At 40.4% G+C, this 212,675-nt stretch overlaps 7 protein-coding genes and 1 non-coding gene across 16 annotated transcripts; 2 read left to right on the plus strand and 6 right to left on the minus strand.

The window, feature by feature from the left end:
- Positions 1–5,501: 5,501 nt before the first annotated feature.
- On the minus strand, positions 5,502–12,742 carry TOMM20 (translocase of outer mitochondrial membrane 20). Its single transcript, XM_027453760.3, has 5 exons — positions 12,511–12,742; positions 8,256–8,302; positions 7,448–7,529; positions 7,029–7,171; positions 5,502–5,921 (listed from the first exon to the last, which is right to left on the minus strand). The coding sequence occupies exons 1-5, from the start codon at positions 12,632–12,634 to the stop codon at positions 5,877–5,879; spliced, it is 441 nt and encodes a 146-aa protein (XP_027309561.1). The 5' UTR covers positions 12,635–12,742; the 3' UTR covers positions 5,502–5,876.
- Positions 12,154–12,285, minus strand: LOC113843398 (small nucleolar RNA SNORA14). Its single transcript, XR_003496680.2, has one exon. It is a non-coding gene; the product is annotated as a small nucleolar RNA SNORA14 (small nucleolar RNA).
- Positions 12,743–12,879: 137 nt separating the features above from the next.
- On the minus strand, positions 12,880–19,381 carry RBM34 (RNA binding motif protein 34). Its single transcript, XM_038176161.2, has 11 exons — positions 19,225–19,381; positions 18,965–19,094; positions 18,698–18,837; positions 17,428–17,632; positions 16,775–16,834; positions 16,157–16,200; positions 15,608–15,691; positions 15,358–15,421; positions 15,228–15,270; positions 13,787–13,905; positions 12,880–13,201 (listed from the first exon to the last, which is right to left on the minus strand). Exons 1-11 carry the CDS (start codon positions 19,260–19,262, stop codon positions 12,920–12,922), a joined length of 1,209 nt encoding a protein of 402 aa, XP_038032089.2. The 5' UTR covers positions 19,263–19,381; the 3' UTR covers positions 12,880–12,919.
- A 765-nt stretch (positions 19,382–20,146) lies between these two features.
- Positions 20,147–106,657, minus strand: ARID4B (AT-rich interaction domain 4B). 4 transcript variants are annotated; one of them, XM_038176159.2, is made up of 24 exons: positions 106,578–106,657; positions 105,118–105,180; positions 77,733–77,843; positions 73,247–73,312; positions 72,560–72,650; positions 68,276–68,355; positions 65,952–66,043; positions 63,711–63,849; positions 60,254–60,333; positions 59,221–59,294; positions 58,245–58,390; positions 53,424–53,496; positions 52,815–52,909; positions 51,635–51,732; positions 51,163–51,430; positions 50,004–50,176; positions 40,512–40,760; positions 33,731–33,815; positions 32,708–32,900; positions 30,405–31,613; positions 28,292–28,405; positions 25,448–25,663; positions 22,968–23,114; positions 20,147–21,923 (listed from the first exon to the last, which is right to left on the minus strand). In XM_038176159.2, exons 2-24 carry the CDS (start codon positions 105,121–105,123, stop codon positions 21,793–21,795), a joined length of 3,936 nt encoding a protein of 1,311 aa, XP_038032087.2. In that variant the 5' UTR covers positions 105,124–105,180; positions 106,578–106,657; the 3' UTR covers positions 20,147–21,792. The 4 variants fall into 4 exon arrangements, with proteins under 4 accessions (XP_038032087.2, XP_027309553.2, XP_071891682.1 ...); XM_027453752.3 differs by lacking the exon at positions 106,578–106,657 and adding an exon at positions 106,154–106,481; XM_072035581.1 differs by lacking the exon at positions 106,578–106,657 and adding an exon at positions 106,154–106,458 and having other exon boundaries at positions 63,711–63,819.
- Positions 106,658–106,818: 161 nt separating this feature from the next.
- GGPS1 (geranylgeranyl diphosphate synthase 1) lies at positions 106,819–131,797 on the plus strand. 3 transcript variants are annotated; one of them, XM_027453758.3, is made up of 4 exons: positions 106,819–106,951; positions 109,812–109,928; positions 119,063–119,133; positions 123,652–131,797. In XM_027453758.3, the coding sequence occupies exons 2-4, from the start codon at positions 109,862–109,864 to the stop codon at positions 124,411–124,413; spliced, it is 900 nt and encodes a 299-aa protein (XP_027309559.2). In that variant the 5' UTR covers positions 106,819–106,951; positions 109,812–109,861; the 3' UTR covers positions 124,414–131,797. The 3 variants fall into 3 exon arrangements, with proteins under 3 accessions (XP_027309559.2, XP_038032090.1, XP_038032091.1); XM_038176162.2 differs by lacking the exons at positions 106,819–106,951; positions 119,063–119,133; XM_038176163.2 differs by lacking the exons at positions 106,819–106,951; positions 109,812–109,928; positions 119,063–119,133 and adding an exon at positions 119,635–119,776.
- Positions 131,798–133,713: 1,916 nt separating this feature from the next.
- Positions 133,714–157,657, plus strand: TBCE (tubulin folding cofactor E). Its single transcript, XM_072035583.1, has 16 exons — positions 133,714–133,937; positions 135,325–135,409; positions 145,087–145,276; positions 147,403–147,487; positions 148,178–148,277; positions 149,703–149,805; positions 150,715–150,791; positions 151,094–151,189; positions 152,566–152,630; positions 152,720–152,784; positions 153,239–153,391; positions 153,845–153,998; positions 154,535–154,603; positions 155,546–155,605; positions 156,951–157,042; positions 157,286–157,657. Exons 1-16 carry the CDS (start codon positions 133,853–133,855, stop codon positions 157,376–157,378), a joined length of 1,572 nt encoding a protein of 523 aa, XP_071891684.1. The 5' UTR covers positions 133,714–133,852; the 3' UTR covers positions 157,379–157,657.
- Positions 156,147–186,935, minus strand: B3GALNT2 (beta-1,3-N-acetylgalactosaminyltransferase 2). 3 transcript variants are annotated; one of them, XM_027453756.3, is made up of 12 exons: positions 186,699–186,935; positions 176,731–176,878; positions 175,332–175,432; positions 174,019–174,212; positions 172,381–172,476; positions 166,715–166,825; positions 166,040–166,118; positions 164,998–165,178; positions 163,118–163,243; positions 159,638–159,797; positions 159,191–159,247; positions 156,147–158,795 (listed from the first exon to the last, which is right to left on the minus strand). In XM_027453756.3, exons 1-12 carry the CDS (start codon positions 186,799–186,801, stop codon positions 158,661–158,663), a joined length of 1,491 nt encoding a protein of 496 aa, XP_027309557.2. In that variant the 5' UTR covers positions 186,802–186,935; the 3' UTR covers positions 156,147–158,660. The 3 variants fall into 3 exon arrangements, with proteins under 3 accessions (XP_027309557.2, XP_027309558.2, XP_027309556.2); XM_027453757.3 differs by having other exon boundaries at positions 164,998–165,181; positions 176,731–176,824; positions 186,699–186,932; XM_027453755.3 differs by having other exon boundaries at positions 164,998–165,181; positions 186,699–186,931.
- Positions 186,936–198,866: 11,931 nt separating this feature from the next.
- Positions 198,867–210,826, minus strand: GNG4 (G protein subunit gamma 4). 2 transcript variants are annotated; one of them, XM_027453764.3, is made up of 3 exons: positions 210,694–210,826; positions 205,201–205,306; positions 198,867–199,032 (listed from the first exon to the last, which is right to left on the minus strand). In XM_027453764.3, exons 2-3 carry the CDS (start codon positions 205,294–205,296, stop codon positions 198,904–198,906), a joined length of 225 nt encoding a protein of 74 aa, XP_027309565.1. In that variant the 5' UTR covers positions 205,297–205,306; positions 210,694–210,826; the 3' UTR covers positions 198,867–198,903. The 2 variants fall into 2 exon arrangements, with proteins under 2 accessions (XP_027309565.1, XP_071891685.1); XM_072035584.1 differs by lacking the exon at positions 210,694–210,826 and adding an exon at positions 205,957–206,079.
- Between the last annotated feature and the right edge of the window lie 1,849 nt (positions 210,827–212,675).

The raw sequence follows: 212,675 nt of genomic DNA on the forward strand, positions 1-212,675 counted from the left end.
CAAACACCGTTCCCACCGGCAACGAGACACTGCTGTGAATCGATCAGGCATGTACTACCAGTTAGAAACACCACAGGAGACTTTCTCAAAGAACGTGCTTGCTCAGGAATCCCTTTTCTCCATTTCTCCGTTTAATTAGTCATTGCATTATAATTAACAAATCCATGCAATAATCATTGTCATTTTAATCATCACAGCAGAAAGTACATTACTTCTAATTAAACAATATTAAATACAACAAAAGATGCTAACCAGGTTGTTTTAGAGCTCCAGGAAATGCTCTTTTACATACGTGCCAGAACAGGCAAAGTTTAGTTTGTTACAGCAAATTTCTGTATCTTCCAGGCTATCTTACAGGGTGTAACACATCCAGATTGACCTAGGGAAGGAGGAGAAGCCTGGTGTGCAGAGACGATATCTTTTATTGAACAGCTCTATTTCTGTAGGTATTTGCTACGTTTCAAGCAGACTCCTAAGTATTTTTAATAACCAGTTAAATGCCCAGAAATATGTTGACTGACAACTACAGAGGCTAAAAACTTCCATTTACATGTACAGCACCAACATACACTTTCCCCTGCAAACACACCCCAAGAAGCACAGAGAAACCACTTCTGAAGTGCGGGAATAGTTAAGATTTGGTCACAAGCCAAGGTGCCACCATGCCTCCTCAGCATCAGAGGCCCCACCAGCTCACTTCGTGTCAGCTAAGTGGTTGCCAAAGCACAAGGAGATTTTGCCATCTTGGGCTGAATTTCAACCAGCCACAAAGCTGCATCCCATTACCAACTTAGAACATCTCACCCCTTTTTTATATTTTTTGGGGGGTGGGAATATCCCCTCTCTCACAGCCCACCTCAGACAGTGCGACTCCAGGCTTCAGCTGGAGAATTCCCCTACTGCAGGTAACAGGAGCTCTCCTTTCACTCCTTTTTCAAAGCTCCTCCAGAAAAATTACATCTGTGCAGGGGGAACTCATCTCTGACATGCCAGGGAAGTAGATGCAGTTGCGTGTTGCAGAGTTCAAGCTGCACAATGTAGCTGGTTTATCTATATACTTGGTTATAGGCTTGGGTTGAGGGATGGAAGGGAAACCTTTCTCATCATGTAACCACAACAAACAAAACACACAGGATTTAAAGTGCCAAAATTAGGTACTGGTACAACCATTTGCCACTGCTGCCCCAGTGACCCCATCTCATACACCGTACCAAATTTGTCTGGACAAAATGCTGCATTGCATCACCCCACGAGACGCGAAGATTCTTAAAATCAGGATTTTGCAGGACGAGCTTGCACAGACAACGTGCAAAACTGCCCTCTGCTGTTTAGATTCAGACCTGCTCCAATAAACGATAGCGCGAGCAAATTAGGTTTTCATAGTCACAAGGGTCCAAGTTGTGAAAAGATGCAGAACTAGCTGGCAGAAGCTGCTTTCTGCCTTCATGCAGAGTAGAAATGTCATGCTTGAAAGCCACTCAAACTGCCTCGCAGCACGGACCATCCAGGCGGATTTACAGGCTGCAACACTGCCCTATTCAGCAACCAGCAGCGCGGGCGAGCACTAATGGACACCCCCTCATCCCAAAGGTAAGGAATCATGAACATCCTCAGGGCGCAAGGGAAATGCTGGTAATTGTCAGCACGGGCTGCAGGACACGCATTTATTAACCCATGAAATCAAGGCCTGACCTTTACAGAACAGGACCTGGAAGGACACCTGTGGAGTCCAAAGCTTAGAGCTCACAGGCCTCGTGATTATCAGGTTACAGCAGTGATCAGAAAACACAGAGTAGTAACCTTACTGAAAGATAGACAGAAAATAATCTGTAAAGCTAGCACCTGTATGTCCCTATTGCAGGGAAAGAAGGGAAAACCCTGACTTTTTTCTTTTAAGCACAAATGGAAAGCTCTGTACTTTGAAAAGATTGCCCAGTGTCAAGTTCTAGTCTGCTGGATAGTTGGGTACAGAAACGGGGCTCAAGGGCCAGCTGCTCTCTGTGGCTTCATGCACACATTCACACAGCACATGGCGATTCCTGCCCTCTGAGAACAGCTTCAGATGCCCACATCTTCTCTGGGAAGCTCTGCTTGGGTACAACTGCGAAAAGCAAGTAGTTACCTCCACCAGAAACTCCATTTCTGGAGTGGCTGTGATGAAAGCTACTCCAGTCTTTATGAACTAAACTCAGGTTTCAGATCTTTGCAAGACACTCTTTGGGGTAGATTTGACTGCTGTGCAGGCAGGCTGTTCTTTTGGTCACTGCCCAAATGAGACCATAACCTATACTGGACAGAGTAAACACACACATTGAAAAAACAAAGATTTCGGTACAACAGAAGCCTTGAAGAAATGATTTCCTTCACATCAACCCTTTTCATATTTGTATATGTTTAAAAACTCAGAAGCTTGGGTGTACAGTATGACATGCCTTTGAAATACTCACTAAAAGCACTTAGTGACCACTTCAAAGATTCCCTTGAAGTTTCACTCATATTAATTTTAACACAATGGTCACGCAGGGCCAGTGTCGAGCCTAAGGGACTTTAAACACACCATCAACAGATGTACAAATAGAATTTTAGAAAGATTCTTCTGCGTGCATAAATAGCTTGAGCTTTGATGATGACTGGCTGGCTGGCTGCCTCCTACACAGCAGGGCTGGGACTTCTCCGTTTTTCAAGTTAAGGGCAACAATAATATTCTGTCATTCCCCAGGGTAAGGAAATTAGTGCCAGATGATTCAGTGTGTGCCTGATCACTCTGGTTTTGGACTCGATCCCATTATCTAAAAAACTTAATGGTGAGACATCAAACAAAGGTAGTCCTGCATGATCATAAAACTAGCTGGTTTTTTGTTGCTTTTGTTTTTTTTTTTGGCTATAAAAGCTGCCTGAGAAGCTCATAACTGATGACAGGAGACTTCCAACATAAAACTAAAAGACCTCTGATCTCCTTTACGAGGAATCCTCTAAGGGGAGAGGCACAGAATGGAGGATGGCTCTTCTCTGGGACAAAGAATTGTAGCTTTACCTGCAGTGAAGATTACAGATATTAGCACCAGGAACTCTGAGCTCACCAGCAGCAAATCCTGCAACAGTTCACGTCCACATTTTTTAATTTGCACAGGCAAAAAGAAAGAGTCTTATTATGCACAGCTAAATGCAACAGCATTGCTATCAGTGATGCAGCAACACCCATCAGTACCACTGCACCTCCAACGACCGGCTCCTTCTCTTATGCCTGCAACCAGTCCTAAGTTACAGCCTCCTCCATCTGCGGGCTGTGCATGCCAGCGACACCAGTGGCAGCCCGTCATTGCTGGAGAAACAGCAAACTCCCATTCTAGACAGTATCTTCAAGTCTTCACAGTTTGTAAAGTTTTAGCTCAACAGATTTTGGAAAAAAATATATATATATGTATGTTAAGCCTTCTTAAAAGGATTCAACATTCCCACCCTACTAGACAAGGCACTCAAATCAGGTGTCAGAGCTTCTATTAGCTTACTAAGCAAGTGCTTTTGTATTATAAGGTTTGTGACTGGATCTGTACTTCTTAAGGCTTCATTTAAATCTATGTTACCTACAATATCTAACTTTCCAGGATCAAGAAAACTAAAAAGGTTTAGAGTAACATGGGTGTCTAAAACAATTATTAAAGCGATGAACATTTGCAAACACAAAAGTCTTCCATCAAAATCAAAGAACTGACACACAGATTTGCTAAAATACACTTAGCTCAGGAAAGCACTGCTGTAAGCTAAACTGTGAGTTCAAACTGGCAACGTTATACCAGAGTGTAGAAAGCTATTCAGGTTTGAAGGAAGGGTATCTTACACTGTTTGGGTTTTAAGGCAGCTTGATTTACCTTGAGGTTAAAAGGCGAACCAAAAAGATATTACACTGAAATGACCACCACCAGCAAGGACAGCAGGTAAATATGGGAACAGTTCTGACAGCATAATCTACGAATTTTTCCTAACCCTTTAAATTAAGAAGTAAAAGGCAAACTCCTCCAAAAAGCCCAAATGCTCCCCATAAACACAGAACCTACTGCAACTTATGTTTTTTATTACATATTTTAGGTGCAGAATAACTTTGTCCCTCTAAACCAAGGAAAAAAGGAAAACAGTCATTGTCATCCAAAGATTACGGCTACTAAGTTTTACCTCTACCTTATGCTACCTGAACTCAAGCACAACAAAAAGACTGAATTACAGCTAAAAGATTTTGTTCATACAAGCCATCAGCCTCAGTATTTGTCCCACTACAGAAATTTTCAACAGCAGCTCAAATCTTGGGACACTCTATTTTCACGGGGTTAGTGGTGAAATATCTCCGTAACAAATTCAATTGTCCAATCTGACAGACTCAGCAAAAGTCATTTGCACTCCTAAACTCTGCTGTCTTACTGCTAGATAACCATGAACTATCCTCCGTTTAACCTCTCAAAAATTCTGTAATAAGCAACTTCTGAAACTTTAAGGCCTGTTTTGGAAGAATCTGCTTTTATAGAAACTTAAAGCAGGCTGAAATGAGACAGAAATAAACAGGAACGTTAGCTAAAGTGCATTCAGAGTATCGCTTCTGTTTGGACTATGCCATCTAGTACCTTGCTAGTATTGTATTGGCATCACAATCACAAACTATCAGCTGGTCTGTAAGACAAACACCCTAAAGCATAAGTCACCGTGCTGAAGTGTAAAGCTACATTCTTAATTGTTTCTTCTGCCACTTGAGTGGCCATAGACAAAACCAGAAAACGGTAGAAGATAGTCTGTTTTCATTTGAAATTTACATGCAGATTTACATTTGCATCCTACCCATGGAAAATGAGCAGAAGTAATCTTTTGAAAGCACATTTGAGGCTACACATTATTTGCCTCCTTTTCACTGTGTACTGACATTTTACAGGTTTCTAATTCCACTAGCTTTAGCTAGTTTAGCCTGGGGATATCAACATCTTACCTGCATTACTTGTATCAGTCCAAAAATTTTAAAGGCAAGTGGCAAAGACTGTTAACAACCATCTTCTATGGTCTTGAAAACTAGGGATTGAAATGTTAATTATCTTATAAAATGTTTCTGGTTCTCCACAAACCAATTGTTGTGCTCTTAAAATCTGTCCAAGGTTCTACTCCTAGCAGCTTTATTTCAGACACCTGCACTAACAGAGCTTTCCTGTTTGGCAGATACAGTTTTGCCTTGCATCACAACAGGTGTTATTGTACCTGACAAACAGATGTGTCATTCTTTCTGCAGCCAGTCACCTAGTACCATTCTGATTTCATCTCTTTTTAAAGTGACCAGCTACAGCTTAAATGACCACACACCTATTTTTTCTTTTTTTTTTGAGAAATTACATGAGGTTTTTAATTAAAAGCATTGGAAGACCAGCCATAACATTAAAAATAAATTTTAATGTTAAGTCATTTTGAGATCGTTTGCTCTGACACCCAAATGTTCTGAAATTTAAAGTAGTACTATAGGGACACACAAGTGCAGATAAATCTTTATTGCCATAACTTTTTGTTTGTTTGTTTGTTTTTTCAAAAATGAGCATTGGGTTTTCAATAGGTTGTAGTTTTATGTCTTTATATGTACAACATTACAACTGCATATTTAATAACGAAGTTAGTGATACTTTGATAACTCAACACAGTGTATTTATAAAATGAATTCTTATCAAAATACACTTTTCACTGGGGTAATAAATAAAATCCTGCGAAACCCACCTACACAAAGTTATTTTTAACTCTGGTAGAACCCGATGTGGTACACAGTCCATTAACTACTATGTTTGCCCCTTTATCCCCCTACTGATGCTCATCTTCTGGGGTAAGAAAACACTTTTTTCCCCTGTTGTGGTGAGACCTCATTCAACATCATCTTCAGCCAAGCACTGTGCACTTACAATTCTCTGTAAGAAGGAGAAAAACTCATTCACAATTACATAAAATTGACATTAGGCAACTGATTATCAAGCAACTTAGTTTTACACTGAAAATTAAGCAGTGTAACTACTGAGCAAGCTGATTCATCTGTTAAAAATCATAATCCATTTGACAAAAGGTTTTGAAGCCAGTTTTGTAGAAATTTTACACTGGGCAATACCTACCAAAGCTGAAGCCAGATAAATAATATCCTGTCAGCCTCAAGTGATGACCTCTGTGTGGTTTTTAGCACTGTTCTCTTATGAAACTTTTTTGCTCCATTGCTTCCCCAGACCTTTACATCTTGTGTTTTCAGTGCTTTTCAGTGTTAACGATACGGGCCTTAACCTGCAATGTTACCAGGCCTGAGCTGTAATGAAGATGACTGATAAACAGCACCAAGTCTCTGCCTTATGTGAGGTAACATCACAAGGGAGCTCCCTTGGACTTCCAGAAGGTAAGATTTCTATTATTTATTTTAGAACAGACTCGCTTGCTAGCATATTATCAACATTACATGCACAGTACCACAGTTGAAAAAGAGAGGGCATTTTATACACCTAGCTACCAGCACTTTTGTCATCAGGAATACCACTCAGCTTCCAAAACTGTCACGTGCTCTGGTGCTAGTTAGTGTTGATAGCCGGCCTGGAAGCAATAGTCTAGCAGAAACAGATTCATTCTGATAGATTTTTATAGCACTTACAGGTACTTATATGTAATTAGAAAAATAAACAAATAAAATCAAGACCCAGTGCAAGAAAGGTCTCCCTTTTCTGACATCCAACTTCCATCTGGAAAACAGTGGATCTGCTTATACACTAAGATGCCTGTAGATGTCTCTGCTTTGGAAGAGCTTAGCATACCCTATGCATAAGAAAAGTTTTCTGCTTCTGTTTTGCCCTGCTTGCTATCAATGCTGCATGATATTTTCATAAATATTTGTTAATGTTCTAGGTTAAAGACCTCCTTTTAATCTAACTGAACCTATACAAAAACCATGTTACCAAAAACAATACTCAAGGCTGATGTAGTTGATGACAGAAGTAGTTTAATTAGTTTTCAACCTCATTAACAGGGAATGTTTCACATACCTGGCTTATTGTAGGGAGCTTAGTTAGAAGCATTTGAAACACTGGTGGTGGAAGAGTCTGCTGTAAAACTTGTAGTAGCTGCTGCGGCTGTCCACACACAGCAATGGCATTGGTCAAGTGATCAACACCTTTCTCATATTCACCTGCATGACAAATCATGTTTGAAATCAAACTTCTTCCAAAGGATGAAGTATTTACATACAGCATTCACCGACAATTCATTAAATTACTTAGAATCAATCCACACAATTCTTTTCTTCTACCTCGTTGAAGCTTCTCAACACAGAAGGTTCGAAATGAGCAACCAGATTTACTTAGGTAAATCTGACTCCCAGAAGATCTTAGTGTACAGAAATCATTTTCTAGAAAAAGAAAAATTATTTTTACAACTTACCCTTCAAAAAAATTTATGCTATTACCTTGAGCTAGTAGTTCCTCGCCAAGCTGGATCTCCTCAAGGAAAAACTTCTGAACTGCTTCAGCATCTTTCAGATCAGGCAACTGTAACACACATAGTAAAACTGAAGCTGGCTCTTAAACATTAGTTAATAATTCAGCAGAGATAATTCTCAACTAAAACCAAACATGAACAGCCACACTTTTACACAGAAACTGACAAAGGAAATTAAAAGTATCACCATCGAGTTAAACTTAATGCAGAATGTTTTTGAAAATCAGATTCAAGTCTCAAACTATTGCATCACACGTTCATAGAGGGCCAGAGTCCGAAATACCTCTACTCAGTTTATTATGTACACTGTTTCATAGCAAATAAAAATTCTAAGTAATGTTCATTGCAACTATTAAAATCAGTTAAGATATATTTAACTCTTCGTAAAAGATCCATTGGCAATAAGGAAAGAGAGAAGCAAATCAAATTCCTACAGCAAAAAACTGCCAAGTTCAGCTGTAGCTGTATCTCATCAATGGCTTTTAAATCTGAGAAGTACTTATGGACATACTACAAAGAGGAAAACACCCTCAAGGCACACAGGAAATGTTATACTTTCTAGTACAAGGCCTCTATTTGACTTGAAAAGTCAACAATCATTTCATATGGTTATTTGTGAAATTGTTAAAATATCTGAAGACTGGATATTTGCTGGAAGTGTTTGTAATGCCAGAACCGAAATAGACAAATTGGCCTTTAAACATACTTCACAACTAAACCTGGTATAAATGAAACATCTTTCAAAAATCGCACTGCGTTATTGAGCACAGTATTACCTTGGAAAGCCCTGCTCTCTCTTTGGCAAGCTTCTGTTTCTTCCTTCCTGTAAGAATAAAAATATCATGTGTTTTTAATTTGAAATTAGAAAGTCTTCAGATTATAGTCCTAAACAGTGAACAAGTCAAAGTTATTTTCGAAATAAGAAACTGGGAATATATTCCAAGCACTGAAGGCTGAACACAAGACTGCAACCCACGCTCTGCACCAGAATATCATTTAGAGGCCTAAGAAGGAGGGCTGGCGGTGACACACTGACTCAAAATGACAATCCTTCTCCTGGCTTTGGTAAACACCAACCCCACAGGGCCTGTCGGAGGGCGTACCTCGTGCACTACACAAGCACTGAGAAGAGAATTAGGCTAATACAAGATTTCTCTGCATGACTTTCTAGCAACCATTAGACACAGAAGAGCTGCTATCTAACCTTGAGCCACTTTCACTTGAAAATACACGATGCACCACCAAGAGAAGCTGTAGCAGGTGGCAGCACATCCGTGTTCTTTCCCAGCTGTTTTGCAATGGCACGGGCTTGGGAACTAGTCAAAGAGGTGGCAGCATCTCCCCATCCTGCTGTAAAAGCCATACGAACACACACGTTCGTGAAATTAAATACCCAAGGAGAGCAAATGTTTACAGATGGAATAAACGTTTACAGACTTAATCACCCAACCTGAAGGCATAAAGTTGATCTGCAAAAGAAAACTGTAGCACTCTAGCACAACCAGTGTAATTAAAATGATATATCGCTTGCTTTTAATGCAATTAGGCAGGTATAACGATACTTTATGGCAGCAGCTATTCATGCCAAAAAGAATAATTATCCCAATATAATTACCGCAATTCTAGGGATTTTCTTAGAATATTTTTTGTCATTTGGTTCATCAACTGAAGTAATTACACCAACATAATTTTTACATACAGCCCGTGGTTAAATAACCGTACTCTCACTAGGTGTCATCACCGTCTGCCCTCTGAACACCTACACTGATGAAGAAGAGCTGTCACACCCCTGATTTGTCTCTGAGACAGCTTTACATGCTGGAAACACTTCCAAATAACGTGACTGCAAGTTTTAATGGCCACGAGTTAAGAATTTGAGATTATCCACATGAAGGACACATTCAGGAAACCATTCCCTAGCAGTGACAAGGTGATGTGTGAAACTTATGGACAAGGTCAAGCATGCTTTTTATAAAGGGAATTTCTAACTACGTGGATCACCCTTTTTTTTTTTCTGTGACACCTTAATAACCCTCTGTACTTCACTTTCTACAACATATTGACCAGTGGATAGTATTCTGCAACATCATACACAGCAATACTTTGTGTCACACAGAATCCTAGCTCAGTACAATTACATGATTATAGTTGTTCGCAATATTAAAGAAAAATTTATCCTTTGAAAGTGCCTTCAGTTAGCCCACTTCGAGTTTGTGTAACTTAATGCTTTAGAAAAAACTTGAAACTGCACTACACTAACTGGCATGCCAGTTTTCCTAATACATTAAATCTCAAAGATGAAATCAAAATGAAGATAAGAAATACAAGTGGAATGTTTCACTATAAAAATAAGCCACATTGCAGCTGTAGTGCTTTCAGAAAAAAAAAATCATTGAACACGCACAAGGAAATTGTGCTTTCTTGACAATTTCTAAAAATTACATCGACTATCAGTCACTAGGGTAAGCATTCAGAGATAAAGAAATAATGACATATACTGGCAACTATAAATTTTTAATAAAGGCTTTTGACTACTGATCACTAATGTATAAAACCATACACTTCAACCAGAGACTAAAGAAGGACCGTTAAGAATCACTGAGATTCTAAGATTTAACATTGACCTACAGAATCTTTGAGGTCTGACTACTGTGCAATTTTTCTTTTCTTTTATGCATTTTACAGGATTCTTTATAAGTTCACTAACTAAAAGAATTACAAAAAAAAAAAAAAAAGCTCTGAAGTATATGCAGGAATTCCTCTCTTACTAGTGTCTAAAACTAAATTTAAAACATCTTTCGAACAACAGCCAAAAGTTGCATTTAAAATACACCAAAAAAAAGCAGTGCCTCAGGTAATGAGAGAGGAGGAAGACCAATTTTTTGTTTTATCTCAAGGATCTACAATAAAAGGAAAAACCTCCCTCTGTTCTAAAGACATCACTGCAATCTAAAAAGGGGAAAGACAAAGCCTTAGCCATCTTTCATAGAAGGAATTTAGGCACAATGGAGACCCACGAGCACCCATATAAAACCAGCTCTCGAACAGCACGGGACTTGCAGGTTTTTCAGGCACAGCTCTTGAGTATGGGAAAAAATGTTTCAAATGCAAAGCAGCAACCTGACATTCGGGCATGATTTGCAAAAGTCCTGAGCTGCACCAGCACCTTCATGACCAGTCCCACAACACCGACCCAAAACCCTTTGCCTCTCCATCTCCCAGCTGTGGTGCCCGCCTCCTATGTTCCTCTCTCTCAGGTGAGCAAGACCATTGTCTCTACTTGCACACAAAGCAGTTGCGCCTTGTGTATTCAAGGAGAACAGCAAACTCATGTAAAATCATCTTAAACTAAAGCTGCAGAAACTAGCCAGCTCCAGATGTTTACAGCGTTCCAATCTTCTGGTCCCAAGATTAAATACAATTAAGGACCAGAACTAGGAACACAAAAACTGAAGTAAGAACACCATACCCACTAATTAAGCAAGATTAAGACATCTGGAAAACCAAAGTCCCTGCATCCTTGGAGACTTCCATTTTTTTCCTGAAACCTGAATCCAGGCACTTCATTTTTATTATGGGATTTCCCAATGCAATATTTAGCCCCAGCACATCCCAAACAAAAGGATATAAAATGTAACTGGGATGGCAAAATAGTATCAGATCTTCATTTGTTTGCCAGTGTTTGAGCAAATACAACTGGAAATCTGCTGACACCTGGGAGCCCCTGTCCCTCCTAAAGTCTGGTGACACTGCACTACAGAGGCTGAAAAATAATCTTATCCTAAGAATGTTTACCCATTCTAAAGATGGTTTCCACAGTTTTTTAATACAACGCTCCTGCTGTTGCCCAAGAAGCAGCACATCTTCACCCAAGGAAGGGCTGCTGCACTGGGCCTTGCTTTTGCCCAGTATTTCAGAGTGAGCTTCACCATCCAACGGCAAAAATTCTGTAACGATCTGGTCACTGATAACACCACAGAAGCCTCCAAGCTGCAAAGTTACAGCATTGCGTCCTGAATATTACCTAAAGCCTCCCATCTAGAAGCAGCGTATCGCGCAGAAGGATCTGAGGTCTTTCAGTTGAGTTCTCCAAAGAACAGCTACTTCTTACCAAAACACAGCAGATTTTTTCCATTTTTAAAGAAAAAGTCAGTTCTTAATCCCAGCAAGTCCCTCAGCATAATTTTTAGAGCCAGCCTAAGGTTTGTTCAGAACATTATACCTGGCAGAAGCCCACCTAACGAAAACAACAGGATGCAAAGATCACTTTGGATGGTTCTGTAAAAAATCTTATGTAATCCAGTACCCTCTCTCCTACACAGCCAATTACACCGCTGAAACCTAGGTTTCTGCTGCGAGACAAATGAACTCCAGCTCACTGTACTGAAAATCGTCGATGCCTTGCAGCGTGGGGTGAGAAGTGCCTGGAGGCCAGGCCACCACCACACCGTGCTGCTGCGGTGCTCCCCACGTGAGCACGGCCGCCAGGCTGGGTGCGCTTGCTGGGGAAGCCTACCCTGAGGGGCATTTCTGGGAATTTGAGTGATTTCTGGGAATTTGAGTGCTTTCTGATCTGCTCGGTTACTGCAGGGTGCCTGCCCCTCTCCCCACGGCAGGAGGGGCCCGTTTGGGCTGCTCGGGGCGCCCACCCCGATGTGGCCGTGACACGGAGCCAGTGTCGAGGACGTGAAATAACGGCGAGCCACGGGCGGAGCTCCACGTTTTGGATGATCGCCCTTTTCCTCTGGCATTCATTCTTATCCTGGCGGCCAGGGCCGAGGCCGCCAGGAGGGTTTCAGAATGCGGCGGGGGCGAGATGCAGCCCCATAAATCCCCTTCACCCACCCCCGCCTCAGGACGCCCCCTCCCCCCTCCGCTGTTTCCCGCCGGCGGGAGGGCGCCGCGCGGCCGCCACGTGCCGGGCCCGGGCGGGAAGGGGCGCCACGGCCGTAACGGCTGCAACAGAAATGCAACGGCGCGGGGGGAGCCGTTGGGTCCCGCTGGTGCCGGTTGCGCGGCGCGGACACTCACGCTCCCGCAGGCGGCTCTTGAAGTTGGGGTCGCTGCGCCGCTTGCGGTCGAAGTAGATGCAGTACCCGATGAAGAGCGCCCCGCATAGCCCCGCGGCGATGGCGCTGGTCCTGCCCACCATCATGGCGCGCGGCGCCCACCGACGGCCCCGCGGCGCCGCCGAGCTCCGCAGGCACCTTGGGCCGGGCGGGCAGCGGAAGGCGACGCCGCGACGCGCTTCCGACGCGCCCCCACCCGCTCCCTCCCACCTCGCGTCATCGGCCGCCGCCGCCGCGCTCCCGCCCCGCCCCACGGCGCATGCGCGGCCGGCGGGCTCCGGGTGCGGGCAGGGAGGGAGGCAGCAGGCAGAGCACCCAACAGCCCAGCAGCTCCGCACCGAGGCTTTATTAACACAGCGCCGCGTCCGGGGCTATTTCTTCTTCCCGGGTCTCCTCTTGGCAGCGCCTTTTCTCAGTCTCTTGGTCCTGGCGCCCCGTGCGCAGGGCGCTGCCTTCTCTCCCACGAAGGAGGCGCTGTGCACGCTGCCGCTGCGGGTGGGTGCCGCGCTGCGAGCCCTGCCCTTGGCGCCGCGGGGCTGGCCGGCCGCTCGCCGCGCCGCGCTGCCCTTCTCCACGCAGCGCTTCACACGCACCTTCCGCCCCTGCAGCGCCGAGTCGTTGAGCTTCAGAGCCAGGTGCACGGCGTCCGTGTTCTGTGGGAACAGGCACACGCCTTAGCCTCAGCGTGCTCCCGGCTGGTGACTTCCCGACACGCGGCTGCCACATGCTCTTGAAAATGAGCTCGCAAACAGCTTACACGAGGCGTGAGAGACACAGGCAGAAACTGGTAAAAAAGGTCTTGGGCTGCAGGAGGTAAACTAAGGAAGGTGAGGCTGGGAGAAAAATACGAGAAGCAAGTCATACAAAGCCTAAATGGGCAGAACTAGCCGCAGAACTGGCAGGAGAAAAGAATTCCGCTTATATTTTGAAACAAGAAATGGGAGAATGTTGCAGTTACACCAAGCAAGCTCATCTTTTCCTCCTATAAATCTTTTCCTTAAAGGTCATTTCTTTAACCCCAATGTTTTGCAGCTTTTCTTTGTACTTTACCTAAAATAGTTTGCTTTCATGAGCTTCCACAGGACCGGTCTTCCAAGCTACTTTTAAGGTACAAAACAATGCTACCACGTACCACATACATATCCAAAATAGCAAAAGGTCAGAAAAAGCTGTAAAAGCAAATCCCAGCTCAGATTTTGAAGAATTCCCAGTGTCCTGAGCGTGCCACACATACGTACCTCAAAGAGAATGTAGCCAAAGCCCTTCCCCATGCCGGTCTGCCTGTCTCGCACAATTCGCACTGCTACCACATCTCCGCAGTCAGCAAAGTGTTCTCTCACGGCATCATCGCTGATGTCTGCAGGAAGCACAGTAAAACAGACGTCTCCTCAGTCAGAGAGACCACTTTAAAAGCCTACCCCAAATCCACATATTTTATATTTTACCACCTTAGGTACACAATATATGTATTTAGATAGAATTTTTTTTTGTATCAGTGCATAAGTATTGGTGGTTCAGAAAAATACCAGCTGGTTGACAATGCAGACTTTATAAAGGGCTGTTTACTTTGACACTCACCGATTTGCTAGCTTTGAAGAGTACAATACAAATCACAAAGGAGAATGAAGGCAAAGATCAAAAGATTTTTAAAAAATAATTTAATTTATGATTTGAAAATACTGAAAATGAAGATTCATTAAGATTCTTGTAGCTCCTTCTTATGCCGGAATCTGTTTCTAAGAATTACTAACTGATGACACCAAGCTTGAGCTGGCAGTTCTTGAAGCGTAATGCTCACTGACCTGGATGGGGGAGATGGGATTAATATTACTGAGCCTCACATGTGGCCATTACCAGCATTCTCGGTCTCATACTTATCCAACTGGAAAGACAGGTGTGATGCAGCACTACTAAAACATAGGTTACTCTCCTTTCTGTACAGCTACACTTCAGCCTGTGGTAAGTCCCTTTACACAGCCAAAATTGCATCTGTGCTACAGGAGGGTCTGAATTTAATGGTACAGGTTTAATTGCAACGATGGGACCTCTGTGTGCAGTTCAAGGTGCTGAAGTCATTTCCAGAGCACTGCAAATGCCCAAACTGTTCTTTTCTTGCTCATCCCAAGCATCCTGACTCCATCAATATCCTCATGTGGACCACACCTGGCAGTGATCCTTTCATCTACTCAGAAGCAGCTGAATACTCAGTAGGCACTCACCCAAACTGCACAGCAAGCACCTCCGCAACAACCCATTGCCAGCAGCTGCCTGGACAGAGCCACTCAGCCCGTGGCTCACAGACAGCATCAAAAACAGCCCTAACTGTGTGTCATTTGGAAGTGGTTCACAAACAAGTTCCAGCATGTGTCTGATAGTTTATTACGCTATGGCTCTATGCAGTTTGGTCGTATTTAAGAAACATCAAGTAACAACAAGAAATAAAAAGTGCTTGTAGTTATTGAAATGTAACAGAAGAAAATTGATCTGCAGCACTTGCTGGAAACTTACCCCATTAGGTGTTTCAGTCAAAATATAAAACTACTATTTTAACAATTCCAGTAAGTGATATTTAGCTACCTAAACAAGATACCCTGAAATAACAATAAATAAAGAAAATCCTAATGTCAACATATTCCAAAAAGTGTTAAATAATGAGGTATGAAAATCCATTTTACTTACCATATGAGAGATTTCCCAAGAATACAGAACGTTTATTGTCATGCTAAAGAAAACAAGGAAGAGGTAAGACACTATGTTACTTGTTATAAGAAAAAACAGAAAATTACTTTGAGTCACAAACATTACTCACCAAACTGTTTTTTGATGCAATGTCAACTCTGATGTGAAATCCACTAGCAATTTCTGTTCCGTTTCTTTTGGAGTCAAAAGAAAAAGGTAATATTTAATTTACAGTGTCCCTGCATAGTACTCTTCCAAAAGCAAATTTACTTTTTAAGTTTGAAAAAAAGTATTTTAATTCAAGCAAAAGACAGGTGGCAGTTTAAATTTGTCCCTTCGCACTCTGCGCTTTCAACATGAGGAGCAAAACCAAGACTTACTTTTTTAGAGCCTTAATGGCGTCACATTCTTCCTTAAATACAATGTAGGCATTAATGTACTTCACGTTAGGGTGAATCTTACGCCTGGAACAGGAAAAAGACATGCATTTAAATAAATCTGAGATACTGTGCAGTGCAGATACACTTGTTAAACATGTTTATATCTCCTCTGTTTTGCACACAGGAGCAAATTCAATTCTCTTAAAGGCTGAGAAGCTCCTTATGTCCAAGGAAGTCCCACTGTACATCTTAGCTTCTATTTGCACCCAGATTGAGCATCCTCAGTGCAGAAATACACCCAAAGGAATTAAAGACAATTACTGCACTTGTATTTCACCAAGGAGGTAGACAACCTAACAGAATTAATTCCTTACTGCTAAACTGGGCACATAATACCTTTTTACTTCTCAAAAAACGTGCATACACACAAAGGTAATTTCAGAAGTCAAAGAAACAAAAGAAAGAATGAATATAGCTAAATATGTAAGAACATTTAAAGATCATTTTTGCCTTAAAAAATAAAGCATGAAACTCACAAGCAGAACCTACTTTATTGCTGCTAACTTTTTGGATAAAGTGTCTTCTGCTGGAACCTTTAAAATAAAAAGAGCTTATGTTAACTAGTGTCAATTTATCTCAAATGCTTGCTCTCAAAGACAAAGAAGTCAAACGGGTTCCACTCCCACCCAGAGTAATGTAGCCAGTACACAGAGCAGATGATGTAAATGGATATTCTCAGAGATGATCTAGAAGTAGCTTAAAATTACACAGCTGGCTTTAACCTGATCTGTTATGTTTCTTGAGTTCCAAGACAATTATCTTCAACTGTTGTACCCAGTACAGTGATTCACAATCAATATTCCTTAGCTCCTGTAATTTAAGAACAGCTAAACAATACCTTAGTTAAACCCCCAATAATACAGGCTTCCTTCTGGGACAGAAAACACAGCTCCAACTGTACAAACTGCTGTTACAGAAAGCGTCAAATGTGATGAAAGGAAAGATGCACCTGTGGTGTCTCTCTGGTAAAATCTCCAGGGCTTCTTCTAATAGTAAAATGTACCCACCCACACCCGCTTCTGATTTAATGAACGTACAACCCTTATAAACACTATCCTGTAAGGTCACAAAAGTAAAAGCCATGTAACCGCGGAAGAAATAACGTACCACAGAACGGAATCGAATGGATTCTATTTGTCCATATTCTTTAAAAAGGGATTTCAGCATCTGAACAGAAAACATTACAGATATTCAATGTATTTTTGCGTCCTGACAACAATTATTGTGAACACTTAATTACTAGTAAGATTTTTACACTATTTTCATTTCACTCATACAAGGTATGTTTACGGACTACTAAAAATAAGCAACTTGTAACTACTTCTGTATTTCCTGTAGCAGCAGCTTATGTTAGAGACTGCCAAAACTGAATTCACACCCCTAAGTATAGAGGAAGGTATAAATTTAAAATATTTTAGGCAACCATCTGAAATATTATTTATGTTCAAAATCAGGAGCAGATTTAAGCTTTGTACTTGCAGTTGTCATTTATTGAGCATTATTAAACTGAAAAAGAAATCAACCAAAAGGAATCTTCTACCAAAGAAAGAGCAACTGCAGCCACTGCTGTAAAAAGCTCAACCCCACTAAGCCAGAAGAGGCTGCCTCTAATGGTTACTGCTAAGCGTTATTTCCTACTTTCACAAAAAGCAATTTTAGTCACAAGCACATACAAGTTCTCATGAGGAAACATTCCCTTAAACCAAGGTAACTTTCATCAGCCTTTTCATTCTTTCAGCTGCCAGAATCCACTCATGTACCTGAGCAGTGGAGTTGACAGGTAGGTTTCCAACAAACACCGTTCTTTTGTTTTTTATCATTTCTTCCGCCTCATTTTTTTTCTTTTGTTGTTTTAGAGTTTCTGAATTAACACCACTTTTCGCAATGGCACGTGAAGTCCGTTTCGCTTTGCTTTGAAATAGTTTTTGCTCCTCTTCTTCATCTGCCTGTTGTAAAGCACTCTCCCTTTTCAGAAAAAGACAAGCAAATTATAATTGATGGGGAAAAAAACAGGACATTTGAGGTAAAAGAACTGAACCCTCCAAGACAGGAATTTTAACTTACAATTTTAAATGATTACCTTCAATGTAAATTTTCAAACATTTTTGCCTGTTATGCATTACATATACAAAGTTTTCTATATTATGGAATGGTCAGGTATCTGCTGCCCCAGACCATGGAACTCACCGTTATGTATAATTAAGCAAGAATTCAGAAGTACATTGTTTTGTCTAAAAACGAAGGGAGACAAATCATCTTTGTACAGCAGAAATAAGAAAAGATTTTATTCCTGGCATCCACAGCACTCAAACAAACCACCTTTTGGGATCCATCACTTTTCGTGTAGATTTCTACACAAACTTGCCATAACAGCATGAACAATAAGCAAGAAGGCTGCTGATACCAAAACACCAAATTATTTTGTTTCTTGGGCATGAAAAATGCAACACTATCAGAGACGTGGTATTAGCCTCAGGAGCTACAACCAAACAAATGTCGATATTCAGGAACTGAACAGAGACTAGCTTCCTGCTTGAGCTGACTGCACCTCAGTTGCCCTGCATGTTTAAGGGAGCTGACAGCTACTAACAGAGCAGGTCTGCATCGCAGCAGTAGCCAGTGCACTAAGGACAACTAGCTCTGGCTGTGCCTTGCTTCTACTGAAAACGCCTCTGCTCCTTTGACTGCAGGACTGCTGGATAAAGGCAACTACAGCTCGAAGCATCACCTTGTACCGGAGAGGAGAGCAGCATCTGCATGTCCAACCTCCAGCCCTGCTGGCTCTCTAACAGCAGTTCTGCATTCCACAGAACAAGGACCTACCTTGGACAAGAAGCAGAAGTATTTTATTGCCTTCTGGTGCAAACTATGGGACGCTGCCACAAGCTTCTTCAAAACCACCTTCTTAAACTCCAGGTTGAGATTAATAGCAGACTAACGCTTTGTTATTTCACTAGACTCCTAATGTTAGGATTGATCTAGATGGATTTTTTTCTTTAGTCCTACTTTAAGAAGGTATCACCTACTTACCTGTTTGCCAACTTTTTCCCTGCTTTCGAAAGTTCCTTTTTTCCCGTTTTCTTCACTTTTACAGGAGGTTCTTGCTTGTTAGACGAGCTCTGATCTTCTGACGCTTTCTCCACTTCCGCATGCTTTCTCTTCTTACTTTCCTTGAAAAAAAAAGTTACGAGAAACTAACTTGAACAACAAAACTCCAGAAACACCTTGTGATTGCTTTGAGTTATGATTTATTTAGCGCGCCACCACGTGCCCGCCCCCCCGGCAGAGCGGACTCACCCTGGGCACGGCCACCAGCACGGGCGGCGGGGCGGCGGCGCGGAAGAGGCCGTCCAGGGGCCGCGCCGCCGGCCCTGCGCCGGGACAGAGGCTGCCGAGCACCTGCCCCACCACGTAGTCGGCGCCGGCCCTGTGAGGGAGGGGAGGGGAGCGGCGTTAACGGCCAACGGTAACGGCTAACGGTAACGGCCAACGGCCGCCGCGCGAGCGGCTGAGGGGATGGGGTGGGAGGGGGGGGGGTAATGCGCGTGCTGACGCACCCGGGCAACGGCTCCGCGGCTCGCCGGGACGCCGCCATGGCTGCGGCTCAGTGCAAGGCGGCGGCTGCGTCACTTCCGGCGGGAGGGGCGGGAAGAAGGCTGAGGCGGCTGAGGGGAGCTGGAAAGAAGGGCGGGCAGCGGCACGGCCGGCAGCCCACAGCCCGCTGCGGAAATCCCGATTTGTGCAGTTTCAGCTTAATGGAACATGGGGAAGCCCGGGGAGGTGGCTAACGAGGAACCTCTCCGTTACCCCACGTTAAAGCAGCCAGCGACTGTCTGGCAACGGGGGAGTGCTGGCACGGGCAGGCTGACCCCACAGCCTGTCGTGAGGGAGGCTGAGAGCACCCAGCTGAGATCGAAGGCAGAACCGAATTATTAAAAGTGATGATTACTGAAGTTATCCCCAGCAGTCTCAGATCACTGCTAATTATGAAAAAAGCATCCAAAGCTCATCAGTCATGTCTCATCCTCATGAGTAGTCCATCATTGTGCAGGTGCAACAGTATTTTGGCCAGCTGAGTGAAGGCTACACATGGTGTCAATAGATATAATCAAAGACTTTGTTCACATTTCACTTCTACCATATCAGAACTTAGCCAGTAGTTATTAAAAGTCAGCACATTTCTCCAGGAGCTCTCGTATTCATTGACAAACTACCTGAATTGACACAAACCAAAGCTCATCTTTATTTCAACTGGTTCCGCTTTAACGATGTCAACAGGCGAAGCTCTCCTGTTCTGCTGAAAAAAGATTAATTTGAGCCGACTGCTAAGAGGAAAAGGGGGCCAATGTGTACCTGGTCTAACTCATTTTCATATGTTTATTAGCAAATGGTATTTAATGTGATGTAAACTGATTCTGGAGCTTGGTGTCACTTAAATGAACACATTACGGTTACTTAATTAAACTGTTAGAAACAAAATCAGGGATTCACAAACTATGGCATTTTATTTCAGAGGCCTTTGCTTACATTTGTACAATATATTACATAATTCTCCATTTTCTGCAGAACCTAATATATATTTTATAGCTTTTTTCTATAAGCTTTTCCTTCAATGTTTGTCAACAAATTTTTACAGTCCTGTACAATTCTGAATACTTTGAAACCATTTTCAATAAAATCAGTTAACCTTAAGCACACACTACGAAGACTGAAAATGCTTTTCTTAGAAAAGTCAAATGTAAAGGATTCTGACACTCTAGCATCTACAAACAAAATGCTTTGAATTCTTACATGTTGTATTGCCAGAAAACAAAGAAAAACATGCCAGCCCCTATTTCCCCAGCCAAAAGAAGTACACAGAACTACAATTAAAACAGTAAAACAATCTGTACAATAAAGTACTGTGTATTAACAGTGCCAGGTATTAAATAGCTTGAATGAACACTTCCGCAATATACAAATGTCTTACAAAGGTATATAATTAACAGGAGAGAGCTTGGGATTCATACAACATAAAATCAATACAAGTGAAAACAGTTTGAAGTTGGTTTTGGAATTTGTACAAGGCATTTAAAAAATTAAATGTCTACCACTCAGCTAGCTATTTATTTTAAAAACAACTACCCTTTCGTGGCAGTGTTCATATCAGCAACCACAAATTATAACCTCACACCTTACTCGGTCTTGAAGTCCTCTCCTTGAAGCTCGTAATAAAATAAGCATTACAAATGAAATATTTGTTGCTTTAAGGGAAAAGAAACATTTACAAGAAAACACAAAAATATAACTGTTATAATCCATTATGAATAAATATACACTTTAAACTGGCTAAATACAATCTTTATACATTAAGATTTAATACAGTTTGTTAGCCATTTTCTTCCTTTTTCATAATGTATTTTATCAAAATTAAAAAAAAATACTGTTTTATAGAAAAATGGCAAAGTACAGTAGTTTCATTCCAATTAATGGGCCGTTAAAACCCAGAGTAACCTATTTAAGCCTAATTCAAACCTGTAAACATTAGTCAGTTTTGTTTGTTTGTTTTTAAAGGAATCCTTGTATTTGGTTATCAGGACTGATGTCAAACATCCTAACTGCAGGTTTTGAATTGAATACATGTGCTTGACGTATACAATTAAGCCACTATAAGGTGACTTAGCAGTTAAAAAACAATTAGCTTGTACAAATGAAAATAGGTTCAATATTTGTCATAAATAAATGGAAAAATATCAAATGTTCCAGCTTTAACAAAATACCAGGGAATACATGTACAGTAAGCCTTACCACATTTATTTAGATCAACCCAACAACTATATGCTTATTGTACTGTCTCTACAGGCAGTGAACAGCCTCCATTTGCCACAGTGGAAGGCCTTCGAGTCACTGGACTTACAATTCCCAGACAAGTTGGAAACAATTATTGCTTGAGGAAAAGCAGTTTGTTGTACTTTTTCTTCATAAAAGTGCACTTAAGTGCAAAGTTAGCTTGTCAAGAAACAACTTTAAATACAAAATAGTGCTTGTCTGAATTTTGTGCCACTGTGCAGTATAAAAAAAATCAAAAAAAAAAAGAGTGGCCCTCAGCAGCCATTAAGTGCAAAGTGCTTTGGCAAGTCCTGCTGTCACCTGCACTCAACTGACATTCCATTCTGTGATGAACTTGACATAGATGGCTCTGCTAACGTTAACATAACCGCAGCCGTAATGGAACTAGAGGAAGGTGATGAGGAGGAAGATGACGTAGTAGCAGCACCTGCACGGGAATGAGAAAACACAGGTTTTACAAAGTTTACATTTCAAGCAGTAAAAAGTTTCTCCCATTTGATGACAAGGACTTGTGTATCCTGACTCCAGCATCTCAATGTCTAATGATTAAAAATACCTCAGTTTCCTAGCTTTTGTGGGCAATGCTCTGAAAGGCAAGTTAGGCTGTGTTCAAGAAAGCACAACATTGCCCCTTGCAGCCCCAATTCACTGATCAAAGAACACCAAATGTCATTTTTCCCCACAAGCACACTCAACAGCTCCCTTCTCTCTGCAAATGTACACTGGCAGAGCCTTGTCCCAGCACTGAACCTGCCCAAACAGGCAGCTCTGGCAACCAAGCAGCAACTGTAGTGCCCGTGTAAAGGCTGCAGTCCCCAAAATCTTCCTTTACATGGCATTTCAGCCTTTCTTCTTATAATCAGTGCACAGTTAAATATGCAGATAAAATGATGTGGAGAAAATCTTCTTAATGCTGTCACAGAAGCAGGCTCACTAGAACATTCACTTACAGAAATGAAACAGCTTCAGAGCAACAAGACAGTTTATTTGATGGTTTACCTTAAGCTCATATCACTTATGCTAAGGTGAGAGCCTTAACTAAATACATAAGAAATATTACAGTAAGCTATAGTATAAGTTGAAGTAATGTTATTCAGAACCTCAACATGTTTTGTCCACAGCTTAGAAAAGTTTATTAAACTTTTTTTTCCTGTATAAAGTAGTTCTGCTTAAATAAGAGCAGATGTAGATAATACAGATAATATAGAAATAGATAGCCTGCCTTTTAATGTGTCATGTCTCCCCCGCACCACGTTTAGTTAAATATCACTGGATACCTGAATTGTACCTTTTAAAGATCTTAAAATAATATATACAGTGTTTTAAATAAAATTACATGAAAAAACAACACAAACAAACCCGGAGTCCTAAAGGCACATGTCTTCCTAAAAAATATCCAATTCTTACCTACACCTTAAGCACATGACATGTGACAGCCCTCTCAAAGAAGAGGCTAGGTCCCAGCACTTACTTTCCCGCTCCTTTTTCTTTAAGCGCTTTCTTCTTCGGTCAATGGAAGCCACCTCAGATTTTAAGGACAGGTAATGTTTCCTGATTTCCTGCAATTTTTCTTGAAGAACAGTTATGCGCTCTGCACTAGTCAGATTTTCCAAGTCAGCTGCAAATGAAACAACCTCTGTTAATTACTGTACTGCAGCACTTCCAAACGGTTCTGAACGCCAGTGAAGTGGGAAGTACTCAAATCTTAGTGACATGCTTTGGCACAGCAGACAGCAAATCCAAACATAGCAACAGCAACTGCTGTTTATTACCACAAACATTTGATTTTTTTTTTTTTTTTTTTAAGTGATACCACCAACAGATGCGCTTTTTTTTTTTTTTAATAAAGGGAGTAGGAGGAGAAAACGCATGCATTCCTCTCCATAATGCACTGGCAAATAAATAGAGACATATAATGAAAACACAGGGGCCAAAACGAGCTTTGAGTCTGCTGCTTTGAGTCCTTGCTAGAGCTCTGCTTGGTCTAATACACCAGGAAGGTCAGTTGTGCCTGACTTGCCTTGCTCAAGCAGGTTACAACAGGAATTATAGTAGCTGTGGGATGGTTCTAATCTAAACCCATGGCATATGGGCATAAGGTACAACAAGATCAGGTCTCTTCTCTCCCGTATCTCACATGGGGGGGACATGGACACCGGCAGCACAGGAGCTGCCCTCGGGCTGTTCCCAGCTGGGAACTCTTTCCAGTGTGGCGCACACCTGCGGGGGCACAGCCAGGAAGAAGCAGCTGGGTCCAGTCCCCTTCAGCCACAGGTAAGCCAAGCTGTACACACTCCATTCAAAAACATTTAAGAATCATTCAATATACTGTGGGCCATCTGAAGCCACATTAGTCCTCCATCAAAGGACCAAAAGCCACAACTGTACAAGGCTGTGGGGAGATGAAGAAAGCTCACATTCTGCAAATATCCTATGCCCTGCAGCAGCAGGAAATGCGTTAATAGCACTCCAAAATCCAACTTGTTTCCTGCCAAGCAGCGTTCGCAGGTGCCATGTAGCAAAGGTAGACAGGAAGGAGAAAAAGCTCTTAAAGTACGTTACACAAGAAAACTGCCCAATGAATCTCAGCAGGCTGAAAGTGACAATAGAGACAACATTACACAGTCCTGAAGAACTGGAGAATGTAAAGTTGGCTGTGAGGAAGAACTAGGAGAAACATTCTTTCAAAGTAAGAGTAACAGAGATTAAACTGTAAGAGTAAAATAGATTGCCAGACAGTAGAAGAAAATGTAGAGTCAGATTCTCTCAGCACAGAAATAGCTGGTGAAGGGGAGAGTTCCCTAGACATAAGAAACACTGCTAGCAAAAAAAAAAAAACAACAACAAAACTCAGAAGAAGCGTCTGCACAGTGTGCTGTACTAGCTCGTTCCTGTTCCTACGTTACATGAGGAGCAGCAGCCTTCATGCAGCCTGCGACTGATCACAGCAGAGCATAATCCTCTGAGAGCTTCAGGAACCTGACACATACTAAGGTCATCTGCGAATACTGAATGAGATGTTATGGATTATTTTAAGGAGTCGTTTAAATCACTCGTCATACAGCTTCAATTTGACCTTTAAAAGCAAAGAGAAAGTAACTCACACAATGCTCTACCCATCCATGGTTGATAGTAAGGAGAACAGTTTATTGCTGACTAGACAAACTCCTAGATGCTAAGAAAGAGGGCTAAAAATAAAGTTTTTGTTTTAATACAATACTTTTTTCAATTGTTTGCTTATTATTATATGGAAGAAGAGGGCTTAGTTATCTTGTATTTTGTCAGATTTCTTTTTTTGTCCCATTGCAAGTAGTGCTGCAATAGCATAAACAGGCTGGCAATGAAGAAGCTTCAGTGCACTAACAGCACTGAAGCTACTGCAATGTTTTTCAGATTGGTAAATGTGTGATCCCTTCAATGCTGTGCTCTGCACCACGTACATGTGTACCTGTAGCTGACTGTACACACTGCAAGTTCTTATTATTATAAACAGTAAATGTGCCCTGGTTCATTAGGGCAAAAGGGAAGGAAAAAAGTTACAAGTCAATCACTCAAATGCCTGAACAACAACTAGAGAATGAGGAGCAGAACAAGAAAGCATTAACACAAGCAGCACATACAGTGGGTAACATTCATGCCTGAGTGAGAGGTCAACACAGGATGGCAAGAACAGTACATCAGCGCAGAAGCCGTATCTAAAAACGGCATTGGAAAAGTGGGATATTTCAAGAAGTGCAATTCAAGAAGCATAGGTTGCAAGTATTGCAAGTAAACTGCAAGTACAATCGCAAGTAAAACAAAAAAAAATAAAATCAGGATTCGTGACAAAATTGAGCAAACTAAGGATAGAATAATTTTCAGGAAAAAAGGCAAAAAAAACACAAAACTTAGCAAGTCCTCTTATTCTATACTCCAAGACCACACTGGGCGTGTTTTGAAGAAAATACTTACACATTTGGAAACTCCATTTGTAAACTTTGGGCAAACGATTATTCTGTTCTTTGAGATCAGACTCCTTCTCTCCATTTTTCCCACATTTTCCTGGAGATTGTGTTCTTGCAGGTGATTTGGTTTGGTGAGATTTCATGCCAGTAGAAACTGATTTGGCTGGCTGAGACTTGGACAGACTTTCACCAGCAGATAGTTCTTCACTATCGCTGCTGTTTGCTGAAGAAACAAGATGACAGATTACAAAATAAATACCTTCCTGCCCAAAGCAAATCTTATCAGAAGCTATCCCTGTGCTAATTTTCATTAAAAATGAGTTTATCTGACTGAAATCCTTTCACCTTAAGATGACACAATCTATCTGATATAGCAGCTTATCACACAACCCTTTGCATCACAGATGCCAGAAGACAAGACAAAACAGGCAGTCATTAAGGTGGAGCCTTTCTAATTCTAGCATACTGTGAAAGCTGTGAAAGGGAAACCTTTCAGTCAGTTGCTCTGCAGGTAGATTCATAACTATTATGTGGACTTATGGGAACCAAAGTCCTGCAGAACTAGATACAAGTATCAGACTGTAGCTCCACAGCCACCCTGAACACTGACAAGGGTGTTGCTGAAAGCGTGTGCATGAACCTGGAGGAACATGGACAGATTTCTCAGAGGAAGATTCTTGCATAAGATCCCAGCTACTACAGGTTTGCATAGCAAAGATATATTCTACTCTGAGTGGTTCAAGACAGCATCAAACTTTTTCTTTAGAAGTACATCCATATTCATGCTGCCTCCACTAGAAAATAAGGCAATATTAATAAACTGCTTCTTAGCAGTTCAGCATGTCAGTGTAGGTGCAAAAATTATCCATGTATTTGCTGACACTACATTTGCTCCTTTTTCTAAAAAAAAGTTAGCAAGACTGATGATTATGTCCTACTTCCCGTTTAACTTTTTTTTAAAAAATAATGATTTATTGATATATGCAAAGCTCTATCCAGTTTTAGAGCTAATAGTTACAGGTGAGCAATCCTAGGGGGTGTGTAACACAAAAGAGAATAAACAATTGTCCTCTTCCTTAGCCTTAGTCACCTTTATTTATTTATATATATTTTAGCACTGACAACTTAAAAAATATATGACTAGCAAGTCTGAATTATGTAATGTTATCTATTAAAAAATCCTCAGATACAATGTTCTCATTTTTTAATTGCAGAAAAAGATCTTCAACTGACTGAAAACAGAAGAACCTGACCTCACACTAAGATCACCAGCTATAAAGCAACAGGCTCAACTGAACACTGTTTTCCAATGAAACTGCCCAAAGAATAGCAACAAAAGAATCCAAAAGATTAAATTTATGAGGAATGATTAAAAGAATGATGGGTTGTTTAGCTTTATAAAAGTAAATCTGGAGTGGAAGCAGGGGCAAGAAATAATTCAACATACATCTCGTGAAGCAATGGAATAAAATGTCGAGGGAAGCTGCACAATCTCTATCGTTAGGATTGTTTTTAAAAACATGTTCAAAGTAATATTTAATCAAGAGAACCTTATGCCTCGCTTAGTATCGACTGAAAACCTCTCCTGGTTCTTCTGTTCTTTATGATCTAGTTACCTACACGAGCAGCTTTATCGAGTATACCTGCAGTTTGCAAAAAGCGCTTTTTGCTTACAACTGACTCCATATTTTATCTTTTTATTGCCTTTCCCACAACAGTGCCTTACATCTAACAAAAAGAAATGCATACGTCTGCCAAGCACTGTGCACAGTACAAGGAACAACCCTAGCCTTGAAGTGCTTGCATCCTGACAAAGACACAGGTCAAGAAACAGGGATAAATTCACCAAATCAAAGGGAACAATGACAAAGATATACACAGTGCATTAGTTTCTACAAATTCTGTTTGTTTTGTTACTTTAATAGGTGGGGTTAAGGAAGGAAGAAAGATTACAGTAGAAGATTAGTGAAATGGAATGAAAATGGCCAAGAGAATGTGAAGGAAAGATCAATGAACAGAAAGGGTGGGTACAGTGAATACAAGAATCATAGCAGAAAGTACAGACTTAGTAGAAGATGTTAAAAGAAAGTAAATAAAAGAGAAAAAAGCTTTAAAATACAAAACAAGAAAACCCATCAGTTGTCCTTCTTGCTTTACTCTCTAGCTGACTGTTCACTGTTTTTTATTTTTTATTATTATTGACTAACAGTGGGATGAGACAGTAATTGATTTTTGTCTCCTCAACACGTATGCATTGGTCTGTCAAACAGCTCTGCATTTATTAAGCCTCTCTTCACCAGCACTGTAGTTTCTACTCCGATTAGCTTCTACAACTAAAAAAATTTTATGATTTACTGAAGACATAAAAGATGACAAAGAAAACAGAGCCTATATTCCTCTGGAGTTATTGATATATTTGTTACTGGAAGAGATATTAACTTGTAAAACACATCCTGCAGAAAACACAATGTATAGTTTCATCCAGGTCCCAGTCTCCCATCTAGAACACAAGATCATCATGCCACAAAAATTACTTGATTTTTTTTGCCTGTGGTAACAAAGACCCCAGTCCTAGCAGGTGTGAAATGCTAACTCTTCTTAGTCTTCCTGAGTTACGAGATTTTAATCTCTAAGAAATAGGCCCAGAAAAGACACAAGACATTTAAAAATACTTGAGCATTCAGCAAAAACAGTTTCTTCATTTAATCAGCGTTAAGAAATCTCTGATGAGAGAATTCTGTACTTAAAATACATTATATGTAATAAAATACATATTGATCTTATTTGGAGGCTTCTCCTATGATCCTTAAAAGAAACGACATCTCACTTCACACTGAACTGCTGTACTTACTAGTTTTACTCTTCTTTTTGTTGTTCACAGAAGATGTTTTGTGGCTTCTTTTCTGCTTTTTTGAGGAGCTGCCTCCTCCCTGAGCATCTTTAAGTCTCTTTTGGCCTGCACAGACTATAATTGAAAGAGGGAAAGAAAACAGTAAATACTCAAAGTCTCAGAAAAACACTTCAAAGCTTAAGTTTATAGACAACAAGGCAACAGTTCCTGTCTACACTTAAAACAGCTCACCTCTCTACTTATACTGAAAAGAGGAGGTAAAGGAAGATGAAAAGCAGATAAAATTTCTTGATTAGAGTACATATGTAAGATGATTCCAAGTAACTTTTTTCCTGTGTGCTATCAGAAGTTCTCCTGAACCACATGGAATATAATCAAGCATATTAAATGCCTACATTTATTTGAAAAACTTAAGAACTATTGGAACTAAAATGTCGATAGAAGTCTGTCACTCTTGAACACACTTGGAAGCTGTGAGAAAAAAATGAAACTATCATTTGTTATCAGTAATTACATTAATTGAATATGTTAAAAATCTTAGAAAATATTAAAAAAACGTAAGGCAACAAAAATAAAGCTACAAAAAAGAAGGCAAACACAAAAAAGGAAAGCCTACTGGTATTTGTAACTACAATGGGGAAAAATAGGAAAGGAAAATAAGAATTTTAGTACACCTGTTAAAAGAGCAAATTTTAGGACTTGTTCAGATGTTGTTCCACAACCTCCTGACTTGCAGTTAGAAGTGCCTCCTGTAACAAACCTTTTAAATTAAGAAACTGTAAGCTCACCCAATTTTCTAAAACAGCCGGCATGCTGACAAAGTCAGAGAGGAAGTCTAATGCATGTAGAAGTAATAACGTGCAATTGTGTACCCGAGTAATATTGTACAATAATGTTAAAGAAAACTTATAACAAGAAAAAGCTTCTGGATTTCATGTGCCAATCATTTCCTTTTATACCAAAAAAAAGTTGTAAGCCTACATATCGATAAATTGCCTGGCAAAGTATTACCGGCTTATTTATTGAGAGCTACAAATTCACCTCTTCCAAACTTTCTCCTCTGTTTAAGGGAACACATTGCATTCTTTCAAAGGAACAGTTCAGCAAAAACTGAACTGTTTTTGAAAGTGTACCTGTAGCTGACTGCACAAACACACTAGAAGAATCATATAAGTAGCACACCTTAAGGGCATCTTGAGAAAATTCAGTTAATTATATTTATCTCAGTCACAACTGAAACCTGTGGAGATGAAGAAATTACTTCTGCTATCTCAGGGTTATTTTCAGTCACATATTTTTTCCTTAGGATTAATAACTTGTAGGCAGGCTAACAGTTTTAAAAGCAACTGTACTCTTGATGGAACTATGAAAGAGCCACTGAATCCCATAAAAATAAAACTTTCAGATCCAGTCTTGAAAATAGTTAAAAAGCAGTTGGTACATTGATATGACACACAAGTATTAACAGAATTTAATATCCTTTATATTCTAGTAGTCTCAAGATGGCAACTTGAGACTTCAAAGTCATATCTGAAAGTGAAATATTGCTAATAAGGTCAATATTTGTGATTGTGAGTTTGTTTTGTGTGGTTTTTTTTTTGAAGATTAATTTATTAAAATGCAAGTTTGAAATGGCTGCCTAAGCAAGCAATGATTGGCACTATTCTTCCCCTGAAAAATCAGCTTAAAGAAAGTCAAAATTATATCTAAGAAAACTGTATCTTCTACTTGCAAGCAAGATTTTTTTTTTTTAAATGCATCCAGCTTGTTACAATAAATTTTTCCTACATGACGTGTTACAGTTCACTCTGGGCTTTTATAAACATTATTCTTATATAAACATTATAAACATTAATGCTATAAACATTATTCTTATATAGTTCACTCCTCATTAAAGCCAATAAATTCTCACTAATTGGCCAAGAAAGTTCCTGACAGATCCTTTCATTCACTAGGTAATTATGCCATTTTCACAGATTTGAAGTAGGCAGCTGGCTACTACTTCCTCCAACTATTTTCCAGCAGTGTAACCATAGCAGAATGAAGATACATCAGCAACACAAAAATGAGAGATGGTTAGGTTGAAGACACCTTTGTTTCCCCTTTTGTTTACCTTTCTCAGTATGCTCTGGCTCTGGTTGATTACTACTACTGGAGCTGACGCTGGCATCAAAACCTGTTGGAGAAATATTTCCCTCGGACTGGAGGTCTTGCAGCTCCCCTGCAACACTGTCCACCTCTATTGTGCTATCGGTTTCACTTTTAATGCTTCGTATCTCTTCTTGATTTGGTGGCAATGTCTCCGAGACAGTGACACTGGACTGATGCCTGCTGTCTGTTACGGTTACAGATGAAGGCGATTCTGGAGTTGTGGGAGGAGTATTAAGCACTGAGTTACTGCCACTGCTTGGAAATTCAACTTTCTTTTCACCCATCTCAGCTGGTTTTTCCTCAACAGGTTTAACGTCTGCACTAGCTGGCAAAGGTTTTTCAAGTTCCGAGCTGGGCAAAGAAATGTCTTCTTCTGCAAGAGTCTGAAGCTGCTCCTCTGCTGCAGCATCCTCAGGAGCAGCGTGCGGAGGGGAGGCAGCAGCTTCAGTGTCAGAGTCCGAGAACAGTTCCTTCAACGTTTTCTTCGGCCACTGTCCCTGAATACTTGACCAGACATCTTTTCGATCCTTTGCTCTGGTGTTCTGAAGTCTTTCATCAGAGTTATTTAGAAGCTTTATCCTTTTCTCTGCCACTTCAGAAAATCCTGAGTAGAAGGTACCTGTCCGTAAAGACTTCCTTTTCTCCTCTAATCCATTGTACTTTTTAGTAGGAGTGATTTTCAGCTTAGCTTTGTCTTCCTCATCTTCATCTGAGGAGCTGTTACTGCTGTTTTCTAAGCTAAGGGAATCTTTGTTTTTGGACTTCTCATCCTTCCTGTTAGGCGACACAGTCTTTAAAGATTCCTCTGTGACACAGTATCTTCGTTTACCACGTTTTACCTGTGGTTTTGCTGTTTTATCCGCTACCTCCCTTTTCACCTCCTTTCTCTTCTTTGTGGCTTCATCTTCTCCATCAGAGTCAGTATCTTCAGATAATTCTTCCATCTCTTTTCGCAGTCTTTCAGGAGACTTAGAACCTGACTTGGGCACTACTGCATCTGTCAGAGCTTTAGTTTCTTCTGGGAGGGCTGAACTGCTCTGTTCTTCTTTTAGACACAATTCATTCTTATCTTGGCTCACAGCTTCGTGTTGAGATTCCTCTTTGCCATCAGTGTGTACGTTCTGGGCACTTTGGTCATCTTCCTGCTCACTGTCATCAGAACTTTCAGAAGCTGGTTAAAAATAAAATTTAAAAAAGTTTGTCTTGATTCCTATTACAAATACTACTAGAAAAAAATAAAGAAAACTGTACAGATATGAACTCATCCTAAAAGCAATTCTAGTAGTACATGGTTTAAATTGTATACTAGAAAGACTTCACAGATTATTCTTGTTCTATTAGAATGTATAAAGGCTAAATTAGGAACCAGGAAAATTCTGTATATAGACCATCTCCAGGAATTTCTTCCAAGGAGGTTCCCTAATTTCTGAAGGGGTAGAGAAACCATAGAGGACAACAGCTTTCACTTAAATAACGTTGGTTATAAATTGATACAATACGAACTTCTTCATAATAAACCTAAACAGAAATTGAAAGAAGTGCCAAATCATGTGTTGGTTTTTTTTTGTTTTTTTGTTTTTTTGGTTTTTTTTTGGTAATGAGTTACAAATACTGCCATTGCATGCCCTTTTTCCAAAGTCCAAAACAGATTAAGAGTAAATTTTCCCTGAAGAATCCACAGTCTAAAAGGACAGAATAACAAAGACAGTGGAGAGTATATCTAACAAACCCATCTGGTAACCAGCCTGGAAAAATGAACTGAATGCAATAGCAAAAGGCACTTGCAGAACTATGTGGACTCTGAGAGGGAAGACAAAAGAGAGAAAATTCAAGGTCAGGAATAAAGAAACTGAGAAAAGAAAAAGATATAATGGAAAAGGAACCAGCAGACATGCTGAAAGGACACCTAGCTTTATTAATTCCACTTTTCAAGGTGAGAAAAATTCATGGGGTTTTAAAAGTTACATAAATCAGAACTTAAGAATTTAGAAATAACATAGGAAGCCAAAATGTTTTGCTGTATATCAAAGAAAAACACGGAGAAACAGAATGCAATTCTTAAGATTGTTAATATACACTGAATCCACAATACCCATTTTCAGAAAAGGTGAACGCTGCTTTTGTTCAAGGGTTATTTCTGAAGATGTTATAATGAAAGCAACAGCCAGACTCAGAGGTGTACAGTTGCATCATTTGCTTTACATCATCATTTACTGCCCCTTCAAAGGCAATTTTACAAAGTTTGAAAAAGTTTATATACAATACCTTGAAGCCCATTAATGATAGAAGTAATTTCTACTGATTTAACAGGAGCTTGCTCAGTGTTTTTGGCTTCAGCGCTGTCAAGTTTGGACCCAGTCTCAGGTGATGTGCTGGTGTGAAAGGGTGGTTTTGACAAACGTCGCAATTTGCAATTTTTAGGAGAATACTTCTCTTCCTTCTCTTTGTCAGTTTTATTCTGTGTGAATGAAAAGATAAAAAACTCTTTAATTTGAGCATACATCTTAACACAGAAAATAGTCAAGCCATGCTTACAGCTACCTTCAACATCCAACCTGAAAAGACAAGCTTTCCTCTTTATTGCAAAGCCTAGACATACCTTTCTACGACGCATGCTGAGATATTTATACCAAAGACAGGAACTTTGTCAATGCTACCAAAATAGGAAAGCAAACACAACCAGTGCTCTCGCAGCCACGGCACTGCAGGATGCCAGGCTGGGCAGTGACCAGTATGGGAGGGCAAGGTTATGACACCCCGCTCTGTCACAGGGCACAAGGAGTTCTAGAACAAGACTCAGGTTCCGGAGGTGCCACGGTGCTGGAGGGGAAGAGGAGGAGCACTGACATCTGCAGCGGAAAAGCTATCTTGTATCCTACTGTCCAAAGGATATATCATAACCTAAGCTTTAAAGGAGTGGCTTTTGAAAGAAATGCTGTGAAGTAAAATTGCAGTCACACACAAATGGCATAGTCATAGGTTTGCTCTACAGAATCAGGATAAGGAGCTCCTAAATTCCACCTCCCAGAGTTGGCTCCAGCACTGATGGATCCTCCTGTTTTAAGTACACACTTCAATCCCACAAGAAACATAGGGAAGAGAAGCTTCCCTTCCCACCCTCCAAATGAAAGAACAAACCTCAATGAAAGAAGTTTTACTTTTTACCATCGAGCATTTACCATTATGCCTAACAAAAGGTTAGGAATGCATGCGAGGTATCCAAGGTATTTAAGAATACCTTACACCAAGGCTGGGGGAGAACTGGGGAGAAAAAGGGAGAGAAGCTACCTTTATTTTCTTTCGATGCTTAATTTTTGGTACATTTTTGTCAGCTGGTCTCACTATCTTGTCTGCCTTTATCCACTCATCATACCTAAAAACAGAAAAAAAAATAACACATTTATGGTTTTAAGCAAACAACCACAATACCATAAAAGAAATGAATAGAGATAAAATGCTAGCAATATAAAAATGGAATTTAAATAAAGGCATCATTAGTATACTTCACAGTATGTAGAGCTCAAGCTAAGGTTCAATTCTTTATATGCTTGGACATCTAGAACAAAGTTCTCTCACACTGATGGGCAGAAGTCAAAGCTAGCACTTACGCAGTCTGCATCAATCAACAGGAAATCCATGTATATAGGTAAAACAAACCACCAGAAAGTTAATTCTGTATGGATCTCTAAGAGAAATACTTTGCATTATATGCTGTAAAACACTAACAACAAAATAAATTCTTACTACTATATAAAATATGACCAGTAACAAAGGCAACCCTTTCCAATCTGAGTACTGCCAAGTGATCTTTTGAGTAGCTGACACTTGGGAATCACTAACTCTTAACACTAATGCTTTTCAACTCATTTTCAGGTCTTTCCATTACATATCAGAATTATTCTAGACTATATACAACTGTTCTCTTATCTTCTAAAGCTGGCCATGTTAAATATAAACATCAGACAAGAGAAATATGTTATTAAGAATACACTTTACACATGGAACTGTACTTCCCAGTTTCACTGCATATTCCTGAGAAATTGCAATAATCAGTGCAAAAAAAAAGTAATTATCATTTGCTGTCCTACTTCAACTGTGAAATCCATAATTGTCTGAATAAAAAAATAGCTCAGTTAAAAATTAGTATTTATTCACTTCTGCCTCAGCGTACAGCCATACAGATTTTGAGCCCTTTAGGTAAAGATGAGAATGGAGGGGAAGAAACCAACTAACCAAAAACACACCCAGAGAACTAGCACAAAACTGAACATGACGCCCTCATGGCCATGCTGGTTTCCCAGCTGGACTTGACCACCAGTCTGATATATCATGGCTACTGACAAAGGCCCAATTCAGCTTCTGTGCAACTACTGCCAATTATATATATGATACAGATGAATAAATTAAAAAGGATTATTACAAAAAAAAGTACAAGTTCCCAACTCACTTTCCTGCATATTCTAAGTTAAGACCTAAGCAAGGGATCCCTTAAACTAAATACTGTATTTTATAGCTTAAATTCCAGACTATAATACAGAGAAAAAGGAACACCTCAGAGCATGACATAGAAAGGAGAAATTATAACTATCTTCAGAGTCCAGCAGTAGTCTCTGACAAACAGTTTTCCAAAACACTTTCTTTTTCCCTGAGCAACACCACCACAAATCAGGTAATTAACAGCAGCCCCTGCAGACTACAGCACACTGAAGTTACCTATACTCCTGCAGATGGAGGTGTAGTTGTACTCTTATACCAGGTGACATGTACGTAGATATGCTCGGATTTCTCACCAAAACCTACATGAAAACTCTTCAGAGCTAGGCCTGATGAGAGCAGATTCATAATCATGGCAGTTTCAAGTCAGGAGTTGCCATCTCAGATTTTGATGCAGTGACTCACACACCTCCTTACCACCAGACTACCTTTAATAACATGCAGCCTCATAAATCCTGAAGCACAGAACCTCTCAAGGACCAGCCTCACACCCACAAAGAGGAGCCAGCAGGTACATGTTTGTTGCATACAGGGTAAGGAAGGGGGCATACGGAGGGAACACTCTGGCCCCAGAACACAGTTAGCAAGCTGAGTTTCCTCCCATCCCACAGCCTTCCTAAAGGCTGGGGTGCCCTCAGATTCCCACGACATAAATAGATAGGGAAGGGAGGATGCAGCACATGAGAATGGTAAACTTTAAGGCATCAAGCCTGGTGACCGTTAATAAAAGCAGAAAGAACATAACCACAATGTACCACGTTATTTTAATGGTAGGCTGTGGATTTGGTATGGAAAAAACTATTTCTGTGAGACTGTGAGAAACTGTACTTGAAGCAATCTTTCCTCAAGTCAAAGACGTGCTTTCATAAAGGAACAATGCTGAGCAGACTGCAAAACGGATTTCACAATCCACATAAATATTAATATTTCATTAGGCCTAAATGCATACAGGAAAAGAGCACTGGGACTGAACAAATGCACAGAGCAAAGCGATTATTTTCACTGTGCCCTTTCTACCTCAGTTATGTTGCCACAATAAACCATTTGTTTTCTTATTGAAAACGCATACTGCGAGCGAATACAACCCTCCACGTGGGCAAAGCGTGGGTAGTACATGTACAGTGCTTCCAATTAGCCGCACTGCCTGCTCGGGCAGCAGCTGGGAGACCAGGGGCGTGCTGAAGTGGTGGAGGAAGGCAAATGCAGAGAAATCCAAGAGGATCTGTAGACACCACAGATTTTAAACATCACATACTAGAAGCAGTAGTCACAATGCATCTCAAGGAGCACAAATGGAAAAATCTGTGTTTGTGACGGTGACAGCTCCTGGCCAGAATCTATCCTGCTCCGCTCCTTGCTGTGCCTGGAACAGCAGTCAGAGCCTGCGAGGAGCTCCAGCATTGCAGAAGCCACAACCCTGCTCTGGCAAGTCAGATGTCCACATTTCATTCCTCTGCATGGCACAGGCTCCCTTTGCTGCACACACGTCAGTTGCACACAGTTTGCCTAAGCAGTGACAACTGTCAGCAAGCCCAAACAGATCTTGCAATCAGAATGCATCCAAAGCCATAGCCAGCAGCCTGATCAAATGACAGTTTCCTCTACTTCATGGAGAAGCAACCTTAAAACTGTGCAGTGCCTCAGGTCCCAAGCTGCACCTGAACTATACACAAGTCAGACTCGAGTCTTTCTGTATAGAACTGCACCTTATTAGAAGAGAAAAAATCAGATCTCTCATTTCACCACTAATCTTGCCTTAGACTGTCTGCTCACAAACCAAGAGAAAAACAGAAAAATAACTGAAGAAGTTCTTCAGCTCCCATTACAAGGAGTATGTGCTTCCCAAAGATCTGTTTCTTCTACATTTGCTTACCTCAGCTCCCAAAAACAAACAGCTGGGTGACAAAGGGTAAGGAGGAAAGATGGAGAAGTGCTCCTAAATGAGTTTGCGCAGAGTTGCTTGAAAAATAAATAAAATAAACCGTAACATATTCTCAGAGATGGCATAGTCAATCCTCCACAGCACTACTAGAGAGTAAACAAAGAAAAAAAGTGAACTTCCCCAGCCTCTAGGTTTATCCTAGCAAAGGTGCCACTTTGTCAGGAAGACAAGTGACCTCGAGGAACTAGCAAACCCCAGCAAGTTCGCAGAGAAGCTCCAGTCTATTGTCTAACACAGAGGAGTTACAAGTTTTTTGTTGGCTGCGATCAAAGAAATGAGGAGATGAGTCTGGTATCAAAAGCCTGGAGTATCAGACTAAGACTCCAGTTTTTACTTACTTAGTTTTTAATAAATCTCCTGCCATGCTCTCATGCATGGCTACACAACTTTACTTCCAGTGGTTGACTGTTAAGTACAAAATTTGTATCTTGGGAATGCTTCAACAAATCAAGACAAAAGTAACACTTTCATGTTCATATTTCTGAAGGAAATTAACAAAAAAGCTGAAAATAATAAAACTTAGTTTTAAACCTTTGGTATATTTAAGAAAAATTTATCTTATGTCGTGCCATTTGACGGAGTTAAAAAGCAACATAAACTCATTCTGAACATGCACCCTCTGTTTCTCATTACTGGAACATGCTGCAGAAGAAATTCATTTCAAAAGCTTATACAATGATTTTTTGCCTGCACTGGCAGCCAAAAACTAAAATTACAACAGAAGGAACTGGCACTGTAGGCTCCAGAGAAGTTTTAGTTTTGTATAACCCATGCGTAATTCAGAACATAACCAGCCCTCTTAGAAAGCAATAAAGTAGTTTATCACACGCTAACCAGAAGGCTCTCATGAGAAAATGTGAGGAGTTCTCTAACAGGGTAGAAATTTTGACCATTCCCTCTCACTACAAGTCAGGCCTCACTGCATGCTACCTTTCTTTACCTTTACTAGAAACACGTTATCACCTGGATCCCATTAGCTGACACGACCCTTTAGCATGAAGTGGTACAGCTATACACTGCTGTCAAACTCTATTCCAATTCCATATGTTCTAGGTACTATATTGAAAAAAGCTTCACAATGGTTAGTATCATTTGTTTTAGAAAGTTTAGTAAGATCATGAAAGCTACCAAAAGCTACCAAATTTAGCAAGTTTCATTCCAAGTACCCCAAAGCACGTGCATGCACACAACTATTCTGAATTCCAGACTGATACTGAAGTTACCTTGTGGTAAGAAACATCAGCAGTTAGTTAAGACTCTCAGGTACAGACCATTAAATGGTGTACTGATCAAAGGGGGAAATGGGAAAGTTGACTTTAAGGTATAGGAAGCTGACAGAATTGAGAAAACCCTGAATGCAAAATTCAGTACATCCCATGGCCTAATACTACAGCACTTGCTGCTGCTGGATGCTACAGATGGAGACTAGAGCTATAGCAAGTAAGGAGAGGAAGGAATTACAACCTACTCCAGGAAGGAATTACAACCTACTCCAGGAAAGCAGTTACTTTTCCAGGTTATGACCAATAGCCAAATCTTCAAGTTAACACATCATACAAGACTTGTCTTTCATACAAGACTAGTATTTCATAGCTAAAATATCTAACTGTTAACATGCTGCCTTAAGCTCAGACTTACTGTCAGGTAAAACAACTTGAATCTGCTTATCTAAATTAAATTAGCCATATTTAACAGAGCCCATGCACAGTCCCACAGATAAATGTCAACCACTTGTATCTCTTTCAGTGAAGAGAATCCTGTCCCCCAGCCCCTTTCGGAGGGCTCTTTTGGAACCCCAAGTAAGACCATAAATGCAAGTCCTGCTGCCAGGGGAAAAAAAAAACAAGCAACAAAGAACACCTTTTACCTCTCAAATGAGTACGAAGTTCACTAAAAATGCTTTTTTTTATTAAATATATCCTAGTTGTAGAAAGAATACCTCAAATAATAATCTGTGTATATATTTAGAATACAGAGTTAAAAAAAAACAATCATAATTCGTCCTTTAATAACCAGAATGCTGGGTTCTCCGAGATGAAGGCTCATTCTCAGCTTCTGATTTGTTCAGATGTAAAGTGGCACTGCTCAGATGAAACTCTGATCATCTCATCCCACAGCATGTATTTCATATTTTCTCAAAAAAGGAAAATAACTTCTGTTTATACATGAATTGCAAAAAAAAAAAGTTTTAGGGAATATAAAAAAACAAACCTCTTTGAATGCTATACAGTAATACTTAGTGAGCAGAGCATAAATTTCATCAATTTATGCTCCTAAGGCAAGTACTTTCCAGCAATGACTGAAGACCTAGTCTCTACAAATCCTCCCTCAAGCAGGCTGCATCTCCCCTAGTATCCTTATATTTTAAGGCTCAGGCCCACTATGTTTACAAATGCTGCCTGAAGTCAGTGTATGTGAAAGATATATTGATCTGCAGGAACATGATATGTAGATCAAAATTCTGCAAAAACATTGTTATCAAAATGCAAAATATCGAGATGTCACTCCTCAGCTGTGGCTTAGGTGGGTCTGGAAATCACCGGGCATAGATGCAGAGAGGTATATTCAAGTGAGGGAGAGAAGTATTATGCTTCTGTAACCATGACCTTTGCTAGCAGATTTTGCTAGCAGTGAATAAGTGAGATTTGTCCTGCCTTTTTAGGGTAGGGTGGCAATCGAAGTCCACGTAACAGTAGGTCATAAGAGCCTCATGTTATAGAGGAGAGGAAGGAAAAAAAGCACAGCACAGCAACAACAACAAATCAACCAAAAACACTATAGTGGAATTGCCTCAGTTTTTTTTTTTTGTTTGTTTGTTTTAAAGAGTTCTACAAGTACAGTAATAAAGTTTTAAAGATGACAGCTAAGAACAATGAGCAGATACATTGAAACTGAGGAAAAAGGCAGAAGACTGGATAATTGGCTTAAAAGCCACTAAGAAGCTTTAGTTTTTTCCTACTGTTGTCAAAGTCTCTTCAAGTTTTAAATTGCAAATGTGTACAAAAGTACATTAATGCTTCAATTTATTTCTATTAATGCTACACTAAAGAAATCCAAAAGCATGTAAACCTGAATATACTAAGAAAAATGTAAGAAGGCACTGGGGTAAAAAGAATCTTGTCTTTAAGTCTGAGGCAGCCAGGGACAGGTGGGAAATGAGACCTGAATGAAATACAATTATTTGCTGCTCACTAATTTAACATCAAGAATCTTGTGCTTTTCTTGTTAAATACCATACTGCTAACGTACTCTGCTGCTCTGAGAAGAGTGTGTATACAGACTCAGTTAATGCACTAGTCAAATATTGTACAAGATAAAATTGGCTTAAGAGATCCAGAGGAGGAATTTATGAAAGAGTGGGCTCTCACTCGTTGTATGGGGAGGTCTAAAAATAAGACAAAGTGAAGGAAGCCTTCCCTGAACAAGTCATTTTAAGATGAGTTTCTAAATAACTGAGGTATTGCATTATATAATGCTAAAAATCTAATAGTTTCGTACAGTATAATGCCCTTCACAGAACACCAATACTGAATGGTTAGGACTCTAGATCTCTGTATTAATTTAGTTTTTAAAATACAGAAGCGTATTTTAGAAGTAATTCAAGAAGTAATCACTAACTAAAACTCAAGTTACCTCACGTTCCATCCACAGTAGTGCACCAAGTAAAGGACTTCTCCACCTTCGATGTCAGAATCTTTAATACTAGCTTCGTACATTTTTTGATTTTTCCCTCTTCCATACCGCACTTGGACTTTCATGCCTGGTGGATAGCATTCAAACTCTTCTTCATCATTGTTATTGTGGTCTTCTTCCTCCTCCTCCTCCTCTTCTTCCTCCTCGGCTTCTTCTTCATCTTCATCTTCTTCCTTATTCGTGTCATCTCTTGAAAGGTTTAAAAAATTGTAGAGTTAATATGAGATACTTCATAAGCTTTTCAGTTCCAAACCACATATATTGATAAATATTGTGGATGCATTAGAGACTGGGAAACAGCAGGCTCCAAATATGTGAAACTGCACTACGTGAGAGCAATATCAGCAAAATAGGATACAGCAATACACACAAAATCCAGTGATTGTAAGATGTAAAAATGACTTTGCTTAAAGAAAAAAAAAGTAATCCATCAGAATCTGTATGAGCAGAAGTTGTTCAAACTCATCTTTATATGATCCTTCACGCAATCCCTTTCAGTATCATTTTTTCTTGTTCAAACTCATCCTTCTCAATATACAGAAAACTTCCTAAATTCTATTTTTCAATATAAATGTTTTTACAAGCACTTCTTGAAACTTGCTTCCCCAAAAAATCCTTGCTGTTTTAAAATAAATTCTATCTCAACACTTGAGGTGAAAGCAACCAAAACCAGATTTTAAGCAAAAAATAAAACTGAATAATAAAAAAAATACATGAGATTATTTAGCAAATCAAGAAACCTGCACTGATTTATGACCTAGCCAATTATGCCAAAAGTCTGCCAAATATATATCAAACTTGTATTTAATTTTTATATAAATACACAAGCAGGTGTTCACTATTTTCAAAGCTAAGCTAGTTTTAAATACATGTTTATAAATTTAGACCAATTTTCAGAAGCACTAAGAACCCACACTGGCCCCCCCCGTCAGCTATGGGCTGCTCAGTAGTTCTGAAAATTATCTCCAACTAGGTTAGAGGCAGACAAAAATCACATATTTTAATGTGGAAAGCATCTTTTTATCTTAAATAGCCTTAGAAAACATTCTTGGCCATCACACAATTCTAATCCCACTCTATGCAACACAAAACAGATCAGGGCTGCTTACGAAATTCGCAATAACCACCGACCACTAGTAATTGAAAACCTAGGACATGCAACAGGACATTTGGACGTACTGCAAATTGAATAAGAAGAACTAAGTGCTGCTCCATGTCTGATTCACACCCTAATTTAAGTTAACCTCACAAATACGGAAGTGTTTTTAATAATCCAAATTTCCCCATGAAATTTTTAGTAGAAAACACCCAAGAAAAAACAAGCTTTATCTCTGTGAAAGGATGAAATAGCATTTTAATTATTCAAATGCTTCTTATTAGAAGTAAAATTGCGTTGTTATCCAATTAGCTGTCAAAAGAGAATTCAAGACAATAAGCTAAATTCAGCTCTAGCATAACCACAACAATTTAATGAAATTACATCAAAAATGAATGTTATTATATATACATTTGCATGCACCATGAGACAAGTGCTGGAACTCCTGCTCTTGGTGCATTAACTACATTAAATAGTAGAAAAACACATCTATTAAGTTTTATGTTACGAGGACCAAACAGTATGGTTCTGTAAGGTTAAAGTTTGTTAAATACTTTCAGGGGGAAACTCTGCTACTGAAGCTAGAACCACCAGAGTTAAAAACTGCAACGTAAATGGATGAGCTTTGAAAAGCTCACTTCACTCACTTCATCTCCACTGCATACCATGTGGCAAAATCCACTTCCAAGAAGTCACTGAAAAAACTCCTCAAAGGCTATAATGAAAAAGTTCTGAACACAATTCCACAACAGAAAGCATCACTCCGAAATTTTAATGCTCTTAAATAATACCCTCTGCTGCAATAAACTGAAGTTCCTAGCTAATTTCAGCTTAACAGTTATTGTCATTCGAAAGCTAAGAGCCATCACTGCTCTGAGAAAAAGATAAGCTCATGGTTTCCTATTACTGAAAAGGCTTTTCAGAAGTACAACAAAAGTTTTGCCATATATGTTTTTCTCCCCCAAGGACCAGTGGTACAATCTTTGAATGATGTCTGCAAAGAAAGGCATGCCTACGAGGGAGATTCAGGACTACCCAGAGACTGGCAATTATGGTGCCAGGGGCTCTTTAGGAAACTGAAGAAGTCTGGAGTCTCTCTCACCATAAACACCTCATGACTTGGTGTCCCAACAGATTCTTTCTGTTTTATTTTACTTTTGTGAAGACTCATGACAAAACCAGGACTTCTCTAGAAGTGTGAAACTCTCATTGTTAACTAGTATAACTTGGATGAGCCAGCAGATGTGGCAAGTAGGCTGTACACAGGTGGAGGGGAATGTCAGAAAAAGAAACAGAAGCAGAGATGGTTGCAATTTTTTTCTTTTAAAGCCCATTCTAAGGAGTGATTTGGTTAGCGATCACACACTGGAGATTCTAGGAAACCAAACAAAAGCAAAGAGCATTCATCATTTTGGAGCAGAAAAACCTGTGCAGAAAAACTCACATAGCTCCTGGAACAAAAAAAGCACATTCCAATGGTTGCAAGGAAGAAAAGATATCTTGTTTTACAAGGCCATAAAAAGCTCAAACCTGGCAGTGCAGATGAAGAAGTAGTCATGACTGCCATGGAACGGAGGATTGTAAGAGAAAATTGTGATTGTAGCCATCCAGCATGCACAGCAATAACCTCATCTGTCCGTTTATATACACATGAGAACATCACATTTCTTTCAATGCTGTTTAGTCAAAATTAAAAAAAAAAAAAAACAAAAAGAAAGAAACAAGCCTCTTGGCAGCACACGATAATTGTCAACTTAAAATATGTTTAGAAACAAAAGATACCAAGCAGTATTCGCCACAAAGCTGCAACAATTTGAACGGCCCAAGCAGCAGCTGATGGATCAAGGCAGCAGCAGATGTGCATGCATACAGCACAGGAGACGCAGGAATACAGGGGTAACTGGGTTCCAGAAATCAGAAAGTACCAGAAAGCTTTTCAGGAGGACAAAGAAGCATTTGCAATTCCAACTGTGGACCAAAGCACACCCGCACCCCATCTCTCACCGAAGGGGAGCACAAGCCTTCGAGCAGCAGGCAGTACAGGTTAGAACACACCACTAAAGAATAATGAAGTAAAACCCAAGTCTTCATTTCATACAAATATTGCATATCATTAGGTCCAAATGATGTTCTGAAATGGTTAAAGGGCTCAAAGTAGTTCAAGCATTCAAAAATCCACATGCAGCAGGTACTCCTTGCTCAGTGGAAAGGTTTATCACCAACAAGCCCACAATACGAGGACGCACAGTGACACACACACACACCAATAGCTGCAGCAGTCACGCTGTCACACCACGAAAGGAGCTGCTGTGCCAGGCAAACATATTCCACCCCGTGGTCACCCCCACACACAAAGCCCTGCGGCACGGTGCTCCTGCCCCAGGGCCCCAGACCTGCCAGCACCCCACATTTACTGGGAACCTGGCCCTACCCGCACACGCCTGCCCTGCCGCACCGCTGCTCCCACAGCAGGTGAGACAGCAAATGCAGCATTTTTTCAAGGGTTATGCTAAAACTTGAGAAAGCAACATTATTTCAATTATTGGTTCAATTAAGTCATTAAAGTTAATTGAACCACTAGCAGAAATAAACTCCAGTGTAATTGACGCTTCAGTTCAGCAATTAGCTTCTATTTTTGTGTTTTCTCCCTCCCCGCCTTCTTCTCATCCAAGAGGATTATTTAACCTCTACCTCACAAAACATGGAGCTGGAAGTGGCAGGTCTTCATCCTCTGACTTTCTTAATCACAGCTGGATTAGGATGCCCTGAAGTTTTAAGGCAGAGAAGCCATTAGGGCCTGTACTTATGCCATGACACCAGAGCCTTCTATTTAAGTCACAAAATTAACAAAGCTAAAAAGAGACCACCAATAATTTTCTTCCCTGTGAAGTTGCAAAGAAAAAAAAAAAGGCTCCAAGGTCCAAGGGCTTCTGTCTATACCCACTGAAAATGCAAATGTGTGGCTGTGGCCCATCACTGAGGGAAGGAAAGGCACTGACTTGGTCTGAATCACACAGCGGAGGCGTTCGGTGTGCTGCAGCCATGCACTGTGAAAAGCGTTTTCCTCTCCTGCTCTGGAGAGGACGAATGAAAGAACCTCAATGTTACTGCTCCTAAGCGTTTCACCAAGTTTCTAAGGAACTTGGAGTCATTTGCTGAAAGGGTAATAGATGGTTCGACGTCTGGCTGAGGAACACAGCACTTCCCATTTTTATAGCTCTGGTTCACACACAGCTTGAGAGCAGCGACTGCTTGATGAACGGTTAAGGGCTCACCCACACACATTTGTCTCAGTGACAGCTACCATGGCTAATAACCTCCGCGGTGACCAGGAGCTGTGTAAGGCGGGATGACAGAATCGCTTCTTCCACATCCACGAAGCCTCCCTCCCATCCGGGGCGAGGCACGCATAGGACTGGGACATTTACACTGCCCCTGCCCGCACTCTCACTGTGCCACCAGCCGTTTATTGCGCTATGAAAAGCAGGCAACACAGACGGATGCATCAGTGCATATCCTATAGTCAGAAGAAAATTAATTTCTCAAAACATGACTACACAAGAGCTTCTTTCTCAATATAGTTGGCAGCCAGAACACACAAATATAACACGCGTTGCAAGAGGAGCACAGAAATACGTTCCTATGAATGAAGCCAGCAAGTACACTTCTTGTAACTGCATCTCCGCGTACACACCAGCAGTCTGAGATTCAGAACAGATGTTCACACCAACTGTGCAAGGAACAAGATGCATTTTGCTCCCTTCTGCTAAGCTAAATAAAAAATCGATTCCATACAAACCCAAAGCTATCGCAATATCTACTCCTCAGCACTAAGCCAGAAGAGATTCCTTCTGTACCAGATCTCCTCTCCAAGCCACTCGAGCCTTCCTGCTGACATTCCGGATTCCCCACCACACAGCTCTGATGCGCCATTTGAACGGATCAGGAGTTGGAGATGCTGCCTCCACCAACCTGCTGGCTGTTATGTAACCTTGTTGTAAATCGTGTTCAGAAAATCCTCATCAAGTGTATCCAGAAAATTTCCCTCACACACACAGAAATAAAAGCCCACCCCAGCACAGGCACAGCAACCAATGCTCGTCCTAACACAGCTCTCAGCTCCTGCTTTTATTATTCCCAGCTCCTCCCCACTGCTTATGGGGGGAAGTGCTACTATTGCTACTACGTAATGTATAAGAGATCAAAGATCATGACTTCTTCCCTGCATTTGCATCAACGCTTTAACCCCATCCACAATTACTAGCCAAAGAGGCTCAGTTCTTGGCATTTTCTCCTTTTGATGCTGTCACAACAGGATGGTCCCAATTCCCAGGAAATCATATAGACAATACCCAAACACAGCACTACGAAGCAACCAGAAGCATTTAGGTTTCTAAATCCTGTTTTGGAGCACACTCACACATTCCTTGAACAGATCCAAAAAGCAGGCACTTTAAGGACCAAGACTACAAAAACACCAGAACAGCCTTCTTGCAGCCTTTCCACGCTGCAGGGATCACTTCAAAAATCTCGCTTGGTCAACTCAAAAAATCTAAGTACTACCCACACACAAGTCTGATGTGACTTCTATTTTGTTTTGAAAACAATCATCCTCCTCCAGATTTTCAGCACTTAATCTTTCCCTTCACTATACCATTCCTGACAGTGGCCCATCTGTCCCAGATGCATAAGCCACTTACAAAAAAAAAAAACATACACACACACACCACTCAGCATTCATCACCTGGTAAAAAAAAAAAAAAAAGTTTCTTGCTAATACTCGTTAATTAGCAATTAACTTGCCCTTCAGTTCAAACTGCATCCACTGTGAAGTTTTCAGACTCTTACTTTTCATTTTATTAGCAAAAAAAAAAAAGTTTTTTGTTGTTTTGTTTTTTAAACTCCACCAGGCTCCCAGCCTCAGTCCCTTGGGAACACGTTTAACTGCCTACAAAGCCCACGGTGCAGAAAAGCACTGCTCTGTTTTGCATTTGTTGGCTTTGGCTCAAGTCTTGGATTAGTTACAGTAGTTAATGCTAGATGCTACAAAGAAATCTGCACCAAACATGGAACCTTGCATCCGAAGACCATTACATCCGAAACAAGTTTACAAGGAGCTTCAGAAGAAGGAAGATCTAAATTTTTATTTGTTGGCTAAGAAAGAATGTGTATCAGGGGAAAAGGTGGGCTTACCAAGCCATTTCTGTAAACATCTGTCTTGGACAGACCCACGAGAAGTAACACATTGCAAAAAGAAATCACATCTCCTAAAGCCATCCAAAAGTAGCTGAGCACTAAGCTGGCCGTTTTGCAGCAATTTTATGACTTCAAGTCTCAGAGAACAGCAGAGAGCCCATGCAACTTCCACTGGCCACACAACAGCACGAAAAGCATATGCAAAAATACACAGAAGGAGGGGTAAGCTGCCTCTGACACTGTTCTCAGCGTGCACAGGTCTGCAAGTAGGTGAGACATGCACTCTGTGGAAGAGAGAAAGAAGCACGCTTGGTCCTTTCTCTTCATCGTACTGCTAAGTGCAGTGCAGCAGGGACTGCAGGATTAGCGTGGTAGAAATGTACCATCTGAAGGGGCTCAGACACGTAGCACTGCAAGAAGACAGAGCCTCTTGGGGAAAACAACCAAAAAACCACCACAACTCCGGCTTCCAGGAGTGATTCCTGAGATCTCAAAGCTGGGAATTGGATCCAGTCCATCCAGCAAAAATTCTGCACGTAACTCAGCAGCTTTCCCAACCTCTTGCATCTATATGGAAAGAAGCTACGTGAAATTCTACCTATAGGATATCAGAGAGATATAAATTCAGTAACTCCACAAGTTTGCCTTATCAAATATTAGATTGCATGTCTCTGGCTATTTGGTTAGCACTATGAAAGACAGATGGTCTGTATTTTAAAAATCAATTTCAGAAATACACTGAGGAAAAAGTCAGTCCACAGTGATTATTTTTTTGTGTATGCAGCTTTCCATCTGCAAAAAAATTGTATTTTAGTTCACCAAAGAACTCAAACCACAGCATTTTTCCCCTTTTATAGCTTTTACCGTTTCCATATTGGGGCAGGGGGGGAGAAGGAGGCAATATCTGTCTAGCACAATCTCCCCAACAGCACACCAGCTTCACAAAAACACTTCCGTGCTTATACTATTAAGACATTTTATTTTTTAAGTATTTAACATGTCAGCATCATTTCTTAAAACCATTTAAAGCTTATAGGATACACAAAGTCTTACCAGTCTCTATGAAAAAACAACAAAAGAAATAAAGTTTACAGCACTACTACAGTCTCAGCATTTATAAGTTGTAGTACTGACTGCTACGAGTCTTTCATGTTAGTATATTTAAATTACTCCATGAAAACGTATCCTCAACAATGACCCTATCATCATCTACATCTATTTTTAGAGCTGTTTTCTACTCTATTTTAAGCAGCTCATTACAATCTTTCATGAATCACAATAGCAAAATACTAGTTCAAAGAGTTCATACTGAATGACTACAGAGAAGCAGAGAGAAAAGAACTAACTGAATTACCATCAGATGAACTGGGGAAAATTAAGAGGAAATGCCTTTTTATAAAGGAAAAACTAAGAAAAGCCACAACATTTTTATTGTCATAAATAATCCAAATGGACATGAGTCAGAATAACAATAAAAAACACAATAAATGGTTATGAAAAGCAAATGCAGATTGCAATCATACTTATTTTTCTATAGCAGCGTGCTAAGTTTTAAGCCACTCTACTTTCCAAATATATCAACAAACACTGAATAACACCACAGATGTGTATACACACACCATTTAGGAATCTTTAAAAACTGCTATTCTCTCAGCAGTGCAAAGATTTCCATCTATTTATTTTCAAAGTAACATGGTAAATTAGACTAAGAATTCTGAAAATTCAGCAAACCTGCTACAGTACCACTTCTCTAGTTCATCTTAAAAATGACATGTGGAATTCCAACAACCACTCTTTCAGAAAAAAAAAGACATTCATCTACGATACAAATTAAATCACACACAGAAAAAGCTTTTCTACTGAGTTAAGTGAGCCTGATTCTTTTTTATTCTGCATTTGAGTTGTACAATTTTCCAGTGAAATTTCACTGAAAATAGGTAAGACAACATTTTACCAAAGGATCCTTTCAAATCTGTTATGTGGAAACCAAAACTCTCAGTAAAATTAAAAAAACTATTACAAATGAACTTGGAAATCAACACAGTGAACTATATCAGTTCTGTTAAAACTTAATGGGACAGAACAAGCAATAAGAGTTACTGATACTTGGACTGATATTCTGATACTATAGCTGATATTCAGAATCCAGCTGATCTACTAAACCAAGCAGTGATCAGAGGCATGAACAAGGGAATCAGCAGTCAGGTAACAGCTGGTATTAAGATAAAAACACATCCCTGAGACAGACTGCTGCAAAAAGATTAAAAAAAAAAAGGCATCATTATCTGCTTTCTCTCTTACAATAGCTTCTCCTTTAAGAATCTGCTGTTGTCTGTTGCAGATGAGATACTCAATTTAGAAAGACCTTTTGTGTGATCCGTAACAGCCATTTTTGTTTTCTTACTCACTTGAAATCATATTCTACACGGGTCCTAATTGTAAGAATATATAAGACACTGGGGATTAGTGAAAACTATATTCTGTTTTAAACTTTTTTTTAAACACAGCTATCAAAAGACACTTATTTCTATTTTTCTGCACTGCAAAATGAAAGTCTGAGGATTCCATAACACAAGTCACCTGTACGCATTTCATCCACTGAAGTAATAGGGACAGTAAGGATCGCGTAATCCATTTCCCACTTCCAAAACTTAATGTCTAAAGGACTGCACAAGTGTCTCTTGCCAGCAGCATCCCCTCTCAAAGGCAAAGCTATCACTAAATGACGTAAGGTACTTCTCTCTTTTTCCCACATTACACAGAACACATCACTGTCCAAGAGCAAAAACTGGTACTGAAGTTAAATAGAAAAATACTACTCATAATGAATGCAATATTTTTTGTCCTAAGTGAGATTCATACATTCTCTTGCTTGTCCAGCTTATAGGTATTTACGCCTGGACATTGTAAAAGCTTCATATAAAAGCTTTATATATATCTATACATTTCTATTTTTTATTTCTAATTGGACTCACCAACTTCAACAACGCTAACCATAAGAAAGTTAGGAACACACGGGTCTTTAGAAGACAAGGGTAATTCACAAGAGGGTTGTCTGATTCAAAGTTCAAACTACAAGAGAGTAAAACATAACTAGTACACATCAGATGTCTTATCTGATTATAAGCAGAGCAACTTACCCTGATTTTTCTTTTTCTTCAGCCTCTGTATTTGCAGTGGGATTTTCCATTTCTTTAATCTTTTCTTCTTCTTTATCTTCTGCTTTGGTTTCATCTTCAGTTTTGATTACATTTAAGTCCTTTTCTTGATCAGGCTGAATATGCGCAGAATCTGGCAAATTTTTTCTGTTTCCCTAGAATAGTAAGACCTTCAGTTAATTCACAAGGCAAAACAAAACTATAAAAAATTTAAAAACAGACAGACAACACACGCAAGTTATTACGAGGAGGAAAAAAACAGCTGGAGTCCAGGACTCCTTCTAAAATTACAGCATTTCCATTGGTTTTATTTCTGAAATTCACAACCTAAGTATAACAGACTTCAGAGCTGCAGCCAGTCTCCTAGGTAGCTGTGCAACAGCGATATAAGCATGCATCTCTTTGGCCTGAAACTGCAGAAAAATCTTACATGAACACTTCAGGTTACGTCTGCACTGAGAAGGCAGAACTATCGGCACCGGTGTTCGCTCCCAAGTAACAGCAGATCGACCAGGACTGGCTGCCACTTATACACAGAAGCATTACAGCTGCATCACACCCTGACTTGAAGGGTTACACTGCTTCCAGAGCAAACCACTAAGCCTGCCCTGTGCAGTATTTCAGCTTACCACCTTGTGTTTCCTTCACTAAAATCACTGAGTCAACACTGGATTTTGAAAAGGTCAAAAAACATTTGCCTCTCTGGACCACTGAAGTACACTAGACCACTGTGTACATTGTGTGGTCCAGATCTTTGTAGAACTCCACTGGTTTCATTAGAGTGGTGAAGTAAATCCAAGATTTAAGAGTGCTTAAAAGCCTAGCCCAATACAAAATGAGATCAGCACAGAGGATAAAGCTGCATGCTAACTGGTCTCTATTTGACCTGGGAGGGACACAAACAGGTGCAACACTGCAGCTGCTTCCTAACAAGTCAAACATTTTGAGGTCACGAGCCCCTAAAAGCAGGCACCTATGGATATATATAGCTCTAATCTGTTGACCTAAATTTATTTTACAACATGTTTTTGTCTTGTTTTAAATCCATTACAGAGATTTCAATCTTAACGCAGATTGATTATTATCAACACACTACCTGACTTTATCAACAGGATATAATATGAACATTGAAGTATTTTACCGTAACAGTGGGCTTATCATTTTCTTTACTTTCATTATCATTCTCAGCTAGCTTTTTGTCTTCTTGTTGTACTGCTGCTACTTCTTCTTGCTTGCGCTCCTCCTTATCCGCTTTTATTTCTTTTACATCCTGCTCTGGATCTTCACGCATCTTCAGTTCTTTTTCTTTTTCACAGTCTTTACAAGGCTTGCTTGTCACCTTCTCTGGTAATGCCATTTGAAATTCAATATTTGCTGAGGTACAATACTCTTCAAAGCCGTAGAGATATCTTAAAAAAAAATTCTGATAAGCAAGTTTCTTTCAAGAAAGACTATACTACCTAGCAGAAGCTTAAAAGGAACAATATGTTTTGTAGCTTACAAAGACTGCATTATAACCAGAAGTACAGAATTTATGTATATTGCCACCACCATGAGATCACTATTTCTTTCTAGAGCTTTTTTAGCACACACTTCAAAACTTTACTACTTACTTTTTGTATGCACATTTAACATTATATCCTGCAGCTGAATTCAACACAGGAATTCCAAGATCTTGATAAACTTGCTTCCACACTGCTCCACTTTCAATCTATTAGAGAAAATAAAATGATGGTTGCTCATTTAATTCACTGACACACAAAAGACCAAGCTGAAAATGTCTAAAATTTGGATAATAATTATACTTAATTTCCTCTGATCTATAAAATCAGTACTTATCACATGCTATTTCACTGTAACACAAACTGCAGGCTACTGTAACTACTTTAAGCAAGCTAGAGCTAGCATTTCTGCATTCCAGTAAGTCATGGCTGGCCTTTCTCTCCAGGTGGTAATAAAACAAAGAAAAAAATACAAAGATCAGTATGTCATTCTTATTTTAAGGAAATTCTTAACTATGACAGCTAGAATTTTAATTAAATTGGAAATAAAAAGTCTCATTTAAAGCATTAGCAATACTCCGTCCTGGCAGTACTGCAGCAGACACACTATTAGTCATGTTATGCCTCTGATATGCTCTTTGGTGACAGAGCTTGGTGACATTATGACATGCTAATTTCTCAGTATCTGTGAAGGTAAAGCAGATATACTGTGATAACCAAGTTCAGTATCCTCTGCTGTCCGCTGGTAAGGTGACACTGCACAAACACACCTCCTCAACCAACAGGCTAGATTTAAGCGAAGTAGCCCAAAGCAGTTACAGAATCTGCTTGACCAAGAATTCCACATGCCCCAGTTACTGCTTCAAGACCAACTCTACCAAACCGAGTCAGCATTTTCCTCTATATATAGCCCCAAACAGACAGGAATTAAGGGTCTCATATCTAACCTTAACTTAGATTACTTGCCTTTGAGATCTTACTGAGCAGACTTTCACCTTCTGAGGTTTTATCAGACAAGCAATTACTGAAATCTAACAGAAACACACATGCTCACTGATTTTATGCAGCAGTAATTAAATATGTTGAGTAGACATTTAATTAATTTAGAATATACCTAGTTTGTTTCCTGTTAAAACATGCTTTTCAGAGCTACAGCATATCTTAGACAGCTGTGGGATTCCATCTTAATACGTCTGAAGTTCCTGCATCAGATTCTTCTTCATTACCACTTGAAGGAAAACAACACCCCCAGGTTGTACAGATCTGGAATACTCATCATGCTAATACTCACATTGTCAAATCCTCCAAGCTTGTGTACAAGTCTGAACAATTTGAACAGATTCAGATTTCTATATCCTAGTACAGGTCGTTTGTTAATAGGAGTCCCTGTAAAGAAAGACAGTTATGAAAATAATGCAAAACATTTTAATAACAAGAAATCCACACCATATACACTACTATGCTATTAAATACTATATAAACTTTCTGATGACCTTATGCATCTGCTACTTTTTTCTCTTCATGAAACTAGAAAAAAATCAAGAGCTTTAATAAGCCTTTCTCTTATAGTTCAGTAACATAAATAAGTTCATACATATGCATTCCTCCATATATTACTGAGTATGCACAAATGATGCGATTTTTCTTTGTACTTGTATTACACATACTTTTGTTTCACCCATTGAAACAATTACATCTCCACATACAAGTGTTGTCCTAGGAAAGGACAGAGTCAAGGGACAGGCTGTTACCTTCTACATAGAGGGGAAGCCAGGAGTGAGGAATGCAATCACACCGTTTCTGAAGATGAACTGCAAAGTATTACTAGCTTACAGATTCAAGATTCAAGCTAAGCAAGCCCTCTGCCTTCAGCTTCTACAAGTCAAACACAGATACCTACCCCTGTCTTCCATAAACTTGTATAATTGCTGCAGAAAGTTCTCTCTTTCTTCCGGAAAAGGCTCTATTTCCTCCTGTTTAGAAAAAGGAACATAAACATATCACCATTTTGAGCCCTCATTAAGAAAACCACTGCAATGATTAGTTTAGGTTCAAATATTCAAATTTGTTTTACTGTAGTCAGCAACACAATACTGTAAAGAGTGAACATGGCTTCAGTGCTATGCTACATGGAAGTAATTTTTACATATCACAGACGACTTTACAAAATATGTAAGACAATAACTGTAAAGATCCATCTGAAATTGGATTTTTGATGAATCAGTGCCATAAATATTATAAATACCATAAATCAAGATGTATTCTCAATGTTGTTCCGTTATGCAGAAAGTCTGGAAGATATCAGTATTAATGATCAAGAGATTTTATCAGATCTCTATTTCTTCTGCAAGTTAAGCAATTTCTCAATGCTTGGATGCACTAGGTGACTTTCAAGGATGAAATGAAAGATTAAAATTGTGCTTGCACTTTCTTGGGAGCTCTAATCCGCAGCACTGACAAACCGCAGCCAATGACACTGCATGCATGCTGCCATGAGGTACCAGCTGAACGCGTGGTGAGCAGGATCAATCCCAGAACTGAAATAATAACGGATATTTTGGATGTTCAGTTTGTCACGCTAACAAATCTGTGTTAGGTTCACTTCAATTAATAAACAGTGGGGTTTCATAACAAAGCACTAGGGTTTAATTTCCTTAGGAAATACCATTTGCCACAACCAGCTGCAACAAAACATTAATACCATAATCAGAATTCTTAGAAATTGATGACTAAGCTACTTCAAAACAATACACTGAATATAAGTTGATTAATTTTTTGCATGCTTCTTTAATACTACCTGTAAGTTTGCAAAAATAACTAATAAAACCTAAAACACTTTACACTCACATTTCACAAGCAAAGGTAAAGGAAACACTGCTAGCAAGCAAAGGATTCAAGTTGTTATCATAAAAGTTGAAAGTGACCACAGAGAACAAATGACTTGAATTTGTGTTGTTTTGTGGGGGGTGGCAGGCAGGCAAGTGGAACAGATGCAGGGAACTGTTGTGGGTGTTATATTTGTTTTTAAATCTCAAATGACACGCACTTGGAAAGGACTTGTACCAGCATACTCTGGAAGTGGTGAAGAGATCAAGAGGACCTACATGGGATTTTCACATTCCTCAACAACAAGAGAGCACTTGCCATAAAAAGCAATCCCACAGCGCATGTAGGGGATGGAAGATGGGAAGAGGGGAAAGCACTGAACTCAGGAAATCCAAAGCTTTTAAGAAGCAAATGTATAACTTTCAAATACTAGGGGAAATAAAATAAAGGTGATGAAAAGGCTGGATATAACACTGCTGCTCTTTCATCACCATAAGATGCAATGCCTGAAGAATACTCTTCTATCTCAGATGTGCTAACTCACAAGGTGCCAGAACGCCAACTAGATACTCCTCATTAATTTTCCCAATACAGAATATATCAGCTTTCTTAAAAAGTGTGCTATGGGGTAAGCTTAAGACCCTGTGTACCTTGGAAAAGAATTTTCACTTTCTCAGCATCTTTACAGAAACTTATACATGCTACATACTGTGATAATAAACTGCTATTAATCTCCAAACAATTACGAATCTCTTAAATAGAGTACATGACAAGGCTTCCTAGATTAATGGTTTGAGGCAGGTACGTCATACTCTGCCATCTTTATTTACAAGTTAAACAGCACTATCAGGTTATTGCGCATCCTCTAACGTATTTGTCCATCTCACAAAGGACAAAAAATTGGTTTATATCCCCAATAATGATATCCATAATAAAAAGCAATGTGCTTTAAGCAGCATGCAAAATTCACACAGTACTGTAACACAGTTCTAAGGAAGAGAAGGTCCTTCTCAATCCTAGCTACCATCATATTCAGCAAAGGAAAGGGAGGTAACTTGCCATTCTGTTCCACTTGGAAAAAATACAGAAAAGAAGGCAACTCATCTTCTCTTTTGTAGAGAGGATTTGCACATCTTCTCCTATGACAACATCTATCCGTGAAGCCTGGGGCAATATAAGTAAGAGCCAGGGGAGGGGCAAAATTTTCACATCCTGGAAAGCGCTAGGGCAATCTGCAGGTGGATTTAAAAAAATACTCCAAAGAAGCAGTCCACAAATACTGTTTAAGAAGAGATGTTGCTTGATAGCCAGGAGGTTAGAGACACAACCTACTAAAATCAGAGAGAAGGCTGTTTCTGCAGAAACAGAAAAGACTGTTTTAAAAACCTCCCACTTCAGCAGATGATTGAAACAATAGATACCGCAGGAAAAAATCATCAGAAGAGCTGTCACAGTTAGGTCCCAAAATATTTAGCTAAGATGAGATCTTCACGTCTAGCACATGGAAAGACTAGCTCGTACAACATTGCAAACAACTAAGAGGCGCTATAGAGAAAGCTCTGAAACTGCATCTCCAACGACAAAGGGTACAAGGTCATATACTTGCCAAACATATAGCTAAGACTGCATTTTTTTTTCATCTAAAATAAGTAGTGATACAATGATTGCTATATAATGACTGTACGTCAACCCGCATAGGTGAAAATCTACTTACATTCACCATGCCCATGGCTGGATATAAACCTGCTCTGGCAGTTCAAGAATTGCACTGCCCTGACAAGTACCCCCCCCCCCGCCCTCTTGCTTCTCAAAATATCAGAGCATAGACTCCTGCAAACAGGACTATACAACTTTTGATCAGAGTTGGCTGATCTCCTGTAAGCTTAAAGGACAGACAGAATGAACTCATGAGCATGGAAGGGTGGCAAAGTTTTTACCTCACACTTCGCAGCCTCCCTAAAATAAAGAAGTGAACGAATGAAAGATGGAGCATCAGTATGCCAGAGCCACAATTTCCAGGGATGATGTAGTCAGAGAAAGACTATGTATGACTAGCATTTATCATCCATCTCCTTGAACATTCCACTACAGTTGGAATTTCAGTTTACTGCTTCAGTTGTCAGTTGCATAACAGATTAGAGAAAGAGCTCTTGAACCTTTGTGAGAGAAAAAAAAAAAAGTGATCATAGAGGGAGGCAGACTGAGTACCCTCAGAAAATATACAGGATGTAAAAGACTCTGAAGTCCCTCTTCCAGCTTCACTGTCAGCTGTGAAATAAAGCTCTTTCAGTAATTTTCTTCTTGTCATTGTTTTTTCTGGACCTAAGACTGGGAGAACAGGTAGTTAGAAGAACAAGCATGAGGTAGCACTCCATATTTCCTGGACAAAGGTGGAAGAAGAGTGCACAGGCTCCATGCTTTGACTGAAAGCTCTTCTGCTTCTTTACATCCGGGTAGCCAGAGTAGTAGTGATCCTTCATGAAAGGTACTATACATCAGATTTCTTGGTAGTTATTTGAAAGTTTCACAATCTCTCACCATTTCCTTTTCACCACTAGCAAACCAGTAACTTCTGTCTCTTGCAGTTAGAAGCAGAGAGTGAAAGAATAACATGAGCTGCTTGCAGTTTCTGCTTCACAAGACAGCTATGGGCCTGGCAAAGCAATTTGAGAACATAAAACAGCGTGGGAGAAAGGGAACAACTACAGGGTGACTGACACACAGAGGAAAAAGACAACAGCATGACCACGCCAGCCTACTTCAGTTTACTTTTCAAAAATGCAAAGAACACAGGTCAGGAACAACAGCTTAGAGATGCCTCCGCAGATATTGTTCCCGTGTAAAGGTAGCAAACTTCCCCGTGTCTTGGAACATGTGATAAATCAGATACATACTGAGGTAATAGCTTTATAGGCAGTAAAAGAGTTTCATTGTTTATGTAAGCAATTATTTACAATAGTGCTAAAATCATGCACAGAACTTAATTTCCACAGAGGGGAAAAAAATCAACATCGCTGTAATATGTAATAGGCCAGAGATAAGAAACCACAAAGGGAAACTACACTCTTGTGCATACCACAATGCATTCATCAGCAACGTTACTATAGAAAGGTAATGTTTTATTCAGATGGAGAGTGACCTAAGAATTGGAAGCCCATCTGGGCCACATTCAGAAATGTGATGTTCTGCACTGGTGAAAAAGAAAAAGAACACCTTTGCCTTTCAATACTGAAACAGTATTGTGCAAAGAAAAGGCCTGCCTACCTTTGCATAAAGTTGTATGATTTAATTGCTGATGTTTTCAAAGACAATAGAAAGAGTTCTTTGCTTTAAAGTTACCAAAACATACCACACATCCTTCATCAGAACAACTGAAGTATTTTTTTTAGTTACACCGATCTTCCCAACTGGAAGACAGTCATACCTTTAATAGGTAGCAGGTAAGTTCTATTTGAAAATACTTACAAGTAAAGGAAAACTTTCTTTCTTTAAAAAAAATAAATAAAAATACACGTGACAGCACACATCAATAGCTATTTCACCCTGCTCAGTCCCCAGTAGGTACTGGGGCCCTTCCTCCACTGCATTAAGATCAGCACAGGGAAAACTGGAAAACAGGATCAGCCTCTGAGCTTCAATTTCTATTTTTCATTAGTTCCCACTGACACAGCCTTTTGACTGCATGTGCTTTTAGCTTAGTGATTCAAAAATATTTGTTAGACTTCCATGTTGATATTTTCACATTAACTGATCTTTGTTAAACAGAGATTTTAAAAGCTGAGAAACAAAAGTGTTGCCTATGTTAAGATACTATATGCTGCCAAATATTAATTAAATATTAGCCTTGCTAATTTGTGTCAGGTGTGTATCTATGCTATTTTCTAACTTCACTTGCCTCTTCCTCACTGCTGTTATCTTCTTTTTCTTTTTCATCCTCTTCTTCCTCCTCAGCTTCACTGCTGGAGCTGTCTTCTTTCAATTCGGTTTTCCAGTTACTAGGAACAGTTCTGTTTTTATGAAACTCAAGGGCTTGATCAAAAGCTGTAAGAGGATGAGCATTTGTTAATACTCCAGGAAGAATCAAATTTCACCAAATCTTTAAAAAAAAAAAAAAAAAGAGTAGTTGGGGGAGAAGAGAAGACTGTTAATGAACTGTTCCACCCCTGAATTCAAAGAATCTCAATAAAATCCCCGTTGCCCATCATTATTTGTCTTACCCAGTCAAACCAGCTTTGTCTTTTCTGCACATCAAATCATTCAGAGCTATTACTAGGATTATTACTGTGTTAGTAACTATACATGCAAACAAGGACCTTATGTATTAGGTCATACATTAATACTTGAAAGAATTCCTGTTCCAACAGCTGTACACTGTGATTTACGTAACATTAAAACAGGGAGGAGAAGGAAGAGGAACACAAACCCATTTTAAGAGTTCCATCACACAAACTTCAGCTTTCAAATGAATTTACAATTCCAGTTTCTTGACAGTGCATAAAGATAACTGTCTCAAACCTATCAGGAGCATTGTAGTAGGAATAGTTCTATTAAGGCCTAGCTCAACAGTCCAAATACTAAATAATCTATAAAGCCAGCGTGCACTGTACAATTATATCCTTCATTTGGCACATCTGTGTTTAAAACAAGTGCAAGATACGGTGCTTTTTCTTGTTCTTTGACAAAAATTGTTCCTCTAGGTTTTCAGTAACGTTTACCTTCAAGAAATATAGGATGCTTTTCTGTAACACAATTGAAGCTTTTTTTTTTTTTTAAGCACAAGAACCAACCTGATACAGGTTTGGTTCAATTTACGTTACAAAGTAAGCAGGTACACGCACAGACAACTTTTCATAAGAAAAATGTATTTTTACCTTGTTTTAACAAAGCATCAGGCTTTGGGGAAGTTTCACTAATCTCCCGCACATCTTTTCTTGGCACAGAAACACTAAATAATTCAGAAAAACATTGAAAAAATATTAAAATAGCACAAAGCACTTTTTAATTTCTACTGCAACTATACCCAAAGAAACCAATCTGAACAGGAACTTGGGCTTGGGGAGAGAGGGCAGGGGGAAACCTACACACACTTGACTGCACACACACTTATGTGCATTTCTCCAGTGACGTGCATTGATGCGTAAGTAACTGTCAAATGGTACAGGAAAGTGATAGCCTAGACTTAGTAACTAAACTACAGTGAAACTGTTAAATATTTCAATATCTCTTCTGCAAAAGCATTCTGTTAAACCAAGCCAAGCAGAATAAATAGCTGGAGCTTTTTAAACAAGAACTGAAACCTGGAAAAAAGAATTGATATATATCAAGCTTCCTCCCTGACAAGTAAGAGCTGAAGAACACAAAGCTCCCTATTCTATTGTGAGTCCCATACAATTTGGTTTTCTAGGTTTCTGTCTTATTTCTTCATTTGAATAGTTATCACATCTCTTTTCCAAAAACATGATAATATGCAGCTGTAGTCTATACTGAGATAAACATAATACCTCTCTACCTCAAAAAAAATAATTCTGTGCACACACACGTACATACCACAAGCACAGACATCTTTCCATGGCTGGATAAACCCATGGCCACATCTCTGAAAAGCAGTGTCCTGTTCCAACCAGAGCAGGAAAAATAGGCTCAAGCTGTTCTCAAAGTCACAAAATACTGCTTTGTTTGCCACAATCAAATTAAAACTAATATGGATTTATGTACTTTGTTGTTAACAATGGGAGCAAGGCTAATTCTCTCACCATGTAGGCCATTGACAGTTTTCGAAACATTAGAAAAATCTTCACAGAAACTTTCTGAATTGATGTTATTAATACTTTACCCACATCTCATATTATGTTTCCCTCAACTGGAACATGTTTTTATTTAATCAACCTCTACATTCCTACTCACAATTTGCCATCCTTGAACGAGCGAACAAGAATATTGTCTTTTTTCACTGCAATATCATCACTACAATCTGGACAAACCACCTGCAAAGATATTAAAAATACAAAGTTTAGAGAGAAAAAAGAGTAACAGGAGAGCAACAGTATTTACCAATGCTTCTCAAAAGTATGTTGGGCTCATTTCTCTTCAGCAACACTGAGATGAGAGCAATTGTGATCCCTTATAACACAGGAGTGATGGCCTCCTGAAAATATTGAAGGCAGAAGTCCATGCTTGCTTCCTGAAGGGAATTGGCTGCTGCTGCCACAGACGTGAAAAAACAACCTCCTAACAAACACTAAGTACCTGCCGTGTCACCAAGGCTGATTCTACTCCTCATCCTAGAAGGACTAAATGCTGCCACCTGAGTCAGAGACCTCTCCTGAAAACCTTCCAAAATTGCAAGGATGTCACAACCCACAGTCTGGGGGAGAGGGACAAGACACCACAAACCTTGCAGGATTTACAAAATGCAACTTTATAAAAGGATGGTTCATAAGTTACCTACCTAGAAAAGTGTTTCAAGTACACGCATTATGATAGGCTCTTTAAATCAAAGAGTAGATTAATCAAGTCTAGCAGTGAGACAACATATTAATTACTTGTTGCGGTTTTATAAGCTATTTGAAAGTAACCAGTATGCAAGTCACTAATTTAAAAACTTCAGGAATTTAATAACATGTACATTATTTATTGAAACTTCAAACTTTGGGAACAGAAAAGCAGCCCTTTCTAGCACTCCTCTCTTAAAACTTTTATAAGTTCTCTCAAAGTTAAGAAAATTCTGGCTGCTATGAAACCCCAAGGAGCACAAAATGACTGTGGACCTAATTTAGTCCTGGTAAACACCACCTCTCTTGTACCAACCACTTCCAGTCTTATTTTTTTTCCATCAAACACATGAAAGATGCTGCCATGACAGACTGGTCTTCCTTCTTACATAGGTCACCAGCCAAAGTGTTTTACAAGTTAGAGTCAAAAGCTCCAATTGATTTGGAAACAGTTGTTAATCATACAGCACAAGCTACACAGCATCAAGGTTTTAGCAGTCAGAAGTTCACTTACAAGTTGAAAAGCCACTTAATGCTATCTCACCTAGTACCATACATCAAGCATCATCTCAATTTTGCCTGAATCAAGTTTTCCTGACTTCCTTGCAAAACAAAATCCACTGCATTTACAGGAGGATGACAGAGATGATCCTATGTAAGCTCAATTTTCTGAAAACGCTGCAAAGATTTCTTCACTGCACCTTCCAAAAGCCTTTAGGTACATACTAAAGCCCAACAATACTATAAAGCTTACCAAATCACACTCTCTCACATGAGGAGTAAATGTCAACCCTTTTTAAGATTATAATTAGCTATTGCTGTTTAACACACCAAAAAAAAAAAGACACTCACACAACCAAAAAATACATGCTGGATTAAACCAATGCAGCCACCAAAGACTTAGAAAATATATAAACCAAATTTAAACCTCTGTGGTTTTAGATTGTAATTTGTAAGTGTATCTGGATATAGGACTGATATCCAAAGCAATTAGTTTCTATTACTAATCTTGACTGTTCTTCACTGTGAAGGTCTAGACTAATTCCTGAACTTTCCACATTTGTGCAGCTTGTACAACACCCATGTGTTTTAACACAAACCGTACCTGTCCACAGTATAAATAAAGTGAAATATTTTGTGGATACATATTCAGAATTTTCATTTTTCACATAGCTACAGTTAGCTACACCACAACATGTAAGCAAAAATGGTCAATAACAAAATAAAATTACTTTGTTGATGGAGTACAGGTAACCACTTAATCAGGTAAAAGAACGGAGAGGTACAGCCAGAATGGGCAGGGGGAAGAAGCTGTTTGGGGCACAGATCTATTCCCTGGCATAACCTTTCCAGTTAAATACAGTATGATGTTTATTTGCAGCGCTATAAACCTGATTACTAAAGTAACAGTTAATCTAGGATAAGCTATTTCAGAGTTAACAGGCTCCATCCTCAAACTTTATCCTCCTACTACTTCTCATTCATTTCAGGAAACTCCACGGAGAACAAGCTATTCCATTCTCCAAATGACAGCTAAAGAAAGAACAGGGTGTATCTTTAGTACTCCTTGGGAGAATAAGCAACAGTGCAGTTAATCTCTAAGCTCTGACCCACCGTTATCCTGATTAGTAGCTCTACTTCATGCACGTAGAATGGCAAAAGGGCCTGCCATGGAAACTGCTCCCAGTTACGTGCATGAGCAGAAGGGCCAACCCAACAGTGTGACATAAAACACGGTGTAACTGCCCGCTGCTCAGAGTACAGCTGCGTTAGGTACCAACCAGGAGGGAGGGGATAGTGCACCAATTTGGACGACAGCCTTCAGGAAAGAAACAGCTCGATTTTCTTCCCTATTACTGCAAATTTCTGTTAAAGCTCCCTTTCATTAAGGTGGCACCTCCTTGCCACATATACTGCCCTCTCCCTTGCTGCAAAAGAAGCTTTAATGACTCATTCTCTCCCACCAATTTTCCAAAGGGAATCCTGCTGGAAAGCTTCTGGACTGCGCTGCAAGACACAGGAGGTGATGAGTAGAAAGTTACAACTGAGAAATACTGCACACACTACAAAGAGTTAAATGCTACAACGGCAGCATTTCAAAGTCTGAGCACAAGCCTTCCCAAAATTAGATAAAACATTTTCAGCAGTGAAGTTCTAAGTGCCAGGGAGAAGTTATTCAAGTATTTGAAAGCAATAAAATATAAATGAAAAAGCATAATACTGGAGGTACCACATACAGAAATACATTAATTTCTAGATGTGTAAGTCAGTCTACATACAAACCTTAGACTAATAGTGATGTTTTATTACAGGTTTATTTGTAAAAAAAAAAAAAAGTCTTTAAACCAAAATAAAGATAATTAAGATTTGTACTAAGAGACTCTGGCATTATTTTAAAGGAAATTCACTAGCAATTCTCTACTACCTACCTACAGCAAAAAAGAATAAAATCTAATAGGTTTACACTGGAACTAGAAAAATAATGTCTACTTAGTTACTAACCTTTCCATCTTTGTTCTTCTCATATCTTCTCACTTAATAAAACCTGGTAATTCAGAAAAACTACATACAACAGCATAGGTAAAAACCCCTCAAATATTATTTCAGTGGTACTACTCAACACACTATCAAGCTGGAAGTAGGCCAGCTAGCTCTGGCTGTTTGGAAGAACTAAAGCCATTCATCAGTGACTGTGTAAATAAATGCATTTACATGCCTAACATTTCCTTTGACTACTATGACATTCAAATTTTAAGAAACATACTAACAGTATAGATGAACCCCCTGAAAAGGAAAAATAACACTTTTCTTTAACACTAGCAAATGCATTAACTATTTTGCAAAATTAAAAATAAAGACGGAAGTCTTACCAAGGCTGGAAACCACAGAGCTTTCTTTTTATCCACACTGAAGCAGTCCACACACACAACTTTTCCTAGTAACTCGTCACTTTGCTTCCTATCGTCTTCATCTTCATCGCTGGAAGAGGATGAAGATTCTTCTTCAGGACTAAATGACAGAGAAAAACTTAAAACTCAACTGCTCAAACCTCATCTACTATAGTTAGAGGTGAACCGGAGCTAACTGTCTAAAAAGCATAAATGATAGTGACTTGAATTGAATGGTACCTTAAGATAGAAGTGAATAAAAATATTTATAAGGACATGAAATAAATTTATTTATAACTAAAAAAGTATTCATAGTAAAAACCAAAAATATTACAAGCTCAGAAACTGTCTGGACATTCAAAACTAATTCTCAACAGTGTTTCACTAGGGCAAAACTACTGTGGTAAGTGTAGCTTTGGACCGTTATTAAGTGAAACTGATTTTTTCCCCCCTTGTAATGTCCCTATGCTTTTACTTTAACAGCCACAGGCTATAAGCCTGCTGTCATCTGTCAAACAGAAGACAAAGTTATTCTGAGAGAGGACAAATCTCTGAAGAAGAAACATCAGCTACAAAGATAAATAGCAAGAAGAAAAAAAAGTTGTTTGTTTATTTATCCTGAAATAGGTGGGTTTTTTTGCTTGTTTGTATTTAAAGAAAGCTGCAGTGATAAGGTTCAATGTCTGCTTCAATTTCACATTGAACAAAGTAGATGGGCAAAGGTGCAAACATATTTTGATTACAAAAAGGTTTCCGCTCATTTTTTGGTTGTTCCAGTAGAAAGTTACACCTGATTTTAACCATATGGGGACCCCACACATAGAAAAATATTCCAACTAAAATGGCATGCTATCAATTAAAAATACTCAGCACTATATATACACATTATGTGTATTATCTTCTATTATTATTATTTGACTATTTCTTTAGACTACTCACTTTTAAAGTTAATTCTCAGAAAACATACAGCATGTTCAATAAGCATATAATGCAGAATTTTAAAAAGCTACCTTCCATTTTTCATAGCTACTTTTGTGCAATAAGCTCAATATTAACAGAAGACTCACAGTTAGCATTTGCATAATGGATGACAGCTGTTTTATAGCCTAAACTGAATTACTGTTTTATGTTACCCACCCCAATTTTACACCACTTGCAGTGCTCATAGATGAAAGGATTTTTCCCAACATCCTTTTAAAAAAGTATTGATTTCTTTTAAAATACAGTATAAAAGTCTTTTAGGCTGCTTCTTGGGGTTGGAGAATCTCTTGTGGGAAGAGAACAAAGCTAAGGACAAGAAAAAGACAGGACTATCTTAGAGAGACTAAACCCTAGCTCAGTTCACCAGCATCTTGTACAATCTTTTTACCCAGTTTGGTCAGTATGAACCGTAAGATAAAAATAAGCATCCTGTTTCTGCCATAATAACATCCTGTGTAGTTAGGTAAACAGAGACGACAACAACTCAGAGACACCAAGGAAGCTGCAATCATGTCTGCTGTGATACGTGCCAGCTTATTCAATCTTTCTCCTTCAGTACAGCACAACAGTAAATCAATATTCAAGTAAGTTTGTATCACCTGTACAAATACAGAGCAATATTTATGATCAAAAAGACAAAGCAATGAAGGATAATCCAAGCATGACAACTCCCTTTCTATCCCTGCCACTAGTACCTCAAAACTTTAAAAAGAAGAGCAAGAGCAGAGTCAATTGAGTATTTCATGATGATTCTTCAAGATCACATCTACCAAGAACTCTGGAACCCAGGAAATCAAATCATTACTCTTGATCTTGTTTTGTTGTTGTTGTTTTTTAATCTGTAAGCTTTGCTGCAAACCATAACATCATTCACCTACTTCTAAAAGCCCTTCAAAGACCTTGTAATGAGAAACCAGAAGATACAAGGAAGATTCCAGTGCCTTCTACAAAGACCTCACATCAGCTAGAAAAAAAAATAAATGTTGTAATGGCTTCAGTCTAAGTCCAACAGATTGTCTCCACTTACTTGTCAGTATCTGCCACTATTTCAAATACTGGTCACATGAAGACTTGCAATTTTCTTGCATGCACTAATACAGGGAAAACTGACTTTCGGTCTGAGTGCTGAACAAAACTTTTCACATAGCTTGCTCTTTTTTGAATATAGAACTAATAATAAAAATAATAAATACTGGGAGCTTCAGAATTGAGTCAGAGCACAGACAAAGACATCAGACTTACATGTGATTGGATCTCCTTCCCCTGTTTGTTTTCTTTCCTATAACAGGAGTCCCAAAGTGTTCAGGATTTGTCAGTGGAAGCTGATCTAATGTCTGTTGAAATAGAAAAAAACACGTTTATACACACTAAAAAGAAATGGCGTAACTTATTGTCCAAAAACCTAAGTTTGGACAACCCATTTAAAGTAATTTTTGTCAATACAGAGACTGCTTTATTACTAAAGTACTTCTAAAAGCAGTGACGTTTCTGCTTTTTGTTTTTTCTTCAAACTTTCATCCTACACACAATGAAAGTCGTGCCTTTGGACCATTCGAAGACACAATGAACTATCACGTATTCTGCTGAGCTGGGATACTCCATCTGTACAGGATGAACTTTCTGAACTATCATCAAACTTAACACCTAATCATCTAGTTAGAAATGATCCTCTGTAAAATGAAACAGCAAGATAACCCAGTAGCAGTAAACATGACTAATAATGTTTTACTAGTAAATCATAGTTTTATATGAGAAGAAAGTCTAAAACAATTTTGAAGCAAGTGCAATATTGGATATTAGAAACAAAACAATATATATAGAGAGAGAAATAGCATTCTCCAATCAGCAAGACTACAAGAACATCAACAGAAGGACCTCACAGACCTCCAGTATCTTCTTCAAGACTGCTGTTACCTGTTTAGAAGAATCATTCCAAATTTGAAGGCTGCTGGTACAGACTTTTTTTCAGTACAATAAGCACCTCTTTTAATTCTTTGAAAGGCGGCATAAAGTCATCCAAAATAAACGCGTTCCTCTCAGTTACACTTCTGAGTTTTATGTGACTTTTTAAATGTGAAACATCAACTAGAATCTCAAACCTCTTCTGCACCAGACAGAACTGAACTCAATAGATATAATAAAATTGGCTTTTTAAATCTTGAAGTGAATTACTTGTGAGTACGGTAGACACCCTAACAGATCCCATAAACAACGTGAAATCAGAGATCAAGTTAAAGCAGTATCACAACAAGATAATTGCAGGACATCGGTCTAATTGCACAAGAAGCTGGAGCTGCAATTTTCCCTGCTAAGTAGCTTTACAATCATGAGGTAATTATTAGAAACACACAACATGCCCTTCATTGAGAGTTGGTGACAATGAATTGCTTATCAGCGACTTTTATCAAGACATCAAAAACTATGATAAGAAAGATCATAAAATTAAAGTAACAGGAGTCACCTGAATGTAAGGTTTCTTTCAAACTGACAAAATAATCTGAACTGGCTCTTGTTCTGCCAGCTGGGTTGCAGAGCTATTTATCTACATACACACACTAAAGCTTTCAACCCACTTATTATAAAGTAAAACTCCTGAATCCACATTAAAATAGCGTTTTTGGAATTGAAGCAGCCTGATTTTCAGACATGCTGATCATTAATAACAAGTGATTAATTGGAGAGACAACACAATCTCTAAAATTCTGGTATTTATATCTGAATCCAGATTCAGGCTTCCACTCAGGCCCTCTTCAAATTTGCCTAATCTTGATTCACTATTCTAGAAATTATCTGAACCTTTACAAGAAGGCAGAAAGTAGGCAAGAAGCTAAGCTGACTACAATAACAAAGAATACTTACACAGAAAAAAAAACACCCTACTGCAGTAGCTTTCCAATAAGCTAGCATGTTTACATAAATCCACCCATCAGTCCAGATTGTGTTACATAATAAAGATGAAAAAGCCTTATTCCAAAATTTGAACTATTTTAAGTTTGCTACAAATACCTGCATACTTAAGACATAGATCTCCCTTAAGACAGGAAACAGCTTTAAATACTGCTAAAGGCCTTCAAACCAACAGGTAACAGCAACTTAACAATTTACCTAAGAAAAAAGCACTGACCTTTCAAGTTTATTGGGTATCATAAAGTAACTTAATCACTTAAAAATCCATAAGAACTTAAATATACCTAAAAATCTGCATTTATTATGTACCATTTGTGATTTTTTGCAATGAATACCTACAGGTTTTTAAATTTGTAAAGCAAAATAGTTATGTGATTGCTGCCTTTTATGTAATCCCCAATCCATGGACCATTAATAATATAAAAGTGATAGATGTGAAACATTTATTTTCTTCATTAACTTACAGAGTTTGGTGAAATTCAACTATATTACTTGTTTGTTTTTTTTTTAAAAAAAAAGCCATACCCTGTGGGCTATATTTTACATAATCACCATTTTTAGTAGCATGGATATACACAACATATTGAAAACTGATTTACTAAAAATATATAACTTTAATTTTTTCCAAATTAGAAGTTGTATTAAAATTCTTTAATTACCTCACTTTCAGCAAAATGTCGCTCTCCTTTTAAGCACAGCGAAGAACGCCTAAGAGTCTTCTCGTCACCATCATCAAATACTGTCACCAGGTAAGAAGCGAGGCAGGGGGAAAGAAAAGATTTTATTTTTTTAAATCAGGAAGTAATCGATTACTTCAAGTGTCAGAAAGAATGAGATAAGATCTTCCTGTAGCCAGGTCTTACAAAGCTGTACCTGGATACTACTGCATATCCAGTAAAGCATTTGCAGACTGGCCAAATATTTAAGCTGCTGGCTCACTGTAGTTACTCCACGCTTCAAATGGAATCTTAACTAATCAGTAGTTAAGCACATACAATTTACAGACCAGCACACAAAAATAAAAATCAATACAAGCTAGAAATGAAAAACAATTCTTAGCATTTTCATTTTTACAGAACGCTATTTCAAAACCAGAATTCCTACAATCCACAACTGGAAGCTACACTTACTGCTGAGAAACACAGATTGACATCTAGAGAAAAAAATTACAGTTCAATGTTATTTGAAAGTTCAGCATTTCTCCCTGCTGACCTCATTCAGCTAACCTGTAAAACAGCAGCGATAACAGCCTAAGGAGAATGACAACAAACTGTGGTCAAAGAACAATCATCAAAATCAGGTGTTGTAAGAAAACTGTGGAGCTCATGGCTTCTTGGCTCCATGCTACTTCTGCTGTCACCAGGCTTTATTATCTCTAGCAATTGAGCAAGGTCAACTGGAAACAAGTTTGTAAAACAGTTGGCTTCAGCTACATACTTCATCCATTTAAATCCAGAAACACATCGCACACATTCAAGGTGGTATCTTTAGAAGTTGATAAACCGGTCATATAAAAAGTAAACTTTGATCAAGTTTACTACAGGTACTTATTGGATGAAAACTTGGTGACAAGTTTTAACTCAGGTAATGTTTGCACTGTTCAGCGAGACAAGAACTGGACCTCTCCAGACCCCAACAGTGATGACAACTGTATTCTTGTCCCCACACTGCAGTGACCTTGAAGACTTTTGGGGGCAGGGAAACAACCCCAAGATTAGATTAAAAGATTAAATTAAATGTTAAAGTTTCAGCAAGTTCTTAACACGTCTCCTTCACCTTCATTCAAACTTTCTCTTCTGTCAACAGTGTCTGAATCAGGCTCAGCAGTAATCTCATTAAAATTCAATCATGTGGTAGAAAACTAAAAATACATAAACACTTTGACAAACAAGAGCCAAAATAACAGCGTGCAGAGAATGACTGTCAACCAGCAAACGACGCCTGGCAAGATCTGAACTTAGTTTTCAGCCACGTCTGACTATCAAATAGTGGGTGCCATACTCTAGCTTTAACATCTATTAAATACATATATATATATAAATAATATACACACATGCAAACTCCCAACTTTTATTTATTTTATATAAAAGAAACTCTTACCTAGTTCTGAGATTTTTTTCATCCTTATACAATGCATTACTATTGATGAACAAAGAAAAACTACCCCTTGTGACTACCATTCTCTGTTTTATACTACCGTAATTGTTGAGTAGAGCCTAGTGTTAAAATTAAGTTATAGATGCACATCTGACACTTCAATGTTTGTTGAAAAAGTATTAAAGGGCAAGAACCGCACAACAGAATACACAGATTTTTCAGCTGCATCTCAAATGGTCAACATATAATTGAGTCCTCCCTTCGTTAAGTGAAGCAGAAGGCAACAGGTTCCTAATTCAGTTTGTGTTAATTAATGTAACTGAGTCTCCTTACATAATGAGAGCTTAAAAAAGTCTATCCTCTTCAAGGGATAAGCTGACTACAACGAGGGTAAACCTATTCAGAACTAGGTAGGTAGCCAGGTTATGTATCCTGTGTGGTAATCTGCTTGTGGCCTCTTCCCTGCCAGAGGCATCCTTAATCTTTTTCCATAACACAAATACATTCAACCAAAAAGCTTCGTGTGCCTGAAAGACTTGTGCAGCCAGTACGGCACCTATGGCTTTAATGCATGTGGTGTTCAAATCCAATGGGGGGCATTCTGAAAGCAGTCTGAGCAGACATACAAATGAGTACTGTGTTGTAAAACACCAAACCCAAAACTGCATTGCTGCTTTTTTTTTTTTTGATGAAAAAAATGCAAAAGGAGGCAAGACCACTTCTGCACATGTACAGTTCCACATTTTTAGTAAAGCAATCATACTACTTTTTTTCCCCTCAAAGTAAACAACGAATTTAAGTATTAAGAGTATCACAAACTTTCTAAAAACAGGTTTGAATAATGGAATAGTATCCAGATTACCATACCTTGTGCTTCTTGACAAATTTTTACAGGACAGACAAATAAACCATGCACACTGTGTGCACAGATAACTTTGCCTATGCTAAGGGCTATACTGATTGCTTGTTGTTTTTCTGTTTGTTTTAAATTAATTCCCATCTTCCTTTTGTAAGAAAGAAGTAGCATAAAAAAAATTAAAACTGAACTCATATACAATTTCTATTTGGACAACCTAAATAATTTAGTGTTAAGAGAGTCTTCAAGCAGACACAAAATGGTTATCCTAAATTTCACACACACTACTGCAGTGACACAAATGGTAATATATTAACAACTTCAGGAATGCTCCTACTTCAGATCTATCTGTCCTTCCACAAAGTTTTGTGTAGTTTGTTTTGTTTTAATCAAAACAAAGTAACTTTATTCATAAAATCATTAATGACACATAATTTGATACTTCTCAACAAGTGCTGCAATTACATTAGATAAATCTGCTGGCTAGGAAGCGTGCTAATCCTGAAATTTGGTAAATGCCAACTAGCCCTTGAAGCAGGACTTCCACTCAGATCTGCAAAGTCATCATGGTCTGCAAGATAATTTCAAACCCATTTCAGTCACCCTCCTGACAAAGATTATTCTAATCATCCACTGCTAGAGTCAATTCCCGCTTAAAGTGCATCACACAGTCAGCAGCTGTGATGCTTTTACTGATTCTGCAAGGTCAACATGCTTTTGTCTACTTTTATCTATAAAATAAGGTTTTTAGTCTTAATTCTTACATCTCTCCTTCCTCTTTCTCAAGTGCAGGATTATTGGCAGTCATCTACTTTGATTTACAAAAAAAAACGTGACACCAACTTTCAGAATTTAACCTGCACTGGCTCCTATCTTTTTCTTCTTGCTGAGCCATTACCCTCATGCTTTCTCAGAAGCGTGAGCATGGACATACAACAGAGATCTAATACCAGCTATACCATTTTGTTCTTTACAGGTAGATCATAGGTGAGTTTTATACTAATTACCAGAACTATCTGTGATGTCAGTTTGTGTCTTTATACCCCATGTTTCAATCCACCCTAGCCTGGTCTCTCCTTTACTTACATAGTCTACTTCTCCAACAGAAAAACAAGTATTTTCGGCAGCATTTACCTGGAAGATTATAACTAAACTCACAGCTCTATTCCTTTCTAAAAGGACTAAGGATAGGGAAAGTTAGTCTTACCCTAGCTGTTCAACAGCATTTAAGCAGTAAAAACCCTTAGTATCTTGGTGCAAGTAAATCTTGCTAAGGTTTCAAAACCTGGTCATCATCTTCCCAAGCCCTGGACATCCATCAAGGAGATGAATACACAACTTCAAGAAACAAGACATTTCCTACAATAGCTTTAAAATTACCAGTGCACAGATGGAATATATGTAATCATTCCTCCACTGACCAGTTCTCCCTAACATTTATTTACTTGTACATATCATCAAAGGGTAAACCCATTTTTCTACATTCTAATAGATTCCAGGTTTGCTTGTGGGCATGTGGATACATCATCCAAAGCCTGAAGTATCATATTCTAGAATAGGCAAAATGAATAGGAAGACTTATAGAAGAAGAAAAAAAAAAACAAGCTGTATCTCTGGTTTCACAGGAGCAGTTGTCAAGGCAAAGCCAAAAGCAGGGAAAAGTATGCATTGCAATTTGAATTGTGCAGATGTGTATGACAACATACTTTGCTTCAGAATATTTAATAAGAGCATATTAAATACCCAAGCAGTACCCAATTATACAGCAGCTCACTAAGTCTACATTTTACATCCTAATTTCACCTTGTGGTGAAGTTTCTTACAAAAACCCAAAGTAAGAATTTTTTTTTTTTAATGCAGACTTTGAATGTTTACATAAGGATCTCCAAAAACATCTCTCACCTTGCTTAAGACATGTCCAAGAAAAATACAGGTTACTGACTTAATTTAACTCACGAGTTTTATTCAAATACATAGCTATTTCTCTTACCTACAGTGTACCAACTTGCATCTGTTAATTTGTTGATCACTGCTTCCTGGTAAGTTCCATCTGGATTCTTCACTTCCACAACAGTTCCCACCTAAAATGCAAAAGACACTTAGCACCAGACAGATTCTAAAACAGTCAATGAAATTTACACTTCGGTATTCAGCAGAGTTAATTTCTATAGACTTTGTTACATATACCACACCTTTTCAGTTTAATTTGAATCTGTTTTTACTCCTTATAACTTCTTTCTTCCATTCCACTAAAATAAGCCAACTAACTGAGCTGATTATTTCCTGCCAGCAGGTGGGGAACAAGAACCAATCTGAGTGATGTCATTCTCTTGTATAAGAGCTTGCCCATCAAATCCTCCAGCTGTGCTTTCCAAAGCAACAGTAACTAAAAATCAGAGCCAGCCAAACTTCTTAGCTTTAAGGCCAAAAAGAACAAAGAGGCTTGCATCAGCCAGTATGCTGTATTCCCTTTAACTACAGGGGAAAAAGTTAACATGAAAAAGAAGCGTATACCAACTTTAGCTTTGCAGCATTACCTTTTAAGCTTCACAAAGGTATCTGGCCTAGGTAATAAAATGAACTTTCCTCTTTCACCTCATACTACACATACACGTTTATTTCAAATGCTGAAGAATGCTTTTCAAAGCATTCACAAAATGTAAAGCAAATTTATTACCTTTAAGGGACCCTTTATGTGGTCATCCTGCACTTCCACTGTTGAAGAATCATGTCGAAAAGTTACCTAAAAAAATATAAATCAACTGACAATCACTTGATACAATTGAGCAGCATAAGCACATGCAATGTCAGTAGTCCTTCTCTTACTCTCATCATGCAATTCATCACCACAATCATTCCACTTGCTGGAACTTTCATTCATACATTTTAGAAATAATGGAAAACAACTTAGTTACTAAAATTGTTTTTACCTTTTACAACAGACCTATTACCACTAAAGGAACTGACAAACAATACCAACAATATTTAACAGCTCAAAACAGTATTTGCACATCTGTTAATGATTTGAATTGTACTGTTCTAGTACCACAGCAAAAAAAGGATGAAGTTTCAGAAGTTATGAGCATGAATAACTACACAAAAACATCTACATTTCAATGCTCTGAAATCAAACAGTTTTAGCACCTATATCTAAACCCATATCATGGTGCATTTCTTTGCTACTGCTACTGAAATGTATTTTTTTCACTTTTTTCACTGCTGGAAGACCTGTATGAAAACATACAGGGCACTGCTGTCAACTGAACAAAACGAACAACCCAAACAGAATGTTCCAGTTTCTCAGTTAACGTCAGCCTAGCCAACAAGATGCTAGTAACTGGAGGTAAATGTCCAGACCACTAAATTTTCAGTCTTCCAAAACTTCAGTAAAGCCTATAAGCATTTTCGAGGCATTTTCGTATGTCATTGGCTGTGTCTTTAACACAGCACACACCATCCTCAGGAAAAATGGGTTGGAAATTTAAATTTATGATTAAGCTACCTGTAGCATCTGACATGGATACTGAAGTGATGTTCTAAAGCTCACCAGAGCACGCTCGTTTGTTTTAAGTGTATGATGCTTTATTTAGTACTCACAATAGCTAACAGTAATACTATATTAAGTTGAAGAACTTGGTTCACAAGGGTGCCCAAAGTTATGTTCTCGCTAAAGGTGAGGTTTCCTGTGCAGAACACAGTGATGGTGAAATTTGCTTCAGAACAGATACTGTTTTCCAACACCATTTCTCTTACTTTAACTCCTCAAGAGTTAAGTTTAGGAGTTTTGTAAGCCTTGACAGTAACAAACAGTTGAGAATAACACCTAAAGGCAGGACTGAGGAAAGCCTACCTTGGCTGGCTGATTAGAAAATAAACACACTGGAATGCTTTCTACCCTCAAGGTGTTACTTTGCAAAGTAGTTATCTTGTCCATCTCCTGCTAAAACCACAGCAATACCTACTAAAAGTATGTTCTTTTTAGAGCTGCATCATCCCACCTACAGACAGTAAATACTTCCTGTCTGACAGACAGACGCAAGTCATACTTCGTAAACTGAAAGCCACACAGAAGATTCTGGACAGGGATTAATAGAGCAAGGGCCAACCTTCTGAACTTCAGCCTGATGGGATTTATTTAGAAATCAAAAGTTCAAAGCTTAGATGCAAAATAATCTGACACCTGTGGTCACTCAGACGAAACAACCAGTGTATCAATTCTGATTTAGAGGTAACTGATTTAATTAACTTTCTGTAATTAATGTATTTCACAGCATAAAGAAACTCTATCCAAAACCATGAGTCAGCCACAGTGTACTACAAAAGAAAGGAGAACACATGACATTACTATTGTGTATTCCTGAACATTTTCTCTTTTTAAAGTGTTTATTGGGAATCTGCCTCTTTTTCAGGAGATTTTGATACCAACAGTTTTCACTTCCTGAGATCTCCAAACATATTTTTAAAAGTTAAAAAAAAAAAAAAGTAAAATTACTGGGTGTTAGCAGAAATCAGATCTGACCAGCAGGTCATCAAGCTGTTTAGATTCAGTTGGAATTTTCTTTTTCTTCACCATCCTTAAATGAAGGTCCTGGTAAGGCTCTATAGAGCAGATGCTCTGCTACTTTCTATTTCATGAAGACAGACACTGAAAACAGTTTCTTCTGAAATTTCTGTGCAGGGTGCCCAAATACAACTGGTGGGTGTAGATGATGGTGCTAATTGTGTTTTAGAGTACACTGTCAAAATAAACTGGTTTAAATAACTAAGAGAAGCTATAACTGATCCTATGAAGAGGGAGTGGCCTACCAGTAACACCAAAAGTTGTGTTCTTTAGTCAGATTTGTAGTGTCCTCAAAACTTTTCACGAGTCCAAGCAACTCTCAGTTTTACTCCTTTACATGGCAATGTGTGTAATGAAGATACATTGTTTAACATAAAATTCTTTACCAGGTAAGTGTGAAGTATGGCATTGAAGTGTTAAACACAGGGCACTTGAGTTGCATTGAATAAAGTTACTAAATCATGTCACTGATGGAAAAGTCATTATTAGGGCATCCCTGAAAATACTGCAAGAAGCGGTATTTGACAGATGAAGAAAGCAGATAAAAGGTAAAGTAATTAAATGTATTTTACTTCCCTGAAGATGACGACAAAGCTTGATACTGAAAAAAAAAAGTTGCCACCCTCCTTTCTCAGAGCAACTATTTTTGAAACTTAAATGAAAGGGTCAAACTAAAATTTCTCTTATGAAGTTAGCTGAATTTTTGGCAACTAAGAGGAAGCTCCTAATATAAAGGAGACTAAGGCATATGATGTGTGGGGGCCAGGAAAAAGTCTGTTAAACAAGTGGAAAATAAATACAGCAGGTAAACTATCAAAATTAAAATGCAGAGTTGACAATAAGAATTCTGCTAAGACCTAGTATCGGAGAAAGCTTGCACCCTCCAGAAAGAGGAAAAATTAAGGGGTCACTTAAGTTTAGGGATGATGCACTAGTGGTGGAAGACAATCAGAATAAAAAGATATTGATACTGTACTCAGACAAGACAACAACAACAAAAAAAACACACCAAACCACAAACCATGACACCACAACACACATTACTCTACAAAGAAGTAACTGCTTAATTGCCCTAAGTTATGCAGTAACAGATAGTGAAGACTCCCTCTCTCTTTCTTCCACCTCCTGCAAGACTTTAGACACAGCTTCCACAAGCAATTCGGACTGAAAATTCAGTTACTCTGCAAGATCTTGCTGCAAAACATTGCAGTCACCAAGCTGCAAGTAAATCCATACAAAAATATTTCCCAATGGACACCACTACAGTGCAAGTGGCCATCTAAGGTGGGCTGAAAGTCCTCTTAAAGAGCTGGTAGTAGTTAGGACTTCACTGATCTGGGCACAACACTACTCCTGTACTTAAATACTGACACTTCACACCTAAATACCAGTACTTAATAGCTTAAATTCAATGGTGCTGTAAAACAAACCAGCTCATGCTGGTAATAGGTATGACTAATGAAATGAGAAGACCACTCATTTGCTCTAAGGCTTTTTAAAGACATCAGATTTAGGACTAGCACCTTCCCATTACAGTCAACATTAATCATCACATCAGTGACAATATCCTTCCCATCAAGGCTTTTGGAGATAGTCTGCCCTTATACACAGTATAGGCAAAATTGGCCATAGCACGAGGGCAGGTTCAAGCCCTGCACGACAATTTATAATAGAGACTTTTCTATACCATGTTACCTCCACTCACAGGGCACACATTTTTCACTTCTTTTTACAGAAGATAAGAAAAATACTCTGCCAGTATAAGTCTGTTCAGAGCAACAATAGAATTTCTTTTTTATAAGTACTTTTGATCCTTGCCCTGATATATCTCTGTCTAAGGTTAAGAGGTGGAGCAGAAAAATAGTACCTGCTCCCAAATTAGAAGCTTTTAGGGCAACACTATCCAAACTGAAATCTAGGGCCTTTTTACAGTGTGGACTTACTACAAAATAAAAACAAGCTGAAACATTTTTAATATTCCTAAATAAACAAACAACAAACAATCAGACAAACAACTTTAAAGTCCCAATGGGTGATAAAACATCTCTTACATTCCCTCCCCACAATTTTTATTCTACTGCATGTGGCTTATATTGATTCAGTCAGTCATTAACTAGAAACTGTAAAGATTAGGTGAGATTCCCTGCTTGCTATTCCATAGGACTTATTATGCCAAGTCTTTGTTGAAAGACAGCAGGACTTCATCTTATTCCTGAAGCATTATCTAGTTGCCGCTGCAAAACTGCAGTGACCTGAGCTCCTGAAGTAAAAGAAACCATATTAAACGTACTTTTGAGAAGCTTTATCTATTTCCCAAAGACATTGTTCCATACATAAACCTACATTTGTCGTTTTACAGCAACTACTTTAAAGTCAGCCTATGGCACTGAAGGCCACAGATCCTGATGGCAGACAGATGACAGAGCAGTGTAGGAAACATAACATATCTAATCGCATGGGGAAAGGTATGGGGGAATCCCACCCAACCCCACAAAAATACACTTATTGTTATTGTAGAGGCTGCGCTGACAGTCCAAGAAAAGGACTAGTTGGAACATACATTACTTCTTTCCCCAAAAGTATTTGCAGGAAAACCACATACCTTGACTTTGACAAGTCTTTTTGCTGTCTTGATCTTGGCTTCACAGAAGGCTCCTCGATACTTAGCGCTCACATCAGTGCCCACTGTGAGATAGGGAGGCTCATCAATGGCCTGGAACAGAAAGGAAAACAACTGTTTTTTAATTGCTGGCCACTGGCAATACAGCTATCATCGTCACGCTAGCTTTTGTGGACAGTGTTACAAAACAGCTCCATAAAACTTCACCTGACAGCATATGTGTATCCCAGCACTAGAAACACAGAGCGCAGCACTAAACTCATGCAACGGTTACCATAAATATCATCATCTGACACCACGGCTGTCTGCAACAAGTCACCGCATAAACCTCCAACCTCTGCAGCACCAGGGGTGCAGCAGCCAGCCAGCCCTGCTCTAATGGTGAAGGCCAACCAAGCGTTTCCACCTTCTCCTGCAATTGCCTCAAGATTTGAGGCATCTCTCGAAGACGGTGGCACTTGTTTTATTTCTCTCATATGCTAATGAAAAATGAACCTGATGTAAGTAGAACATTTCTGGAGAGACTTTTTTTTAATATTAAAACTCTTGCATAAAGTAAATTATATGGATGGATGCTTGCCAGGAGCATGTCCTGAGGGACAGAGTACAGCAGGAGAATGATGATAGAATAAATGCACAACAACAGTGAAGGGCCCAGACAAAGCAATAGGTTTTGCAACGAGCAACAGGAGGAACAGGTAACACCCAAATAGGGAAACAGGAGGAGGGAAATAAATGTTCCAGGGACAGGGGTAGAACAAGAGTCCAATTAGCATGAGTAGGCTCAGGAAGGCTCTGTTCCTTCAGAGGAGGAGGTAGCAGAACCACCTCTCTGGATCACTTTGTAGAAGTTGGGTCAGAAGACAGGGTAGATGAGCAACAGCAATGAGCTACATGTCCAAGAGCTGCAGGCCTCCATGCAGCCCCAAATGAGAACAGCGAAGAGAGACCTAGGCCCTTGCTTAAGCCCACAGGATATCTCTGCACCCCTGAAGACTTGGGCACAGCTTACAAGAGACAACTCTGGCACAGCCAGGCTCTCCACAGGAAGAATATGGAGATACCACAGTCCTCTACAGCTCCCCACACTACTGCTGAGGCTGTGCATGTTCCTAGGTGTTTGCACCCAACAGCAGGTAGCTCCCCCCTGGCTGTTTCCAGCTCTGATAGGACACAAGTACAGGCAGGCAAGTAGGCACCTGGATGCATCAATGTAGGGCTCAAGAACTGTAACTTTTGCAAAACTTGAAATTGAGTGACATGAGCTGCTACAAAGTTAACTCCATACTAATAACATTTTACCTTGACTCTTCAAGTCTAACACTCATTTTCAGGTAATAAAATATATTGCGGAATACTAGAAGATTGTCATCAATATACTCCGCCAAGATCAGAAACATGAATGCTCTAATGAATCCCAGCCCCCCTTCTCCCTCTCTGCATGCATGCTTGACTGCACTAGAGTAGTATATCCATGAACACATATCCATTTCTATTACAGATTTAGTAACAATAAAATTCAACTGAGATTAAGTAGGTAGCTGTTAACAATGCTGAGATTCAGAAATTCATTTCCTTCTTGCTTCTGTAACAGTGCAAATGTAGTACTTGCCTTCAAGGCAGGCTGAAATGCTTTACTTACTCCACTTGGAAGGATGCTGAGACAGGGACTCAGATGGTGATAAACTTGATTTTGCTTAGTGCTCTCAGTAGATCAATTGACTGTTTCACACAACATAAATCTGAACAGTGGCAAACAGTCAGATTCTCCTGCAAAGTTAGTAAAGCTCTAAGAGGGGAGCATCCTCCTGATCTCCCCATTCCTTAGTGAGGAAACTCTTCAACACTACGATGCTGATAATCTTTCATGTCAGTTATCTTCTAAACTTCATAGAAAGATTTTAAGACAGACAGCTCCAAGCACGCTTGTAGCTAGAAATCTCCTACAAACACAGACTGCAAGAGCTGCTTGTGTCAGGACCAGTCTATGCCTCCCAATACAGCCACACAAATGATCTCAAGGATGATCTCGAGAACAGAATCATAATGTTAGGTTTAGCTTATGGAAAATAAGAAATGCCTTTTCTTCACTACTACTGAATCTTAATTAAAAAAATAAAAATAAAGAGAAGTGAGACATTTTGAAGCTCCAGTCTTTGACTGTTTGGAAGTCTATGGATAAGGAACAGGCAACTTGCAATTATCAACAAACTTCAAAATAGGATTTCAATTTCGTTTTTATGAAGAGCTTAATCAATACAACTAGCGATTAATTCACCATTATTCTGCCTTACTTTTAAAAGCTTCTTCCAAAAAGAACATTCATGCAAAGAATGAACATCTGCAGGAATTGATCTCTGTTGCTCCCCCAGAAGTTAATTCTGATCCTTGGTCTAAGACTCCCGAAGCTACTTTTACAATGGTTAACTCCTTTCACTGGCATTAGTTAATATTTAGCACTGTAAATAGAGTAATTGTGAGGAATGCCAAGCATATGGACCATTTGCTTAACCACTGTAGGTACGTTTACTAGAAATACAGTATCGGAGTGGCTTTGACATGACTATTTATACCAGTGAAATACACTTCTTTATTAACCACTATGAATCATTTAGACATTTTAAAGTATCCAATTGCCATCGGAAATCTTTAATGGATGCTCCTAGGAACGTGTTCTGTGATTTTAGCATTCCACTGGAAGCTCTACTAAATGACTTTTCCCCTAAATCACCTAAGTGGGCTTTTCAGAAGATTTCCCTCATTCTGGTTGAGGGTTCCAGCTGAAAATGGGAAACTGAAACAAGCGGCACACTGTGATGCGTGACAGGGAATATAAACTCGACATGCAAGCAGCGACGGGCACAGCCTGGCAGCCGTTCCACCTCACCCGTGCTGCCACTTGGCCATCCTCGGGGCGAGCCACCTCTTCTCACCCCGGGAGTCTCCTACCAGGGCCACCCTGAGACCACCTCCATCAGGGGATGGCGCAGAGGCTCGGCTCGGCCCCAGCAGCATCCCGGGCATCCCGGAGCCGCCGAGGGGCCGGCAGGAGGCGGCTTGCAGAGCGGCGCCGAGAGGAGGTGCCGGCGCCAAGAAGCTGCCAGAAGTTTCTGGCGGCCCGCGGCGGGTGGCCGGGGGCTCGCTGCTGCGCTCGGCCGGGCCCCGTGAGGCGGCCCCGGGGAGGGCTCCCGGCTCGGGGGGTGGGCGGGTACCCAGCCTCCTGCAGAGCAATTCCCAATAAAATTCTGGCTGTCAGCCGTTCAAGTGCCGGCTCCGTGCTTTTACCTACCCCTCAAGGCCGTTCCAGGGCTGGGTTGGACGTTTTGGTGTTTTCCGTCTACGTGGGATGAAATCATCCCCACACCTCCTTCAGCCGTGCTGTGTGACTGCGCTGCAATTCCTCCGTGAGGTCTGGCAGGCCATGCAGCAGCCGATAAAGCTGCTTTACATTGTCCTCTAAGTGCTTCTAATACACCGTGCGCGAATGCATTATTTCTATCGCCTAATCTGTATTCCTCTGCACCGCACACAGGATGTTCCAAGCAAACCACATGAAAACAAGATTAAGCATTCAATCTAGAAACACAGCCGACACGCTCGGGAGGAAAGCCTGCAGGACTGCTTGCAGATTAATTTGCCAAGAGAAAGCTGGGCCTCTACCTTCCCCCTTTGTCTCTCTGACAGACAAAGTTTGCAAAAAGCCAGGATTGCATCTTGGGTTAAACACTCAAAAGGCAGGGTCTGGCCAATTCACCGAGCTCCCACATCAGGAAACGAATGAAACATTTTCAAGAAAGTAAAAAAAACACAAACTACTCAAAAGTAATGACTGGTTTTAGCTTTCAACTGGAAATCTAACATGTTTGTTTTTGATGACCAAGGTTTACAGAAAGCCTGTTGAAGATTCTAGGCCTTCTCCCCTGCCAGGAACCCAAATTAATTCCTTATTAAAAAAAAAAAAAAAAAAACACTTTTTTTCTCTCCTTGTTCATATTAAGCAATAGAAACAGTGGAAATACTTTTTTCTACCAAGTTGTCTCTCACGGTGTACCTGCCCTAATTGCGGAGCGCAGCACCCCGTTAGCCAGCATCACACGTTACCGTTCCAGTTCCCGTCAGCCACAGCCCCCCCAAAGCAGCATTACCAACCAAACAGTAATACCCCGCTACTTCAGAGCGAAATCCAGCCATATCCTTAAAGCTTCTCATGAATGGCCAGAGCTCCACGTGGCTGCTGACAAACCCCTGTTCCGTCCTGCAGAATTAGCAGCACCCTCAAGCCAGTCCAACAAGGGGTCAGAAACCCCATTTGGGGGGGAAACAAGGGTAAATCCAGCATCACACGGACGATTTTTGAAGATACATTTTAATGGAAAAAGGGAAAAAAAACACAAACCATTAAAACACTTTCTCCCCACTTACTAAGGTATTTCACTAAAGATTATTGCTATTATTTGCTTAAATATTTTCAAACTGCCTTAAGTTCCACCCCGTAGCAGAGACCTGCCCACACACTGCAGAATCAGACTCTTAAGTAACCAAAATCCTGGAGTGTGAGCAAAAAGTTGCGTTCTTAATTACAAACTCAACCTGTTGTGGTTGGAAGGACAGTCAACTTCATCACAGCAGCCACCCAGGAAAACCCTATTACTGTGCCACATTCAACATACTCAATTTGGCAGATAACCTAAGTTGATTTCAAATACATTCCTCCTCTCCTCAGAGCAACACATTTCTGAAAAATTCTAAAAAGCTTTCCATAAAAACCTGTTACTGAGGCACGTAACTGCTCAGCGAGGAATGCAACATCTAAAAAAAAAAAAGACTGAAGCCAAGGAGACTAAAAAAAAAAAAAAAAGCACTGCAACAGGAAGCAGGATTAATTTTTCTGGAAACTTGCAAGCTACAGCACAGAATGAAGGGCAGTGCTGTTCTTTTACATGGAAAGGCTATTACGTGAAAGCACAAGGGGAAGACAGGGTTTTAGGCAAATTTACTTCTGGCTGACGGATTTCAGCTTCATTTTTTTTGTTGTTTTGTTGCTGCTGTACAGCTCTAAGAAAGACCAAACTAGGAATTATGAGGTTTATGAAAAAAACTACTCAATGCTATCAATGTCTTACTGGCAAATCAAAATTAGGATAGGAACATCAAGATCAAACTGAACACTTCTCAATTCAAAGGAGAGGAGCAGAGAGGCTTTTTGTAGCGAAACCCGTTTCAATTGAAAATCTACAGGAAGTTTCAAATAACACCTCACCAGTCTCATAAGCAGACATCACACAACTGTGGCAGACAGTTTTTTTCATATTTTTATTTACTAAGGTGGAAGTTAACGGAAGCTAGTGGCCAGATGTCTAGAAGTTATAAACCAACTTCTCATAGCTTTAGTTTTCTTTCCAAGTGCAAAGGGGAGATTTCCTTTATTTCCAAGTATCCAGTTACATTAGTTCCACACCTAACTTAGTCGCAATTCTCAAAGACTTGAAAAGACACAAAAGCTGATTTTCTTCTCCAAATCAAAATGAGCTATGCAGAAAAGATTTACAAATACGAAGATCATGAAGGGCCGAGAGACCCAAACCAAGAGGTTCAATCCAGTAACAGGCAATATTCCTTTTTAATATATCTGTCTTAAATGCAAAATGAGTATTCTGTATTGATTTGTGTAAAGTTAGATTTCTATGGAACTAGTAACCCTATTACTTTTTTTAAACTCTGCTAAACTGATATAGAGTTGTACAAATAACTCAACACAGAAAATGAAAAATATTTCAAAGAAAAGGATTCAAAAATCATTCTATCCTAATTATACCCAAAGAGCAACTACATTCTCCATCCAGAAATTTAATGAGTAGTGTCATTTTCAAACACAAACTTTAAATTCTCATGTTATTCTAAACAGCAATTCCATAAAGATGACTATGCCTAAAAAAAAAAAAAAAGAAAGAATTGAATTCTGATTCTGTTTCCAACTTGCCCACAGACTTCCGCCACATCCATGCAACCCAGCAGGTACATACCAGCTTTCCAGTCTGTAAAATGTGGCTCATGCATATCTTACCCAAAAGGGGAGTAGGGATTTCATGTTTATACAGTACTTTGAGACATTAGAATGGAAATCTGTATTCATTTTTTCCCCATCAGTATAGCATATCACTCTATAAGAATGTTTTATTTAATCAAATACTCCAGATCCAATTGTACTCTCTAAAAGAAGTGGGATTAGTTTTTGAATTTCTCATGTAGGTCTCTTCTCTTGCTCTGCATTGCCAAAAGACCACATGAAGGAAAGACATTTTGAGTGTCTGCTCCCACTGTTTATCCTGCTGAATCTAAAATCTTTTTTCAAGTCAATCATCGCCATAGCTACCAGATTGCAATTCTCTGTAAGGTTTAACTAAATATTCAAACTACTTAGCATTAGAGTGCAGTACTGCAAATGGTACAACTTCACTAATTTTGGTCTGACATGCTTTTTTACAACTTCTGTATGTCCCAAGTGAAGTCCAAGTGTTGTTTCTGCATATGTAAAGATGAAAAAAGTCATAACCAACTTCTAAAAGGAAGTTCTCAAAAGAAGACTTCTCTTTTAGTCACTGATACTTCAATGACTGTTCTGATTTCATGTTTTAGCGCAAAAATCAAAAGGTATTCAAATATGATAAATTTCAGGAAATATATAAATATTACATGTTTGTCATTAGATGGTAAAATAATTTAGTAATAACGTAGCCCTTGATATATGTTTTACATTTGAATATAAGTAAGTCAATCGCTTTCTTGACAAACACTCTTTTTTCCAACTAAGAGTTAAAAGCTTCAGATAATGCTTAGGAGATTTACATTATTAGATCTGGGTAACTTGCCTCAGTTTTAAAAGCGTGCCACAAATCTGTCTAGAAATGCTGCTTAAAGTGCGGAAAACTTGGGATGTTTCAAAGGACTGAAAAGAAGAGAAGCTAATGATATGCTTGTGTTCCAAATCGACTGGAACAAAGACTTGATAGTTTAATCAAACAAACTAGTCCAGGTTGTTCCCAAGCAACATAATGAAGCGACTAATATAGAACTACGTGGAGCCTGAAAAAATCAACAGTCAATAAAATCAATTAAAAACACACTATTTCTAAAACAATTTGATAATTCTTTGGCAATATTTCTAGTTCCAATCAAAGACAATTTAATTATTGTTTTCTTTTTAATAAGTTAGTTCTTAAAAATTCAGTGCAACAGTATACAAAACAGTGAAATCTATAAGGGTGGAAGGAATAATTTGTATTCTACAGCAAACCCATCTGAGATAACAAAAATGCTGTCATTTTGGTTGAGAGAAAAGATGACAATGCTTTCCAATAAAATAATAATGAATCTGATGGCAGGAACAGGAATGGCAAACAGAAATTAAAATCAGATCCTTATCTAAGAATGTTGCTTCCTCCCCAACCCCCCACTGAAACTGTACTATATTAAGTATCTGTTTATTATCATTTACTTCTGAAATATTTTGTTGCCCAAAACTTTGCACAAATTCATACCAAGTTGAAAAACAGAGCCTTAAAAAAAAAAAAAAAAAGGCCATAAACCATGGCTGCCTTTTCTTCAAACACAAAAGAAAATGTCTTGCCTTGGTTTATTTCCATGCTTAGAACAATTCTTCCTAAACTAATCATTGGCAAGGAGGGGGGCTGGGGAGAGGATAAGGGGATTTATTTTTATTCATAGATTAGAACAGAAAGGCAAAGTTGAAGGAATGACATGTACTAATTCAAATTTCTAGAACATTGATCCAAGTCAAGTCACTAACTACAGCTGTGGTTTCCTTAGATTTGTAATGTTTGAAGATATTTTGATAAAATTATGTTCTGAAATCCTATGCATTTATTTTAAGATGCTATTCTATACTTACATGAAACGCAGCTTGTACAGATCATGACTGTAGCTGATCTGCAAAGCAGTATAAAGCATTTTTTCTTAATATCACACTAAAAAGTAAAACTGTCAAGAATTACACATTACTTAGGTGAAAATTCACATGTAGCATTTCAATTTTGGTGTTGCCATTCTTGCTAACTAGGAGGATGTCAAACAAGTATCAGAAGTAGTGTCAAAGCTACATGCAACTGTCAACCAACGCGAAACTAAAAATATAAATAGGAAACAAAGTGAAGATATGGCACATCTTTCCTACTGATTAATCAATCAGTCCTAAAGACTATCTGGTAAGTTACAGATCCACAAATGGAAGCTATGCACAAATGCAAACCTGTGATCAACAGAAAACGTGTCTGTAGCAGATACCACCATGCTTTCGGTAGGTTCTGGTGTGCAGTTGGCTAATACCATACAGCAACACAAGAAATTATAGGGGGGATGTTCATGTTCCCTCAACTGCCGCCTTGTCAGCTGATGTCAAACTGCCAGCCAGGGACAGGACATTCAGGAACAAAACGAGTTGAAAAAATACCTACAGTGAGACTACAATAACTTAATCTAACCAATTTATTGGAGACTAAATTCAGACAGATGAGATCCTTGGTAACAAGAAACAAACTTAATTACATATAAAAGGTTATCAAGGCCATTCCTCTTGGCAGGATAATTTTAACTGTATTATTCATAACAGATGTCTGTCAAATCTATTCTTAAACTCAGGAGTGAATATTCCATACTCTCTGTAGGCTGTATATTCCACTGCTTATTATTTCCGTAATATCAGCTACATTCTCTCTGCCACCCTTATTTTTTTTTCTTATCAATACTGCATATGGAGGCCAGCGTGCTTCTGCTTTCTTTGCAGTTTTCATATTTAAAGATACACCTCCTTAGAGTAATCTGATCTCTAAAAGGAAAAAAAAGTTCTTGTGTACAATTTCATTAGGAGCTGCATTTTTTAGGCACCCAGTATTTCTAACTGCTTTCCTCTGAAGCCTGTTTAAATTAGCTCCCATCTTACCTCAAGTCCTGTGCTCAGAACCAGATGCAGTGTTCCAGGTACGGCCTAACTGAAAGCAAGAGAAGCTAGCAGGCTATTTTGCACAGTTTGCAAACGGTATTTTTACTTTCCAGCATGACATTTGCCTTTTTGGCAAGGCTGTGGTATTGCCTCACATTCCATTTATTTTTGGCTATTGTCTTCCCCAGAACTGCCCCCGAGGGGAGGAGGAAAGAGGATGCAGCACGTTCCATTTTCAATAGCAGCGAACTGTTAATGTGGCACGTACCGTGCCATGCAACTCCAGCAACTGTGCTGACTTGACGGCTCCCCAGCCGTGCCTGTTGGCTGTCTTCAACCCCAGACACTAAGACCTTAGGCTAAAAGGTGACTAGTGCAAAGGTCTGGACTCTATACCCCCAGGACCTTGGCTTGCTCAATGCAGCACACAGTTTGTTCCTGCACTGGATTTGGAGTGCAGCAAACCCTGGGCACAGCCACCTTGAAGGAAATGGGATGCCCAAAGGAGTCGTGAGTGCTTGCAGATGGGTCTTGTGCTAAGCACCCGAAAGGTGCTCGCCTGCTTCATGCAGTCCTGTACCTGACCAGTCGTCTTTCTGCCCACGTTCACAATAACAGAGGAGGCTTCTGCAGAGCCCTGCCTCTTACTTTGAAGCATCACCCACGTGTTACCCAGCTACAGGCCTTCGCCAAATTCAGCCTGTAGTGCCTGGCCACTCTTTCATGGCGCAGAGAGAAGCGACACGGGAAGGTTCTTTAATCTTGCAGTCTGGAGCATTATGAAATCCCATGGCTGCAGGATGAACAGGGCTTTTAGGTTTAAAAGAAGAAGTTAATCATTTGTGTAGCTAGGTACTTGAAGAGATCGTAAGGGATGAAATAAAGACTTAAAGCCTTGAAGACACAGAATAAAGTCTTACTAAATATATGCTGAAAGAATGCAAAAGTGAAGCTCAAATTAGTAGTTCAGACTACACCTAATCTGGCTATAGTTATTGACAGTCAAATTCTGACTCATCAAAAAACTCCTATAATTAAGACATTGTGATAAAGGCAGCTACAGAACAGGAAGGGCTTCTGAAGTGTTCTCTGTGCTTTTAAAGACTATGTAATTTACACTACGTACGAAATAGCCAATCAAAGAGATCAGGAAAAACCATTCTATCCTTCTCTAGCAAAAAGAAATACCAGCTTTACCACTTCTGATACGTGCTGATGTGTATCAAAACTCATCCTTCCTCCCCCGGGCACTTGTGTGATGTCTCAGACAGACAGGAAGCATGCACATGGTTTCATCTGTTTAGAGCTCAACTTACTTATCACAATACTAATTTTAAAAATACACTATACACAACTCTGCTGAGCAGCAATCTGTTCGCTTCTTCAGTTTTAAAAGCTGAGTGAGCTGTTGCAGTCAGTCCCCACTTCCTCTCAACAAATTAACTAGGCCAAAGCTGGCTGCCTTGTCCTCGCATTCATTGCTCTGAAATCCTGCAATCTTGTGGCTATTACAGCTGTGGTTTCTTAGCCTCGAAGGCATCCCATTATAATGGATTAGAATTTCATAATGCATTCTCCTTAATACTTACCCAAAAAAGTGGTAACATAGCTTGTACTTAATACAGTTACTTAGTAGATTTCTGAAATGGCAATATTCATAATGCTTTATCTGTTAAAAGCACAGAATAGGCCCTTTAGTTAAACTCGGGAGAGAAGAGAAATGGGGGCTATTACAGAAAAAGGAATCTGATTTTAAGTGAGAAATGACTAACATGCACAGTTGCTGCTGTATTTGCAACCCAAAGTACACAACTACCTGTATAAGAAACGAAATATGATTTTCTCTCCTGTAGAACTGTATGAGCTGACAAAATAAATAGCAAGTAAAGCATCACAACAGTCCTGAATGTCACAGAACTGATAGGAACTTTCTAAAAACTTAAAGGGTTTTGTGCCAGTTCTGTCCTTATAAAGGATGTGGCTTCTTCATGCTAGAAATCGAATACAACAGAACTGCTCGGAAAGCAACCTATGTTCATTCTCTTGCTTCTTCCTGCTAAATGGACCATCATCAGGATGCAGTTGTGGTCATTACACGAAGTCAGAAAACCAGCTTCGTAAAACCAAGTCAGTCCTTTATTCCTAAAGTCACAAAGGCAAAGATAAATTTTAAGATCTCCGTCTACCTGAGGAGGAATGGGAAAAAAACGTAACCATCAAAACCAAAATGTTTTTAAGCATTCAAAGTTGATGACAGGAATTACCTAGTGCCAAGAGTAGTTCTTGTAGTAGTTCATACAAAATTTGAGGAGTACAAAATGACCAGCAACCCAAAAGATATAATAGCGACTTGTTGCCATTACTTTTGCTAAGCTACAGTTTTCTACCACTCTATTGAGTTGAATCATTGCACTCCAGATTTATTTTTTTCCCCTAGAAAAATTAAATGTCTTTTTCTTCATTCACCTAGTGGCTTCAGACATGTACCACATGACTTGATTTTTTATTCTAAATAACTAGATAATCAAGCTACCGAACTCTTCCTCAGATAATTCCACTAAAGTAGTTTTCATTCCTCTGTGCAAGTCAGAGATTTGGGCATCTACAAACAGCTTTCAGTCCAACATCTCCACTGAACTCCTGAAGTGGCTTTAAACTGTCTGAAAGCACTTCAGTACTGGAGTACATGCAAGGTCAAACCTAAGTTTGTATTCAAAGTCTAATCTACTTGGATAGCACTCAAAAAAACAGTTTATGTTAAATTTTACATCCATTGCGCACTATTTGCAAACAAAGCAGGTATTAGCTTTTCCAGTGAAACATTTTTTCAGATGAAAAATATTGATCCAACTGGACAGTCTGTGGGAACAGACTGAGTGCTGATTCTTTTATATATATATATATGTGCATGTATATATGTGTGTGTATACATATATAAATAAAATATGGAACTAGCAAGTACCATTATCACCATATTATAAAACCAAACAAAATATTTTTTAATAATCTGTTTTTGTAAAATAAGAAGTCCAAAATAAACTGAGAACTGATTTCAAAATGATTTTTTCTTTAAATTGGAATTTCCCACAAAATAGGAACTTGACTAAATTCAGCTTACAAACAGGATCAGTTGTGTCAAAACTAACATCTGACATCCGGGGGTATGAAGTTTAATGATTGGACTACAGAGCACTAGTAAGACCAGCATTGAGACAATCTTTAAGACATTTAAGAAGCAGAGACTTACAAAAGACCAAGAAAACTCTCCAGAACCATACCACTGGACAAGCATCTAAACAAGTCACCGCCTTGCACAGGGAAGGATAAAGCTTACTTGCACTGAGCTTTAACAGCCACGGCAGCCGCCAAAGCGTGCTGGATCCAGAAAGCCTTGGTTTCAGCTTACCTCCATAATGACAAAGAGATCAAAATTGGAGAAAATATATTCCTTTGGTTGTCTCCTGGGTTCTGCAGGGATCTACCCCACGGAGCCCACAAGCACTGTATGACGCAGCACACGCACTCCCAGACATGCTACAGTCACAGGAACACGCTTCCTCTCTCCCCTTCAGAGAGGTAGCCCATGCCTGACACTGATATAAAAAAAAAAAGAAAACAAACTGAAGAAAGATTAAGTATCACTACAAATAATCCAATCCATCACAGTTCCTGCACCCAGTTTTTTCCAGAATTCAGACTTGGTGGAGGTATATTTAGTTAAGTCCCCATTTCAGACTATATAACACCAAAAGCGACACAAAGACATCTTAACTACAGTAAAAAGTTACTCTCTCCACCAGCTTAAGTTTTGCTTCCTTTTCTCCCCCCAAACAGTTGGTTTGCATCTAAGACAAAGTATAAGGCCAACCAGACACATGCCGTGGTACCTGAAGATGCACTTGAGGACACTCGGACCAGTCTCTGCTTGGCTTTCCACTGAGCAGCTCTGCAGAACTGCCCTCAAATTTCCTCGCTGGCTCCAGCAGATCTGGCAGACACAGCCCAGTCTTCTCTTCCAGCTCGGCACCAGCAATAACTTTTAAGAATTACAGTTTGCAGAACAGCCAAATTCAAGTATTTTTCCATTTACTTTGGAAGATCTCTGAATTCAACTAGATATACCCTGATCTGTAGGCTTTTCCTTAAGTTTCAGTGTAACTGAATCCTCATTTGGAACATTTTGAGGGATCCTCACTGCTGAGCTAGCCCCTACTCAGCAACCTGTTCTGCTTTAGTATACAGAGGGAAAAGTTACCCAAGAGCTAAAAAAGTGCATCTCGTTTGGGTAAACAACTAATACACACACAAAGAGCATAATAGTTTGGCTTAAAAATATTTCACTCTTATATTTGGCTTTTCTGGAATTCCCTTTGCCACAATTGGACGTTTGAAGCCATTAACAGAGTGAAACTGGGATGAAATTCAAAGGCAAATAAGCCAACAAAATAAACCTTTTAAATAACTGCAGATAATGGCTGATTTTCTAGACACTAAAATACATACCTTTTGGGGGAAGTATATAAACAAACAGCACCCTGACCACTATTACTTTTGCAGTGCAAGTTTTGGCACGTGGATATTAAAAGCATTATTCTTTACAGGTGTATCTGTACCACAAGCTTTGCAAGCTCAGGACAGCAATCCTTCCCCCATCCCAAAGTGAAGACTTCACCAGCCATTTTCCCCAAAACACGTCTATTTTCACATCCCATTAACACGCAGGATCCTTGGATCCGTCAGAAACAGGACATGAGAGACTGTGCAAGCAACAACACGGCTGTTCCTTCTTCCCCTAAATCTAGCTGGGGGGAAAACATTCACATCACTAGACAATTGCATGCCTATGGCATACTCCTGCTGTCCAAACAAGCGCTGCTTCAGTTATTTCTGTCCCAGGTTCAGTACATTGCTATAAGACCTTAAATTTCAAAAATGCTTTTTCAATAGAAAGATTTCCACAGATCTCCAGAGCTTGCGGTGTAACGCATGCTGCAGAAACCTTCCTCTGATATTTTAACTAATGATTCCAGGTATTCCGTGTGGTACATTCCAGATTTATTTTTCAGTGTCTTCTGCAGACCATTCTTTCCTATGTTGTTTTTTTTTTTTCCCCTTCTACACTGAAAAAGCATTGATTTTTCTCTCCAAGCTTCCTATAAAGAGGGTTATTTTTCTGATAAACGATTATTTCATTTAAAATCACGTTAGTTAAGACGCTAACAGCATACACTATCAGCATGCACTAACCACACATACAGAAAACATCAGTAATACTTTAAGCTTAGTACCGCAGAGATCACATCCATCTTTTTACAGTATTTGGAGAATGTTCTACTCCACCTGAACTGCCTGTGAGCCTTGCTACAATGCAAGTACATGCATCTATAAGGAAGATATTACATCTTTCAAAACAGTCTTATGATTCCTCAGCTTCCACTCTGAGCAACAACGAGGAGGGGAAGAAAACACACAGAGATTTAAGGTACCAATGACTCTGTATGCAGACAAAAGGGAAAAGTAAATACATGCAATTAAATGCATTTACAAAAGGACAGTTGCATTAGGCAAATGTTTTTCTAACTTTTCTATGTACTGATTTTGATCCCAAATTCTAAGAGAGATAGACGCTCCTGAATAGCTAACAGACCTAGCTGGATCTTTGCAGATCAGAACAGATCTTCACAGATCTTCAGCAAAACACCAGGCACCCGCAGATGACTGGTTGTAAACCAGTCGTCTTTAAGACCCTCAGAAGACAGCTTTTGGAGCTAGGCACAAGCAGGGTTGAAGAGAAGTGAAATCTGAGCATACTACACACGTACTTGCACTGTTCAGAAGTGCCCAAGCAGCACCGACACATCCAAATCAAGTTTAGCCTGCTGCTCCTAAAAAATGGTTGGGTGAGCTCCCAGTCAGTGGATCAGTTAAGAGCACAGCTCTGTACATACATAACCAGCTCTCTGAGCCTGGAAGAACAAAGAATTATTTTCTGTTAGGTCTATTGGTGTTGTGTTGTGTTTTTTTTTTTTAAACCAGCATTTATTGAGCCACTGTTGGCATATTCACAGCCTTGCAGAATATGGATGTGTCAACTCATCTGGGCACGCGAAGTAGGGGCAGCATGAAAATTAGTAAAGTACTTTACCTAAAAAAAAAAAAATGGGGCAAGTTATAACCCCTGCTGAGCATGTACTCCGACAGCTAGGCCATTTCCACATCACATAGGCATCTCTGCACAACACTGCAAATGTCCCAAGAGAAGGAACAAGTGAACCTGAAGTTATCCCCAAAGAAATCCCAGTGCCTCCTCACAGCACAAAGCAACCCATAATTCAGATCAACTTCTGACTCAGCTACTGCGGGTGACGTTCAAGCAGCCTTGCTGTGGCAGAATATTCTACTGAGCAAACTGTTTACACTAGCCCAGTATTTTGCCATAAAAGTACAGACAATTATTTTTTACAGTGCAATTTTCTTTCAGAAGGTTCAGAAGGATGGTTCCTCAACTGTTAAGTAAGTTTTAACTCAACCCATTATTTATTTATTTTCATGCAATTGAAGAAAACAAGCTCTATGAACACTGAAAGAGAGCAGAAGAGGAAGGAAAAAAATAAAAATAACCTCCAACAGATGAACTCCTCCAAATAAATCAAATTATTTGTATTTCAAACTTCCCTTCCTATGTGAGTCTAAGGAAAGAATAAAAAATACCTCAAATCTAACTTTTGCATTCCCTTCCCCAGTTCGTAGCCTCCTTAATAGATACTATATCCTTTGCTTCTTAAAGGGTTGTCCTGGCATGCTCTCGAGGCACAGACCTCCTCAACACCACCAATTCCAACAGCCAGACGAGCAAAGACTAAAACATTTATCCACATGTCTCAGTAATGCTTGTTCCACCAGTGGTCAGTTGTGTGATCACCCAGCTGAAACAAGAACTACCCAGGGACCTATCCACAGCCTTGCATGCAGCACACGCTTCCTACAGCTCTTTAAATGCACTAATTATAATGGGATGAGAATTTATTTCCGCATCCATGTCAGTTCAGAGTGCAGCAAGTTGATTTTGAGTCTCAAAAACGTTCCCAAATAAACTGAACACATCCTACATGCATTTCAGGCAATCTGGACAAAACACTGGCTCAAACCTTCCACGGAGGCTATGACCTGTATCAGTACCAGTGGTCTTTCAAGTGGTTCTTATCTTAAGAAAAAAAAAAAAAAAAAAGAGTGGTAAATTTGGTAAGTACAAGAGCCTTCTACTGGAAAAATCAAATGATTCTTTCAGATCCATCTGCCAAGGTCTGTGGTATGGCTTCAGGAAGTACAAAGCCATATAAGTTACCTGCACATCCCGCTCCACCTGCACCAATAGAAATAAATATCAAGTCCATGTCTTTCTTCAGAAGAAATACGTAACTCTGTGCAATTTTACATGGGTAAGGGGATATAACTAAAATATTAACCTCCCCACAACAGCATTTGTCTTCCAGACAGAGGAAGTTCTCCATCTAAATGCAAGGAGTTCAGTATTCAAGCTTTGGGCTTGTGAGAGGAGGCTGGGGGTTTTAAAAAGAAACTAGATCTAACCAACAAAGCAATATCCAAATCAGAGGTGCAAGCTTTTCCAGTCCAACTAACTCTTACTACTTGAAAATCCTTTCAAGAACTTTCCATCGGTGAAATACCTGTAGCAAACCAAGAACGTATACATTAAAAGTAACACAGACGCTAAAAAAAGGAAAATAATTAACCACTTGAAGGCAAGTTTAAAAAGAGAATTATCAAGTGCTGCATAATTTTGAATAGCTTTAACATCTCTTAGATACAAGCGTGCTACGCAGAAAATAAAAATTCCTTCTTGGTGCTGTACAAACAGTGTATGCAAGCAGCTAGCATTCAGCGAGGCTACCTTTCAAAAGTCCATGTGCTAAAGAACATTAAGTGCTTGGTTCATACCTTTTATCTCATTTAATTACCCAGAATGCCAGAGCTTCTTTGGCTACTCATTGCTGCACCTGTTTCCAAAACATCTTCAGCTGGCTGAGCCTGTGACTAATGGCAGCCATTTCCAGGGAGGGGCTATTTAAGGAAAGATCCTGGCTACGATTCCACAAAACTGTCTGACATACCCAGGAACAGAGAGTACTTTTTTTTTTTTTTTTTTTTTTTTTTTAAAGTTGCACAGGTGATATCAGACTATATTCACTGCTTTCAAATGTGCTGAAGCTATTCTGTAAAGCCCAGTTATTTATTAAAGTCTTTAAGCCTCTTATACTAAAACCTTTATTTTTTTTTTAGCCTCTTTTCCAAAAGTAACACTTAGGATTACTGAAGTGAAAGAGAAAAATAGTCTATCCAGGTCTACTGCATCTCAACAATTTTGCTGTTGTGCTCTGAATTCAAGGGGAGGCATCCCACCAGGTCCCCAGGCCAACGTGGCTTTCTTGCAGTGCCCAACAGTAAAGCACCCATGTGCCTGCCAAATCCACGGGTTACGCTGTCAGTGACATACCTCAATGAAACTGGTATTAATTACTTTCACGACCAACAACAAGCAGTGGTGGTGTTTGGTTTTTTTCCCCAAGCTTAGGAAGATAATGAGTGAGAGAGAAATCCTGAAACACACGGCGCAGAGCCCTGATCTTCCTGCAGTACCGTGGGACTGCTCTGCCCACTCTTGTCTTTGCTTTCGCAGCAGGAGCACTGCACATCACCGCTGCCAGCAGCGGCACACCTGGCTACGAGGTCTGCAGAGGCCCTTCTGAGCCATCGGCACGTGCCCACAGCCTCCTTCGGGTGCTGGGCCGGGAGATGGGTCAGCAGGCACAGCAGCTGCGGGAGGACAAACCGCCAGGTAAAAGGCAAGACGCTGCGCTTCCTGTGAAACCAAGGAGCTGTCTTGTAAACACAGGGCGTTTGCAGATGGCATTCCGGTATTTCAGTATGTGTTGTTTTTTTTTTTTTCTTCCAGTTTTATTTTGAACAAGCAGCATGAGGACATGTAGATACAGCTAAAGCAGTAGGCAGCAAAGACCTGGAACTGTATCCGAAGCCGCGTGGAGTGCAGCACCCGAAGCTTACTGCCTTTTTTTTTTCTCCTGACATTTCTTTCACAAAACAACAAAAACTGATTTGCTTCCTTAGAAATCCAACTGAGTAAATACACTGCTCACACATAGAGCAACTCCATCGGACCAGCTTAAGGATCGTGAAAGATTTTTATGCTGTGTAATAGATGCTATGTTTGATAGTTATTGTCAGGCCGTAATTAAGATTTTATTGCACCACTGCAAATATTCAGTTAAGTGCTGTTGCACAACAAGTTTTTCCAGTCAGAAACAGGTAAGATTGTTCTCTATTTTAATGCAAAACTGTACTTAAAAGTCTACTTACTTCACTGAACTGAAATCAGTGACACTGAAGGGAGACAAACATCTCTGTGTGTGTATATTCCCTAGCAAAAACCAGCCTTCCTCGCATTAAAAGATGACCGACTAGCACCTGAGCTGCTATCTAGGCACTACTAATGCCACATATATTACCAATGGAGAAAAAACATCTTTCCTCAGGGGATATACATGTACCTCTTTTTCATTGATACACTATTATTATGCTGTCATCAAAACAGATTTTTCCTCCCTATACAGAATGTAAAGTAACCCATTCAGGTCACTTGCCTCTAAAAACCTGAATCACCCCACACCAGTAAGTGTATACATGGAAATATATACACTGCTTTGCCCAAGAAAAGTCAACGTATGCAATCAGTAAGAGATTTATTTTAATACCATGAAGTTTGTTTAACAGCAATCCATACATTTTGGCCACCATGAGGCAAAGTAAACCAAAATCAGAATATCAGCTCAACAGCCAAAGAATTATCAACAAATAAAATCTGACTTACTGCAGACAGACATCTAGCGTCCACACTAATACTTTCTGGAAATTAATGTTAAATTATTCCAGGGAACATGGTTAAAACAACAGCCCCAACAGCCCATTCCACAATGGATCAAGAATAGACTTCTCACATTCCAGCCCACGTACATAACACTGTCCATCATCAGGCAACATCATCTTTTGTACTCCGTGATTTTTAGGAATGTAAAAGCTGTCTTAGTAATCTGTAAGTAAAGCAATGAATCCAAATTTAAATGTCTTCTAACCTGTCCAACATAGCAGAAAATAGGCATGACATTTCCACAGAGAAGACACAAACATCACAAATCTATCCACATCATGTCCTGTAGGTAAATGCACGCAGACTGTCATTATAAAGTTCTGCAAGAACACCTCAGAATGAGTCTGCATCCACAAAATGGAAATTACTTCAAGTGCAATTTTTTTCTCCCTCTCCATCTCTGTTCCAGACAGCAATGCATTGGTACATATCATACTCCAATCTTCATACTATAATGTGGTATTACTTATGCCAATATACTTCACCATTTTCTTTGATGCCCAGCTAGCACAACAACCTTATGAAGATATAAAAGAGGAAACAAAATTATTGCTGTGTTTTAAAAGCACTTCAATATTTGTGGAAGGAAAAAAAAAAAAAAGAATTATATATTATCTCTTGAGTTTAGAGATTGAATTTGGGCAACATTGGTTTAATATTACAGCATCATCTATCTTCAATAAGCAGCGCAGCAAAACACATATTCCATTAGAAATTCCTGAATTCTGAAATGCAAGTGCAACATCTACTGATTTCCAAAACGTCTCAACCCTTTATTATTTCTCACAGAAAGAGAAGTTATATTAATCCAAGTGTCACAGCATTAACAAAGATTAAGCTAATGTTCTTTCACTGACACACTCACACAAGATACTGCGAGGTCTATCTTCCACCATTATAAATTAATTTAAAGTATTCTTTGTGACCTGAGAAGCACGTATGCTACATTTATCTTTAAGAAAACAGGAAGCGGACTATTTTAAATACACAAATAAGGGATTTAGCACTAACAGCCTCCTGATGAGAGGATAACTGGAAATCTAAAGGAAAAAAAGATCACCGTGGATCAGGTTGCCCTGCCACAAACTGAAACATTTTTTTCAGATCAGAAGAGAATGTGAAAAACAAACAAGCAAGATCACTCCCTATTATGTTATTTATCACCAGCTGAAAGCTCCTATCGGACACATTTGGACCAGAATTTTTCTGACGTCAGATTACTTTTCGCTGCCCTCAGAAGGACCAGCGTAAACAATGGACAGTTAAGTGTCGGAAGGGTGTCTAAGAGGGAAGGGGGAAGGATCTGAGACAAAAGCTCAGGGAGAACCTCAGTTCTTCAAAAAATAAAATACTAAATGTCCATATTTTTGCATCAAGTTTCTGGTAATAAGCAGAAGGTGTCATATGCCTTACTTACTCCTACCATCTCCCACTGGCGTAACTCCTGACCATCACTGAGTCTCCACTAACCCACCACAAATATATCTGCCTTCTTAACACTGAAAGAATCAAAACCCTGACTTTCATTCTCTCATCAAAGTAAGACTCGTATAATTTCTCCTCAAATTATTGTTTCTGACTGTTTTTATTTGGAATAAGAGTAGTACAACTTTCCCTCCGCAGATAAAAATACCTATTGTCAGGATGTATTAACATAGATGCTAGTTTCCTGAAGATTGTCACCTTTACAGGATAGGAATTTAATATTTTTGAATTTTGTTCTGCAGGAAATCATATAAATTATATACCAACTCTTCCTCCAGTTTGGGGGAAAAAAAAAAAAAAAAAACCAACCACTTTAATTAATGATATTTTTTCCAAGCACTGAATAAGAACTTTTAATGGAGGAGGGAGAAACAGACATGACAGGGGAAGTAAAGCTTAAGATGGCTTCCTCAAAAAAAAACTTAAAATATTTTCTTTTTCTGTGTCTAATTCTAACTCAAAACCTCCCCGTCATCTGAACTTGACATCAAGTGTTTATCATAGCAAAATTAAGTTTTGTTCATCACCTTCAAAGCACATCACCAATTCCATTTAGTCTTTTAAACTGAACACCTTCTAGAAAACACGGACTTTAACCTCTGGAAAAGCGCACTGTTCGAGCTAGTAAGCAAGCCTAGAGAAACCTCTATGACAATTTCACATATAGACAATTTACAAAACATTTAGCCTCGTGACTACAAACTGCTAACTTGGCAGATGGATGGGGAAGAAGGTGTGTTCACAAGCAGTTTAAGCCACTCCAAATCAGTCTGGGTGCACTTCTGCTTTCCTCTCCCTCCTTCCTCTGTCCAAATGTTAGGGAACAGACAGGCCATGCTGCTGTAGCTGAGGAGTGTATACACTTGATTGTTAATTTCAGTTTGATTCTGTCTACCTCAGGACCACACAAATGGTGCTGGCACAAAGAGAAGCAAGAATCAACAGTCAGGAGTGGAAGAGGAAGACAAGACTGTACTCCTTCACTGACTGTACAAGCTTAATTTGGCAAACTGCTTATGAAAACAAAAACTTCGGGGTAGGTTGTTAGAGGACTAAGCAACGGATTCAACAAGGAGAAAAAGCCCAGGCTCGCTCTGCTGCCTGAGAACCCCGAGTGTTATTCACCAGTTAGTCCAGCCGGTGTGATCTGCTCGACAACAGAGGTGTAGAGCGCTGGTACGTCTGCGTCACAGTTAGCTTAAATCACGACCACTGAGCGCTCTCTCTAAAGAGCATGCTACTCAGGGTGGTCTGCACAAGTCACCACAAAGGCTACGTCATTTGGGAGTTCTGGATGCCTAGAGGTCTCGTAAGAGAAGCCTGAACGGTACTCCCCACGGGGTCAGGGAAACCCACAGCAGGGCTCCGTATGCAGCTGTGGTTAATGTATTCGAAATCGGGAGCCCGCTGGTGCACGGTGGTCGCACGTAACGCAGGCTGGTGGCGTCAGCCCTCGCTCTCCACAGGTAATTCAGCAACACCCTCCACCACCCTGCCTTGACAGTCTCCCAGCTGCCTTTCCAGAGCTTGCCTACAAACACTTCTTGCTAAACAGGTCAAGACTGCTTTACACGCTGGCCTCCAAGCTAAAAAAAAAAAAAAAAAAAAAAAAGCACACAATACACACAATAGCTCTTTCTTCAATTTCTTCCCTGCTTCAAACTATTATTCAGAAGGAAAATAGCCATCTTGTCAAGGATAGAATATCAAAGTAGCTTGCAGTCTTCTCCATACTGGGATCCCTTGAAAAATCCTCTCATTAACCAATTATACATATATATATGATTTTACATCAAAAACCTATTAAATAATTGTTCTAAGACGTTTTTAATCACTAAATATTTACTTTATGCATAGGGCTAAACAGGTTTCCTCATTTCCCTGGAGGCCTGTTGAAACCTCCTAAAAGTCTTTACAAATCCATTGCACAGGCTAATATCCAGAGAGCAGTAGCAACCACAGTAACTGGACAGCCCTGGAAGTGCTAAATAGGAAAGGCAGAAGAGAAATATTTTTTACTGAAGCGTATCACTAAAAAGCAAGCAGCAGTACAAACCCCAGCTCACTAACATTTCCCAGCTGTGACCTGAATCATACTTCAGACAGGAGCAGATCGAGATCCGTACTTACTCAGATTTGTGCACTTTTGTAAAAATAACTGAAAGGCCAATTATAGTAACTACAACTGCAGAGAAACCACTGCTGCATTTCACAATGGGTTAACCACTTCCAAGTACGTCCAGAACTGATAAACAATCTAGCATTTGGACGGCTCTGTATCACACTAGGGTGCCAAGGAAATTTAGACTCTGTATCTTCCCATAAAATCTACGTTACCTTTTCCAAATGAGATCTCAAACGCTCCGTATTTTTTATTTTTCAGCCTATTATAAAACCATTTATTTCTAAGAAAAGAAAAAAAAATGGTATGTATCTGTAGGATTTGAACAAACAATCGTAGCCAGTTTGCAGCAGTGGTATGCATCACGTCCACCTTTCTGGAATTTATCCCTTTTTCAGGTTACATGACCAGTGAAACATTCAGACCAAGTATTTGTATTTGACAGTGCTTGGAAGGCATCATACATCAAAAAGATTGCATTTTGTTTTGAAAGACCTCTCAACTACAACGCAGAATTTCTTAAAAAATACATACCATGTGTATCGCAGCATACTGCTGCACTAGATGTGTACAACACTGAATAAGCGTCCTAAAATGTCTAGCGGAGATCTGCATATTCATTATTCTGTCTGCTAACATTTTTCTTAGACAGCATCCTGATGCAGTAGTTACACTGCTATGCGACTGTTGATCCAAAAACCCTTCACCAAGTTGGAAGACAGTAATACAAGCTAATCAACTTCTCCCATTGCCATAGTTTATTACAACTTTGGTCTTCTCGGTCTAACGGCCTTCTTTCCCACCAGGTAGTCTAATTAACTTTGGAGTCCTTATCAACACATTCAACTACCAAACAGACACACGCTAAACACGCAGATTTGAATTCCAGACTTCCATGTTGTTCAGCCACTGTAAAATATACTAAGATTAGCATTTCAAAAGTGCAAATATCCAATTTCAAAATAGCTTAGATTATTCCAACATGACTTGTAATTGCTTGGTGCAAGTGGTGTTTGCTTTCCTTTCTACATAATTATGCAAGCATGAGGAAGTCAATAACTGCCTCTGATCACTTGTTCAAACTGGAACATCAGGACAGAATTTAAGATCATTTTTCATCGTGCAAAAACAAACGACAGGGGAAAACCACCTCTTCAGACTTACCTGTTTTCCTCCCTCCAACACAAGAACTACTCTAATGGTACTGACTCCTCCCTCTGTAAGTGCCCTTTTCTGAGGAAATTCAAATAGTTAACCAGAAAGTGAAAGGTCACCACCTTCCATGACTAGTTTCCAGCCTGCATAAAAACAACAGGACTTTCAGCTGACTCACACTCCAAGTTGGAAATTAAAGACTGAAAAATGTACTAGATACATTGCTTTTGTCCTCCCTCTGCCATACTGGCAGAGAACAAGAGCAGCAGTCCGACTGGCTTTAAGTGAAAGTGGTTACAGCATCAGTGTGCAGCAATGATCTCCACATAGCGCTAGAGAGGTCACTTGGAATACCACTGTAATGTAAATTCGTAATGAACTAAAAACAAACAAGAAAACACACCACAAACTGTACACAGGGCTTCCTTCATTTATCAGCATGACAAATGCACTCAGAAACACCTAGAGCTACAACACAGAAATATCTACCATCACTAGTATTTCGTACTTTGAAGACTGAAAAACATTAACGCGCAAATAACTTAAAAACATTAAGCCCTCATTCCAGATCACTTTATTTACAGTGTATTGCTCTAGCTTCTGTGACGTTCACTATTTTTATTGCCAGTCAGCAGTGAACTTTTTGACTACAGTGAGTACACTGCCTTCAACCACATATTTAAATTTCAAGCAAATGCTGTAGTAGATATTAAAAAATCTCATGAACATTTAGTGTTAAGTACACATGATGATCGAAACTGAGTTTGTATGTGTTTCTTTCTTGAAAAGCAAGGACTCTGCTTTCCTGGAATTTATTTCCTGACTTCAGGAAAAAAAAAATAATTAAAAACAAACCATAATAATGTTTTTATATGCACTTTGCAATCTACTTAGTAGGTAGTAATTTGATGGCACGCAATTAGTTTTTAAATAATCAAAAGGATTCTGCAAGCTTCCAAAGCACACAGAACGCAAAAGGACATTATGCAGAAGGTACCCAAGTTTAACAAGAAAAAAAAATCAACATATGAGTCGTCCTAGCTGTTATCTACACAAGTATATTAATGACTATCAGAGGTACTTCAACGCAAGAAAAGGCCAGATTTAGAAGAGCATCACAATAACATGCATGATTTTCCCAAGATTTGTTTACTCCTTGTAAGATATACTTCAAGATATTTTAAGACTGTCTCCAAATGGTCTTTGCAGTCCACGGAAGGCCTGCGTAATAGGCTAAAGTTACTAATTTATACGAGGGACTTTATCGACTTGAATTAAGTTGGCTTACTGTGGGGAGAACAATTATGCTGGCGGCTTTGGAGGTGGCAATGGCTTAGCAGGCAGCGCCCCTCTGCTGTCTCAGAGGGTTCCAAAAGGCGAGATGACGAGTGACTTACAGCTTTCCATCAGTACGACTTGGCACTCTTCCTAAATATACCTCGCTGTGTTTTACAAAGCATGATAAACATTCTATCTATAGCACACAGATTGAAAAAATGAGTCAGTAAAGCTACATGAGGTGTTCAAGTTCACCCACAGAGACAAAGACGCAGAGAAGGAGCCCAGTTCTAACGCTTTGTGTGCTGGGACACACCACCCTCAGCACCCGAAAGAACAACGAGGCACCAACTGAAACCGGGGCCTCGGTCATACAGTCTGCAGCCAACAGACTCCAACTAAAACCAGGCCTTAAAGCACTAAATTCTCTGTGTGCTGAAGTGTCCTTGAGGAATACTCTTCCAATAACTTTAAAAAAAAAAAAAGGCACCCAAAAGCACAGCCATATTTAAACAGTATCTCGATCCAATACAGTCAATGCTACTTTGTGCGATACCAACAGAAAGCCACTAATTTTCCTAAGCATTCTCCCTTGCTGCTTCTTATTGGACTAACTTGTATCCTTGCAGGCTTAGCAAATTAATTGCAAATTTAAGCCAGGCAGAAAGTCATGCTGAACTGTATTATTCCCAAAATCTTAAAAAATGGTATTGGAAAGACGGTTGAACCTTAGAAATCTCTTCTGAGCTAGATGCCATTAAAAGTTTCATCGTAACAAGTAAATACAGTTTCCATGTAATGAATTACAGATTAACCCCAGTTAACAGTACAAGGCACAGTAAATAAAGTACTTGGAGCTATCTCAAGCATACATAAATGTAATGCTACACACAAATTACAAAAATTGTGGACTTAAAATCAGCATATGAACACCCTGGCAGAAGTCGTCCAGATTTTAAAAATAAATAAAAATGCAGCAACAGCAGAAATCTTACAGAAGGATAAGTACACTGGGGACTTTTTTTCCCCTTAAATATGACTGTATTAACAGGTTTCTGCATGTTACTTAAAATTTGAGCATTTGCTACACACTCAATTCAGCCTGAAGTGGGGCGCTATCACTATCTCACAGAACACTTTGTATTCCCACTTACGATCCGACCTCCTCATCCTCCCATCCATCTATCCACACTTACACGGCTCTATAACCGGAGTATCGGAGCCTAATCTCTATGGTAACTGTATGATTTGTTTACATGGAAAAAAGAATATTAGAAATGTATGCAAATTTAGCTGTCATTTAAATAAGTGTTTTTCCTTCTGAGGTTTAAAAAAAAAAAAAAAAAAGCTCTCTAGCTCTCTATACTGCCTCCTATTTCTCTTGCTTCCATCTCCTACAACCCCAGCAGGCAATGAGCCACATTTGGAAAGCTCCGTATCACACTACATCGACAGCCTGTTGTTGCAAATTCATATAGTTTACTTTTAATGAGGAAGAGATGTGCAGTATTTTAGATCTTAATGCTTATTTAAGAGAAAGCATAGAGAGCAATTAAAACTTGATTTTTTAAAAGATACTGTCATTAAGTCACGAAAGGGGAAGAAAAAAAACAACACACATGCTGAACCTTTAAGAGCTCTACAGAAAGACTTAGCTTGCTGCTCAGCAACTCCGATCCATCTAGAAATTAAAACGATCCGTATCATTTGCCATTTCCAGCTGTAAATACAGCTTTTAGGACATATTTTACATAAGACTCGCTGACAGACAGTAGCGTAACTCTAACAGTGCAAGCCCCCGTATGCAGACTGCTCTTTTATATTAAAAATACCGATGAGATGATGCATCTCAGGCTTGCAACAATTGCTTTCGATAGGGTTCATATTTTGAAGGTTTACCGCAGCCCAGACCCAGAGCTGAATTACAGATCCTGGGAGGGGGGGGGGCACAGCGACACAAACAGCAGCTCAGGTGAGCCATCCTCAGCAAAACGACAAAAAGGCCGGCTATTTCCTAACTATTTTGGGGTACGCAGGTCCATTTTGGCACAGAGCAGATCACGCTATGGGGCTGACACGCTTTGTTTCCTGTAGCACTTGCCCGACGCAGGAAAAAGAAGGAGACGGGAGAGGAGAAGGGCTCGGGGAAAAAACGAGCTGCGACGATGGCTGTGGGCACCGCAAGGGACACCCGGACAGGGCACGAAACCTCCCTGCGCCTCCCCGAGCCCCTCCGGAGCCCGGCGGCCAAACTCTGGCGACTTTTCCCGAGCTGCAGCCAGGCAGCCATGTCCTCCTCCATGGGGGGGGCACCCCGGGACGGAGCGGGCGGACAGACAGACGGACATTTCCCCACGGCCATTCCCTCACGGGGCCGTCCCCCACGGCCGTTTCCCTCACGCCTTACCTTCATGATGAGCTCAGGCTGCGGTAAAAAGCCTCGGCGGGGGCTGCGCGGCCGAGGCCGGACCTGGAATTTAAAACAAAGCGCTGAGGCACCGGGCGGGGGAGGGGCGGCGGGGCCGCCTCAGGGGGCTCGGGGGGCCGCGGGGGGGAGGCTGAGGGAGGGCGGGGGGCGCCTCCCCGAGCCCCCCCCGCCCCCTCCCCGAGCCCTGGTGCTGCCGCTGCCCCGCTCCCCCCCGCGCCCCTCCCCGGCCGCTGCCTCGCCGCCGCTGACGCCATTTCTGTCAGAGGAGGAGAAACTTGCCACAACAACAACCCGCCGCACGGCGCCGGGGGGGGGGGGGAAACGGGGGGATAAAGCACGGCCTCGGGGCCGCCCCCCGCGGGGCTGCAGCCCCCTGCCCGCCCGCTGCCGGGAGGGGAAGGAGGGGATGGGGGGGGTATAAGGGGGGGGGGGGGTGAGCTCAGCGCCGGGACCCCCGCACTTGGCGGCTGGGGGAGAGGAGGAGGAGGGGAGGGAGGGGAGGGAGGCCCTGCCTCCATTGTACGAGGAAGAGTGCGGGCAGCAGGATGGGGGGGGACATGGGGGGGGGGGGTGTGCAGCCGCTTTTGTACGGGGCTGCGGCTCCGGATCGCGGCGGCTCCGGATCGCGGCGGCTCCTCCCCCCCCCCCCCCCCCTCCTCTCCCTCTCCCTCTCCGTGCCCCCCCTCCCCAAATACAAGCAAAGCGCTGACTCCGCGGCCGGAGTTTCGGCAGCAACAGCCGCAACTCCGCGGCCGTCTGGGGGCCGGGCGGGGGGGGGGGGAGAAAAGGAAGAAGAAGAAAAGAAGGGAGCGGAGCGGAGCGGGGCGGGAGGGACGGGGGGGGGGGACACGGACACAAGCAGGCGGCTGCCGATCGCCCTCGCCCCGCCGCCGAGTCCCGCCGCAGCCGCGCTGCGAGCGCAGAAAAACAACCGCCTCCCCCCCCTCACGCACACACCCCCCCCCTGCCGCCCGCCGTGGGGCCCGGGGCTCGCCCCCCGCCCGCCCGCCGGTACCTTTGTTCCGCGGCGCCCGCCCGCGACTCCCCCGACCCGCGGCGGGGGGGAGGGAAGGGAACGGGGCGAAGCCGCCTCCTCCTCCTCCTCCTCCTCCTCCTGCTGCTGCTGCTGCTGCCGCCGCCCGCGGCTCCGTCTCCCCGTCGGGCGCCCTCGGCCCCCGCTCCGCCAACGGCTGGGGCTGTGCTCGCGCGGCGGGGCCGCCCCGTGCCGCCCGCACCCGGGCGCGGACGCGGAGCCGGCGGCGCTGAGCGCTGCGCTCCCCCTGCCTCGCTCCCCCTCCCCCTCCCGCACCGACCGCCCGACTGACTGACGGCCGGGCGGGCCGGGCCACGCCCCTCTCCCCGCCTACCTCCATTGGGCCGCGGCCCGCACGGCCCGCCCCCCCCCCGGCCCCATTGGCCGCCGCCTCGGAAATACTGACGTCATTTTTCTCCACTTCTATGGAAACTGAGACTCGGCGCCGCGCAGCCTCACGGGTAACGCAGTCCCCCCGCGCCTCCCTCCCCGGGTTCCCTCAGCCAGTGGGCTCCCGGCGCGGACTACACATCCCAGCGCGCACCGCGCGCCGCCGCCGCCGCGCGGGGCCGGGGCCCCAGCCGAATGCTAATGGCAGGAGGGGGCTGGGCCGGCGCATGCGCGGTGCGGCTCCGGTGGCGCATTTTCCCCCAAGAGGCGAAGGTGGCGCCCGGCGGGGCGGAAGGGGGCGGTGCTGCCTCCCCCCCCCCCCCCCCCCCCCTTCCCTCCCCTCCATCCCGCCGGGCGGGGCGGGGCTGCGCGGGTTGGCGGCGGCCTGAGGTGAGCGGCGGGGAGCGGGGGGCGCTGCGGGGAGCCGGGGCTGGCGGCGGTGGCTCGGGAGAGGGGGTCCTGGGGGGGGCCCCGAGGGGGTCTCCTCGCCCTAAGATGGCGCTGGGAGCCCCGAGCCGGAGCGCGGAGCCCTGGGGGGGGCGGCTGGGGGCCTGCGGCTCCCCTGCGCCTCGGGAGGGGCTGAGGAAAGTTGCTGTGGCTGCTGAGATCCCGCAGGGAGCTGGGCAGCCCTGCGGGCAGGAACCTCCGTACCAGGTGTGTGAAGTGTGGTAACTTCAGTCATGTTCCTGCTCTTTGCAGCCTCATACTTAACGGTATTCTGCCGTATAGACCCCTGTAGGTGCCTTCATTTAGGTGTCTTTATCGAGTTTCCCTTCTTCCTATAAGTTTTGGGACTCACCGTCCTTGTTTCTGTGGGTACTTTAGACATGTGGATCCCTCTTATGAGGGATCACCTCTCTTCTCTTTCTTACAATAATTTCCTTAGGTCATTTTCAGGTAGCAAAACAGCCCAGGAAAGCTTAACCACCGTGGTTTCAAATTGCCACCAGTGGCAGGCCTTTTCTTGCTCTATTTAAAAACAAAAAATGAAGCTCAGCTGTAAGCTGTAATGCTTTTCTGCTTTAATCATAACAATGATAAACTCTTGGCATTTGTGGGAGAAGTGCCTGGTTAATTTATCTTGCAATGAGCAGCGTTTGGGAGGATTCCTGGTAGTAGTGCCTGAAAGGTAGATTCAGTTTGCTGTGTGATACCAGCCAATTTTCAGTTGGATGGGGATTTTTGAGTACTATGTTAGTGCCCTATAGACAGGGAAGAAACCTCCTCGTTCCCTGAGGGGGGAGGAAGAGCTCTAACATTTACTTCTAAGAACTTTGTCAGGGCAATGACCGGTGAGTAATCTTCACATTCTTTGTTTTGTGCTGCTACAATGTGTGCTAACAGCCCAACCCTTGTAGGCTCAGTGTTAGTGGGAAGCCCTCACAGAGAAGGAATTCAACCCCAACATCTCCCCTAGCTGAGCACCTTCAGTTCTAAGCTCTCCCTGTGTTTTTTTGATGATTAATTGTCACGGGAGGGTGGCTAACTTGATAGTGTCTCTATATCCAGCTCTATGAGCATCTCTTCTTAAAACATCCAGGGATGGGCTGTGATGAGCATTTCTTATTTCACTTCCTCACTGAAATCCTTTGAGACTTACGCTTGATGTGTAGGGGTGCAGTTTTACAGCTGGTGTTCTTAGTGGCAGCCCTAGCTTGCAAGCAGTTCCTGTCCCTGGAGCTGTACCAGTAAGGTAGGAACAACAGGGAGCTGAGGGTGTCAGATAAGCCCAGCTTTGATTATTGTGGCCCGACAGCCTGTTGTGCTGGCACACCACAGGGTCAGATGGGAAGGCTGTAATTCTTATTGTGGTGTTACTGTTAAGAAACTGCAAAGCTTTCCAGAAAGGTCCTGTCTTACAAGGATTGCAGTAGCAACTGTGTGTGCTTAAATAGCATTTCTTGCCCCTGAAGTGTTGATAAATTGGGTTAACATATGCAGCGAACCAGATAAAGGAATTGATCCAAGCCTAAGCTTTGCAAGTAGTTACTGATGCAGATTAGTTCCCAAGTTTGTACTGCTAAAAATATTTGTGGGTCCAGAGGGTGGGAATGGGACCCAAAGACAGGAACTGATAGAGCTGCCACTGGAAGGGAAAGTTCCTGAGTGTTGAGGAATACCAGGTCTAAGTAGCTTAAGAGGAAGTGATAACTTTTAATACTGATCCTTTGAGTTGTTGATGGGAAACCTATTGCTGGACTCTGAGAAAGAGTGGAATATACTGTATTTCACTCGTGTCAACCACTCCTCTTAATGTACCAATGTTAAAAATGCACCAGTCTGTACTTCTAAAGTCACTTAAAAATAATTACTTTTATCAGTAACTAACAAAACTACTTAATTGCTCCAAGAGGAGGGAAAAATGCATTCTTTCCTGGATGCTAGCTAAACAGCTAAGAAATGATGCTGAAGTAGCATGAGACGTTACGCTACTGCTGCAGTTCCTGTCTTAAAATGACATTAGAAGAATTGTTTTGAGCTGCTGTATCTGCAGTGCAGCAAGGAAGGCTAGAGGTGAAAGGAGAGAGAATCCATTATAGAAAACAGTCTGGGGGAAAAATGCAAATATGGATGACCATAAGGATGTGAACTAAAAAACAATCAATAGATAATTGAGCTATGAAGGGAGTGGATCTTAAAAGATTTACTGTGAGAGTGCGATGTATATAGTATATGGTAAAGTGTGTGCAGATGTCTGTGTGCTTAGTAGGAAAGCAGTGTGTTCCTGTCTTCCAAAACATCCATCATGATGAAGGAACCTGTCAAAAGGCTCAAGCTAGTGCTCAGTTTGTTTAGGTTGCCTTGGAGTAAGGTGTAGCTTCTGCTCTTAGCCATCTGCGTTTTCCCGTGGTGAAAGAGCACAGGGAGGTCTAATCCTATTAGTTGTACGAGGTTTTGTATATACTGAGTGTCTTCTCTAACTCCGTACAGTGGAGCTCCATTGTTGTGAATGCTGATGTTTTAAGTGTTTGTCTGTCGTCTGAGCCATCTAATATGTACAAAAGTCAAAGTAAGCTAAAAGGCTAGGAGTTGGCTTAAGCTATTCATGAATAATTAAAGAAAGCTGTATTTAAAACATGCTTGCTTCTTATCCAAATGCCATCCGGGAAACTTCTTGTATAGTAAAGGTAGTAGTCACCGTCATGTTCAAAACTGTAGCACATGCACCTAGCCTAGAGGTCATTGACTTTTTATATTTGTATGCTCCTTTATTTTGTTAATTCAACTTTTTTTTTTTCCATTTAAATAGTGTTCACAACCCTTTCTTTAAGAGTGAATTACCTCTTATCAAATAAAGACATGGATGGGAACGATGAAACATCTAAAAGAATCCTAGAGCCATACCAGTATTTACTTCAACTACCAGGCAAGTTTACTTTTACTCTTTTAAATATCAAAATTGTCTTTCTAACATCTTTTTCTTTCCTAGGAAATATATGCCAATAAGTTTATCCTTTCTTGATTTGTGGAGTTACAATTAATTAAAACTGTTGAAAAAGTGTTAGTTTGTTTTTATTTCTCTGGTGAAACTGTCCTTTTGGTGAAACTGGTACAGTGGCAGCTGAGCCTGTCTGTTAGAGCACAGATAGTTGTCTTGCATTTGCTCTGTCTTACGTTCAAAGTCGCTGACTTACTGGAACTGAGCAAGCACTGAAGACTTGATTCCATTTTTGAAGAGTGAAACATTGCCAGCCCAAAGTTTATCTGCTTGCTGTACTAGGCTTGATGGATTGTGTGTATGTTTTAAATAGCTTCTTTTATGTTATTTCTTCACCCTGGTATGTGTAGAGCCAGGCTTGTTTTGGGCTGATTTTGTCTGTCTCTGTGTTTCACTTACCAGAGAATCTGCCAGTCCCTGTCTGGTGTTAGGTCACCAGCAACACATTGAGATAAAGTTTCTCTTCTTGAATAGCAGCTATATTAGCAGAATGGAGGAGGCAGTTTGTGAGAGAATTAATGTATGGGCATGCCAACTAGAAGGCTCTGCCCAGCTTGTATCAAATACTGGGGGAACTAACAAATGCGCAAAATTTGGTAAGTATTTAAGGAAAGTAACCCTGACCAAAATGATATCTGACCGGGGATAGGAGACCTGTCTAGGCAAACAGCGTAACTAATCACAGGTACAGTACTAACTGGCTTTGTACATCTGCAAAAAGACCTATATTATCACCAGGGTGGGTCTTTAACCCATGCATATTGAAGTTCATTATTCATCTTTACAAATATCACGAGCATCTTGTCTACGTTAATGATTGCATGTTCTTGGCAGCTAGTACTACTTGAGTTGAAAAAGTAGAGAAGGAAAGAATTTGGCAGTAACACTCCTTCTGATAATGCCAGAAAGTTTTTCCTGTTTCCTCACAGTATTTTTCATTTTGTTATGTGAAACTGGGTGGTGATTTTGCTAGAAGACTTATTTGAGAATCAATCTGTGATATTCCAGAGAGCTTTCTAAGAGCTGATCCTGAAGAAGCTTCTCCAACACCATCTTAAAGGAGGGTTTTTGTTTGGTGTGTTTATCTGACATAAACATGGTATATCATAACCCCTCTGTGGTTTTAGCTGCTTTTTTTTTTTTTTCCTTTTAAGAAATTGTAGCTGCTGGAAAAGAAAGCTCAGCTACCTAGTAGCAAATATGCACAAGATAAGAAAGTGTCAAGACAAAGAAAACAACCTTCTGTAGGCATAAGTGCTTGACTAATAGCTCTTCAATTAGCTTTCACTTAAATGATGCATCTGGTTTAACCTTCCCACCTTCATTCCTGTGGCTGAACTCCTGTACTTCATGGTGTGTTCAACCCTAATCACTCTATCTTGATGGCTTATAGACTTATATTGATGAACGGTGCAAGAACTTTGTCCTGTCCTGCTAAAATATCATAAATCTGTCTGCTGAAACGTGTTGATCTCCTGTGAATTTATGTTTTGGGGAAGGTGAGAGACAAGATACACCGTGTAGGAATGGTGGTGTGATTCAGAATGGGAGAATTCTCCTAAGGTAGACAGGTAAATGTCGCGTGCCTGTGGAAAGCTGTTATGGAGTAACAGTGGAAGCAGTAAGTGTTCACAATCATATAGCTGGATGTTGTCTGGTTTTTGAAATGTTGGCTTTGCCCTAAGTCAGCTATGCCAAACACAGATCAGTAGGAGCCAGCTACTTGTGTGAGCCTTGGCATCAGTACGAGCACCGATGCTTGGTGAAGGGAAAAATGAGGCATATGCTAGCAGTTCATAATTAGGGTGGAGCCCAGATGAGATGCCTGAGCTAATCTAACAAGCTTTTGCTGAAAGAGGAGGTTTAATTCCATCTTCCTTCTGGCAGTATTCTCCCGCATCTTAACTCATGCCAGTTCTCAGCTCACTAACCAGATGATTAGGTAGTATCAATCACCTAACCTGCTGGAAAACTTGGCAGGCAGAATAGTTATCTTTTGTCCAGCTTGTGGCGTGGCACAAGGGTGAGGCCAAAGAGCTGTTTCTCTCTTGGATCACCTGGAGCTCTGAGAAGCTTCTGGAGAAAGCTCAGTTCAGTCAGATCTGTACAATTATGACCCTTCAATATCCAGTTGCTTATCTTGTAGGACCAGTTGAAAAACAGTCTCCAAGTGGTTTAGTAACCTGTGAAAACTTGAAGTTAGATGCATATCAAAACTCTTACATAAAGAAGAATTGTGTAACTGTATTGAGATGGTTTGAAAAATGTCTGCTAATGTTGCCTGTAGTGTAAGAATACAAGCTTTTATAGTGATGTTAAGGGTTAATCTCTCAAAAAAGAGAAACTTGATTATTCTGCTTGCCATTAATGAAATAGGATTTTAATGGTAGCTGAGGTGATACTTAGAAGTTGAAGAAACATACAAGCTTGGGTTTATAACACTAGGCTAGAAAAATTACAGGGCTTAAGTCTTTTTTTTGTGTTGCAATTTTAACGGTTAGTATGCTAATGATGGAATAAACATTAATTAACAGAATTTAGTGCCTGGGAGAAGCATACATCTTGAAACAGTAACTTTTCTTGTAAAATATTTCAGTAGTAGAACATAAAATTGCCTTACTCTGAGTCTAGTATTTTGCCCTTTACTTGGGTAAACAAAGTGCAATAAGCAGAAATAAATTTCACAAATGCCAATAATGTGATTTGCCTTAAATTCACGCAGATGAGGAAGCATCTTTCATCTCGGAGTAGCTAAGTTAACAGCAGTAGCTGTTTTTGCAGCCCTAAGGAGTATATGGGCCTGCTATTGAAAAGGATAGATTCCAATCCTATTCACAACTCTGCATCTTGCCTTTCATGTGCATTGTTCTGGTCTTGGCTTCAGTCTTTCCTGGGCTTACTTGGCTTGCTAAACAATCAAGACTGGCTTTTGGTCTTTTTTTCATATTTTTCTGCTCAGTTGTTGAACTTAACCAGCTTGGTGAAGGATTTTTGAAGCAGCAGTAGCAAGACGAAGGTGATGCTTTACTTTGACAGTAGCCTCTCAAATGTACTGAAACAGATTATTTTTTTTTAATAGCATTTATGTTTTTTTCTCACTCTTCTGATCTCCTCTAAAAGAGAATAGAGCTAACAGGCAGCCAACAGATGTAGTTCTGTGCAGCAGTTCATGTAGAAGGAGACTAGAAACTGAGAACATGGTACATGCACTTAGGAATGGTGGTGATGTGCCACAGGGCATGATCTTTACCAGTGGAACAAATGCACCTTACACATCAGCAGCCTCAATCTGGGCTGTGTTCCTGAGGGGTGGCATCTCTCCAGGTCTTGCACTGCAGAGATGCCTAGGAATCCCACCGGGCCAGGAGAAAGTACTGTTCCAGCCCCCAAAAGATATATGATGGTCAAATTTGCTTCCACCAAGCAAATCAGCAGTGGAAGAGGGTCAGCAGGCTGCACAGCATTAGAGATAATAATTAGATTGGCAGGATCCTTTGAAGGTCCTTCAGGTTCAAGACCCTGAATGCACTGAAGGAGGGGCAAGAAGAGTGCATAACAGGTTGGAAAATGGAGGCTTGTGCAATGGTGAAAGCTGGGAGCTCATGGCTTCTGGCACCAGGAAAGATTCCTGTTCATCATGAAGATAAGCAATTGTCAGGTAAGTTTAGTGCACCAGAAGAAAACAAATGGCTAGATCTGTGTATGGCACAGCTCCAGGCTGACAGCAAGCGCCAGTAGTGGGGAGGCTGCTGTTCCTCTGTTATCTTCCAGAGGCATGCTGCTTCTGGACAGCTTGGGTCAGGGATGTTCCTGAGAGAATACCAAGGGGTGTTTCATCCTAAGGCTACTGAACCCCGTGCCTCTTCAATTTGAGAACCAATGGATATAGCTGGGGACATGTGGGGCTTATCAAACATGACCACATGGCTTTTGGAGTGAGGGATGGGCACAGGAGACCAAGTGTGTTTTTTTTTCTTCCTTAAGCTCTTCTCCCCTCCTCTCCTATTCAAGAAGAATAAGCAGATCCTTTCTGTTAACAACCAGTTAGTCGCACAGTTGACCTTAACAGCAGGGATCTGGGTTTTATGATCATGGGGCTCCTTTTGTGCATCAAGGACTACTAGGAGGAGGTGGGATCCACCAACCTGAGTTGGCACTGGCTGACTGACCTGATGAGAAGTTATTCTTCCATTATCACTTCAATTTAAATAAGAGTACCCAAAATAAAGCAAGGAAGTGATGAACTGGCAAGCAAAGGGTATAATCTGATGTGGACGAGAGACTTTTTAATTAACAGAACAAAGCTGACAGAAGTCCACTCCAGATGTGTGCATTCAAATAAGGAAGTGATAACAGGGCAGTGTGATGCAGGAAGCTCTCACTCCTACTAGGGAATCTGTAGGACTGGGTGACTCTCAAGTGCCTGTACGCAAATGCATGAGGAATAAATAGGAGAAGTTAGATGTCTGCATGAAGCTGCAGGGCTGTGGTTTCATTGGGATATTGGATGTGGAGTAGCTGGAGAGCTGCAGGTGGATATGGACTGTCTAGAAAGGCTGGGACGGCAAAGAATGGGAATTGCCTGTTTATGTGAAAGAGCAGCTGAACTGCACAGAGTTCTGCCTTGGGTTAGATTAACCCATAAACTCTCAACAGGCTCAAGATCAGAGGGCAGATTGATATGGGTGACACTACAGTGGGTCTGTGCTATAGGCCATCTGATCAGGAAGAAGTAGATGAAGCCTCCACACAGCTGGAAGAAGCCTCCTTCACAGGCCATTGTCTTCATGAGAGACTTCTACCTTGATATCTAGTAGAAGCAGCAATGCAGCAGGGCATAGGCAATCCCAGAGGTTTCTGGAATGCATCAAGGACCAACGAGTTGGTGAGGGAAGGCATTTTGCTGGACTTGACACTTTGAAAACAACGAATTGGTTGGGATCTGAAGGCTGGGAGCAGCTGTGTCTGCAGTGACCGCGGGATGGTGGAATTCAGGATCGTGGAAACAAGGCAGATGGCAGAATCACAGCCTTGGACTAGCTAACTCTATTTTGAATGGGGTGGGAGTTTAAGCTAGACAATCCTACAGTGGCTGTGATCTGTCCCAAAGTGGCTGCCCAGGTTTAAAGGGATGGGCTTGCTCTCTTTGCCTGTGTGCTGGCTGTAGCGTGGCTGTGTGGGGAGGTCTGATCAGGGACCCGTTTAGCCCTAACCCATCAGAGGACAGAGCTAAACATGGAAGTGCACAATACAGCTGAGGTAATATAATAGCTTGCTTCATCCATAAGGGTGATGCCCCTTTCCCCCAGCTCTCAGCATCTGCTGCTTAGCCTGTACTAACTCTGGCAGACCCGCTTTAGAAGCTGACTCAGTACATAAGGCTGGCAGAAAGCTAGCCTAGCAAAAAGCAGTCAGCTTTCTGCTGGGGTAATGAGTTGAATTAGCTTAGTGAGGCTCTAATGAGGGCTAGGTTAATAGTCCCTCTGCTCTTCCCCATGCTGTTCGATCCGTTTCACATACCCTCACTCTAAGTGGGGTGCTGCCTTAAGGGCACAGTTTGAGGTCACTTTAATGCAGCATATGTAAAGAAATACTGATCAGCAGCCTGTCCGGAGCAGGAGGTCTATGAGCTCTGGGTCTGTGCTCTATCAGGAGAACAATCATGTAGATATAAACACATGTGTAGCCAGTCTGATTTTAGAGAAGCTTCTCTTATGTGATTAAATAGGTGGGAGGGACTGTCCTCAGTGTGACCCCTCTAATTTAACTGAATCTTTTCAGGATAATGACTTTACATTCTTATCCCTATAAATTATTTTAATATAAATTACCTATCTTGTCAGAGTGGGGCTATTAGGTTTGAAATATTTTTTCCTACCTTGTTTTCCACCCCACATTACTAATGAGAAAACAAGTTTTGCATAGTTTTTGCTTGATTGGGGTGGTATTGGGATCTTCAGCAGATCAGACAGTGCATTTAGCCTAAATTTGTTAAAAAGATGTTGCGGTACTGTCTATAATTATGGCTGGGTACAGTAGCTAGAAGAATTTTTGGAAGCTAGATCTGGATAGTCTTCAGTTGTACAAGAGTCTGCTTAGACTCGTCAAGAGGGTTGTGATGCATAACAGTGGAAAATGAGTAATTATGGTGGTGGTAAGTTTTACTCCATTTAATTTTGTCCTCACATCTATAGGCCATCTAGTCTGAAGGGAGGGCTGTAGGCCAAGAATGGAGTCTTACTGTATGAAGTGTTGAAGGGGTTGGGTCTCTTGTCATCATAGTGTGACCGTAGGCATAAAACATGCATGTGGAAAATTGCTGTAGCATCAAATAGACCTGCTAGGATTGACTTCAGAACAAGATACAGTAGCATTTATGAAGCAATAATGGGGCTCACAAAAGCAAATCTGCACCTGTAAAAGAAAAGATTAATGCTTCACTATATAGATAGTGTTCTTTTTCTTTAATAGTCAGTGTCTAGACAGCCTCGCCAGAACAGGGCAGACAAGTCTAACAATTCAAATGCAGTCTACACTGAGGAGCTAAATGGCCAAATCCACTGTGTATATATTAACAGTCCATTTGGATTACATGCTGGTAGTTATGTACCTCATGATGAAATAAAACTTGTTACTGAGTATCTAGCGCTCCGTAAGTGTATTTTCTAGGAAATGTATTTAGAACAACAGAATTAAGTTGCCTAATGCTTATATTGATGCAACAGCTACCTTTTTCCTTAATCCAGAAGTGAGTAACCAGCTGTAGATGAGGTATGCTTTCTTAATGTGATATTATCTCTGACTAGCTTTCTTTATGGATGTACTAAAATATTTGTTTACACTTACCTGGCAAGCTGTACAATTTGGCAGATGTCTGTAGCAGTTACACTCAATACTTGAGTGATTATTTCCTCTTCAGTTAACTCATGCAATTAAAAAAAAAAAAAGTTGAGCCTTGGATGCAGGGAGTCTTGACCCTGCTTTGTGCAGTACTTGGTGGTCATGAATATGCAGTAAGGCAGGGAACGGATTTGGCCAAAATCTGATCCACCCACATGGTGGGTGGGAAGGAAAGAAGGGGAGGAAAGTCTGAATGTTGGTAGTATTTCAAATCCTTGACATCTGCAGGAGCTATTGCTGTCAGAAGCAGATCTAACTTGAACTAGTGATGGTGTTTAGCTAATGTAAGATATTTTAAAACTCTTGGGTGCTACTCTAATTTTGCATTCAAACTTGAGCTCTGGTTACCCATATTAAAATGGTGAACTTAAGTCAGTGAATTATTGATTTAAATGCACAGGTTTAAAAAATAGAACTAGATACTTATTGTTCTGATAGAGAATAAGTCTGTCATGAGAAACTTAACATATCTGTTGTGCTGTTTCAGAAACAAAGTAATCCCTCCCTCCTGCAAAAAGCTATCAGTATTTAAAACTGAACAGAGAAAACAGAAATGGAGACTGTGAGCCAAAGGCAGTGTATGTCTGGGTAAAAGTGCCCCTTCCCATAGGGCACAGCCAGAAGCCAAAGCTCCTGGGAAATAAATGCTTTTTCATTAGTCACTTCTGTCACCATCACCTTTTTTTTGTTTTTTGGTAGGGAATAGTAAAAACCTATTTGAGAACCGAGCAAAAATTGAAGCCCTTTGAACAAATGAGGATGGTTACCACCCCCCACTATAGAACCCAAACCACAAACCTGCTGCTTAGATCTTGGTGGTGTGATAGAAGAGGAGAAATCCCTTCTGATTTTTCTACAGTATATGATTGTGAGTGAATCTATCCACATTAGTTACTCTGTTCTGTATGTGCTGGTCACACAGCAATACAGAGAAGCCTTGGGGAAAGATTCAGATGTTGCAACTTCAGTGCTGTGGGCAGGATGGCATCATTAATGTGAGTGCTGATATTGCGGATTCATTCCTGGGTTATGTCTCTCAGTAGGTCTTGGAGTAATATGGAACCTGCTATCTAGGTTGCACTGCTTTGAGGTTTGCTGGAAACTGCTTCCAGAAACCTTGTTGATACAAGCTATGTATACAAGCTCTCTGTGTCAACACGTTTTGCTGTTACTTGAAGATCTGAAGCTCAGCTGAGCCCTCTTAAAGTTTGAAGCTGCAAGGCCTGTGTGGGTAGAGAGTGACTGATCAATATGAAATTGTTCAGTAAAGATCAATAAACACACTGGATAAATATTTGTACACAACCCTTAGCAATTTATTAAAGAAAGCTGGCATCAATAATTTATAGGCAAGATTAACTTGTTAACATGGGCTAACTTATTTTAAAATCATCTCCTTCAGGTAAAATTTATCTGGAATGAACAGTAATACTTAGCTTAATACCAAATTTGTACTTGTAATCTTGTCCGTTGTTTCTCTGAAATAGGTGGCTGCCTGGTTCTCTGCCAAACTAGAGGTAGCAAAAGCAGAATATCCCATTATGAACAGGTGAACTTCTAGAGTATAAGATAAATGTCTGAAATCTTGGGAAGTTCTGTTCAGAACTAGGTTGTTTAGAGTTATTTAATAAGTATGTCACGTGTCACTATATCTTCACAAAGTCAGTAGCAGATGAAGAGCACTACAGTAGAAAGACTTGATAATGGAGAGGAAATAAATATTCAGCAAGTACACATCTTGAACAAATAATGAATCATAATTTTAAAATTTTTTTCAAACTTTCTAATCTTACACAAAGTCAACGTGCCTGGCAAACTAGGACTTGCTTTCAGAGGTAGCAAACTGATCCATACAGGTTACTGACGGACTCAGACTCAAGATCACTCTCTAATTAAATTGCCAAAACTAAATAGTAACATGTAAATACCTGCTTTATAGTATTGTTTATGTACATTGTTGTGAAATGCTACCAACAATCAGCAACTTGAGATCTAATGTTTATACAATGAAGAAAACAAGCTACAAACTTACTGTAATGTATTTTACCCTTTCAAGTGGTCATGCTTATCAGCTTACTGCTCTCAAATCAGTTACAGTTCATAAGTCAAATTGTTGTCTAATAATGAACTTCATGTGATTTGTGTTTTTTTCCTCATTGTAGGTAAGCAAGTGAGAACCAAACTGTCGCAGGCCTTTAATCACTGGCTGAATGTTCCAGAAGATAAGATACAGGTACTCACTAATTATTTTTAAAGGGCTGTTATCTTTCTGCCAAGAATATCAATAGCATTGTTGTTAACGTGTTTAAGTCTTCTGATAATTTATGCTACATAATTTCCAAATATAACGTACAGCTTCGGCAAAATAACTAGTGCAAAGCTTTGGCTGTGGTGGAACACTAAAGAAACAATTTCCACAGTTTGTCTTGTGTAGAACAGTCACTGCTTTTCAAGTGTGCTCAACCTTTTGAGTTGTGGATGAGTAGTTGCTATTGTTACCCGCTGTGGTTATTAACAATGAGTTTTCCATGACTTAAGAAAGAACCTCGATGGTTACCTTGTAAACTACACATAGTGATTGAGAATAAGCTCTTACTATTTTGATACAAGAACATCAAAGCCAGCAGTCAAGTGAACTTTATAAACCACTTGTTTTGGACTTCTGGATGGACTTCTTACACAGTATAGAGTCCTTACTCTCTATTGAGAAACATTTGACCAGGAATATTCTTTTTTTCCCCTGTTGGACAGATCTGTGCAAGATGTGTAGCTGTGTGTTTAAACACTGGCTTCTAAAATGTGAAATTCCTCTTCTGCTTCAACTATAGTTTTGCCAAACTGCTTATTTAGGGTGCAGAAGGTACTCTGTATCCAAGGTAATGTAAGTAATTAAAGTAACCAATTGTGGTGGTTGGTAGTGTTTCCGTTGTGTTTTTGTTTTGACACTTACCTGGTCCCTAGCTAATTTCATTAATAGGCAGGCCATTAGTGTTTGAAGAAGTCTTCTTTACAGTTGCTTGTGTGATACTTCATAGTCCTTGAGTAGCAAAATGGCTTAAGTAATTCAAACAGTGAAGGAAGAAGCTGCATTAGTCTCCTAGTAATCTTATTTTTTCCAGCCTTGTCCATTGTGATGGCTTCACCCTGATGGACAGCGAACTTCTACTACAACTGCTCTCACTCCTACCCTCCTCAAAAGGAAGAGGAAAAGAAATGCAATGGAAAAGGGCTTCAGGGCTGAGATCAGGACAGGAACATTGCTCACCAATTATCTGCACAGGCGAAACAGTCTCAATTTAGGGAGAATAACATAATTTATTGCCTGTTACTAACAGACTAGAGCAGTGAGAAACTAAAAGCAAACTAAAATAACCTTCTCCCCACCCCCCATCCATCTTCTACCTCCTCCTGAGTGGCACAGGGGAATGGGGGTTGTGGTCAGTCCATAACACTTAATCATCTGCCGCTCCTTCGTGGTCCCTCTCTTCCCCTGCTCCCCGTGGGGTCCCTCCCATGGATGCCATCCTTCCCGAACTGAGCCTGCAGGGGCTGCCCACAGGCAGCAGCTCTTCAGGAACTGCTCCCACACGGCTTCGTCCCACGGGGTCCATCCCCCAGGAGCAAACTGCTCCAGCACGGGTCCCCCACAGGTGGGGGCAGCTCCCCCCAGACCCCCTGCTCCTGCGTGGGCTCCTCTCCACGGGCTGCAGCTCCGGCCCGGGGCCTGCTCCTGCGGGGGCTCTCCTTGGGCCGCAGCCTCCTCCAGGCCACAGCCACCTGCTCCACCGGGGGCTCCTCCACCCACTGGGGGGCTGCAGCGTGGAGATCTGCTCCATGTGGGACCCATGGGCTGCAGGGGGACAGCCTGCTCCACCAGGGGCCTCTCCACAGGCCGCAGGGGAACTGCTGCTGCCTGCCTGCAGCACCTCCTGCCCTCCTGCTGCACCGACCTTGGGGTCTGCAGGGTTGCTTTTCACTCCTCACTTCCAGCTGCTGTTGCATGGCAGTTTTTTCCCTTTCTTAAATCTGTTCTGCCATAAGCACAAGCAGCATCATTTGTTGGCTCAGCTGTTATTGAATCCCTTTTGGAGCCAGCTGGAGCTGGCTCTTACCTACCATAGGGCAGGTCCTTGGCACTTCTCAGAGGCCACCCCTGCAGCCCTCCTGCTGCCAAGCCCTTGTCACACAAACCCAATCTATCCATATAACTCTTTAGCCAGATTTATTCTGGTTTCCACCTAGACAAATGTATTATAGCAACCTGTGTACTTGTATGCATGGCTTTAGTCAGAAATCATAGATCAAAATTCAAATTAGCAGGAATCTCTGGTCGTTATCCAGGTCAAACCTGCTCTAAGAAGGACTTGTTCCATAGCTGCTTCAGGCTTCTGAGAGCCTTGCTGAGTCTTGAAAATCTGACTCTGCAGCCTCTCAGGGCACCTTTTCCAGTGCTGAATCCCTTTCATGATAAGTTTTTCCATTATGGCCTACTGGAATCTCTTGCACTGCAGTCTGCAGTTATAGCCTCTTACCCTTTTGCTGAGCACCGGTGATGATGAGTGTCTGTTGTTTTTCTAGCACCATAGATAATTAAAGCTGCAGTACCATGGTGTGAACAGAAGTAACCAGTTCTACCTGTCACTTGTAAACAGGTAGTCATGTAACCATTATTGAAAATTTAGACCACTTGTTTTAGTTATCTTTATGAAGAAAACTGATGCTTTAATGTTTGTTTTACCACTTAAATGGTTTGTGATTCTCTAAATAACCTCAGGATGAAAACAAGACCCTGTCATCTTTGACTCTTGCTGAAATCGTTAGTGCTTTTGTCTATAATTGTACTCATTTTAATAATGTAAGGCTGTTGAAGTCAGGGTGACTGCATGTCCTCTTTGACATCTCTTGTACTTTAAGTCTTTCCAGTTGTCTAGCAGCTTGATTCCCTTCCAGTTACTTGTATTCTATTAAAAATCTGAATTTTGATATTGTTTATCTAGCTGAATACAGTTGAGGCTACTGTTGCTTGGTAGTTAGTTTTACTACAGGCTACCATTACTTTACTATTTTCTCAGCCACGTGGTCTCTTTTCTACCTCCTGCATCCTTTAGTGCATTTTATGTTGCACTGAGACACATCAGCTTTTTGAGTTAGAGAATACAGCACCTGTCAGATTGACTTTCTTCTAAGACAGCACTGAAATGGCCTGGCACAGGGCCAAGTAAAACTTAAAGCTGTTGCAGGTAAGAAGGTACAGAAATCTGGGTGTTGAAAGTGGTATTGCAGCGGTCACAGATTAGATGGGCTTGGGCTGTAAGAAAGCATAGGGCTCTGTGTTGGTCTTCTGCTTTCATTATGAAGAGCAGTCTTACTCATTTCCTCAGGCATTTCCTGATATCTTCTAGAAAATAAGCTTTTTCTGCTGTCTAAACTTCTTCCTGCCTCACTTCCAACCTTAAAGCATTTCTGACACTGCTTTTCCTTATGAAAGTTAACAACTCAAACAGTTATGAAGCGCTATTTAAGTTACTTCAGTTCAACCTTAAATGTCTAGAAGCTCCAGAAGTTCACAGAACTGAAAGCAATATGAAATATGCTAACAAGAAATGCTAGAGTAGGCTCATCCAATGAATTCATAGGGAAACTTTTCTGATAGTACTGAAAATGACATAATGGACTAAACCAATATTCAGAAAAATAGGCATTGCAAAATTGCTTTTTATAATTACTCTATCCTTTATGATTTTAAAGTTAGTGGGCAGCAATGTACCTTTACAGGTCAAAGTAGTCCTCAATTCTAAGTCCTAGATGAGTCATTAGTGCTCAAGTAGCTTGTTCTTACAGTTGTTATCTTGGGCAAACAAACAATTTGACTGCAGGATTTCAGTTTAAAAACCTTTAGGGACAGTGGTCACTGAACACTAGGTGGCTTGCTGCTGAAGAAATGCTTGCAGCAGCAAAGTCCCTCTTAGTGCTTCCTAGAGCACCCACCAAGTACAAACACACTAGCTGTGTGCTACTATTTAATGATGGCCTTAATGGTTTTTAGAAGCAGTTGTTCTGATGAGTGCTTGAGTGCAGTGCTTGTTGCTAGCAAGTATGACTGGCTCAGTAGCTTCAAAATGATGTCTTTTGTCACATGTTTTTGCAATGAGTTTATACCATATGCAGTTTTACATGCCTAAACTTACTTCCATTTAAGCAGGTGCTGAACATACCTGTTCCTTGCATAGGAGTTCTGCAATGAAAACCATAGACAGGCTTCAAGTTCTTGAAGTGTCCTGATTTGGAACTGTTAGGGCTTACTGTTTGTTGCATATAGCCAGCCCCGAGCTTGATGTTGTGAACAGCTTGAGTATAATAAGCTGCATATCTCAAATTAGTAAACCTAGACTTGTCACAACATCATGCTTCTTCTTTGCTCTATTTGTGTTTCTAATATGTCACTGCATGGCTGCTAGACCATGGCCTATTTTAGGACTGTAGCAACAATAGAGTGGAGTAGGTCCATGGAAACACTTTGGGGAATACATTCACATAGTGGCTTCTGTGATCAGATTCGGTGGTTCAGGACTAAATGGTGAACTGGATGATTAAGTGAATCATAAAACTAATAGTAAGAACAAGTGGTCTAATGGGGAGCGTTGGTGACAAAGAATATCATGCTTTAAAAGTTTTCCTATTGTAAATAAAATCTCTCAAAACTGGAGGTTAAGTTGCAGTGGGAGATAATAATTTTCTCTTCTTGTAATAGGTTATCATTGAAGTGACGGAGATGTTGCACAATGCAAGCCTGCTTGTGGATGATATTGAAGATAACTCAAAGCTACGGCGGGGCTTTCCAGTGGCTCACAGTATCTATGGAATTCCATCAGTAATCAACTGTGCTAATTATGTGTATTTCCTTGGCTTAGAGAAGGTTTTAACCCTTGATCACCCAGATGCTGTTAAAGTTTTTACCCGTCAGCTGCTGGAACTCCATAAAGGTCAAGGCCTGGATATTTACTGGAGGGATACTTACACCTGTCCTACAGAAGCTGAATACAAAGCTATGGTGCTACAAAAGACAGGTGGTCTCTTTGGATTGGCTGTAGGCCTCATGCAGCTCTTCTCAAATTATAAAGAAGACTTAAAACCACTTCTTAACACACTCGGTCTCTTCTTCCAGATAAGAGATGACTATGCCAACTTGCACTCCAAAGAATATAGTGAAAACAAGAGTTTTTGTGAAGACTTAACTGAGGGCAAGTTCTCATTCCCAACCATTCATGCCATTTGGTCAAAACCTGAAAGTACTCAGGTGCAAAACATTTTACGCCAAAGGACAGAAAACATAGATATAAAAAAATACTGTGTGCATTACCTTGAAAATGTGGGTTCATTTGAGTACACTCGAAATACGTTAAAGGAGCTTGAATCTGAAGCCTATAAACAAATTGAATCACTAGGGGGAAACCCTGAGCTTGTAGCACTAGTTGAACAGCTGAGCAAAATGTTCAAAGAAACTGAAAATTAATAAATTTATCTCTTGGGGGGTGAATGGAAGCTTTGTAAAATGGGAAAATAACTAGATTATCTGAAAGGTGCGATAATCAGTCTCACTTAAAACTACTTGTGTTGCCACATTACAGAAATTACTGTTGAAACCAATTTGGCCTCTGAGTATTGTGATATATCCTATCATCTATATGGTCTTAATTGTAACTGCTTGCAGATGGCTTTGTTAAAGCATATGTACTACAGCTGAAACAAGCCATGAATCTGTGTGATCTTTACACAATCATTGGTGTTACTTCAGCCCTGGAACTCTCATAGGGTATGGTGCATATTCAACCAGGCTACTGTAGGTTTCTGCCTGAAGTTCCATATTAAATTAAATCTGATTAACCTGAGTGGCTTGTGTGTTTTTAAGCAATGCTCTAGTAAACCAAAATTTGCAATGTTAAATAACAAAAGATACTTGCAACCAGAATGCATGTACAAGTGTTGCATTGTAAATGTAAGCTACAATTGTGAAGATCAGATGGATCTTCATTTAATCCTAATGTGAACATCCTGTACAGTGTCTGAGGATACTTCCAGGGGAATACAAATTGTGGAAAATGTTTTTTTATCCAAGTGAGACTAATGTTTAGACTGAACTGTTAGCTTTATAGAGACTTCTGCTTAACTTAGGGAGAATGTTCTGTCACATCAGAAAAGCATGAATTTGCCACTGGTTCCAGCTCTGCTGTGAATAGCTTTGATTGCCTGGCTTTAGGTTTTTAAGCTGTCAAATATTTTGTAGCCTGGGACTTAAATCTATGCATTAGATCTCAAGCATGTAGCTGCAAATAGCAACATAGTAAGGTGCTATTAGGAATGGTATGAGATTTCACAGCAGGTAACTTTAAGACACTGATTGGTGCAGGTCTCTGTGATCTCTGCTTTTAATTGAGGGGGGTTCTCCAGGAGTTAATTCATAATTCATGCCACATCTATGTTCTGATTTTGTATCAGGAGGCATGTTATAGGTCTCTCTGTAGGGACAAATTCTGTAACTTTTGGCTAAGACAAAGTATGGTATTTTGTTTTATAAGATATAATAATCAGTTTTGTAAATTGCTTAAATGTTGGTTTTGAGATGATGTACACAGGCATGCATGCATTGAACTGAGAACTAGGTTAGAGGGGTGGCCTGGTAAGTGACAAAAATCTCTGCTTGTGTGTGTGCACGCATACGGAAATGTTTGTTTCTTGGCTGGGCTGGCTTTAACCATAACCAGGTTCAGTTTCTTTAGTCTTCACAGCCATATGTGGTTTTGCTCTGATGTAGGTTCGGATCAGAGGTGGGACTGATGCTATCAGCAGTGTCTTCAAGCTGATAACACACTCTCAGAAGAAATGGCCAGAGGTACTTGGCTTCTAACAGCTGAAGAGTAGTTCTGTGTGTGTGTTCACTTACTCTACCTGGAAAACAGGGAGAGTCATTACCTCAACCCAACTAACTGAATAAGGCTGCTATAACATCTTCCTTCGGCAAGCCTTGGGAGTCTTCCAAGAGTGATCAAGAAAAAATTCAGGATGACTGCTTTTAGTCAGAGACATTACGTAGGTATAGCTGATAGCTTATTCATTTTATCTGCGTGCTGAGGAGGGATCTCTCTGCCCTATGATTAAGCACAGAAAGTAGCCTTTTCACTGAGTGGGCCTGGTTGCCAGGATTGACTAGCTTAAATTTGAAGGGTATCTTTTATTTAATGTTAATGACAGTGACTGTATTTCCTTTCTTAATTTGTAGTGCTTAGTAGTAAGCCTGTACATTCCTAGTATTTTATGGAAAAATACCATCTGCAGCAAAGTGCAATGCTTATTTTGTGCCATGTCTTAGGAGTTTCTAAGCACTGTTGCAACAGTGCTTAGTGATGTTGAATGATGGAGAGAAGAAAAAACATTGTCAGGAGAATCTCCTAGCCTTACTGTGTAAGATGTCTTTCTGCTGACTAGGATATTATGACTATGTACAGTGCAAAGTGCACTTAGTGCCATTTCATTTTGTTCAGTTGCTGGATGTAAATAGTTGTATAATCAAACTTCCTTGATGAAGTAGGGTTTTTTTATTTTAAAACTTTTTTTCTACCATCTGAGATTTCTGCTGTGTAGTCAGTTCTTTGGTTTATTCTGGCAACTCCTCCCAGTATTTAATACTGTATCTTGCCAAAACATGCATCCATTAACTTAAGAGCAGGTACACTGGAAGCTTTCCAGCTCTGGGCCCTTTAAACCACAAGATAAGAAAAGTACCCCCAAAAAGGCAGCTGGACCAACAAGAAACCATGCAGCTCTGTCTTGCTGTTCTGCCTGGTATTTTGATACCAGACTTTCGATGCCAGTAGTTACAGCATTTTCTGACGGTGTATCTTAACAATACTCCACTCCTGAGCACTTTGCTTTTCATTTTGGCTAGAATAAATCAAAACCTTTCAGGATTTTTCTTAATGTATTCAGAAGCTGGAAAGGCCAGACTCTTTCCCTTGCATTTCATAAGCCAGTAAAGCATCATTAAGCATAGTCTAGGCAGATTTTATATTTTGGTGCCAGAAGAGATGCTGTATCCTCATCTATATTCTCCAGCATTGGCCCTGGTACAAGCTCCTAGTGTTCAGCCATGTTAGGTAAATAACTTCCTTGAAGCTGCATGAGTTGTCTTTGGCTGCAGAATTCATTTAGCTGTGTCAGTGCATTTCTCAGGGGTCGGATGTCACATCTGTCTTTGCCTCTTACATGGTCAACGTTACCTGCATCAATTGTAATGAACGTGGTATCTCTTCAGGACCTCCCTGAGGAGACAAGCTTGTCTTCTGCCTTTCCCTTTGAGCTCAGGCTGCTCCATGAACCCACTAAGAGCAACTTTGTACGCATCAGCCAGCTGCTGACACAACCTCTCATTTCCACACTGAGCCTCAAAGCTGAATATTGAAACTTTGAGTACCTCAGCGAAGTTTCTTTCTGTAAGTCTCACATTGTTTCAGTGACTGAACTGAGAAGTTCAGCAGCCAGGGAAGCTCTCTCTGTACTCTGCTTCAAGACTGCGCTACTCTGGAGATGCCTACAGCTAATGTGACTCCTAGTAAAGCAACCTTGTAATTACTGTTTGTGGGAAAGATGCAAACTCTTACCTCTAGGTAAATGTGTGAAGGCTACTGTGTGGACTCATTCCTGTGAGACAGTAAAAATACTTTGAAATGTGTGGTCTTTGGGCATTATTATTTTCCTTTCCCTCAGAAGCCATCAAGAGTATCGAGAGAGTTTCATAGTTGAGTGCAGAAGGTATGGTGTGATGGGCATGGTATCTGCTCCTGTTCATGAACAGAACGTGAAGGAGGTCTGGCATGGTCTCTGTGAACATTGCAGTGTTTTTTTTAAATGCAACCCTATGAAAATCTCTTATGCTCATTATAAATACACACAGAGATTAAGCATCTCCAGTAACTTCAGTTACTAATAAAGCTTTTTCTGATAACCTCTGATGCTAATTTTTCTTCTACATCAGTATGTTGAGTGAAGTGCATGTTCCACAGAAATGAGCTGTTTTCACATTTTGTGGTTAGTGTAAGTAGTGATCTAGTTCAGGCTATAGAAATAGGACTATTTAGGAGCACTCTTAAATGTTATCTTTCACAATTCACATCTAACCCTAACCCACTTAATTAGCTACCCTTTTAATACTTTTATTTTCTTAAATTAAGGTTTCATGTTAGCTTAGTATATGTATTTTTTGGTAAGAAGCTAAGCTTCACCATTCTACAAGAGGTCAAAGATGCTATAAGGAAGATCTTATAAAATTGCAGCATACCTCACAGGTCACAAAGAAATGACCATACAAGGTGAAAGCTATCCCTTTTCCATTTGATAAACCTTTCTTCTGCACTTTCATGCAAATGTTCCTAAGTTCACCCTTGAAGCCCAAATGGCATTTTCTCTACTTAATTGGACTTGCTGTCAGGGAGGCCCACGCAGTAGGTGTTCAAATGAACTTCAGCAAACATTTTCTTCTACTTGTGTTCTGCTGTGCTAGAAGTGCTATGCTACTTCATGATCCTCTAGTCTTCATGCTTTACCAAGGGCTCCTATTCTTCACTGTTTACTCTCTGTAAAAGACAGACAAACGCTGACCCCACAACCCATACAACCCATCATTCACTGCAGAACCAGTGCTTTAGAATCTACTCTTTCCCAAATTTTTTCTACAGCAAAGAGATACCTTTTCTATTTAGTTAAAACATGTAGTTGCTGTTATGTATGCTCACCAGTATTCTCCTGTAAGTCTGTTTCTCGGAAATTCTTATCTACATTCCCCTGTTGCTGTAATTATGATAGAAATGCTACCTTGCACTGTGCTATACACAAATCTAGTTCCTTCTTCCAGCCTGGCTCTAAAAAGGACTTTATTAATGAGAAGTGAGGAAAAGCTTAATCTGCAAAGCAAACATGAGTTCATGTAAAACAGAGTGGGAGGAATGAGATGGCAAGAGAAATTAATTAGAAATGGTAGAGGTCGGGATCTGATAAATATCAGATTTAATACTTAATATTGTTAAGTGAGTCTGTAATTTGAGATGTGATAGTTATTACTGATGTGATTAGCAGCTGATGTGTGTGCAGACATGAGCTTTTAAAGCTAGCAGTAAAAGGCCTTACAACTGTAACCTAGCTTGTTAGACTTTGTATTCCGTCTTTTCCAAGTTTACTTTCCCCAGTGATTTATCCACAGCTTTAGTTCTGCATTTTTATTTGCCTTCCACAAACAAAGACTTACATTTAGGGTGTGGAAAATATACATTGATATTTCTAAAACTGTTCATGGCAGTGGGAAAGAAGCAGTATTTCTTTAAGCCTTCACCTCAGTGGTTGATTTTGCTACGTAAGAAGTACCTAAATGCCTTTGTATGCTGTGGAAATTTCCTATGTTAATGGCTTCTTCCCCCAGTTTTTGTTGAAATGCTAACATTATGGTGTAAAAGCATGAGTTTGTGTATATTTTCCCACCTTTTTATATAAAAATTGATTCAAAATCAAATGTCTCTAGCGCTGAATTGAGCCAGGCTTTTATTCACATACAAGAGCTATATGGGCATCTGTTGCTCCTAGTTCTGTCTTAATCTCATCATGTTACGTTTCAGGTTTGATATTTACTATGCTCTTTGTATTATTTGCTCAGTACTTGCATTGTAATTCTCTTCCTTCCTCAGCTATATTTCTGGGTTGCTACTAATGCCATAGCACACACAATACCATCAAACTCCTTTTTGGTCCTGGACAAAATAGTCTGGTTTGCTCCTACTTTATATCTTGGCTCATCCTATGCCATTACAAAAGTAATCCAAGATTTTCTGCAATCTTGAAATGGAAGAAACTTTTTTTTTTTTCCAAGAAGCTAAAGCATTTAACATTTTATGTTGCCATTTTCCATGTAGTTGGACCTTCTTTACCTCTCCTAACTGTTTGCCTTTAACACTTACTTTGCTTTTGTGGTATCACTCATTATAGGCCTTTTCATGAAAGTTTAACTTGCTAACCAGGGAGAAGAGGATTTTTGTGTGTGTGTGTGTATGTGTGTGTGTTTTGTTTTTGTTTTTTTGGTCTGGGTTAATGAATTATTCTACTCAGCAAAAGCCTGATGAATGCCAAAGCTGGCAGGTGGATGAGGCAGAAGCAGAGCCAAGGGAAGGATTTGAGAGAATAAGAATACCCATTTTAGGCTCCTGAGGCTGCCTCATGTAATTTCACCTTGTTTTACAGCTCTCATTCACTTTGTTAGGGAAAGAAAAAAAATGCATTCAGTTTTCCTGAGCTTCCCTTTTTACTTTCCAAATGTAATGCAAGAGATACTAGAGTTATAAATGACTTACTCCGATTGTTATGTAAATAACTTGCATAATTACTTGCATATATTATTATAGTACAGATAAAACAAAGGGTACATTGTTTCCCTAGCTTCAGGAATAGAAAAATTGTTAGAAAATTACAGTAATTGAACAATCTGTTACATGCTGACATGATTTGATCATTACCTCACTTTAGCATCCTTCCTGGATGGCTTCTATTAGACCTCACCACTGGCATTCACCTTTTCTACAGCAGTTTCTTTTAAATGACTTCAGAAGGCAACTTGGTGAGGAGGTAACAAAATAAATCATTGTTTTGATGCCCACTTACTGGCTTTTATTTATTTTTTTTAAATAACAGAGTAAATCTAAGTGCATATGTTTTTCTTTACTAGCTACATGTACGCATTCACGCTTGTCACTGAGGCTAGTGGTTCAGCTGGTGTGGCTGGGAATAATCCATGATTCATGAATCCACTTCCATTCAAGTGTATGACCTGCAAAGTTTATAATTAGGCATTTGCTGAGCAATTCAGTTTACTGCAGCATAGAGAGCCATGGGAGATAACTCCCAAGAAGGCTTAACATGACACTTCCAGGGACAGTGCTACACAACCTATGTGAGTAACTCTGATGTGAAGAGAAATCCTAGATAATTTTCTGCTCAAAAACAATCTGTGAAAATCCTCTTCACTCCCTTGGAAATGTGAATTACATGATATGGTGCCAGTTAGCACATGTATCTCCTCTGGATCACAGTGGATTATTTTCACTCTTCATAAAGTTTCAGTTGTTATTTCTGGACCATATGGTAGAAGTTGCTTAATGATTAAAGTAATAATTGAAGTCCATAAAAAAGGGGGGTGGGGGGAAAGAAAAATGATAAACTCTTTTTTTGTGCTGTTTTGAAATGCATATAAAAGATGGCCTGTTGTCTTGCTGTAGTCTAGCATATGTTAGCCTGCAGTGAACTTCTGTTAGCTGAGGGAGGCACGACAACTCTGCATCGACTTCAGTTATTAAGCACTCAGGCGCATGTGGCATCAAGGCCCTGTGAACAAATCAAAGGGAGAAAAATGAAAGTGCTTGCAAAGAAGAAACACAAAGTTATTTAAAAATAGAACTTCAGGTAATTGTGAAGTTAATGGACAGAGACGTAGAACTAAAGCCACGGAAAACTGTGGGAGTTAACTGAAGAACCTATTGCTACTTACGTTCTTTTTGCGGGTAGGATGGGACAGTGCTACACAGCCTGATGTGAAAACACCATTAAAAAGTAAAACACGGTAAAAACGTTTTGAAGGAATTGTCATTGCTATTCCCAGAAATGTAAAAAGTGTGCTTTAAACCCATTTTCTTGCATTTCAAGTCAACCAAAGTGAATGTTAAAGAAATTGTGAAGAAAGATCTTTTACTTAGGCACTTATAAAATGCGGAGCTTGTACGTCTAGTAAAAGGTGAAAATGTTACATTGGTCTGGTTGTTTTATTTGCATTGTCCTGTTGCTGATCAAATAAAACCAAGTATGTTGGACGAACTGTACCTGTTTGTTGATTGTAGTGCTAAACCAGAACAATAAGTATATAATGGGTATATAAGTATGTAAGAAATAGAATAAACAGGAAGTTATGCTATTTTCAGCATCATCTCAGAAATACTAAATACAGAAATTCAGCAATACATACACAGGTTCTCAGACTGCCTGAATTGTCTACAAACATGCTGTTAGGGTCAAAAAGGTGGTGAAAAATATTGTTTTAAGCACTTTTCCTGACGTGCCGGAAAGAAGTGTAAGATCTTAGTGTAAGATCTAAGTGTAGAGCTTAGGGATATGGTTTAGTGGGGACTGTTAGTGTTAGGTTAGAGGTTGGACTCGATGATCTTGAGGTCTCTTCCAACCTAGAAATTCTGTGATTCTGTGATCACTTACTCTTCCATTCTGGCCAATTAATATTCAGCATACTGAGTGCTGTTCCAAATAAACGTGTAATTTAGGAAAACAGCCTGACAATAATTCATAAGGATTAATAAAAATATTGCAACTGGCTTTGCAGTACTATTAATAATGGAGTTAAGAATGTTCCACATTGTTGGGACTGCTGTTGGAAGCACAGTAGGGGAATTTTGAGAAAGAAATTTGCAGGGGGAAGGACATAGAGCAGAGGGAACGCTCCCTTTACAAGAACATGTACTGCTAATACTGCAACTGCTGCATCGAGTAGCAGCCAGCTAGAAAACTGAGCAGGACAGTGCAATGTACTGCTTTGTAGGCGTGTGAAAGAAAGTAGGTTTTACTAAACATTTTGACTTTTTTATTTAGTTGTTTTAAAGGTCAAAATTCTTGATGTAAGTAAAAACCCAAAGAAGCCATAAAAGCCAAGAGAAAAGTGATTGGTTACAATTACAGGTCTGGCCACCCCGATTCCTTTCTGACAGAAAATGCCTTTTCTTTGGTGATTCAGACAAGCATATCTGATAAAGAGGGAGAAAAAAAAAATAAAAATAACTCTATTTCACACTAATTAGCAAGATGAAGCTCAACTCCTCACACTAACACATGCTCTCAGCTTTGCACTCGGGAGCAGTGAACAAGTCAAAAATGAAGAGCAAGAGGACTTAGTGATACTGCTTTTGCTGTCACCCTGGTACCACGGTCTGTGTAGATGGCTTCTGCACCACTGAAAACTGGACAGCCTTGCTCCGAGGGTGCCCTCTGTGGGAGCTGACGGAGCACTGGGTGAGAGGGCACCACCACCAAAGGTGTGGAAGATGGACTTGGACTTACCCCAGAGATACCAGGTGGCCTTGGAAAACTCACCTACTTTTGGCAAAGAAAGCTTTTAGGTGAAGGCACAAAGGTCTTCACTGGCAGGCCCCTCTGGAGAGCAGCTGCTTTGTGCCACACAGCTCAGTGCGGCTGCGATACAGCAGTGTTATCAGACGCCTGTAACCAACATCACAGCACCAGGTGTGCCGCGTGTGGGCTGCTTCACGCCAGGTCACACAGGCAAAGGCCCCGCGCCAGCAGGGCTGTGGCAGCAGGGCCCAGCGCTGTCTCCCTGCAGAGCACCCCAGCCAGGCAGCCTGCTCTGTCCTGTCCCATTCTCCTTCCCTTCCTCCCGTCCTGCCCTGTCCTGCCCTGTCCTCCGCCTGCCTCGCCCTTGTGCTGAGCAATGCCTGTGCTCGCTCCTTCCAGCCCCTGCTTTGCCCTGAAAGCCACCCGCTCACTGTCAACGGTCGGTGCCTGCCGACCTGTGCTGCTTGGCTCTGTTGTTTTTTTTTTTTCCCCTTTTCTTTTACATTGCTTTTTTATTTTTATTATTATTTTTATTTTCACTGCTTTCCTCGCACACGAAGCCCACACAGAACCCCCTACCCTGCTGAACTACACTACCCAGAACGCCACACGGCGCGGGCGCCAAGGCGCCTCGGGCCATTGGCGGCCGCGCCGGGGCGGGGCGGGCGCTGCCAAGCTGCGCAGCGCGGAAGGCGCCGGGGCCCGCAGGCGCTGCGTGCACTGCTGCTGCCGCCCCTGCTCCTGCTCCTGCTCCTGCTGGTGCTGCGCGCGCTGCCCCCGCCCTGCCCGCCATGAGCGAGGCGCTGGGCCGCAGGGTGCTGTGCGGCGCGGAGCGCGCGACCGTGCGGTACGTCGGCGGCCTGCCCGGCGCGGCGGGTAGGTGGGCGGCAACGGGCAGCGCGCGGCGGGCGGGAGGCGGCGGCTGCTGGGGGAGGTGGCCGGGGAGCTGTGGGCTCCTCAGCCTCGCCACAGAGCCCCTAAAGGCACGGAGCTTGTGCCCCAGGAGCCTGTTTCCAGGTGTGCGAGGGACAAAATGGCAGCTGGGGATGGTGGTCGGAAGGGATGGGTCGTTCTTGGCCAGCCTGGTTACCTCTGTGGTGATGAGATGGGGAACGTGGGCAAACCATGTGGGGGATATAGTATCCTGTGTGTTTAATAAGGCTTTTTACACAGTCTCGAATAAAAGTATAACTTGGAAGCTAGGTAAATCCAAGGCAGATGGAAGGGTTGTGAAGTGGGCTGAAAGTCTGCGGGTCGGTCAGGCAGAAGCATGGTAATCCATGACGTGATATCTGGCTGGTACCTGTAACTGGTACCTGTAACGTACAGGAAACCCAGAAGTAATTCTGGGGTCTGTACTGTTCAATGTCATCGTCAGTGTCATGGGTAATAAACAGAGATCACCCTCAGCCGGCTGGCGTAACAAAAACCAACCCACGTAACAGTCCTTCATCCACCTTCTGTTTATCTAGCTTCCAAGTTAAAACCCAGATCACCCTTAGCTGGCTGATGTAACAAAAAGCAGAACTGCAATCCAGAGCAAGCTCTGTGAACTTTAGGAGTGGGCCTAAGAAATTCCAGGAGTATGAATTTCTGCATGTAGTGTGAAATAAGCCCATGTTACTGGGTTACCTTAAAATGCTGAACATGGCCAACAAATTAAGGGAAGCTGTTGTCTCCCCTCTGAGGGCAGAAGTTCTAGATAAAGTTGCCCTTGGAATAATGTGTCTGGTTTGGGTTATCCCAGTTCAAGAAGGATGCGGATAAACTGGAGAGAATCCAGTTTAAACTGGAGAGAATCCAGGCTGCCAATGGGGTCAAGGACATGGATAACGTGTCTTGTGAAGAGAGGTTGAGGGAGCTGGGCTTGGTTAGCGTGGTAAAGAAGAGAAGTTAGGTGACATCAAATAGTGGCCTATGGGTGTTTGAAAGATGGTAACGAAGATGACAAAGCCAAATTCTTTTATAACAAAGAGCACCAGCCACAAGCTGTGTCTTGAAAGGTTCAGTTTGGACATCAGGAAAATCTTTTCCAGTACAGAAACAATGTGGCCCTGGAATAGGCTGCCCAGAGAGGTTGGAAACATTCTTCTTGGAGTTTTTCAAGATTTGGCTTTGTAGAAACTTAACTGTCTAACCTGATCTAGCACTGGTAATACATGTAATCTTCTGCTTTGAGAGGGAAGGTTAGGCTAGATGAACTTCAGATGTTTCTAGAGCTATAACGTCTTACATTTGAAAATGTATCTACCATATTTTTCAGGAATTTGGCTTGGAGTAGAATGGGATGATCCTCAGAGAGGAAAACATGATGGTACCTACGAAGGAACACAGTATTTTAAATGCAGGTGAGTTGATTCCCATTGTTAACATGTCCTGCCTATTAGCAATATGGTTATGGGAAAATGCCCTTGGTCGATTTTTCAGGCAAATCCTTTTGTTATCGATTGGCTGATATTTAAAAAGGTAATACATTTGAATGCTGTGACCAGCTATGCCATAAAGGCTCTTCCATTGTTATTGATCCAGTTATAGGGATTAGAATGCAGTAAACAGTTGGAAAATACAAGTCGTGGTTTCAGAGGTGGGTAATAAAATGTGATTTTCTTGGATATTGTTAGTCTTACCTTAGTAGGCCTTTGTCTTCTACTTCAGTAAGAAAATCAGTATGTCCTACTTACCTTTCTTATGTAAGTGAAGTATTGGTCTGTATTAACTGTCTCAGATACTGTTTTGTTTTGGATTTAAGATGACTTGCATGCATAGTGTTAAGGGAAACTACCAAGTAACAGATAATGATTGATTGATCCTTGAACCACTCAGTAGCTGTTAAGTAAGTTCAGTTGTGTTTAATGGATGCAAAACGCAATGTAGCTGTGTGGGTTTTTATTTTTATTTAATTAGTATACGCATACATTGTATTTAATGTGGAAGACTCAAGCACTTAACACGTTTGAAATTGGGGAATGAAGGACTCCAGGGCAAACAGCTGCAAGCTGTTGATTGCCATGTCAGGGGCCACTGCAACTGCTGAAAGTTTGAGTTAAAGAAAATACCTGGATGAATTCATAGAAGAAAAGTCCAGCAATGACTCTTAAATACTGCTGGCTGCTAGCTCAGTAAGTTCCAGAGCAGACAGTTGGTGAAGGATAAGAGAATACTGAGGTTTTATCATCAAAATACTTGCCTTGCTTTTACATTTACCCCAACCGTTTTCTTTTGGCTGCTTTTGGAGAAAGGGTGCAGCATTACATGGATGTTTGTTCTGACCAATGGATCACAGCTGGTCATACCTTAATGAGACAAAATGGAGACAAGATTTATATGTCTTTTTTGTCTTCCTCTTATGTTCATAGGCTGGTAGTAACTGTAAAAGGGCAGTTTGATTGCTGTTTGTTCCTAACTTTGTGAGTGCTCATTTAAGTAAAATAAATCTAATATAAATCAAATTCTATGACAGTGAACACTTAGATTTTCAAAAGCCTTCAGTTCATCCTGAAGGAAAATGACAAAAGAAAATAAGTTATCTGTGGTCTTGCTTTAGGATGTGTGTTTGCTTTGGTTTGTTGGAAATGTAAGGCTTTTCTGAAATTAATTCCTTGTGTTAATTATGCTGAGAAAGTTAGTCATCGATGAGAAGATAAGCAAATTGTCCTTTTTTTTTCTCCAACTTGCATGTGAATGAAGTTCATAAGACTGGCTGAATGAAGTCAGTCCAAAGATTTGTGTGATACTGGCTAATAGCAGATGACTGGAAGAGTGTGAAAGAACAAGAAAAGTATGTAGCAACAGTCTTGCTAGCTTTAGCTAGTCACGGTTCAAAGATTTTTCTGAGCCGGAGGTAGTATATATGTATATCTATTTTGCTCTGAATGGATGATTCAACGGAAAGAGTTCTTCCTGTTAATTTCTTCCAAAATAATAATTAAAAACATGTAGCCATGGTGCATGTGTTTGCTAACTCTAGAGCACGTGTTTTCAGCTTGTGGAAATTGTGATTGTTTCCATTTTTATGAGCAGATGAGTTTTGGCACCTTCTCTGACCTGAATTATAGCTCAATGGTATGGAAGGGACTGAGAGAACTGCACTGTTGCTGTATGACACACAGAAGAAGAAGAACTGAGATCAAAATTACTATTTCTATATTGTGAAAAAAAGTCTTCTATCTGCTGAAATATCTCCAGGGGGACAAACAGAATACCCTGAGGTAGCAGAGGAGGCTTCTGTACCTGTGTCAAGACCTGATAGTGGTTCCAGGCCTGTTAGAGAATATACTCTGCTATCAGTTCACATGAAAGTTGTTCTCAAACCATCAGGCAGAGCTGTTTGGTCTCAGACTGAATCAACAGAATTTACCTATTAAATAATTCAAAACTAAGAAGTAGCTATTTCAAAATCCTTTTTGGGAATATTCTCTGCCACCCTTAGCCAAACAGGGAAGAGGTAGATTGTGTTCAGTAGTGCAAATCAGAGTTCTTAGTCTGTCTTCTTAACTTCCACATTTGTGTATGGTGGGAGCCCTAGAGACCTCATTATGAGAAAATGAGATGATAACACAAAATATGGTCTTTAGAGAGAGAAAAAAAGAAAAAAAAAGACAAAAATAAGGTGAGGCTTAAGGAGGATAAGGACATTTTTGATGGAAGAGAAGAAATTCAACATTCCTGGATTTTTCCTAGATAAAGAATAGAAAAAGGTGGTCTTTAGACAACAGTGTCTGCTGAGTTTGTTAGCAGAAATTCCTTTTTAAATGCCTTGAATTCAATTGAAGCAGTTTCCAAGTTAAAACTAGTTATTTTCTGCTGTAGGAGAACTAATGCAAGTAATCATTAGTATGCTCCTAGGAAACATGAGCTCAGAGAACACTCTCAATTCTTGTTGTAAAAAATCTGCTTTCTGAATGAAGCTGCACATAACCATAACAGCCCTAAATGTACTCATCTTTGAATATGCTGTTCATACAATACCTGTTCTTTGTATTCTGTTTTCTGGAGTATTTCTGAAGATTAAGAGAACAGACATAACTGTCTGTGTAAGTGAATACCTTATTTTGTCAAGAAGATGATTTAAAAAAAAAAAAAACACCTTAAAGTATCAACTCTTTTTTTATCAAACAATAGTAGTAATCTTTTACATTGTTTCTTTATAATGTGTATATGTATGTATATATATACATATATAAAAATAAAATTTGTTTTATATATATATATGTATATAATCAAACCTTATCAGTAGTGCCCTTTGCTTAGAAATCTGCTTCTCTAACTCCTTGAATTCTGATAAGCAAAAGCAGCTGATGGAGTACCTTAAACTGTAAACAAATAACTGTAAACTGTAAACAAAGACAAGCTTTTATTTTTAATTATTTCTAAGGTAATTTTGAAAGGGATGCTTTAAAAAAAAATCTTTCACAGTGATATTTCAAGATGACATCACAGGAAGAAAATAAAACTGAATATGAAATTTTCCTTCCCAAAGGATCTTCTTAGGAGTCCTCATTTGGATAAATCAGTAGGTCTGCAGACAGCTGTATGTAGTCTATGTAGTATGTTTTGTGGAAACACTACCTAAACTCATATGTTTCATGGCAATATGTATCTCTGAATCATATTTTATGTGATACAAATTCAACTTCTTAAGAATCTGAGAACCAAAGAACAACACAGCAGTGCTTCAAAACACACAGACATCGTGAGTGTGTTTATCAAATCTGGAGTAGCTGGAAATGACAATGAATACTCTAGTGGCATTTGTGATTCTTCTTCCTGATAATAAAGTCTTGTTTCCTAATAACTGAGGAAGCTGTTATTTTACCTGTCACCCGCACTACTGTATCATCTAATAAAGTAAGCTGTGTTCTACAGCGCCTCGAAAAATGAGACGTGAATAATCAAGCCTTACAGCAGTGTTAAAATGCACACACAGCAATGAAACCGGAGTGTGCTTTCAAAATGAAGTTCTGGTCGCACACCCCCTTTCACACAGTGACACGGGAGTCCTGCCCTGGTGGCTGTGGGTTATGGGGGCACCTGCCCTGGGCCTGCGAGCCCCCTAGGTGCGTGCACCTCCCCTGGGAGATGCAGGTGTTCCAGCTTTCGTGTCCCTGCCTTGCTTCCTGCAGTCTGCTGGGGTGTGTGTGTGTGGGTAGGAGGCACCCCCAGGCTCCCACCTGCATGTTGAGATGTCAGGCACACAGCTTGCTCCTCACCACCTCTGTCCCCTCACTAGGCACGGGCTCACCTCAGCTCTGTCTGGCCTAGGAGAGGTTGCCCTGCTGGCAGGGTGACTTGGAAGCTGCAGGCCGGGTCTTGACTGCTGGACTCGTACCCTCTTCTCTCTCCCCCCAGGTACAGATGTTTAGCTTTCTGTCATGCTTCCTTTCAAGCCAAGTCCTCCCTCCACCCAGATTCTTCCCCCCAGAAAAAGTCTCTGTGTAATTTCCTGGTTACAGCTTAATCTGGCAGAAGGGTCATCTTCCTCCTTAACCATACGGGGTTTTTGGACAGACATCCTCTCAGACAGGTTCAGGTATCCCATTCACATGCAGTGTTTACACGTGCATGGCTGTTTTAGCAGCTGGTTTTTGTCCACACCATTTTGGCAGTGAGATGTTTGGATTCCCCTGTGCTAGCTGACATACTTCTCTGCTTACCGCATGAGTTGGGAGTGACGTCCTGTTTTATCACACACAGTGCTTTGGTTCACGGTTGGAAGGGGTGCGTTCTCTCCTACTAAAGAATAGCTTTGTTCTTTATAGAGGAATCCTGATTTTATTTGATTTAGTTAATCAAATTTGATTAATTTGAGCAGTGTGCTGTGCTGAGGGGGCATCTGCTTTGGGCTGGCATCAATATGGTGGCCTGTCCAAGGACAACCCCAAGAACAACCCCACAACCCTGGCGTTATCAGCTGATGCCATTGCTAGAAGTGTTGACCCCATTAAATTGTAGCCTCTTTCCCCAGGGTTGCCTTTCAGAGCAAGGCAGAGAAAAGGAGGGGAGTGCAGGAGCTGTAAAACCTGCTTCTGTGGTGCGTTCAGCCAGGCAGAATTGCAGCTGCTTCTCAGCTCTTTGGGACTTGTTTTCTTCCCTTTGCTTTATTTTCTTCTGGTGGGAATTTGGACTCCTGTATATTTTTGTAGTCCTGAAATGCCAAGGTAGCCTTGCAAAGGCATTACATGTCTTCAGTTTCTTCTTCAGTGAATTTTAACAGTTGTGAGGGGCATGTTTGTAGATTTACAGACAGCACTTGTGACCATCAGCTGTCACTGTTTGCATGGCATTTATGTTCCTGCCTAAAAAAAAAAAAAAAGATCTGTTTATATTGAATTAAACTCTCTCTCCTTTAGGAATGACAGATTCACCTCCAGGAATATCTGCTTAGAACACAAGCAAATTCTTCAAATACAGGGAGATGTCAATCTCATTTTAGTGTCTATGAAGAAAAAGCAGTTTAGTAAGGGGAGTGTGCATTCCCAAGATTGCTTTTAGCCTCCGAAGATCTCAGAGAGGAGATTTGGATTGTTTCACTGTGTGGTGCTGTACCCAGCTGAGATTTCTGCTCTCTGCTGGCAGTGGGAGGGTGTTGAAACATAACTGCTGGCCCTAACCACTATCCAAATGTGTCCTGTGCACCAGCAGAGCCTTCAGATGAGCATCTGGAGCTGCAGATGTCGTGGTTTTATTTTTTTCTTTCCTTGTTTTGTGGAAGCTCAGACTCAGCTTTCATGTCTGTGTGACTGAGGTAAACTTAGGAGAACTTCAATTACTTGCTGATGCTTGCAAAGCTTCTGCTGTGCAGTCAGGAACTTGATACACAGCAGATGAGTCCTGGGTGTCCCTTACAAACCCTGTTTGATGCCGCAGCTATCACAGTCCCTATTCAAAAACAAATTGGACGGGCTTTCTTTACCAAAGTGTGTAGATTCTTCTAAAAGGAGTCTGATCTGTTGAGGACCTTCCCCTTAAAGGCAAAGACCTGTTTAGAGCTCATGCAGGAGATAGGCACGGTTTCAAACAGCTCTGATTGGTGACACCCTCTGAGCAGTGCAGGGTGTTTGCCTCCAGCCGTGGTTAGAATTGCCTTGAGGCAGTTGTGAAACAGCCAGTACTGAGCAAAGACACCCTTCCATCTACCTTTCCCATCCAGGCAGATAAAGCCGAGGCCTCTCCTTGGCTGAGAGGCGTGCTCACACCTGTGCCTGTTGGCAGAGCTGCGTTGTGCTTCGGGCACTGAGAAGTGCACGCGTGTGACATCCACGGGCGCCTGAGGAGCCGTCACGTACCTGTGATGATAGGCAACACTTCTGCTTCGTTCTTCATTAGCAAAGAAGACCAATGCCAATTTCCTCTTTTTTTTTTTTCCCCTCAGGAAAATGGTTAAACAGCGGAAACTGGTAGCTTACCTGAATTTTAATGAGTATCCTTCAAGGGCCCCGAGCATGCCAGCAGATGGGCTGTATTGCTTCAGGCTACTGAGTCGGGAATAGAAAGTGCCCTACAAGCAGTCTTCCGAGATTGGGGTCAGCCTGCCTATTTTAAAAGCCAGAAAGAAGTGTCACTCGCTAACCAGAGCCAGCTGGTTGTCAGAGCCCCACTTGGGCATATTCCAGGTTTCCTGTGTAAGAACACTGGGGCGTACCTTCAGCCACTTCACCTCTGCTCATTGCATTGTCCTGGTTCTCGGACCTTCTGCACACATCAGAGCGAAATCCCTGTCCTCTGGCTTCCAAACGCTCAGCTTTAGCCAGGTTGATGATTAGTACTCACAGCCAACCATCCAATGTGCACACTGGGTGACTCCTTGGGCTAGGAATTGTCTGAATTAGCTGCTTGTTTCCCCGTTGTGGAGAGTGATGGCTGGTAGGTGTGCTTCTGCACGAGTCCAAGTGCTGTACATTGGCTGTGTGATACGTATGTATGGTTTGTACAGCTTGGTCTCGCACAGCTTGTACTCCCTAGCGTGAAACTTAATACGGGCAGTGTATTTTAGGGAAAACAACTTGCAGGTAAATGACCTCCCTCCTCGCACATGTAGTCATTTTGCCTTAAAATAGGTTCTTACTGCAGCATCTCCTTTTCTGTCCTTCTCTCTGACAGTTCTTGAAAAAAGTAGATCAAATTAATAAAATGGAACTGGAAAACAAACTTAGGCTGTGGAATGGATTTGAGTATTTATTACGCAAGATAGCATTGAAAGGGACAGAGTACTGTCCTGGTTTCAGTGAGGACAGAGTTAATTTTCCTCCTAGTAGCTGGTAGGGTGCTATGTTTTGGATTAGGATGAGAAGAGTGCTCATAACAAGCTGATGTTTCAATTGTTGCAGAGCAGTGCTTGCAACAAGCCAAGGAAGTTTCAGCTTCTCACTCTGTCCTGCCAATGGGCAGGCTGGGGGTGAGCAGGAGCTGGGAGGGGACAGACCCAGGACAGCTGACCCAAACTGGCCAAAGGGGCATCCCGTACTGTATGGGGTCATGCTGAGCAATAGATAGGGGTGGCTAGCCAAGGGAGGAGGACCAGACTGCTCGGGGTTAGGCTGGGCATTGGTCAGTGGGTGGTGAGCAATTGCCTTGTGCATCACTTGTTTCATACACATTACTATTAGTAGTACTGTTATCATCATTATTGTTATTATTATTATTTTCCTGTCTTAATAAACTGTCTTTATCTCATCTCACAGGCTTCACTTTCCCGTTTCTCTCCCCCATCCCAGAGAGGGAGGGGGAGGGGGAGCGAATGGCTGGGTGGTGTTTAGCTGCCGGCCGGGTTAAACCACGACAGTACTCAGAAGTGATGGTAGCAGGAGAGAAAACCCCTATGATCTTCCTACAATCAAAACAAACAAACAAATAAAAAAAACAGGATGGGCTTGAGAGAGGGAATGCACCATACTTTTTCTATAGCTTCAAATTACCCTAGTGCCTAAGAAAGCAGGAGGCAAAATATCTAATTGTCTTTATTTTTATTTCCCGGAGGTTAGAACTGGTTTCTGCAAAGACAATGAGAGGATGGAGAAATGCATGGAAATGGTGACTTGGGAGGACAGAAGTGGACTTAGGAAGGGGTATGGTGATGGAGAGACCCAAAGATCTTGGCTATGCCAAGCATAAATGGCATGACGAGAAGGCTGGAGGTTTGGGCATCTGTGTTAGCTCTGATGAGAGGGTTGGGGAGAGGAAGGAATTAGCAGAGTGGTTGAGTGAGCAGCAGGATTGTTGAGTGCAGAGGAATGGAGATGACAAAGCAGGGAAAGTCGAGGTGATAGGAGAAGGAATAGCAGATTTCAAAACAAACATACAGCAGGATCTAGGGTAAACTACAGGCAAACAGAACAAGAAATGTTATTTATGGAGACCCCAGTGGAATCTTGCAGCATCTGCCATCTACAAAGCTGTTTGACTTAAGTAAATGCAAGTGTAGGAGTGATGTACATCACGTGTAAGTGATGTTATAATTAAGGCAGTGAAAATGTGATTTATTGTTTAAAGCAGTGTTGTTAAGAGGAAGTTTTTACATTAGAGGAAATTTGACATTTGAACTAAGCAAATGTTTGCAAACTATGAAGAACTTCAAAGAAGTGGAAGGAAAGGCTTAAGAGAGGTTTACTAAATCAAAAACACAGGTAATTGAAAATGCCTGTTGAATTCACGCTGGCTTCACATTCTCTGGGTAAATGTGCTTGTCTGCATGTTTTGTAACCATTGTACTCTAAACTTAGTTGCTACAAAACTAGACTGAAAATTGTTTTAAAGTAAATAATACGTTGGTTCTGTCTGGTTCTTTAATTGTGTTATGAGAGTACTTACTAAAATAAATACCAGAAATGTTAATGAATAAAGCTGGCACAGACAATTTCCAGTACTGATCATTTATAAAAATGTAAATATATGGTGTCCAGGCTATTCCATCTCCTTGCAATAGGTCCATAGGATTCATGGCCTCTGGTTACTGTTTTTCTGAGAGAATTTTGGACTCTGTAGAGTTGATGATGTATATTATGGTTTGCTAATGAGCCACTTGACGTTTACACGCTGTTTTGAAAAGAGGAGTTTTATTTACATAAGTGGTTTCATCCTCCTGAGTACTTTCCAACCAGAGTCAGTGCTCTTCTCAGCTGGAAGGCAGGCAGGTAATCATAACTACCAATTTTCTTCCTGCTGTTTTCTGGCTGATCCTCCTATCAGATCCTCCATCTGTTCCGTGATACCATTCCCACAACTTGTCTTTGCCAGTTCATCCTACTATTTCCTTTCTAGTTTTGATAGAAATTGTCAAAGCAATTGCATGGCGAGAAATTGTCGTGTGTTTTTCAGCTCAAAGGAAAACTAAGAAACTTCATAGGACTCTGTAGAATGTGCATTAGCCAGGTAATTTTGTTAAATATTCATTTTCAAAATTTTACCAAGTTAGTATTAGTTGGTTTTTTTTTGTTTGTTTGTTTTTTTTAAGTTTGAGTTAGTATAACAAGAGGTACAATTTGCATCTTATGTCATTTGACAAAACTGCATTCTCTTAGAATTATGAGTGAATTATTCAAGTGAAATATAGTGAGGGAATGCTGACTATTCTGATTCCTCTCTTCTTCCTATTATTCTGAGTATTCCTCAGCCATAAGCTGAGCTAAGGCTCCAGACAAGTTTGTCATATGATTTAGGTCTGTTTGTGTCTGTCCATAGGTAGAAACTTATTTTCTGGGAAAACTCAGTACATAGTGAGTTTGGAAACAATGGAATGGTTATTTCTGATAATGGCACTGGCATGGTAATCTTGATGTGTAAGCACGTTTGGAGATGTGGTGCTTGAGTTCTCATAACATTCAAATGCTATCAGTGATACTTTGCAAGCCTTGCCTGGTTTCAGTGAGCAGGAGTGGTGCTCTAAAATCAGCCTGTAAAATTTCCCTTTGACTGCTTTGGTTCGTGGTATTTTTAATAAAGTAATGATCAGTAATTTTTAGACTTTCTTTTTTTATCATACTTTTGATAACTTTTCATATTTCACTGTTTCCTGGCTGTTCTTTTCTAGGCATCCCAGAGGAGGATCATTTATCCGGCCAAACAAGGCAAATTTTGGAGTAGATTTTCTCACTGCAGTAAAGGACCGATATGGGCTGAAGGAGCAAGATGTTCAAAATGGGACAAAGAATACATTAGTACTGGGAAAGAAGACTGTGGAACTTATTGGCATGGATTCCATTGCAGAACAACAAAGGCAAGTGTAATATATGAAAATCTAGGATACGTTGCTGTTCAACCATAAGGAAAGAAAGAGGGTATGTTCCTCAATGGCTAGGGTAATTATTCCATAGTTCTTGGAGTACTATTTCCTCTAAGAACGTTCAAGAAAGTTGTTGATGAATTAAAAGGTTATTTGAAATTTCTGATACAATTTGTCTAATTTCACATGATGCTCTTTATCTGATGTGATTGTGAGCTACTGCCAAGAGATAACCTTGCTTGTTCCCTTTCTCTGTGTCTGCTGTTTACTTGAACACGAGATCTGGTGTTATGTCAAAAGGTGAGCTGGTTCAGCTCATTGTTCTAGTATGAAACCATTCTTTGTTTTGTGGGTTAGTTTTCCGTTGGATCCGTGAACTAGCTCACGTTGTACAGCAACCACACAGTTGCCAAATTGGAAAATTCAAGGAGAATGCATGGAGGGAAACAGGTACATTTTTCTTTTGGCAGCAACGTGTAACTACATGTAGACTGGATCTGGTGAAATGGCAGGTTTTGTTGCCCCTAAACTTACTCTGAAATTTCTTGTTAAATTAGTCAAGATCTTGCATGCAAACTACATTCAAGTAACTTTGGGTCTACAAATACTGCCGTTCTTTATCATGTTGGTACATGTTTATTTTAATGTGGCAGTATAGCAGGACAGAGAACAGGTTCCTGCTGAATGATAAATATCATGTGATTGAGATTGATGGAGAACAAATTTAATACAATAGAAAATTGCAAATACAGGGTTTTTGCTTGAGATTTCAATGAATGGATGGTAAACTGAGTATTTGGATAGCACACAGGATGATCTGCATATTATCAGTAATGTCTTTTATAGCATTATGTTTACCCATACACATTCGTGGTCCTTTAAAAATAGATGGATTTATGTCTTTTCTGAGTATTGTACAGTATTTCTGGTTTCATCTTTGTTTAATCACATCAGCACTGACTATGTAACTAAGAGAAGGAAAGCAGAAAGTCACTGTACTGCTAGTAAAGCCATCTCTCAGTCAGTTATTGTCAATGCTCATTTATCTGGGAGGGTAAGAAAAAACAAATAACATAATGATGTGTAGTAGACTGCAGTTCTAATGACCTCCATTACCAGAGAGATAACAGTTCAGTAGGTGGCAGTCTCCTCTCCGGGACCACTGATGTACTCCCTTTGCCTCCCAGAACATACTTGCCAGTCAAAACTGCTTTTTTTTTTTTTTTTTTAAATAAATAAATAAATATATATATATATATATGTATATATAAAATGCTTAAATAACGTAGAACCTCTTGCAGAAATTATTACCAAAACCACGTTTAACTTGGAAACTCTATATTCCAGTTTGCATAGCTACAGTGTGTCTGTTTTATGACTCTTTTTTTACAGTTGGATAAGTATCAGGTTTTTTTTTGTGAGGAGGCAGAGGAGAGGGGAGTGAAGGGAAGAGGAAGGTGGGGGAAAAGGAAGAAATCGTGATTCAACCAGACCTACTTTGCAGTATAAGAATCCAAGGAAGTATAAATATCCAAGAAAGATACTAAAATGTGCAGTGCTAATTTATAGAATCATCTAGGTTGGAAAAGACCTCTAAGATCATCAAGTCCAACCGTTAACCTAGCACTGACAAGGCTACCACTAAACCATGTCCCTAAGCACCACATCTACGCCTCTTTTGAATACCCCCCAGGGATGGTGACTCAACCACTTCCCTGGGCAGCCTGTTCCAGTGCGTCACAACCTTTTCAGTGAATAATTTTTTCCTAATAACCAGCCTAAACCTCCCCTGGTTTAACTTGAGGTCATTTCCTCTTGTCCTATTGCTTGTCACCTGGGATCTACCCCCACCCCACTACAGCCTCCTTTGAGGTGGTTGTAGAGAGCAATAAGGTCTCCCCCGAGCCTCCCTTTCTCAAGGTTGTACCACCCCAGCTCTCTCAGCTGCTTCTCATAAGACTTGTTCTCTAGACCCTTCACCAACTTCGTTGCCCGTCTTTGGACATGCTCCAGCACCTCAATTCCAAGTTCTAAAGGAGCTATATATGAAAATATTATTTTCATAATATTACGTTATTTCTGTTCAAAGATTACTTAACAGAATGTTCTTTCTCATTTAGCCAGCTGAACCTACTGGTAGATATCTCGGTGCGTGAGTGTGCAGTGAGCCATGCTGGTCAGAAGGAGGAAATCAGCAGAACATGTGCTAGTATCCTTTTTTGAAGGTGCTGTATAATATGATACCACAAAAAAAGTATATATTTTAGCATTCCAAGTGTTCACTTCAAAGAATGAGGAACTGTATTTTTATCCTTTTATTAAAAAAAAACAAACAAAGTTTAAAACCATAGTTTGTGTTTGGAGGCTTATTTCAATGCTTGCAGAGTTAAAATGTAGAAGCCTACAACTTTTGAGAAGGAATGCGGACTGTGGGTGAAAATAAACAATGTTGTCAGAGGTTGCTACTGTGACTGATGTTTCCAGCATCGCGATTTTTAAAATTTTACTCTAGATTAGGTAAGCACATAAAAATACAGTTGATAGGTTCGGTAGGTTCCACAGGTTTCAAATATATAACTAATAATGTATTCAGCGTACTGCATGTTGTAGCTATATTAGAGGAATAGAAAGTGTATTTGTTCATTTGTAAGTATTGGTAAGAATTCCTATCAATACAAAAATTAATCCATTTTTAGATTTGTAAAGTTAAGCTCTCTTAACTCATTTTTGTACCACAGAGCAATGTAAAATTTGCTGTAACTGAATGGTAGTACCTCTTAGAGCAAACAAATGTATTCTATTTCTGCTTATTTGATTAAAAAAACAAACACCCTAACTCTAGTGCCTGAAAAAGGAAGTTCAGATTTGAGATGTTTCTTTTCTTAATATGAAATTTCAGATATCAGACATATAAATCTATCAAAAAATCTGCTGTCATCTTGGGATACAGTCACAGATATTGCTTCTCAAGTTCCAAATCTGGAAACGCTTAATATCAGGTATATTCATATTTGGGTTTCTGTACCTTTGGGGATATGAACAAAAAAGAAGAGGCTCTTTTAGATACAAGGTCAACGTTCATAAGATAATTGAATGCCTCAATACTGGTTTTAATTGGAGCTAAGTTTTTAAATACTTTTTTTTTTTTCATTATGTCCTTAAACAACGAATGCATGTGGTCATGTATGTGATCTCTGTTGTCCTATTACCAGCTTCCAAAGCCTTCATTGTGCAGTACACACAGTGCAGCTAAAATAATTTCAAAGGGATGTAAGCTAAATTGAAATAAATGCCATGTTAGTATAATAACAATGCGAGCACAATTTTTGTATTTGTTTTTGTAGCTAACGTGACAAAAACTATTTTTAAATAGTTGTAGGTGTTCCATTTTCTTCAACATTTAGCACTGAACAGGTGTTGCAACCTGGGTGCTATTTGTAAAATTAGGATCTAACTTTGCATGAAGCATACGCAGTCACTTATTATTATCAGCATACATGAGAATATGGAAAATTTATTTTAATTCATTAGAATAATTATTTCATTTTTTCGTTGTTGAGAAATGCAGCCTAGACTAACAGGTTTTCAGAAGTTATTTGTGATTTATTTGTGATGAAACTGGAATGTAAAATGGAAATGATGGTGGAATTTGAAGCTTATGACTACAAACTGAAATAGCTTGAATTTGTTTTTTTTAATTGTTTTGGCCTTCTGTTAAGAGTTTACTTTAAAAAAGAAAGACATCACCAAGTGAGTCTGTTAATGATTTTTTTGTGCAAGGAACGTTGGAAGAATAAAATTGATAGTTTTCCAGCAGCTCTCTCAGAGCTTGTTTAAATTGGAAAAAATTACTTACAAATATGTAAATGTAACTACATCGAGAATTTTTTTTTGTCTTAATATACAGGTAGATCATACTTCAAGAAAGAAACACAAATGTCTTTGGAGGGCAGATTAAGAAAACTAGTTTGAAGTCTCCAGTTTTGAATCTTTTAACTATTTGATAGTAATATTTTTTGCTGTTGACAATGAGTATCACATCCTTTTGTTTTACATACTTTTTGTTTCAATCTAGATAGCTTCAATTAACATTAAGGAGTTTAAGCCCCAAATCAGACTTTGTTTCATTTAGTATTAATGAAAATCATTCTTTTCACATTCAAAATTTAGGGAAAGAAAAGGGCTGGGGAAACCATAGAGGAATAAAAATGCATTTGTGAATTGGGAAAGTAAATGAGGAAAAAAGTGTGAATATAAGTAAAATTTTGTAATATATTTAAGTATGTGAAACATATTTATATAACAGTGTTGGTTTTTTTTAAATACTTACATTATTTTTGTACTTAATACATAATTCCAAATTAGTGACTTAAATAATTGTGTTTATTTAAGTTTATGGTGATAAACTGATTCTTTTTACACAGTGAAAACAAAATGAAATTTCCATCTACATCAATTTCTGTATCTAATGTATTTTCAAAACTGAAGGTTCTGGCACTTAATCAGACTGAGATAACATGGACAGAGGTAAAAACCTTGATTTTGTTTTCATTTATATTGGTAGGTTTTGAAACAAGTAAAGCACGTTAAATATTATACATTATATTCTTCTTCTGAAGTGTAGTCATCCTCAGAAGAGGTGCTGTGACTTAACTGTATTAGTTGGAAATGTAAGTTGTATTGGCACTAGAGTCTAATGAAAAAAATGTTTAACCTCATTTACATTTGTAAATTAACCAGTCAATTTTAAGCATTTTGAAGTAAAATTTCATTTCATGTTCCCAAGGTTGAATACTATTTGTTTCCTTGTACTTAGTAAAAGTTTATTTATATTTTAGTGCCTATATAGAACAAATGCAAAGAGAAAGAACATAGGTCAGTATGACATGAAATACTTGTTTTGGCATCACTTTGCATCAGCATGAGATTGGCTTAGTGTCTTTGCATCTACAGAAAATCCTTGAAATACGTGATACCTAGTTACATGCAACACAGACACAGCACAGAATAAACAAAGCTTTGACTTTTTTTTTTCAGGGACTGAAATATGCAAACATTTAAATGATTCTATTCTAGTATCTTGTTTCACTAAGGATGAAGTCCTGTTCTCAAATACATTAGCATTTGAGCCCATTAGCCCATTTAACATGGGGCTACAGGGCCCATGAAGCCAATCTCAGTAGTGTCGTCCTACAAGTTTGGAACCACAGATTGTGTGGCTGTGAAGAACCCGTTTGATTTCATCTGTGCTTGTAGACCTAGACACAGGAAAGCACCAGGTGGAAGAAAGGGAGTGCTAGGCAATCTCCAGTATTTATTTCTGGTTTTGAAAACTATAATTTATTCTGAATATGTTCTGAGGAAATCTGCATAAAGTGTAATTTTTGGAATAATTTTTCTCAACTTCTGTTATATTAAATTAAGTTTTGCTCTTAGGTCCTTGTTTGTGCTCAAGGATGGCCAGCACTTGAAGAATTGTACCTTACTTCTAATAATATTACAGTTTTGGAAAGGTAAGACATGTAACGTACATGAGCATTTTGTGAGTGATGTACTGTGAAGTTAGATAGCAGATAGAGCTACGTTCCTGTAATGTTTGCATCACCGTGACATAACTGTAAAAAAATTGGTGCAAGCTTCATGTGGTGTACTTCAAAACATTTGAATAAGTAAGCAATTACTTGCATGCAGTTATATGCTTAAAAAAAATAGTGTTTTCATTAAAAAATAACTAAACGTGTTTTTTTTTTTTTAATTTTCTGTTTGTTTGGTGCAGGTTTGTTGATTTTGTTTGTTTGTTTGTTTGATGTGGCAGGCCCGATAATGTCCTGCAGACCCTGAAATTGTTAGACCTCTCAGACAACCCATTACTGGATGGAGATCAGCTGCATCAGATAGCATATCTCCCCAGGTAGCTGTTAAACACATTTGCTGGAAATTCTTTGTCTTGTTCTTATTCATCTCCATAGTTTTTGTTAATGGAAATGTGATCATTTTGATGTTGCATCGAAGGTTTATGGATTCTTGAAATAGAATCATTTTGCCCTCTTGAGGAGAGTAACTGCATTATTTAATTGAGCTACGTTAATATAGTCTTATTTTTTTATCTTTTATAAGCAAGACATTCTTAAGCTGTTTGTTATGAGATTTTTATTATATACTTATGAAACTAAAGTAATTGATCACATTACTAAGTTCTTTATGCATTAATATGTCCTCCTTTGTATCCAAGATAACAGGACCATAGAGTTTTTGTGGTGTGGCAAAGCAAAAAAGATACAGAAGTGGCTTTTTAGGAAAAAAATTCTGACCAGGACAGTGTCGTAGAGGTTCATCAGTAGCTGCGCAGCCATCTCGTGGTTGTTTGAGTCTGCAGAATGCTGGTGGACAGCTTGTTGGCAGGTGTTACTCTTGAGGCTGGCACATTAAAGATCACTGGTGATGGGCAGTTTCCAACAGCAGTTTACACCCATGCTCCCTACCTGTTTGTTCTTTGTAAAGAAAGCAAAATACAGTGAGATTGGAGGGAGCTGGGAATAATTCTGCTGCTTCTCTGTCATCTGCTTGCGATTGTTAACTATGGTGAAGGTTACAGTGGTTACTCTACTGGTAGTAGCGTGTCGCTGTGTTTGTATTGGCGGGTCCCCTGCACAAGGACTCTCTTTGGAATTTTCATGTGCTTTTTGAGGGTAGTTTAAAGACTTTGAATGATGTGTACTTCAAATTTTTTTTTTTAAAGAAAAAAGTATAATTTCTATACTGCATTGCATAAACATATTTTCACTTTGTTAAGTAAGTGTGGTGGTACCCTTTACACAGATGATAATGTTTCACTGTACACTCAGTAGCAATGTCTTTATGGTATTTATGGGCTTGAACTATGATTTGCTGCTCTGGGGCTTATCCAGGGAAAGTAGTGTTCCTTCCTTTTAAGAGCACTTCAGTTTCAGTGAATGGAATATTTTGGGACTAATGAAATAGTGTTGTTAATCTGCAGAATTATTATCTTGAGCTGTACGCCAAAATAGCAGCCATGAGGAATTAACAGCCTATTTTTAAAAAATTATATGGCAAATCACACCATTCAAATCCAGGAGTTATTTTGAAAGCTTGAAATTATTGTACTTATTCCTTGGAAAAAAAAGTATTCTCTGAAGTGTGGGTACTATCTATATAACTGCCAAAAGTTTATTAGATCTTTGTTTAAAAAAAAAAAATTAAGTATATTCTTTTACAAAAAAATGTTCTGTACCAATTACAGTAATCATTGTATCTATTAAATTTCAGATTAGAACAGCTAATACTTAGAAACACTGGAATATCTTCCATATACTTTCCTGATAGTGAATTTGGTATGTAAAATTAGCAATTTATTTATATTTTTATAATTCTGTTTATTTAAAGTTTTCGTTATTGTCTGTAAACTTATTTTTTTTCCTAGGATGCAAGACTAAAATGTTTCCTTCATTAAAGCGCCTTGCAATAAATGACAATAAAATATCACAGGTAGGTTAGATTGTGGTGGGTTTGCATTCTGCATATACATCTATCTTTAAGAGTAACTTAAATTTAAATTAAAATTTGCTATTTTAATTTTTTTTGATTGCTTGTGTAAGATCTTGAGGCATCTACTGAATTCCTTGATCAACACAGAGGGATGATTTAGAATTTTAAAAGACTCTTGGCATCTCAGTTAAACAGGTTTGTGGTAGTTAGTCCTGTCCCTCCTCTACCTCATAATTCTTCTTGTGGAATTCTAACGATCTAAAATGCTGAGTAGTCCCTGGTCTGTTTAGTTTTTTAATTAAATGTAAGAACAGGATGAAAGTACTTGGTTCTGCTGACCAAAAGAACAGTTTCTTTCATGGCCATTGTACAGGAAAAGTCAATGTTACTGTTTATTGTTCTGAAATGAAGTATGCTTTATGTTTCCTCAAAAGACTGTTCCCCTCCATTTCAGTGGTCATCAATCAATGAGCTTGAGAAACTGCCAAGTTTGCGGTCACTGCAGTGTCACAATAACCCTTTGATGGACACAGAGAAGAACCCGGAGACCCTGAGACAGCTAATTATTGCCAAGCTAAGTCAACTGGAGGTTTTGAACAAGTCTGAGGTACGTGATGCATCAACAAATTGCATGAGTCTATGGAAAAATTGTTTTTAAATCATTGCCTGAGGAATTCATTTCATCTTCTTTTAAGATTGTGTTCAGAAAAGTAAAGTACTGATTATTCCATCACCTTTAGCATGAAAGAGGGCAGAAACAGCATCTCTTCTGTAGCTACAAAAAATATCTGCATCATAATACAAATTAACGTCTTGGCTTAGGTACTCATCTGTGGATCAGACAGTACATAGAGGTACAGAGCTCATAAGATTCTTAATAGCTTTAAAATGTACTGAATTTATGGATCAGTTAGTACTTAGTAATGGGGTTTGTAAGGTTATTGGTAGTGCTAACATGTACTGAACATCAAAGTGATTGTAAGGGTCAGTGTCATGAAATAGATTTTCTTTTCTGGAAAGTCATATAATTTTATTGTGCTCCATTCCCGTGCCAGTACAGATCCTTCCTGCTGAAAGAAAAGGAGCAGAGCTTGATTATCGAAAAATATTTGGAAAAGAGTGGCTAGCAGCTGGCGGGAATTGGAACCCAGAGAGAAACAAACCGAGTGAAGAATTTCTTGCTGCCCATCCCCGATACACAGCGCTTTGCCTTAGTAAGTACAAGTAAAATGAGCATTTCCTCACTTCTGGCATTGCGGTAGCACTAGATTTTTCTCTCTTCAGTTTGTTCCCTTCCGCCAGGGGCTTTTCCCTGTGCTCCTCCTGCCTTGTAAAGCCCACCTGTAGGCAGGCCTGCATGCACCTGGCTTTTGCTGCTGCAGGGCAGCTGCACAGTGCTGCGCCCCTCCAGGTGCTGCTGCTTCAGCTGATATCTGCCAGCACCTGCCCCAGAGCCCTACTGGTGCAGCACCGGGGGCTCTTAGAGGTGGGAGTGTCAGGCAGCACCTCCGCCTGCCTGCTGCCTGCTCCACTCCCTGCTAAATACACAGAGCTGTTGGTCAAGGATCACGCCTGCAGCGCCCCGTGCTTTTGTGCGGTGTTTCTACCACTTTGTGTGCAGCATCACAGCTGCTGCGGGAGCTGAGGCAGCAGGTTTGTGCCCAATCCAACACTGATTGCTTTTCTTAAGGCTGCTGTCGGGTGTTAGTCTGAGAACTGCTCATGTCAATGCGCGCTTTCCTTCACACAGAATATGGTGCACCTGAAGAAGGAGAACTGAAGGGACAACAGCCTTCGACTCTGAAAAATCAGCTTCTGAGTAAGAGGCCAGAAATGGTCAAAATTATTCTTTCTGCATTAGAAATATTTTATAAATTTTGTGTTTAGGGAGAACAAAGCATTCAAAAGCCTCTGAGAGGTCACAGGGTTGCAGCATGTAATTCTGTTTCTTAGCAATATGTTTATCTATGACTTGGATTAGATACCTGCTTCTCTGTACCCCATCTCCTTTCCTCCCTCTACCCAACCTGAATTATTTTCTTAAATAAGACTTAATGAGGAATTCAGTACTCTATTCTCATAGTCTCAATGACTTCCACAGAAAAGATTTGCTGAATTGTTTTCTGATAGTTTTTTTTTTTATTAGATTCTTAATTTTAGAACAGTCAAGAAAATTAAAGCTAACTTTGGTAGTTGGGGCTGTTTACATATTTAAGCTAGATTAATATCCCAGATGTACTTAGCTTTGTTTCCCATTTGATAGAATTAATTGTATATTTTTAATCCATGTCCAAAATAGTATTTTAAGGCACTTATATTCTAATGTTTAGATGGAAAACTAAATAGAACAAGAAATGTAGTTGGCTAGACATACTAGAAACTTTTCGTAAGGGGTCTTAATTTCTAGTTATTTTTTTAAGTTAAAAATATAATACAAATATATTTTGAGGAAATTAAGACAGTTTAAAGCAGGTTTTTAACCTGGAGTAGGCAGTTTCACATTTTACTGCAGGTTATTTTTAAAAGTTAACTAGAACTGAAGCACTTTTAGGTAAACTTACAAATGATAAAAATGAAAAATTAATTTTAACTTTATAGAAAACAACTAAATGCTATCATAGCTGCTCAGACACAGGCTCTGTTGTAATTGAGAAGATCAGGCTGGGAGGGGGGAAGTGTATAAAAACAGACTAGAAAGTCTTTGTGCTTCTGACAGAATAGGGCTTACCTTATTCACTAATGCTTTACTGTTCTCCTTAAGCTTTGACAATTAAATGTCCTGACAAACCTGAACAGAAGCCAGTAGAAAAAAAGCTACCAGGTAAGAAGCCTTCTTTCTTGTTTCAGATGTATAGCTCCTTTTGAAATAACTGTAATAGAGAATGACAGCTGCCTCTAGCTTTGTCAGCTCCTGAAGACTGTGTTACATAAAGGAATGACAAAGGTAGAACTCATGTGAGAAAGTCATTATTTTTCTGACCTTCACCCAGTTAGTTACTTTCAGTCCATATTGAAAATTGATGCATGTGTCACCATGTGTGCTGCTGGTTTCATGTAATGTGTATGAGGCAATCAAAGGCTAATTAATGGGTACGAAAGCTGGTGGGTGTATTTGCCCAGTAACAAAAACATGAAGTTGTAAGAGCCAACTATGTAGTCTGCAGTTATAGATTTTTATGTCTAATATTTTACAAATCGCTATAAATTACATTAGAAATCTGATTCTGACCTGTATCAAATTTGTCTTTTGTGAAATGTTAGTGCCTGTAGTGTCTACCAAAATGAACAGACTTTGTTCTAAATCAAACTGAAGTCTCAGAGATGTAGCAGAATGATGTCTGAAAGAACAGACTTACACAAACTTTATTCTAAAATAAAAATCACATTTATTATCACAAGTTGCATAAAATCAGATAGATACAGCTTTTACAAAAACGTTTGATAGAAAAATATTTGTCTAAGTACAATGTGTGGTATTACAGGAATAACTCACTATTGCTGTGCCTTTAGGTAAAGCTTCAAAAGAAGTAAAAGTTCAACCAAAATATTGAGTATATCTATTGCAAACACAGGTATCACCTCTGGAACAAACTACATTTACTCATTCAAGATCCATTACAAAAAATATCCTGCCGTGTAACTGACTTCATAATAGAAACCGCTATACAACTCTGCTGGCAATTTGGTTGGAACGAGTTAACGTAGCAATATTTCTAAGAGTGGCACTAGTTCCACAGTGACATTCGTTTATTTGTGCTGGGAAAGCCAATTTCTGGTATGAAAGCTTCAAGGAACAGTCACTTAGCTGCAAGCAGACAGAACCTGACTGGTACATGTCCCAAAGGTCACTTAGTTTAGTGTGTAGCAAATTCAAACTCAAAAAAGGTAAATTATGAAGCCATAACACTTTAATTTGGCATGTGGGATCAAAACGCTTCAAAGGTAGTAGCTTATTCTGTCTGACCCACCAGAGATTGAACCGTTTTCAATTTGACATTAGCAGTTATCATTTCAGGTACAAAATACATTATTGCAGTGTTAGAACTGAAGCAGCAATACAGCCTTTCACTGTTGCTATGAGCAAGTATAGCTGAATAACCAGTACTTCGCTACAGCTCAGTGGTAGCAGCATTTTTCTAACCACTTGGTTTCTTTCCCTTTTCCAGAGTCCATGACTATTCAAAAGGTCAAAGGATTGCTCTATCGCCTACTTAAAATTCCTGGTTCAGAACTGAAACTGTCCTACGAAAGTTCTAAAGTGAGTTAAAATTAGGTAATTCAGCAACAAAATACTTCATGCTGCTAAAGGTCAATAGCATGTTCTAAAATACTACCTAATGAAATTGATTTCACTTATGGAGGGCAGTCTTCCTGCTGTTAATTTAGGACCTGATTCAATGCCTGATCCTCCTTGACTGCAACTGCCTGATCTAAATTTGGTTTACATTAACAGAGGTCTGGTAAGACTTAAACTGAAATCTTTTTTCCTTTCTTATTCTAGCTGGCAGGAAAAGAAGTTGAACTAGACAACGACTTAAAGCCTTTGCAGTTTTACTCAATAGAAAATGGAGACTGTGTGCTAGTACGGTGGTAACAAGGAGCTCCCTGGATAGGCTGAAGGCAAAACCAAGATGGGAACTGCAGGAGAGTTACAGACTGCCTGCAGACAGCAGGTACAACATGTGCCTGAACACCTGTGGGAGAACACGAATTTCATACGTGGCACCAGAGCACTATATGATAATACTTCCAGCTCCTATACTTAGCAATTAATCTTTATGAAGGCCTTTGCTTTTGATTGAAGTGTCTTATCTGGGAGACACCAAATAGTACTTGAAGTCTTCAATTAAATAAAACTCAAGGTAACCCTTTTGCCAATATTTTATACTACTTTACCACTGCAGTGGGCAGAATTCATTTGTATGGAACTGATACATGATCTGGTTGTGATGTCCTCACTTATAATAGCTCTAGGACAAAATTAGTGCTGCACTGAAAGAGGCTACTTGTGCTGTTTTCACCTACTTCTAAAGACCTTAAAGCAAAGAAGTGTAAATCAGCGGTAACTGTAGAAGTATCTGCACAGCCTTAGAGTGCTTAAGGTCAAAATCTGACAAACCTTAATTCTACCTGCAGAGTTAACATACCACAGTATAAGTAAGTTCTCAGCATACTGCAAGGCATTGATATTTAGTTTACATTCTTTAGTGTGCAGTTCCTCAATCTTATTTTACTTTCACTTGTGTACCACCAAATTCATACATAATAACAGAGCTACCAGAAAAACCTCCATATCAGGCTAAGTTTGCAGTACTTCAAGATTTGGTATAAGCAAACTTTGATTTATTTTTTTAATATATATATATCTAAAATTATAATGGTATAAACAAACTAAACCTAACAAATCCCAAACCCTAGCTGTCCCAGCCCCTGCACAGATGAGAGCAACCCCTCAAACCGCATGGAACCTGCTGCAGCAAGACTTACCAGACACCCTGGTACTAAGCACAGCTCTCCAGTGGATCCTGGTACGGCTCTATACAGAGTTAAATCAGTAGTACTTCAATTTACAAAAGACAGGCTAGTTGGCATTCGTATGTGCATTTATTAATTACAAGTAGGTCTTTGACTTCATATAAAAAGGAAACTGTTTATCTTAAACATTTTGGTTTTTGTCAGATCAACATCTATACTATAGAAAATGAATAGTATCAGTCCACTTGTAATTATCAAAAGGGATGTGCAAATATTGTTACGCTTTAGTTGAAACCCAACATTAAAGGATACCTTAATATTCTGTATTATTCCAAGAAGGAATCCCGACGTACACTTTTCCATCCTTATTATACGCTACCCTGTTATCCAAGGCAAGTCCCTCATCTTTCCTCACATCTACAAGGATCTCCGCACAGCTCCTTTGCTCTCCAGAGCTCTCTCAGTTCCTGGGGAGAATACTGAGGGGAAGACAGCATACCACTCTCGCATGCCTTCTCACACAACCAGAGACTATCCTGTTAGAGAGACAGCAATTTCAATAATTCTTAGAAAGAATTCAGTGCTCAACAAACCTTACTGCCAAGAGTCAGGTCTTCATTGTTTATGGCGATACATTTTGCACACAAAGGTCACCAACTAGAGGCCTAGAGGCAGACTTCCCTTTCTGAGCTGCTAGAGCTATTCAAAGAACTTGCAATTGGGGGATGGAGGATGGGTTTGTGTTGTTTTTTTTTTTTTTGTTTGTTTGTTTGTTTTAAATACATTTTAACAAGTTTTCTGTATTTTGATCCAATGGCTGTTTCAATTTTTGTAAAAAGCAAATTTTTTTGATCCCCCTATTTTATTTATGCTACTTAGAGCAACAGTCATGATCTCTTCCCATAAGATTTGAAAGTTTCTGCAGACTTACTTGGTATCGCTTGGGTCCTATAGCTGCCATCCAGATGCCCATGCTCACATCTTCACCCTGAGACAACACGTGGGAAAAAAATAGGTATTAGCACCAGGAGAGCATGAAGCATGTGCCTGCAGTAAAAAGGGCACCTACAAAAAGCTATGCCTGAGTAGCTTACAGGTGTCCAATTAATTCTCCTCACCTTTTCTGTGGTAAAATTGTTTTCACGGGGAAGACAGTACTAAAAACAAGATTACCACACCAGATTCGCAGTCCAAAACAGCTGTGATTTGAGCTGGAAGGGACACTAAGCACAGTGAGCAAAAGCACTGCAGTAAGCTGAAGCATCAGCCAGGAGCCCCCAACAATCACACCCGGGCAGCGTTCTTTCCCACTCATCCAGTGCACGTGCTGCTCCCCAAAGCAGTTTAAGATAGAAGAACTGAATCAAAGCTATAATACCTGGTAAGTCTTTAATCTTTCAGAGTTGCTTGCCAGCCACTGAACGATGTCTTTGGCGATGACATAGCCGGACCCACAAGCAAAGGCTGGATACGCAGGACTTGGGTACTCCAGCTCTTGCCACTTCCCAGTTCGATCAACTGCCCAGTTCAGTCTGAAACTGAAGAGCACGTTAGACCTGTGAGATGTTTGTACAACGCCCTCCGAGAAACCTATAAACACAGCTGCCCACTGAAGTATCAATAATAGCAAGCAGTACTAAGGGGAAGAAGTAGAAGGAGTTCAGATAGCCTCATTTCTCTCGAGCACATACCTAATCCAACACAACACCTGAAAGTGCAACTATTGTCTGCTTTTGATCTTCAGGAGGTTCTCAGAACAGAATCAAACAACACTGACAGTCAGGTCTTTAACACATCTGCACCACTGCTGTGTTTTGGTCCTGACACGTGTGAGCATCACGGTGTAGGTTCTCTGACAGCCACATGTGCCCAATCCCCTTTGGTTACAGCACCAGACAAAGGCAGTGCCCCCAGCAGGCACACAGATACAGCAGTGTGACACAGCCCATCTTCCTGAGAGAACTCGGGGCTGCTTTAAACACGGGAAGCAAGACAAAGCACTGGATTTTGATCCACTACCAAGAATAGCCATGCTAGACCAAATTTCTACCTAGGAAACTTAGTCATGACTAGAGCAGATGAGACCATCTTATCTTTTGGAAAGGGATGCTAGACCCGGCTTTATTTTCTCAATGCTGATTTGCTGTTGAAGCTTTCAGGGAGCCACCACCTTCTCTAGCTATTTTCCAAATGAAACTCAACTGAACAGATGTTTAACAAAGGCTGCCATCACTGAACTACAAACACCGTCCTGGCAGCTTCCTTCCCCAGGGAACATTTTATTTACTATGAAATGCCTGCAGAAAGCCAGAAGCGTGGCCTGCATAGTCCCATCCCCAGACCAAGTGACAGAAGTCTGGCACGCTGTCACAGCACGCAGCCCTGCTGCCCCTGGCAGGCTGCGGTGTCTGCTTGTGCTGTCCAGGAACAGGCTGGCATCACGCTCCTCGTACCTTACAATATAACTGCTGTAACTGTGTCGATGCAGCAGGTTCTCCCTGCTTTTTGCAAACGGGTTCAAGCACTGCTGAATTTAGTCGTGAACATAAGCAGCTAAAACCTTTAGTGAGCTGTGAAGAACTGTCACCTCAGAACCAGCCCCAACAGCGAGGAGATAGGGTGGAGTGTCAGAGCTGCTGTCAGACTGCACAGCGCAGCTGAAGCTGACATGTTCCAACCCCCAGCAGGTAAGCCACAGCTGAGGCCCAGTCTACTTCAGACTGCATCCTCCACTCTGGCGAGTCACGGCAGGAGGGGTGCAGCACCCTGCAAACCGAGGGGAACCTGCCTTGCCAATCACTTCATTCCTCCTGAGTGATTCCAGCTTTGTTCATTGTACCTCACGCTTGTCTTACCAGAAGACTGCAACCAGTAGAGATTTTATGCCGAAGACATTACCTGTACAGAAAAGATTTTGTCCAACTCTTCCCCTCCCAGCATGACTTGCCTCTTCCTTTTAAGTGACCTAATAAAATGACTTCATACTTTAACACGCTTTCTACAGCAAGACTCAGCAAATTTCTTTTTTCAGTCTGCAGAAGAAAGCATTGTAAATCCTCCTAAATTCACATAATGGCTATTTGAAGGCAAGCCTACAAGTCTGGTACTAGAATATGAAACATGTTACACTCAGTGTATCTTACACCACAGGGAAAAGAGGACCATATTACAAATGAAACAGATATTTGTGGAAATCTTCAGGTATCTGGAGTATTTGTGCCTCACTAAGGTCAAGAAAAAGTACCATTCTGAACTCGCTTTTTACAACATGGTGGATGAGCTGACTTCAGTGAATCACCTTTTAATTTACAGCATTCACATAGGACTCAGTCCCTTCAGAAACAGCTTGGTTTTCTACCCGTATCATAAAATCTGGTCATTTGCAGACATGACAGGCAGAATTACCTGAATTACCCAGATTAGTCTTGTGACTGCAGTTTTAAAAGAACAGAAGAGCAGTAACTAAGAAAATCATCTTCTAAGATGAGATGCAGTTCTGGAGTAGGATCCCCAGAGTATTTGTTTTTCTAACCATGCAGTCCTGAAACACTCTAAATCAGCTAAAAAAGCTTTTTAAATGGTGATTTAAAAATAGTGAATAAAACCACCGCGCAATAGGAAGTGTCAGGCAGAAACGGACCATGAACTGACAGCACACAAGTACTGCTCCATGCAGTACCTGCAAGTGACCCAGCTCCCAATGTCGTTGGGATCTCATCGTCTCTACAAAATGCCAGAGTAAGCTGGCAATTTCAGAATTCACAAGAACTCAGATCACTCTCTCTAAGAATGATAGGATTTATAAAGTATTAACAGATTAAAGAAACACTGGGCAACAAATGAGACACTTATCTAAACTAGAGAGAGCTTAATAATGAGGACTAGGTGAAGAGTGCAAAGTTTCATTTCTCAGAGGAGCAGAAGGAAGGGAGACCACCAATAAATCCACCTCAAGAGCCAGATACATTAACTGCTTTATCATCTGCTCAGGAAGTCAAGGGCTCCACACACCAGAAACAGTTCTATGAGAAGCCTAACAGCGTTTTATTTTCACTTTGACCATTGTTCAAATCCGAGGATACAAGATGTCACTGAGCTGAAAGGTAGGAGGGCTTGGGGGATTTCCTAAAGCCACTCAGAAGGCTCCTGTACACTCAGCCGGTACCCAGAAAGCTGAACAAGCATCCAGAAACCTCTGGCCAAGAAGCAGGCCCATGGTAGGCAGCAATGCAAAGGAATGCACAGGTGGGACACCAAGAAGGACAATCTCTTTGGTATCAGAACCTCGGGTCTTACAGCCTAAACCATGCTCCAGAAGAAATTTCCCTACAGCAGCTGGAACGGCTGGAACTTACAAGTTTCATCATTAATCAGACCCACCAGTTCAGACAGCAGAAAGATGGCCATGCCTGACATTCAGACTTGAAAATACTGTGCAGACTATAGTCAGTTTTGTTTCTCCTGTTTACCCCATTTCCCCAAGCATCCAGCCACATCATAGTGGCTTCAGAGAAAGTAATGTTGACAGTTTTAGCACTTGCTCACATTTTAACTTTCTTGTACTGCTGTAATACTTTTATTTACTTAAGTACCATGGCAAAGACATACACATACAACATATTTTAAAACTAGGTAAGGTACTCAGCAAGTTCAACCTATTGTAGAGGCACCTTACGGAACATCAATGTAAACTACTGATTTTTGTATTCTAAGATTCAAAGTGCTACGTGTATCAAAGTCCTTTTTTCATAACTAACTTCCAAGTGCAAAAGATGGGAACCCACATAAGAAAGTCTTAAAGCAGTAAACCATTCACTAAAAACAGTTTCTCTTAAAAATAAACAACAAAAAAACTTACTTTCCCCACCAAATGTTTGGCCTGTCCAGTTTCTTTTGCATTATCCTGTTAAAAACAGCCTCCAAATCTATGTAACAGTCATCATCCGTCTTCAGCAACAAATCAAAACTTGTTGTTTCAACTGTCCTGTAGCCAAAAAGAAAAGTGATAAGATGCTGAGCTGTATCGCCCACAGACTACAATTTTGTGACAAAACACTCCACAAGGGTTTTTAGGGAAGCAGAGCGGGAAGGAAGAGGTAAGGAAAGATACTGCCTCCCTCAACTTTTAAATGGTTTCCCTATTGACTAAAGCATAGCTGCAGCTCCATCCTATGACAATCTTATAGCATGGATTTGTGTAAAAGCTGAAGAAACTTGCAGTTTTGTTCTCCAGGACAGATGTCGGATTTACTAATGAATCTCTCTTAAACAGTATTGACCTCAGAAGGATGTGAATGCCTGGTGATGATGGCAGCACAGCTGTTAAAAGCCAATAGCTACATGTTGGTAGTCTATTCCTCGGGAACAGACAGTTCAAGGGTAGTACAGCTGTAGGGGCTTATATGGAACATCTGTGGAAAAAAACTCAGTAGTAGGCTTCCTCAGGGAAGCACACTTCTAATATGGACAAAAGAAAAATGTATCTGTCTGAAATACTTTAATATTTGTCACATGTAAAATAATCAAAGAAGCTCAAGGTTCTAGGAATTATTATTATTCCTTGGTTTAATCAAACATTGTTTTAAAGGGCAATTTCTCTTAGCCAGAAAGGCATTTTCCTTAAGCTTTTTATTACCAAATCCTGAAGATTTTGCTAACCTGTAAGAAATGATCACTGAGGTTTAAGTCTTGACATATAAACTGCCTTTTTAGAATAGAAAGCATGTTTCAGTTTTCAATTACGTTCTTACCCATGAAATTTGTTAAGTAAATGTGTAATATTGCAAGCAGCTAAAACTGTCAGCTATATTTCTTACTCTGTACCAATTAAATCGAAGCGATTGTCTCAGAATAATGAGAATACCTGCAAATTAGAGTTGATAATTTACTAGATTCTCTGCAGATAACACAATGCAGTATGGAAATTCTTTCTCTCACCTTCCTTCCCCCCTTTACCCAAAAGCTCCCTCTATCCAGCACTGCTGAGGTCACAGCTGAAGGACTGCCTCCAGTTCTGGGCTCCTCAGTACAAGAGAGACACGGATATACTAGATGGAGAGAGTGTGGTGAATGGCCACTAGGATGATTTGGGGCTGGAGCACCTGTCCTACAAGGAAAGACAGAGCTGGGACTGGTCAGCCTGGAGAAGAGGAGGCTCGGGGGGGATCACATCAACACCTACAAATACCTGAAGATAAGGTGTAAAAATCAACTGAGCCTGGCTACTTTCAGTGGTGTCCATTGATGCAACAACAGGCAATGGCCACAAACCAAAACACTAAGTTTACAATGGTTTCCCTATTGACTAAGGCATAGCTGCAGCTCCATCCTATGACAATCTTATAGCATGGATTTGTGTAAAAGCTGAAGAAACTTGCAGTTTTGCTGGCCAAAAGCCATCTTTTAGAAGACTAAAGCTGCTAGTTTTCAGTTAGAAACAAATTAAAAGAAATTCAAGGACACGTGACAATTTTGACACCTGGAATCTGAGAGCAGAAGTCTGTTTTGCCAGGTCAGACTTAATTGAGGCACCAAGGATGACTATCCAAGAAATACAGATCTCATTATTTTATTAATTAGATACATTATGTGCCCCAAAATTGTGAGGAACGCAACTTAATGAAAGAAATCACATGACCTATGCATTTTGCGGAAGCTGTTGGATAATGTAACATGCCGGATTATCTTGCACTACAAACGACAACAATTGTAAGAGAAAATGCTGTCTTTCCAACTTACCATCGGTAGAAGTTCAGCAGTTTGGCTGGAACATTTCTGTAAGTGTCAATAACATCTACAAAAACAATATCATCGTAGGTACTGCTTTCTTCCTTCAGTAAAGTATCTTCTCTCACAAGACTTTTTAAGTGACTTGTAAACCTTTCTGGGCGAGTATGGAGGCTTTTTAAAAGAGCATCACCTTCTGAAAGAAACAGCACCCATCACTAAACAAAGATGTGTATCTACATAATAGTTTACACATTTCTCTTGGATCATACACAATATACTGAAAAAACAAATCTGAAAAGGTGTTTGATGAAATTATGAAAATCCTACAATTAATTCACAAATTTATATGAGGTCAAAAGTTGCAGAAAAAATGAAAAATAAGTTTGCATAAGGTCTGATGCAGATTATATAGTCTTCATATATATATATATAAAAATATATATATGTATGTAGTCTTTAAAAAAAAAAAAAAGTACTCCTTTTCAGTAACAAAACAACTTTATAAAATTGTTTAGTATAAAGAGCTGTCCACTCTTACCAGCAGATTAGAAAAGCTATTGTTATATAAAACCCAAAACAAACAAAAATATCTTGTTCTAAATATAACCACACTGGCATTGCCTTGGTATAGGCGGCCCCTGCTGAACTTCATCACATAACTGACTACGGGTAAAAGATAAAAAGATCTTGCAAGAATATCAAACTTCTTGGTAAGAAGATGGTTTATGGTACTGAAGAATATTTCACAGGATGGATGGGCCTTAGCACCCCTCAGTGCTACACAAATGGCAAGATGACAGGACTGACTGCTCAATTATATCTGGGATATTATGGAATAAAAGTCAATTGGAGTGGCTAACAAAGGGCAAGCAGAGAAACCATATCAGGACACTGACACTGGACATTTAAAAAAAAATAGATTATTTTTAGCAGAAATGAACCTGAAATTGGTTCATAGAGTCAGGTTCATAGAGAGCATCAATTTTACCCTCAAAAAAAAGTTCCTTTTTTTAATCAGAATGTCAAATGTGACGCTGTTTTGCAGACTTACCTTGAATAGTGTAGATAAAACCACCTGCTATACCCTCCACACCTTCTGTGAGTTCATGTGGCAATGACCCTTCCCCTGCCTGTTAAAGACAGATTAATGGAAAGAAATAATTTAGTTCATCTCTCATTACTGACCCATTTTCCTCTGATTTTAAGGTGTGAAGTTTTCTGGAAACTGAGAATAAAGTAAGTTGAAAGCAATTCTGGTTAACACACCTGAGACTACATCATCTGTTTTTCCCCGTATAAATTCCAATCTGAATAATGAAAGACTAAGATTTTTAACTGTAACATTTTGGGGCATTTTTGAAAGTTTCACTTAAAACTACTGGCACCATGAATACAAAACCACAGCAGCACTGCATACCTCAATTACACTAATTTCATCACCTAATAGAACTTTAAGAAAAAGTAGTTTTGGAGCTGAGAGCAAAATTTAAAGTTTTTCTGGCTAACCTACAACAGCACAACATATTTAAGTATCCAAACTTTTCACAGAAAAAAAAAAACAACACGCAGTCCTTTTCCCAGGCAGAGCAAGACTGTGCTCTGAGACCAGAGGAGAAGCCCAACTGAATTCATGTTTCATGGAGAAACACAGGAAAGCAAAATGCAAAATATGTGAGACTTCTGGGAAAAATGGAAACATGGTGGAAGGGAAGGTGAGCTGACTCACCGTAATGATCCTGAAAACACCCCCTCCATCATTCACCGTCACTTTGTGAAGGTTTCTTGAAACAAGACCCTGAAGATCCTGGCTTTCCCACACAATGGTGCCTTCAAAACTCTGTTAAGAGAGCATAATATTGTTACACAGGTATTTAGAAGACTTTAAAGGATGAAAATCAAACAGTTGTTGTTTTTTAAAATAATCAACTTCACAAAATGGATAGCTTCAACAAGCAACATGAATGTTTTACTTACACTTCAAAAAAAGTCAGATGAAAGAAATACATCTGTGAAACTCAGTAATACTGTCGTGCTTTTAGGACTAATCATGAATCTGCATTAAGAACATTAAACTTTTAACAGGAATCTACTGTAAAAGCCTTTGGCTTTTTAACATCATTAAGATGGCATTCAAATGTGAACTGACTTTTTTTTTTTTTAAATCAAATACAGAATTCTACATTACAAAAAGAATATGTTAAAATAGATTTGGAAATAAGTGCTGCTTTTTAGTTATCTGTCAAAACCAGAGATCATAGGCATGGTCCTGACATCAGCAAAACTCAAAGGAAAACATTGCCACCTTTATCCTGACAAAGCTGCCACAAGCTACTGTAGGAGAGTCACGGAACTCTGGCCTCACATCTTGGCAGGTAGGGAAAGGAGAAAAACAAGTGTATCTAAAACTTTCTATTTTTAACTCTCAATTTAAGTTATATTACTGCATTTTCAAATGTACTTTTTCTTGCATTTAAAAGCACTTCATTTCAACTTGAAGCTAATCCCCCTAACAGTCCAAGTATTACCTGTTTTATGTAAGACTTTCCTGAAAACCTCTGAGAACATGCAAAAGGACAAATGGTATGTTGAACAGCTAAGAACAGTGGTGGTAGTATTACATTTTTCTATTTTTTTAAGCAATTTCACCCTTATCAAGGGTGTATGGAGCAGTTGTGGGGCTATTACACTCCTGGCTGCTAAATGAGTGCATTCAGTTTTGTTTCTCCCAGTTTCACAGGAAAAACACTGGTAGATGGTGTGGACCTCAGAACAGAGAAATGACTTATCACAGAATCATCAGGGTTGGAAACAACCTCCAAGATCATCTGGTCCAAACATCGCCCTACCACCAATGTCACCCACTAAATCACATCCCTAAGCACCACGTCCAGCCTTTCCTTAAACCCCCCAGAGGGTTCGTGACGCCACCACCTCCCTGTGCAACCCGTCCCAGTGCCTGACTGCTCCTTCTGACAGAAATGTCTCCTCACTTCCAACCTGAACCTCCCCTGGCTCAACTCGAGGCCATTCCCTCTGGTCCTGTCACTGGTTACCTGTGAGAAGAGGCTGACCCCCAGCTCCCCACAGCTTCCTTTCAGGCAGTTGCAGAGAGCAATGAGGTCTCCCCTCAGCCTCCTCTTATCCAGACTAAACACCCCCAGTTCCCTCAGCCGCTCCTCACAGGACTTGTGCTCCAGGCCCTTCACCAGCTCTGTAGCCCTTCTCTGGACATGCTCCAGGGCCTCCATGTCCTTCTTGTAGTGAGAGTACAAATTCTTGTTTCAAGTATTTGTAGTTACATCTCTCTGATGCTGTTGGAAGTCTGTCTGCTTGTACTAGCCTCTCAACTTTTTCCCAGTTCAGCTTCCTTGTACTTCAGAAAACTTCTCCAGAAGCTCTTCAGGTACTAACCATGATGTCCAGCTTACAGTACAGCTCAATTCTTTGCTTTTCTCCAGAAGCAGGTCTTAACACATCTGCAGCAGTCTCGGTATTTAATTAGAGCTGCACATTTCAGAAGGTTCTCATTTATTATTTATAATGCCAGCTTTATAATGATGGAGCTAGTCAGTGTTTATTCAAGCCTGATTTGTGTGTTCAGTATCTTCCCCTTACTTCTTTAATTACATCACAGAATGACAGAATAGCTCAGGTTGGAAGGACTTTAAAGTTCACCCACTTCCAACCCCTTTGCCCTTGGCAGGGACACCTCCCACCAGGTCAGGTTGCCCAACGCCTCATCCAACCTGGTCTTGAACGCCTCCAGGGATGGGGCATCCAAAGCTTCTCTGGGCAGCCTGTGCCAGGGCCTCACCATCCTGAGTGTAGAATTCCCACCTAACATCTAATCTAAATCTCCCCTCTTTCAGTTTAAAATCATCCTGCCTTGTCCTATCGCTATCTGCCCAAGCTCTTCCTCTTTTTTATAAGCCCCCTTTAAGTCCTGAAAAGCTGCTATGAGATCTCCCCGGAGCCTTCTGTTCTTCAGGCTGAACACCCCCAGATCTCCAGGACTCTGTAGATTTCTTAGATCTGTGTCAGAATTCCTGAAGTTTTATTTTCCAAATGAGAAATATGAGGTCTGTGTGTACTGTACGTTAACAAATGATGAAGAGGACCTCACCAAATGCCTGCTGTGTATTTGTGTTTCTGTAAGCAAGAGCTGTAAATTATGGATTTAAAATTTTGTGCAATATCAAGCCCTAAGTCCGAGAAGTATTGAACTGTACTGAAGCAGTCTAGGAAGCAGTTGTTAACTTTAAATTACGTAATGGAATAGGCTGCATTTTCAAGAACAAAGCCCCAAACAGAAAGACAGGCTTATACGTATTTCTTCAAAGATATCTCTATGAGGGGATAAAACACCAGATTTAGAATAAAATCTAAGGTACAACTTCAAGATACAGTAAAATGTAGTTCTGGCACTTGTTCCAGGAATACCAACAATTGGCTACAATCACAGTATCAAAGTGCTGTGATTAACAAAATAGAAAGCAGCACAGCGGACAGGTAAGATGACAAGCTAGCAATTTGCCAGAGCGTGGGTTCAGGAAGATGTCATTTGTCATGAACAGCATTGCTATTGCAAGTGGACCACCACTGAGACATTTTTTAGTGTCAGGACCCCTAAACACCCTGCACACTGAAAACCATACATACAATTTCTTTATCTGTAGTGGCTTTCATCTACCATTCTAACTTCTTTTTTTTCTTGCAGTAGAGACTGGGCTTTAATCCCACTTCTGTGTTTCTATAGACACAACCTTTGTTAAGTTGTTTTAAGTACGGCTGTAAGTCCCTTTGCTTTTCAGCAACCAGAAACATTAAAGTTCTTACCCCTGAGTATTACTGACACTGACTTCAAACATGTACCAAGAGTCTTAAACAGTTATTACCAGTGAACCCTGAATGCAAAGTGCTGTAAAGCTGCAAACTATCTTTACTTTCCAGGTTGAGAGACTTGTAAGCAAATTTTCTAATTACTTTAGCCTTCAGCTATTCTTACTCTAAGCTGTTTAATGGAAGCCGAGGCCTAAAAATGCTGAAAGCAAAGCACTAGTGGCACACCTGAGACTACATCATCTGTTTTTCCCCATTTAAATTCCAACCCTGTTGCTGCCAGAACACGGCAGCAATTACGGTGAATACCAAACAGGTGTACTGACAAAATGCAGCCCTGCCAAAATCCCTTCCTAATGTTAAACAGTGCTGTCCTTTTTGTTTCTCCAACTACTCCCCATCAGTAGCACTGAACACATATGGCACAGAGTCCCATTTTCACACAAGTGGCCTGTGGCTTTTTGTCAGCAGAAGTGCATCGCTAAGACTTGGCTGCAAGAGCCCCACGTACGAGGTTTAGTTATCTGCTGGTAGTTCTGCTCTTCTGCGCTTTCAGTCCTTGCAAAGCTGAGTGATCAATTCTGTCTTTGGCAATCTGGCCTGCCAGATGCTTATTCTAATGCTGCGTTTCCCTCCCTTTCCCCCCCAACGAGGAGAAAGAGCAGCACGTCAGCCGGAAGATGAATGAAGTTCTTCAGCAGTCCATACAAGCCATTACTTCGTGAAGGTGCAAGGGCAGAGAATAGATATTGTCTCAGAAACCATCTTTTGACAATTAAACTGTTCGCTAAATTTACTGCTCTCAAACAAGTAGGCAGGAATGTGTGGGCGTTCTATCTCTTCTGAATCATCTTGTATGCTTCAGCATCTTAAGTATCAGAGAAGACTACATGCTGTGCATAAACCCTATTAATCTACATTAGAAACATCATGTTATCCTGTAAGCATTCAGCGGATGACATATATCAGATTAAGGTTGCCCACACAAAGAAATATATGAATACTAATATCCCCTTTCTAAATGAAATACTTCCCATCTGCCTTTCATGAAAAATGCCATCAGTTATAGCTAAATTACAACTGCCTAGAATTTTAGTAACTCGGAACAAAGTCTCACAGGAAGAGACTTACATATTATATTAGCAAGTTACTAAGAAAAGCAAAAAGTTAAAAAATTGTTTAAGATGACAAACCAATTAATCAGCTGCAGAGTTGCCTTAAGAAGAACTGGTTTCCAAATACAGTCATTTGTATAGAGCCAGGGGAATACACTGGAGACTAAACTGGCCCCAAATATCTTCCCCTTCCCTTCAGTCTCTCTCACTCCATTCTTTCATAAACATTTAATATCTTCAACAGTAAAACAACACAGGGCAAAGACATCTTAGAGAAATAGCAGCAAATGCCCAGTAATTTGAATAATATTTAAATGAAGAGAAACAGCCTAAAATGGAAGCTGACACATTTAAAGAGGTATTGTGAGTCCATCAGGACTCAACTTGTACCTGAGAGCATCTACTAAACTTGAATTCTCATTCTGAGTCAACTTGTATTCATTAAACCTTCACTGTAACAACATCAGGATTTTTTTCCTACTTATATTCTGTTTCTTCCTGTTTAATAATTTTCCTTCCTAAGCAGCCACAATTGTAGCTCTATATCAAAACCCAACCCTAGGATTGTACCTCCAAAATGCAAAAAGGGTCAACCAACCAAAACCAGCAAAACTTTACAGTCTGCCTTGATAGCTTAGCTAGAGGTTTCTAGGCAGGTTTCTCAGGACAATTGAAAATGCTAAAGCTGCCCAGAAAGCAGTATTTCCCCAAAGTTCTGAGCAGCTGTTGACAAGTTTTGAAACCCCAAATGTCAGCCTCTGTGACACATACTCCATCTGCTATTTTATACATAGATCCTACCAAAGACCTCCTTGAAGCTTTCTTGCATGGCTCAATGAACAAACAATATCCCCACTGCTGCTGTCAGACATGGAAGAGCCAAAACTTCAGCAGTCCTAAGTATCTCAACTATGTGCATCTCAGCTATGACTATCCAACTCATACTGTCATTGCAATCATAGCACACAATACGTTGCTGTTGTGTCCCAGGCACCAGAACCAGAATCCTCTTTTCCACTTGTTCTGTAGAAATCTGTGCCAGCCTACCTTCAATTATCTCTTGTACCAATGTCAGAAAAAGCAGAAGGCAGAAAGAAGCATCCCATTCTCTGGTAAACTTTCCCACACAATCTAAGCAGGTACAATTTTCACTCAGAAACAAAAAAAAAAGTTTCCACAATACTGAAATTGCTACTAATTGCTAAGTTTTTTTTTGTTTGTTTGTTTTTTAATCATGTTGTATTTTCACATTTTTTTTTTAACTACTGGTGATGATGAGATGATGAAAGAAATTCTGGACTTCAGCATATCCCCCCAAATACCACTCCAGAGGTTTTCGTTTTGCCTTTTTTCACTGCCTCAAGCAAAGGCCAGTTTCATCTGTCAGTCTCTCTGGCAGATTTAAAAGAACTGCACGCACTTCTGATACTGCACATACCTCTGGCAAAATGAACTGTTCCACTGGCTTGTACCACAACCTATTCACTTGCACTCCACAGCTTGGTGGGCTAAAGCGGGCACTGAAGAGAGCTTCCTGTGAATAACAGCAACAAAAACACATCGCAAGGACTGTGAGATTATACAAATCTTGATCATCTCAGTTGCAATGGAAACAGACGTATTGATTGTATAAAACTTACACAATTTTCTTCTCAAGACAGTCTCACAGAGTGCACAAAATTCAGGTGTTGGGCTGAGGTGGCGGAAGCAAGCAACGATGGAGCAAGAGTACCAGTTCAGCTACAACCCAGCCAACACAGCACGTCATCTGGAAGACTCAGCGTCCTAGATAACAGATTTTTTCATCTTCTGTCTATATAGCTGACTACTATTACATGCAACAGAGGATGCTGACCCCTAAAATTTAATTGTGACTGTATTAAATAGGCCACCAAACAGCTCTTAGATGGTAACATGTGAAATAAAGATGCTGCACTGCCTGATTCCCAATCTGTAGAAAAGTGTCCAAGCTTTCCTGAGATCCTTATTTTTCACCTTCACTGTAAGCAAAAAGCTAATGCAGATCAAGTTGTTATGTTGTCAACATTTACTATTCTACCATTTTGCAAACAAAAACCTGATTATAGTATACTTTCTTTTTCAATATAAAACTCACTCTTTAAATGTTCATCATAAAAGCCATACATCAGTATATTTTCTGTACTTAATAATTTACTTAAATTTAAAATTCTTTCTGTATTATTGTCAGAAGTCTTGACATTTGCCCATCAAGTTATTATAGGAGATAAATACAATATACTAAATACAACGAACACCACAGGATCACAGAATGGCTGAGGTGGGAAGGGTCCTCTAGAGCTCACCTGGTCCAAGATCACTGCTCAAGCAGGGCCACCCAGAGCAGGCTGCCCAGGACCATGCCCAGGTGGCTTTTGAATTTTTCCAAGGAGGGAGACTCCACAACCTCTCTGGGCAACCTATTCCAGAGCTCCATCACCTGCACACTGAAGAAGTGCTCCCTAATCATGCTCAATCATCTTTTTCCCACCATGTTTTCATTCCACAAGCACTAATCTAGTCTATTAAACCCATAACTGAGATTGGGAGGGGGAGGAATTATCACTGAAGTTTGATTACTACCTGTAAAAAACAACAATTTCTAGAAAAGTCAAAATTTCTTGCCAGAGGACAGACAAGAAGAAAATTACAGCTATACTGCATCTCTTTGCCTCAAAGGCAATGTGTCTTTCTGGGAATGCCTTTTAAATATATTTAATAGTTTATTTTTTATTCCTTAATACCTATCAATATTTCAGAATCTCAAATGTAACCAAAATTGTATCTTTGAATTAGATATTAGTGTTCTTTCAAAAAGCATTCCAATTAATTCATAGTACTTTGTCAATTTATTTTTTTTTCTACCCATCTGGGACAATATAGCTGTGAAATAAGAATTTATGATGCAGCAGAAGAAAAACATAATTCATATGCTTGCCAGTTAAGTACTTCTCTTCTAAATCATCAACACAGCATGTTGCTTTCTGTAAGAATTTAATCCACAATAAAGAGACAACATGCTTTAGTTCACTCTCAAAAGATAACTACAATACTCTACCTCATGTTCTGCCTGGTACAGCTTGACGGTGATGTTCCTCTGGAATCCCACCCCATCTGCCTCATAAAATACCCCAAGACTGGTAATGACAATGGGGTAAAGTACACGAAAGTTCACACTGACAATTCTGTCCTCAGATAGCACAGAAGGTACGTCTTCAGGGAGACTGAATGCTTCAATTTCCTGATTCAAAGCTGTATGAAAAAAAGAAAAGAAAGAGATAATATGAGAAGATTTCATAGTTCTCGAACTGGACAAACAGAAATCACACTGAATACACACAAAGCATGCTGATTAATTAGCAAGGCTGGCAAGTACACAAGGACAACCAAATACTGGAGGAGAAGAAAAGACAACTGACTGCAGACCGCAGTAAGGAGAAAATCAAAGCAATGCAGCAGTCTGCAGGCTACCAGCAGTTGCAAGGCAATGCCTACATATCCACAGAGAAAAGACTAGGAACACAACAAATCCACAGAGTAAAGACAAAAATGCTATTTGATTGCATGAATATCTGCATATTAATATATTAAAACAACTACGTATCAAAATGGCATACACCTCCACCTTATTCGGCAGCCTGTTTTTTGGCACTATCCCCTCCTGTAAGCCCCGAGGTACCATTTATTCTCAGGAGGTTGGCTAAGTGGTGGCTGTTGCCATTCAAAGACAAAGTAGCGGATGTTTCATGTTACTGTAAATCATGGCTTAAGGGCTAGACAGTCCCTAGCTAACTCTTAATTAAAGAGCAAAAATAAATTGGGAAAAAATAAGTGACAGGAATAAATTTATAATTTTAGTTCAGGTATTTTCGTAAGGCAGCATTTCATTTTTCTCCATTGTACTTTTCCTAATTGTTCCCTTTCTACGGCAAGATCTGGAAAATCTGTCAGCCAGACTTGATTAAAACTCACACAAAAGTTTGCCTGACACTCAAGACCCCTTTCCCAGCCATGATACTCTGTTCATGTATGTTACTGGACTGGGTCATTACAGCTCTCCCCAGATTCTTTTTACACAGGGATAGCAGCAAAAACATACACTGCATGGGAGACTGTTCCTTGACACAGGGAGAATGGAAATCCATTAGAATTCAATGGCCTCCCCTTAAGACCCTCAAAGGTCTCTCCTTTTCACGCCCACACTGGACACTTTCAGGAAGGTTACACAGCTGTCGGGACAGCAAGTTACAGGTGAAAGTTATTGAAGTTCATTTTCAGGCCTAGCTCTCTCAGTTAAGCACCCCAAATTACTCTCAAGAAGGTGATTAGTTGCAGTTCAGACCATGGAATTTTAGAAGTTAACTTCTGTACCTGGGTTACTGATGTTCAGAAGTTTGCAGGAATAGGGGTCTTCTCTGTCCTCCACTGGCACAGCACAACCATGCGCACCTATTATAAACTTCACAAGGACACTAAAATAATTTGGTTTTATTAACACCAGTTCTCTTCCCTCCTCCCTCCACCTGCAATAAACTTATTTCATCACAACAGCCTGTCTTTCACAGGATTAAGATTTTGAACTCCTTAAAATAAGCAGTGAGGGTCTGTCTCTCTGCAGAGCAACCACACGCATCCCTGTATGGGGGCTCAATTCCAAACCCACATGGGCCTTTCACACCTTTTACATGAGGGAACTGGAGTATCAGCAACCAGGAATGGGATTAAAGACAGACAATACACTAAGAAGAAAAAGTCCTGTCTTTTCCTGCCTCGCTTTGTTACTTAATTAAAATCTGGTTAATCTATATTCTGCATTCAAAAGGCAATAAATGAGGTAAAAAGACACAATAGTACCAAGAGAGGGACAGAGACTCCAGAGTACCTGGTATAATGTCTCAGCTTTGGGTTGTAGTTGAACACCAGGTTGCTCCTTACAGCTCCCGTGCTGCAGTCAGGAGACACCTTATGCCTCCACCTTAGTATCCACCTTAGCCTAGTCTTTCAATTAGCAGCCAAATATCCTCCTCAAATTCCATACAGGCTATGAAAGATCACATTTTTAGATGACTGAAGCAGCCATGCTTCACTCCAAACTGCACATTGACACCAAATTTGTGAACAGTGAATGCCTTTCAGTGCAAGGCAGGTACCAAGAGGTGAGGCCTATTGAGATGACAACATTTATGGGAATGAGCTGCAGCAGAACTTCCTCAGCAGAAACAGACTGACTGGCCTGCAGACTGCCAGGTCTACACAAGCAATGAGGAAGGTTTCCTGGTGGTCACTCCCACTGCAGCTATTTGGGGCACCTGGTTCACTAGGAAATAAGCTGAAACTCTACAGCTGAAGCTGTTGCAAAAGATTTTGTGGTTCTCTCACCAAATACTACCCTGCTTGCTTTCAAGTATCCTGAACTACTAAGTATTTTGAAGTGTACGCTGCAACGCAAAAAAAGGAGTCCTACACATCGCTAATGAACAATGGCAATTCATTGCAAGAACAAATAGCAGCGAGCAGTTGACCAGTTAGAAGTTTCTGTATACAGTTAACAATTAAAATTACCTCTATAAAAATAGTTCCAGCCCAGAATAAGGAGTATTTTTATTTAGTACTAAGCAGAATTAAAAGAAAAAACACACACAAATCAGAGCATAAAATGTTCACAAATTAAGAAAAAAATCCTTTCCAAAAAACAGGATTAAATCAATATATTCGTGCATTGTATTCTTTTCTCCTCAAAGCCCCCAAAATACAAAACACTGGAGATTACCGGTGGCTCAGTGCAGGATGTCGTTTCAAGTGCTTGAACCAAGTGTCCCTTATAACACTGCGCAGTTCATGGTTGTGTCGGGCTGACAAAACACCTACAACAACATCATAATGTTTCAACTTCCACTGAGGAAAGAAGGCCAGTGGACCTAGAAGTATAAAGTGACAACAGATTTATTACATGCATATGTTCCAAGTCTGAGTTGCAAACAAGAATCAAAATACACATCAAAAGCAAGAATACTGGGTACCTGAAACACTAAGAAATGAGAGAGAGAATTGCAAGAATTGCATTCTTGGTTCAGAATCAGGAAAACATTTTCAACACATCAAAACCTTCCCCAGCCATCTGTGAAAATTCTACTGCAACAAACTAAGCAAGTCACTGCAGGTAAACAAAACCTAGAAAGCGTCACACATAAAGCAGGCAAGAATGTAAGACTTGGTTTTCATTGACACCATTCTTAAAGTACTTGCGGGCCTGTTGTCTGAGCAAACTGCCCCCTGAGAACATGCTTTTGCTCTTTTTGCTACAAGCCATCAGAAACCTTATAGGCAAGACACAAGGTCCTGCTGTCCACTCTGCAAAACTCATAAGAGATTTCAGGCTTTCTGCTTGTTTGTTGATACCTCCTGCAGCACAATTCGTCCTAAAGCCTGGGGGCTTGGCATTGCTGGCACCAAGCCTCCACTATTACAATTCACCATTATTCCACCTAGAAAAAAAGATATTTAAATAAAGCCCGTCAGATTCAGAAATACACCAATTTTTCCTCCATTAATTCTTAAAGCTGCTGGGCACCTCTGCTTCACCATTTCACTCTAATATGTCAAGGCCCATTGCTCCTAGCCTTCCGAAGCTGACCACTGCTCTGCCTTCACGCAGGGTATTACATCCCTGCACGGAGGAATGCTCTGGCTTTAGTCCTAGCTGGGTGTCACGGCCAATTCTTGTAATCCGTGATTTAGCCTGTGCTGTTTTAATTTAGAGATCATGAAAGCTGGACTTGCTTTAAAGCAAGACTGTCACTAGACAGAAACCTGAGAAGCTGTGACTTGGAGCAGCAATCAGCCTGGCGAGCAGCTGAAGTGAATCTGCGTAGTTCAATTTGTCAGACACTCTGGAGTTAAGAGGAAGATTTATATTTAGCTCTAGCAAAACATTGCTTTCATCTCATCTCGCTAAACTTATTTTTCATTAGGCTGCAGAGAAAGAAAACAAATGTAAATGCGAAGGTCCTCTAAACTACCGCATACAGCATAGACGAGATTTTTTTTCTAATCTAATTTTAAAGAGACCAAAAATATTTCCAAGTCTGTATTGTGTACTCCTACTAGAAAGTGAGTTATTATCCAGATTCCACTTTCCGTGCCAGCTTCCACTTTCTCCACTTTGAAAGGGGGAAGACGGATGGGTCTCGTTACAGGGCCCCACAGCACCGTCAGGAGATCCACACCGCGGCTCGTCCGGCCTCAGAGCCTGCCTCCAGCCTGCACTGAAGCCCCAAGAGGTCTTGTGCTGCACTGAATCCACATCAAGAGACCCCCGAGGAACATCTTTTAGCTCTAGGGCTTATTGAGAATGGCTTGCACCCAACTCCCTTGTCCCAAGGCCAAGTAACACAGTGCTCTGCCACCAATTCTCAGGAGGGCAGAGAGCAGGCAAGCAGGGAGTGATGTTTCCAGAGGCAAACCTTCCCCAGTCTATTTCCCACTACGTACTTAGTTCTAAGCATGCAGACACTGATTTTCTGGGGAAAAAAAAATAATAAAAGCTTTAAGTTCCACAGTTATTTAAAGGAAACTGTGCTGACAACACGTACAAGCTTATTGATAACTTAAGCTGTAAATTAACCTACTAAGAGAAGCATACATCAGCTTACCCTCAAGAGGAACGAAAACCCAGGCAGTAGGCCACTGTTTCCATTCCTCAGTATCAGTTTTCACTGAGCTCAATTGTTATCTCTCTTATAAAAACAACGGATTGAATTGGTGGCAAGGTTCAGGAATATGATTTGTTTGCTGACATTGCTCTATAAAACATCTGAAGAAACTTGTGAATCGAACACATCACTCAATCTGAACACAATTTAGCCTTCCAGTGTGCTGCTAAGTACTGACTATCCAGAGTCTCTGCATGCCTTCAGAGGCCACTATACATCGAAGATGTGCCAGGGCTCCACAGCAGAGGTACATGATACAGCCACACATTCGTAAGACCACAACATTATAGCAAATTCTCCTATAGCCTCATAGCTCTTTCTCACACATCCTGTTTATTTCCAGGCTCTTCTTCAGTCCTTTGATTATTCTTTAAACAGCCTCTGCAGCCTTATCTGCAAGCCCTCCCATATAAACCTCAGGAGGACTAACATGTTTGTAGACTGCATATTAGGCATGGTCTACACAGATTCAGTTTTTTAAATATCACTTATAATTCAAAGCAGAGCAATTTCTAAACTAAAATGTAAGAAAAACAGAACTATGAGCAGAATTCTGTAGGGTGACTTGACTCTGAATACCATAAGTTGGCTTAAATCATTTTTTTTAATAAAAAAAAAAAAGCTACTTGAATAAAAAAAAATGTACTTTCACTCAGTTTATATTTTAAAATGAGTGAAGCTTTTTCTGAGGAACCATTCATGTGGAAACAGCATTAATGTAACAGATGCTTCAGAATTAATATCCTACTGCTATTAGAACAGACAGCTCTCTCTCTTGTTTTAGGCCATCTTCAGGCTTAGTAAGGTAGCATTACAGCAGTCTATATTCAGAAGATTGTCTTTTCTGTCCCACGGGTTATGCCATTTTACTTTTAATACCTTTGAAAATGGAAAAAAAGAAAAACAGAAAGAAAGCAAGACAGATTACTTTTGCAAAAATCTGATGAATAAGCTCCCCACTCGTTAGCAGAGGTTTCTACTTGTGACTGAAAAGCAGTACTAACACTTGTTAAACTTTCAGGAAAACAGACTGAGATGTCTCTCTCTGAACTAACACTATCAAAAAAGAGGCAGACAGTTGAAGACAGAGGAATAAAAATATGAGGCTATTATTCATTTATAAAGATAATTCAGATATGTGCATGTACATGATCTGATGCAGCAGAAGTTAAGAGAAAATGCTGACCTCTGAGTCAATAGTAACAAAGTATTTATATAAGCAATCAATACTTGCCACTGGGGACCAAGGTGAATTCTCACGTATTATATTCTAAAGCATTCTTAGGCCAACGTTTTCAGCGTTAATAATAGGCTTAATGTATAAAATTCATTACTCTTAACCTTGCACAGGTTGTGAAGATTACAAGGGGTAATGACTTTAAACTAAAAGCAGGGAGATTTAGCTTAGACGTTAGTAGGAAATCCTTCCCTCAGAGGGTGGTGAGGCCCTGGCACAGGCTGCCCAGAGAAGCTGTGGATGCCCCATCCCTGGAGGTGCTGAAGGATGAGGCCTTGGCAACCTGGTCTGGTGGGTGGCATCCCTGTTCATGGCAGGGGGGCTGGAACTGGATGATCCTTAAGGTCCCTTCCAACACAAACCACTCTGTGAGTCTATGATAAATAAGCCATTAATATTTCCAGTTCCAGTAGCAAAGGAAAACCTGCAAATTTTGTGTTTTGTGAAGATGAGGGAAGCAGTTCACCAGAAGCCTAATCCCAGCTATGCTATTAGCTTTCTGCATGATCCAGCGTATGTCTCTTCCCCCTTGTGTTGTTCACACTTTCCATTTGCTTTCCATACCTTACAGGGATGTGGTAACTGGCTTACTAACTGTGAAAAAGCTATATAGGAAAAAACAAAACAACAACAAAAATTGGGTATCACATTCCTTGAGAAATCTTAGAAGTGTCTTTAACTGAAGGGATGCAGAAGGAGGAGAAACGCTTCCCATTAAAAAGCCATGCTACCATTAGCTGCCTTGCTTTTGAAGTCTTACTGTCTTAAAGCTGCATCTCAGATGCATCAAGCAGCCCAAGACCTCTCTGCGGAGCATATGTAGCCAATTGTGCAATGCCTACCCCACACAGGGTGCTGCATCTGGCACAAATAACTTTCACTTTGCTGTTTGGCTTAAGCTGGTTACCCACAGCAAAGACTACAAAACCAGGAGTGGAGGCAGCCCCCTCTCAGCTGCTGAGATCCACTTACAAATGGATCTCGACAAATTAGAGGGCCGGGCAATCCCCGACCACAAGAGGTTTAACAAGAGCAAGTGCTGGATTCTGCACCTGGGATGGGGCAACCCGGGCTATACGTACAGACTGGGGGATGAGAGGCTGGGGAGCAGCCACACAGGAAGGGATTTGGGGGTTGTGATGGACAGCAAGGCAGGGAGGTGGGCAGGGGAGGCCTCATGGCGGCCTGCAGCTCCCTCACGAGGGGAGCGGAGGGGCAGGCGCTGAGCTCTGCTCTCTGGGGACAGCGACAGGACCCGAGGGAACGGCATGGAGCTGGGACAGGGGAGGGTCAGGCTGGGGGTTAGGGAAAGGGTCTGCACCCAGAGCGTGCTCGGGCACCAGGACAGGGTTCCCAGGGCAGCGGTCACAGCACCAAGCCTGAAGGAGTTGAAGCGTTTGGATCATGCTCTCAGACATCTGGCCTGACTTTTGGGTGATCCTTTGGGGACCCAGGAGTTGGACTCAATGACCCTTGTGGGTCCCTTCCAGCTTGGGATATTCTCTGCTCCTACGATTTAATTCTGCACAGCAACCATAATGAGTATTTCTGTCAGCACCGGGACTGACAGAAGCCCCATCTGCCAGTCTTGTGCCACATGGTTAATCAGCTCTTACTGAAGCTTTTCTTAGGCTGGGGTATTTGTAAGGACACGCTCCCATACAATTCTCAGATGTCTGACCACACATGGATTTCTATCAGCGCAGCTGTTCACCTCAGCATGACCTACCATAAGCTTTCACGGGATTTTCAGTCAACAATTTTCACGAAACCGGGGGAAAATGCCAGTCTTTGGGACCTCCACCTGTCTGTCAAGCTTGACAAAGAGCTACCAACTAATTAAAGTCAGGGAGAGACACAGGAAGGGGTAAATAAACGCATATGGAGAGCACAAAGCTGTGCCCTTGGAAGACAAGACTAAAGACACAGAAGTGTGTCTCCTACGGAGTTGACCACATTAAGAGGTCCCTGCTGACCCTGGTCAGATTTTAACCACCTCAGCTGCTGTCAAAGGCTCCAGAAGTTTTTCAAAATCCCAAATATTAGCATGCATCTCTCCTTCCTGTGAGACTGACTCTCAAGTAAAATGTCAAGTCAAGCTGTTAATTATATTTACTGCCATTAGAAGGAGATGAAAAGATTGAGAGATCATTTAGCCTGATTTTGTCAATAAACAAAGTAAATGTGATCTTGCTGCACATAGCTCTATTGATGAGTCCCCTAACAACTACTAAATCTGCCAGGTGTTTTCTGTCAAGTCTGACAAATAGCGCAGGCCCCAAAGTGTTTCAGTTCCTACATGTTTCATGGAACCAGACTGGATAGATAGCAAAGGGACTCCTTGTTGGTGCTTGCACTGCAAGCCCCAGCAGTGTAGGTTTCCTTGCGCTACCAGACACCAGAAAACCTCCACCAGCAACTGCTGGAGTGAGAGAGCTCCACAAAAAGCTGGGCTTTGTATCTTCTGCTAAACACGCAGCTATCCTCTTTTTAAAAGACAATTAATGGAATTAAGTAGGCCAGTCAGAAGTTATTAAGAGTATTCTAAACTAAGCCACTTCACAAAATAAGACTAAAAAGGACCCCACACACCAAACCCACATATTCCAGGTGTTATCTCTGCCTATTCTTCTGACTTTGCAACCATATCCCTGTTTTTAAATGCCTTTCTTTTCTGTGCTGCTTTGTAAAAGGTCCAAACAAACACGGAGGAAGGAATTAACTGAATATAAAGAAGGTTTGTATTCACAGAGTGCTGACACATGCAGAAAAAGAACAAACCAAAGAGCAAAGGCAGCTCTCCCCCCAACTCTAATCTTCTTCACTTGAAGTAATCTGCTGTAGCTCATCTGCATTACAGGTCCCTGTGCAAGCAGAGCTACACGACCTCACTGCAGGACCTACTTTATACCACAGCTAAAAATCAACAAGACGTGCACCCCGGCTGCTGCAGGAGCACAGTGCTCCTTGACACAGACAAGCCTTTAGACAAGCTTTTAAGCAAGTTTTACAGAAAACCTCTGTAGGCAGAAGATTTATTTTTTTATTTTTACATCAACAGCATTCCCTTAAGGAAACAGCAGGGTCCTTCAAAGTTGCAAAGCAGCAGGAGTAATACTGGCTGGATGATGGTGCTCTAAACAACGTTAATGATACAGCACTTGCACACTTCCAGGCGGATACGGGAACAATGTGCCAAGCATCAGAAGTGTAGCCGCAAAAGGAACAAAGCAAATCCTGTTTGCAACACCTAAAGCGATGTGTGTTTTTTGGAAGCACGGCACCTTTACCTTTGAAAAGTAAACTAGCAATCTCTGGTGGCATGGAACAAAAGCCTGCTCCCAGAGAAAGTTGCTTGCCCCCTTCTGGCTGTTCTAGCCAGTGGGCAATTTAAAAGGGTAAAGACAGACCTTCCTTCAGCCACAAGCCTTGCTGCCCAGCTCTGGCAGAACCTGGACTCTTTGGCCCTTGCTTCAATGCCAAAATGCGTTAAAATGTACAGCTCCAATGTTGCTCATCAGTAGTTTGCAATGCATCATGCAGAACAACTGCAAGTTGAAAAAAATCCCAAATCCGTTGCCAAATATTGGATTGTTGTCGATTATTTCAGGCCCATCAAAGGTGATGGCCTTGCTTCTGTTTGGGATGGTCCAGCCCTGCAGAACAATATTCTAGTAAGATCTTACAGATCCAGGCCAGGGAACAACTTGCATTTTAGGCAGAACTGCACGGCTACTGCCACTGCCAAACGTGACCTGTTGCCAGCAGGTTTCTGTTTCCAAGGCCATCACACTAATTAGTCTTAGCATGCCTACAAAAGATGAAATACCTTAACGACCAAGCAATGTACGAGCTGTATATTGGCAGAAAGGGTCTCAAGAACACCTCTTCTTAAGAAGGTATCACTTTTTGGCAAAAAATTCTTGTGGAGCAAAGCATTATTCATAGCCTCAGGGGTTGTTTCTATATTTTGTAGTCTTAGTGCTGAAAAGCCAAAAGCAGGTTAAGCTCTCCCTCCTCTCTTACGTACACAGGTTAGTCCGTGCAGGACACAGCCCTAATTCTGCAAGGTAAATCACTAAATGCCAGCCTGACCAACCCTGCACGCAGTTCCATTAGGCCAGTGCTGGAGGAAGTACGTGCTGAGCCACAGGACAACAGATGGCACACAAGCAGTTTCTAGAAAATGGCGTTTCTTAATCTGTTCCACAATTATTCAGACTGACTCTTAACATAAACGAAAGGGTCAAGTTTTATCTGCCGCACACCCTCGGAAATGTAACAGGAGTTATGTCTGAAAGGGCATCGCCCTCAGCAGAGCAGCAGCACTTTATACAGAGTGTGGGGGGTTTCTGATTAGGTACAGTAACTGAAGCCCTACAATTCATGATTTCCTACTCAGTACGACTCACACCATCAATTAAAACCTACAATTAGCAATGAAGCAATAAATCCACATGGAGTGCGAAAAGCAGGTCTGTCTGTTCTTTCTCAAGTTTCTGAGGTCATTTTATAATTAGCTTTTATCTAAGATTTTTACAAAAATTAACTAAAGCTTCCTACCCACAAACTTCCTTTGGAGAGCACCTGTTTGTAACCAGTTAGACTTCAATTAAACCTAAAAGCATGTTCTTGCACAAGTCTTGCTCAGAAGTGTGAATTACAGCCCCATTAACTGATAAATAAAAGGAGAGCAAAGAGCCACCCAAGTCAGGGCACCAAGGCAACGGTCAGTGCCTTTGGTCTCAGAACAGATCCTATTTATTTTCCCAGTTAACGAGCACGACATACACGAAGCATACTGTGACACCAAGGTGAAAGTCATCATGAACACAGAGAAGTCTGAACACCACGCAGTGAGAGATGGATGACTCCAGGGCCCAAAGCATGCAGGCAGACCACAGGCCTCTCAGACGGAGCAGTCAGGAAAAGGGTTTTATTAAAGGAGGCACTTCCAGGAGGAGGAGAAGGAATGAGCAGAAAATGGAATAGGAATCATTGTCTATAGGTCAGATGACTTTAGATGGAAACAACAGGAATGCACTGCTACAATGACTAGAAATGGAAAGCCTATTTTATCAGTAGAAATGATAAGTACCTGGCTTGTCGAGCTTACAAAAAAAAAGGCTTAAAACAGATACCTTTGCTCTCTGTGGTTGCATGATAGCCATGTAGTCAAAGGAGGAGAAAGACCCTTGCAGCTGAAAGGCTTACGAACAGAAGGGCATAAACCAATTGCAAGCAAGTTTAGGCCAGAAACAAGGAAACATTTCTAAGAAAGACCAAAAGCTTTTGGAACAGCCCCTTCCAAAGAACACAAGAATCCAAGTGAACAAATAAAAAGCAACCTCAACCCTTCATTAAATAAATATAGGCTGCCCAGCTGCCATTTTAAGGCAAAGATCGAGAGCTGCTTATTAGAAAGGGTAAGCTGAATTGACAGTTTTGATGTCTATTCCAATTTTGTGTTAATAAGTTGAACGTGTCGAGGTAAATAATCATTAAACAGGTTGTCAGCTTCTTAATAGCAATTTCCATTCTGTGCGTGTGTGCAATAACTATTGAGAGTGGAATTATACTTCTCAAAAAAAAAAGAAAAAAAAGAAAAGATGTATTGCTTTTGACCTATGCTGATAGCCGGTTTTGCAGCTGTTGAGACACAGGCAAATGACATATGAGGTGTACAGAAATAATGCATTTTTATGCCACAGCTACTGTGAAACACTGTCCTGTGATCAAATTGAATTCTTATTCATACCAGGGGCTGCAGGCAGTATGTAATAAAGAACAACTGCAGTAGGAAAAAAGAAAAAGAAAGATCAAGAAAGTCAATAATGAAACACGCCTGGCTTTATCAGGTAACACCCCATCTTCTTAAATTGTCTCAAATTCAAGAAGTATTTTAATAAATTGGGACATCTCTTGTATACTAATTTGTTAATGTTCCTAAACCACTCTGAATAAAAAAAAATATAGCACAGAAGACATCAGAGAGAGAAGAGGTCCCTTAGCTCATCCTCCTGTCCTCTGCCAAGCAGCCATACCTGCAGCTTGTACACTTCCCAGCATTTTGTGAGGACTCGGGGCAGACTCTCTCTGAAATTATAATGCGAAGATCGAGCCCATAGAGAGACAGCTCATGTATCATCCTGAGCATTTCCCTATGGATGATGGCAGTGCTATTTTTACACGAAGCATCAGTTTTTCTCCCCTCGGTGTCAATACATTACTCAATAGGCTACAACTCAATAACCTTCGCACAACCAAAATGTACGCTTACTCTTTCTCTATTAAGAATGTATGTTTAAAAAAAATAATGATAACCTCGTTGTCATTATCGAGCGCAACAGAGTTTCACAGTAACCAGCATAAACTCCGCTAACAAGTGCGGGTAAGAGCGAACCCCTGAGGAGCGAAGCTTCCTCCCTCCTTCCCCAACTGAGAAACTTCTGGATTTCCTTACAAATCTCAGCAGAAAATGTCACCGTGCGACCTGGCGCTGCCACTTCCAACCCCAGCCCAACGCAGCGGAGTTACAAAGGCAGCACGGCGGGGGAAAGGCACGGGGGGCTCAGCACAGCTCCGGCTCTGTCCCCGCTCAGTGCTGGAGGGCCACAGCACCGAGCGACACCTGTGCAGCCCCGCAGCCCTCGGGCTCCCCAAGCCCCCCGGCCTTGCTCCTCTGCTGATCGCCCCTGGAAAGCAGCAGGCAGCCCCGATCCCCCCCCCCCCGCAGCCCGGTACCGGCCGCAGCCCCGTGCCCCCGTCCCCCCCCCGCCCGTTCCCTACCTGCCGCCTGCCTCCCGGGGCCGCCGGGGCAGCCGAGCAGCAGCCAGAGGTGCAGCGCGACCCCGAGCGCACAGGGGCACAGCAGCACCAGCCAGTTGCGCATTGGCCGCCGCCGCCTCCTCCTCCTCCTCCTTCCCCTCCGCGCCGGCCTCTCCCGGCGCCGCCGGGGCTCCGTGCGGGCTGTGCCGGGCGCGGCTCCTCCCCGCTCGGCCGGGCCGGGCCGTGCCGGGCGGTGCTGCCCCGCGGCCGCCGGGAGCTGCAGTCCCGCCCCGGCCCCAGCGGGCGGCGGCGGCGCGGGCGGGCGGCGGAGGCCGCCTACAGCCCCCACAATGCCGCGGGGCCGCCCCGGGAGCCCGAGGGGAGCGGGGCCGGGGCCGCTCCGGCGGGGAGGCGCCGGGGGAGGGCCCCTCAGCGCCCCTCAGCGCCGCGCCGCGGCTCAGGGCTGAGCCCGTCCTGTCACCGGCCCCCGCGGCCAGCCCAGGGGGACAGCCCTGCTTCTGGGCAGGAGGGAGTTTGGGGATGGCCGCTGCTGGCAGCTGGGTCCTGCCATGAGCAGCCTCGAGGTGCTGCGGGACGGTCAGGGCTCAGGAAAGGTCCCCTGGTTGTGCTTGGGACAGGAGGGGCTCGGCAGAGGCTTGAAGCCCTTCACGGTTTTCGTCCTTGAGCTCAGCACAGCTCAGAGAAACTAGGGAAACAGCCTGCCCGCGTGTTCCTTGTTTGTGCCACACCGTTACCTGCAGCGCGTCCCTCCCAAGAAGTGCTGGTGCAGAAACAAACCAGCTTTCCAGAACAATCCTTTAATAATCCAATAAAGGCAAGGGAGTGCTCCACTTTGGCAAAGAACTGCGTCGACGTTACAGCACTCAAGCACAGTTGTGCTTCGGAGTGGAATATTTTACTCCAGCAAGGAGTATGTTAGTTGGCTAAAGTCTCCTGGGAGGTTTTGGACAATCAAAGCGTCATTACTGCGACAGGCCGATGGCCAAAAAGTGATAGTAACATTCATATTCCTGAGAAAGTGTGCTGGGAGATGGTAACAGCCCACGCTCAGTCTTGCCTCTTACCTTCAACCACCGCTTTCTGCAGTTGGGTAGCTGGACTGAACGGCCAGGAGGGTGCCCGTCTGCAGAACATCGCTCTGGTTAAAGAGCTTTCAATAATATGAGATGAAGGAGAACACGAGCTTATTGGCGCTTTAAGAAATTATTTGTCTCTCTGGCCCTTTTGAACACAAATAGCAAAGACAAATGTTTCCTTGGCCTTGTGCAGGGTGAATCTACCTGCAAAAGTGATGTGGATAAATAAGCTTCTCAGAAGTCAAAGCATAAACTAGACGTTATTGTATAGGAGCTGAAAGGCTTAAATTAATGCTTGCTGATGGTATTCTATCAGAAACACATAATCTGCTAATAGAACTGTATGAAGTATAATTAAAAGAAAGGATTGAGTTTTTAGGAAAAGAAGACTAATTCTGTTTTTGAAAATCCTCAAGCTGTGGAAGTGATTGGAAAATGCTTAAAGTCCTTTTGCAGAGCTTAATTAAAATTCATTCTTCAACTGGAGTGAGATATTGGAAGAAAAATCAATGACTTTAACCTACGTACATTGGGTTTAAACTGAAAAAAAAAGTGTTGGAAATACATCAGCTTTATTTTGTTTGCATACATAAGCATATTTAATATGCAATTGAGTGTATATTTGTCAGGAAATAATACTACAAGGAGAAGTATATTACACAAATATGCCATTTGATATTAATCACTATTTACACTTCACTTGCCTTTCAGCAGGGTCAGCTGCAGAAATAAAAACTGGTGTAACTGCTAATATTCCTATACCTTTGCCTGTTTTCCTTTTATTTAATACATCAGGTTCCCTCACATCAGTTCACTGTGGACCAGGTGAAGTGATGTGGAGCTAATTTATACACCAGACAAAATAGAAGACTCAATTCCTCAGTACCTTGCTTTATATACAAAAACATACCAACAATGTGTCATTTACAATGTGTCATGAAAATACACCATTTTCATTCTGTGCCTTGTGGTCAGATTTACCCTTCTAATGTTACAGACTCAGGTTGTCCCTCTGGCACACGAGGCATAACGTGTTGGGCACAAGAGCTGGAGAGTGGGCAGAAATTTGCTTCGTGAATCCCGGAGCCAAAGTTATGTACCAGAGTTAGTCAGTCTGTAGCATTCAGTTTTTTAATGTTTGTGGTCCTAATTATTCCCCTGCGCGGGCAATAATTCTCATAACCTAAGCAGATTCACCATGTGTATTGAGGAATTATCAGTCTTTTTCTTTCCTTCTGTAGGATCTCTAAAATAAACATATTTTGTTTATTTTCCTAGATGGAAGAGATATCTCCCTGCCTCCCCTTCCACTTTCTGATCAGGATGAAGTACAGATGCAGGCAAGTCCTTAGACTCCTCTGCTTGTGCTATTACTGCAGTCAGTATCTTTGGGGTCTCCTGAGGACAGACAAAGGAACTCCTGTGACAACCGAGCTCTGGAAAGCAGGCTGTCTTTCTGAAGGGCCTGCCAGCTCATATAATTAGCAGCAGCAAAGAAAAGTCAACAGTATGTGACCAGGCAACTCTAAGTACTGTGATGGACAGGTATGAAGAGCGACATGATTAGAAAGCTTTGGACAGCACACAGTGTGCAGCTGATGTGGAATCAGGCCTGTACTTATTTGTACACTGGATGGAAGCAAGAATCTAACAGAGTTTTGCCCAGGGCTATTTTCCTTAATAGTCTCCTAAGGGAGACTTACTAGACACTTTAAAAAAAAAAAATCCAGATATGTTTATGACTACTGATTCTACTCTCTGTGCTCCTTTATTAAGAGTTTCAAAGAACTCAAAAGGTTAAAAAATGTCAGGATTTCCTTTACAGAAATCATATTGACCAGCCTCTTTCCACATTGGTGGTGAAATGCTTCAGGGCCTGGTGGTTACAGAACTAAATCTTGCAATCCCTTCATGCCGGTTGGTAATGAAATAGCCTGTAGTTAGGATCTGTAAGAATCACCAGAAATAGAGCAGTGTGGAGTGTCATGAGTTGCATTGTTTTTGTTTTGTTGTTTTTTAATAAAGGCTGCCCAGGGATTCCCAACTCAAGAATCAACTTTCTTGAAGCTATTCCACACTGTAGCTCTTTGGGTTGAAGGTTGAGGTGACAATGACCTGTTTCACACTGAAATGTTTGGTAAGTTTCAGCTAAAATAATTTAATAATTTCTAAAAAATCAAGGATGTTACCTAAGAACATTAAAAAAAAAAAAGTACTTGTTTCCTATGAAATTGTCTATTATTTTGCTAGCCCCCCTTTTTAGGGGTTAGCATCCTCGTGTCCATTTATAGCAATCCCTTTAAGCTTTGCTGATTTATATCAGCAAAATAGTGTTGTAACTTGCTCTTCTTTCTTGATTTTTTCTATGCAGACGTTTTAACCATTTTGGTACATGGATCTGATTTGTGGCAGGAGCCACAGTTTAGACTGACTTCTGTGAGGTCCAAGAATATTCTGTAGGGTCTTCCTTTCACTGGCATTGCAAGAACCTGGCAACCAAAACAGCTCTCAAATTATATTCAGAGATATTCCAGCTATCCTCATCTCACTTTACTTTATGGAAAGATGCAGCTTTATATTTAATTTCCTCTCACTAAGTGGTCTCATGAGCATCCTAGTGGATGACCAAGTAACCATGCCTTATTATAGAGAGGGATAAATTAAAATATCCTTGTCATCTTTTGGAAAGAAGAGGCTGGTCAATTTGATTTTGTTTATTGGGCCCAGCCTAACCTGCACAATAATTCATAACTACCATACAAAATTGTCTCACAGGACATCACAGTTTATCCAAACTTATCAATACAGCAATGATAATTTTCACATTCTTAGTTGACTCCTTGTCGTGATCATGACAATCAAAAATAGAGATGGACTCAAAACTGATATATGATAGCAGTTAAATATTGACAGGCACACCTCAGAGAGCAAAGGGGAATGTCTTGCAGAAATTTGGAACAGCCTGAAATATCCAATAATCAGGCAACAGCCAGCTGGTGGGGTCAGTTACTTCATGTGTAGCTAACAAGCAGCTATTTTTAACAAGTGGTACAAAGGCTTGAGTATACAGATATAAAAGAGAGTAAGGTTTCAGGAAGTCCTGTTGAAACTTATGACAGCAAATACACTTTTAAATCACATGGCTGGTAGAGACATAAGCTGTTTGGAGCATTAAAAGGCAGATAGGCCACATACTGTTAATCATTTTATTATCCATCATTGGATTGATAATATGCAGGCTGTATTTCAATAAGAATCAAATAAAATAAAATAAAATAAAATAAAATAAAATAAAATAAAATAAAATAAAATAAAATAAAATAAAATAAAATAAAATAAAATAATTACATGATTGGGTGCTTTTTTCATCTTGTGATTCGTACAGTGCTATAGAATAGATATAATCTGCTGGAAGATGCTCAAGGTGGCTGATTGATTTGTTGCAGAAGATGCAAGGTGAATGAGGTGGGACCATGAAAGAAATAGTGTTACAAGGCTATAGTATCTTCATTGATGCTCAGGAGAATGAGATTCATCATTGCCTCTGTGTCATGGGATAAAAATCACAAAACTAAACATTGAACATCTATTCACTCAATTTCTGGGCACTCAGCTTGCAAAAGTCACTCCAGTTTGTAGAGTTGAGGATTCAAGCTGAGGCTTGAACAAATGGGAATATTGTTTTATATGCTGAGAGAGCTAAGTACTCTGAAGAGGCAGGTACTGACAATTTCACCCCTCCTGTTGAGGCCCTTGCCTCAGCTTCCCACTGTAAGATAGGAATAGTTCCACCCTCTCATTCCTCCAGGACACTGTGGAGACACTTTGAGAAGCAATCAGTCATGAGCACCACAGAGAAGCTCATCAAGGACTAGTTCTACACTGAAAGCAGAATTTGTGAGTAAATCAAGCCTGGGGCTACACAATGAATAAAGACACCAAAATAGCATTGAATAACTGCTCATTAACTGAGCATTGCCTATACTGTGCCTTGTGGGAATTCCTGCAATGAAAATGTGTAATAGTAGTGCATACAAATGAGAGAGGCAAATGGAAGATGCATAAGCAAATTTAACTCTGACATTTCTTAAATGAGTGCATAACTTAGCTACTTTAATGATCTTTTAATGTATTTTTCTGTTTATTCAGATCTGTTTAAATATCCATAAATGTGTTTGCATCTCGTTGCAAGTATTTTTTTTAGCTGGTATGGGCAGAACTGTGAAGAAATATAATCATTTGAACAGCCTTTGAATTATTGTTGAATTGATATTTCATAGTTGATCTGTCTAGCTATTTTCCAGAACCTGAAGCAAACATACCAAAACAAAACATACGTGTTTTGTTGGACTCAATGATCCTTATGGGTCCCTTCCAACTCAGGCTATTCTATGATTCTATGTGCAGTCTGACAAAGAAGAAAATGCCTCAAAGAGACTATTATCTATGATAATCCTTATATTCTCAGAATTTTCATTTATGATTTTTTTAATAAGAATCTTACCATCTGAAGTTTTTTTTTTTTTTTCTCTTGATCTTCTATGGGTATGACTAACATATTCATACATCAGTAATTCAGATACATATATTGGAAATCTATGCGTCGTGTTCTGATGAATATGATAAAAGATCGTGGTGTGCTCTCCAGGGAAACCTCTCAGATAAGAACCAGTTCAAGAACCATGGAAGTGAGCAGTTTGTGCAACACGAATGTTAAGAACAATTTTACAGCCAAAAGTCAAGTGAGCCACACTTGCCAGAGAGATGCTGTTATGCTGTAAAGATCAGTAAAGTCAATGCAATCTGAAAGGATTTTACAAAGTCACAATGGTTCTTTTCTATAAATATAAATTTAACAAAAAGTTTGGGTCATTCTTTCCTTTCACTGAAAAAAAAAAAAAAAGAAACAACAATAGTGCATCTCTTTAAAGCACGCTGTACAAAGAATAAAGGGCTGCCATACACAGGCTAAGGTTCAAAGACACAACAGGGTATGGTACAGCAAGAGGATACGTAATGAATAGATTTTTACACCATACCTAGTACATTTTCAGTGAAATGGCCTAAGTTCTATTCCGTCTGTATACTTACTCTGTGGTATAAGAGAAAGTATTTGGCCTAGACTTCAGTAACTTGGAAAAAAAAACCACACACAACACCTTTAAATAAATAACTAAACATAAACAAAGCAACAGCAGTAACCAAAGCAGTACTCAGGAGCAAAGATTACACGTGAATGAATAACAGAGCAAGCAGCCACAGTTCTGCAAAGAAGGAAAGCAGGACAGATTATTAGTAGCTCACAGTACTGGGGGCCCACTTCAGTCCTAGAGCCAGGACTGACTGCAGTTTGCAGCCATGTCACTACTAAAGGGAGAAAAGTGGCAAAGATACAAGTGGTGGCACAACTGGCCACGCTCCGGAAGAGACACCCGGGTAACAGTTCAAACTGGAAAAAGAAATACAGGAAGGGAGTACACAGCAACTCCAACTGGTACACCCAAAGATTGCCACAAGTTTTTAATTGTTTATTTTATGACCTATTTAACCAAATGGTTTATATGACTTCCATCTTTTCCGAAACTGAGAAGTTTGGAACTGAACCGTGAGGTTGAACCACGTCTCAGAAGTAACATGGGACCAGGTGACACCTTACCGAATGCAGACCACAAAAGCTAAAGAGCTTGCTTTCTGTTTCTGACAGTACATGTATTAAAAGCCACTTTTAAGGTCATTCAAGCTGAGGCTTGGTATTTGTTTCTGTTTCAGTCGACTTTTATCACTTTATCAGTAGGTGGCAGTAATAGACGATCCTGTGCAATTTCTGCTTCGCAAAAGGAGTCTGGGAAAGCAAATAGCCTATTTTAGGGCAAAGCTGCTCCTTTTGTTTGTTCACAAGTGTGAGTGGTGAAAATGCACTTGACAAACTTATAAGCACGTCTTCCTCTAACAGACATAAAATTTCTTCTCATACCAGTTCTGGTATTTTTGGATGTGCTTAATATAATCATACTACAAAGTTGAATTAAATTAGATGCAAATATACAGTATTTATTTTAAATATAATTCTGTCTAAAGATTAAATGCGCAGATGCCTTTAACATTTCATATAACATTTATATACCCAATGTAATGACTTAAACTAATTATTATTACTTTTCAATACAAGAAACCTTTATTTCTCAGGAACCAGCCCTTCACCCAAGTTTTCTCTAGTCTTCGTGAAGAAGCAAATCCACATTCTGATGTGACCCCAAAGGTGAGAGATAACCACAGCATTTTCTAGGATAATATGTATACAGATTTTTACCTCTAGACAACAAAGAGATAGGAAAAACTATATGCTGTCCTCCCAAAGTGCATCTTTTCTTACTCCTTTGACACAAGAAATTCAACTGGATAAAGAATTGCTGCGTTAATGTTCCAGCCTTTTATATGCACCTTTACAAAGCATTGTTCTTAAAGTGTTCTTTCCTTCTGCTAGGGATAATCATATTGTAAGTCACTGCAACAAAATGCCATTTTACCATTAGTCCCTGACACATTCTTTGTCATGATGCCCATCTGAACCAGTTAACCAGTTGGTAATACCTCCTGCATTTACCTTGGTGTCACTGACAGCAAAGTTTGTATTTATTTTAATCTGTGTTGTGACCTAGAATAGCTTAACTTAAATTTACCTTCATTTGTTCTTCTCCTTCCTTAATATTTTTGTAGAGCCTGGCTTAAAATCCTACCTGTTAGCAGTATCAAAGCAGCCTGCTACTAATTTAGTACATGGTATAGGGAGCAAAGAAGAGGAATTTGATATATAATACAGAAGGAAGTAATTTCAGTATTGAAATTATGACATTCTAAATTCAATATAAACCAAGAAGGTTAAGCTAAGGAATGCAAAACAGCCAGCCCTACAGATGGTATTGATACATTATAATTTACCATTAATCCTCCCTTGGGAAGTCCCATTTCATCAGAGCAGCAAACATGCAGATAAAATGAAGAAAGGCTTGCTAACAAAATGCCAAAAAGTTCTTGAATCTGACTTCTGTTCCAGCTTTCTCATTCCACGAGATGACGGCCACAACTCTCACCGTTAACAGTGAGCATGCATTATTTTCTGGGCCTGAACTACAAAATGACGAATCTAATGGCATATGAAATAAAACTCAGAGAGATATGAGCACAAAACTAGGCGAGTAGCAGGCCTGGTCTTGTTCTCATTCAAGTTGCTGGGAATCAAATCAGAGAGTCTGATGAAAATAAAAACTCATTGCTTCAGCCTATAAAAAACCTTACTGTTGGACAAAGCCATATTTTAGAGGCCTTTAAAAAAATATATATAGTGTTGTACTTCATGAAATAATATGAATTTATTTTTAGAAAAGCGTTCAAGAACTTTCAGATATTTCTGTGTAGATTTTGAGGTAAAATGTCTGAGCATGAAACTCAATAGCAGATTTTGTATACCATCTTAAATGTCAAAGCAGCAAAAATATAATAATGACAAAGATATTATATGGTTTGGAAGGGTTGGAAGAAAAGACATTCTTTAAAAATGTTGATTTGTGGATCAAGCTGACATAAAAAAAATGATGCCCTTTTCTTCAGAGAGTCAATATTTTGATGGTGTTCTAAAATAAAGACATATATTCCTGTGTGATCCAAAAATGGTAACGTTACTTTGAACTGCTAATCTTCCAAGTCCTTTTTTTTCTTTTCTTTTTTTCATTCAAATTAGCAGTTTGCCAACAGAATATATTAATACGAGGAACTAGTAAATAAGGCATAATGCCACTGGAGAAAGCTGTCCTGTTTTCCAACACAGTGTTATGCTTATACAGTATAACTTCTTCAGGTATGTTATAGACGTCTGCTGTAATAAATATGCAATTTACAGTTCTCCATGTTTTTCCTTTTTTAACATCAGAAGCATGAAAACATCTTAATAAATATATATATTTTTTTTAATTTAAACTAAGTTATGAGCTGATGAAAGACACCACAAACATAGGAAGCCAGCTATTAAAAATATAGAAGGTTCAATATGTTCACAACTACTTCAAGAAAAGTTTTGGAGAAAAACCTGAAGTCCAAACCCATCACAGTCACCTCTTCTAACACTGGGTTTTTGGAAATGCAGCTCTTAAAATGGGTGATGCTCAAAGCTAGTGTGAAATGTTTCAATCTCAAGACCTCAGATGCTAATTGGAAACAGAAAGCACGCTATTTGCAGCACTGTAATAAGCTGTGGCAATTTTATTATTTTCGATGGGAATGTTAATGATGAGCCACAAATGCAAGTTCTTACAAAGCCTCTGAGAATAACGCTGTGTGCCCTATATTCCCCTCCCTTGCTGCTCCAGTTAAAACCATACATGCGGAAGGACAAATGAAAATGTTGCCATGGTGATCAGCGCAGCTACCAAATCATTTACCGTGTAGGAAGGATTCCCTAAAGAACCTTATTAAGCATTTTGTTACTCCATTTTAACAAATGTTTTCAGAAAGCCATTTTTATTTCACTGTCAAGGAAATAGCTACCCAGTCAGCTAACGCCTGTTTCCCTACCCTCCAAGACAAAGCCAAGCACGCCGTGCGTCAGGAAATATTCTTGTTACAAGTTAGGAATAGGAATCTTAAACTGGGAAGTTTGAAATGGGAATCGGGATACAACCTAAATAAAACAAGACCTAGTCATGACATTTGAATGTTTGTTTTCAGAATAGGCATTGAAGCAGCTGTGCCTATTACACTACTGATAGCTTCAGCTGGCAAATTAAAACACAAACCTTTACATGAAAGAAATCACGAAACTCTATTAGTTACAAGGAATATATTATTTTACAATAATATTACTCTAATGTGATAAATGTTATTTTTACAATAATATTACCTTATATACATTAACATGTCAGTTTTGTGTTAGGCAGCTGGTAAATGAGCTAGCCCCAGTCCAAATCCACCTGTCCTGTGTGACCAGAGGGGGAGCAGAATGCAGGCGGTCAGCTCATGCTATCCGAGTTGGTTGGCAAAGAAAACTAAACGTGCCCAATGCAGCCGTCTTGTGTTTCTGCTGCACGGAACAGTACAATGAACACTGACAGAAACTGTTAAAAACACATTCAAAGGTCAGAATATGCACTTTGAGCTAATTGCAAAAAGCTTCATTCAACAAGCTGCCATTTTTGGCATCTAAATTTGACATTGGAGTATCCCAAGACCCTCAATTCCTCAGCCAGTCTTTGCCTTGCAGGTTCTTAAGGCACTCAAGGCATCCAAGTTTCTGCACACGAGGTGTGCTACGTTACGGATGGCTGTTCAGAGCCTCAGATCATTCAGAGTAATGGAATTTTCTGACAAAATTCTCCTCCCTCTTAACTTTTGATGCTGACTTCACACATCTGTTTTCACAGAGTGAAATTTCCATCGTATTGACATACCATACATATAACGTAGAGAACTGAGGGACCTCTCCTAATATATCAGACCAGAGAGAAGCTTTCAATTCATTCTTGAAGGACATTAAATAAATAAATAAGTAAATAATGTAACAGTTGTTTCCATCAGATGCCTTGATTGATATTAATTGTACTTAACAAATACTGATCATTCATACTCCGTATCTCATTCTTTTCCTGTAGCTACACACCTGTGGTTTTACCCTGCTGGGCTGCTGAACTCCACCACAACCACTCTCTCAGTCCCCCCCCGCCCCTTAAAGATAAAAAGGGAGAAAATATGATCAAGTGGCTCAAGAATTGAGATAATGACAGGGAGATCACTCACAAATTATCACCATGAGCAAAACAGATTCAAGGTAGGGAGATTATTACCGATCACTTCTGCTCCAGCACCTGGAGCACCTCCTGCCTTCCTTCTTCACTGACCTTGGTGTCTGCAGAGCTGTTTCTCACTCCTCTCTCCCAGCTGCTGTTGCACAGCATCTTTTTTTCCCTTTCTTAAACCTGCTCTCCCAGAAGCCCAACCAACATCACTCCTGGCTTGGCTCTGGCCAGCGGCAGGTCCCTTTTGGAGCTGGCTCTGCTCTGACACGGGGCAGCTGCTGCGCTCTGCTCTCAGAAGCCACCCCTGCTGACCCCTGCTACCAAACCCTTGACACATAAGCCCAATGCATCACTTTAGACTAAGCCAGAAGAAAAAACCTCCCTGAACCATCCAAATTATTTGCTGATAATTTCTCTCATGACAAGTCTGTGGCTGCAGAACAAACAGACTTGGTGGCTGTTGATGGCACTGTCCTTGACGTGTATTCTAGAGCAACCTTCTGTTACCATTGCTCTGCATCCCCATAAAGTCTCGCTCTCATGAGTGAAGGCATGTAGAGTGCTGCTTAGAAACTGTAATCCCCCCTTCCTGGACTGATCAGGGCAGAACTTACACCCTTCACTAAGCCTCTCAGGAAGAGCTGATATATTACAGTTCAATTTCCTTGCAAAAATAATTTAAATTGCTATCATTCAAAATAAGGTGCAAGCAGCCACGTTTTTTCAGTTTTATTGATGCAGAACTCGTATGTAACTGTATATTTTCACTTTGCTTATGCTGACAGTGCTGCTAAGGTTGTTTTTGTAGTCCAGTTTATTACAGTCTTCACAAAACATATTTATAAACATCACTTACTGTATAAGACTGATCATTCCAAACACTGTAAATCACCAGCATTTTTTCCTAAACAATACTACTTGCAGAAAGGTCACACTACTCTTTTTGGATACAAATTTGTAAAGGCAAATGAATTAACTCACCTTCCAAAGAAAATTAGAATGTTAAAAATAGCTTCGGAGTCGGTATGACTCATTTAGGTCTCAGAAAAATCTATGACTGGCAAAGATATCTATAATATGATACTGTACTCAATACTTTCATTAAGACCCAAATAATCTTCATGAAAACTGAAATTAAACTTGTGCATTGGTCTGAAAAATAAGGATTACTTTGATATTTTTTTTTAGGATTCTTTTACTTATTTATACCAGAAAATGCACTACCTTCTAAAAATGTTGTAACTCTGGGCTAAGTATTGATATCTGAGGAAAATATGCTAAAACCAATAGCATGCACCACCAATACCAAATTTTAACATAAGATATTTTTAATTGGAAACTGACTCAAAGGATAGTACAAAAGAGTTTCTTCTCCCTGAAGGGATTTTCAGATGCAGGTACTGGAATAATAAGGGGATCTTCTCCAATATGAGCATCACAGTATGCCAATAAATCTGCTGCAGCCTTGGATACCTAGTAGAAGAGAAGAAAGAACAATTACAGCATTTAAATCTGAACCAATTGGCATCACATAAATATTCTTCATATAACATACAATAATGGAAACTCATAAAATAGTAAACCGGTTTATTCTTCTTTACATTACAAGTAACCACAGCTCTGCATTTGTGCTGCTAAGATGTATGCCTTGTAATCCCTATACACATTTTACCTAACACAGCGACAAGGGATGGTATTGATTTATATGACTCATATTCTGCTGTTCCTCTCCATCAGAAGCAAGGTCAGAAGCATATACTCAATGAAACATCTAGCTACTAATAGTTCATAAGCAATATCAATTCTCCTTGAAGCACGTCTTTGTAGAGGCCTTCTGCCTCAGCTCTTATTCCCAGGCATTAAAGCAGCAAAGTTGGATGGTTCCCCACAGACTCTTTCTACCCTTTCCTCCTCTAGATGTGGGAAAAAGAAAAGTTTTTTAGGCACATGACCATGGAATTAAAAAAAATAATCAGGAGCAAGACTTGCAAATCATTTCTCATAGCTCCCATTTAAGCCGAAGTCACCTTTTTCAGTGAAGTCAAATATCTTTTATTTAGTAAGTTATTATAAGTAATGCTTTAGTCATCATATTGAAGCTTGATCTTTACGTTAACACTTTTAGGCTTCTAAAATAAACAATTCTAAGGTCTCCAAATTCTGAATTCTGGCTTATTCTTACTGAAAAGTCCTATAGAAATGTAACAGCATGTTGATATTCAAGATATTTTGCAAGAAATGGAAAATGAAAATATTTCAGCTCTAGATGAAATCTTGAAACCTTTGCAAATTTGTGCCTTAAAAATATTGATGATATTAGGCCACTGTGATTTATTTGTGTGTTTTTTTTTTTTCAAGAACTTAAGATATAGACTTGAATTATTTTTGTTCAGTTGTTTTGTTAGCAAGATATTTACAACTATCCATATCTCTTTGCTTTGTTTAATTATTGTGTTTCCAATATAGTAATGGAGCTGAAAAAAGGAGATAGTCTTTACAAAAACATCTTTTCTCTGAGCACCAGGAGAGATTCTCCTCAGCCAAATACTGATGTGAACATGTTTGCACAACTACAGTAAAAAGGAAAAACGAATCTGATTTCTGGTATTCTTCTGACAGGTGTGTCGCCACTGTTAGCTTTACCTTCCCCACACCCTGCCTGCTTTGGTAGAAGTCCAACCCGTAGTAGGCTTCAGATTAGACCTATGAAGTCAGTGGGTGTTAGATCATGATTCATGCAAATTTAAATTAGCTTCCCAAAGGAAATAAGTGACTTTCTATCTTTAAAATCCACTAAAACATGCCTTTGTAGGATGCTTAAACCCAGTAGCCTCTTACAGTTGGCATCCCAGTAGACTACCTATCTCCTAGCTGAGGAAGCAGGGCTGTTTATGTTACTTAGAATTAGTTGGCTCGTGAATTAGCCTGTGAGACAAAAGGGTGGGCAGAAACACTGCAGATGAACAATAGATTGCTGGGCCAATACAAAGCTGAAGACTGAGAACAAAATGAACAAATCGGCCGGCAAAGGTATCGAGAAGGACCACTGCTTCTGAAAAGAGAAGCAGGACAAGCAAAAGCAGTAGAGACAGACTTCAAATACAAAGTTTTAATTATTTTCAGACATTCTTCAATTAGCTACTTGCTAAGCAATGACAAAAGAATGAGATTAAGGGCATGTCTAGACTCAGAGATAGAATTATAATGGCCAAACCGAAAGCTTGGGAATGCTATCATATTCCCAATTTTCATTTAAATTTACTTGTGAATTCTTAAAAAGCAGATTCTCTGGAGAGAGGCACAATGTCACTTACTATGAAATTCGTATCAAGCCCCAAAAGATCAGAAGACAGCAAAGATGCTTTTCTTTGCTAATGACCTACGCTGGCCTCAGGAAACTACAACCTAGCATAGAATGCATCCCCTGAAGGAGAGGTTAGCATGTTTCCCTTAACTGCAGGAGGAATGTGTATTTTCAGGTAATGACAATCACCAGAATATTCATAATTACTTAACATAAGCATTTTCACTTTTCTATTGTCTTTTAAGCTCAGCTGCATCTCTCAAATTAAAGTAGTTCTATGCTTTAATTGATTTCATTGGTCCTGAACTCTCTTTCACTCAGAGCAAGTTAAATTCAGAGCCACAGTTGCCCACAAAAAAACTCAATGACATTTATAGTGTTACATCATCATCAACTTTACTGCCACAAAACCTAATGGAGACCTACTCTAATTCTCTGGGTCCCTGAGAATGGGTTTATTAAAGATGCTCAGCACATTCATCTTCAACTATTAAGGTACTGAATAAGTTATTTTATTTTATTTTATTTTATTTTATTTTATTTTATTTTATTTTATTCATGAAACCAACAATCATTCTAAGCAGGTTGATCCTACACGAGTGGAGAACCAACGCTGGACTTCAGCAGCCTGACCTTCCCATAACTATCATGCTTGTTTCACGTACGGATATGCAGCATCAGCCCAGGAACATTCTTTTTGTTCAGCAAAAGAGAAACGCAATTTCAGCCATCAGTCTCAGGAGGGGTAAGCCCAGTAATTTCATTTTTTCTCTACGTATCACCGTGCTCTGACATCATATGGCAATGAAAAAGATTTTCACTAGCAAAAATGCAACACATTTTTATACGTAACTTACACTCTACTGAGCAGGTAGGAATGCAAAACATTTTGAAGCAGAGCAAGCACCTTCTTCAACATCAGGGTGTTTAATTCACAAATTAGTTTGCTTTCAGACAAACTATAATACGATTTAGTAGAAAGCAAACCTGAACAACAAACAAGAAACTGAGGAACACGATCACATTTCAGTGCACTGTCACAAACTCAACCACCCAGCCTGGACTAGGCCACGCATTTTTATCCTTTAAAAAAGGAGCTGGGGAGGAGAAATCCTCCCATTGGGATTCCAGTGATTGTGAAACTGAATTACGGCATTTCTTCACTTCGACTGGCATAGCTCATGCTCATGCAGTGGAAAAATGTCCACTTACTGTGGAGAGTTAAGTTAGATGATCACATTGCAGCAGCAATGAAAACACTGCCAATGTTACTCCCAGCCACAGGAACCAAATTCGGAACTGTGGGCAAAAAGATGCCAAATATAACATTGCCTCCAGTGTGTTTCCTGCTCAGTGTTATTATTCAGAACAACAGTGGCAGAAGACCTCTGCATTACGCACTGCATTAAAGCTGCAGCAGACAGACAGCTTTTTTAGCATAGGTCAGCATGCACAGGTTGCCTAATGGCCAATGCTGTGGTTGGTGACCATAGGAAATGATATGCTCCTCGCCCTATTTCTATCACGGAGGGAGTTAAGAGAAGGCCAGTCCCTCACAGCTTCTATTCACCTTTAGGCTTACTTGGAGCTGAATGATGCTGGGCAGTTGCAGAACAGCTTTTACCAAGGCTTAAAGTAAAAGCATCTGATTTGAATATCCAGAGCAAACTAACGCACATTTATCATTTCAGCTCACCTACACGATACAGCTTGGTCTGCAGACTCAAAGCAATTTATACCTACTGCAGAAGTGGCTGAAAAAAATCAGACTCCAGTTTGATTGATGAGTTCTAACAGGAAGTTAGCATTTCATTTTTAAAAATATTTTAAACGTGTAGATAGAGGGGGTAGAGTCTATCTGTATCCTGTATTACACCGATCTCCAATTTTATACAATTATTTTTATTCTGTGCAATGACAAATACATCGGGTTGTCAACCTACTGAAAGGAAGGAAGAAAAAGAACAACAAACGCTCAACCCTGATGCTTTGAAGAATTAGTCTCAGGAGGACAGTGGAATTTTACCATTACATTTCAGAACAACAGAGGTGATAAAAACAGCCGAAGTTAGAACATAATCCCGTTAGCTGCGCTAATAATTACAAGCTTCAATGACAGGGCAAAATGCTGCAATTACGATGTCTGTCTTGTCACGGATTGTGACTAATTACCATCTTTGCTATGACACCCACTCTGCTTATCCTTTACATCTAAAACAAAGATTCACACCCGTTTATTGCCAACCCCACCACTTATCTCCCAACACCATTCAGAAACAGTTGGGGATATTTTCTACCTTCTTAAAGAAAAAAGAAAATGGAATAATAGCTGATACACCACCATGCTTAGTGTCAGAGCACTCCTCCTCGCTTTCCTGCTTGTGAAGGGAAGATTAAGTAGTGCTTTATTCTTGGGACAACTGTGATAAAGCACCAGTATTATCTTTGCTTTCTCAACTTCACTGCTAGTATCTTTGGTAGACGCATTATTCTACCGGTCATGAGGCCATTTTTCATCTGATTTCATTTCATGATTTCTAGCTTGGAATCTGCACCTCCTGCTTTCTACTTACTTCATTATAATACCAGCCATTCCTTCTGCAGGGAAGGAAGACAGCTTCAATTTACGATCCTTTGGGGGCTTCTCATTCTCAAGGTTTGCAAAAATCCACCATGGTAATACTCCTTCCAGCCACCAATCTGGACATGCATATCTTTGTCTTCTCCTTTTAAGTTGTCCTGTTTCTCTCACACCTCAGCAGTGTGAAAAAAAGGTTGTGGAACCTCAAAACATGGCATTGCTTGCTGCTCTGAATGGCTGTAGGATTTTTAAATCAGTTGAAAAAATCGAGAACACAGTGGGGAATGTGCAACTAGAAATGTACTTCAAATTACAACATTTTAGTTGAGCAGAGCCAACTGTAGCTGGTTACAGAAACTACAAAGTGCCTCTGTAGTAGAAAAATGAGGTGGAACTTCTAATTTCCCTGGTCAATAATGCAGGTACCTGGAAAATTTCCTTTTTCATGTTAACAATGTGGTCTTGTCTACTATGGGAATAACCACTTCGTTACAGCAACTTGCAAAACAGTGTCTAATGAAGTTATTTGGAAAGAACTGATCTAAATGTCTAACTTGTTTAAGCATTTGCAAAACAGCTGGGAAAAAAAAAAGGAAATTAATTCCTTTCTCTACCTTTACAGTTATGATCTGAGAACTCTGATCTCCTGATAAAACCATTTGAAGTCTCTTGGCAAAATTCACCTATAGTGAAGCACACACTTGACTATTTCAAAGATTAGAGAGCAAAGCAGATCTTGAGGAAATAAGAAAACCAACCAAGCTCTTTTCACAGTCCCTCATATACTCATTCAAAGACATTCTAGAAATCAAGACCAAACATTTGCAAATCATACTTAGTTTGTGTTAGTGTCCCATATACATTAATTGCACATTATGTTAGTTGTACATTATGTTAACATATATTCTGGACTAATGAAACACATTAGATTTTTCTTTGGTGCTTTCTGCAGTCCCAAACTGAAATGTAAAACAATTGCACTTTTAAGTTATCTGTTTTTTAGGTCTACTACATATGCTAATAACTGTGTTCTTGTTAATTAAACTAACTGCAAAAATAGCCTATGTCATTCTTACACATGTAATTAAGAACATCATTATACATCCAACAAATGAAGCTATCTGCAGAACCGAGCTAACGATTCGGTGTGTGAAAGTTATAATTTGATTACATAAAAGCAAGTTTAAGACAATCTACTGAGTATCAACAATTTCAAATTACAATAACGTGGCCCACATTTTTTTAACCCTCTTCTTGGCCACTCATTCACACCCTTTTCTTCTTGTCAGTTCTGTTCATGCAGCTGCAATGTGGCTTAAATCAGGTGACCAACTCGTCTGAAAGCTAACCTGGAGGGCTGCACTGAAAAGGCAGAGCCATACGTAAGGAAACAAATACCCATCCCTAGGAGCATACTTCTATTATGTAATGGACTTGCCAGGATACTCTACGAGACAGAAACCACAGCTATGCAAATTCAGTGGTCTAGCAAGCCACTGCTAAAAACTGAAACAAAATCCAGCAACTGAGATTTATATTTTCATATAAGCAAGACTGACTACTCATGTCAATTGCACTAATATTTCTGAGTTATAAATACTGTCGTTTTAATTTACGAGTTTATGAGCTGATACTGCCTTATAACTCAACACAGAATTTTGATTTCAGATTATCCAGACTTTTTGGATTATTAAAGGTAGGCTGTACCACAAAGCAGCGAGTACATTCAAAATATTGACAAAAAGTCAAAGTTTACCTTCATTCTGTCCATGTATGCTTCCATTTTCAATTGCTCCACAGCTTTCCTGGCTTGAGATATGTTGGTTGTACTGTTCGACATTAATTCCTTCATTTTGTTTTCCCTGGAGGAGACAAAGTTGAGACAATTTAAAAGTACAGCCAGCAAATACACCAATTAGTGATAAGACAGTTACTGAAATCTAACCAGTGCCCCCACACCACCACATTGACACTGCCAGGCTGTTAGGTTATAAATACAGATCAGATACCATTTCTATCTGTTTTCTTGTTCAGTAGCACCTGATTGCATCGTTGACTGCAACTATTCATCCTGGATTCTGCAAACAACACATAAATGCAGATTACACTGCCAGTGTTTCAGTGCAGAACCTGTCACCCTGGTTCAGAAGCTCAGGACACTGTTCCCAAACAGACCCTGCAGTCACCATGCAGTTTGGCTCCATACACCAATTACACCTACTCACATGAGAACAAGTCCAGAAATGTGCACGATGAGACTGAATGCCACATGTATCTCACCAAGCATCAGAAACAGAGATATTTAAGGTAAGAAAATAAATCAATATTATGCCTATAAAGATAAGTAGTTTAGAAATGAAGAAACTGAGAAGAAATAATGCTGTGGTTTCCAATTTTTTCTTGCAGATCTCCAACAAAGTAAAAAGACAACTAAAACCATGTACAGCATGGTATGCTACACCAAAATGAATGCACTGTTTTTGAAGAGATCTGCAACTCTTGGGAAACTAACCTGCCGAACACCAGGTTAAGCAAAGGAGTTGTGCAGAATGACTTTGGTTCTTTTTCCCTTGCTTTTTAGCGTTTCCTTTGGCAACGTGCAGATTTAGAGACAACATCCCAAGTCCTGCTGGCACGGGAATTTAATAGTTCAGAGTTACTCACTGAGGAATACTTAGGTATCAAGGTTATGGAGTGTTAAAAAAAAAAAACAATTAACAAAAGCAAAGAGATTGCTTTTATAATTGTCAGTCTGGTAGTTTACAAATCTGAGAAAATACTACCATGTTTCTAAACTGAAATGAGCATGAGGAAAAAGCGCACTGAAGAAGGCACTGCTGGGAGCAAAGTGCAGAAGTGCACTACAGAAAGCACTGCTGGGTGCGGCTGTAGCTGCAGCCCACGAGGCCGAGGCAGATGTCCCACGCCTGGTTCAAGGAGCCACAGCAAGCAGTAAGCAGTGAGATCCACTGGGACTTCAGTTAAGGATTTGGTAGCCGTGCGCACTAATTTTAAGGTCTGGCAGTGGTTTAATCCAAAAGATTTGGGAACCGCTGAGTTAAGACCTATTGAGAAAACCTTGGGCAGAGTGAGGCTGTGATCAGGGAGTGGGTGATGTAGAAGGAGCAGAAGAGGAGCGAGTCTCAGTGCTGAAGCCCCTGCAGCTCATGGCTAAGCAGTTCAAGCCATTTTCTCTGCCCTCAGGTGTCCTGAAGCAGCGGCGATTCAGAAGTCTCCTTGGTCCACGGATACTGAGACATAAGAACACAATTACTGCCTGACGTACACATCACGGCATGAGCTGGTCAAAGGGACATCTAATTAGGGTACGTCAGTGTTACAGTGGTTTTCTTGCACTGATACTCCCTAAGGAGCCAGTCTTTCGAAACGACTGCTTCCAGCTTATTTTTGGACAAGCAGTGAACATCTATAACTACACAAATTTCCCTTCCTGAAACTCAATAGCTTACCTAATCCAATAACCAGGGGATGAGATATAAACAAGAAATTAAGTATGACACAGCAAATACTCTTGTAAACAAAAATGACAGACACGATGTCCTCAGCGTTTTTGCGTCAGTAGAACACAATCCAGAGCACATAAGGAACGGAGGAAGAACTTTTCAACTGGTTTGATCTCAGAAAACACTCACATGCAGAGACAAGGCAATGATAGCTGTTACTTCTCCTTCCTGAAATTGTTAGTCTGTGCTGTAAATATGGAATTGATGGTAAATATGGATGGAAGAATACAAATATGATGGTTCACCATCTCTGGTTCACCATGCTCAGCACTAATTTGTAGGAACATGACAACCTTTTTCAGTACTTGTACAAGCTTGGGCAGTAGAAATGCTACCCTAAATTATATTGTGAGTCAAAATAAAACAGGTGCTTTAATACACGCAAATACAAAGAACACGTTTTCTCTATGTGTGTGTTCAGCGGAACACACAGTTCTCCCTGAAATGCACTCTAACTAAAATTGTGTTAGACCGCAGGAGCTTTTTTTCCCCCTCTTTGCCTTTGTTTCCAATCTGCTAACTCATTTCCTCACGGGGTACAGGATTAACTACACGTGGAAGAGCTGCCTTTGCATAAAATGCAATGCCCAGTACAAAACCCACAACCAACCAGCCAGCCTCCAAACAATTTTCGGATGTGTTTTGCCTTGCAGTGGAGGAGCAGAGAGGCTCCCAGGCAGTCACAAGAGCGGGAGGTGCAGAATTACAGCTCATCTCTTGCCTTTTTCTTTGATCCCCCCCCAGCTTTTAAGCTATAAAGACAAGAGTAAACACATTCATCTTTGTTTACAAAATTATGCCCCTCCAAGTATAAATCATTTAAATTTTGTTATCATCCCCATGGCTAGACTAGTAATGACCACAGAGATGAAAAATCAAAGCTAAGTGAAGTACAGAGCCATGTCTTCATGTGCACAGCGAAGTCCAGAGGCAAATTAGAAATTTGATTTTGAATAATACAGTTCAATTAAAGTGCACTGAGTAACTGAAACTCCACGAACAGTCTCGAGGATTCCAGATCTCCCCGGCTTTTCTGGTAGTTCACTCAAACCATAGAAGTTACACACATTAGAACCAGAAAATTTGAGCGTTTCTAGTAATTCCAGCTGGTTTTTAAGCATCTGCTGGGTGAGGGATTCAGTGATGACCATGAAGGAATTCTGAACAGTCTGTTAGGCACAAAAATGTTTAAAATAATCCAAACCCTGTTCTCCCAAACAACGCCACAAACATCAAAATACATCCGTGCCTATATTCCGATACAACAAAGCTGGGGGGCGAAATATGTAGCTACTTTGGTAAATTATTTCATGGTATTAGAAAATGACCAGATTAAGTGGTTTTATAAAAAAAAAAAAAACTTCTAAAAAAGAAAACAATCTGGCCACAGGTGTTTCATCCACTGGAGAAAATTTTCATTTATCCCTCATTTATTTATACCCTAAGGCACAAACATTTGTTCTGTTCCAAAGCCTGCTCCTACCCTGACCTTTACACACACCTCAGTATGTAACTACCATAGTTCTGGGAGTGCTTAGCACCCATTTAAGTATCCAAGCTCTTTTTTTTCATGTCATTTCTGGTTCTAGAACTTCATAAGGCAGATTTATCCCGTTTCACATTTCACTTACTAAGCTAAATACACCTCTGACTTCCCTCATCATGCACAAATAGAGTCCGCGCTGGCGTATCGGTTATGACCCTATCAGATATTAAATGGTGTTGACAATCTGAATTGTTCCCACTCCCAAACCTGACTGTGATGAGCTGGCTGTCTTAGTGGCTAAAGCTTTGGCTGAGACGTGCTTCTGCACTCCTTAGGACCTATGATATGCTTTAGTAACCATGGGCTCAATATTCTTTAATGAAATAACGTTACTTAGAAATAAAGCTCTGGAGAGAAAATAAATTTTAATAACAAGACAATCGTATACCCTTTGTCTGGAGGCTCACTCCCTGGAATCTGAGGAACCCTCTTTGTCAGATGAAGAGCTGTGGGATGTCCGTCCCAGTGCTCCAGCTGAGCCCACAGCTGATGAACAGCCCCAGCCCTGCTCCAAGCACTGAGGTGTTCTCCGGGACGGCACAGCCAGGTTTGTGACCTGCACGGCAGCAGCCTACACGGTGCCCAAAAGGAATAGCTTCTAGGAATAGCTCGAACCAGAAATTACTCAGCTGGGTTCACGATGTTCACCCCTGCTTGTTTTTCCAGCAGCCCCCTATTAGGTTAGATTGATGCATAGGCACACGGGCTCTGATAATCACCCTAGTTACAGTAACCCTGCTGTGATCAGACTACGTGCAGTCTACATGCTACTGGTGCATGCCAGCGGTCCTAGATCACACGGGAGCTCATTTATGCAGCATATTAAAAATATGCAGAGCACCGAGCTCACCGGTCTGGTCTCAGTGACTCCTTTCTTTACGGGGAGCGCTCATCCCATTAACGAATGACAGCAATAGCCCCTGCACGGCCCTTTTTGGCCAAGCAGTTTCTGTAGGATGGCACACCGCGTTTGGCCAGCCGTTTCCAAACTTATTGCTCCTGAAAGCTGCGTGGTGACAGCCCCCCGTCCCATCCAGCTGAGGGGGCTTTGTCTGTTTGCTTGACCTTTTTACCTGAGATGAACCCCATCCTTTTTTTGCTGGATACAGTTAACTGCTTTGTGCCAAAGATTTTAATCTCCGGGGCTCATAAAAACGCTTGTGAAGAGCAACTTTTCTTTGTTTGTTTTCAGAACAGATTGTACCCGACAGCGCTTCAAAGGCCAAGTTATCTCCTGATAACCCAGGAAGTTACATATTTGCAGGAACAATTTGACCTTGCATAGGTAAGAGGTGCAACATACATTTACCAAACATTACTAATGCCCATTAGTGAAATGCAGGGTCTGAAATACTGTGGAACGTGTAAGCAAAATGTAGTTTCAAGCTCTTCAGTGTGGATTTCTATGAGGAATGGGATGAGAAGGGATGGGATGAAAAGCTGTGAGGTGAATTTTCCCCCTTACACTTCCGAGTAGGGTCGTAAACCACCACACCAAAAGGGCGCACTGTAGAACAAAATCTAAAAAGCCCCACGCCCATCTGTTGCGTTCCCCTTTCTTTCAACAACCTTTCAATAAGGTTGCCAACTGCTCTGGTGTGGTCTGCAGCTTCTGGGATTCCCCCCTCTGAAGAGCACCTCCCGCACCAGCTCCATAGCCCCTGGGCCACGCAGCACAGCAGAAACATTTAACCCAAATCACGCAGTTAGTCCCAATGGCATTTGAGGGAATAGTCCCTGAACCAAATACGATAGTGAATCAAATTCTAAAATGCAGAAAGATCCCCAGATGTACCTAGCCACCCGCAAACACACCAGGAATACGAACAGCACCGTCTCCAGCCTTGTTTGATGCCAAACTGACAGGAAGGAGTTTCAGGGGTAACTCCATCCCCTCAGCAGCACCAGCAGAAACCATCAGCCTAGAGGCAGGACCGCTGGTCACGGACAGACCCGTCACTCCACACACACACCAACTTCACGGAGAGCTGCCGACCACCTAACTGCGGAACAGCCCAACTTCAGCAGCTCGGTTTACACCTAACACAGTGCCGAGCCCCATCCCACCGCCAAGCTCCACCGATTCCCGTCGCCGTGCCCGTGCTGTATAAGCCAGCGTCCCCTTGGGCTGCCCCCTCCGCCCCGCTCCCAGCCCCAGCCCCAGCCCCAGCGGCAGAACCTGGCTTGTGCCGCCCGGCGCTCCCCGCGCTGCTCCCGGCGGCGACGAGCCGAGCTGGGTGCCGGCAGGCGAAGCCCCGGGCCGCCGGGCGGGCAGTGCGGCGGAGGCTCGGCCCGATCCCGCTCGATCCCGCCCGATCCCGCTCGGTCCCCGCCCGGTGCCGGGCTCCCGGGGCTGCCCAGGCTCCTCCCGCCCGGCGGCACATGGCGGGGCGGCGCCCTGAGGCGCTGAGGGGCGGCAGCGGGCGGGAAGGCGGCCGTGAGGGGAGGCAGCGCCAGGGCGGCTCAGATAGCGAGATGGTACAGGAACGGAGCCCACACGGCGCATTTACTGGGGGATTCGGACATATCTAGAAGTTAAGGGGGGAAACAGCTGCTTTAAAGCACAGTTTTGTGCCTGGTGCCTGCTAGCCTGCACAACTAGCCTCTAATGACGGTAGTGCAGACATTGTGCAATCGCGTTGGAGATTTAGGATCTTTGAGTTTTTCTTCGAAGGTGGCTTGCAAGCTGGAAATAGGGAGCCAGCTCATGCTTTTGTTTGACTTTCTACCAGGTAGCTCAACGAAGTGGAAGATTGTAATCAGAGCAGTCACATACTTAATCCCCTTTCAGGAGCGACCCACCTGAATTGTGAAACGCAGCACAGCCTGTTACAGAAACCCAGCTGACAAACCAGTGGCTTTCAGACCTCACCCAGAGCAGCAAGCAGCTCTGGATCCTACTAGCACAGAGGTCATTTGTCAGCAGTTTTAACTGAATATCGTGTCAAAGAAAATGCTGTCAGTACCTCTGCAAGCTCAACTAATGCAGAGTAATATTCTCAAGGCGAGCAGCAGCTTTAAGACATTATTTGTCTTACATTATCATGGTAGAGTAGCAGCATATGTCTTGTGACTTTTTTCCATATGTGAGGAAAAAATCCAATACAGCTTTAAGCAAAAAGCATGGAGAAAGTCAGTCCTATTTGGACTCCTTCCACACACCAAAAAAGGCTAACACTTCCAGTTTTACATTCTACAGAGCTTCACCTTACTTAATTAACTCTGGAGTTACACTTCTGTCTATATGGTTGTGGACTACCCATATTTGAAGGTAAACTGAATTTGCAAAATTTGTTAGTTACAATACCTGGGTGTACTCTCCTCCCCCCTCCCTTCCCTGCTCTCTAGAGGCTTTTTGCCCCTCCCACAAAATGCATAGATCAAATAGTAACTCAAGAAATCCTGAGGAGAAAGACTCTTGCTCAGTATGCAGGAAAATATTTTTATTTATTTTTCTTTAATTCAGCTGTCTTCAAGGATAGGGTTTAAATGCAAAGATCTTTAAAGTAGATATTTCAGACTCTAAGTTTAAACTTCTTACATTTTATCTCCTCACAGAACTCCACACCCTTGCCAAAACATTTTATCCCATTTGATTCAGTTTTCAGTTCACTTAGTTTTCTACTGATCTTCTTTCATTCCTTCTATTCATTATAATGGTTTTGCTCTAAGCACTGGATAGATACTGGCTGAACCCAAGGTCTGAGTTCCCTTTCCCAGTAATGGTTTGGAGACTTGCACTCCTCTCCCCGCTACAAGTGAACATCTGGCTACTGCCTGGCCTTCCCTGTCTCACTATACATCTCCAGAGAGATCCCCAGATTCACCACAGAAATCAGATCCTGTGTGCTATCAGATAGGCCTCGCCACATGAATCTGTCCCAGACCTTGGCTTCCAACAGCAGTACCTTTGCACCCTCTGCCAGAACCCTACCAGAGATCCCACTCCTCACTTCCCACCAGCACCTCCCTTCCTCCCCTTAGTGATCTTCCTTTGCTCCATGAGTACAGAGAGGAGCTGCTTTTCCACCTTTCCGCAGCTTAAATAAGTTTTCAAAGAGAAGTGGATGGTTGGGAAGACGGAAAAAGTGTCTGTTTAGGGACTTCAAATTTTATTGTTATATCCCCGGAGAAGGAGGGACATGTACACACCTGTACAAA

This window comes from Anas platyrhynchos, chromosome 3, assembly GCF_047663525.1.
Source record: "Anas platyrhynchos isolate ZD024472 breed Pekin duck chromosome 3, IASCAAS_PekinDuck_T2T, whole genome shotgun sequence".
In the NCBI taxonomy this organism is placed as follows: Eukaryota; Metazoa; Chordata; class Aves; order Anseriformes; family Anatidae; genus Anas; species Anas platyrhynchos.

Excerpts from the sequence above, each read along its gene's own strand:
- TOMM20 (XM_027453760.3), bottom strand. The coding sequence starts at position 12,634 with ATGATGGTGGGCAGGACCAGCGCCATCGCCGCGGGGCTATGCGGGGCG. Across the intron at positions 8,303-12,510 it reads CAAGAGCCGCCTGCGGGAGC|GAAGGAAGAAACAGAAGCTT; the intron begins GTGAGTGTCCGC and ends TTATTCTTACAG. Across the intron at positions 7,530-8,255 it reads AGAGAGCAGGGCTTTCCAAG|TTGCCTGATCTGAAAGATGC; the intron begins GTAATACTGTGC and ends TGTGTGTTACAG.
- RBM34 (XM_038176161.2), bottom strand. The coding sequence starts at position 19,262 with ATGGCGGCGTCCCGGCGAGCCGCGGAGCCGTTGCCCGG. Across the intron at positions 19,095-19,224 it reads GCCGCGGAGCCGTTGCCCGG|GGCCGGCGCCGACTACGTGG; the intron begins GTGCGTCAGCAC and ends CCTCCCTCACAG. Across the intron at positions 15,422-15,607 it reads GCCATTAAGGCTCTAAAAAA|AAACGGAACAGAAATTGCTA; the intron begins GTAAGTCTTGGT and ends TGACTCCAAAAG.
- ARID4B (XM_038176159.2), bottom strand. Across the intron at positions 73,313-77,732 it reads AAAGACTTGTCAAAGTCAAG|GTAACTTTTCGACATGATTC; the intron begins GTATGTGGTTTT and ends ATATTTTTTTAG. Across the intron at positions 53,497-58,244 it reads ATAACAGCAGTGAGGAAGAG|GAGGAAATAGAGCCTTTTCC; the intron begins GCAAGTGAAGTT and ends TTTTCTAAACAG.
- GGPS1 (XM_027453758.3), top strand. The coding sequence starts at position 109,862 with ATGGATGGGAACGATGAAACATCTAAAAGAATCCTAGAGCCATACCAG. Across the intron at positions 109,929-119,062 it reads GTATTTACTTCAACTACCAG|GTAAGCAAGTGAGAACCAAA; the intron begins GCAAGTTTACTT and ends TCCTCATTGTAG. Across the intron at positions 119,134-123,651 it reads TTCCAGAAGATAAGATACAG|GTTATCATTGAAGTGACGGA; the intron begins GTACTCACTAAT and ends TTCTTGTAATAG.
- TBCE (XM_072035583.1), top strand. The coding sequence starts at position 133,853 with ATGAGCGAGGCGCTGGGCCGCAGGGTGCTGTGCGGCGCGGAGCGCGCG. Across the intron at positions 151,190-152,565 it reads CAGATAGCATATCTCCCCAG|ATTAGAACAGCTAATACTTA; the intron begins GTAGCTGTTAAA and ends ATTAAATTTCAG. Across the intron at positions 153,999-154,534 it reads ATACACAGCGCTTTGCCTTA|AATATGGTGCACCTGAAGAA; the intron begins GTAAGTACAAGT and ends TCCTTCACACAG.
- B3GALNT2 (XM_027453755.3), bottom strand. The coding sequence starts at position 186,801 with ATGCGCAACTGGCTGGTGCTGCTGTGCCCCTGTGCGCTCGGGGTCGCG. Across the intron at positions 176,879-186,698 it reads CCCCGGGAGGCAGGCGGCAG|GTCCACTGGCCTTCTTTCCT; the intron begins GTAGGGAACGGG and ends TTATACTTCTAG. Across the intron at positions 159,798-163,117 it reads CCAAACATTTGGTGGGGAAA|TTTCAGACTGAACTGGGCAG; the intron begins GTAAGTTTTTTT and ends CGTGCTCTTCAG.
- GNG4 (XM_027453764.3), bottom strand. The coding sequence starts at position 205,296 with ATGAAGGAATTAATGTCGAACAGTACAACCAACATATCTCAAGCCAGG. Across the intron at positions 199,033-205,200 it reads CATACATGGACAGAATGAAG|GTATCCAAGGCTGCAGCAGA; the intron begins GTAAACTTTGAC and ends CTCTTCTACTAG.